The sequence below is a fragment of the Gorilla gorilla genome, chromosome 18 (assembly GCF_029281585.2).
Source record: "Gorilla gorilla gorilla isolate KB3781 chromosome 18, NHGRI_mGorGor1-v2.1_pri, whole genome shotgun sequence".
NCBI classification, from domain to species: Eukaryota; Metazoa; Chordata; class Mammalia; order Primates; family Hominidae; genus Gorilla; species Gorilla gorilla.
The window spans coordinates 68,510,742-68,756,904 of NC_073242.2; the positions used below are offsets into that span (position 1 = coordinate 68,510,742).

The 246,163-nt window shown below is 38.5% G+C and overlaps 1 protein-coding gene and 2 long non-coding RNA genes across 5 annotated transcripts; 1 reads left to right on the forward strand and 2 right to left on the reverse strand.

The window, feature by feature from the left end:
- Nucleotides 1-38,062: 38,062 nt before the first annotated feature.
- On the reverse strand, nt 38,063-41,157 carry LOC129527432 (TP53-target gene 3 protein). 3 transcript variants are annotated; one of them, XM_055364667.2, is made up of 4 exons: nt 40,789-41,157; nt 40,279-40,697; nt 39,311-39,600; nt 38,063-39,098 (listed from the first exon to the last, which is right to left on the reverse strand). In XM_055364667.2, exons 2-3 carry the CDS (start codon nt 40,638-40,640, stop codon nt 39,459-39,461), a joined length of 504 nt encoding a protein of 167 aa, XP_055220642.1. In that variant the 5' UTR covers nt 40,641-40,697; nt 40,789-41,157; the 3' UTR covers nt 38,063-39,098; nt 39,311-39,458. The 3 variants fall into 3 exon arrangements, with proteins under 3 accessions (XP_055220642.1, XP_063556245.1, XP_055220643.1); XM_063700175.1 differs by having other exon boundaries at nt 40,279-41,157; XM_055364668.2 differs by having other exon boundaries at nt 38,775-39,090; nt 40,279-41,157.
- Nucleotides 40,298-128,845, forward strand: LOC129527433 (uncharacterized). Its single transcript, XR_008672401.2, has 6 exons — nt 40,298-40,405; nt 40,480-40,627; nt 42,955-43,062; nt 43,182-43,271; nt 127,150-127,234; nt 128,817-128,845. It is a non-coding gene; the product is annotated as an uncharacterized lncRNA (long non-coding RNA).
- On the reverse strand, nt 52,336-176,804 carry LOC129527434 (uncharacterized). The gene is made up of 4 exons (XR_008672402.2): nt 176,318-176,804; nt 58,470-58,840; nt 58,282-58,366; nt 52,336-52,743 (listed from the first exon to the last, which is right to left on the reverse strand). It is a non-coding gene; the product is annotated as an uncharacterized lncRNA (long non-coding RNA).
- Nucleotides 176,805-246,163: the final 69,359 nt, after the last annotated feature.

Consider the following 246,163-nt stretch of genomic DNA (forward strand, 5'->3'; position numbering starts at 1 on the left):
CAGTAATAGATAAAAGAAAAAATTAAAAGATTAAGTTTTAAAAGAAGCTAGTGGATTTTAAAAAGGGCAAATGTTATATAAGGAACATGAATATTATCATTCATGTTATTTTCATGTTCATACAGAATACTTACAAAAATTAACATTTTCTAGACAATACCACAAATTCAAACAATTTTCACGGAAATAACGTGACACAGAATATGTTTTCTTTTTTTTCATATTTTTTAAATTATACTTTAAGTTTTAGGGTACATGTGCACAATGTGCAGGTTAGTTACATATGTATACATATGCCATGCTGGTGCGCTGCACCCACTAACTCGTCATCAAGCATTAGGTATATCTCCCAATGCTATCCCTCCCCCCTCCCCCTACCCCACAACAGTCCCCAGAGTGTGACGTTCCCCTTCCTGTGTCCATGTGTTCTCATTGTTCAGTTCCCACCTATGAGTGAGAATATGCAGTGTTTGGATTTCTGTTCTTGCAATAGTTTACTGAGAATGATGATTTCCAATTTCACCCACGTCCCTACAAAGGACTTGAACTCATCATTTTTTATGGCTGCATAGTATTCCATGGTGTATATGTGCCACATTTTCTTAATCCAGTCTATCATTGTTGGACATTTGGGTTGGTTCCAAGTCTTTGCTATTGAGAATAGTGCCACAATAAACATACGTGTGCATGTGTCTTTATAGCAGCATGATGTATAGGCCTTTGGGTATATACCCAGTAATGAGACGGCTGGGTCAAATGGTATTTCTAGTTCTAGATCCCTGAGGAATTGCCACACTGACTTTCACAATGGTTGAACTAGTTTACAATCCAACCAACAGTGTAAAAGTGTTCCTATTTCTCCACATCCTCTCCAGCACCTGTTGTTTCCTGACTTTTTAATGATTGCCATTCTAACTGGTGTGAGATGGTATCTCATTGTGGTTTTGATTTGCATTTCTATGATAGCCAGTGATGGTCAGCATTTTTTAATGTGTTTTTTGGCTGCATAAATGTCTTCTTTTGAGAAGTGTCTGTTCATATCCTTCGCCCACTTTTTGATGGGGTTGTTTGTTTTTTTCTTGTAAATTTGTTTGAGTTCATTGTAGATTCTGGATATTAGCCCTTTGTCAGATGAGTAGATTGTGAAAATTTTCTCCCATTTTGTAGGTTTCCTGTTCACTCTGATGGTAGTTTCTTTTGCTGTGCAGAAGCTCTTTAGTTTAATTAGATCCCATTTGTCAATTTTGTCTTTTGTTGCCATTGCTTTTGGTGTATTAGACATGAAGTCCCTGCCCATGCCTATGTCCTGTATGGTAATGCCTAGGTTTTATTCTAGGGTTTTTATGGTTTCAGGTCTAACATTTAAGTCTTTAATCCATCTTGAATTGATTTTTGTATAAGGTGTAAGGAAGGGATCCAGTTTCAGCTTTCTACATATGGCTAGCCAGTTTTCCCAGCACCATTTATTAAATAGGGAATCCTTTCCCCGTTGCTTGTTTTTCTCAGGTTTGTCAAAGATCAGATAGTTGTAGATATGCAGCATTATTTCTGAGGGCTCTGTTCTGTTCCATTGATCTATATATCTGTTTTGGTACAAGTACCATGCTGTTTTGGTTACTGTAGCCTTGTAGTATAGTTTGAAGTCAGGTAGTGTGATGCCTCCAGCTTTGTTCTTTTGGCTTAGGATTGACTTGGTGATGCGGGCTCTTTTTTGGTTCCATATGAACTTTAAAGTAGTTTTTTCCAATTCTGTGAAGAAAGTCATTGGTAGCTTGATGGGGATGGCATTGAATCTATAAATTACCTAGGGCAGTATGGCCATTTTCACGATATTGATTCTTCCTACCCATGAGCATGGAATGTTCTTCCATTTTTTTTATCCTCATTTCATTGAGCAGTGGTTTGTAGTTCTCCTTGAAGAGGTCTTTCACATCCCTTGTAAGTTGGATTCCTAGGTATTTTATTCTCTTTGAAGCAATTGTGAATGGGAGTTCACTCATGATTTGGCTCTCCATTTGTCTGTTGTTGGTGTATAAGAATGCTTGTGATTTTTGTACATTGATTTTGTATCCTGAGACTTTGCTGAAGTTGCTTATCACCATAAGGAGATTTTGGGCTGAGACAATGGGGTTTTCTAGATATACAATCATGTCATCTGCAAACAGGGACAATTTGACTTCCTCTTTTCCTAATTGAATACCATTTATTTCCTTCTCCTGCTTAATTGCCCTGGCCAGAACTTCCAATACTATGTTGAATAGGAGTGGTGAGAGAGGGCATCCCTGTCTTGTGCCAGTTTTCAAAGGGAATGCTTCCAGTTTTTGCCCATTCAGTATGATATTGACTGTGGGTTTGTCATAGTTAGCTCTTATTATTTTGAGATACGTCCCATCAATACCCAATTTATTGAGAGTTTTTAGCCTGAAGAGATGTTGAATTTTGTCAAAGGCCTTTTCTGCATCTATTGAGATAATCATGTGGTTTTTGTCTTTGTTTCTGTTTATATGCTGGATTACATTTATTGATTTGAATATATTGAACCAGCCTTGCATCCCAGGGAGGAGCTGATGGAGCTGAAAATCAAGGCTCGAGAACTACATGAAGAATGCAGAAGCCTCAGGAGCCAATGCGATCAACTGGAAGAAAGGGTATCAGGGATGGAAGATGAAATGAATGAAATGAAGCGAGAAGGGAAGTCTAGAGAAAAAAGAATAAAAAAATGAGCAAAGCCTCCAAGAAATATGGGACTATGTGAAAAGACCAAATGTACGTCTGATTAGTGTACATGAAAGTGATGGGGAGAATAGAAGCAAGTTGGAAAACACTCTGCAGGATATTATCCAGGAGAACTTCCCCAATCTAGCAAGGCAGGCCAACATTCAGATTCAGGAAATACAGAGAATGCCACAAAGATACTCCTCGAGAAGAGCAACTCCAAGACACATAATTGTCAGATTCACCAAAGTTGAAATGAAGAAAAAAATGTTAAGGGCAGCCAGAGAAAAAGGTCAGGTTACCCTCAACGGGAAGCCCATCAGACTAACAGCGGATCTCTTGGAAGAAACTCTACAAGCCAGAAGAGAGTGGGGGCCACTATTCAACATTTTTAAAGAAAAGAATTTTCAACCCAGAATTTCATATCCAGCCCAACTAAGCTTCATAAGTGAAGGAGAAATAAAATACTTTACAGACAAGCAAATGCTGAGAGATTTTGTCACCACCAGGCCTGCCCTACAAGAGCTCCTGAAGGAAGTGCTAAACATGGAAAGGAACAACCAGTAGCAGCCACTGCAAAATCATGCCAAAATGTAAAGACCATCGAGACTAGGAAGAAACTGCATCAACTAACGAGCAAAATAACCAGCTAACATCATAATGACAGGATCAAATTCACGCATAACAATATTAGCTTTAAATGTCAATCGGCTAAATGCTCCAATTAAAAGACACAGACTGGCAAATTGGATAAAGAGTCAAGACCCATCAGTGTGCTGTATTCAGGGAACCCATCTCATGTGCAGAGACACACATAAGCTCAAAATAAAAGGATGGAGGAAGATCTACCAAGCAAATGGAAAACAAAAAAAGGCATGGGTTGCAATCCTAGTCTCCGATAAAACAGACTTTAAACAAACAAAGATCAAAAGAGACAAAGAAGGCCATTACATAATGGTAAAGGGATCAATTCAACAAGAAGAGCTAACTATCCTAAATATATATGCACCCAACACAGGAGCACCCAGATTCATAAAGCAAGTCCTGAGTGACCTACAAAGAGACTTAGGCTTCCACACATTAATAATGGGAGACTTTAACACCCCACTGTCAACATTAGACAGATGAACGAGACAAAAAGTCACCAAGGATACCCAGGAATTGAACTCAGCTCTGCACCAAGCGGACCTAATGGACATCTACAGAACTCTACACCCCAAATCAACAGAATATACATTTTTTTCAGCACCACACCACACCTATTCCAAAATTGACCACATACTTGGAAGTAAAGCTCTCCTCAGCAAATGTAAAAGAACAGAAATTATAACAAACTGTCTCTCAGACCACAGTGCAATCAAACTAGAACTCAGGATTAAGAAACTCAGTCAAAACCGCTCAACTACATGGAAACTGAACAACCTGCTCCTGAATGACTACTGGGTACATAACGAAATGAAGGCAGAAATAAAGACGTTCTTCGAAACCAACGAGAACAAAGAAACAACATACCAGAATCTCTGGGACACATTCAAAGCAGTGTGTAGAGGGAAATTTATATCACTAAATGTCCACAAGAGAAAGCAGGAAAAATCCAAATTGGACACCCTAACATCACAATTAAAAGAACTAGAAAAGCAAGAGAAAACACATTCAAAAGCTAGCAGAAGGCAAGAAATAACTAAAATCAGAGCAGAACTGAAGGAAATAGAGACACGAAACACCTTTCAAAAAATTAATGAATCCAGGAGCTGGTTTTTTGAAAGGATCAACAAAATTGATAAACCGCTAGCAAGACTAATAAAGAAGAAAAGAGAGAAGAATCAAATAGACGCAATAAAAAATGATAAAGGGGTTATCACCACCGAACCCACAGAAATACAAACTACCATCAGAGAATACTACAAACACCTCTATGCAAATAAACTAGAAAATCTAGAAGAAATGGATACATTCCTCGACACTTACACTCTCCCAAGACTAAACCAGGAAGAAGTTGAATCTCTGAATAGACCAATAACAGGCTCTGAAATTGTGGCAATAATCAATAGCTTACCAACCAAAAAGAGTCCAGGACCAGATGGATTCACAGCCAAATTCTACCAGAGGTACAAGGAGGAACTGGTACCATTCCTTCTGAAACTATTCCAATCTACAGAAAAAGAGGGAATCCTCCCTAACTCATTTTATGAGGCCAGCATCATCCTGATACCAAAGCTTGGCAGAGACACAACCAAAAAAGAGAATTTTAGACCAATATCCTTGATGAACACTGATGCAAAAATCCTCAAGAAAATACTGGCAAACTGAATCCAGCAACACATCAAAAAGCTTATCCACCATGATCAGAATATATTTTCTAAACAAACAGTGATGAAGGTAGATATCAATACAAAAAAGAAAGCTGGAAACGTAGTTCTAATAATATTGGTTGGAAGCTATTTTAATGAATATTGAAATATTTTAAAGGTGAATAGTCAATACAAATGAACCAAACACTTTTGCAAGGCCACTAAGATGCATGTGTAATGTGTAATTCCTCCTTTTATAAGGAGTAAATCTGTAACATCACCTGGGCTATTTGACAACTGCAAAGTGAATGTGAAAAGGAGAGAAACAGTGAGAGAGAGAGAGAAATAAAACCAGCAAAATAAACATAAAGGATGAAGATAGCAAGGCGCCACGGTTCATGCCTGTAATCCCAGCACTTTGGGAGGCTGAGGCAGGTGGATCACCTGAGGTCAGGAGTTTGAGACCAACCTGGTCCAACATGGTGAAACCCACTCTCTACTAAATATACAAATATTAGCCTGGCATGGTGGCATGAATTTGTAATCCCAGCTACTCGGGAGGCTGAGGTGGGAGAATTGCTTGAACGTGGGGGGTGGAGGTTGCAGTGAGTAGAGATCACGCCACTGCCCTCCAGCTTGGGCGACAGAGCAAGACTCCGTCTCCAAAAAAAAAAAAAAAAAAAAAAAGGAGGAAATAGGACATGAAAAAGCAGAATTAAAGCAACTGAGTATGTATTTAAAAATGCAAAAGCTCACTTTTTCAGAAAAATATTAAAATATTAAATCTAACTAATATCTAGGTAGACTGATGGAGAAAAATACAGAAAATGCACAAAAAATGAATTACCTGGAATGCGAAGTATACAAAACGTTAGCAGTTGTAGATTTTAAATATTCAATGACTTTGAGTTCAAACACGATGCGGTATATTGAAAAGAATCTCTCAGAAAAAAAGAAAAAGAAAACTGTTATAAAGCTATGTACAAAATGTTAAGCACTATTAAAGTCTTCCAATTCTACCAGTTACGGAGTTATTGGTCTTGGACTAACTCTCCTCGAAAGAAAAAAAAAAACAAAACAGAACCAAAAAACCCCTAAACACCTGGATAAAATAGCCTACCGTGGGCACTGGCAATGCAACCAAGCAGGTAGGACCTGGGTGCTACATTCTCTTTGTCAGAACACAAAGCATTCATACACTCTTCTCACCCTCACTCTCACCTTTTAATCTTAGATCTACTGTTAAATCTATTCAACATTACTATCAATCCTTTGGTCAAAATTTCTTTACTCATATTGTGCTTGATGCACTTGGATAGACTGTTCAAGAAAGTGTGAGTAGTGAATTCCTCAAACTCTTGCATATTTAAAATTACATTTTTGAGCTTTGATGCTTGAAGTGTTGCTTGGGTAACGGGTGGGCTTTAAGCCAATTTTGGCATGCAAGGGGTTGAGTTTATTAGGCATCAGCACCTCTGAAAATCATGGGGATGCAGGCTTAATTTCAACACTCTTCTAAATACTTGAAAGATATTATATAATTCTTTAATAAACTCCTGTGTCTACAAATGGTTCACATTAACTCAATATCCATGATTAAACATCTATAAAATCAAGGCACTGTTATTTAGTGGAGACTTGCTGGCTATTCTATGAGAGGAGGTATTGTTATTTTAATCTCATCCTCTCATAAAAGTGTATCATATTACTCATAACCAGCCCTTCATATTCTATTCTTATTTTGGTATTTCAAAATAAGATATCTTTGAAACACTTCAGTTCAAAGAGGGAATCTGAATAGTTTTTAAAATGTCAATGAAATGCCGTTTCTTCATGCTTGAACAAATAAAAATGGACTAAAGTGCTTCTCTTCAAACTTTCTGGAACATTTTTTATCTAAATTCTAAGAGCAATCACAATAGGTTTTAACCACAATTGTGAGAATATTCTAAATGTTAGGGTGGAAAAAAATTTAAAATAATTTTATAGTAATTTTTTTATCATAGTGATGGTGTGCCAAATTTTTTAAGTGAAATATTACTGTAGACATTTAAGTCAAGATTCTAGGAAACTGTTGTAAAGTCCAAAATTTTGTTTCATATACAATGCTATTATATATATATTTGCATATAAAATTAATATATGTGAGCCATGTTTCAAATACTTGAGAGATTATTATATCAAAGATTCTTGATTATATAAAATGCCAATTACTTATAGGCACATATGCTTTAAATAATTACAAAGGCAGTTGTGGTTGATTCTACTCTTGCTACTGGCATTTATGTGGACATAATATTATGGTCTGAAGAATATTTAGGCAAATTTATCCCTCATATGATCAGAAGAACAATGCAAGATAGCTTATATCTGAAAGGAAAAAAAATCTTTATATGGTTCTGAAAGCCTAAATCATTAACAACTTGGATAATAATTGGCATAAAAATACACAAACATGCCCTCTTCCTAGCAGTAAGTACACAGTGACAACAGAATCAAAGCATGTGGCTATGTGCATATTTCTATTTCAAGACGCAGAGCACTCTATTCCTCTTCTCTGCCCTTTCTAGATGGCACAATTCCTCATGAATCTAAGTGCAGTCATAGGGTGGATGAAGGTGACCTGCCATTTATATGCAACTGATCTCTATTTTGGAAGTAATTAAAGTAAAAATATATTTTTAAAAGATAATTTCAAATTTCAGTGCAAACTAGTATGGTTTCACCCCTTTTCTTTGTAACATTTTTTCTGAGGTTGGAAAAGTAAGGTAGGCTTTAGTACGATTTTTAATAATAAGTTTTCAAAGTGAGACACAAAATGGTGGCGCCAACACATTTCAAGTCTGCTACATTTTGAATACACTTATTGGAGAAAAGACCTTCTCATCATTTTTCTCTTACAGGAAAGGAAATAACATGTACAGTTGACCCTTAAGCAACACGGAGGTTGGGGTGCTGGCCCCCCTGCACAGTAGAAAATCCACTATAACTTTGACTCCCCCAAAACTTAACTACTAATAACCTACACTAAGTCTTGCAAATAACACAAGCAGTCAATTAACACATACTTAATGTTATATGTCTTATATACTGTATTCTTAACAAACATGCCAGAGAAAAGAAAAAGAAAATCATAAGGAAAATATATTTAGTAGTTATTAAATGGAAGTAAATGATCAAACAGGTCTTCATCCTCATCCTTTCCATGGGCAGGGTGTGGAGAAGGATGTAGAATTCTTGGTTTTGCTAAGTGGACCTGCGCAGTTCAAACCCTTGTGGTGCAAAGGCCATCTGTATAGCCATTGAATAGCAATTTATTTTTAGAAATTCAACTCACTAAAATACTCTTAGAAGGATGCCAAGAAAAAAATCAATAAGTAATTTTGGTTCATCTATTTCATCATTTCGTTTCATTTCATCATCATTTCATCATTTCATTTCATCATGTCATTTCATTTCATCCTTTAATTTCAGCATTTCATCATTTCATTTCATCATTTCATCTCATTATTTCATTTCATCATTTCATCTCACCATTTCATTTCATCATTTCATTTCATTCTTTCATCATTTCATCATTTCATCTCATGATTTCATTTCATCTCATCATTTCATTACATCTCATCATTTCATCTTTTCATCTCGTCATTTCATTTCATCATTTCATTTCATCAATTCATCATTTCAGTTCATTTATTTCATCATTTCATTTCATCATTTCACTTCATTTCATCATTTCATATCATTTCATCATTTCATTTCATTTCCTCATTTCAGCATTTCATTTCATCCTTTCATCTCATCATTTCATCCTTTCATTTCATTGTTTCATTTCATCATTTCATCTCATCATTTCATCTCATCATTTCTTTTCATCATTTCATTTCATTTCACTTCATCTCATCATTTCATCATTTTATCTCATGATTTCATTTCATCTTATGATTTCATTTCATCTCATCATTTCATTTCATCTTTTCATCTCATCATTTCATTTAATCATTTTATTTCATTTTATCTTTTCATCTCATCATTTCATTTCATTTCATCATTTCGTTTCATCAATTCATCATTTCATTTCATTATTTCATCATTTCATCATTTCATTTCATCATTTCATATCATTTCATTTCATCATTTCATCTTTTCGTTTCATTTCATCATTTCATTTCATCATTTCACTTCATTTCATTTCTTCATTTCATTTCATTTCATTTCATTGCACCATTTCATTTCATCACTTCATCATTTCATCATTTCATTTCATCATTCCATTTCATCATTCCATTTCATCTCATCATTTCATTTCCTCATTTCACCATTACATTTCATCTCATCATTTCATCATTTTATCATTTCCTTTCATTTCATCATTTCATTTCATCATTTCATCTCATCATTTCATCTCATCATTTCATCATTTCATCTCATCATTTGGTCTCATCATTTCATTTCATTCATTTCATCATTTCACCATTTCATCTCATGATTTCATTTCATCTCATCATTTCACTTCATCTCATCATTACATCATTTCATCTCATGATTTCATTTCATCTAGTCATTTCATTTCATCTCATCATTTCATTTCATCTTTTCATCTCGTCATTTCATCATTTCATCTTTTCATCTTATCATTTCATTTCATCATTTCATCAATTCATCATTTCATCATTTCATTTCATTTCATTATTTCATCATTTCATCATTTCACTTCATTTCATTTCATCATTTTATATAATTTCATCATTTCATTTTATCATTTCTTTTAATTTCATTTCATCATTTCATCATTTCACTTTATTTCATCATTTCACTTCATTTCATCATTTCATATCATTTCATCATTTCATTTCATTTCATCTTTTAATTTCATTTCATAATTTCATCATTCCAATTCATCATTCCACTTCATCATTTCATTTCATTTCCTCATTTCATCATTTCATTTCCTTTCATTTCATCTCATTTCATCCTTTCATTTCATTCTTTCATTACATCATTTCATCTCATCATTTCATTTCATCATTTCATTTCATCATTTCACTTCATCTCATCATTTCATCATTTTATCTCATGATTTCATTTCATATCATTTCATCTTTTCATCTCATCATTTTTTAATCATGTTATTTCATTTTATCTTTTCATCTCATCATTTCATCTCATCATTTCATCAATTCATTTCATCATTTCATTTCATTATTTCATCATTTCATCATTTCACTTCATCATTTCATTTCATCATTTCATATCATTTCTTCATTTCAGCATTTCATCTTTTCATTTCATCTCATCATTTCATCATTTCATTTCATCATTTCACTTCATTTCATTTCTTCATTTCATTTCATTTCCTCATTTCATTGCACCATTTCATCACTTCAGCATTTCATCATTTCATCTCATCATTTCATTTCATCATTTCATTTCATTTCCTCATTTCACCATTACATTTCATCTCATTTCATCATTTTATCATTTCATTTCATTTCATCATTTCATTTCTTCATTTCATTTCGTTTCATCATTTCATCATTTCCTTTCATTTCATCATTTCATCTCATCATTTAATCTCATCATTTCATCATTTCATCTCATCATTTAATCTCATCATTTCATCATTTCATCTCATCATTTCATCTCATTTCATTTCATCATTTCATTTCATTCATTTCATCATTTCATCATTTCATCTCATGATTTCATTTCATAACATGATTTCACTTCATCTCATCATTACACCATTTCATCTCATGATTTCATTTCATCTAGTCATTTCATTTCATCTCATCATTTCATCTTTTCATCTCGTCATTTCATTTCATCATTTCATTTCATCTTCTCATCTCATCATTTCATTTCATTTCATCATTTCATTTTATCAATTCATCAATTCATCATTTCATTTCATTTCATTATTTCATCATTTCATCTCATTTCATCTCATTTCATTTCATCATTTCATATAATTTAATCATTTCATTTTATCATTTCTTTTAATTTCATTTCATCATTTCACTTTATTTCATCATTTTATTTCATCATTTCATATCATTTCATCATTTCATTTCATCATTTCATCTTTTCATTTAGTTTCATTATTTCATCATTTCATTTCATTTCCTCATTTCATCATTTCATTTCATTTCCTTTCATCATTTCATCTCATCATTTCATCTTTTCATTTCATTATTTCATTTCATCATTTCATGTCATCATTTCACTTCATCATTTTATCATTTCATTTCATCATTTCACTTCATCTCCTCTCTTCATCATTTCATCTCATCATTTCATTTCACCTCATCATTTCATCTCATCATTTCATTTCATCTTTTCATCATTTCATTTAATCATTTCATTTCATTTCATCTTTTCATCTCGTCATTTCATTTCATCAATTCATTTCATTTCATTTTATTATTTCATCATTTCACTTCATTTCCTCATTTCATTTCATCATTTCATATCATTTCTTCATTTCATCATTTCATCTTTTCATTTCATTTCATCATTTTATCATTTCATTTCATTTCACTTCATCATTTCATTTCCTCATCTCATTTCACCATTTCATTTCATCATTTCATTTCATCATTCCATTTCATCATTTCATCATTTCATTTCATCTTATCATTTCATTTCATCATTTCACCATTTCACTTCATCTCATCATTTCATTGCATCATTTTATCATTTCATTTCATCATTTCATCATTTCATTTCTTCATTTCATTATTTCCTTTCATCATTTCATCATTTCCTTTCATTTCACTATTTCATTTCACCATTTCATTTCATTTCAGTGATACATATATTTAAGTGCTAATGTGATGCTCAGGAGACATCCTACTTCCCTTTGTAAAATACCTCCTTCAACAAAAGGCAACCTCTTATGGCTGGCTAAGTCTACAGGGATACCAGGCTCTCCTCAACCACCCAATTTGATTTAGAACCTCAAACAGCACCTCAGTTTCATGAAAACCTAACACATAAACACAACACTTGGTTGTAAGTGAGTCAACAGCTTCTTGTCTCTTTCTCTGCTCAAGGCTTAAGGCCGTGTCTCCCCAACTACATTCAGTGGAAGAAAAGATCCCCTGGACAAATAAGTTTGAGGACTGTCATTGCAGGACTTCTCAGAACCTTTAAAACACAAATCCTCATCAGCAGGGATCTTCAGGAGGGAGACGGCTGATGCAGCACAACTTTCTTTCACAGGAGCATCTTGCAGAATACAGTATGAGATACAGAAAGGCTGCATTGAGTCTTTTTAAGGGTCCGGGCCTTGGTGGGGGTGTGGTAGGAGCTCTCCAGATAGCATCTAATGAGTAGGAACATTCAGGTTGCTTTTTTTTTTTCCTTATTGGCAAAACTGTGTGTGCACCATGAATGAAGCTGGTCTCCCTTATCCACATCAAAACTAAACCCAAATTAATTGGCTAAATTGGGACTCAACACCACCAGGAGCCACGCAGAAGACAGCCCTACCACACTTTAAAGTAGCTTACCTCCTCATGTTTGAGGAAAGCAAAACGCTTATGACCAGTATGCTGCTAATACAAGTCTACAGATAATGCTGTAGGAAAAATTATTTTTCCCAATCATAGCTGGCATAGTCCACATTTTGCATTACAATTTCCCCTTTTTTAAAATTTAAACACAGGTCTTTTTCTCTTCTTTTAAAAAATTTTAATTTAATTATACAAGACGGAGTCTATGTTGCCCAGGCTGGCCTTCAACTCCTGAGCTCAAGTGATACATCCCTCTCCGCCTCCCAAAGTGCTGGGATTACAGGCCTGAGGCACTGTGCCCAGCCTTAAACACAAAGTTTAATTCATTCTTACAATTATCCTGAGGTTAGAAAAATGGAAGGGGAAGAAAAATGGCAAGCAGGTAGGCTGACTTCAGCTTCATTATTTGGAAGGACAGTTTGCTCGGTTAAAACACACTACTGCCCAAAAGGCCAAGACAACAGAAAAATACAGACTTATATAAATAGATTTTATATGTGACAGCAGTTTGAATGGAGACTTTTTCAATGCAAATGACAAACAGCTGTGCTTGGGAATAAATGACAAAGAATTTTTTTATCTCCACAGCTGTCCTGAGAGCACATCTCTACATCTCTACCTGCATTCTGGAATCAGGGAGAAAGCCAAAAGGGATGATAAGACACTAGGTCAGCCGCGTCCAACCCTTTGACTACAAGGACTTTTCTGCCTATCTGTGGTGGTATCATGAAAATTATGCACAAATCTTTTTTTTTTTTAAGCTCATCAGCTATCGTTAGCATTAGTGTATTTTATGTGTGGCCCAGGAGCAGTCTTCTTCCAATGTGACCCTGAGAAGCCAAAAGACACCTGTGCACTAGATCAAAAGGCTACTCCTTCTGGAAGCAATTGTAAAGAATTTCTGACATTATCTTCACGTGAAAACCAATGGATAGTGGGACAGAATGCAAAAATCTTCAAGTATTTTTCTTGTTGGTTTTTTTTTTTTTTTTGAGTCAGGGTCTTGCTCTGTGGCCCAGGCTGGAGTACACTGGTGAGATCACAGCTCAGTGCAGGCTCAAGTGCTCCTCCCACCTCAGCCACAGTAGTAGCTGGGACTACAGATGTGCACAACCACCCCTGGCTAATATTTTATTTTTTGTAGAGACGGGGTCTCACTATATTGTCCAGGTTAGTCTCAAACTCCTTGACTCAAGGGATCCAGGAAAGGATAACAGGTGTGAGCCACCACATCTGGCCATGTGCATGAACTTTTAAGACAAACACAAGTCCCCACAAAAGTTAAGGTTTTCCCACCTAATTTCCAGGGGATCTTTTGGTGCAAGGATGAGAAGCCCTTAAAAGTACCCAGACAACTCCAAAGATTCAAGACAGTTCATTGGGGCTGAGCCAGCCCACTGGACAGACTGACCTTCAAAAAAGGCCCACCCATGATATACACCAGATGGCTCTCCAAGAATCTCTCCAGTCCTCAGGGTCCCTAAGGTACTGGACAGAGCTAGGAAAGCAAACCCATGTGCTTCTTCCTTCAGGCAACCCCTTGAGGTCAAGACCCCACAATCAGATGAGGATGGAGTGGCTCACCCTCAGTCAACAGGCCAGACTCAAGGTGGTATTATGTCTTAACCAAGGGTGTGGGCCTCCAGGTCCCACTCCCAACTCAGTGCTCCTTTAATAACCACACTTTGTTAATTCTCCTTAACAGGGGTTCCAGGCAAGTCAGTTCTCCCTCAGGCCTTTGGTTTCCTCACCTACAAGATGAGAGAGCTGGACCAGATGTAAATTCGGGGGGTAAGGGGATGTCCGCTCGCAGCCCACCTCGCCCACGGGCCCCTCAAGCCTCCATGCCAGTTCCCACCACGCATCCACCCCACAAATCCTGCCCAAGGTGAGGGCTGGTCCCGGGTCCTCCGGCTGCCGCATCAGCGAGTGCAAGAGGGAGGGGAAGCCTCCAACGGGGTGACTCAGGCTCAAGGATGCAACTCGGCCAGGAGTGAACTCGGGCACGGAGGGAGGTGTCTGGGCCGCTCCTCGAGCCCAGCCTGGGTCCACGACCCCCTTACCTCCAGGGTCCGTATCTCCTGCTGGGTGAGGTCCTTGGACACAGCGCACTTGTTGCGCAACCGTCGCAGGCTGCCGATGGAGATGCGGATAAGCTTCTGGAGCTGCCCACACTGCTGCAGCATCTGGCTGGCTGCGGCCCCCGCGCCTCCCACAGACGCCGCCGCATCACCCCCGCCACCGCCCTCGTTCTTCTCTCCCATGGCCCCTACGCACAGCGCGGCTCTATGCAGGCCGCAGCGGCCAAGGCGGGGAGCCCGGGGCGTGGGCGCCTAGGCAAGGAACCCCCGAGCCGGGAGAGCTGGACCAGGAGCGCCCCTCGGCGCTGCCCGAACAAGGACGCCGGTAGAGCTGGCAGCCCAGTGTGCCGCTCCCGCCCTCAGAGCCGCGGCGGCGGGGACAAAAAGCTGGGGCGGCGGGGACGAAAAGCCTCGGTGGCGGGGGCACAAAGCCGCGGCGGCAAAAACCGGCGGCGGCGTGGGCAAAATGCCGCAGGGGCAAAAAGCCGCAAAAAGCCACGGCGGCGGGGGCAAGAAGCCGTGGTGGCGGAGGCAAAAAACTGCGGCGGCAAAAAGGGGCAGCCGCGGAGGCAAAAAGCCGCAAAAAGCCTCAGCGTCGGGGGCAAAAATCCGCGGCGGCGGGGGCAAAAAATATATTTATATATAATATATAAATATATTATATACATTATATGTTATGTTATAAATATCTGCAATATATGAATGTGTTATATAGATTATACGTTATAAATATCTACAATATATGAATGTGTTATATAGATTATACGTTATAAATATCTGCAATATATAAATGTGTTATATAGATTATACGTTATAAATATCTGCAATATATAAATGTGTTATATAGATTATACGTTATAAATATCTGCAATATATAAATATGTTATATAGATTATACGTTATAAATATCTGCAATATGTAAATATGTTATATAGATTATACGTTATAAATATCTGCAATATATAAATATGTTATATAGATTATACGTTATAAATATCTGCAATATATAAATGTTATATAGATTATACGTTATAAATATCTGCAATATATAAATATGTTATATAGATTATACGTTATAAATATCTGCAATATATATATTATATAGACTATACGTTATAAATATCTGCTATATATAGTATAGATTATACGTTATAAATATCTGCAATATATAAATATGTTATATAGATTATACGTTATAAATATCTGCAATATATAAATATATAGATTATACGTTATAAATATCTGCAATATATAAATATATAGATTATATGTTATAAATATCTACAATATATAAATATATTATATAGATTATACATTATAAATATCTACAATATATAAATATATTATATAGATTATATGTTATATCTACAATATATAAATATATTATATAGATTATACGTTATAATATCTACAATATATAAATATATTATATAGATTATATAGATTATATATAATAAATCTTGATGATGATTCTAAGAATGTTTTCATTATTATCACTAAAACTTATGATAAGTGTTTTATTCATTCGTTTGTGACTATATTGCATGATAAAAATTTAAAGATTTATTATGTTTGAATCAAACCCCACAATTTGTGTCATTTCCCCCTGTAATGTGGAAGTCTGAGTTTTTAGTTCACAAATTTGGCAGAACAATAAACAGAGCGGCACAGCTCAAAGCACTAACTCCTCCGGAAGCAGCAGGTCAAAGTACATGCCAGACATTAAGCAGCAGAGCAACTTAGCAAGAGAAGACAGATCCTCAGGTTGGTAGGCAATGTCTGAACAGTCTGCTCTTGGCACCAATTGTTAGTCACTTGCAAAGATGTGGCTTTAAGAGGGTAAGAAATTACTACTCACATAAATTACATTTGTGAGGTAAGTAGGAAGGCCTTTCAAGGTGATCTGACATGGCTTGAATGTGCAAGAAAAGGAGCCAGGCCTGGATTTTTATTGAGGGTAGGTGGCATGCTAGGGTGAGAATTTATTCCCATGGACAGGGTTTTGAATGGTTTCAATCTGCTGCTGGTACCAGAAAAGGGACCACCCAGGTTTCCTCTTACTGTATTATTTTATACACACACACACACACACACACACACACGGTTTAGGATTAAAAATAGTCAAGAGACAACCATCAAAAAATGAAGATAGTTCCTTTTGGTCAGCCTGGCAAGTAAGGACGTAGAAGGTGACATTCACATCAGCGAAAGTAAAAAGGGAAACATAGGCCAGCAATTCTCCTAATATCTATCAGAAAAATAAGTTCACAGGGCAAATCACCATCCCAAATTGGACAGAAGGACACACACATCCACAGAATTATAACTTACTTGATTAGTAAACCACAGGAAACCCCTATGGGAACAAATACAGGTGTAAGAAAACAAACCATTATTGATGAGTGGCTAAAAGTTTGAGAATTAACATTTTCAGGGTATACAAATTTATGAACTTTACTTTCAGAAACATGACATGGCTTTTACAGGGAAGATGATAGAAAAAATGCTTATTGATTCCAGTAGGAGGAAGGGAAATGTAGCCATTTTTAACTATTCCCAGAAAATTTTCTTTTTAACATTCCTATCTTCAATATAAACTATGTATCAAAAGCCTAACCAACTGAGATTTTACCAGAGCCAGACTTCCTGGAGTAAGAGAAATGCCCAATTCCATCCCCCTCTAACCTTCTTGATCCAGTTAAGAGAGGTAAAGAGTGAGAAGTCCTCATGAAATTCACAGCCTAGGGATACACCGTTTTGTTTTGTTTTGTTTTAATGAGGCTAATGCATAAGTCAATAGAGTGCTTTGCCTAAGCTCTCACATTACCATTACATCAACAGCAGAATAAATACATGGTAGCAGAATACAACTAAAAGAACTGTATGCCTCAGATCTTGTTGAATAAGTCTCTAAGAGACCACAAGGAAATTGAATAATGTTGATAAAGTGGACACATGTATATGTAGAAATACACAATGTACTGACACTGAGTCATGAACAAATAGAAAATCTGAACAGACCTATAGTTGCAGATTGATGCAAAAATCACCCCTCCAGAAAAAAAAGTACAAAACTGTTATGCTGCTGAATCTATCAAACATTTTAAGAATTAATTACCAATTATCCTCAAACTCTTACAAAAACCTGAAGATGCAGAAACACTTCCAAATTTATTCTATGAGGTAGGCCAAAATTACAGTAACATAAAAAATGAACAAAAGCACTACAAGAAAAGAAAGTTGAAGAAAAATGTTCTTTATAAATAATATAAAAACTATAAAATAAATATTAGCAAAATATATTTAGCAGAATAATAAGAGGGTTATCTACCAAGACTAAATGAGAGTTATTACTGAAGTGCAAAGATGTTTTAACATATAAATATCAATAAATGTAGCCAGGCACAGTGGCTTGTGCCTGTAATCCCAGTTACCCAGGATGCTAAGGTGATAGGTTCACTTTAGTCCAGGAGTTCAAGAGCAGTCTAAACAACATCATAATATCGTGTCTCTAAGAATAAATAAATAATAAATAAACAAATAATCATAATATACCGCATTAGTACTGTTAAACACCACAACATCTCAATTTACACAGAAAAAGCATTCTACAAGATATTACTCATTCATGGTACAAACACACAACATAATCAACAGTGAAATACATAAAATGTTTTCCTTAATATCAGGAACTAAAAATAGTTCCTCTTTTTTACCACTTCCACTCAACAGAGTATATAAAATTTTAGCTTAAGCAATAACAAAAATAAAATAAAGACAAAAATGCATGTTAAGAAGAATAAAATAGAAATATCTCTGTTCACAGTAATCATATATGCACACAATTCTGAAGACTGTACAAACAGAAAAACACCTCAAAACAGTTTAGAATAAACTAATTAAGTAATGTTGCAGGATACAAAATTAACTTACAAAACTCAGTTGCACTGATGCACACCAATAATGATTAATCTGAAAAGGAAATTAAGAAAACAATACCATGAACAACAGTATTAAAAAGAATAAAATGCTCTGGAATCAATTTAACCAGGATGACAAACTATTTGTACAATAAAAACTTACAAAATGCTGCTGTAAGAAATTAAAGGTACAAATAAATGGAACAGTGTCTTGTGTTCATAGGTGAAAAGACTTTTTTTAGAATTTCAACTTTTATTTTAGATTCAGGGGTTACAGGCACAGATTTGTTATGTAGGAATATTGTATAATGCTCAGGTTTGGAGCACATAGGTAGTGAGCACAGCAACCAATATGTAGTATATTAACTTGCCCTCCCCTGTGCACACTTTAGTAGTCCACCGTGTTTACTGTTCCCATATTTATGTCCATATATGCTCAATGTTTAGCTCTTGTAAGTAAGAACATGCAGTATTTGGCTTTCTGTTTCTGCATTAATTTGCTTGAAATTACGGCCTCTGGTTCCACCTATGTTGATACCAAGGACATGATTTCATTATATTTCACAGCTGTGTAGCATTCCATGGTGTATACATACCAGGTTTTCTTTATCCAATATACCATTGATGGGCATCTGGATTGATCCCACATCTTTGCTATTGTGAATAGCACAGTGATGCATTCAAGTGCATATGTCTTTTTGGTAGAATGATTTATTTTCTTTTGGGTATATACCCAGTTGTAGGATTGCTGGGTAAATTGGTAGTTCTGTTTTAAGTTCTTTGAGAAATCTCGAGACTGCTCTCCATGATTGCTGAACTAATTTACAATCCTGCCAATGACGTAAAGTGTTTCCTTTTCTGCACAGCCTTGCCAACATGTTATTTATTGACTTTTTAGTAATAGCCATTCTGACTAACATGAGATGGTACCTCATTGTGGTTCTGATTTGCATTTATCTGATAATTGCTGATGCTGAGCAATTTTTCATGTTTGTTGGCCACTTGTATATCTTCTGTTCAGGCATATCTGTTCATCTCATTTGCCCATTTTTTATTTTTTAATGGTTTTTTTTTTGGCTTGTTGATTTGAGTTCCCTATAGAGTCTGGATATTAGGCTTTTGTTAGACTCATAGTTTGTGAATATCTCCTCCCATTCTGGAGGATGCCTCTTTCCCCTGTTGATAGTTTATTTTGCTGTGCAGAAGCTATTTAGTCAAATTAAGTCCTACTTGTCTATTTTTGTTTTGGTTGCAATTGCTTTTGGGGACTTAGCCAAAAACGACTTGCCAAGGCTGATGTCAAAAAAGTATTTCCTAGGCTATCTTCCAGAATTTTTATAGTTTGAGGTCTTACACTTAAATTTTTAATCCATTTAAATTTAATTTTGGGGCATGTTGCAAGGTAAAGGTCTAGGTTCAATCTTCTGCCTATGGCAAGCCAGTTATCCCAGAATGTATTGACTAGGGAGTCCTTTCCCCATTGCTTGTTCTTGCCAGCCTTGTCAAATATCATATGGTTCTAGGTGTGTGACTTTCAGCAGTGTTTTGTAGTTCTCCTTGAAGAGATCTTTCATTTCCTTGGTTATCTATATTCCTAGGTATTTCTCTTTTTTGTGGCTATTTTAAGTGGAATTGTGTTCTTGATTTCACTCTTGGCCTGGACATTGTTGGTGTATGGAAATGCTACTTATTTCACCATAATCAGTACTGTTTACACTGATTTTGTATCCTGAGACTATACTAAAGTTATTAATTCTAGGAGCCTTCTGGCAGAATCTCTAGGATTTTCTAGGCATAGGATCATATTTTCAGCGAAGAGAGATAGTTTGACTTCTTTTCCTGTTTCGTTACTTTTTCTTTCTCTTGCCTGATTGCTCTGCATAGGACTTCCAGTACTAAGCTGCATAGGAGTGCTGTGAGTGAGCATCCTTGTCTTGTTTCAGTTCTCATAGAAATAGTTTTAAGTTTTTAACCTATTGAGTATGATGTTGACTGTGGGTTTCCCATAGATGACTCTTATTATTTTAAGGTATGTTCCTTGGATGCCTAGTCCATTGAGGATTTTTACCATGAAGTAGCGTTGGATTTTATTAAGAAGACCTTTGTGTATCTGTTTAGAAAATCATATGGTTTTTACTTTTGATTCTATTTAGCTGGTGAATCACATTTATTGGTTTGCATATGTTGAACCAGCTTGCATCCCAGGAATAAAGCCTACTTGACCATGGTGTATTACCTTTCTGATGTGGTGCTGAATTTGGTTTGCTAGTATTTTGTTGAGGATTTTTACATTTTCTGTTCATGAGGGATCTTGGTCTGAAGTTTTGTTTTTTCACAGTGTCTCTGCCAGATTTTCGTATCATGCTACTGCTGGTTTCAAAGAATGAGTTAGGAAGGAGCTCCACCGCCTCAATATTTTGAAATAATTTTAGTAGGATTGATATCATTTCTTCTTAGTGTGTCTGGTAAAACTCAGCAGCCAATCTACCTATTTCAGGCCTTTTTGTTGTTGTTGGTGGTGGTGGTGGTAGGTTCTTTAGTACTGATTCAATGTCAGAAGTTGATATTAGTCTACTTAGAGTTTGATCTCTTTCTGATTCCATCTTGGGAGACTATGTGCTTCCTGGAATTTATTCATTTTCTCCAGATTTTCTAATTTGCGTGCAGAGCTGTTCATAGTACTCCCTGAGGATCTTTTGTATCTCTATCTGATCCATTCTAATATGACCTGTCATTTTTATTGTGCTTATTTGGATCTTCTCTTTCTTTTTTATATTTGTTAATTTGGCTAGGAGCTTATCAATTTTTGTTTGAAGAACCTTTTTTTTGTTTTCTTGGACTGTTGTATACATTTTTGCATCTCAACTTCATTAAATTCTTCTCTAATTGCTGTTATGTCTTCTCTCATGCTAGCTTTGGGGTTGGTTTGTTCTTTTTTTCAAGTTCCTTTAGGTGCAAAGTTACATCGTTAATTTGAGACATTTCTAACTTCTTGATAAAGGCATTTAGGGCTATAAAGTTTCCTCTTAACACTGCTTTGGCTGCATCTTAGAAATTTTGGTAAGTTGTGTTCCTATTTGTATCAATTTCAAGTAATTTTTATATTTCTGCCTTACTTTGATGTTTACAAAGGATTTATTCAGGAGTAAGTTGTTTAATTTTCATGTATTTCTGTAGTTTTGAGAGATCTTGGTATTCATTTGTATTTTTTATTGTACTGTGCTCCAACAGTGTGCTTGGTGAGATTTCATTTTTCCTTAATCTATTGAGGCTTTATTTATCACTGAGCTTGTGGTTGATCTTAGAATTTTTTTTTTGTGCAGATGAGAAAAATGTACATTCTGTGGTTGTTCGATGAAGTTTTCAATAGATGTCTATTAGGTCCAATTGGTCAAGTGTTGAGTTTAACTCCAGAGTTTTCCTGTTAGTTTTTGTTTTGTTTTGTTTTGTTTTGTTTTTTGTCCTCAGTGATATGTCTAATGCTGTAAGTAGGGTGTTGAAGTCTCTTACTACTATTGTGATGTTGTCTAAGCCTTTTTGTGGGCAAAGAAAAAGTCATTTTGTAAATCTGAGTGCTCCAATATTAAATGTATATATATTTAAGATATTTAAGGCTTCTCACAGGATTTTATCCTTTATCAATATGCCCTTGTCATTCTTCTTTTCATTGGTAGGCAAAGAAGAAGTCATTTTATGAATTTGGATGCTCCAGTGGTAATCACATATATATTTAAGATAGTTAAGGCTTCTTGTTAGATTGCACCCTTTATCAAAATGCTCTTCTTGTCCCTCTTAGATTTTTTTTTTTTTTGGTTTAAATTTGTTTTATCTAATATAAGAATAGTGACTGCTGCTTGTTTTTGTTTCGTTTGCATGGTAGAATATGCTCCACCCTTTTACTCTGAGGCAAAGGGTGTGTCTTGAAAGCAACAGATGGATGGGTACTGTCTTTTTATCCAGGATGCCACTTCGTGTCTTTTAACTGTGGTGTTTAGCTTACTTACATGTTAGGTGAGTATTGATATGTGTGATTTTGAATTCACCATCATGTTGTTAGCTGGTTGTTATGTAGAGTTGATTACATTATTGCTTTATAGTGCCTGTGGGCTATGTGCTTAAGTGAGCTTTTTTGGTAGCAGATATCATTCACTTGAATCCATGTTTAGCACTACCTTAAAGACCTCTTGTAAGGCTGGTCTAGTTTAAATGTGTCACATCAGCATTTGCTTGCCAAAGGAATTTTTTTTCCTCTTTCACCTGTGAAGCTTAGTTTAGAGGGATATAAAATTATTGGTTAATTTTTTTTTCCTTTAAAAACTCTGCAGATAGGCCCCTAACCTCTTCTGGTTGCAAGGTGTCTGCTGAGAGGTCTGCTGCTAGTCTGATGGAATTCACTCTGTGAGTAACCTGCCCTTTCTCTCTAACTGATCTTAAATTTTTTTTTGCACTGACTTTGGTGAAGCTGATGACTATGTGACATGGAAATAGCAATATGGTTTGGATCTGTGATTCTGCCCCAATCACATGTGGAACTGTAATCTTCAATGTTGGAGGTGGGGCCTGCTGAGAGTTGATTGGATAATGGGGATAGATCCTTGTGAATGGTTTAACACCAGCCCCTTGTGCTGCCTCGCGATAACGTTCTCATGAGATCTGGCTGTTTAAGAATGGGTAGCACCTCCCCGCTCTCTGTGTTGCTCCTGTTCTTCCATGTAAGATGCCTTGCTCCCCCTCTTCCTTCTGCCATGGTTGTTAGTTTCCTGAGGGCTCCCCATAAGCCAAGCTAATGCTGCCATGCTTCCTCTGCAGCCTGCAGAATTGTGAGCCAACCAAACTTCTTTTCATTATAAATTACCCAGTGTCAAGAATTTCTTTATAGCAATGTGAGAACTGACTAATACAGATAGTCATATATTATTGTATCTGACTAGGGGCTGACTGGGGTTCTCTTGGATTTGAATGGCAACCTCACTAGTGAGATTAGAGGTACTTTCATGAACTATATCTTCATACATATTTTCCAACTTGCCTATTCTCTTTCCTTCTCTCTCAGAAATGTTGATATATTGTAGATTTGTTCTCTAAGTAATCTCATATTTCTCAATGGGGATGTTGATTTTTCTTAATTCTTTTATCTTTATTTTTGTCTGACTATGTTGATTCAATAAAACAGTGTTTGAGCTCTGAGATTCTTTTCTCAGTTTAGTCTATTCTGCTGGAAATACTTCTGATTTTATTATAAAATCCTCACAGTACATCTTTCAGCTCAAGAATTTTTTAGTTTAGATATTTCTTAAGATTGGTATTTTATCTTTCAGGTTTTGAATCATTTAACCGGATTGCTTGGCTTCCCTGGGTTAAGTTTCAACTTTCTTCTCAATCTAAATGAGTTTCCCTGCTCTTTTTTCCATGTCTGTCATTTTAGACAATTCAGACTGTTAAAAACCATCACTGGGGCACTAGTGGGCTCTCTTGAAGGAGACACTCTGGCTTTTTGCATTGCCAGAGATTTTGAGCCAATTCTTTCTCATCTGAGAGAACTGGTATACCTCTAATTGGGGTATAAATTGAGTATAGTCTATTGGCTTTCTTTTTTGAAGGTTTTCAGAGGACTAGGACTCTGTACAGTGTCTTTGTTGTTGAATTCTTGCTCTTGGTTTCACAGGGGAAGAATTAGTAAAGTGATTTTTGGTGGTGTAATCTCTACTGCGATCCAGTAGATAGCACTTGAGAGCAGTGGGATGTAGATAGGTTCTTTACCATGCAGTTCCTTTGTGTATCTTCTTTATTTGCAACTATGTTCTGTGGTACAGGTCTGTTCATGAGTCTTGAGAGACTCACTTCCAAACACTGGCACTATGCCCATTATTATTACTATCATTATCATTATTGTCATTGTTGTTAGGTGTTTCAAGCTGTGGGGCTTCCTCAGGGAGATGTCTTCTAGAAAAATACCCTGCATTTTTATCATAACAGCCCTGTGGAAGGAGGTGTGCCTAGGGCCCACGCCAGCCTGTGAACCTGTGTGAATCTGGCCTCTCAGTTTCTGAAGAGTGTGGGTTCCTCCCCCATTCAACTGCCCAGCACAGATCCCAGCTTGGCACTCCTGAACCACAGGCCACAGCACTGGAGTGCCATGACTTGCTCATGACTCCCTCTTCCTGATGCTCAGGGCCAGGTTCCAAGTGTGGTGAGGGATCCGAGGGATTTCTGGGCTGCCAGAATGCATTCAGGTGGTGCAAAGCATCCAGGTTGGGTAGCAGAAACTACAATGTATACATGCTTCTCCCAGGAAGCCAGGCAGGGGCCATGTAAGAGGCTGGTGGACAGGCATGCCTACAGGATAGACATGTCCCAGTCCTGCGGGTAAGCAGGCCTTGCTTTCTCCCTGCAGTTTAGCTGGGGCCAAAGCCCCTGAGAGAGATAGGCAGCCCCGGAGGTGGGACTTTATGGTTGAGCTCCACCAGACCTGACCCATGCTAAAAAGTCCTGGCTCTGTGCCTGCTACAGCTCCATCTCCATCTACTCTCCAGGGAGATCTCCTTGCCAACTCACATGTCCATGGGGGTGTAGAGCTTCCTGCAGCCAGGATCCCAGTGGTCTGCTGCGAGAGTGAGCAGTCTCCCCGTCCCTTTACTCACTTCTTCCCCAGGTGCCACTCACGGCCAAAAAGCAGTCATAGCGTTCAGGCACCCCATAAGGGCACCCCAGCTTCCTTGCTCTTCAGTCTTAGAAAACGCACCTTTTCTCCATCCACACTATGCATTTTCTCTCCAAATATCTATTCAAACTATGTTGATGTAGTCAAAATTGTGGTCTTTCTCTTTGGGAGCAACACTTCCTGGCTGCATCCAGTAAGCCATCTTAGAAACTCTCTTAAAAGTACTAATGTGGCAATTTCTCCTAAAATTATCTATAAATGCAATGCAATCCCAATCAAAAGCCCAATAACTTTTTTTAAATGGAAACAGAAACTAACATTTTAAAATTCAAGTGAAATCTCAAGGAATTAAGAATAGTCAAAACGATCGCAAAAAAAAAGAGATAAAAATGTTCAAAGCTCTAATTTCATAATGAGCAATTTCCTAACGTCAAAAGTCACTCACAGTCATGTTACTCAAAACAGTGTGGTACTGGGATAGAGACTACAAACAAATGAAATAAAATAGAGCCCAGAAAGGTATCCTCACATATATGATAAAATAGTTTAACAAGTTGCCAGGGTTATTCAGTGGGAAAAGAAAGTCTTCAGAAAAAAAAAATTTGCTTGGAAAACTAGACATTCACGTAATGAAGTATAAAATTGGACTTATACCTTACACTGTATACAAAATGAAATCAAAATGCATCAAAGACCTAAAAGAAAAACTTAAAACAGAACAACTATTTAAAAAAAGATAGGGCAAAATATTCATACCATTAGATGTGGGAATAATTTCTTGCATATGACGCCAGCTCAGTCAACAACAAAATAAATACATGACTTCATCAATAGTGAATTTGTCTCTCAGAGGACACTATCAATAGAGTAACAGGACAACTCTGAATAATAGAACATACTCCATAACAATACTCTAATAATACACCTGGCAAGGTATTAATATAGGGAAAATACAAAGTAAAAAGGTTTGAAAATCTTCAACACTCTTCATGATAAAAACAGTAAATAAACTGGAAATAAAAAAGATATTGTAAGACATCTATAAAAACCCCACAGCTAACATCATACTTGATGTTAAAAGACAAAATGCTTTCTACCTAAGATCAGAAATAAGACAAAGATGTCTGTTCTCACAACATCTATTCAACATGGTAAAAAAAGCTGTTAGCTGGGAAATTAGGCAAGAACATAAAAGTATTAGTGATTTTAAAGCAAATACACACATAGCACCCAGGCATAAATACAAAAGCAGACTTTTCACTGCACATAAAGGTGGATACACGCAGACAAAGACACACAAGCTTGCTAACTGTCAGAGTTAGCAGCTGAAACACACAAATAAATGCTCAGAGAGACACCCAGTTTAGACCTCTGCTCTCTTTACCACACTCTCCTCCCACATTAGCAGTAACCACTATCTTACACATTGTTTATTTTACTTGTATTATATATTTATTCTTTCCTAGAATATCAGCTTCAAGTGGGCAGAATTATTTGTTTTGTTTTAGTCATTGCAGCACCTCCTAGAACATCTGCTACACAGGGCAAGATTAATACATAATAAATCACTGGGCTCAAATTCACACAACTATACACAGTGCTTTTCCATGAACCTCATCATAGGCCCACATAAACTTGATTTGCACAAAATGAGTTTTTCTTAACTCGATCCTATGTGGCAGGGTGGTGTCTTCTGAACTCCAAACAAATTCCTAAAGGTTAGCTTACTCAAATGAATTGAAAATGTAAGTCCACACAAAAACCTGCACAAAAAAAGTTTACAGCAATATTGATTGTAGTTTTCACAAAACTTGGAAGCAACCAAGATCATGTATTCACCAACGTCAGAGGTACAAAATTAGTATACAAAAATCAATTCTACTTCTATACACTTGCAATGAAATATCTAATAATGCAGTTGAGGCAAAAACAAATCCATTTACAATAGCAATTAAATAATAAATACATAGAAATAAATTTTTAAAAATGTGAAAGAAACTTGTAATCTGAAAACTACAAACCTTATCGAAAGAGGTTGAAGATCTAAATAAATGAGAAACCATTCCATGTTTATGAATCAGTAGGTTTAATACATTATGATGACAATAACTCCCCAAACAGTCTACATCCAGTACAATTAGATTCAGTACAATTAGAATTGAAGGTGACTACCATGTAAAAACTGAAGCATTGATGCTGAAATTCATATAAAATTAAAAGGGACTAAGAATATCTTTAAAAATCTTTAAAAAGATGCCAAATAAGAGGACTCACAAATTACAACTTCAAAATTTGCCTCAAAGCAACCTTAATCAAGATGGTGTAGTAACGACACAAGGAAAGTCATTTAGATCAATGAAATACAACTGAGAGCCCAGAGAGAGTAAAATCAGCAAAATGGCAAGAATGTACAGCTTCAAACACCTGCTCCTCCACAGAAACAGGGAAAAACAAGCAGAACTGTCAGAAACGATGTTGTAAAACCTGTTGAAAACCATCGAGTTGTACAGCAACCATGTAAATACAAAATCAAGAAAAACAATGAAGAACAGGAGAAAAGCCTCGTGGACTTTTTACACATCCTTGCCCAAATCCTTCCCTTACTTGATGGCAGTCTTAAAAACAACATCCTGAGTTGCCAGTATGGGCCTCTGCTCAGTAGTTCCAGAGGGAAAAGAGGAGGTCTTACTTGCAAAGTATTGTGTTGTTCCATTAAAATCTGTATTAGGGCTATCCAAAGGTCTGAAACAAGGCTCTCTTTTTTCTCTAAGTCAGAAAAAAATCAGTTTAAAAAATTGGCATGAGTTACTTGGGAGTATTTTAAGGAAACTGAAAGCCAGCAGCCCCCTGGAGAGCAGATTACAGACGACACATACAATAGGTCACATAAAGCCAAGAATAAAAAGCTAACGTGAGATTTTTTTTTTGTTTTACAAATTAGGCTATTAAAAAGCACCCAGGTATACTGGCAAATTGACAAAGCACTCTGTGCATAACCACGAAAAACACATTTTCTTAAAGACCCAAGAAGACCCCCATTTTCAGCACTGGCTGACATTCAGGCTCAGCTCAGCAGAAAGTGAAGACTGAAGCAAAGTTTTCAACAGTCTGCATATGTGTTAAAGGAATGCCCCAGCCCAGAGCCATCCACAAAAACTGGAAGAATCCATCAGTTTGTCTTTGTCTCAGTTTCGTCATATAGACCTTTGTGACACACAGATCTATATACAAAGAAAACGACAAATTTCTAATGAAAGAGCCATGAAAGATCACAAAAGATCTTAATAAATAGAAAGACATTTAATGTGCATGAACATAAAATCTCAATATTGTCAAGATGTAATTTCTCCCCAATTTGAGTTATAGGCAAGAGAGTCACATCATCTGGGTGATTGGCCAAACATATGTTGCAATCCCTTCCATTGACAGGTCCCAAAAAAGGAGTTACATCACCTAGGTGCTCAGCTCTGAGATGTGTCACAACATTGCCCAATACAGGCAGGGCACAGGCAGAAGAGTCACATTTCCTGGGTGCTTGGCCCAGTGGTATGTCACATTTCCTTATGTAGGAAGGGCGCAGGTAGCAAAAGAGAGTCACATTACCTAGGTACTGTGCTAGAGCTATCAGTCTCTGTGTCATTCAATGTGAGAGTTATGATCTCCTTAGACATCCATGTAACAGAGCCTCAACTCCTTCATCCTCAGATGTAAAGGCTAGTGAAGACCAAATAAGCCTTGAAAGGTAATTCCCCTAAAAAGGCAGAAAGTCTTAGGCTTTGGCCTCTCCCCTTCAAGCACAACGAGATCATAAACTCTCTTTTGACTTCTCACTATGCCCAGCACTGGAACAAGGCTCCTGACTCCACACCCTCACCTTTCCACCCTTGTACCTTCACTGGGCAGACAAGAGATGAGAAGACCTGAACTCTGGGACAGTCTGGGGAGAAAAGAATCCAAAAAGGGTTGAGGTGGCAAGGGCTGAGCTCCCATGGGTGCCCCGGCCCAAACGTGCAGGTCCAGGCTGCTTTCCAGGTGGCATTCAGTGCAGGTTCTTCAATGCCACTGGAAGGCATGAAAAACCCACTGTAGCTGCTGCTTCTTCCTTTTCTTAAGCTCTGAAAATGCAAACACTTTTTCAAGGTTTTCAGATATGCCCAGGTACCCCCAACTGAAAAGGAGGATAATGGCATTGTTCATCATGGCTTATTGTCTTGCCCAGGCAGGAGCCAGCCCCTGACTCGCCAATCCAGCTGCCCCAGGCTGGAGGCAATCCTGTCGAGCCTCCTCCCTGCAACTCCACTCCTCTTTTTTCTCTTCCTCAACCACCGGCATACTTTTGGTCATCCTCCTTGTTGCCACAATGGGGGCGTGATACCATAAAGACCTGGGAACCCCAATGATCTCAGTCCCGCAGGGGTCAGGTGAGCATATAGGAAGTCCAGAAGGACAGTCATCTGCCACCTCCAGTTAAAAAAGAACAAAACCCTCGCACTCCAGGAATGAGTCAAGAACCCAGCGAAGGCCACAGGTCTAGCCCACAACCACCTAGCTATGTGGGGTCCTCCAAGGCTCACGCTTGTGTCCTGCAGGCTGGAGCCCATGCGAGGGTCTGCAGTCTTTGTTCTGGATGGGGAACTACTGCTTCAGCTGGTTACCCAGGTGTCCCCGATGGGGAAAGGAAGGAAATGGTGAGAATCTTCAGCACAGCGGATCACATCACCCTGGCAGAGACCAGTCCTGCCTGCGCATGGCACCAGCAGCTGCAGGCTAGAGGCAGTCATGTCAAGCCTCCTCCATACAGCATCTCTCCTGCTTTTTTTTCAAACTGCCCTAATCACTTAATTTGGTCATCTTCCCTGTCACAATGGGGCACCTGGCGCTATAGACACTTGGGAAACACACAGATCTGGGGTCCTACAGTGTCCAGGTGAAGACGCCGGGAGTCAGAGAGGAAAGTCTTTTGAAGCCTCCAAAAGGAATGCACAGGACCCCACTTGAAGAGGTGGGGTGCCCAGTGGCGGATACAGGCCCAACACATCGCAGCAGTAAACAGGTAAGGCGCTCCCTGGCCCGTGCCTGTTTCCTGGAAACTGGAGCCATGCTCAGGCTGGGAGTCACCATTCCAGACACTGAATAAGCTGTTGGGCTGGCTGCCTCACCCAGCACCCGGCCACGCCAGAGAGAATCTTGGATGCTGCTTCCCCACAGGCTGTAGTGCCTTCCAAGTTAGGCCACCCTAATAACACTTCTCCCACAGGGACTCCAAGGTTTCCAGCTCTCCAGCCTGGGGTTTCTCATCACCCAGTGATTCCAAAAGAAACGATCTACAATGGCATGACTAAGTTCCAGAAACAAATAAACAAAATACTGAGGGAAGCCCGTTGGTCACTTTGATTCTTCAAAGGTGACAATTGTCCCTCCCTGAAATCTTAAGAGTGCATGAACAGGATATTCTAATGTAAATGAAATTCACACTAAAACTGATTGAAAGATGATTCTGTTTCCAAGGTACTTTGTATTCTCAAATTGCATCTGCTTACCCTGGTCCCCTCAAAATGGAAGAGTGATGACTATTTGTCTTCGTAGCACTGTGGGGACACAGAGCCTTAAATGGAAGAGTGTCAAAAGCAACATTCCATAAAGGGCTGTCACTTCCAATTTTCAAGCAAGGTTGGAAACCAACCATGACGTATGAAACACTGTTGGCCAAAGTGCACAGTTAGTAATACAAAATGAATAATATAAACTATTGTAAATATGTGTGGACATCGTGGCAATTTGGACATCAAAAAACACTGCCAAATTCAGAAAGAGGAAGCTGTAAACTCATGGCTGTTAGGAAGCTTAACTTCTGTGTACTAGAACCTATCAAAATTAAATTTCTCCATGTCAATCCGTCCAAACAAACATTGAGATGTTTATTTCTATATAATTCCTATTGAATCCTACTGGGCAGGACCCTTCTGGCCCCATCCTCACAGCACTGGTGCAGTGAAACTGCACTTGCTCCTGCTTCCCCCTATATTGTTAGGAGTGGAAATATTTAGTAACAGGGTGGATTGGGAGGCTACTGAGGCCTCCTGCGTGGGTGGGTCAGGTCTCCTGCAGCCCAAACCTTTTTACAATAAATAAGTTATAGGTAAAATTAGAAAAAAATTAAAAAATGGAACTCATTCTGTTTCTTTGCTCACCACAAAGAGAAACACAGCATCTAGAGATGTCTGTTGGAGCCAGGCTTGTCCTGGGAAAGTAAGAAGTGCTGAGCAGGAGCCCTGGGGATGGAGGGCAGGTGAGATGGGGCTCCCAGGAAGATGCAGCCAAGCCTGGCTCACTCAGGCTGGCAGGGGCCCTCTGAAGGCCAGGAAAGTTGGCCCAGGGCACTGAAACTCAAGTGGCTCATCTGGGCCAAAGATCTGACCAGGTCGCACTGAATCTCATCAGCCCTGCCAACTGGAGGTCTGATCAGCCTTGAAGATCTTGCTTACTGGAGGCAGACAGCTGGTGGATGGGTCAGGAGAGCTGCCTACTGCCAATGCAGGAGTCCACTCAGTGTAGGCCCGCTGCCCCACTCAGTGGCCTGGATAACCTGCTGAGGCTGCAGCTTCTTCCAGTTTTTGAGCAATAGGGGCATGCATCATTTCCGAAGGTTTTCAGGCAATCCCTGGTGACCTCTGGCAGGGGGTGGTTATCTTGGCAATCTCCAGCAGGGCCTGTGGACTTGCTCCCAGGCAACACCCAGCAATCCCCGTGCCCACCCAGGCACTAAGCAATTATGGTGGGGCTTTCTGGAAGCTTGCCTTCTCCTGCTGGCTCTTCATTTTCCCCACCCCGGTACTTCTGGCCATTCTCCCTGTCATCATCACAATGAGACAGCTGGGTGCTGGAGACTCAGAAACTGCCATGCAGACCTTGAGTCCTTCCCAGGCGCAGCCAACAGGGCAGAGAATCCAGGAGAAAATTCATTTTCACCTCCTGAAGGACCAGAGCTGACCAGGCACCTAGAAGCTGTGCCCCACTGCAGGCTGCCAGTGGAGCTCATGACAAGGCCGGAACGTGAAGCACTCCCTTGTCTGTCTTTTTTTCCTGAAGGCTGCGGCTTGCCCGGCCAATGTCACCCTTCAGGACAGGGAATCAGAGCTTTGCATGGCTGCCTTACCCCACCAGGGCAGCGCCACAGAGAATCATGGCTGAGGCTTTCCTGTGGGCTGCAGTGCCTGCCCCTTTAGGGTCCCCACAAAAACACCTTTCCTGCAAATAATCCACCGTGTGCTGCTTGCCAGCCTAGGCTTCCTCATCAGTTGGTGATTTCATGAAAACAAACTATAGTGGAATGAACAAGTTCTAAATCAGGAACACACAAAGAATCTGTGGAAAGTCCATTTGTCATCTAGATTTTTAAAAGATACACATTTTCCCTTCTTGTTATATTCAGTAGTGCATGAAGCCAATATTATAATAGATGTGCAACTCACACTAAAGCTGACTAAAGGGTGAATTCTTATCTAAGGTACTTTGTGGTCTCAAATTTATCTGTTCCCACCCCCAGGACCCCATTAAAACTGAATAATTATCATTGAGAGCAGATGTAGAAAGAAACTAGCTAGGCAGATAGAGCAAAGAGTTCTCAACAGAACGTCCCTTCTAACAGAAAGCAACCCAGGAATTCACTTCTCTTTAACAAAGAGCAGCCTGGAAAATTGGGCTGCAATCATACAAAAGGAAGCTGGAAGCTTGTGTGGGCAGGGATGCCTGCAGCTGCATGGGTAGAAATGACCACCTTGGGCCGGACATATCCAACATGGGGGGCCCCACCCCTCTTTGTAGCATATGCACAGTAGAAAAGAGATAAGCAACTTGGAGTAGCTCAGGCTGAGAATCTGCCTGCATAATAAAAGGTTGGGGTGTGAGCTGCCAGAGATTCATGCTCTAAGCAGATGACACACCTGGTCCTAACCAGTTTTTCATGCCCTATGTGGATAACATACCCCCTCCCACTAGCTCATCTATAAAAACACTTGTATTTCACTGCAGAATGGCAACTCTTTTTTTCTGGATCCCTCTCTGCAGCAGAGAGCTGTTCTCTTTTTCTCACCCATTAAACTTTTGCTCTAACCTCACCTTTGGCATATCTGTGTCCTTGATTTCCTCGGTCCTGACACCAAGAAATTCAGGTGTAACCCCAGAAGACAAGGCCAGTTCATCATGACTTGTCTCATTGCCTCTTGGGACATAGAAATGTCAATGAAAATGCGTCCAAAAGGACATTTCATAAAGTGCTCTCTCTTCCAATCTTCAAGCAATGTGGGACTATCCATCATGTATAAAAAACTTATGGCTGAAATGCATAATTTCTAATACAAAAATGAATGCTCTAAATTACTCTATGTATGTGTATTATGGCCATTCAGACATTGTCACACATTGCCACATTTAGATAGAAGAACCTGTGAACTTGTGGCTGTTAGGAAGCTTAACTTGTGCATACTGTCACCTATGAAAGTTAGTTTTCCCTGCGTTTCTTGAAACCAACCTTGAAATGTCCATCTTGTACACAATTTCTATTTATCCCCAGCGAGGTTCACCCATCTGACCCCGCCCTTACAGCCCTGGTACCAATGGAATTGCACTTGCTTATGCTTCTTCAAATTTTCTTGAGGTCATAAACATTTAGTGACAGAGTGGAATGAGAAGGTACTGAAGCAAGGGCTGATGCCTTCTGGGTAGATGGGTAGAGATCTCCTGCAGCCTGGATATCTTCAAAATAAGTAGGTTATAGGTCAAGTTAGAGAAAAAATAATACTCTTTCTTTGAACACCACAAAGAGAAAAGCACTGGATCTAGATGTGTCTGTGAAGCCAGGCTTGTCCTGGGAAAGTGAGAAGAGCTGAGCAGGAGCCCTGGCAATGGAGGGTGGGTGAGATGTGGTCCCCAAGGAGAGACCACTAGGGTCAGGGCTTGGTACAGTGAGGCTGGCAGGGACCTTCGGAAGGCAAGGGAAGATGGCCAAGGACACAAGGCTGAAGCAACCCATTTGAGCCAAAGATCTGTTTAGGTCCTTCTGAATCTCAGCAGCCTTGCCAAGGAAGGCGTGATTACCCATGGGTATCAGAGACACTGGAGGCTGGCAGCTGGTGGGTGGGCCAGGAGGCCTGACTACTGCACAGGTGTGATTTCACTGGCAGGCCAACTGCAGGGAGTGGATAAAGAGAGAGCTCTGTGTGGGAATCTCTCTCGGTGGATCATCGGGGAGGTGAAGTCTTCTTCACAGCCTCAAACCCAATTTGTGGGATAGCAATTCCAGTGAAGCTGGGACAAGCTGGCACTGCTCAACCAGGCCTCCCAAGATACCAGGTTTCTTTCCACCACAGCTGGGCCTGGATTGGGATGTGAACATCTATCCCAGAATCCAGAGGATGGGACCCTGGTCAGTGATGGTGCTGGTGTGTGGTGTGAAGCCAGGTAGGGCAGACTCTTCAGGTGGGAGGAGAAGCCAGCCTCTCCTGTGGGCTCCTGGGCAAGTCAACACCGTCTTTGGGCCTGTCTCCTCAACTGGAAAATGCAGAAAGCCTGTTGTGCAGGCCTCACAGGGTCATGATAAGGGGCAAAGGATGAAGGAAACTTCAGAATTCTTGTGCCCACCTCTTCCTGAGAGGGATGATGGTGAGAACAATGGTGATAGCCACATGCAACTGAGTCCTCAGGAGGTACTGTGAGGAAGGTGTTGTTCTTATCACACTTCCTAGATGAAAAAACAGTTTCAGGAAGGCCTGGCTGCATGCCCAAGGTTACACACACAGTGAGTGTTAAAGCTGGGAGTAAATCTAGAATCAGGGCTCACTGGAGCTGGTGGGAGCATTACACCAGCTGACTCAGGCAGTTATCCAAGATCTGAGGTCGCTGGGGCTGGAGTGTAACTGTGAGACAGGCACAGTCTCACTGACCCTGTTTCTGACTCTACTAGGTAGGAACCTTTTTAAAGAGTCCAGATGGGGCTGCAGCAGCAGGTGAATTGGCCTATGGTAGGGAGGGGCTCCAGAGAGTCAAGGACAGGGCTCCTCCCTCCCAGCTGGAGTTCTCCACATCAAGAGACCAGGGTGTCTTCCTCCTCCAGCCCTGACCTCCTGTGGCCACAGTGCTTGGAATGCCTTCATTAGAGAGACTAGAGAAAGGGCCTGGGAGAGCTAGGCTCAGAGTAGATTAGACGAAGAGTGAGGGTGGGGACGATCTGACTTTGTGACTTATTAAAATCACACCATAGAGGTAACTAAGAAGTGCTTAGCGTCTTCGGAGGTTAGCTGTGGAAAGAGGAGGGAAAGATTTTGGGCAAGGAGGTGAAAGGTCCTTGGATGCTCTGAGTGAGAGACTTGGGTACGGGGGTCAAGGAGAAATAGGTTGGTGAGAGTTCAAAGGAGAGGTCTTGTGCAGTTAGCTGAGAATTGGTGCTCATCACTGCTACCACCTTGATAACACAGGCTGCTGTGCCCCCACTCCCCTCCCCCCCACCCCCCACCCTGGGCACACTTCTCAACAACCTGCAGATGCTGGAAATTGCCATAGAGGATTATATAGATGTGAGTGAGACTGGGGCAGGCAGGCAGGGTGGGGATCAGGATCCTGAAGCTTGCGAGGACAGAGTCCTGGACTGAATCCTGAGACTGCAGCACTCAGCAAACCCCTTTCCTGAGAGCCTACCAGATGCCCCTGTAAATGGCAGTGTCAGTTCCGTCTTATCTATGAGTGACAGAGCCTCCAGCAAAGACACGAGTTCCTGTTCCTTGAGTAGTAAAGCTGCAGAGCTAAGTCTCAGCCTCTGCCTTAGCTGGTACCCACTGCGGAAGAGAGAAATTGGGCCCCTCCTAAGACAGGCAGGTCCTAAATTGTTGAGTAACTTCTTTGTTTCCAAGGCCTTTGTCTCCCTGTCTATCATCACAGAGAATCAGGGAGAAAGGTCACTGAGCCTCAGTGTCCCTTCTGTGGAGCCCAGAACCTGATGCAGGTCCAAGTCCTGTTTTATGCACATGCTCTGACCCTGGTGGCCCTGGTGGTGGTGCAGCATAGGAAGTATAAGGGATGAGGTCTAGTCCTGTGGCAGGAAGCCTTTCTCATTAATCTTGGCTGTCTACCTCCTAAGAACATATAATCAACACTAATAAAGGAAGAAGGTGAGCAGCTGGCGCTGTCGCTTTGAGGGAGGGTGGGGATGTGAAAGTCAGACACCACCCTGAGGAAGACACTCCTTGGCTCCATCCTCTGCATCTTAGATTTATTGGGAAGGTTTGATACACAGAGAAGCAGGACACCCATCCCAATGGAGGGTTTGATTAGGGGAATAGAATCAATGATAAACTCCTAGAGGAGGGACTGTTTATATCCAACTCTGAGAACAGGTTGGGGCTACATGGGATTGGAGGGGAGGGTAGGACCCCTTAAAAGAAAGGCCCTAGAAATTGTCCCTACCCCCTCACACCCCCACAAGTTCCCTTTGTCATCTTCCACCCAGGACCTGTCAGAATCCTGCCCTTCCTTCTATCTCCATATCAAAGTCCTCCAGGAAATGCAGCTGCTTCAGTGACAAGAGGTAATTGTCATCTTCTGACTGAGGAGGAATTTGGGGTTTGGTTCCAGTGCATGAAGCTGCACAGTCAGAATAAAAGATGAGGGCCTAGCAGATTAGCAAAGACTAGGAGAAGACTCTATCCTGTGGCCAGCTTCAGAGAACCTGGGGCCATAGCTCCCTGGTCAACATTAGGCCTTGCTGCATGGGGACCCCTGGGCAGGCAGTGGGAAGCCTGAGGTGTGGCTCCTGGTAGCCTCACAGCTGCCACTATTTTCTGAAGCTCCTACTTGTTTTGTCAGATGGGCCCCTATTCCAGCAGGCCAGCAACACCCTCAAGACCAAGAACAGGCCATGGTGAATCTCAGGGCCATTGAGTGCCTGGGCTGGCAGGGGCAGAGTGCCTCAGGGCTCAGTGACATTTGGCCTGAGTGTTGGCTTTGGGAGTCAGACAGCTGCACTGGGCTCCCAGCTTCACCATGACCAGTAATGTGTCTGGGGCCGGGGCCTCAGTGCTCTAAAACTTGAGACACCATAGTGATAAATTTTACACACCCTTCTAACTGCTTTTTCTTTTTTATCTGTCTTTCTCTATAATCACCATGTACTACTGATCTCTGTGTTTATTTAAATTAATAAGCATGTTATACAGTGTGTATTATTCTTCCTCGTGATTTCTTTACTACATTGTATGATTCCACTCATATGAGGTACTTACAGTAGTTCCATTCATAGAAACTCAAAGTAGAAGAGTAGTTCCTAGAGGCCAAAAGGAAGGTAACGGGAACAGAGTTTGAGTTTTGCAAAATGAACAAATTTCCCTATGAATGTGGATGATGGTTGTAGAACAATGTGAGTGTGATTAATTCCTCTGTCCTGCACTTTTAAAAATTGTTAAAATGGTTAATTTTATGTATATTTTACCACAATGTAAAAAACGACTTTTTAAAATGAACAAACTGTAGATATCTGTAACAGCATAAATATCACAAATATAATATCGCATTAAAAAATTGATGTAAAAGTATCCATACTGTGTAATTTTTTATATTACACTCAAAAATCAAAACTGAGCTTCTGGCTTCCACTAATGATGAAGTAGCTAACTGAACTAACACTCTCACACAGAAAAATGATGAATCCTGGGTAAATTATTATATATCGTTATAGAAACACTTCTATATACAATACATACATGAAATATGTGTATATAAAAACTGAATGCATATTTTGGCTATGCCTTCCATAGGAGAGATAAGTATTGAAGATAGAATCAAGCCCATTTAACACCCTCTTTTAAAAACAACACTCTTCACAGGGACAAAACAGAATCCAGTCTTTTTAATCCAGTCTTGTATACAGTCTCCAGGGCATAATTTCCAATTCAAGAGATGCGTGAAGACACGTGAAAATGTAATAAATACACAAGATAAAAAGCAGGCAGTAGCCATCTCCAAGATGTCCAAGATGTAAATGGCAGACAAGAATTTGAAGGCAGCTATTATAAACACGCTCATGAGGGCAAAGGAAAATATTCTCATAAATTAATAGATGTGAAACATCAGCAGAGAAAAAATAGCCATATAAAAAATGGGAAATAAAAATAATAATTTTGAGCTTTTCTATAGTTCAGAAACAGAGACATAGCAATATAATTTATCCAATCTGAGGACAGAAAAAAAAAGAAGTTTAAAGAAAATGAACAGAGACTTACAGACCTGTGGGATGACTGAGTCTGAGAAAAGGTGAGAGATAGAAAAAATCAAATGGAGTATAAAAGTAAATCAACAAAATTTAAAGAAAATAAACACAGCCTTAGAGACCCATGGAATTATTGAGTCTGAGGAGAGGAGAGAGACAGAAGAATTAGATGGGTTGCAAAAATAAATCAATACCTAACAGCTGCAAACTTGCAAAAATTGTTCAAAAACCTATTCTTTTCTTTTTTTATCTAAAGATCCACGAACCCCCCACAAAAGTACAAATAAAACCATACCAAGGCCATATTGCGATTTAGGAAAGTAGCAGGCAGGACTTTCAATGGATTTGATATGATTTATCATTTTTACTATTTGTAAGAATGGAAATAAGTTCTTAGAGTTTTTGTCTTGGAGAAAGTCTGACGTGAGGGACAAACGACAGTTATTAAAGGCAGATGACTTTCCAGACTTGTCTTAAATGTTCCATTCTTTACCTTAGAACTTATTTAAATTTGTTTCTTCCAAATACTGCAGTAATATTGATGCTCCAGAGAGATGTCCCACGGAGATTCTGCTCTTGTGCGTCTGCCCTGCACGGAGCTGAGGCAGTGTCTATCAGTTTCAGAAGCGAGTAGTCGTGCAGTACTTAACCTGAAAAACTTAATGGAAACATGAATTAAGAGAATGATCACTGTTTAGTTCTATCAGAAAACTATTAAAAGTGGTCCAAGGGGGTATTTAAAAAGAGATATTCAAGTATTTTCCAAGGGAGTCCTATTCAGGGCAGAAGCGCAGACACTCTCTCTGACCTCACCACACAAACTACCCTCATGTGTTGAGAGGGACCAAGGGGCGCTCTGGTCCTGCTGACCTGCATTAATCACGGCCGGGAGGTCCACACTAAGACCCTGAGGCCTGGGAAGCAGCCTGGGTGGGGTCAGAGAAGCGGTGGATGAGGCTCCCACAGCAGCTTCCAGGGTCCCATCCCCGTAGCTGTTTCCTTAGTGGATGCAGCAGGGTCAGGCCCTTCCGCTGTGACGTTTTCTCTTCTTTATTACACTGGCGGGAAAGTCTCCGTGAGAGGCCCGACCTAGATATGGACCACGCAGCGAGCCCGGGGGTCCAAGCGGCGCTCCTGGGGTGCAGAGGATTTGTGACAGCCTAGAGAACAGAGGAAATGGTTTTGAAAAGGCAAATGGCAGGTGACTAGGGACACGATGTTTTCACTTCTGGCAGTCAAGTGACAGTTTCAGACACTCATGAGCGGGCTTCTCCAGGGGATCCCAAGGAGCCTGAGACCTGCCAGGTCGGCCGCCATTACCCTACACCTAGGGACGGGCTGCACTGCGCATTTCCGAAAGGGCAGGCCCCTTAGCCCCACCCCTAGGAATGGGTGCACTGCGCATGTGTGAAAGGGCAGGACTTTTATCCCGCCGCTAGGGACGGGCTACACTACCCATGTCTGAACGGGTGTGACAAGAGGGAGGAGCGAGAAGGGACGGGGCGGAGCGGGAGATGGGCAAGAATAGGGGCGCGGTGCGGCCAACGTCCGGCGGAGGATCGTTACCACGGCAACGCTGCTGTGGAGGTCATGAAAGGCGAACGGCCCTTTGTTGCCTGACAGGAAATCGAGACACTCGTGAGGGGGCTTCTTGAGGCGATCCCAAGAGGCCTGAGAACTGCCACATCCGCGGCCCTTAACCCAGCCCTAGGGACGGGCCGCACTGCGCATGTCTGAAAGGGAGTGACAAGAGGAGGAGCGAAGGAGGGTGGGGCTGAGGAGGAGGCGGGGTGAGAAAAGGGGCGGGTCGCGCCCAATGCTTGTCCGAGGAGCGTTACCTTGACAACCCTGCCGCGGAGGCAGTGAGAGGCCACCGGCCCTTTGTTGATCTGCAGGGTATCAAACTTCGAACATGACAAGCATAAAAGCCTGCAGCTCGAGGAGACAGGGTGTCACAATTACCAGGTGAAACTAGCCGCCCTAGCTCCAATGTCTCCTCAGCAGGAGAGATTTGGAAACAGCAAGGTTCCTCTCTGCAGGGCGAAACTGCTGGGCTGCGAAAGGCGGGACAGGGAGTGGAACCGTCTTCAACCGTTCCGGGAGTTCTGGTGTCTGGTCCGCTCCCGGCTGTTGGTCGCAGGGCAGAGGGTCTAGGATGCCAGCTGGCTGCGGGCTGGGAGATGCAGGGTGAGGCGCGCATCGCGGTGCATACTGGGAGTTGTAGTCTCTCCACCGTTCCCCACGGTGGATGGTGGGGCTACAGGAGGACAATCCCAGATTGAGACAGGAGCGGAGGCGGGGCGCGGCCGTGCAGGGAGGGGGAGGGCGGTGTAGGCGGCTTCGTTTACCAAGCTTGCTGGCCATTGATTTCATGCCAAACCCTCGCCGAGGGGATTAAATCAGGAGAGGAACTTGAAGGGCAGGCCTGGTCTCGCCAGTGAGGAGGATGTGTTGTTGGGAAGTGCACCCCGCCTTTGCCTAAATCGGGAGTGTCTGGTCCTCACTCACGCGACTTCGACTTCCCGCTGCTCAGCTCGATTTTCTTTCCCACCCGCACCCGAGTTCTTTCCAGAGCGTCACACCTCCTCCAGCCCATGGAGCCGTCTGCTTTCGTAAGTGGCTGTGGAAACTGGTCTGAGGTCCCAGACGCTGTCACTGTGCTGCTGCCCTCCGCTCTCTCCAAGCAAAGCACAAGCTGAGCCGCCTTTGAAAGACAACCACGGCCTGGCCTGGGAATGCGCAAGTTCAGAGCTTTTCAGGGAGTGACCATGGGCTGTGGCTTCGTGAAAATGTCACGTTCACCAGTACCCTTTTTGCGGATGTGGCCGTGGAGCCATGAGGGGGGTAATCACTGGGTTACAAAGGTGCTGCTAAGAGCGGAGGAGAAAAACCCAATTCCCAGCCATGTGTCTGGTATGGCATTTCACCAACCCATTTAAGTGTGCAGGCCTCCAAATATCTACTTAAAGATTATGATAGATTAGGCATTTTACACTAAAAATCACTGGCTTCGTGTCCACTAAAGCCTTACTGGCCAGTGCCTAAAAGAAACAGACGATAACCTGATCCCTCAGGAACAGATGGTGTTCTAGCTTTGTGGAAGTGAATTTCAAGGTATGGAGCACTTGAGGGGTCTTTGAAACCTGCCAGGTCTCACATCTCTGCTTTTGGTGAAAAGCTCATCAACTAACAGTAGTCAGGAATGTGCCTTTACTTCCTGGGGCTGGTCTGTTGAAATTTTGTGTCTAGACAATGGAAACATCCAGGAGCATTTCTGCTTTCCTATAGCCTCTTAATAATTGATGCCCTAAAGTCCTATATCCTTTGATTCCTGGATGGTACCAGTTTTCATGCTGTTAAATCTAATCTGCAAAAACCTGAGCGTTAATCTCCATGAATAAAAGAACTTGTTGTTTCTTATTTAAATGCTCTTTTTTCTCTTGTCTTAAATTCTGAGCAGGATTTCCAATACGGTGTTGAAAGAAGTAGTGAGAGTGGGCATCTTTTTCTTATAATAAATCTTAAAAATAATTCCAAAATTTCACCATTGACAATAATGTTAACCATGGGATTGTCCTATAGCTTATAAAGAACATACCTCTTTATTTTGAGGTATATTCTTTCTATACCTAATTGTTATAGATTTTATTTGGAATGGATTTTAAATTTTGTCAAAATAATTTTAGGCATGCATAACAAAGTCATGATTTTTAATCTTTTTGTTGTGTAAATAAGGAGTATGGCATTTATTGATTTCCACATATTAAAATATTATTGCATCCCAGGAATAAATCCAACTTGATCATAATAGATGATCCTTTTAAAGTGCTTTTGAATTTCATTTGCAACTACTTTGTGGATGATTTTTCACCTATGTTCATCAGGGATATTGGCCTGTAATTGTTTTCCTTGTGATGTCCATCTCTGGTTTTTGTATCAGTGTAATGCTGGCTTCATAAAATGAGTTTGGAAGTATTCCTCCTCCTTCAATTTTTTCAAAGATTTGGTTCTTTTTAAATGTTTAGTAAAATTCAGCAACAAAGTCATCAGATCTAAACTCCTTACCCATTACTGATCTATTCATATTTTCTATTTCTTTGTGCTTCATTCTTGGTAGGTGGTACATGTCTAGAAATGTATTCATGTCTTCTCCCTTATCCCATTTGGTGGGATATCATTGTACATAGGAGTCTGTGTACACAGCAGTCTTATGACCTTTTTTTATTTCTATTTTACCAGTTGTAATGTCTTCCCTTTAATTCTGATTTTATTTATTTAAGCATTTATTTCTTAGTCTAGCTAAAGATATGTCAACTTGATGTTTTCATAAAACAAGCTCTTACATTTTTTCTACATTTTCTATTGTTTTTCTAATCTTCAGTGTATTCATTTCTGCTCCGAATTTTTTTACTAATTTTATTATCTGGGAACGTTGGGATAAGTTCTCCCTCCTCTAGTTTCTTGAGTTGTGTCATTATTTGTTTATTTGTGATCTGTTTTCTCTTTGGTTGAAGGTGTTTACTGCCACTCCATTTCACTGGGATTAGCACCCATATGCATTGTGGTCTTTTTGTTTGAGTTCATCAAACTTCTGATCCTAAGTCTGCACCTTTAGCATACTGGTAAGCAGCAGTGCTAAAAGCCTACACGATGAGTAGGGGATTTACGATGAGAGAATTACCCAGTAAGTTTTGGGAGGGACTAATATTAAGTTATCTTTCTTTTTTTTATTTCTTATCAGGGCCTGAACCATAAGGCACAAGGAATGAGCCCCTCATCGTGAGAGTGCATGTGACAGGAGCAAAGGAAGCGGCAGCTCAGGAAAGACAAGGTCACTGTTCTTGCTCCCATGACAGTAGCACTTGTTAGAGCAACTGAGTGACGTGCATAATTCTCTCCAAAGTAAAAGTCCTTTTTGTTTTTTGCAATTTTACAAAAAACCATCCCTGGGCCTTTCCTGAGAGTGTGCAATAATAAGCAATGTTCATATGACTACCCGGGCATTTAGTAATGGTAAGCAGACCAGATGAAGTGACCACAGGGATATAGCCTGACTCTTGGTAATCAGGACTGAAGTACTCACTGATTAAGGTTCTGTGTTTTCACTGCCTTGAAAGGCAAGTGTCTTGCAAGCTGCATGCCAAACAAAGGCTAAATATGATGACACATCAGGCTGGAGCAGAGTCAACTGACCATATATGTCTAGGTGATGAGTGTGCTTTAATGTGGTCAGGGAAGGCAACTCATGATAAAGGCCACAAATGGCTATTTAGACCAAAGCAAAAGCCCACCAGAAACTGGTGGCTCTGACTGAGGTGACTTTTAATGTATCATGAAATCAGTAGGCCAAAAGCAGTTAAAGTTGAGCCGATGTCCTCAGTCATGGTTGGTTAATCCAGTTTGTATTGTGAATTGTTTGATTAGCCTCCCCTTTACCCCATTGGTGAGGGACAAATTACCACCCTTGTACAACTGGAACAGTTAAAACCATGGCACCAATCATTGGACAAATGAGATTGACAGCAGTTATTCGTTACATATAATCATGGAAGAAGGAAATTATATAAGGTATACAGATCCACACAGGGATTGCACTTGGGAGCAGAGAGAACAAACAGGGGGTGTTGGGGAAGGCTTTGTAGTATCAAGAGGGTGCGATGCACCTGGTTCCCACAGGAGGTTGTTATTGGTTGGTCTGGATAATTCTGTGACCTTGGGAGAAACTGAAACACATTATACTACCAATTGCTAAGACTACAATAACATACTATAATAGTGTAATGCTATAATGTACCATATACTGTAATACTAATGACAGTATGTTCTCCCTTTTTTGATAGATTCTCAGAAACTGTGACTTTAAGTAAAACAATGTACTATATAATAAAACCAATTTTACCATTGGCTAATTGATATAAACAAGAGTTAATTTTCCATGGCATATAGTATTTTGTTTCACTTAAAGTCAGTTTCCAGGGACCTATCAATGATGTTAAGTGAGCACTTACTGAACATGTATTTTAGTGATGTGTAATAGAAAGTAGCTATAAAAAATATACTGTTCATGTACAAAACTACATGTGGTACACATTACAGTCATGAACCACATAACAATGTTTGAGAAATTGACAGACTATATATATGAGAGTGTTTTCTTGTGAGTATATATATAAACCTACCTTTAAAGGCCAAAGGAGATGAGAGTTTGAAGAATGAGGCTGACAAATCAAGTTTCTCAGAAAGAAACATTTAAGAGGAACATTTATTAATAGAAGCTATGTCTCAGATAGCTGAAGATGGTGGAACCTCACACTGTGACCCCCTAAACCCAGACACTTATCACAGGAAAGGGAATGTGAAGGACAATTGAAATCACTATATAAATTTGCCTAAGGGTAGGATTTATGCTAAGTACCTGTTCACAATAGCATCAGGGTTGTTTTGATTTAAGGGTAGGGCTTATAGAACTGTAGGTTTCAATATATGACATAGGTATTTGAAACCCTCACCAAAAAACATTAGAGGAAGTAACTCTGTCATCATTTTAAGTTTCTTTTTTTTTTTTAGTAATTTAAAATCTTAAAGTCTGGTTATGTTAAATTAAGTAATCTTAAGTTTCTCACTAAAAATTAGTATTGCTAAGCATTAAAATAATAGTTTTAAGACAGTTTTACCCCAGCACTAGTGATTGGATAATACGGCCCCAGGCCCCACCCCTTCAGGTTCTGAATGAGAGAAGATGTGAGCCGACTCGTAGCCAGATGACAACAGGGTAAAATGTTCCAAGCCGCAGCCTTTTTCAGTCAGGACTTCCTCCTTATGCTGAAGCCCGGCCTTCACTGTGGGATATTTGCATTTAACCTTATATATAAGGTTATTTTTATTTATAAATTGTATATATGTGGCCAGGCATAGTGGATCTCACCTTTAATACCAGCACTTTTATAGGCTGAGGGGATAGGAGCTCTTGAATCCAGGCGTTTGGGACCAGCCTGGGCAACAGAATGTGAGGGCCCCACATCAAAACTTTTCTACAAAAAAATGAAAAAATTAGCCAGGAATGGTCACACGTGTCTGTGGTCCCAGCTACTTGGGAGGCAGAGGTGGGAGGGTCACTTAAGCCTGGGAGGTAGAGGCTGCAGTGAGCTGAGATCAGGCCACTGCACTGCAGCCTGGGTGACAGAACAAGATTCTCTCTTTCTTTCTCTGCCTTATTTGTGTGTGTGTGAAGGGGGAGGGGTGTGTGTGTGTGTATTATTCAAAATAGAAACAAAATAATAACAATTATTTTTATTTTTATTTACATTTTTTTGAGACAGAGTCTCACTCTGTCACCCAGGCTCGAGTACAGTGATGAGATATTGGCTCACTGCAACCTCTGCCTGCCAGGTTCAAGTGATTCTTCTGCCTCAGCCTCCCAGGTAGCTGGGATACAGGCACCCACCATGTTGCCCAGCTAATTTTTTTATTTTTAGTAGAGACATGGTTTCACCATGTTGACCAGGCTGGTTTCGAACCGAGGTCAAGTGATCCGCCTGCCTCGGCCTCCCAAAGTGCTAGCATAACAGGCATGAGCCACCATGCCCAACCAATTACAATTATTTTTAATTTTTAGATTTTACAATCTTTCTGGCCTCTTGGCTTTTGAGGCAAACTGAGCTTTGAAATTAGACAATCCTCTATTGCAGCAATGTGCAATAGAAGTAAAATGTGAGCCACATGTGACAATTAGAATTTGCTAGTAGCAGCATAAAGAAAAAGAAAAATGAGTGAAATTGATGTTAACAACATAGCTCAATATATCCAAAATATTTTAACATATAATCAGAATGAAATAATTAAAGAAACATATATATGTGTACATATATATGTAGACACACATAGACATATGTTTCTTTAACCCAGCATTATATATTTTTATGCACATATGTATATGTAACTAAATATTTAAATATTTTCTTGTATTTCTCCCCAGCATATCTTAGTTCATGCTGGGCACAATACAGTTGCTCAGTAGCCCCTGTGCCCAGTGGCTGCCACATTGCAAGTGCATCTCTGAGGGATCCAACTTTTCTGACCTTAGGGAGGTTAAAGGGCCTGAATCCTCCTTTTCTGCCAGATAGGAGTGAATGCCCCTTCTCTGCCAATATCACTCCTGTTTAAAGGATAAGAGAGGTGGTGCCCTGAGAGACAGTAGGGCCTACAAGAAACAAGTGTTCACAGGTAGAACACTGCTGTCCACTGCTGCTTGGTGTGGACTCATCAATCCTCCAGAGATCATACAGCAGTCCAAAAAGTGGGGCCCCAGAAGAGGGAAACCTCATGTTTTTAGATCTGTCCATAGGCTTGATCTGATGTCAAGAGACTAGATTAAAGGCAAACTTTTTATCTTGCAATTTGGCCTTGGCAAATTAAATAGAAATATGTCACTATAAAAATCAATTAAATAAAAAGGAAGGCAGTAAGAGCAGAAAAGAGGAGAAAACACCTACAAGAAACAAATAGAACTATTAACAAAATGGAAGTAGTCCATTCTTTTCACAATTAAAATGAATATATACATAGAGTAAAATTTCCAACAGAAATGTGTAAATTGGCTAGAGATTGAAAGAAAAAACGATTTGTTTTCTGCTGTCTATAAGAAACTCACTTTAGATCTAAGCACACAGATAGGCTAAAAGTGCAAGTATGAAAAATATCTTCTAGGAAAATTGCAATCAAATGAGAGAAGAGGGGTCATAATTATGCAAAATACACATTAAGTCAAAACTGAATTAAAGGACAAATATAGTGTATAATGATACAAGTGTTGATTCACTGGGGAAGCTGTGTTAATAATAAATATATGTACACTTCACATCGGGGTTCCCAAATGTATAAAGCTAAGATCGACCCAGATGAAGAAAGAAATAGCTAAGCAAAAATAGTAAGAGACATAATTATCCGACTATTAGTAGCAAACTCTGTAAACTGAACAGACATATAGAAAACACTCATCACAGTGAATAGATTCAGGAATCTGAAGGCCCATGGGACGTGACCAACTCAGCATTCCACTGGAGGCTATATGATCAAACAGCAAACTGTTTATCATGAATGCAGGATGTGGGCAAACTCACACTGCCCTGCCACCAAAAGGTTTGCTGAGGGCCTTATTCCCTGGCACCAGGCTCCTTGAAGTTATCTATTGAGAAATCCAGTGCCTATTGTTCTAAGAATGTAGTCTCTCAAGTCAGCTGTGAATCAAGCTGCTGGTGGAAAACCACCCCCCTCTTCTCACTATCTCTTTTACCTAATAAATATGGAGGGCTGTGTAAAGCTCAGGTACCTTGTCCACTAGAGGAAAGGTGCCCCTGACCCCTTTTTCCAAATAAACCCCTTTGTCTCTTGTCTTTTATTCCTGCATTCACCCTGCTTTGTTCAGTCCAATAGGTCCATGTAGGCTACAAATAGAAGTGAAAAAAAAAGAAAAAAAAAACACTTCACACAACAATATCAGAATATACACTTTTTCCAATAGGTCATGAAACATTCTCCTGAGTAGATAACCTACTAGGACACAAAACAAGTTTTACCAAATTTTAAAATGTTAAAATATGGGCTAGGCATTGTGGCTCATTCCTATAATTCCAGCATTTTGGGAGGCTGAGGTGGGAGGATTAGTGAGTTTAGGAGTTCGGCGCCAGCCTGGGCAACATAAAGAGACCCTCTCTTTAGAAAATATAAAAGTTAAAAATTAGCTGGGCATAATGGCACATGCCTGTGCATCCAGCTACTCAGGAGGCTGACGGGGGAGGATTGCTTGAGCCTGGGAGATCGAGGCTCTGGTTAGCCATGATTGAGCCGCTGTGCTCCAGCCTGAGCAACAGAGCAAAACTCTGTTTCAAAAAAAAGATTAAAATATTACAATCATTTTTTATTACAAGGGAATAAAATTAGAAATCAATAGCAGAAGAAATATGGAAAATCTACAAATATGTGGAAATTAAACAACACACTCTTCTGCATGCTCTCGTTCAAGGGTTGGAAGACAATATTGTGAAGATGTCCACACTACCCAAAATGATCTACAGATTCAATGAGATCTCTATCAAATTTTAACTGTCATTTCACTTGGCAGAAATACAAAAAGCATTTCTAAAACTTATATGGAATCTAAAGTGACTCTCAGGAGCCAAACAACCTTAAAAAAAAGAAATAATATTGGAGGCATCACACTCCTTGACTTTATAATGTATTACAAAATTACAGTAACCAAACTATTTGGTACTGACATAAAGGCAGACACACAGACAAATGGAACAGAATAGAGCACAGAAATAATCTGTCATATATATGGCCAAATGAAGAGTTATTTGTATATCCATATTCATTGCACAACATTATTCACAACAGCTGATAGGTGGAAGCAACCCAAATGTCCCTCAATGAATCAGTGAATAAAGACAAATTGGAATATACAAATAATGGAATATTATCCAGTTTTTTAAAAGCAGGAGATCTGATTATTTTTACACTAAGGATAAATCTGGAGGACATTATGTAAATAAAATAAATGAGTCATAAAAGGACACTGTGTGATTCCAGTTAAATATCTAAAATAGTTAAACTCTTAGAAATAGAAAGTAGAATAGTATCAGTCAGAGCCTCAGGGGAGGAGATAAAAGGGTAGTTGTTGTTTCATGGCTATTGAATTTTAGTTTTGCAACATAAAAACATTCTAGGGATATGTTGCATGACAATGTGAATATATTTAATATTATTTAACTATGTACTTAAAATATTTAAGATGGTAAATTTTATGTGGTTTTGACTACATTAATAGTGAAAAACTTTCTAAAGAGATACATATTTATCAACCTTTTCAAAAATTACCTTCAAATCATAAAAATATCAGAAAATCAATAAAGAGGCCAGGTGCAGTGGCTCATCCATGTAATTGAAACACATCAGGAGGCTGAGGAGGGAGAATAGCTTAAGCCCAAAAGTTGGAGACCAGCCTGGGCAGCATTAAAAGACCTCAGCTGCAAATCACAAGCAGAAGGAAACTGGCAAATGAAAAAAATATGTGAAACTTAGAACACTCTTGACTTCTTGTTCAAGGGTCAGAAAATTTAATATTATTAAGATGTCAATACTACTCACAGTGAAGCACAAATTCAAAGTATTTTCTATCAAAATCCCAATGTTACATTTTTTTCAGAAATATTAAGTCTTAAAATTCATATGGAATCTCAAGGGACAATGAGTAGCCAAAGTAGCTGTGGAGAAGAACAAAGTTAGAGGTATCACACTTCCTGATTCCAAAATATATTATAAAGCTATAGCAATACAAACAGAAAGACAAATAGATGATGGAACAGAAGAGAGAACCCAGAAATAAACCTTTATGAATATCATCAAATAATCTTCAATCAGGCTGCCATGACCGAACAACAGGGAAGAACAGAATAGTGTTCTAAAATTGAGTATCAAAATGGAAGAAAATAAAATTGGACTTTTCACTTGCACCATATAGAAAACTATCTTAAACACTTAAATGTAAGTAAGATCGCTATAAAAGTCTTAAAATATAAGGTAAAAATCATGACATTTGTCTTGATAATTTTTTTAACATGACATTAAAAGCAGAAGTAACAAGAAAAAAGCAGGAAACTGGGACTACCTCAAAGGTAATAAGCTTGCTGATAAAGAGAAAACAGCTGGGCCTGGGGGACCACTACCACCAAGACACAGAGACCAGTAGTGGCCCCGAATGGCTGGGCACGCTGATATTTATTGCATACAAGACAAGGGGGCAGGGTAAGGAGGGTGAGTCATCCAGGTGATTGACAAAGTTAAGCAAGTCATGTGATCATGGGACAGGAGGCCCTTCCCTTTTAGGTAGCCAAAGCAGAGAGGGAAGGCAGCATACGTCAGTGTTTTCTTCTATGCATTTATAAGAAAGATCAAAGACTTTAAGACTTTCACTATTTCTTCTACCACTATCTACTAAGAACTTCAAAGAGGAACCAGGAGAATGGGAGGAACATGAAAGTGGACAAGGAGCATGACCATTGAAGCACAGCACCACAAGGAGGGCTTTATGCCTCCAGATGGCTACGGGCAGGCCTGGATAATATCCAGCCTCCCACAAGAAGCTGGTGGAGCAGAGTGTTCCCTGACTTCTCCAAGGAAAGGAGACTCCCTTTCACGGTCTGCTAAGTAACAGGTGCCTTCCCAGGCACTGGCATTACCGCTCGACCAAGGAGCCCTCAAGCGGCCCTTATGTGAGTGTGACAGAGGGCTCACCTCTTGCCTTCTAGGTCACTTCTCACAATGTCCCTTCAGCACCTGACCCTATACCCACCAGTTATTCCTTGGTTATATGAGTAATACAACAAAGAGTAATATTAAAAGCTAGTGATTAATAATGTTTATACTAATGATGGATAATGTCCACGATCATCTCTATATCTAATTTGTGTTATAACTATTCTTTATTCTAACTGTTTTCTTTATTATACTGCAACAGTTTTTACCTTCAGTCTCTTGCCTTGGCACCTAGGTAATCCTTCACACCCACATGTTTCTACAAAGGAGATATACAAACGGCCAAGAGGAGTTTTAAAAGATGCTGCAAATCATGAATCTTTAGAGAAATGAAAAGCAAAACCCCAGTGAGATATTACCTCACATTCATTAGGATGGCCACTATCAAATAAGAGAAAATAACAAGTGTTTTCAAGGATGTAGAGAAATTGGTATATTTGTGCACTGGGTGGTGGAAAAAATAATCATGCAGCCATTATGAAAAATGGTACAGAGTTTCCTCAGATTATTAAAATTGGAATTATCATGTGGTCTGGCAATACCATTTATAGATATCTACCTAAAAGCGCAAAGCGGGACCTGAAAGAAACATTTGCATACCCATGTTTATGACAGAATTATTCTAAAAATCCAAAAGGTAGAAGCTACTTGAATGTCCCTTGACAGATAAATAAGTAAATATGATATATACATACAATGAAATATGATTTTAAAAGGAAATCTTATCACATGCTGCAATGACAATAAACCTTTAGGGCATGATGTTAAGTGAAATGTGCCAGGAAACAAAGTGACAGTGATTGTGTGATTCCACTTATGAGATATCTTAAGTAGTCCAACTCACAGAAATGGAAAGTAAAATGTTAAGGGCTCAGGAGAGGGTAAAATGGGCAGTTGACGAATATGGGTATTGAGTTTTAGTTTTGCAATGGAAAAGCTCTAGAAGCCACATTGTTGCATAACAATGTGGATATATGTACTACTAATAAATTATGCAATTACAAATGTATAGACTGGTAAATTTTGTTGTGTTTTATTACAGTTAAAATATTGTAAAGTGATACATAAAAGAGATACCGAGTTACAAACTTTTTGGAAAATTACCTTCAAATTATAAATGTGTTTTCCTCACACAAAGAAAATATAGATTTGTTCAATAAATACGTGGGTAAATTAAGACTACTTATATGACTACTGTCCTGAACAAGACAAAACAACTTTTGACACCAGCCAAGAAGAGAAATATGCAAGATAATTAAGAAGAAATGGACTATATTTATAGAGGCAAACAAACACACGATTTTATTGGTGGTAGATATGGCTGACTCATATTTTGATTAAACATCACATTGACTTAACATATACATAGAGTTGCAGATTTACATCCAAAATCATAATACGTAGGTAAAACCAAACTCACAAAACACGAATGTCAAGGAACTTACCAAAAAAAAAATAGTAATATGAAATTTCAAAAAAGAATGAGAGAAACAACCAAAAAACTCCCATATAAAACATAGATTTACAACGAAGAAATAATCCTCCTAGATAACTACAATCTTCAGCTGTGACTGTGCATCCGTGGTGAGCAGGGATTTTGAATCAAGACTGCGTTAGGAAGAGGCTCAAGGGGGCAGACAGTGCCACCTCCAGAGAAGCCACTGGTCCTACTCCTGCCTCTGCTGCTACTGCCGCCACCGTCCTCTGCTCCTGCAGCCCCCACTGGGCGCCCGATTCCTTCTTGGAGTGCGGAGGTCCTGTTCCTTCAGGAACGACAGACAGCTTTTCTCCCCGTCTCCTCATTTGCTCAGCCGGCAGGTGCAGGACTGGAGATCTGAGGTGGTCCTGCGTCTCGAGGAGCGGGGCGCCGGACTGTGAGAAGGAGGAGGCAAGCTATGGGGAGAATGGGTGACAGGAATGCCAGGCTCATGAGGCCGGCGGCCGCGGCCCAGGCAGTGCTGGCTGCTGCCTGGGCCGGATGGTAAGAGATACTGTGGAAGGAAAATAAAATAAAATAAAATAAGTAATAATAAAGTTTAAAATAATAAACCTAACATAGGTAATAGTTAACATTCAGCATAGGTTACTTAGAAGTTATACATAGGCTGAGAAATTTCAGCAGTCCATTCCAGCATTGCTAACAAGTTGCAGCTGCGAGCTTATCTCAATCTTCCATGCTTATTGCCTGCCTCCAGACCCCCGCATATTTCTGTAATTGGTGTTTTCCGTTACCCCAGCTCTGTTCAGCTTCAAAGTTGACTGGACAAAATAACTAAATTGTAAGTTCTCTCCGAGTTGTCACGGGTTGGATAATTTACTGTCTTTGTCTGAAACCTGTAACCTGCCTTGTTTTCCCGCCTCAAACGGCACTTAAGCAAGCCTGCTTTCTTTGCAGGGGTCGGCAGCCATTTTGGGCATGAGCCTGCTGTTGGCTCAGGTGCCTTAATTAAATAAAGTTCTCTTTGGTCTCCAAAGGTCTCTTCGTGTTCCTTGGCTGGAGTTTCACTACAACAGTACCAGAAGTCGCCACCATCCCCATCCTTGGCCCCCTAGCCGGCATTCATACATCCTGTGTTCAACAAACAAAAGCGGCAGCGGGAGCTGCTGCTCCGGGAGGGGGAGTGGCCTGGCAGGGGGCACACAGCTGCTACCTGCTGCGAGGCGAGTTGGTCTGCAGCCTGGGCCTTTGTGCAGGACACATCGCCGCCCTTGTCCCGCTTGCTCCCCCGCCTGCCGTGCAACATGCTCAGGTGCCAGATCTCGGGCATTCCTGGCAAGCGTACTGTGGCGGGGAGGCAGCAGGGAGGAGGGGTTTGCCAGGAGCCCTGAACAGAGGTTCTTGGCATGGAGAAGAGACAGAGGTGGCTGACTGGTTCCAGTTTTAGGTGGGTAGGGGGAGGGGACGGCAAACCCCATGGGACTTTGTTTTTTTCAAGGAGACTTCAGTTCACTTCTTATCTGTTCTCCACCCGCGTAAGCCTCTGAGAACAGAGGAGATGGGGCTGTTTTAAATTGGCCTGGCCGTAATGGTCTGGACCCTTGCCGCAGGGCAGATCTCATTTGGGGGCTCTTTGAAGCCTGGAGGCTCACGCCTGTCCATCCCAGGTGTCTTCAATATAGGGTCAAGTTAGGCCTGGCTGGCAATGATGCTGGGATGCAGGACGATCTGGCCAGATCTTCGCCTGTTACAGGATATTTTAGCCTTCAGCACCCTGCACCATTTCCCTCGCCTGCCTCACCTGCAGAAGCCCCCGTGAGCCTCAGTGTTGCTAGGGCCCAGACCCTGGATGCCTCTCTGTTAGGGTCCCACTTTACCCCACCTAAATGCACCAGGCCCTTACTCTGCCTTTCCCCTTTTCCCAGAACATGCCCCATTCAACTCCAACAGGACATGTCTGGACCACGTGCAACCCTCTTCAGTGTTAGAACAGAGAAAATAATGTATTTTTCACTGAACATGTAACTGATTTAACATATAAGGAGATCAGCTTTATGTGTAGATATGCATGTAAATATACATAAAATTTCTAACGTTGTGGGAAAATTAACATCTTTACACTTTGTTCAGTGATTTTATAGTTTTCTCTCTCTTACTCACTTGCTTTTTTTTTTTTTTTTTTTTTGAGACAGAGTCTTGCTCTGTTGCCCAAGCTGGAGTACAGTGGCAAAATATCAACACACTGCAGCCTCTGCCTCCTGGGTTCAGAAGATTCTCAGGCTTCAGCCACCCGAATAGCTGGAATTACCGGCATGAGTAACCATGCCCAGCTGTTTTTTGTGTTTTTAGTGGAGACGGGGTTTCGACATGTTGCCCAGGCTGGTCTTGAACTCCTGGCCTCAACTGATTTGCCCACCTTGGTCTCACAAAATGCTGGGATTACTGGCGTGAGCCTCTATGCCTGGCCTACTTGTCACTATCTCTATGTTTATTTGTTCAATAGGAAAATTCTCCGTGAAGACTCCTCAGCATGATGAAGATAAGCTTGCACAATCAGTCATTGATAGATGCTTAGTGGAAAAACTTCCAATTCCCATTTACAGCTCTCAGAGCTAGGATTAAAAACTCCTGGTCATAACCTCATGTGATGAGAAGTTATAGCATGCCCTCATTTTCTACATATCCACGTGCATTTACAATTAGCTTTCAAACTTGCTAGAAGGGAAAGAAGTGGGAATGTGTCCCCCTTAGAGCTACTTTCCTCCCCTTGCTGGGTTTCCAGTTTGTGCATTGTCCAGATGGCCCAGGAGCTTATGATCAAAGTGAAGAGGTCCTGTTTGTCATGAGAATGCTGCTTTGCTGCATCAGGATTCAGTGAAACTGTTCACCGCCTGGAGCCCATGTGGACTCCAGAGGCAGGACGAAGCTCAGAAACCATCACTGAGGTTAGGAAGTGAGCACCAAAGTTGAGGACTGCCCACAGGAGAGGGCCAAAATGCTCCCTTTGGATTTCCAAGTGGTTGCTTCTTGCATCAGTCTTGCTTCTGACCACAATGTGTTCCTGGTCCCTTCTTCCTGGCATTTTGCTGTTTGTGTCCAAGGGAAAGAGTCCTGGACGGCAGTGCTGAGAAGGATGCCTGCCTGCTAAAGCTGATCCCCTGGTGAGCTCTGCAGCCTGTTAAGCAGAGCCTGAAATTCTTTCTCACTGAGTGGTGATTCAGATCACGGAGGGCCCTCCTGTTGTGGATCTGCATTCCAAAAAGATTGTGCCTTTTCCTGAAACTCTGGGACTTATAGAAGATCATGCAGATGACTGGTGTGGTTGCTCCAGCAGATAGATGGCTCTTTCATGGCTTGTGCCTGTTTCTGCCACAGGTAGACCTATGTGCATGGGCTACTAAGGTGCTCCTGCTCCAGGTTGCCATTGAATCATGGCATCCTGGGACCCGTTGCCTAAGCTCCACCACTTCTGAAGGTGGGATGTGTCCTGTTGACCCAGACTCTAAAATTGTGGCTAAGGATGACCAGGCTGTGGCTGTCCCTTTAAGGCAGAACTTCCAGGCCAGTGTCTTATTTTTCTTGTCATCCTAAAGTTTTCCTTTCGACTGAGGCCAGAAACAAGTCTGTGTATGGGAGACCCTCCCTCCTAGAGTTGGTACCATTGACATATGACTCCTAAGTGCCAGAAGAGGTTGAGAGAACTCTCCCATCTGCACAGCCAGGGTGCTATGTGCATCATGACCCTTGGTGCCTGGCTTACACAGCCTGCAGAGGGATCCAAAAAATCACAGGTTGTGGGAGGTGAAGGAAGAGCTGGTACAAATGACAGGTGGCTGCTGACAGAATAGGAGGCAGGAAGAAGATGAGACCTTCCTGGGGTAGTGCACATGTTTTGTTCCAGCCAAACAGTCAGATGAGGTCTTGGTCTTGGACCCGCTGCCAGGGAATTCACAAGCCCACTTCTGCTGTGGCCTGGGAGCTGAGGTCTTTGGTTCTGAAACCAAATGTAAATTTTGGACTCTGAAATGCCTGTCTGTTTAGCCAGTTTCTCTATAATGGTGATTCCAGGAAAGGAATTCTCTTGGAAAATGTTGAGGGTCCTTCTCAAAGGCTTTAATGAGTACACTGGTGTGTGATTGAGTGATGGATGTCCTTTCCTCCTGCCTTCTTATTTGACTTGCACAATAAATATTAACTATGGCAGTTATGGTCATATCGTTCTTTACAACACAAGAAACTTCAAGTCATTCATTGATGACACCAAAGCCTCATTCTCCTACATTAAACATTCTCCTACATTAAACTTCTTGAATCTTCTGTGCCAACTGTCTAGAAAACCTAAACACATGAAATACTACAAATTAGAAATAAATACCTCAATAGGCACCAATTATAAAAGCAAATCCAAGAAGGAACAGAGTATATGAATACACATATAATAAGTAAAGAGATTCAATTAATTAAAAATCTTCACAAAAAGAGAAGCCCAGAGCCACGTGGCTTAACTGGTAAATTCTACTAAACATTTAATGAAGAATTAATGCCAACTCTTTACAAGGCCTTCCAGAAAATATGGGACAGTTATTGAGAACACTTCCCAATTTGTTCTGTGAGGCCAGTATTACCCTGATACTAAAGCCAGAAAAAAGCATCAGAAGTAAATATCAGTATGGATGAATTTCCCTGATGAATACACACAGAGAAATCCTCAAAAAAGCGAAATGAATCAAGAATATATCAAAATGAATGTACACCATGACCAAATGGAATTATTTTACAGATGCAATATTGATCTATCCGATAATCAATCAGTGCCTTACACAAAGTAATAGGATAAAGGAAATTAACAGAAAGAGCCTTTCAACAGACACAGGGAGCATTTGACCAATCCAATATTCATTCACAATCTCCCTGGAAAGGAAGGGTACAAGCAAACTTCCTAAATCTGCTAAAGAGCATCAGTGAAAAACTTACACCTAACGCCATAATAGTAAAATACTGGTTGTTGTGTCTTGACATTTTAGAACAAGGCAAAAATGTTAACATCCAAAGAAATTACGTGAGAGAGAAAAACAAAATCATCAATGTGGGAAAATAAGATGTTAGAATTGTCTATCATTGCAGAGGACATAAGTGAATATAAAAGTTTATTAAAAAAACTCATTAAAACCCACTAAAACCAATACATGAGTTCAGCAAGGTCACAAGATACAAAATCAATATGCAAAGTTCAATTGTACTTTTATGTACTAACAATGATCAACCTGAAAATAAAATTAAAAAAACAATCCATTTGTGTATGTATGAAAAAGAAAGAAATATTTAGGAGTAGATTTAATGAAGTACAATTTTACAGTAAAAAGAAATCTTTGTTAAAAAATTTTAAAACACTGAAAAAAATAGGCATCAATGTTTATTTAGTTAATGTTATTCCATTATCCAGTGTATCCATTTAAACTCCACACAATAAAACAAAATATATTTTAGCATTATTTTAGTGTAATAAATACAGGTTTGTAGAAAACTCATAAAAGGAACTAATTCTACATGTCCAGAATAGCCCATCCTAATTTTTCTATTTTACATCTATTGTAAATCAAACCGATTTTGTTCCATATTTTATAGCGGAACGTAAGATAAAATCCAAATTGTTAAATATGTGAGATTGATTATAAGCCCACCAAGGAGGTTTTTACTCAGTGTGGGAATTCAGAGAGCATGAAGTTGCAAAGACAGAAGCAAATGTTTTTGAATGAATTATGAGGGACAATACTCACAGGAGTGCTTCGCACTTTCATCAACTGACTCATGTCATCTCACTTTAGGAGAAACTGCCTCTAATTTTAGACATTGGTTCGTAGCAAATGCTAAATGAACCAGCACCAAGTTTATATCCAGGAGAACTGCTTACTCTAGAGGATTTTGTCTCCTGGATAATGACATGATTCTGTCTTTCATAGGCTACTCCAAAACTTCTATAATGATGGTAGAGTTTAGTGAAGTGGAGCATCGGCCTGCCATCCCCATGCTCCTGACAAGCAGCAGCAGCTAACCTAAGCACAGTCACATAGGGCATGCCATTGACACCCACCTTGCTGTTGTTCACCTCCACATACTAAGTTGCCATACACTTTGCAGTGGAATTTCACCTTACTACATCTGGTTGGTCAGCAGTCCTGCAGGTAGAAAGAGTTGGTCGGGAGGGCACATTGAGAGAATAGATGGGAGCTCAGAGGCTGCCTAGCTCCCTGCACCCTGCCCACAGGCCACAGTCCTCACCCAGCTGTCCAGCATGCATGTCTGCTGAAGGCTGCTGCACTTGTTCTTCATCACAGAGGTGGGATGAAAGCAGTCTGAGGGCACCACACTCCATGATCAGAGTCTACTTCTGGTGCCATAGCTCCAGGTGGAAGGACATGTAAGCAAAAGACAGGTCCCACCTTCCACATCCAGCCCACACTCCCACCAACTTCCAGGCCCACCTCAATATCCTGATGTGCTGCTCTCCTTAGACCTCTTGCGGTTCTTCAGCCAGGAGATGGAGAGAGTGGGGTTGCTAGGAGCCAGGCAGTGAAAGTTGGTTGTGGTGGCCAGCATGGCTGGCAGTTTCCTGTCCATCCACTGGGGCAAAGTCCAGGAAGGGGTCTCTGCTGGTGGAAGCACACATGAAGGCCATAGCTGAGGCGAGGAACAGAGACCCATCTGACCAGACCCCCGATTCAAGATCACCCTGCCCACCCCGAGTCTCATGTTTTTCTCCTGTGTAGGGAGAGTGTTGACATTTCAAGGACATCTACTTGGGCTGAATGAGGCTCCCAGGAGCTTCAACACAATGTCCCCACCCAGTCATGCTCAGAGCTGGCAATGTGTGCCTTTCTATTCCCTCTGCTTCCCCCAAGTGGCTGCTCCTGCTGAGAGGTTGGGGTTCTTCATCCTGGCCTGAAAGCCTCAAAGAATAATGGAGTCTCGAGGGGATACCCCACCTGCACAGGGAGGCACATGGGGAGGGCCCACCAGGAAGGAGGCCCAGCAGGTAGCCCAGCTAAGTCAGTGAGTCAGGACAGGCATTGGGAGCAGTTTACCAGGAGAAGAAACCCAGCCCCTTGCAGAGCTGGGAGCCTCAGAAGCAGCTGAGAAGCCTTGGTCCACAAGCCTCTGAGCCCATAAGCCACCCCCTGCAGAGCTTCAGGGCCTGGCGGGCACTGGTGAGGATGGCGTCCTGGAGGCTTCGTCTCTTTTTTATCCTGACTTCCAGGGCTGTCACCATTCCCCCTCTCACACCTCAGCTAGTTTTTCTAATTTCTGGGTGCCGGGGTGGGGCTGCCTTCCTGCCTGGACTTGTGGGTAGGCTGAACTGCCTTACCCCCAGGAGAGAGTCACCAGGGGCCCAGGAAAGAGAAAGGAGGCAGCCGCTTCCCCACGGTGACCTCCTTGCCATTCACGTGCAGCGACAGGCCCACCTTTCGGTGGAGGATGCTGAAGCACAGCCGGGAGCTGTGTAGAGAGACACTGCGAAGAGGCACCAATCACAACTCTGAGCTGTCCTCTGGGATTCCAGGGGTGGGAGATGGGGACCCACTGGTGATTAAGACAGCTCAGCAAACTGTGGCACAGGATGTTCCCAGGACTGGGAGACAACAGTGACTCAATGCTGCTCACTTCTAGACTGTGCCTTCTTAAAGTGGCTCTTCAGTTACCCCCAGAGCTTGAGCCCACACCATCCTGGGATGGCTGGGTAGGCAGAGGTGAGCAGGGACTCAGGGGGAGTGCACAAGGGTGTGTGGGCAGGGGCAGAGGCTGTTGAGGCAGGTGAGGGGAAATTTTCATCCTTTCCTGTCTGCTCCTCCTGGGGTCTACTTTCCTCTCTTCCCTCTGCCTCTGGCTCCCTGGCTGGCTCCTCCTCACTTTCTTTCCTGCTCACTCCAGAGGTCTCAGGGGCTCAGCCCACCACCAGTGGTCCCCAAGTTGCAGCTGCCTCTCCCATGTCTATCCCATGAGGACCCTCATCTGCCTGAGCACATCTCTGGGCTCCTCTGAAACCAGAAGCCCCACCTTCCTGACAGACCCCTCCACAACTGGGCAGAGTTCACCTGCCACTGTTCCAGGCCAGAATGACTGGGAATTGTTCCGCTGCTGCTGTTTCACACCCACAGCCAATCCCCCACAAATGCTGTTGGCATCACTTTTACAACCCTCATGGCCACCCTGCCCTCCTGCTGGGCTGTAGCTTTTGTCCCCTCCATCCATCTGCCCCTCAGCAGCCACCTGAGCCCCCAAGCACTGCTGTGCTCACACCTACAGTAGCCACCTCACCCAGAGCCAACATCAAAGTCCCCACAGGCCAATCCTGGCCTCCTCACTGCTCCTGGAACCCCAGGACCCTGTGCCCCAATCTCCCCATCTGCAGCATGTGTGTCTCCTCTGACCCCCAGCCTGCCCCACAGAGCCCAAGACATCCAGAGCCATCTAATAGATATGTAATACATATCAATTACATAATAATTCATGATACATCATATTATATACAAAGTATGATGTCATAATGTACTGTGATGCCATAATACATATGAATTATGATGTCATAATATATTGTGATGTCATAACACATACTGATGATGATGTCACAATATATTGTGACATGATAATGCTTATGAATTTTGATGTCATCATACATGTGCAGTATGATGTCATGATATATTGTGATGTCGTAGTATAAATTATGATGCCATAATATATTATGATGTCATGTTGTGTGTGCATTATGATGTCATAATATATTGTGATGTCATAATACATATGAATTATGATATCATAATATGTTGTAATGTCATAATATATTTATTTATCACATTAATGGTGTAATAACATAAACTTTGTCAGGTAATTTTACAAGAAAATTCAGTGAAATTTTATAACAATATTAACATATAAAGTAGCTTACAATCATGATGAAAAATGAAAGAGCAGCAGGAATCTCACATGGTAGGAGTTGAAACAGGAAAGATCAGGGAGGGATATGCTTCACTTTTAAGCCACCAGATCTCATGAGTACTCACTATGACAAGGACAGCACAGAGCCATGAGAAATCTATCCCCATGATTCAACCATCTACCACCATGCCCCACCTGTAACATTAGGGATTAAAATTCAATATGAGATTTGGAGGAGACATCTAAACTATATTATATGACCATTAGTGTGGGCGAAAGATCACCAAGGTGCCAAGGCAAGAGACTGAAACAAACTGTTTCAGTATAATAAAGAAAATTGTTAGAATAGAATAGTCATAATACAAATTAGATATAGAGATGATCATGGGCAATTATCCATCATTATTATAAACATTATTAATCATTAGATTTTAATATTACTCTTTATTGCATTGCTAATATAACCTAGGAATAACCGGCAGGTATAGGGTCAGGTGCTGAAGGGACATTGTGAGAAGTGACCTAGAAGGCAAGAGGTGAGCCTTCTCTCACGCCCCCATAAGGGCCGCTTGAGGGCTCCTTGGTCAAGTGGTAATGCCAGTGTCTGGGAAGACACTCATTACTTAGCAGACCATGAAAGGGAGTCTCCTTTCCTTGGAGGAGTCAGGGAACACTCTGCTACACCAGCTTCTTGTGAGAGGTTGGGTAAATTATCCAGGCTTTCCCACAGTCATCCAGAGGCCTAAACCCCTCCCTGTGGTGCTGTGCTTCAATGGTCACACTCCTTGTCCACTTTCATGTTCTCCCCATACTTCTGGTTCCTGTTTGAAGTCTGTAGTAGATAATGGTAGAAGGAAGTCTTAAAGTCTTTGTTCTTTCTTATAAGTGCATAGAAGAAAATGCTGACGTATGTTGCCTTCTCTCTGTCTGCTTCGGCTACCTAAGAGGGAAGGGCCCCCTGTCCTGTGATCACGTGACTTGCTTCACCTTGTCAATCACTTAGAAGATTCACCCTCCTTACGCTGCCCCCTTGTCTTGTATGCAATAAATATCAGTGCGTCCAGCTGTTCGGGGTCACTACTGGTCTCTGCGTCTTGGTGGTAGTGGTCCCCCGGGCCCAGCTGCTTTCTCTTTATGTCTTTGTCTTGTGTCTTTATTTCTTACAATCTCTCGTCTCTGCACACAGGGAGAACACCTGCTAAACCCCGTAGGGCTGGACACTACACATTAGAAAAACAGATGAGGCTGGATACGGTGGCTCACGCCTGTAATCCTAGCACTTTGGGAGGCGAAGGCGGGTGGATCACAAGGTCAAGAGATTGAGGCCATCCTGGCTAACACAGTGAAACATGGTCTCTACTAAAAATACAAAAAATTAGCCAGGCATAGTGGCACACACCTGGAGTCACAGATACTCGGGAGACTGAGGCAGGAGAATCACTTAAACCCAGGAAGCAAAGATGTAAGCTGCACTCCAGCCTGGGCAACAGAGCAACAGAGCAACAGAGCAACCAGCACTCCAGCCTTGGCAACAGAGCAAGACTCCGTCTCAAAAAGAAAAGAAAAGAAAAGAAAAACAGATGAAACATTCATGGTTTCTACAGATACTTTCATTCCAGAGTAAACGGATACACAATTGAATTCTGTGGTTAGAAGAGAAAAGGGAGGTGTACGGGGGACTTTGGCTGCATTTGTTCTACTTCCCTTATGCTGTTGTTGTGAGTTCTGATGTCACCACCTGAAGGGCTCTTCATAGACAGAAGAATTATGGCTATTGTTGTGATTATTCCTTTTTCTTTTACCTTAGTAAAAATAAATTTTTTAGCTTCTCATATAATTTTTTTAAAAACCCTAAGAGATTTAGTCAAATTCCTTGTTATTATATGGTATAAAAATTGACAGGGAAATGGCTAAAATATATTAAAATTACACAAACTCTAGGAGTCAAGTTTCTATTGGGCAGTATTAGGAAAGACAGAACTGGAAACACTCCACCATAATAGACATCGAAGGGGGCCAGCCCCTCCACACCTGTGGGTATTTCTTGTCAGGTGGGAGGAGAGACTAAGAAAAGAAATAAGACACTGAAACAAAGTATAGAGAAAGAACAGTGGACCCAGGGGACCGGTGCTCAGCATACAGAGGACTCGCACCAGCGCTGGCCTCTGAGTTCCCTCAGTATTTATTGATCATTATTTTTACTATGTTAGTGATGGGAGTGTAGCAGGGCAACAGGTGGGGAAAGGTCAGCAGGGATTTCCCTGTCTCACCCTGTCTAAAATCTCACTAACCTGGTGATCTCTCTGGCCTTCGCTGTTCATGGCCACCACCTCACCTGAAGCAAGGCTGGTGATCATCCACTCCTCCCTCCCCTTCTCCAGGCTAACCTCAGGTCTTCTCTGCTCCACTGCCATGTTCCCAGGCCAATCCTCTTGCCTATTCACCCACATCAGCGGCCAGACTGTTCCTCAACACACCAGGCATGTTCCCGACCTAGGGGCTTTGCAGCACCTGTTCCTACTGCCTAAAGTGTTTCCCCTAGAAATCTGCATGGCTACCACCCCCAACTTTACTCAGCTTTTCACTCAAATGTTGCCTTCCAAATGAGGCCTCTGTGACCCATGCCCACACTGCCTCTGCCCTGGCACTCCCAATGCCCTTGGCCTACAGGATTCATCATCTTCTAAAAGAATATATAACTTGCTGGCCTGTTGGCTTATTTACTCAGCATTACTGTCTTCAGTCATGAATGTACTCCCCACCAGGGCTTACCTTGTTCCCCAACAGGTCCCAAACACTGACAGCCAGTGCCTGGCAAAGAGAAGCTGCTCTTTACTTTCCTGCTGAGTGTGTTGATCTACAGGAGATGAACAGGCTTCCTCTGGTATTCCAATGACCAGCTCTGTCCCAACCAACACATCCCCTGCACTTCCCGCAAAAAGCACAGTGACATTTCAATAGGACTATATTTGAAATAGTTTATGAATGAAAAGAAAGAACTATTAAAAGGAAAATGATGCAGCACCACAGATGTGAGTAGATCGTCCAGCTGCTTTTCCTACAGAATAAATACTAGATTCTCTCGGGAACGCTCACAGTGCTCTGTCACCTGGATGCAGTCCCATCTCCTCTCCCTTGACCCAGCCTTGCCCAGCCCACACTGCACTGTATATCCAGTCCACCAAACTTCTCTTCCTTCTCCGAGGGTATGGGTATTCTCGCTTCTATGCTGGCTCGTGGTTTTGTTAGTTTCACTGCTGCCTTAGTCATGTGGGGGAATTCCTGACCAATTCATCCTTCTTTTTAATCCCTCAATCCTGATTAGGTAACTTTTCCTCTATCACTTTCAACATTACATTATCAGCTGCAATAGAAGACCCTACACTTCTGACTTGTGGACTCCTGAGGGCAAGGTCTGTGATTATTCCACATGTGTATGGACAACACCTCTGCAGAGGGCCTGGCAGCTGCTAGATGCTCAATAAACCTCTGCCGAAGGCAGCTGCTAAAAGAAAAAAGAAAATCTTACTACGGAAAGTAAAAGATGATCCTCAGGCAAGAAACAAAAAAGTGCGACGGAAGCTCTGTTTCTATCTCTTCAGGGCCGTGCTTCATTATTATTTCCTCATTCTCCAATTCCTCACAAAGCTCTATTTTATAAATGTTTGCAGAGCTTTAAGTTAATCCTAACATTTACTCTCCAGCCCTCAATCTTTAATGACTCCTTCTCTAAAAAAAAAAAAAAAGGCAGAAAAAGTAAAGATTTATATAAGTTCAAAAGAAACTTAAAAATCCAGACAAAGACTTATCATCAGCCACGTACGGAATGTGAGTGGATTCTTGCCTAAAAAGCTAGCTCTAGCTGCAAATTTCCTATATTCTCCCAGTGCCACGGGACGGTGACGAGAGGTCTCCCACTCCATGGGGCTCTGCCCACCTCTGCTCACCCACTCCACACCTCCCACCACACTTTTCTAGTGCTTGAAGGAAGTGAAGACAGTAGCCTTTAACATGTTCCATTACAGCAACTGCTTTGGTGTAGTGACTTACAAGGAAGCCTGCAAAGGAGGCATTTAAGAACTGGTTTTATAAGTTCATAGAATAGTTAAGAATCTGAATAATTTTCTTATTCCTTGTATTTGTACTTAGATGTGGCTCCCAAGATAAAGTCACATTGTCTCCTTTATTTTCTTGTTCTTTTTATGCTAAAAAACATTTAGAATATTATATCAACAAAACACACAGACACAAACCCCTTTCCAATTCTCTCAACCAAAACAAATATACAATCATGATAGAAAGTTAGTACGTGAAAGTAGAAGGCTACACTCTTAGGTGATATTAACATCACTCCTGAAACTAATTCTTAGTATTTCAGTTTTCCCATGAGGGAAATGATATGCTATATTCCATAATTTGCAAGCTTTTAATTTTCACAAAGCATCAAGAAGGCAGGCCATAAATAACCCTTCAGCAAACATTTATGAACCATTTACTCAGGCCAGGCACTGTGCTGAGTTTGGGAACAGAAAGATAAATGAGGCGCAAACTTTGTCATTGAGGAACCCATGATATATCTGGGTCTCATAGATGCAAAGCAATAATAACATTAAAATCTGTTTACTGCACAATCAGAAGTATAGGCATATGGTACGCAGAGAAAAAGGACTTTAGCAAGTATGTGTATATATGCTCTGGGAGCCTGGGGCCTCCAGAAAGAGGTGGCATTAAGCTGAGTTTCACTGGATAGGTTGGGAGGAAGGGCTCACAGAGGATACACGGCCTGCAAAGGCACAACATAGTCCCACTTTTAAGAAGAAAAACTGATAACTCACATTTATTTCTCCTACTTAAAAAAGTCATATGGAAATCACTAAAGCAATATAAAATTAAGAAAAATATCAATAGCAGCTCCAGGAAACACAAAAGGGAACACCCAACAAAGGAAAACTAAAGAACTTTTTTGAACACTATAAAGCATGTATGATTGGATCACACAAAAATAATCCATGCTTAGTTAGCATCAACACAACACAGAGGCAGTAACCTTATACGAAGGCACCTTACAAACCCCTAAAAACCTGCAAGCCGTAAGCAGCAACCTGGCTGTACACCACAGCCAGGGAGAAATGGGGCAGCAGAAACTGAGGGGCCACCATGGCAATGCCTGGAGAACACGGCTCACCATGTAATTGGGAGGGTAGGTGTTGTGCCACAGATCGTTTACAGTGGGGTACAAGGGAGGACCACAGTGACAGAGAGGGAATGGGAAGACCAGTCTTGCACCACACCTCCAGGTCTACTCCCCTGCTAGCTACAGCTCTGACTGGACACAGGCTGCCTGTGACCCCAGCCCTAACCAGTGCACGGGCTCTACCAAAAAGAGTAAGGAAGAAGGAGCAGAAGATGGGAAGCAAACCAACACACTTAGGGATTCTATCAAAAACTCCAATAGAGAGTGGCTGTCCACAGTATTCCATCCCTGTGTTGTCTCAGAGAGAATATCAACAACAACAAAATCAACTCCATCCCCACTAACATTTCCATGGGTACCTGCGTAAGGTTTACTAGAGATCCTGCACTTAGGGAAATAAACACATGAAGCATTGAATCTTCCACCACTGCCCCCAGCTGCACTGTCAAATACTCTTTCTCCTAAGAAGAACCTTCAACCACATGCGGGCAGATCCAAGACATTCCTGGTTACTTTCTGACATCACCACTCTAATGCAAGCCAGTCCTATGGCTCAGGGCACGTGGCTTGGGAAGGGCCAGGCTCTCCACTGACTGGGAAGAGAAGCTGAACCTGGTTCTGGGAACACCTCCCTCTTTCTGGTCCTGCTTAACTGCCTGAGGTTACATTTCCTTCTTTTTGGTGATCTCTATTTCTTTGTTTAACAATGCCCAGCTGGGTCGCTAGGTGGCAAATAGACACACGCTAACTCAAGCATACTTTGCTGAAGTTGGATCTGCAAAAGCCTGGGGGTGGAAGGGAAGGCTGTACACTGCACAGTTCCCTGAGGGAGGGAGAAACATGGCTTTGGGATAGCCTCTTCTTCTTTTCTTTTCTTTCTTTCCTTCTTTTCTTCTTCTCCTTCTTCCTTCTCCTTCTCCTTCCTCCTTCCTCTTCTTCCTCCTTCCTCTTCCTTCCTCCTTCCTCTTTCTCCTTCTTCTATAACTTTGGTACCAAGGGACAGCCTCTTCTCACACACTGCCTGCCCTCAACAACTGCTTCAAGCACAGCCAACAACACCACAGCTTACAGTGTCCAGCTGCTGGGGTTTCCTCACTGGGAGTGCATCTTCTGGGTAGTGTACCTTTTTAAGAGACAGGGGGTGGCTATTCCACTGCTGTCCTTTCTCTCCGCCCTGCCATTTCTCTTCCCATTCTCTTCTTCCCTGCTTTAGTAGACTACCTGTATTAGAACTAAGCTCATGTAACAGTGATAGAAAAGCTAGAGAAGTTTAAATAAGATGAAGGTTTATTTCTCTTTCACTTACATAAGTCTGCTGGTAGACAGAAAGGGCTAGTGTAGTATCCTAACAATTACTAGGGACGTTATTTTTTTCTATATATTTCTCCACTCCCTGCATCACATGGCTTCCAACTCTTGGTACAAAATGGTTGGCAGAATTCCTGCCATCACATGCACCTTCCCATCAAGAGGATTCTTTCCCTTCTACTTTATGGATTCTTCTAAGAAGCTGCACACATCATTTCTACCTAAAAGTGATTTCTTAGAAGGGGGTCACATGACCACACCTAGGTATAAGGGGAGCTAAAAAATGTAGTTCTTCATGTCTGAGGACATGTACTCAGACAAAAACTGAGAATTCCACTACTCAGAAGAGAAAAACAGAAACTGACAGAAAACCAACAGTGTTTTCCATACTACCTAAACAGATTTCCAACTAAGGAGTAAGATCCTAGTCTTTTTTTGTTTTTAAAGCACCATCGAATTTTCCAAGTAAGTCTTCTGCTGCCCACCTCACTTAGCTTGGTGAGAGGAGGGAACGGCCATGGTATTTCCTAGTGGGCTGATGATTCTCAGCCCCCTCCTTCTACTCAATGTGGTCTGACAGCCAGGGAGAGGAAGGGATGGGGTAAAGAGGGAAGGTGCTGGCAGATAGCAAAGTTGGTTCTGATAACTGCTTCTTAAGACCTGAGGAAGGAATAGTCTCAGTTATTGATGGTTTTCTTGAGAAAGTGAAGACTGGCTGGGCACAGTGGCTCATGCCTATAATCACAGCACTTTGGGAGGCCAAGGTGGGCGAATCACGAGGTCAGGAGACGGAGACCATCCTGGCCAACATGGTGAAACACCATCTCTAGTAAAAATACAAAAATTAGCCAGGTGTGGTGGCACACGCCTGTGGTCCCAACTACTCAGGAGGCTGAGGTAGGAGATTTGTTTGAACCTGGGAGGTGGAGGCTGCAGTGAGCTGAGATCGCGCCACTGCACTCCAGCCTGGGAGACAGAGTGAGACTCTGTCTCAAAAAAAAAAAAAAAATGTGAGGACTTCACATCTCTAAGACCTCTGCTTTGGACAGAAATCATCAGTGTCCAGAAAAGTCCTCCTCAACCCCTGTGGTGGCTTCCTAAAGGGGTCATGATTCTTGTCTGTTCCCAGGAAATACACCTGGAAGGGAAGGCCAACTTTTGGCCTGTGGACCCTAGTGAGGTTCATCTCCACTGGCCAATTTGGTGAGCAGAGACCCCTGGGAGACAGCAAACAGAGACTTCCACAAGTGCATCGAGGGGCACCTGCCAACTACCCACATTGATCAGTTTATACCTCTCTATAAAAACAAGCAGGCTATAAAGGATCAATGAACACTGGAAGAAGACCAAAAATGGGAGAGGAGCCAAGCTGAGTAGGCAGGGGAAACGGCCTTTCCTCTGTATCTTCTGGGAAATGCAAAGATACTGCCTCTCAGAGGCAGTACAAGAAGCCTATGAAGAAGGAAGAGCAAATGAGTACCAAGAAAGAGCTCCAGGAAATGAAAAACCAGTTACTTAGGGAAGCTACTCACTGGAGACCTTAGGCAAACAAATAAACATCGGGGAAGATCAAATCTTGATTTAGAAAATGATCTGAAAGTGACCTTCCAGAATGTAAAGGAAAAATAATGAAAGAACAAATGAGAAACATAAATGTCATATCCAGGAGTTATCATAGCTGTGAAAACAATTGAATGAAAGAGAAAGAATCATCAACCTAATGAAAAACTTCCAAGAGGATAAACAGCCCATGAAATACCAGATAAGAATATTGACAGATCATCTACGCACAAACTCCTGGTAGAGTTTCTAAATAAAATAATGAAAAGAAAGTCACTATGAGCTCCCTAGTAAGAAATAAGGAAAGGAAGGAAAAGGAGGGAAGAAAAGAAGAGGAAGAAAGGGATAGGGAAGGCAATTCTAAATGCTAAAAAGTATAGAGCAATAATTACACAAATCTGAGGAAAAGGATTATAACCCCAGAATGGAAACAAAATATTAAACAGTCAGCCCTTCGTATCCATAGGTTCAGCAGCTGCAGATCCAATCAACCACAATTCAAAATATTCAGAAAAAAATTTTAATAATAATACAAGAATAAAAAGTATTACTTTTTAAAAATACAGTGTACCAATTATTTACATAGCATTTATAATGTATTAGGTATTATAAGGTATCTAAGACAATTTGAAAAATACAGCAGGATGTATATATGCTGTTTACAAACATCACATCATTTTACATAAGCAACTTGGGCATCCATGGATTTTGGTATCCAAGAAGGCTCCTGGAAGCAATCCCCCATAGATGCCAAGGGACAGCTGTATTAAGTGTAAAAATAAAGGAAAACTGTTTTTTTTTAAACAAAAAGACTTAGAAATTATACAACCAATGCAAGATATTACTTGGGAAATACTTCAGCCAAAAAAGTACAAATAGATAAGACATGCAACAAGCAATAAGTAATAAAGATAATAACTCTAATTATCCCAAACCATTTTAAATAATGCAGATAATAGGCCAGGCGCGGTGGCTCATGCCTGTAATCCCAGCACTTTGGGAGGCCAAGGCGGCCAGATCATGAGGTCAGGAGATCGAGACCAGCCTGGCCAACATGGCAAAACCCCATCTGTGCTAAAAATACAAAAATTGGCCGGGAGTGGTGGTGCATGCCTGTAATTCCAGCTACTTGGGAGGCTGAGGCAGGAGAATCACTTGAACCAGGGAGTTGGAGGCTGCAGTGTGCCGAGACTGCACCACTGTACTACAGCCTGGTGACAGAGCAAGACTCTGTCTCAAAAAAAAAAAAAAAAAAAAAAAAGCAGATAATGAATTAACTGCAATTGTTCAGAAAGATATTAAAAGAGAAAAGGCATACTGTAAAAACAAGCTGATCTAGTATTTAAAATATAAGTTATTTCTACAAAACCTAGAATTTCAGGTAGAAGATGGCAGACTAGCTTAAAAGTTTGCACAAGATTTCCTTTGATCCTTGGCAAGGATACAGTGGCATGAAGATTTTGCTAGTCTTGGAATTTACAAGTTCAAATATTCTAATGAGGAACAACCAACAACATATAGTTGGAATGAAGAACTCAACTGGAGGTAGAATATAGTTTTAAAAAAATTAGATCCATCAGAGACATCAGAAACATAAAAAAAAATTAAATGAGAACACAAATTTTAAAAACAAACAAAAAGGAATGACAGGAATTAGGACAAGGGTAATATGCTGTGAAAGATAAGGAAATCTCCTCTCCCAATTTTGCTAGATGATATTACTCCCCTTTCTTAAAAATGTAGTTAACACTGACATTCTTATCTGTTGCCATAGTTCACACAGCTGTTCGGTCTTACTTTTTAAAAATACCAGTTTTATTCAGACATAACGATATATATAATATATATATTATACATAATATATATATTATATATATATATATCTTTTTTTTTTTTTTTTTGAGATGGAGTCTCATTCTGTCGCCCAGGCTGGAGTGCAGTGGCATGATCTCAGCTCACTGCAAGCTCCACTTCCCGGGTTCACGCCATTCTCCTGCCTCAGCCTCCCCAAGTAGCTGGGACTACAGGTGCCCGCCACCATGCCCAGCTAATTTTTTGTATTTTTGGTAGAGATAGGGTTTCACTGTGTTAGCCAGGATGGTCTCCATCTCCTGACTTTGTGATCCACCCGCCTTGGCCTCCCAAAATGCTGGGATTACAGGCGTGAGCCACCACTGCCAGCCAGTATTTACTATATTAACTGGTTTCTACAACTATCACCATAGTCCATTTCAGAGCATTTTAATCATTTCAAAAGAAACTATGTATTCATTAGCAGTCACCTCCCCAAACCCTGTCCCTTCAACCCTCCCCAATCCCTAAAACCCACTCATCTATTTTATGTCTCTATTACCTATTTTGGACATTTCATGTAAATGTGGTCTTTTGTAAGCTACCTCTTTCGATTAGCATAATATTTTTAAGGTTCATCTATATTGGAGCATGTATCACTACTTTATTACCTTAAAAAGAAACTGTCAATCTCACTTGTGTATGAAGTCTCTTTTTTTGTTTTAGTGGTTCTTTGAGAGACAGGGTCTCCCTCTTTTGCTCAGGTTGAAGTGCAGTGGCACAATCATAGCTTACTGCAGCCTGGAACTCATGGGCTCAAGCGGTTCTCCCACCTTAGCCTCCCAAGTAACTGGAACTATAGGCACACACCACCATGCCCAACCTTCATTCCTTTCTAAGAAATACTATTCCTTTGTATACCCAATGTATAATACATTTGTTTATCCATTAACCAGCCGATGGACATTCGGATTGTTTCTATATTTTAGCTGCTGTGAGTAGCACTGCTATAAACATTCTTGTTTAAGTTTTTGTGTGGACCTATGCTTTCATTTCTCTTGGGTAGAGTAGAATTGCTAGATCATCAGGTGGTAGTTCTATGGTTAACAATGTGAAGAACTACAGACTGCTTGCAGAAGTGGCTACACTAATTTACATTTTCATCAGTAGTGTAAGAGGTTTCCAGTTCTCTAATTTCTTCACCAACACCTGTTATGATCTGACTTTTGATTCCACTCATCATAATAGATATGGACTGGTATTTCATTATGGTTTTGATTTGCATTTCCCTAATGACTAATGATGTCAAGCATCTTTTCGCATGCTTATTGGTCATTTGTAAATCTTTTTCGGAGAAATGTTTACTCAGTTCCTTTGCCCACTTTTTAATTGGGTTGTCTTTTTATTACTGAGTTGTAAGAGTTTTTAGATATTCTAAATCTCTATCCCTTATCAGATACATGATTTGCAAATAGCTTCTCTCATTCTGTGGGTTGCCATTCGCTTTCTTCATGGTATCTTTTGAAACACAAAAGTTTCTAATTTTTTTCTTTTAAGAGTTTTATGCCTTTAGCTCTTACATTAGGTTTTTGAAACTGATGCACTGATTTTAAAAACCATACGAAATAGCAAAGGATCCAGAATAACCAGAAAAAGAACAAAGTTGGAGGACTCACACTTCCTAAATTCTAAACTTATAATACAAGCAACAGTAATAAAGGAAGTGCTGTACTGGCATAAGAATAGATGCAGAAATCAATGGACTAGAAACACGAGTCCAGAAAAAACCCACGTGTCTCGGATCGACTGATTTCGACAAGAGTTGCTAGGACCATCCAGTGGGAAAGAGTAGTCTTTTCAACAAATGGTGCACGGACAACTGGAGAGCTACATGTAAAAGAATGAAGTTTGCCCTTACTTCATAGCATATATAAAACTTAACTCAAATGGATCTAAGACCTAAATGTAGCAGTCTCAGTTTTATATTTAAATACATTCACTATTTACCAGCAATTCCTTTTACTGTGGCTTTACTATTCCAATTTTATTTTGCTTCATCAATTTGCTGGCTGAATTATACTCTCAGATGGTTTCCAAGTAGAAGTACATAAGTGCTGAATAACCACAATTGTTTAATATTCGTTTTTAAAAGTTTGTTTTAAAATGGTCTTGAAGGGAAAATTGGATTTATATAAAGTTCTGGAATCACATTTCCTTTGTTCCACCGTCTTCTAAGACCAAGAACTTATTCATTCATTCATTCATTTAACAAACATTGTTGCGTGCCTACCGCATGTCAGACAGTAGTGGCGAAAGACAGTGTCCCTGCCCTCAGGGCTCCTTTATCCTATTGGAAGGAAATAATCAACAAAAGTTATGTATCAGGTGGTGGCAAACACTACAGAGATAAGACAGGATGAATGAGGGATATAGTTAGAGACTGAATTATAAATGTAAACATACTGTCAAAAAATGTGTCAACTTCTATGTTTTTCATAATCCTTTCTTACCTTTACTGTTGAGGATCTTTTAGGAACTAATGTCAAATATTAATCTAATGAAAAGGAATTAATCTGAAGTTGAGGAGTTCTTTCAATGTCACTATTTATTCCTTAAACTGAAAATATGCTTCTATGAAATCCGACCCTGTGCTAATTTCAAGAACTTAAATATTGAAGAAGGTTCTAGGGCATACAGCTCCATTTCATAATAATTTCAAACCACATCAGAGATAAGCATGATAGACTTCTGAGCTGAAAATCCATGCATGAGACAACTTTTTAAAAACACTGTAACAGAAATCACAAATACTACCCCTAGAAATAAATTCAACATCTACTGTTAAATCTCTAGTACCTTCAAAGTGTTACACCTGTAAAAAAATCCCATACTTAATAGAGTATTCTTATCTTCACAAATTAGATGTACTTTAAAATCATGCCAGAAATATCTACCACTCTTACATGGGTGTGGAAAAGTTCTTGTGGACAGGTTATTTTGAAAATTTGAGCTTTTATAAACCTATTTTCCAACTACCAAAAGTCAGAAAAAAAAATACATTTAACACGAAGAATCCCTGTTTGAACATATAGAACACTGGCTACCACAAGATCATCTTCTATAATAGAGTACCTGATAATAAAGTACATGTTACCTAAGCTAACATACTTGTAAAAGAGTGTCAGAGTGAAAATCAGATTCCATATATGGAATAATTTACTCCTTAGTCATAATTAATCTAGATACAGAGAAAAACTTGATGACAATGTTGCTAATGGATGATAATGAGCAGGAGGATGATGATACCATATATTTATGTGGCATCAGGATCCCACTGAGGTTGGGAATGTTACCTTATTAATATCCTTTGTATCTCTTTGAGGTAAGGAGAGACCACGTATTTCAATTTTGCAAATTAAGAAACCATAAATAAAATAATTTACTTAAAATTCCAACAAATCAAAGCACTGCCAAGCGAAATGACTAGTGTAAACAATCTGCCCATTAAACCATAAATTTAGCAAGCACTTGTCACTTATACCCCACCCACTCCCCAAAAGAATCTGTGACAAAAATTAAAGCAGAAATGTCCAAGTGGCAGCACCAGCATCAAATTCCAAAGGGATTACCTAGAGTAAGACTTGCTACGACTGAAGAGCTGCACAGGACCTACCAATTTCCTTAATCATAAAGTATTTGCCTTACAATCTCAAATCAGTTAAATTGGAGTACAAAACAGTTAAATTTGGAGTAGCAAATTCTTGTGTTTTGAAACAACTTGCTGTGCAATAAGGAAGGACAAAATCATCTCAGAACTAAATTGACACCTTTCAAAGGTCAAGGAAACAACTGCCCTGAGCTAGGGTCAGGGCCATTAAGTTACTACTGCACCAAACTCCTGTTTATTATGTCCCTTTTTCAATGCTATCTTTGCCCAAGACAGCTATTTTGCACTAAATTTCTGGTAAAGATCCAATGTAGGTAATTATATTCTGGCATTAGACATCTACCACACATTAAATTAAGATTGATATCATGTTCACATAGCATCCTGAACTATATGCCACAGAGTTAAAATCTTCCATGGCTATGATTCAGCTTGTGACAAGGCTCTTCTTCTCCTTGAAATATACAAAATAGTCAGAGATCAATGAAATAATAAGTCATCTGGACATATATCTCTACATTTAAAATTATTTATTCAAGCTTTTAGAGTATGTCCATTGCCAAATGGCTCTAGGGCAAGCCCTTCCATTAGACTGACAATTTGAAAGTACTTATTGGTCATACAACACCTACTGCCTAAAAGGAGTGATACAGATTTAAAGCAGCATAGTCTTTAAAGGACTTTTTCTGGATATAGCGCTTTGTGGAGATCATGACCTATGGAGGCCATCAAGACGCCGCTATTTATTATCCCTCACCATGAAATAGCTACCTATTACTATTAATATTTCAAAACAACGCAAAATTCGAGAGTAAAATGTAGCCATTTTTTGAATTTTACAACTCACTTAGTAATTTACTATGATATTAACTAATTTTAAAAACATTAAAGGTATTTCTCCTCAAGTCCTTCCAGATGATACCAGATATTATACCTGGGAAGTCTGACAGCTCATAGTTGCTTAACACAGGGGAACTTGATACAAAGACACATCCCCTGGGCTTGGCTCAATATTCTTACTGACAGAAGCCTTCTGAACTATCACTGAACTTAGCAGGTGATACCACAACTTGAGACTTCTGGAAACAGGAAAGAAATCCTGAACACTTCATCCAATGACATTTCCCAAAATTGTGTGAGGAGACAGCAGAAGTGATCAAAATAAGGACTGTGGGATACAGGAGCAAGGAGTACAAAGACAGGCCCTAATTTTAAGAAAGCTTTCAGTGGGTTTCTGATGTTTGGATTTAATAATGCTCGTTAGAAAATTATTTGAGCGAATGTTTGACGTTAGCGGCTGAAATCTATAAAATACAGCAACTGGAATTAAACTAATAAAATCTTACACAGTATCAATCCATAGATTTAATAACCAGATAAGGGTGATTTGCAATGAGTATATAGACAGTTTATAGGTAAGTCAGAGCTTCTCAAGTACTTAAGAAGTACTTAAGGGTGCTTATAAACAAAGTCCTGTTGTAAGTAGTTCAAACATTCTTGCTAAAATCTTGTTTGCACTATTAGTTTGCTTAGTGGAACTTTTTTCAGAGACTGTTATTGTGAGTTTTAATAAGGCTTGTGTCTGGAATAGCTCAAGTCCTTACTCAATGGGGCCTGGATTAATAAGGTTTTAAATTACCTCAAAATACAACGCCTCATGCAATATGTTAAGTATCACTAGGATTCAGGGAATTCAACTGTATGGTCCAAGCTAGAGGTAAGAAAATCCTAGTCGAAGCCAGTGCATAATGGCCATTTACCCCTCAGGAAACAATTGCCGCTTTATGATTTCGACTGTTTCAGGGGAAAGCAGAGACAAATTTATGTGTCTTGGAATGGACAGAGACTGGAGTTACATCCTAAATCAACTGGCATTTTGACACGTAAAATCTACTTTAACAGTTTTCGTTTCTGTTGGCTCATTTTCCATCAGAAATCTTGGTACAGCAGAAAAAAGTCTAGACCCCATAGTCTGTCACTCGACTCACTCTATCAAGACCAATATCTTACCTTCTTGATCTTCCATTAATCCAGTACAACCTACCCATCTGTCTTCTCCACTTCTACACCCAGTGTGTTCGACCTCAAAGAGAAAACCACAGAGGTCTGCCAACTGGCACACACCTCAGATATCCAGCTTCCAGACTCAGCTAGACCCTCCAGACCACCTGGGACAGGTGACAGCATTTGACTCAAGGAGGCTGTGCCATGCTTCTTGAAATATGTTCCCTTCCCTTGGTCTTTATACATCACCAACTCCTAATTCTCCTGCTACTTTTCTAATCACTCCTAACCAGGCTCTTTTCACTCAACACCCTTGACACTTGATGTTCCCAATGTCTGTCTCTTTCCCCCACAGAACTCATTTTGTCAGACTGATTTCCTCACAGTCACCTACCATTTGATACACTAATGACCTCCAAATCCTCATTTCTAATTCAATCACCTTCTGAGTTCCAGACAAGCATGTCCAGATTCCTCCACCTGAATGCCCTCACCTCCATTCACTCAGTGGCACCAACAGAAATATAAAAATTGGCCAGGCACGGTGGTTCACGCCTGCAATCACAGCACTTTAGGAGGCCGAGGTGGGAGGATCACTTGACCCCAGGAGTTTGAGGCTGGCCTGGGAAACACAGGGAGAATTTGACTCTACAAACAATTAAAAAAAAAAAATAGCCAAGAGTAGTGGCCCATGTCTGTAGTCCCAGCAACTCAGGAGGCTGAGGTGGGAAGATCGCTTGAGCCTAGGATATTGACGTTGCAGTGAGCTATGATCATGCCACTGCACCTCTGCCTGAACCACACAGCAAGATCCTGTCTCCAGAAAAGGAAAAAGAAAGATAAGACAAGTATAGACATCATCAAATCCACTGGTTTCTGGCATGAAGGAAAAAGCACTGGGTTCTAAATCTCTGCTCATAATTACTATGCATTTCTTAACAACTGCCACAAAATACAATTTTTACTAATTTCTAGGAAAACCTACAAATTAATATTTTATATACTATGTGTATTGTTTTATGTTTCTATATTAGCTGAAAACACACTTTTCAACATCATTTTCCTGTGTCTCCCTCTCAATAATTTCCACCACCTTTTCCATTCTGTAACCAAAAAGCTAGCAAGGCATTTAGCTTTCCCCTAAATAAATTAATCACACAAAATTACTTCACAACATTCTGACCTTTAAATTAATTTATATGAATACAAAATGTACGAAGTTTTGCAAACACAGTGTTCAAAGCAACTGGGAGAATTATTTGCAGGACACATTGCAAATAATTTGCCCTCAAATGCAGATGTGTTTTGAGCAATATGCTTAGTAAATGCTTATGCAGAAGAAAAATGCCCATCTGTCATATAATTTCTTTTCTTATAACTTTCCCTAGGAATAGAGAAAAAGTGACAAAAGATTAAAGAAAGTTTCATATACAGTACTCTTATAAACACAATAGAAAATAACAAATTACTCTAGAAAACACAGTTTTGAACAGATTTTGATGAGGTGGAATAATTGTACAAAGATCTCATCCTTAGGTAGCTTCAAGGCATAAAATACAGAAAAGTACCTCAGATTCTGTCAGGCATGCAATTATCCCATGAAACCACAACTTTAGGAGCTGTGTGTGTGTGTGCATCTGTGTAACACAAAGTGTGTTACTGAATGAACTAACAGGACCAATGCAAGTAATACCATTATAGCACACCATAAGCTTTCCCCTAATTAAAACATGCCATTCTTTCATTATTCTAAGTGTGTACACTTCTGCTAAAACATGCCACTCTTTCACAATTCTAAGCGTCTACACTTCCGGAGAACATTATCTGTCCAGGCTTTTATAACGAAAAATTCTATAAGAAATTTAGCCTTTAATTAGTTTTCTCTTGTTACTTTCAGTTTTTTCTTTTTTCTTTTTTTTTTAGTTTATTTAATTTTATTTCTTTCCAACTTTTATTTTACGTTCAGAGGATACATGTGCAACCTTCCAGTTCTTCTACATTCAAGAATATTACATAGCTTGACACTGTTTCCTCACTATGGTCTCAAATTTACTTGGTTTTCTCATAAAAGAGCCTGATGTTTTAATTTCCTGGCTTCCAAAGCTTAAGGGCTTTTGCACTGTTGAAAACAATCTTATAGTTCTTCAAAACTGAATGGTTGATATTATAAAGTGGTACATTTCAGGGGAAGAATGTTCAAATAATAGAAGGATTCTCAGCACAGCAGTTGAGTCAGCAGTGCTAAAGGGTATATTCTTTTTTCTTGAGTATTTGGTTCCACAAGTTTTTTCAGGGTCAACTGTAAACTAAATATCAAAACTTAAGTGCTTATCACCATGTATTACAAAGAAAATATACTATGACCTCATGTTACTATTTTGTGTAATTTCAGAACATTTTAAAATTTATCTTTTCTACTCCATTTATTTCCAAAATACTTCTAAAATTGCAATTTATAGTCTATTTACATTCAAAATACTTTAGAAATAAAATATAAGTAGGTTAAAAATCATATCTTTCTCATCATTTGATTAAGAGTATCCATATTAGTTCTTCCCAAGACAGCAACATTTTCTTAGCACTAAATTTCAGTAGGAAAGCATTTTTAACATCGTTTTAAATGTAAAATTTCTTGTTAGGATTGTTTCTTATATTTATTCTTGATGAAAAACAAAATATATGGCTTTGATTTATACATATTTAAACCAATACTTGTCACACTTACATATGATGCGTTTTTCTTCACTGACTGTGGAGTTAATATGTTATGGCTGTTATGGCATACATGTCAGGACTGGCTGATCTAGTGGATGGACTCAGCAGTGTGTCCCTTGGCTGCCTCTTTCATAACTACTCAGCTCTTCTACCCCTGAGCTGAGCAGCTGACAGTTCACTATCAAGCTTGCTGATGACTGATAGAAATGCTGATACTCTATATTGCTGGGCAAAAAGAGAAGCATTCTTGTAGATAACAGACAATTAAGGAGCTTAGCTTGCATGTACCTAAACCATATCAATAGGCCAAGACTATAGAAAATGACTCATTTAGAAAAATATTTTATATCTTAAATTAATCTCAGAGATTAACTAGTGCTTCATACTTGTCCTGTGAGTCCTGCTGGAAGTTCTTTTGCTCCCAAGGTGGTGTAGACATGTGCTCCACAGCACTGATCTTAGTTTGTTACACGCCCTAGAAGGTATGTAACATACCTCATTTTTTGGTTTTGTGTTTAAGTTTCAGCTTTCTCTCTTACTCACTTTGCCAATTACTCTATGAAAAGCAAGTTGCTAGATTGGTAACTGAGTTTATAAAAATAAAAACAGGAAGCAAGATGTTAAGTGCTGTTATTACTGTCAGTATTTTATATTCAGCATTTCATTTAATCTTTGTAACAATCCAATGAGCTAGGTATTTTTATTCTAATTTAAAGGAGAAAAGTGGCTAGGTTTGTATTTAGTGCCACTTCTTGACTGACCAGTCACATTTGGGAACACATTTTAGGCTCTTTGTTCCCAAACTAAACTCAGATACGAACATTCACACATCCTGATGACTCTACATTCTGTATTTCGTGATTGACATTTGGTTAAACCATGAAGAAGTAGTGACCAGCCAACTCTCAACAGTGAAACAGGCTCCATTTAGGTGACTTTTTATACAGATAGCTTCCCAAATCCCATACTACATCTATGATATCAGACACTTGAGGAATGGGAATTCAGAACGTTATCTTTAGGTACATGGCCAGATTCAGGAACCAATGGTTTAGTAAACTACACCTCAGAGATCTTAGGTCCTGTAATTGCTGTCAAAAGCAGACTAGAATCCAAGATTCCCAGCTGGGAACTTTTCACAATGCCACAAAGATATGCTTTTAAAAGGCAGGGGGGTCTCTTTCACAAATATGTTAGATCTGAGCACAGAAAACCATTCAATCCTTGGTTCGTTTAAAGCAGCACAGATAAGTCTAAGCAAGGAATAAATCAAGCAGCAAAGATTTAATGTGAACCCAAAACATCAGGAACAAAGGAGATGAAAACTGGTAAAGATACTAAAAAATGGAAAGGGAAAATGATTATTATTACAGAATGTGATAAAAGCTGCCAATGTCAATGACAAATTGGATCTTCATGTCTATCAGCAGAATTCTACAAAGTATCAAAAAACACATTACTGTACTCTCCAAAACAGATTGCTTATATTTATTTTGAACATAGCCTCAATGACCAGTTGGAAAAAGTGGTCTAACATGCTATTGAAATACAAGAAAAATACTTGAAGATATAATGGCTGAAAACTGTCATAAATTGATAAAGACTGTAATCCTTCTGATCCAAGAAACCCAACGAACCCTGAGCAGGATAAACACAAGAAAAACACACAGCACATCAGGCTGGGCATGGTGGCTCACACCTGTAATCCCAGCACTTTGGGAGGCCGAGGTGAGTGGATCACAACATCAGGAGTTCAAGGCCAGCCTGGCCAACATGGTGAAACCCCGTCTCCACTAAAAATACAAAAATTAGCCAGGTGTGGTGGTGGGCACCTGTAGTCCCAGCTACTCGGGAAGATGAGGCAGGAGAATCCCTTGAACCCGAGAGGCAGAGGTTGCAGGGAGCCGAGATCGTGCCATTGCACTCCAGCCTGGGTGACATAGCAAGACTCCATTTCAAAAAAAAGAAAGAAAGAAAGAAAGAAAAACACATAGCACATCAAAATCAAATTACCCTAAGCTAGTGATATAGCAAAAATGTTGCAAACAGAGTGAAAAAGACCCATAGAGAAATGAACACAAGGATGATAAGATTACTTGTCAAAATGTTAAACAGAATCTAATCTAAAAAGAGTTTTAAAGTGCTAAAAGTCACTAGCATTCTATATCTATGAAAATAACACTCAATAAGGTAAAATGAAGATATTGGCTGACACAAACAAGAGCTGAAAAAATTCACTGAGAGCAAACAGAAACTACATGAAATGTAAATCAGACTAAACAAAAACTATACCAAATGAAAACTTCCATCTATGTAAAGAAATGAAGAACATCAGAAGTGATAAAGATGTGGGTAAATAAGCCTTTTATTCATTTAAAAATTGTTTTAAAAATTGTTTAAAGTCAAAATAATAAAAATATATTGCAGGGTTAAAAACATGGGGAAATAAAATCTATGAAAACAATAGAACAAAGACCAAATGAGGAAATGGAAGTATATTATTGTCAACCTCTTACATTATATGGGAAGTGATATAATACTGTCTACAAATAGAGAGAGATAAGATACAGGTGCATACTACAAAATCTAGAGAAATTATTTTTTAAAAAATCAAACGGGTATAAACAAATAAGATAAAGATTTAAAAGAATGCTTTAAAAATACCAAATTCAACCCAAATAAGGCAAGAAAAGACCGGGGAAAGGATCCAAGAACAAATGTGACAAATAAAAACCAAAACATTAAAAGGGCTTAACTCAGCAAAGGACATGAACAGATATTTTTCAAAAGAAGACATACAAATGGCCAAAAAGCATAAGAAAAAATGATCACAACATCTCTAATCAGGGAAATGCAAATTAAAACCACAATGAAGTATCATCTTACAACAGTCTGAATGACTATTACTAAAAAGTCTAAAAATAGAAGATGTTGGTGAGGATGTAAAGAGAAGGAAACACATACGCTGTTGGTGGGAATGTAAATTAATACAACTTATATGAAAAACAGTATGGAGATTTCTCAAAGAACTAAAAACAGAACTATCATTCGATCTAGCAATCCCACTACTTGGTATCTACCCAGAGAAAAAGAAACAATTATATAAAAAAGATACCTCCAATTATATGTTTATCACGGAACTATTCACAATAGTAAAGATGTGGAAACAGCATACATGTCCATCATTGGAAGACTGGATTAAAAATGTGGCATATATACCATGGAATACTACTCAGTCATAAAAAAGAACAAAATCAGGGCCGGGTACGGTGACTCATGCCTGTAATCCCAATACTTTGAAAGGCTGAGGTGGAAGGATTTGCCTGAGGCAAGGAGTTCGTGACCATCCTGGGCAAAATAATGAGACTCAGTCTCTATAAAAAAAATTAAAAATTAAAAATTAGCAAAGCGTGGTTGCACATTACCTATAGTCCTGGCTACGTGGGAGGCTGAGATGGGAAAACCCCTGAGCCTAGGACTTGAGGCTGCAATCAGCTATGATTATGCCATTGCATTCTTGTCTACAGCAAGACTCTGTCTTCAAAAATAAAAAGTAAAATAAAATAAGAACAAAATCATGTCTTTTCTAGCAATGTGTATGAAACAAGAGGCCATTATCTTAAGTGAAATAGCTCAGAAACAGAAAGTCAAATACTGTATATCCTCACTTATAAATGGGAGTTAAATAATGTGTACACATGGACATAGAGAGTGGAATAAAAGATATCACAGACTTGGAAGGGCAGGAGGGGGGTGAGGGATGAGAAATTACGTGGTGGGTATAATGTACTCTATTTGGGTGATGATTACACTAAAAACCCAGATTTCGCTACCACACAATATATCCACTGATCCAAACCGCACTCACACCCCCTAAATTTATAGAAATACAAATGAAATAAAATTAAAAGACTATAATCTAATTAGATGAATAATCACATTAAGTGAAATGGTCTGAACACTCTAATAGAGATTTTCACACTAGATAAAATTGTTGTAAGACTCAATAATATGTTTTTTACGTGAAATATAAGTATGAAGACAGATTGGTTAAAAGGACGGACAGTTTTATCATGCAAACACTAATGAAAAGAAGCTACAAAATATAAAGAACTTGGGTTTACCACTAGTTCTCACAACAAGAAAAATGCTGAGGAAATGGAAAACCGATGACTTTTCTTAGGTCCATGTGAGAATTTAGGTCACAGGGCAAACAACCACATTAAAATTATTCTTTTTTATTTTTTTTCTGGAGAGACAGGTGAATATAGAGAATGGCAGTTGAGATTGGCTTATCTGAAGGAGAAACCGCCAGGAAAATCAAAATGGTAACTTCAGTGAATTCCTGCAGAATGAACATGCACTAGCTTGGGAGTTAAAAAAGTCCCAGGAGCCCCAAATTGGAGGAGTCCCCACACTTTTAAGAATTTTACCTCCAAGAGCTCCAAGACAGTCTTTACGGTGAACATCAGAGAAAACCCCCTCCTGTTGCAGTAACAGTTTTGAAATACACCAAGGGTGTTCTGGTCTCCCTAACAAAAACTTGCCTTCTCAGGGAAAATGCTTCGACAAAGTCTTCTCTGACCTAGGGGAAAAGCAGACACTCAACTCTGGCCATATCTATCTGTCCTGTCTCCTTTGAAAGAGAAAGAAAAAAAAACTGCTAAGAAACAATTCTGGTCACAGGCCAGAAATTCAGCCTTATTTTAAAAATAGGACCTTACCAACATTCATCAACAGGGCTTCCATATAGTAAGAGTGGATTACAACTGAGAGAGCAGTAAGCCACAGACTCTATTTAGGAAATAGTTCTCAAGGAATCCCAGACAAGAGAGTGAAGAAACAACATCACAAGTCAACTACGGAAAACTAAAACCTGTGGCACTTACAGCTATAGCAAATACTAAACAAAACCCAGCTCATAGTCAGATTAACATAAAACCTCACACTAAAAGCTTACTATCTCAGTTCCTATTACTTGACAAGTCAAGTCCAGCTTTCAACAAAAAAATGACAAGGTCATGACAAAAGAAAAGAAAAAACACCATCTAAAAAAACAAAGTGAGCATTAGAAACAGATTCACATATAACAGATTTTTAAATTATCAGATAGGGAAGTTAAAATAATTATCATTAATATTTTAGGGACCTTAATGGAAAAAGTAGACAACATACAAGAAGATATGCATAATGCAAGAAAAGAGGTGGGAAAAAGAACCAAAATAAAATGATAGAAATCAAAACACTGACAGAAATGAGTTCCCCTGGCATGACCACAGAAAAAGTCAGTGAGCTTGAAGATATATCAATAGATGCATCGCAAACTACAATGCAGAGAAAAGAGAATAAAAGAAATGAAACAATGTCCAAGAATTGTGATACCATTACAAAAGGTGTAACCAACATGTAATGAGAATGCCAGAAAAAGAGCAAAGAAAGGAAGGAGAAGAAGAAATATTTAAAGTAATAATGGCTGAGAATTTCCCAAATCTAGCAACAAATAACAAATCAAAAGTCAAGAAAGCTCAGAGAACACCAGAGACGATAAAAACCATATATATATATGTGTGTGTGTGTGTGTGTGTATATATATGTGTATATGTATATGTGTGTATATATATGTGTGTGTATATATATACGTGTGTGTGTGTATATATATATATATATCTAGGCATATCATAACTGCAAAAAACCAAAGAGAAAGAGAGTATTTTGAAAGAAGCTTGTCAAAAAACAAGCAAGCCAAAAGACAACCGTATGAAATATTTAAAAGTATTAAAAGAAAAACACCCAACAAACTAAAATTTTATATACAACAAAATTATCCCCCCCCAAAAAAAAATAAAAATAAAAACTTTCTAAGGCAAATAAAACTGAGGGAATGTATTGCCAGGAGACCTGCCTGGCAAGAAATGCTGAAAGAAATTCTTCAGCGAGAAGGAAAATTATATAGGTCAAAAACTCAGGAAACAAAAACAACCACCATTAAAAAAAAAAAAGAAACAAGGGTAAAATGAAATCGTTTTTATTCTTAACTGATTTAATATATAACTGTTCAAAGTGATAACAGAAACGAAACAACATATGGGTGATTATAGTAAATGGATAAGTGAAAAGAAGGACAGCAATGTTATAAGAGGTGGAAGGGAGATGTTCAAAATACTCTGTTATAAAGTACATGAACTATCTGTTAAGCAGCATACCGTTATTTAAAAGTGAATTTAAATTAGCTACTAATGTATATCCCAAACTTTAGGGCAACCACTGAAAATTTTTTCCAATAAGTTTTTTGGTTAAGACAGGAGAAAAAATAGAATATAAAATGCTTAATGAAAATCAGAGAAGGCAAGAATAGAGAGGAAGATGAAGAATAAAATATAACTGCAAAAAATAGAAAACTGATGCAAATATCACAGATATTAATTCTACCATATCAATAATTATTTGCAATGTAAATAGTCTAAATATACTAATTAAAATACAAAGAGTGACACGGTAGATAAAAAATAAGACCTGACTATACGTTGTCTGTAAGAAACTCACTTTTAAGTATAAAGTCACAGGTAGATCAAAAGTAAAGGGATGGATAAGTGTATATCATGCCAACACTAATCAAAAGAAAGTTATAGTAGGTATATTAATCTCAGAGAGAACAAAGAAAATTATCAGGAATAAGGAAGACATTATGTAATGATAAAGGGGTCAATTCTCCAAGAAAACATAATAATCCTTAACAAGTAAGCACCCTACAAAAGAACAACAAAATTCATCAGACATGACTAATAATGCAAGGGGAAATAAAGCCATTATTAGAGATGGAGACTATACACCTCCCTCTATCAGTAATTCACAGATCCAACTGGCAGAAAATCAGCAAGGACATAGCTGAAGTGAAAAACGCCATCAATCTGCTAAAAAGAATTGATATTTACTGATTACTTCAGAGTACACATTCTCTTCACTGTCACATAAAACATTTACTAAGATAGACCATGGATGGGACCATAAAACACACAGTAACAAAATTCAAAAAACAGAAATTAAACTGTGCCCCCAGATCACAACAAAATTAAATTTAGAAAATACTTGGAGATTAAATAGCATACTTTCAAATAAAAAATAGATCTGAGAAGTATCAAGATAAATGTAAATATTTTTAACTAATAAAAGTAAAACTACAATTTATCAAAATGTGTGGGATGCAGGAAAAGCAGTGCTTAGAGGAAAATGTATAGTATTGAATGCAACATTAGGAAAGAGGAAAGTTCTCAAATCAATAATCTTAGGAAACTAGAGAAAGAAGGGCAATATAAACCTAAAGCAAGCCAAAAAAAGAAAATAGAGCAGTCCCCCTTATCTGTAAGGTGTATTTTCCAAGATCTCCCGTGGATGCCTGAAACTGCAGACAGTACCAGATCCAACTACTATGAATTGGAACACACGTTTGTTCATGTCTTCTACCCACAAATTTAACGCCTTTCCATCTTAACTGGACATTTATCATGCAATGTGGCCCAACTTTCGCAGTTCAGCAAAACTAGCAAAACAGCAAAACTAGCATGACTTTTTCTTTCCCATTTTAAGAATAGAAGATTCATTCTTAGCAACCTCAGTTTATGGTTTTTTTCTTTCCTTGTTGGGAGATTTCACCTTAAAGGAAGGCTAGATGTAGCAGCACAGGTCTGTAATCCCAGCACTTTGGGAGGCCGAGGCAGGCAGATTGCTTGAGCCCAGGAAATAGAGACCAGCCTAGGCAACATAGCAAAACTCTGTTTCTAAAAAAAAAAAAAAAAAAAAAAAACAGAAAAATTATCTGGGCATGGTGGCACACAACTGTAGTCCCAGCTACTTGAGAGGCTGAGGTGGAAGGACTGCTTGAGCCTGGGAAGTTGAGGCTACAGTGAGCTGTGATTGCGCCACTGCACTCTAGCCTAGGCAACAGAGCAAGGCTCGGTCTCAAAAAAAAAAAGCAGAAAGCAGACAATGAAAAAACAGACGATTGTCCAGAAAACAAACAAACAACAGAGAATCAAGGAGTACTTCCAGAAATAAAGGGGAATCTATCACAATAAAAAAGTGGTCAATTAATAAAGAAGGCATAACCATCCTAAACGTACATGGACCCAATAATAGAGCTACAAAATATATGATGCAAAAGCTACCACAACCAAAAGGAGACAGAATCAAATTCAGAATTATTATTGGATATTTCAACTGTTTTATCAGTGATTGCTGAAACTAGAGAACAGGAAATCGAGAAATAACACTATCAACTAACTTGAACTAATGGACAATTAATGAACACTATATCTAAGAGCAGATGATTATATATTCTTTCCAAAATGCTCATGTAATAAGACTATAAAATGGACCAAAACCATGTTTCCACAAATTTAAAAGGATCGAAATAACAAAGAAAATACTCTCTTAACAACAATAGAATTAAACTATAAATCAATAAAAACAAATTCTAGAAAATATGCAAATATTTAGAAAGAGCATATTTCTAAATAACCCATGGGTCAAAGAAGTCACAAGAGAAATTAGAATATGTATTTTAATTGATTGAAAATTAAAACATATCAAAAATCAGTCAGCAAAGGCAGTGCTGGAAGGCTAATTATGGTTTTAAACACTTACAGAAAGAGCAGAAAGATCTAAAACACATAATCTAAATTTCATCTTGAGAAGCTAAAAAAAAAGACAAATCGATCCCCAAGTAAGCAGAAGAAAAGAAATAAACATAAAAGCTGAAAGTAATGAACTGGAAAGGAAAAAACAACAGAGAAAAATCAATGAAGCCAAAGGTAATTTGCTGAAAAGATCAATAAAATGAAGAAATATTTACAGGTAGCACTGAAAGGTGGTGGGGGTGGCGAGGGTGGAGGAGAGGAGCGTGGAGAAAAGACACAAAATTTTCATGCCAGGAATGAAAGACAGCAAATTATCTGCAGATCTTACAAATATTAAAAAAGAAATGCTATAAACAACCACAATTGATTTTTTTTTTTCCCCCTGAGACAGAGTCTCACTCTGTTTGCCAGGCAGGAGCGCAGTGGTGCTATCTCCGCTCACTGCAACCTCCGCCTCCTGGGTTCCAGCAATTCTCCTGCCTCAGCCTCCTGAGTAACTGGGATTACAGGCGCGTGCCACTGCACCCAGCTAATTTTTGTATTTTTAGTAGAGACAGGGTTTCACCATGTTGTCCAGGCTGGTCTCGTACTCCCTACCTCAGGTGATCTGCCTGCTTCAGTCTCCCAAAGTGCTGGGATTACAGGTGTGAGCCACCGTGTCCAGCCCACAACTGACCCTTTTAACAACATAGGAATTAGGAGTGCCAACCCCCCTTGCAGTCAAAAATCCATTTATAAATTTTTACTGCCCTGAAACTTAATTGCTAACTACTTACTGTTGACTGAAGTCTTAATCATGGATTAATATATATTTCATATGTTATATGTATTATATACTGCATTCTTAACAACGAAGTAAGCCAGAGAAAAGAAAATGTTAAGAAAATTGTAAAGAAGGAAAAAACGTTACATTTCCAAAAAAGTCAAATCTAAAATTAAGCCATATTGTCACCAGGTCACCATTCTAACACTACTGAAGAAAGCTGCATACGCTGCAGGTATACTTGGTAAAGAATTAAGCTTATCTTGTTTTTTAAAAATAGAAATAATTTTTAAATTTAAAATGTTCAACTTAATTCAAAATATTCTGCCATCCATAACCTTCCTCACCCTGCTTGTCATCCACAAAAACCTTTACAATTTTTGTTTCTTCATTGAAATCTTCAGCTACAGTTCTGTATAACTTTTATTTTCTCAGAGTATTAATTTGAACCTTCTCTATCTACTGGCAACAACCTGACATATAATCTGCCTTAAACTTTAAGGTCTATAATGATTATAGAATAGAATTACACTGATTATATGACTCAAATCATATCTAAACATACACAGCTTCACTTAATGAAACAATAAGGAGTTATGTCAAGTTCTAGACAGTGATTTTGTTGAGATATAATTCACATACCACGTAATTCACCCATATAAAGTGTACAGTTCAATGGTTTTCAGTAATACACTGATGGTTGTTGAGCAACCATCAACATAGTCAACTTTAGAACATTTCTAACACTCTCAAAAGAAACCTTACACCCCTTTTAGCAGTCACTGGCCATTTGTCCCCAATCCCTCAACCCTAGACAACCACTAGTCAGCCTTCTATGCCTATAGATTTATCTATTCCAAACTCTTCATATTAATGGAATCATAATATGTGGTGGTTTTTACTAACTGGCTTTTTCACTTACCATAATGTTTTCAAGGTTCATCCAAGTTGTAGCATAAGTACTTCATTGACTTTAAGTGGCTGAAAATATTTCATTGTATAGATAAATTACATTCCATTTATCCATCAATAAATGAATATTTGTGTTGTTTTCATCTTTTGGCTATTATGAATAATGCTGCTGTGAACATTCATGTACAGGTTTTTCTATGAATATGCATTTTAATTTCTTTGGGGTATATATCTAGGGATGGAATTGCTGGGGTACATGGTAACTTGACATTTAACCTTTCAAGGAACTGCCCATCTATTTTCTAAAGTGGCTACATCACTTTACATTCACACCAGCAGTGTATGAAAGTTCCCATTTTTCCACATCCTCATCAACGCTTGGTACTGTCTTTTTTATTATAGCCACCCCAGTAGATGTGAAATGTCACCTCACTGTGGTCTTGATTTGCATTTCCCTGATGGTTAATAATGTTTTTATGTGCTTATTGACCACTGACAGTGTATAGAAATACAAATGATTTTTATATATTGATCTAGTATCCTGAATCTTTGCTGAATTATCAGCTGAAATAATTTTTAGTGGATTCCTTAGGATCATCTATATACAATATAAGATGATGTCATCTCCAAATAGAAATAGTTTAACTTCTTCCTTTCCAATGTGGATGTCTTTTGTTTCTTTTTCTTGCCTAACTGCTCTAGCTCCAGCCTCCATGCAATGTTGAATGAAGCAGAGACAGCCCATAATCTCCTCTTGTTACTCATCTTAGAGGGAAAGCATCCTATCTTTCACTATTAAGTATGATATTACCTGTGAGTTTTTTCTAGATCCTCTTTTTCAGGTTGCAGAAGTTCTCCTTTTCCTTTTTTAGTCTCACTCTGTTGCCCAGGCTGGAGTGCGATGGCGTGATCTCAGCTCACTCCCAGGTTCAAGTGATTCTCCTGCCTCAGCCTCCGAAGTAGTTGGGATTACAGGCACCCACCATCATGCCCGGCTAATTTTTGTATTTTTAGTAGAGACGGAGTTTCACCATGTTGGCCAGGCTGGTCTCGAACCCTTGACCTCAGGTGATCCACCTGCCTCGGCCTCCCAAAGTCCTGAGATTACAGGCATGAGCCACCTCTTCCTGCCAGAAGTTCTTTTATTCCTAGTTTGGTGGCTATTATCATGAAAGGGTGTTTTATTTTTTCAAATGTCAAATTTTTTGGCATCTACTAAGATCATTATGTGGTGTTTGCCCTTTGTTCTACTGATATGCTATATTACAGTAGCCAAATTTTGTATATGAAACCAACCTTGCATTCCTGAGATAAATCCCACTTGGTCATGGTGTATAATCCTTTTTATATGTTGCTTGATTCAATCTGTTAATATTTTGTTTTGGATTTTTGCATCTATTCAGAAAAGATATTGGTATATTGTTTTCTTGTGATGTCTTTGACTGCTTCTTGATATTTGAAACCATATTGTATAACCTAAAATCTTAAACTGTCAAACATCCAGAAAACTGCTATGAGCCTTAGGAGTTTACATATGTATGACTGATGCTGCATATATTCATATTTGTTCCAAGAAAATAATATTTTAAGGCTAGCCTTGAGAACAATAAAAGTATGCATAAAAATTGAAATTGTCAACATTGAATATGTATGCCTAAAGGTCATAACTTAGGCATATGTTATGCCTATATAAATAAATAAAATAAATAAAATAAATTAAAAAATAAAAACAAAAACAATGTACATATCAGTTATGAGATCACACAGAGAATCCTAAACAGCAAGATTTAGAAACTAAGATTATATAAAAAGAATCTGAAATGTCTTAATATTTTATTGGTTCTACTTTAGCGGAGGCAGAATGCTTTCAACTTCTTTAAAATTTATGTTTATGGAAACGGAGTTTTAGTTTACCTTTGTAAAAGTAGTAAAATTACTATAGATAATACATTTTGCATGCTTTAATACATCATGAGAAAACACTACAATGCATCCAGAGGCATTTTTTTTTAAAAAATCAAAATCAGAAAGCCCCTTAATGGCAAAGAAAATGCTTACTGAAATAGAAATCCAGTGGGGGAAATTAATATTTAATGTAAGTGAAGACAGTGATTCTGTTAATAGTCAAAATAAACACTGAAAGAGGAAATTAGGCAAATTTAGGACAACAGAATTACCTAAAAATAATACAGCTACTCACAAGGAAGAATGTTGCTTAAACCATACATCATTAGATTTATTGTTTCTGCTTAAACAGCACATGGAGGGTTACTTTAAAAAGTTTAAACTCCAGCGCTGCATATGTGCTTATCTACTACTATACTGGAAAAATAAAACAAATGTGAAAGGTTTTGTAACATCATCTTCCTCTAAATTTCTGCAGCAGTTCTACCCCCAGCTGAGATGGTCTTGAGCTTCCTCCTTCTCCCAGCTGCTTCTCCTGCATTTGGCTTTAATCAGGTGCAGAGCAGGAACTCCACATCCTGTTGCCTTACTCTGATTAGGAGGAGTCAAATTCTACAAATTGGCAGGTTTCTGCCTGTAGTGATTCTATTTGATGAATCATTTGCTTTTAAGTATTTGAAAAGGGCCATTAGTGAAGGAGCAGCCCAGCTTGTTGCTATTTTCCGGTCTATTTATAACCAGCCATTCTAAGGAGCCAAATGCTGATCATCTTTATCTACTGGAACCTAGAAGTTAGGAATGAAACAAAGAATGGATAGTCACCTGATTCTGAAATAAAAACAGCAGAGATCAACAGATGAGACACTAGTTGTAGTGGTCTCTAGACCCTTAAGATAGTCGATTAACGGACTAAGAGATCTAGGTGCCTTTTTCCTAATAATAAAGAGACATAAAATGAGTGTTTAAAGGCTTAGTCCAGAAACTTAAGCATTCAATCACTAGAAACAATAAATTCATAAGTAAAGATACAAGGTGGAAAAAAAGCCAAAAATTAATATAATAAGTAAAATATTTGTGGCTCTCTTAGTCTCCAGGTCTTGTGTTAACCTCAGTTCCTAAAACTCTAATCCCAGTTTTGCAAGTGGGCAGCATGTTGGACAGGTAAAAACATAGCAGTTATATCCACTAACGACAGCATTCCAAGTTCCCGTCCCCACCCAACTGTGGAAATGACTCTCCACCACACCACACACCCTGCACTCCTGGGCTCCAATCCCTCTGTAAGGCGATACTAACAATGCATGCACCACCCAGCTGGTGGAGTGGCAAGGAGCCAGGCTTCCTCAGCTGGATAGTCTTGATTTAGAGGTTGTGAAATGGCAGTCTCATTAAGACTTGGCCACTGTCTCTTTCTCAACATCATTAAATTGCTAACACAGCAGGCCCAACATCAAATGGCCTTTGTGTAATCCTAATAAGCCAAAGGATGAGAAAAGCTGGACTTGAGGATGAGGGAATGCTTTTCATTGAAGCCTGAGTTTTATAGCCTGACAGGCTGCCTAAGCCTAACAAGGCAACAGGGTATGGAAAGACGACACAGGCAACTCTTACAAGCTGTACCAAAAGTAGAAGATGCAAAACCAGAAGGACAGGGAACAGGGTCTCAAAAAACCAAAGTGGAGCAAAATCTAAAGAAAATCTCATAGGAGGGTAAAGAAAAATTTAAAGCAAATATATCAGCCAGGGTAGGAAGGGCAAACCTTCAAGGTACTAATTGTAAATGGGTGGATATAGGATCCACACATAGAAGCAGTAGCTCTTAATCCCTAACTGGCATAAAATCTGTGCTCTGAAAGACAAGTGACAATTTTGTGGCACTTTTCTGGTATTCTTTTGCATTTGTGAGATTCATGAGATTAAGAGCACCATAGTGATGTTACAAAATATTTAAAATAACATGAATTCAATGATTTTTAAAATTCAAATTTTAAAAGAAAAGGAGTGGAAAATATCAGAAATGAGATCACCTGTTAAATCTGCTCGCGATAATGCACATTATGAAATAAAAAGCACCACCACATTTAACAGCACAAAACTGAACTTAGCTGCACAAGATTTGTTATTATCTATACCCAAGGTTCTAGTGCACAGAATTTTAGACTACTAAAATCTGTATTTTTGAATTTCATTCTATTGACTGCATAGTTGACGAAACAGGAAAAGAGCATTCCCAAAAGAGCAAAGATTTTACTTTATATGTAAAACACAATTGGAAATCAGTTAATTAGAAAGCACCTCAGCCAATAATAGTGAACATTTAGAACACAGACAGAGAACTTCCAAAACTCCAATAAGCCCTCTGTCTGAGGAATAATAAAAACTGTTCAGGCATGTGTCTTTTAAGAATTGTGTGTTAAATCTAAATTTATGTAATTAGAGGGTTTTTAAAATTATTTATAATTTCCTCTCTAATTTATTTCATTAAATACACAGATCCTGGAACTTCTTGGCAAATAATGTCAGCTAATACTGATGTAGGACCTAGAATCTAGGTAAATGGTCATCAAACTGTGTCTCCAGAGATGTTCTGGGCATTTTTCAAATAGCTGGCTTGAATTTCATTTTACACTATAGGAAAACTATATTCAAATTCACATGTAAATGACACTGACTTTTAAAACACTAGTAATTACCTAGATATGTACTGTCAAACTTATTTATAGTTTGACTTGAGAATAAAGCTTCCCCTGCCATCTTTACATATACTCGAACCTCTTTCATTAATGATGATGGCCATAAGCTATAAAAGAACAGGACTTGTGTCTCTTCCTCGTAACAACTATGGGTTGGATAAACTGTTCTGTGCCACAATTTTCAGAATTCAAAACATAAGAAAACTTGTTTGAAACAGGTGAAACCTCAGGAGTCTTGGCACAAGCAAAGGTGAGACCCCCTTCAGGGGCCCTTCTGCAGGCCAAGTGGACAGCATTCCACGGAGGGCAGAGATGTGACACACAGGAGCATGTGTACTCCAAGAACTAAACACAGAATACAAAAGACTCTCTAAAATAACTGTATTTGAAATGTTCAAAGAGGTACAAGAAGGAAGTAAAGCCACAGGCAAGAAAAGGTAGATTTGAAGTAAGCACTAAACTGATTTTTCATATATTTAGTAAAATGGTCATAAAAATTATCCCCAAATGGATAAGGTGAGTAGGAGACATCATGCTCTAAAAGAGATGAGAACATCATCCAAAATGCTTCACAAAAACCAAAAAGTTAAAAATAGATGAAAGAGAATCTTAAAGATACGGAAGAGAGGCTGAGATGCTCCAAAATGTGCCTAATAAAGGTTACATAGGAAAGAAATAGATAATATGTGAGTGAAGCAAGGAGATATGGTTGAGAATTTTCAATAATCAAAGAAAACCACAAATTATCAGGTTAAAAGACAAGATTAACCCACATCCGGATATACTGTAATACAACTGAGAAACACAATCAGGGAGAATTGCTTTTCACTTTCTAATAATCAAAAAAACAAAAAAAAATTGAGGAGAAAAGAATCTCGAAAGAGTAACAATTACACCAATAGCAAAAATAGATAGTAAGAGATAATAGGATATTTTCATATTGCTAAAAGAAAATTACTGCCAATTTAGAATTTTGTAACTAGCCAAAATACTATTCAAAAGTAAAAGCAAAACAGATTTTTTTCAGACAAGACAGAGAGTTTATAACTCACACACCTTCACAGAAACTATCATCAAAGGACAGACTTTATCAAGAAGGAAGATGAACTCACAATGCAGCAGCAAGATGGCAGAAATAACAGTGAGTAAAGAAACTGGTGAACATATGGATACATCTAAAGAATTACCAGCCTTATTTAAAAATAACAAAAATAACAATGATTAATTTGAAAGAAAGGCAAACAAGAAAGAATGAAATTACTGGAAAGCAATAAATCGAAACATGGGAAGTAGCAGTTCAGGGTTAAAGTGTTCTCAGTAGGCAGTGGGAACTATTAATTAGATTTAGACTTCATCAAGTATGCATGTTAAAGTTAACTATAAAAGCAAAAAGAATACAAAGAGAAAGTATAAATTTGTAACCAACAGCCATGGAAAAGGAAATGAAGAAAATTCTATCAGACTAGCCAAAAGCAAGAAAGAAAAGAGAAGCAAAGAAAAAGGACAAAACATAAATTAACAAGATAGAACTCATCTTTATATCAATAACAGCAATAAGTGCATTATTACCTATAAAAGGGAAAGACAACTCCTAAGTTAAAAAAAAACCTAATTATCACTCAAATACACTGAAAGCAAAAAGGACAATTAATTGAAAATATTAGTAGAAAAAGAAATCCCAGGCAACTAGTCACAAAAAGAAAGTTGATTTAGCATTAATCCTTTTTTCTTTTAAATTCTAATACTAATAAGAATAAAAAAGTATACCATATACTAGTAAAAGTATCCACCAAAAGGATATGATAATCATACAACAAGGAGAAACAGATAAAACTATAATGGCAGTGAGAGATTTTGATACTTTGTAGGAATATTATAGTCTTCAATGTAATCATTTAGAAAAAGATACTAAAATAAATGAGCCTAACATTCAATAAAAGAAGGAACAGAAGAAAACAACTCAAAGAAAGAAGACATTAAAGTTGATTTTTATTTTTATTTTGTAAAGACATCAAATTTGTTTCCATTTGTATTCACATGTTGTTAATGCCATTAAGAGCTTATATATTATTAAATATACTGGAATAATTCAAAAACCAAAACTATTAGTTCTGTAAATCTGATGGTGGGGTGTGTGTGTGTGTGTGTGTGTGTGTGTGTGTGTGTGTGTGTGTTTTGGTAAATATTTATTAAGTGCCTATTAAATGGTCAGGATAAAATGTTCATGTCAAGAAAATAAATATTTAGAACCAACACACATGCACACATGCACACACACATACATGCACAGTGGAAGATTTCTTTCTCCTTGTAATTGAAAAAAAATCAAATCAAGCATTCACTTAACATTATACAGCTATTATTATCCAAGTAAATTAAACTAACATACTGCATGAGTAATAAAAAGAAAGTATTTCCTAATACTTGTACCTTAACCTTTGGGTCTATAAATGAATGAATAAAGATGTATATACCATGTAGCCAGCTGCTAAGTCAGTATGTTCTCCAGCAATCTGAATACATGCTTCAAGCTCAACTCAGTATGTACAGAATACAAAATGGAAACAAAGAGGGCAAGTTCTTTCTTAATCCTAAAAAACCGACATAGGAAATTGCCTGAATAATCAGCTCTGTAAATTAGATTATTCTAACAGTCACATGGTAAATTATCATGTCTCCCTTTCTCTTAAGATGTTACATTTTTTTTGTTAAAAAAAGATTTTTAACTGCTACATGGCCTCATAGTCCTTAGAACTTTTTGACATTACCAAATAACTTTTTAAATTAATTTTAAGGTTCCTTAGCACATTGTACTCAAATACTCAAGTTTCACTATATTTTTAATGTAAGAGGTTTAACTCTAAGAACAATTACTTTAGTTCAACAGATACCCACCAAAAACGGTGCTCAAAAGGCAAAGGGAGGTCAAAGGCCACCACCTGGTCCTAGGCCAGAGACCCCCTGGGCTTTCTGGCCATGTGGCTCGCTCTTTATCTCAAGGTGTGGAAAGCCTCCCAGCTTCTCTCACTTCAAACTCAAAAAGCTCCATCTAGTCTTAGTTCCCAAGCACACACCTTCACTCTCCATTCATGAGGTTCCATTTGTTCTCCTTTCCCAGTCCTCACAAGTATCTTCAGAATGCATCATGGACTTAATGACGTGGAAAATAAGGATAATAATAACACCAAGTCATGCAGAAAGATCTTTGCAATTTACACGAGACATAAAGAGAAGGGTTAACGCACACATCATTTCTCTTAGCATGATATTCAAAACCACCAGCAGCTGAATCGACATTTTTATTTTCTACATCACTGGCCATAGACACAAACTTGTTGTGAATCTCAGTTTTGTAATTTGTACATGTTGTCAGAAAAATTGTTTTAATTTCAGCATGAACATTTCCTAAAGTGCTCACAGCCACTCTCAAAACTTCCTGGGAATTCCTCCCAGTGCCTGGTTTGGATAATGCTGATGGATACAGAGCAAAGTGAACTTCATAGAACCCAGTGTCTGTGGATGAGGCAGCCAGCTGCCAGAGCAATAGAGAAGTGGGATGTCAGTGCATATTAATCAAGCTGAAATTATATACTTTGTAACTTGACTATTACAGCTTCATTAGTTTATTGAATATTGCCCACGTGAAGACCTTTGTACTAATTCTGAGATGTTTACCAAGAAATAGGAAATGAGGTAAATACATTTTCCAAGGAACACAGTTCATATAAGAAATAATAATATCAAAGAAAATATACCAAAAAATCCCCCAGAAATTATGGAATACATTTTAGCATGTACATAATCAAAAACATAATGGTAAACTAAGAACAGGAACCAGAGAATATAGTTTGAAACAAGATCATTGTGTCTAAATGGCTCCATGAAGAAGAGGACCCTGGCTGGTACTCTGGAAGTTGTAGCATTCTGATCTTATGAAGCGAGGCAGAATGAAGTCCTCGGAGAAAAACGTGGAACAGGTGGACACAGCCAGAGGAAGGAGCGAACACATTTTGGGCAAGGACATTCTCTATGTGAGACTGGCTGTATGGGCAGAACAAGTGAAGGTAATGGGAGAAAAAAGGCAGCCAGATATAGAGAGATTCACAGGTAGAAAGCTCTGCAACCCAGGGCTTAATTAATAATATTTTCTTTTCCTTTGAGTTTAGCATGCTCAGAAAGGGGCTAAGGTGATTTTATTTTAAAGCAGGGAATTTGAAAGATTTTTATTTGAATATATAAAATATGCAGAGATGGAGGGAGAAATTCTTGCAAGTCCAGGAGAAAAGTGTTAGGGTTTGGAATAGGAAGAGAAATCATCAACATAATGATAAGCATATTTGGCAGGAGTGAGAAACAACAGCAGAACTAACTGCTCTATCAACACGGCAGCTAAAGGCAAGGAAGATTCTTCCAGAAACAAATGTAAGGAAATAGCAGAGTACAAGACAGTTATTAGAAAACAGGGTAAATAGCATGTAATAATACAGACACAGCAAAAAACCATAAATTTACATTTCATAAAATTTATGAAAAGTTTTTATTAAAAATATATTTTTAATGGAAAGTAAAAACTTCACAAAATGATCTGCAAAATTTGAACAGGTACAGTAGAAGAAAATGGAGGTTTTGTCATATTAATCAAATTGGCTTTCTATCGTGATACAATATATAAACTCATTGCCACTGCAGAGTCCTTTTCTTCTACACTTTTGGACTCTTAAAAAAATTCTAGTGTCTATAGTTCTTTGAACAAAGGTTTAAAAAAGCTTCAAAACTTTAAAGAAAAACAGAACTCTTGGCGAAAGCTACTATTAAAGGGCCCGCCTTAAAAAAATCTAGCTTGTAAAACAATATCTTACATATTTCAATGAATTCTGATTTGGATCTCCATTTTAGCTTCTTTGAACAAACATCGTTATGTGTAAAATGAATACTTTCGTTCACACAAACAGCGTCTCATTCCATTTAGTGTAATTCATAAGACTGCTTAGCATATGACATTGATATAAACTCACCTTATAAGATTAAAAGAAGCACAGACAAGTTCACTTAAGTTAAATATGTTTTAAGTTTCTCTAAGTGAAGAAAAGCTAAACACATTTTTAAACCCTAAATCATTTAGCTTCTGCAATTATCTCATCTACCAGAACTCTAAAATCAATTTGACTGGACTTTCATTTATGCTTTATAATAGGAAAAAATGACACATTTCCAAATTTAATTAACCAAAACAAAAATTCTTAGGACACCCCATGTAATTCTGAGCGGACTAAACAATACATCTTCGTCGCTCAGGACAAAAGGTCATTTGGAAGGGATGTACCTTTAAGGGTTTACAAAGGCTTGATCTTCAGTCTTGTAACCAAAGAGGAAGCACATCTCAGCAGAGGAAGGATGCCCACTTTAAATAAGGAAATGGGCTTGCAGGATGCACACATGCTGCTTTCTATTAATGATAAGCACAGTCTACAAAAACAGCCTCAGAATGCTTTAACTTTCATGTAGAATACCTGCAGAGAATGTCTAACATAAACAAAACGACAAGTAATGTGTCCACTCACCGTTTTATGAAATGATTTATGTGTTCATAATAGAGGCTAGTAAATACTAACGACTATATTCCAGTTAACAGCTGTAATTACTGGTGTGATGATTGTATGCCAGGATCCACGCCAATAATGTTTTGGGAGCAAAGCATACTTTAGGGGTTTATGAGGATAATTATACAAGATAGATGGCTCTGCTGGGTGATTTTTTTCTTTTTTTCTTTTTTTTTTAACCAGAGGGAATGAGATGGCAGAAATTAAGACCTTTACCATACCTTTTTTAAAAAATAGATAATTATATATGTTTAAGAACTGGAAAGCATTTTCTTAAAGTTTAATCTCTTTCAAGACAGAAAGTAAATCCAATCAAAATCCCAGCAAATATTAATCTAAATTTAATTGTGGACATCATCTTTTGGCTTCTTCCATCTCTGCCTGTGTCTGTGTGTGTCTGTCTCTCACACACATATATTTACACACACACCCTAACCAGATATTTTGCAACTACATTAAAATAAATCATAACCTTTATTTAATTACTCAGCAGGTGACTGTCCGGTTTGTCAACCTGCCCTGTCTCCGACTCCCCTCAAATTCCTTCTCACCACCTATCAGTAATGCTTGGGGCATTCTGCTATTTCTTAACACCTCAACTAAGAGATACGAAAAGCAGATAAATTATCTACCTGGCAAAAATTTACTGCAAATTGTCCAGGGTATTGGTAATTTCCCAGAATTATGTCTACATTGACAGGACAGTTTTGCCAACTGCACCTGCAGTCCAGCCCAACCTCTCCTCCCAGTATAAGTGGCAAACTTAAAAAGCCTGGAAACACTTTGCTCATTTTACAAGACTTGTGTCAGGCACCACTTCTATTATGAAATAATCTTGAATTGTGTTCTGGAGGGATCTGGGGCCAACCCCATGCTGGATCACGTAAGTCTTACTAAGTGTATGCTTGGATTCCATGTGTCACCCCAAAAGAAAAGCTTATCTTTAACAAATTTATCTAAAATTTTGACATCAAAATATTCCAAAGAAATATTTTGAAGAAGGTACTTTAATTTAAATATAAATTTAAATTTTGTGTCATTTTGAATTATATATTGGGGTGTACAGGAGCAGCATGTAATACTATCTTCTGTGCTGGGGGCCTCCTAAGGATTTTACTCAGGTCCTAGTCAAACCTCTACAATAAAAACAGATAGCATGCATTACATCCAACTCGTGAACTGCCTTTCTCCCAGTGATATGAAGACAGTCCAGAGAAGAGGGCTGGTTGGAGGAGGAGGGAAGCGGGTGCCCACACAGAGATCAACACACAGCCCATGTGGTTCCCACAGCATGCTCTGCACAACCAGACAGATCCGTCACTGCTGGTTACTGTCCATCTCCTCCACAAGAGTCTGTGGGTTTGGTCTTTGCAAGATCATTTCGAAATTAAAAGTGGACAAAGATAATATATGCCCACATCTTCTTAAAGTATGTGTGGGGGTGGTGCATGGGAACACCTGTGTCAAATTTGTGATGCTGGAGAGCCAAGAAAAAGATAACGGAGGCAAACCTGAATCTGGTGGTTGTAAAGCACCTGGAGGAAATTTTGCTGTTCTTTCTCCAGCATCTGTGAATTTGTAGGACGAAGTTAAGAGGGAGCACACAACTTCCAATGTTGTCCCAACTTCTATTTTACATGGACCTTGCTCCCTACATAAAATGCATATAAAACCCTTTCTTATTTAAATTTCCCAAGGATTTGCAGCAGTTTGTACAACACACTTGGCCACAGTAAGTCTCAGGGCTCTAAATGACCTCTGGGGATGAATGACATGTGCGCACAGAAGAATTTATAAGACTCACTCTATAACAGTTCCTTTGGAACTATTACTTTCTGAGGGTGAAGGTAACAGATTTTTTTTTAAGTAGTACAGTTGACAAACTATGCATTGGCTCCAAACAAGGCCGTGTGCGCTAGATAAACATAGTAAAACTGTTATAAAGTGGTTCGCTAAATTGTAGCTATACTGAAGCTCAAAATGTATTGCTTGGGACATAGTGATATATAGCATATGTTTCACTAAAATGTGAAAAAGCCTAGAACACAAGTATTATCTTTGTGACTCAACACCAATACAATAACAAGGATTTTCTCCAATTCCTTTTATAAACAAAATAAATTATTACTGTATCAACTCTCTCACACGTAAAGATGATCACATTACTCTCTACACCAGGGTCACAAATTCAAATGCAAGCATGTAGTATAAATACATAAAGCAGGCCAGGTGCAGCTGCGGTAAACTCAAACAATGGTTCTCACACTTTAATGTGCATACAGAAATCGCCCTGTTAACACGCACATCCTGATGCAGTAGTTCTGGGGTGGAGCCATGGATTTTGAATTTCAAACAAGCTCCTCAGAAAAGCAAAGAACTAGAGAGCTCTTTTCACTTTCAGCTGTTTTGCCCAGGCTGAGGCCTCCACACAGGAGTGCCACTGGGCTTGGTGCTGGTGATTTCTCAAAAGCTGGAAATTCACTCATTCAATCAGTTTCCCAACCTCTTCTGTGTTCTAGGTATCCTAGATACTAAAGATGTAGCAGTGAACCAAACAACTACAAATGGATGCCCTCACAGTTACCTGGATAACAGGAGAGGAGAGACACCCAACAAGATAAATAAGTAAAATGTATAGACCAGTGTAAGTGCTTAGAGAAAAAAAAAAGAAAAATCAAGTTGAAAAGGTGTGTGGTGTGTCAGGGTGGGGATGGGGATACAATCTGAGATAGGGTGACCAGAGATGGTCTCACTGAAAATGTGATATTTGAGTCCCTGGAAGACAGTGAAAAGAAAGCTATGAGGACATCTGGCGAAAGAAACAGAAGCAAAAACAGAAGTAAAAAACAGAGGTAGGAAATCTGGGCTCAGGGCATTCCTGGTGTGTGAAACTGAACTGCCCCAGAGGCCAGGCAGCTGAGGAGCAGAGTGACTGTGGGCAAGCCTGGCGGGTACCTTAAAGCCTAAATGTTTCCTGTACTTTCTTCTGATTTCTAAATGCTAACAACTAAGTTGTAACTTTAGAAAATATTTTAGGCCCATGGTCACCACTTTCTGGCCTCTATAGTTTTAAAAGTTTGAAAATACAATTAACATTTTAGTGAAATGCCTTATAAAAAAAATTGGCCATTTTTATTACTGCCTAATTTCTCCTAAGTCTTAAACTATATTAAAAATTTATAATTGTATAATCAGAATTTATTATTGAAAATGGGCACACACAAACATCCATAAAGAACAAGTGTAGAAGTTAGGGCCTCTCAATGACCAAAGGGTGGAATAAAATCCCAGCAAAAGATAGTATCCAGTTGCCCATCAACAGTTGCTAGTTCATCATCTAGAAGACATATACTGTGAACTGTTTTTCTGGTGCTGGTGATAGGTTTGAACTGGAGACATACAGCTATTCCTCAGTCTCTCTGTAATCAATGTCAAGCATTTGAAAGGAAAGTAGCCCAGGTCAAGGACGCCTTAAGAGACAATAAATCAAATTTGTCTGTTATCTTCTTCTTATGGAATCCTATACAGCTGGAAATCTCAGGGCCAAATCTGCAAGCCTTCTCAGGAAATCTACAGAATTTCATGGATATAATTTGTATGTGTACTAATCTCATTTTTGGTACCATCTTATTTTGCTCCTTACTTATATTTTCCCATTGTCTCATTTTCCATACCAATATTAAATTTATTTTCTCTTGGCATATTGTATGTATTTGCACAATCCTTAAGTCTCCTTAAATCCCTTTCAAAATGAGATCTGGAATCCATTCATTTATTAAATATTTACTGATGCCTACTACACAACAAGTATTGTTTTAGGTTCTTGGGTATATATCAGAAAACAAAACAAAGATGTCGGCCCTTAGAAAGCTTACGAAAATATAGAGAGAGGCATAAAACAAAAAGGTAACTTGCTCACAAGGAGTCTGATTTAACCAGTAACCTAACTGGTAGCAGTAGTATCTCCATTCATCATTATAAAACTGCTAATTCACAGGTAGCTAAAATGTCTTCCACAAAGTCACCATATAAAACAGAGGCAGCATTTGGAATACAACCTGTGGTGATAGATACGATACAGTTCCTCTTACTGATTTGCCATGTAACTCACTAATTCCTCCAAGGAGAGGATGCAAAGAAAACTTCTAACACCAATCTGGAACTTCTCAAATTTCATTTTTAAAAATTCTAAATTGAAAGCGTAAAATGCAAATAAACATGTAACATGTAGTTAAATTAAGTTATCTTTTCAAAGGAAAAAGTATGTTAAATCATGCAAACAGTTGAATGAATTATCATGAAGGAAAATGAAGTCTTTGCAATTCAAGTAGTTTCCAATCCCAGATTATTTTAAATTGATACTTCCTTCATTTATAGTTTGAGCCAAACCATATGACCAATGAAATAATAATTGCATAATCACTGAATCAATAATGCAATGATTCATTAACCAATGCATAATTGCTGAAAGACACCACAAACCCAATCATGTGGTTAGGAGTAAAGAAGGCAGCAAGAAGTTTCCAAAGTATCATGTTATACTGCTCTTAAATTAAAAAGCTAGAGCAATATTTCCCTTAAACATCTATCGTATTAATTGATTGGGAGGGTTCTCAATTATTTTGGACCAAGGGCCTAAGGAAACCTTTCCAGACTTTCTGAAAAAGATGTATACTGAAACTGGTCAGGCATAGGACAAATCCTTCACTTCATCACTGAACCAAACAGTCTTCTGTCTTCTTAAACCTTTTGTAAGTAACTTCCTAAGGAAAAAATTAACAATGTTTGATTTATAAGAATAAATTTATTTCTTAAAAGAAATGCTTTCAGGATATAAGAAGGCTTCTGGAAAGTAGTTACTTAAGGATTAAACTATCAGGTGTTCACCGCCATTGCTTTTATTGCCCCTTTTGCCCTGTGATGAGCTTAGATCCTACCAGTACAGATGAGTCGTTCCTAAACTAAGTTGCACAAAGAATCACCGGAGGTACTTTCTAAAATGCAGATTCTTGGGTTTAACCTCCAGAGAACATGTTTCAGTAGCTCTAAGATGGAGGTGTTGAAACTGTACTTTTCACAATTGCCAAAATGTTTCTAATATGGCCTATTTGTAAATATTCTGGAATCAGATCCGAAGGAGACTGTGTACCAGTCCGGAGGCATATAAAAGAACCCACGGGGATACTGAAAAAAATATTAAAACTTTCATAGTCATTGTTATGTCATCCATTTCAATTTTTTAGTCACATGATTTCTAACACACAGAATATATTGGTACAGGATTAAAGGTATTTAATGAGAAATAGATATATGTATATGCATATATGTGCGTGTATATAAGGGACATGTGCAAAAATATTAAATATGTGCACTTATCTTCTATAACAGGGGTCAGTAAACTTCTTTAGTTTACGGACAGACAGTAACTATTTTAAACTTTCCAGGCCACATATCATCTCTGTTGTATAATCATCTTTGCTGTTTTTCTTTTACAAACATTTAAAAATGTAACAACTCCTATTAAAAAAAAAGATTACATACTGTATTATTCCATTTACATGAAATGTCTAGAATGAGCAAAGCTACAGAGACAAAGTACATTTGTGGTTGCCAGGGGCTGGGGGGTAGGAGAGAAAAGGAATGTTAGTGCCAATGGGTATGAGCGTTCTGTTTGGGGGTGATGACAATGTTCTAAAATTCACTGTGATGATAGTTACACAACTCTAGGAATAAACTAAAAACTACTGAATGTTATACTTTAAATAGTTGAATTTATGGTATGTGAATTTTAACGTCAACAACGCTGTTATTAAAAAACGTAACATTCCTTTTTACCTCTGGGTTGCAACTGGCTCACAGGCCAACAGTGATCTAGAACAACAGTTCTCAAAGTACGGTCTGGAAGTCCAGAGAGTGTCCAAGACACTTCTGGGGTGTCTGCAAAGTCAAAACTATTATCAAAAAATACAAACACATCATTTGCCGTTTTTGTTCTTATATTCTCACACGTATACAGTGAAGTTGTCCAGAACTTACCTGATACGTATTAAAACACACCAAATGCAGAAGCAGATAGGAGAAGCCAGCCAATCCGTTTCTGGCCTGGAAGGTAGGCGTCATTCCCAAGGTCAAGCAACCACTTTTGAGACCATGAGGAAGAAACCCAGGCTGAGGATGGTTGGGGGGAAAAAGAAGAAGCTGCCACCCCTGCTAGCTCTATGGAACTGCTACACCATCTCTAGTCTACCTTCTCTAGCCTTCTTACCATATGAGAAAGAATGATTTAAGCTGTTTTCAGGCCTCTAACTTATAGCTGAATAAAATTCTTCACACACACAACATCACATTGCTCCACAATTCATAAACAGAACCCTCCCCCGAACACTGTCTCATCTCAGATGGCCTCAAGAAAGGCTACACCATGTGGAGGGCAGGCTTCATTATGAAAGGTGTTAATCATTAACAAAGATGTCAAATTAACTGTTCTCCCCTCATGTGCCAAGTTTTCTCTCCTCGGTATGTTGAATGCTGTGCCTGACCTGCCTAGATGCCCTTCTCTCCATCTCCCAGAGCTCAAAGCTTATCCATTCTTCAAGGCCAACCCAACTCATGAGTCAGCTCCTCATGATATCAGGATATGTCTTCCCTGATTTTCCAAGGATTCACCATTATACTTCTCCCACATCTTGTGTCTCAAATGGCACTTACTTTCTATTTGGCATTTGACCTATTTCTCTGTCTTATCATTCATTTCTGTATCCCCATCATACACACCAAGGGACTTTTCTCCTAAATAAAAGCTCAAATTTGTGTCAATTATATCAACATTATTACCTATGGTCAAGTTATTTAGGAAGCAGAAAATAACATAGAACAACAGAGTAAAAGAGTAACTTATTTATTTATATTTATTTATTTATTTATTTTTTGAGATGGAGTCTCGCTCTGTCACCCAGGCTGGAGTGCAATGGTGCAATCTTAATTCACTGCAACCTCTACCTCCCAGGTTCAAGTGATTCTCCCACCTCAGCCTCCTGAGCAGCTAGGATTACAGGTGTGCACCACCATGCCTGGCTAATTTTTATATTTTTAGTAAAAACAGGGTTTCACCATGTTGGCCAGGCTGGTCTTGAACTACTGACCTCAAGTGATCCAACCACCTTGGCCTCCTAAAGTGCTGGGATTACAGGTATGAGCCACCGTGCCCAGCCAAAAGAGTACTTTAAAATCCTCTCCACAAGTAATCTCGTGTCGCAGGGCAGCCTGGCCTGGGGGACTGTCTCAGCCGTCATTTATTGCACCTCTAAGAATCAGATGACAGTGTTCTCCTTTCACCTAACTTTAATTTAATGTAAGAATTTGTGTGCCTAATGAAAATCAACTCAACCCTGAACTCCCTTTTCAAGTCAATGAAGGAAATCGGGAGACTTAATTAAATGGTGAAATAAAGCCCTTTTAAGGAGGATTTATGACCCTTCTGTGTAAAGTATTTAAGATAACAAGGTGTTGATAAATTAGGTCTTGGCTGGATAAAGATCTAAACACATCAGTATAACAGATTATGAAGTTGTCTTTCATAAACGCAGATCTCGGGAATAAACTCAGTTATTGATTCATTAATAGGTTTGCTAACTGGAAAAAAAAATCACTGACTTTCAGAGCCTTACTGTTTGTTGGCACCTAGTAATCAATGCTTCTTCCCAGGAAGGTCTGTCTCAGGGATCACTCAGTACATCAACTGTTCTAGGCTTTAGCAATCCATACAAGGCATATAGAAATTCCTGGCGTTACCCATTATCATACTTGTGTGTCCCAAATAAATGGGGCTCCAGGCAAAATGCCAAGACAGTGTTAAACAGTAAGACCATATATGCTGATTAATGATAATTCTCTTCCTATAAATGTCAGAAAGTAAATATAGGATATACTGAGAATAAGCAGTTATCCTCACGAAGCATATTCTATGGGAAAAATAAACCATAAACAAGATAAAACAAGCTGCACTGAAAGACTTCAGAGCCTATGGCATGCTGATATGTACTGTGAAATCTGCATGGTAAGCAGTATTCTCCAAATTAATGTGGAGTAGCTCACCTTATGCTATCTTGAGCCATAAAACACACTTTCGTAAGTAAGGTTTTAAATAAGTGCTCAGTAGATACATCCTAATTTCTACTCCTGTTGTACCTGGAGTTATCTTTTGGAGGTGAAAGGTAATGAGGTAGGAACAGCCTGAACTTGTGAGATAAAAGGAGGGAGCCCTTGGTAGCATCATGATTACAAATGACACTTCTCTAATAAAGGTACCTGCACTTAGGGAGCTGAAGAAATGGTTCAGTCAGGCCAACTGTCTGTATCAACACTTCATACGCTTGGAGCTCTCCCATGAACTGACAATGCCCCTTCAACTTCACCCTCAATGAGAACTGCTTCTTGTACAAGTAAAAGAAGGTGGGAAACAGATAAAAATCTTAGTGGAGAGTTCCAAATGGTCCAAAAAGGAGGTAAACTAGATTAAGTTCCCACACTGCAGAATCAGTCAAAAAACTACACGATGTTGTGGTAACCAGAGCCTCCAAATAAACCATTCCCACTGAAGTACGCTGGTTCACACTGCAGGTCCCTCACTAGTCAGCTGTGCATGGGGGTCCTGCTCATTCTGGACTCCCAGGACAGAGAAGTAGCATCTGACACATGTCCCTCACAATGGGGGAGGGAGTAGCAGGAAAGAAAACTCTGGTTTGGTAAGTCTGAGTTCAAACAGACAGAGAAGTACAATCCTATCTTGTGCCCAGAACAAGAAACCAAACATCTGTGATGGCATCAATGTCTACGTCATAGTTCACCTCAAATTATATCTTTGGGAGGGGAAAATTCTACAAATTATGCTGTAACATAACAAAGCGCCTGGATGCTGTGAATAGAAAGAAGTGGTTGCTTGGGATTTGGTTCTGCTGCTCTCTAGTGTTTACAACCACTCAAGCCGCACTTTCCTTACCACTAAGGTCTCAAAGGTGTTGGCAACCTGCACATGGTTTCTAAAGGAGCCTGAAAGGAAGACATAAAGACAAGGAGCAAATGAAGACAAGAGAGCAGGGGAAAGAGAAAAGCGGTAAAAATAAATAAATAAATAAATCAATAAATAAATAAATAAATAAGTACTGTAAGTAGTACTAGTATAATGGTTGTTTCCAAAGATAAACATTTTAACTATTCCCTGCCACAATATCTCCAGTTTGCCTGCCTTGGTACACCATACTTTTAAAGTTAACCTTGAACCTTGAAATAAAGAGGGTGGGGGTGGGGGGGTGAAAAAACTAGCTCACCAAAGCGCCCTTATAAATTAAAGCCTGAAGTTGGGCTCGGTCCCTTTTCATTGAAGATCGCCCCCCTTTGCCATCCCCACCTCCTGACACAAAGCTGGTTTTGTCCCAGCCTTGCATCAGCTGCACAGTACAGGGTGTACATGCTGAAAAGCAGCTGTTTGCTGACAGACTGCGAACTGGGACAGCTAGCTAGAGCTAAGTGAAGTGGTTAACCCACATCCCTTCCCCACTGATAAAGTGCTTTGATAAGCAAACTATACTGGTAAAAGCTGGAAAGACTGCCAGAAAAGCCGCGCTCAAGAATGAATGCAGGCTTGTTTTGAGGGAGCTTATGCTTTCACATTGTCGACTTTAGCCTTCACTCCTGGTCCCCACCTCCACTGGGCCCGCACACTTCAGTGTTCCTTCAGCTAGCAGCAAGACCCATTCTTTGATATGTCAAATCAATATCCTGCTCATACAGAAAAACAAATATATATTTTAAAACACTGCAAAAAAACAGCTCTTCGTATAACTTTTCTCAAAAATATTCTTCCCAATTCAAACTCCTATGAGAAGCAAAGCATTAATTCCTCCCGAAATATGCTCCTCGGATCAGTGACTGCTGAGTAACATAAGCACATAAATTTTTTCTCCAACTTTTATCAACAAAATGAAATTTGAAGTTAAAAAACATGAGGGTTATTTGGAGTTTCAACTACTGTGCACTCTGGACATACAGTTGCTCATTAATGGCAGAAGGCAGGGGCAACGTGAAGGCACACTAACCTTAACTAATGTTTTTCTTTGGGAATATGTCCCTCATTTAGATTTGTGGACTGGAGTGCTTGAATTCCGCTAACATACAGCCATGTATCACATAACAGCGGGGATACATTCTGAGAAATGTGTTACTAGGCAATTTCATCGTGCAAACATCATGGAGTGAATTTACATAAACCTGGATGGTACAGCCTACTATACGCCTAGGCTGTATGGTAGAGCCTATTGCTCCTAGGCTCCCAACCTGTACAGCAGGCTGCTGTACTGAATACTGTAGGCAACTGTGACACAATGGTAAGTATGTGTGTTTATAAACAGGAAAAGTACAGTACAAGAGATGAAAAATGGTACATCCGTATAAGGCACTTCCCATGAATGGAGCTTGCAGGACTGGAAGTTGCTCTGGGTGAGAGTGAGTGAGTGGTGAGTTGATGTGAAGGCCTAGGACATTAATCCACACTAATATGGACTTCATGAACTTTATGGACTAATATGGACTTTATGAGCGCTGTACACTTAGGCTATATTAAAGTCACAAAAATATAATTAACCTTAGCTCACCGTAAATTTTTTACTTTATAAACCTTTTAGTATTTTTAATTTTTTGATTCCTTTGTAATATTACATAGCTGAAAATGTAAACACACTATACAGTTAAACAAAAAATATTTTCTTTCTTTATATCCTTATTCTATAAGGTTTTTTTTCTAATTTTTATGAACTTTTTAGACTTTTTTGTTAGAAATGAAGACACGAGCACACACATTACCTTAGGCTTACATAGGGTCAGGAACATCAATATCACTGTCTGCTACCTCCACGTCTTCTCCTGCTGGAAGGTCTTCAGGGGCAGTGATATGCAAGGAGCTGTCATCTCCTATGATAACACCTTCTTCTGAAATCCCTTTTGAAAGACCCGCCTAAAGCTGTTTTATAGTTAACTTTTAATATAAGCAGAAGTACAGTCTAAAATAATGATGAAAAAGTATAATAAGCACATAAACTAGTAGTATAGTCATTTATCAAGTATTATGAACAGTACATAACTGTATGTGCTAGACTTCTATACCACTGGCAGTGCAGTAGGTTTGTTTACACCAGCGTCACAAACACCCGCGTAACATGTTGTGCTACAGTATTACAATGGCAACATCACTAGGTGATAGAAACTTTTCAGCACCATTATAATCTTATGGTGCCACTGTATATCCAGTCCTTCATTGACCAAAATGCGGTTATGCAGCACATAACTGTACTTCTTCTAAGCCCAATGGCTCCTCATTGCCCAAGTGGGAGAGCACACCAGACCACCCTTGTACCTCTCTACAAAGAAGGGGGAGTGGCAAAGGGCAGGTAGGCTGCTATGTCCACAGATGCATTTAAAGTAGGGGCTCAATGCAACACTGGGCCAATAAGAACATTCATCAAAGTTGATCAGCACCAGGTGGTGGGCATATCATAAGTTTGGCTTAAACCCTGTGTAATAAAACACAATTTTATGATCATGCTTTTTAGAGAAAGAATCAGTGACTGTGTGAAATTAGAGGCTAATTACTATCCAGAACATGGGTTAGGAAACAGTTATATGATCTACATGGCTTACTTGCTATCAGAAAGGATGGCTCTTTATAGAAAGCACATTAATAACATTATCTTTGTATTCATTATTCATATGTTCCTTTCCAGCAGCAATGTACATTAATTTTTAAAGTAAAATATATCAGCCTGTAAGAGCTGTAGAGGACTTTATGAAGAGAAAGTAGAGGCAATAGGAGATGATGAGGTTTAGGACACATTGCCCCAAAATATGGCACACTGACATTTGAGAAAACAGCAGAAGCAGGAAGGTCACTCTCACCTTCTCCTCACCCTTCTCCCCCGAAGCAGGTCATAAAACTCTCCTTCCAGAGGTGTCCTCCCAATACCCAGAGGAAAAGAACACCCTCATCTCTGATCAAAGAGATCAAACCCTGTTATCCTCCAATCACACTTGTGTAGACTGTCTATTTCTTCATCAAACACAGCACAAAAATACACAGGTTTCCCTGTTTCTTTGGGTCTTCATTTCTGAAGACTGCCGTGTAACTTAAAATTGACAGCAAATAAACGTCTACGCTTTTCTTTTATTAATCTTTTATTTTAGGGGCCTTAGCAATGAACCTTGTAATAGATGAGAAAGGACATTACTTTTTCTCCCCTACAGAGACAACTTTACTTGCAGAATTCTTGCTCTGTGGTTCTAAGGTAGAAAGCTAACTAATACTCAAAAGGATATTACATCCATGTACAAATGCATGTAAATATGCATACAAAAATGCACATATGCCAACATATATATAAACAGAATTTCTAATAACTGCAAAGCCTGCAGTAAAAGGTGAAAAAAAGATTAGATAAATAAATGCCTAAGGCAGTACTTGTCATATGTATGCCCAAAAAACAGTAATAAATGAAAACACTGAAATGCAAGAGAATGTGACTATTTCAGTCACCTGGAGAGTGCTGTGTTCACTAATGGGCCACAGGCAACGACAGTAACACCCATGACATTTATCTCAGACCATTTAATTAAACTATATGGCATGGGACATTTTTTACACAGCCATTCTGACACCAAGGCCATTTTGACTGGGCTTAAAGAAAACAAACCATTGAACTGTTTCGACTTTTAAAACATTATCCACTAACATGTGCTACAGACAGCTGACCTGATCCCTGATCCTCACCCTCCCATCCTGGGCCTGAAGAAGAGGTGGGGAGCAGTCTGCGGTGAGGGTCAAGGGGAGGTGGGGTCATGGGGAGGTGCAGGTCAGGAGTGCAGTAGGGCTCAGGGGTGTCTGCTGAACATACTGCTCGATACATTTTTTAAACATCAATTTTATACCATATGACATTGTAAAAACACATAAATTTGGAAACTCCTAGAAAAGTTTCAGGTAAAAATGGTAGAAAGTCTATTACAAATAGCAGCATGGACAGAAGTGGAGATTAAGTAAACAAATACCTTTTTAAAAAGAAGATATGTGTCCCAGAGCAGAGGTGACAATGCCACCCACAAATATGACCATTTCCCACATGCCTATGCACATGGACTGTGTAATATTCCATCCCATCCAAGGAAATTGCTTTAATGGAAAAGATATCACTTAAAATTTGGGTCAAACGCCCTGATCAATAAGTGAGACTTTGGGTCTGAAGGAGATAACCCTGAGATAACTGTGGGAAATCATGACAAAATGACATATAATTTTAGAAAAGGCAGTAAAGAAAAACATTTTAAGTTTGCTTGCTTGAAAGCTACATGAACTTGCATTTACGGGTGTTCCACTGATTGTACTTAACTTTAACAAGCATTGCCTTTAACAGTGAATACCTTAAAGTATTCAACAGTTAAGAAAGAGGAAAGACTATTAAAAATTATCCACAATGGCTAGGGAAATTTCCTGGCCTCTTTTCTTCTCCTAATGCCCAATGGCTGACCCATCAGTAGGTCTTCTCTGTTCTACTCCCCAGTATCTCTCAAATTCACTTCCTTCCAACCCCACCTGCACTCAAACTTGTCCCCACCCCATACCCTGGGCACCCTCCGTAGTGTGGCCAGAGTCACCTTTACAGGCTATACACCTCTCTCCAAAGCTTACAGCAAAAGAATTACATGGGAAAATTGTTCCAAAACACATTTACGGGGCTCATCTATTGACAGTCCAATTTTTAAATTCCAATTTAAAAAGTTGTAGCTTAAAAAAATTTTTTTAAGTTGTGGCTTAGTACTAAGGAACCTGAATTTTCAACATGGAATCCAGACAATTTTGATACATGCAGTCTTTAGAACCTATCTTGAGAAGTGCTCTTATTAGATTCAAACCCTTTATCATTTTCAAAACAAATCAAAAACACATGAAACTTAATATTTTTTAAAGACCCAGTAACAAATAACAAAGCCTGCTGATGACTATAATTACTTTCCACTCGGACTCGTTTCCTTAAATTAAGACACTAAATACATTATGGTATGATTCACAAACACCCTCCAAAATGTTTAGGTAAAGTGAAGACTGACTATGACCTAAATATTCATAAGCATCCATATGACACTTTCTAAAGTTCCCTTGGTTCTAATAAAGTACTAATAAAGACAGCACTATGGCTAGAAAGACATCCGTGGACGTCTCTGGGGTTTCATCAAGCCTCACGAGTCTAAAAGAGTGATGTGAAGACAAAGGGGTCCTGCAGCAAGCAGAAGGTTCCTGCCGTCACTCAGCACCTCAGCTCGAGGAGGCAGAGATGGTTTGCCCACAGTGACAGCTGTCCTCTGCAGCTAGCTTACATGGCTTCACAAGTCAGACCTCTCTGTTCAAAGCAAGTTCACATCACTGTTGAAAAATCCTCAGTTTTCCTGTCCCTTAACAGGGCTCCTGCAAATCTTTACTATTCAAGCAATCTTGTAGGAAAAGTACTCGAATATACCTCATAAGATCCTAGTTGCTTTCCTGATTTCATCTCAGCAGTCTCAACACCTTCATAAGCTGGATGGAGCTAGAGAGAAGCAAAGCCAGAGCACTGGGAGCCACAGCGGGCAGAGCCAGCAGCACAGCCCTGTCTCCACAGCTCCCACCTGTCTGACCACAGCAGCCCCTGGCACAGAAACACTTGGAAGAGGGCCACTACCATATGGTAAGCACTCATTTGGATATTTTGAATTAAATAAAACATATTATTAACACTAATTTATCTGTTTAAGTTTTTTAAATGTGGCTATTATAAAATTTGAAATTGCATGTGATACACTATATTTCTGTGAGACAGTGCTAGCTTGCACTCTTACCTGTGAGATAAAAAATAAACTTGTTTTTGAGCTTCTGCACAGCAAAATAAACTATCAACAGAGTAGACAGACAAGCTTACAGGATGGGAGAACGTTTTTGCAAACTATACATCTAACAATGGTCTAATATCCAACACATATTAGTAACTTAAATCTACAAATTTGCAGAAAAAAAAAACAACAACAACCCCATTAAAAGTGGGCAAAGGACATGAACAGACACTTTTTAAAAGAAGACATACATGTGGCCAACAAGCATATGAGAAAAAAGCTCAACATCACTGATCATTAGAGAAATGCAAATCAAAATACAGTGAGATATCATCTCACACCAGTCAGAATGGCTATTATTAAAAAGTCAAAATAAAACATGCTGGCAAGGTTGTGGAGAAAAAAGAATGCTTACACACTGCTGGTGGGCATATAAATTGTTCAAACACTGTGAAAAGCAGTATGGCGATTCCTCAAAGAACTAAAAACAGAACTAACATTCAACCCAGCAATCCCATTACAGGGTATATACCCAAAGAAATGTAAATAACTCTATCATAAAGACACATGCACACATATGTTCACTGCAGCACTATTCGCAATAGAAGACATGAAATCAACCTAAATGTCCATCAATAGTAGACTGGGTTTTAAAAAATGTGCTATGTATACACCGTGGAATACTATGCAGCCATAAAAAAGAACAAGATCATATTCTTGGTGGGGACACGGATGGAGCTGAAGGCCATTATCCTTAGCAAACTACTGCAGGAACAGGAAAACCAAATACTGCATGTTCTCACTTGAAAGCGCAAGCTAAATGATGAGAACACATGGACACACAGAGGAAAACAACAGACACTGGGGCTTCCCAGAGGGTGGAGGGTGACAGGAGGGAGAAGATCAGGAAAAATAACTCATGGGTACTAGGCTTAATACCTGGATGATGAAATAATCGGAACAACAAACCCCGTGGCGTAAGTTCACCCATATAACAAACCTGCACGTGTACCCCTGAACTTTTAAAAGTTAAAAAAAGATGTTTTTAAGTACAGCATAGTTTCAAAGTGAATACAGGAAATGCCATTATTAATTGGAACACTTCAAGTGTTTCACGGATAAATATGTCTGTTAATGGTTCCAGGTAGAATTTTATTTATGCCTGGCACTTGTTCAATCTATAATTTTTTCTTTTCTGTGTGTGTGTGGTTTTTTTTTCAGGCTTTTGATAACTTTACAATTCGATTAGGAACTATCTCACCTTTTTCAAAGCACTCCGAAAATTAAATGGCACAAAAATCATCCATTCACTAAAGGCTTATAAAATGATGAAGAAAAAGAGCCTTTCAGAACTTTGTTTTCACAATTGTTACTAATGTTTTGTAACTGTTATTTCTGTGGTCACTAGCCTAGATTTTCTTGAATTAATTTTAATAATTTATATTTTCCTATAAAATTCATTTCATTATTTTTCCCATATCTTTTATCACGTTAAAAAGTCTTAAATTTAAGGAAAAATCTCCTCTCTAAAAGATATTTCATCTTTCATTTCTTACATTTTTAGGCGTGTCTTTCTTCTCTCCTTTATTCTTGATTAGCACTGGCAATCAATAACCATATTTTAAATTCATTAATTATATTGTTTATATACTGCTTAATTTTTTTATATTTATTAATTCCTTCCTCTATTTCTCCAGGTTCTTTTTTTTTTTTCCTGAGAAAGAACTGAATAATTAGCTGTTTTTTTCTTTCTTGCTTAAGGACAAAATTTCAGCATGATTTATAATTGTAATACTATTGCTAAGGTCAAAATAATCCATTCTCAAAGTTTCAGTTTATTTTTTTAATTCAAAAAGTTAAAAGGCATCATGTTGTTGTGTTTTATATTTCACCATAATTGGTTTTGGGGGTTTTGTTTGTATGTTTGCTTATTTCTACAAGAGGTAGGGTTGCATGGTGACAGTGGTGGTAAGGGTGCAGGGAGGAGATTATCAACCTTTCCTGGAGTAATCCTAAATGTCATGACAATGGAGTTCTTAAACTAGCACTGAAATAAAAAAGAGCTAGCCCCAGTCAAAAAAAAAATCAAATTAAATATATTTTACTATGAGCTTGATTTCAACAATCCCATTTGTAAGTAATAACTATAACACCACTAGACATGGATGAAGGCTACGGGTCACTAAAAACAATATGCATATATGAGACAGCTTAGTTTTTAAAATCATAAGCTCAGCTGGGTGCAGTGGCTTACACCTGTAATCCCAGAATTTTGGGAGGCCAAGGCAGGAAGATCACTTGAGCTCAGGAATTCAAGACCAGCCTAGGCAATATAGCAAGACCTGTCTCTACAAAAATGTAAAAACTAGCCAGGAGTGGTCACACACACACCTGTAGTCCCAGCTACTCAGGAGGCTGAGGTGGGAGGATCGCTTGAGCCCAGGGAGCAGAGGCTATAGTGAGCCAAGATCAGGCCACTGCACTCCAGCCTGGGCAACACAGCAAGAGCCTGTCTCAAAAAAGTAAAATAAAATCATAGACTAAAGAAAATTAGACAAACCAATGTGTTTTGTAAAACTTTAAGGATTCAAAAGCTGACAGATTTCTGAAAGCACATTGTTTAGCGAAATCTCTTTTTTGGTCCTCATACGAAATAACTAGATTATCATAGGAAATACCCATTAATCAAACCTAAAAAGTAACACATTTACAAATCACAGTATTAATTACACAGGCAAAACCTTCCTTCTATGATGTTTCCTTTTGTTTTTTCTTTTTTGGACACAGGGTCTCACTCTGTCACCTAGGTTGGAGGGCAGTTATGCGATCTTTGCTCACTGCAACTTTCACGTCTCAGGCTCAAGTGATCCTCCCACCTCAGCCTCCAGAGTAGCTGGGACTACAAGCAGGTGCCACTACCCCCGGCTAATTTTTTGTATTTTTTTTGTGGAGATGAGGTTTTGCCACGTTGCCCAGTCTGATCTCAAACTACTGAGCTCATGCAATCCGCCTGCCTGGCCTCCCAGTGTGCTGGGATTACAAGCTACAATGTTTCTTGAATTTGCACATCATCCATGTTCCCTGGCTAAACCAATGTCCAGGTTTCCTATATTTATATATTACTTGAATAAAGTAACATTAATTTGCTCATTTTCTGACAGATTTTTCAAACTGTTGGGGGCAGCGATAAAGAAATATGGGCAGTGATTGGAAGACTAAAAGTATCCCCCGACTCCATCATAATCCTTACATTAAATGGTGAATTCAGGAATTAGTTTTCTTTTTCTACTCATGTATACTCATGAATTTGTGCAGCACAGAAGCGGATTCATACACACAAAGCAATTACTAGAAATTCTGACTATATTGAGTACAAATTTTACTTTTTAGTTTTGTTTGGAAAAATTCCAGACACTAAAAAATCAGAAGCAGCTTGACTATATACTAAAGTCAATACCCAATTCACATTCTAGATTATAGTTGTATTGTAACTGACACTTGATATAATCCACTAGAACACAAATCTTTTGGCCATTCTCTTTGTACTGTCCTGCATAGTTCAAGTTATATTAAGAGTTGTGAGCACACAACTCTGGCAATATCCTTGTGAAATGGATTCACCAATGTAATTTTACCTTAACAACGAACTAGGGAAGTGGAAAAGAAAGTGTGACTACTGGGGTCACTGAGGAATCTGTGGCTGTGCAAAGCAAATTTAGTGTGGAATTCCTCTTAAAAAAGTCACATGACTTCTAAAACCTGAATTATATTCAAATCATTCACATAATTTTGTTTTTTCTTTTTTTTGAGACGGAGTTTCACTCTTGTTGCCCAGGCTGGGCAGTGCAGTGATGTGATCTCAGCTCGCTGCCACCTCCGCCTCCTGGGTTCCAGCGATTCTCCTGCCTCAGCCTCCTGAGTAGCTGGGATTACAGGTGTGCACCACCTTGCCCATCTAATTTTCGTAATTTTAGTAGAGATGGGGTCTCGCCATGTTGGCCAGGCTGGTCTCAAACTCCTGACCTCAGGTGATCCACCAGCCTCAGTCTCCCAAAGTGCTGGGATTACAGGCATGAGCCACTGCACTCAGCCCATTCACACAATTTTTAAGCATAAAATTACATAAAGAATATACATATTAAATATTTTTTTAAATGCACTGTCACCATTTAAAGGAAATTCCACAAGGAAATTACATGTAGTGTTAGAAAACTTGGCAAAGTTTGATAACTAGATTTTGGATTCCAGATACTTTTAGATGAAGCTATATCAATGTTTCCATAATGCTTATACCCTTGGGTTCATACTGAGTAACAGCACTAAAAAATGTATGGTGCAATCACTCTGAAAACTAGCATTCAAGAAGTCAACAGCCATTATTCATGTGTACACATTCTCACATGCTAACAGTCTCTGATGACCAAGAGGAACCTCATCATTCAAACTGCAAAGATCAAAAAACTGGTTAAGCTTTTTACGTCCTGTATGAGAGATCTTTCCCTACCTTAAGGTTATGAAAATATTCTACTCTATCATGTTTTAGAAGGCTAATTATTTTTTCTTTCACATTCTATAATCTATGTAGAAATGTTATAGATGGTATAAGAATTTTTTCCATATGGCCAGCATCAATTATTAAAAAGATAAGTCCTTCCCAAGGCACTATACAAAGTCCTTAATACTCTGTTCCACTGGTCTATATGTTACTCTCAGGCCAATGCCTCACTGTTTTAATTAATATGACTTAAAATAAATTTTACTAACCACCTGAGCAGTTCTTCCCCCATGCTATGTTTTCCTTCAAGACTGTATTGACAATTCTTGTCCCTTTGCATTTACATATATATTTTGTAATCAACTTATCAATGTACATATTCACATATACATCTGCTGAATTGCTTATAAATCTATAGATGAATTAGGGGAGCTACATATTAGTGATATTGAGTCTTCCCACTGACCACCATCATATTACCTACTTTCTCTTAAGTCTTCTATAATTTCCTCTCAATAATGTTTTTCTTCTTGTGATCTTGCATATTTTTTACTGCTTCTAATTGATATTTTATGCTATCATAAACAGCATATTTTCAAATTTTTCTTTTCTGTTTGTTGTTACCCTATAGAAATACAACTGATTTTATCCACTGTATTGACTTTGCATCCAGCAATATTTCTATTAAGGACTGAATGTTTGTTTCCTCTCCTAAAATAACAATATGGGGATGGAGATAGGCCTTTGGGAGGTAAGCAGGGTTAGATGAGGCATGAGGGTGGGGGCCTCCACATGGGATTCGTGCCCTTATGAGAAGACACACCAGAGAGCTTACTCCCTCTCTCCCTGCCACATGGTGCCACATGGGGACACGACAAGGAAGGAAGCAAGCCCTCAACAAGAACTGAATTTGCCTTGATCTTGTGACTTCCCAGCCTCCAGAACTGCAAAAGTAAAAACTTCTGTTGTTTAAGACACCCAGTGTGCAGTATTTTGTTATGGCAACCTGAGCTAAGATTAATGCCAAAAATTATGTATTATTCCAGTAATTTATCTATAGATTCATTAGGAATTTCCTTTGTTTACAATCATATTTATCTGCAAATATGAGAGATTTCTTCCTGAGATCATATTTTGTTTACTTATATGCCTAAATGTATTGGGTATGTCCTCCATTCCAATGTCAAATACATATGGTGTTAGAAGGCAACGCTGTCTCATTTGCTGTATCAGAAAGATTTTTATAATTAAGTAGAATATTCTTTACACACATTCTTAGCACCGCGGTACTAAGCAGAATAATCTCCCCCAACACAAATGTTCATGTTCTAGTCCTCAGAACCTGTTACTACGTTATACCTCAAAGCAAAAGGGACTCTGCATATGTGATCAAGGTAAGGATCTTAAGATGGGGAGCTTGCCCTGGATTATTACCCAGATGGGCCCAGTGGAATCACTAGGGTCCTTTTAAGGGAAAGAGGGAGGTAGTAGGGCCAGAGTCAGGGAAGGTGCTGTGATGACAGATAAAAACGTTAGAGCGATGCTTCAAAACCGCACAACAACATGGAGACTGAACAACCTGCTCCTGAATGACCACTGGGTACATAACGAAATAAAGGCAGAAATAAAGATGTTCTTTGAAACCAATGAGAACAAAGACACAATGGACCAGAATCTCTGGGACACATGTAAAGCAGTGTGTAGAGGGAAATTTATAGCACTAAATGCCCACAAGAGAAAGCAGAAAACATCTAAAATCAACACCCTAACATCTCAATTAACAGAACTAGAGAAGCAAGAGCAAACAAATTCAAAAGCTAGCAGAAAGCAAGAAATAACTAAGATCAGAGCAAAACTGAAAGACATAGAGACACAAAAAACCCTTCAAAAAAATCACTGAAACCAGGAGCTGGTTTTTGGAAAAGATCAAAATTGATAGACTGCTAGCAAGGCTAATAAGGAAGAAAAGAGAGAAGAATCGAATAGACGTGATAAAAAAATGATAGAGGGGATATCACCACCGATCCCAAAGAAATACAAACTACCATCAGAGAATACTATCAACACCTCTACACAAATAAACTGGAACATCTAGAAGAAATAGGATAAATTCCTGGACACATACACCCTCCTAAGACCAAACCAGGAAGAAGTTGAATCTCTGAATAGACCAATAACAGGCTCTGAAATTGAGGCAATAATTAATAGACTACCAACCAAAAAAAGTCCAGGACCAGACAGATTCACAGCCGAATTCTACCAGAGGTACAAGGAGGAGCTGGTACCATTCCTTCTGAAACTATTCCAATGATTAGAAAAAGACGGAATCCTCCCTAACTCATTTTATGAGGCCAGCATCATCCTAATACCAAAGCGTAGCAGAGACACAACGAAAAAAGAGAATTTTAGACCAATATCCCTGATGAACATCAATGTGAAAAACCTCAATAAAATACTGGCAAACCGAATCCAGCAGCACATCAAAAAGTTTATCCACCACAATCAAGTCGGCTTCATCCCTGGGATGCAAGGCTGGTTCAACATACGCAAATCAATAAACGTAATCCATCACATAAACAGAACCAACAACAAAAACCACATGATGATCTCAATAGATGCAAAAAAGGCCTTCGACAAAATTCAACAGCCCTTCATCCTAAAAACTATCAATAAACTAGGTATTGATGGAAAACACTGCATTTTCTCACTCATAGGTGGGAAATGAATGAGAACACTTGGACACAGGGCGGGGAACATCACACACCGGGGCCTGTCGGAGGGTGTGGGGCTGGGGGAGGGATAGTATTAGGAGAAATATCTAATGTAAATAACGAGTTGATGGGTGTAGCAAACCAACACGGCACATGTATACCTAGGTAACAAACCTGTACGTTGTACACATGTACCCTAGAACTTAAAGTACAATTAAAAAAAACAAAAAAGGTTAGAGTGATGCAAGGACCATGAGCCGAGGAATGTAGGCAGCCTCTAACGCTTCAATAGGCAATGAAATACATTCTCCCCTGGAGCCTCTAGAAGGACACCGCTTGCCAGTGTCACCTATGTTGGCTTCAGGTCTCCTGTAAGAACCATAAGACAATAAGTTTTTGTTGTTTTAAGCCACTAGGTTTGTAGTTATTTGGTAGAGCAGCAGTAGAAAACATATATATGGCAGATTTTTTAAGTTCCTTTATTATCAATTTTCTGCTTCTGGTAAAAGCAGCATATAATTTTTCATCTTTATTTAGATAACATGGTAAAATACATTAATTGATTTTAAAATGTTAAACCATCTATATATTCCGGGAATAAACTCAATTGGCTAATATTATGTTAGGCTTATTATATATAACTGGCTTTTATTTGCAGGATTTTTTGTGGGGTTTTTTGGTATGAAGGTTCATAAGTGAGATTGGTCTGTGATGTTCCTTTCTCTAACTATTCTCACTAACTTGTACCACTTTATAAAGGAAGTTGAGGAGTATTCCCTATTTGTGTATTCTTCGGAAGAATATGTTTAAGTCTGATGCCATATACCCTAATCTAAGCATATATTAAACCACATGATTTGGCCCTTAGCTAAAGTGATAATTGTGTTGTTCAAATCTTCCTTCTTTTCCATCTGCTTCTAGCAGGTATTAAGAAAAGTGGGCTGGCCGGGTGCAGTGGCTCACGCCTGTAATGCCAGCACTTTGGGAGGCCTAGGCGGGCAGATCACGAGGTCAGGAGTTCAAGACCAGCCTGGCCAACATGGTGAAACCCCATCCCTACTAAAAATACAAAAATTAGTCAGGCGTGGTGGCAAGCACCTGTAATCCCAGCTACATGGGAGGCTGAGGCAGGAGAATTGCTTGAACCTGGGAGGTGGAGGTTGCAGTGAGCCAAGATTGCACCACTGCACTCCAGCCTGGGTGACAGAGCAAGACTCTGTCTCAAAAAAAAAAAAAAAACAGAAAAGAAAAATAGGCTAAAATCTCCTGCTATGTTTGTAATTTGCCTACTTCACCTTTTAGTTCAGTCAACTTCTGCTTTATATGGTTTGATGCTAGGTTAAATGGAGACAAATTTAGAATTGTTATCTCTTCCTAAGAATTGAATCTTTATATTACAAAGTATCTTTCTTTACCGGTAGTAGCACTTTTAGCTTTAAAGTCTCTGTATTTTCTGATATTTAAGACTTCTGAAAAGAAGTTATCTCTAAGCTGAAAGTTAAAGGATGGGAAGAAGTCTGTTGGGTAAACAGAGAGAAAAACCTCCACACAGCAAGGTGTGCTTGGTCCTGACAAGGTCCTGAAGGCAAAGGGAATACGGCTCTTTCATGGAACTGAAATATCTTTGCCATCTAAAATCTGTGAGTAAGAACAACAGTCTCCACCTTACACTCCTTCCTTGGTAACAGCCAGAGTCCTAATTTTGTTCTGGTATTCACTCTTCCAGGTGGTCAGGAAACACATGGTCTAGACCAAGAGCATAGATTATTATGGTTGCAAGACAATTGTAAGAATTCTCTTCCCCCAGCCAGTGGAATAGAATACAGGAGAAACTTTTAAAAAAGGTTTTCTCCTCTAATATCATCATGGGGAAAAAATCCAGATATCTGGAGCTGTAGCAACCACTTTGTAAGAATGAGGAAACTAGCCCTAGGACCAAGATAATACAATAAGACTGTCAGGCCCAAACAATAGAAAGAGCCTCTGTCCACACTAACACTGCTGACCTAGACCTGTGTCCAACTTTCTGCTTTATAAGCTTATAAACTTCTCATCGTTAGGAAATTTTTAGCTAAGTTTTTTCTGCTTCTTGCAACTGATGCAAGATCCTTACATACCACTTTTTGATTGTTTTTTAAAATTCCCAATGTTAAATAATAAGAGATTGCTGAAGAATATTTCCAAAATTGTATAATCTACACAAGAAAATATATATTTTTTACTGTTTCCCCATCCATTGATACATACATATTACATAATTGCCCAAAATATTTAGAAATGTAAATTTTACATTATCAAAAAATAGGCCTTATATAAAACGTAAATGGTAAATATATAACCATTTGTAAATGGTCAAATATATAACCATTCTATAATCCTTAAAAATTAATAGTCTTACAGTGATTCTATTTGAAAGTACAGTTTCCATGTCTGGTCTTGACAAAGGGAAAGTACAATATATTAAGAAATAAGACATAAAAATGAATGTAACTAAATCCCAGGAAAACAACCACACAAATGGCATACACACAATGCAGCCTAGAATGAGACATTTCAAAATTAAAGCTCTTATGGCTTTTCTGAGATTTTTAAACAAATTAGCAAGTATAAAAAGAAATTAAAATTTTTACATTTTTCATTATTTTCCACATTCAAACCTACACTTATTAACTTTTTATAGTTGTCCTATCAAATTTTGCATCATAATAGTTCAAAGGAGAAAATTATAGAAGAGTGAGACATACATTATCTAATAAGGTACTTATTCAACATACTAAAATTTCACAGTACGGAATTTTGAGAAATAAGGGATTAAACACACTGAGAAAAATTTTTTCCAGTTCCTATATGATCAAGCAGAAACCTTTGATTTTTTAAACTATAATCAAGAAAATAAAGATAAAATATTTCTAATAATGGATATGCACTGCTAACTAGGTTAACATTATGTTAACTAAGTAAATAGTTGGGCAATTCTCTAGGCAAATTAAGCAGAGTTTACTTTTCCTCCTATTACATACACAATTATATAACACAAGAGTTGTTAGCAGGTCAAATGTTTCAATATATAAAAGAAAGCATTCTAATTCCTATAAAAACCACATCAAATGTGCTCACTGAAAATTCAGAATAAATTATATTCATGAAAGACACTAAAGTTACAAACGAATACATTCATTTATCAGGGAAAATGAAGCAAGAGTTGTAAACCTCCACTGCAAGGTGTTAGGAAGCAGAAATTTCATTATTTCTTCAGCCCGAAATGTAACCTTTATAGATGTCTTCTTCACAAGAAACATCTGCGGGTATTAAAAAGGAAGATATCCAGAAGAGTCCTCTCCAGAAGAAATTTTAAAAGACCTATTTTTTAATTGCCCACATATAGTAACTATAAACCATGAATGACATCTAAAAACAAACAAACAACAATAACAAAACTAGCTAATGGCATCTGAGATCATCAAATGTGGGAAGATTCTGGAAGGGAAGTGACACTTGCAATAAAGATAAAGGAATAGCTCTAGTGAATTTCCTAATTTTTATGAATTTGCAAGCTCCACAGATACCAAAATCTCCAATAGAAAACCCATTGTCTTACTGGCTTGAAAAACCAAAGGACAGAGTTTAAGGCAACCATAGCTATTGGAAATGAGGTTGGCAATAATAGTGAATCCCAGCAAAGAGACAGACCTAGAGAAGATGATGCATAAATTCTGTGTATAAACTCTGCCCAAATCTCTGGCTGACATTTAAACCAGACTAAGACTAAAACAAATGAAGTATGATTTCAGTTACCACCCATGAGTCTGAGTTTGCAGTCTGAGTCACCAAAATTAATTTTTTACCCAGGGGGAAAAAAAAAAACCATTGTTGGAACAAATGTAACAGAATCCAGGAAAACAAAAACAAAACAAAACAAAACAAAAAAAACCACATGATCCATTTTCAGAAGAAAATCAATGAAGAGTGACCCCTGACCCTGAGTAGACCCAGATGTTGAAATTAGCAGAGAAGGATCTTCAACCAGCTGCTATAAGTTTCATCAAGGTTATACAGAAAAATATGCCCATGATGAATGAAAAGAATATCATCAGAAAAAAATCTGTTGTAAAAAAGAATCTAATAAAAATTCTAAAACTAAAAAACATCATACGGATATAAAATCGACATTGTTAAGCAGCAAATGGGTTTAGCAGATTGGTAATGACAGAGTCAGTAAAGACTTTCCTGTAAAGATACAGCGATAAAAACTACTGAATCTGAGGAATGGAGAGAAAATGTATCAAACAAAATGAAGAGATCTTAAGAACCTGTGGGACAATATTATAACATTCTTGTAATTGGGCTCCCAGAGAAGAAAAAAAGAGAGACAGAGAGAGAGAATGAGGCAGAAGACATATATTTCCCTAAAAGGATATAAGTCATAAATCTACAGATTCATAAAGGTCAGCAAATCCCAAACAGGATAAATACAAAGAAAGCCACACATAGGCATGTCAGTCAAATGACCATCAACAATGAAGAAAATCACCTAATTGTTGGCTGGTCCACTATTTACTATATGACATTCACAGTCTTCCTACTTACTATCATGTCTGGCCATGATGCTTCTGGTATTTGTACAGTCCAGAATCTTGCCCTAAGGATGTCAAATTACTGTATTCTCTTTCTTAACCAATTTTTCCCTTAACCTCATAGGTTAGCATTTAGGGCTGAGTGGTTAATGGAGAAAACACTAAATTGGACTCCCCTTGGTTTATATTTCTTGCCACATTACCGAAAAAGGACTAACTAACTCTGCGGATTAGGCACAGAACTGTAGATTAAATATCAGGATAGTCAGTATAGCACAGTGGTTATTAGGCTGGGGTTTAGAGTCAAGTGTGTTTAAATCTTAGTTTTGTGATTTTCTTAGCTGCCTCAAAATCATGCCCCAAAATACCTACTATGATTCCTGTTATGAAGATTAAATGCTTAGCACTGTCCCTGGCACAGAGAAATGCCCAATACTTGCTTGAAATTAATACTCATCATTGTAATTTTTCAGTTTAAAGAAAAGACCAAAGCATTCCACTTTATTTTTAATAATTAATACATCTAATCATTAACATGTCATAAATGAATGTAAGACATCATCAATGTAAGATAAGATTTTATTTTATGTTCCACACAGAAAGAAAGAATGTTGCCAGCTGAACCAAAACATTCTACTGCTTGTATGTCACCATATAAGAAACATATGTCTCCTGATTCCAGAGGTAATAACAAGTACATCTTATTAAATAAGACACATATAACTCCTTCAATTATCACAAATTAAGCTCTACAAGATAGATACTATTATCCCTAATTTTCAAGTGAAGAAATTGAGGTCCACAAAGTTAAGTAAGTCCCTAAATTACAAAGGTGGTAAACAGTAAGGCAGGATTCAAAGGCAGGCAAACTGGTTTCAGAGCTCTTGCTATTAGCCACTGCATATGTAAGTACCTCTGTTTTTCTTGAGTTCCATCTTTTTATTAACTTTGAATGTTCACCAATACCACAAGCCTCAAATCTGCACAAGAATAATGTCAGACTCTGACAGATGTAAAAGAGGGCCATTCCATGCTGTGAGATACAAAATGTGGTATCTATTATTTATTACAAATTTCAACACAAGAGACCATGGTTTTCAACCCTGGCTACCCATCAGAATCACTTCAGGTGCTTAAAAAAATCATAGATGCCAGGAAATAACCCCAGACTTACTAAATCAAAATCTCCAGGATTGGAATATAGAGATATGCACATACTTTAATGCTCCAAAAGTCACTCTGCCACATGGCTGGACTTGAGGACCAATCAATCTTGACCAACCAATCTTGTTTTAGAGTAATTTTTTTTCCATTGGTATACTCTCTGTTACTCTTACTACCATTAATCTGCAACCAGGTAATAAAAAGTTCACTCTACACCAACCAAAAGTGTTCTGATGTTAATATGATCTTAATTTAACCTCATTATATTTTTTAAAATAAAAAAAATGTATTACTGGTATATTTGAGACTGCTGAGAAAGGGAATTTCCATTTCTGTATAAATACAGCATTACTGCCCATTTAATATGAATACACTGAAATGATCAAAATGTGGCAGTTCCTAGCCTGATGAGGAAAATGAAACAAAGTGCTTTTGAATAAAACAATGTCTTTGTCAAACTACCACCTCAGTGACAAACACTGAAAGTGCCTGCTTGGTAATGCCTTCCCAGGCCACCAGCCTTACTTCCTAAGGACATCATCCCTCTCTCAACCACAGCACATGGCAAAATACAGTGATGTGCTTCTGTGTTTATCTCACCCACTGATACTATCATGAGACCCTCCCAGGGAGAGATCTCATGATAATATCTTCTATATGTAGTTCAGTGTCAGAACAGAGTAGAAACTCAACAAATAAGTACTAAATGAATGAACAAATTCTTCCTCTAATTCATACTTCACACTTACATCAGTGTTTTACATATATGTACACACATATTTTTAATAGAACTTAATTTCCCCAACTTCTTCTTTTTCCAAGTACATCTCTAGGTGAAAACCTCACACTTTAATTGCCTGTAATGTTGAATTACTCATGTCTTTGTTACACAGTCTTGCCAAGAAATTAACAATTCCACCAATATCTCTTCTCAAAATCATACTCTTCCTTCAAAACACAAATTAAACTGCATCTCTTCCATTTAAACTTGCCTGACTCCCTCAAATAAAGTGTCACTTTAATCATCTGCTATAGTAAAATTGAAGAAATAAATGCAGGGAAGTATGGAGAAATAATTCATGGAATTCTTTTTATTTTTCAGAGTACTGGGGATCAATATCGGACTACAGCCACACTGTCCAGCAGAACTTTCTGTGGTAATAGAAATATTCTGTATCAATGCTGTCCAATAGCCACATGTGGCTAATGAGTACTTAACACGTAGCTAGTGAAGTTTAAGGGCTAAATTTTTCATTTCATTTGGCTTTAATTAATTAAAATATAAATCAAAATAGTGCACATGACAACCACCTTGGGCAGCACAGGTCTAGAGGCACTTCGGGGTACACCACAGAGAAACATCTCCAGCCTCAACCCACTCAATCTTTATATTAGCATTAATACCTCACATCAAGTGTTTCAATGATAAAAAGCTGAAAAGGGGCTAGGCACAGTGGCTCATGCCTATAATCCCAGCACTTTGGAAGGCCAAGGCAGGCGGATCACTTGAGTCAGGGTCTGAGACCATTCTGGCCAACATGATGAAACCCTGTCTCCACTAAAAATACAAAAATCAGCCAGGCGTGGTGGCATGTACCTGTAATTCCAGCTACTGAGGAGAATCACTTGAACCTGGGAGGCAGAGGTTGCAGTGAGCCAAGATGGCATCACTGCACTCCAGCCTATGTGACAGAGTAAGACTCAAAAAAAAAAAAAAAAAGCTGAAAAGAGAAGTTAATGCATTAGAAGGAGGAAAAATGTCCCTAAAAAAGATACTGGTGCCAAGATACCAGTACCAGTGGTATCTAGCACATTTAATAAAAATGAGTAAAAAGAGACTAAAACACCAAACCCCCAAAACAAGCCAAAACCCTCATGAGAGTGTAGAGCTATCCGAAGGTAGAAAAGAATATCTTGAGAGGTAGAGAGTTCCATATAACCCAAGATGTTCAAGAATCTCTCCAACTACCATATTCAGGATTCCTGGGAAGGGATGTGGAGCCTGGGGGCAATGTGTGGAATAGCAACCACCAAAGTCTAAGCGTGGAAGTCCAGCAGAGATCAACGGAGTCAAGACAGAAGAATCTGCTTTTCTAAATATTGTCATGTGAGTCAGAGCGACGGCTGCGAAGGAGATCCAGACCTTCCGACCCTCCGATCCATTCTGCCCACTAGACTAGGGGCATCCATCACACATTTCAAAGTTGTTTAAAAGGTCCTAGATTTCAGCTAAAATTGCTGGCAGTGATGTCCATTAAACATGTCATCAGGCCAGGTGGCACCTGTAATCCCAACAATTTGGGGGGCCAAGGTGAGCAGATTGCCTGAGTTCAGGAGTTCAACACCAGCCTGGCCAACATGGTGAAACCCCATCTCTATTAAAAACACAAAAATTAGCTGGGTGTGGTGGCGGGTGCCTGTAATCCCAGCTACTTGGAAGGCTAAGCCAGGAGAATCTCTTGAACCTGGGAGGTGGAGGTTATAGTGAGCCGAGATCACGCCTCTGCACTCCAGCCTGGGCGACAGAGCGAGCCTCTGTCTCAAAAAAAAAAAAAAAAAAAAAAAAAAAAGTCATCATGCCCAGCGTTTCTTTATGAACCCAAAAGAAGTGTATATTTGAAAATATGTAATTTATTTGAACTATTGTTTTTTTAATTTGAGGCATATTAAAAATCTGATTAGAATATTAGAAAATATTTCACAGTTTTGCCTACAGAGCTCATTATCATCCCCTTAAGTGATGTTTTAGAAAATTATTCACTTATTTAGCAAGACTTAAAAATGCACTACTGTTCAACTCCTAAAGAAAAAAAATGTATTTAATCCTTAAATACTTTTTAAACTTACCAACCCCAAATATATAATAAATAATTCTGATAGAGTGAAGCTCAGAGACACTGGCCCCCACAAATTTGCATAGTAATAAATATAATCTTCTAAATGAAAGTAGGACTGCCCCATTCTCAACCTTGGTATTAGAATCTACCTTTTGAATTTCTTTACATTTATGAAATAAGCTTTATTAACGAAATGACAACAAATAATATAACCACATTTTCAAAATAAAAAAAATACATAAGCAAATAATAAACCTCCCTCATTTTTTCACTAAGCTACGTTTTCCTTTCTTCAAAACTGTTCTCTGTTGTCATTAAACCACAGAAGGGACATCAGTGACACAAACACCGACGTTTGATAGGTGAAAAACTGACTGGGATCACTTGTCCAGCCTCCCAAGCAAGGCGACCCTAGCGTACTGTTCCCGGGTCCCTGCATTCTCTGCCCCTCTGCTCCACACTGCTCATCACAACTGCCTTGCTGCTTTGACTCCAGAAGAGGCCTCCATGATGCTCGTTTTTCGTTTTTTTGTTTCCTTTTTTCCTTAAATACACAACAGGAAGCACAGCTTGAATATTCATATTTTATTTTAAAGTTCTTGAAAACAGCAAAACAAAATGAAGCTAGCTTTGAAGTGCTGTGATGACACAGAAAATCTCCTTTCATTCATTCAAATCATGATGATTGGGCACTTACGATGGGCCATCACCATTTGAGACACCATTCTAGCTTATCCATTCTAGGAGGTGCTACACAGATAAAAATCTCTGCCTTAATGGACCTCTTATACTTTAGTGTGGGAAGAATAAACAACAGATAAGTGAAATATGTAGAGTACGTTAGATAGTGATAAATGCTATGGAGAAATGTAAAAGCAGAGAAAAGGATGAGGTATGAGCAGACTGCATGTCAAACAGGGTGAGGGAACACGTCACTGAGAGGTGACCAAAAAGAAAGAAGGGGGCCGGGCGTGGTGACTCACACCTGTAATCCCAGCACTTTGGGAGGCCGAGGTGGGTGGATCACGAGATCAAGAACATCCTGGCCAACATGGTGAAACCCTGTCTCTACCAAAAACACAAAAATTAGCTGGGCGTGGTGGCAGGCGCCTTTAATCCCAGCTACTTGGGAGGCTGAGGCAGGAGAATCGCTTGAACCTGGGACATGGAGGTTGCGGTGAGCCAAGATCCCGCCACTCCAGCCTGGCAACAGAGCAAGACTCCATCTTAGAAAAAAAAAAAAAAAAAAAAGAAAGGGAAAGGGAAAGAAAAGAAAAGAAGCAAGTTGTGAAGGCGTCTGGGAGCAGAAGGCCGTGAGGCAGAAGCACGGATGCTGTGTCCTGGGTCTGCAAGAAGGCCAGTGTGGCTGCCACCCTGCACCCGAGGTCATAGAGGAAAAGGACGGGAAACGAAGGTGGAACCAGACCCTGGAAACCCTTGCAGAACAGACTAGCTGCTTGTTCACCGCCTTTACCACCCACCATCCTCACTCACACCCTGTCTCCCTGAACCTCACACATCTGAGATGAGATGAAATCAAGTAAGAAGTCATTACGGTATTTTGAAAAAAAGAGGAAAACATTTTTCCATGAATTGGCAGTTTCCCCAAATCTATCCTCAGGTGTATGAAAATCAGTATTAAAGATCTGAGGTGGGCCAGGCATGGTGGCTCATGCCCGTAATCCCAACGCTTTGGGAGGTTGAGGCAGTCGGATCACTTGAGGCCAGGACTTGGAGACCAACTTGGCCAACATGGCAAAACCCTATCTCTACTAAAAATACAAAAAAACTAGCCGGGCATGGTGGTGCACGCTTGTAACCCCAACTACTCAGGAGACAGAGGCACAAGAAATGCTTGAACCTCGGAGGCGGAGGTTGCAGTGAGCCAAGATTGTGTCACTGCACTCCAGCCTGGGTGACAGAGCAAGACTCTGTCTCAAAAAAAAAAAAAAAAAAAAAATCTGAAGTGGTTACCAACCCTCATTATTTGAAACTACCTCAGTTGGAATGATCATTACAGATGCTTATTATAGCCCCAAATAAAACAATAGGAGACTAGAGGGTAGAGGAAGAAATATGTGTGTTGACATAAATTTTATCTCATTAGTCATTATTTATCTTTACAATACATTAAAAGGATTCAAATGTTTTTACAGCTTTGAATTCTGACTTTAAAACCTGAAATCCTAAGCCACAGCAAGGTAGTTGCCCTGGATTATATCCTAGTGCTACAAGTTTGGCAGCTGAATAAAATTGAGAACTATATGTTAATCATTCACTCAATATTTTCTTGACCACAATTATGCCTAGATCAGCACAAGAAACCAAAGAAAGCCTGCCAGCAATATTCCCTGCAGCAGGCCCTGAGGCAATTTTCCCATCTGTGGTCACAGGAGGGGGAAGCTTCTTAGTGGCCCAAGAGAAGCATCTACCTGAGGCGCTGGATGGGCACCTGAGAGTCCTGCATGGTTGCATGCAGCAGTCGCTCTTCTGGGGCATTGTCTCCCTTCAATAAACAGATCTATCTACTGCAAAATCTCATAGAACGCTACAAGTAGGTCCAACTCAAAAACAAAATTCAGACTGCATAAGGGATCGTTCTGCATTGCTGACCTGAAACATTTGTGCCTTGTGACAAAAACTAGGAAGAGGGATCCCATACACTTAAGATCGCTGGGACTGACGTGGATATCTGTAAAGATGCCAAGAAGAACCGTGACAGATATATTGTCACTCTGCAATAAAATTAGAAAAAAAAATCCTCTTGCCGTAATGTATATATACATAAACTGTATCCAAAAATATGTGGCTGGTAAAATTTTAAAGCCAATCATTCTTCCTTCATTCATTCAAAAAAACAAAACTCAAGATACAAAAATAGCCATTTTCTTTGTTGATCCAAACCACCAAGTTTTAAATGTCAATGCCTTGATTTTATCTTAAAAAGAAGTTAATAGCATTAGTCTAAAACCTGTATTCAGAGATAAATCATAATAGAAAGGAACAACTGGCAACAAAAAGACTGGAGTTTTAAAATTCTCATGACTACCTGTGATTTGGGACAAATTAATTAATGTTTCTGAGGCTCAGTTCATTTACCTATAAAATGAAGCTAGTAACAGCTCTTTCTCACTTGTAAGGGTTGGAGATATCATACACAAAGCATCTAGCTCTCCGTGAACAGTAGCTACGGCATTACTGCTACCAATCTGTGTTAGAATTTGCTTTTGGTGAGATCCTATAGACAGGGCATTTGCTATGATGAGCCAGAGATACAAATTGTGGCACACAAGCCCAGGACAAGGTTTCTGTTTGTCTGCTTCATTGCTACCTCCCCAATGCATGGCACAGTGCCTGAAACTTTAAAGGTATCAAATAAAGATATTTTTATTGAAAAGTAAGAAAAAAAGATAAATCACTACCCTTGTGGAGTATTATAATAAACCTCAAATTTGGGATTGGCCTATCACTTCCTGCTGTAATAGTATACTCTGGTACTTCTGGTACTGAAGATATCTAATCAGCAAAAGTTTTAATTTCTTAAGGAATTCATTTACCTGAAACGGTAAGATCTGTTGTATTTTTTCAATTTGTAAGTAAATACATGTCAAGACATTCTGTGTGTGCCCAAAAGGCCAAGAAATCACAAAGCACAAATATTCACAACCATAAACACAGTGGCTGTATTCCTCATAATGGGAAACTATGTAAAAACAAACCAAACCAAACCATAATAAATTCTAAGTATAATATTAATGCCAAAATGAAACTATAATAAATATTAATATGTAAAATGTTTAAGAAACTGCTAACACTACAGTTAAAACCTTTATGAGGCTAGCTCTCACAGGCATGTTCCAAACTCAATAAAAGAGGTGAATGCCACAATGGCTGTCAGAAACATACAAGTCAAAACACAATCTAGAGGGAACAAAGCATTCGTGGAGCCCAAGGTCTCGGCAGCCCTAAATAATATCCCACCTGTCATTATGTCAAACAATTTGGCCCACTTCCATAACAAGACAAAAGTCACTTTTGTTGCATGTCAAATGTGCGGAGAGAACGAGCCAGAAAAAGCTGTTTGAAGGATAGAAGTACTATGAGCAGTTTAAAAGAACAGCAATAAATAAAACTTGTTAATGCCCCTAACACTGCTAGTCAAAAATAGTCATGAATTAACAGATGTTACTAGTATAACTACATGCCCAAGTGACGGGCAAATTGAGTTATCTAAATAGGTGATCTACAAATAAAGATATGAAGAATGAATAATTAATAACAGACCATGTGGAAAAGAGATCTCACACATTTAAAACACCAACAAAAGGCACCCAATAAAACAGCTTTCAGAATACAAAGAGTAGATCTCACATTTTCATCACCTGAAAAGTAGACCCTGCATAAGTTATGTTTTCATTGATCCAAGTGATACTAAAAGTTTAGAGAAGTACTTCAGAATTTTTAAAAATTAAACTTTGTTAATAATCACAAATTATAAATGTAATTACTATATTTTTCAGTTTATCAAATTTAGTAAAATTATTTTGGAAATGAGAATAAGAAATAAGGCCAATAGAAGGTTTACAAAAAACCGAAGTGTGGGAGGAGGAAGAGCAGAGGGAGAGAAAAAGTATATTCTGACCAATCATGCTTACATACTTGATGCAAAATCCTTCTTGACTGAATACTTTCCCATTATTTTTGTCCCTGGGGCTTCCTGACAGAGACACTGTGTCCATGTGAAGGGAAAACCTGTTTTTTCCCCCACCTAGGATCCCAAAGGACCTCCTCCCCGATTCCCCACAATTTCTTCTATATTACCCACGCCCCTTCATCCCACTCTGGCCAAGTCACCCAGGCTCCTGCAGCCCTGTTGCTGACAGTTAGACTTCCCGACACAAGGCCTGATGTTGAGGTGAGGGCAGCCTGGTCAGTTAATGAAGCTGGCATGGGGAGAAGAAAGGAAGCCCTTTTCAGAAAACCTAGGCTGATTTCGTATGAGCTGATTCTTTGGGGATGCCACAAGAGACCACTTAAAGAGTGCTTTTGGGGAGGGAGATGTCATTCTAAGCATTTCACTTATATTCCTATAAACTTCACAATAACCCAACAGTACTGTTATGGATAAGGAAGCTGGGAACAAAAAAGTTAAGCAGCTTGCCCAATGTCACAAAAATCAGCACGTGGCACAGAAAGGGCTCAAACCCAGACCATCTAGCCCCAGTCCACACATCCAAACCACTCACCCTACTGCCCTGAAACTCTTTTCTCTGAAATCCTATTTAGAACCTAGAAGCAGCAAACTACACAAGTAAAATTTGGGTATAAACAATTATTTACTAGGATTCTTATAATATTTATTTGATTACATATTGACATAAATCTCATAATCAATAGATTAGGAGGAAAGCAAAACAACTCAAAATAAAACTATAAAGTCATGAAAAATCCAGGCTCTTGAAGACAAAGTGGTTGTGATGTTTTATCTCTCTGGGTTTCAGAGGGGACAGAGAAATCAATCAATCAACTTTAAATGGCTTTTGGATCAAAACAAGTAATGGAAAATATAACATGAGACAGTCATGGTGTGTTAGTCCATTTTCATGTTGCTATAAAGAAACACCGGAGACTGGGTAATTTATTTATTAGACACTCAGAATGGAGACCTCAGGGCAGAATTTGGCACCATTTTGTGCCGTGGACCTCTCTGGCAATATAGGAAGCATGCGGACCCTTTTCCAGGATAATGTTTTTAAAGACACAAAATAAATTTGTACATAACATTACAAAGGAACTAAATCATACTGAAAAACCATTATCGAGGGAGGAGCCAATATGGCCAAATAGGAACAGCTCCGATCTACAGCTCCCAGCAAGAGTGAGGCAGAAGACGGGTGATTTCTGCATTTCCATCTGAGGTACCAGGTTCATCTCACTAGGGAGTGCCAGACAGTGGGCACAGGTCAGTGGGTGCAGCGCACCGTACACGAGCTGAAGCAGGGCGAGGCATTGCCTCACTCGGGAAGTGCAAGGGGTCAGGGAGTTCCCTTTCTTGATCAAAGAAAGGGGTGACAGATGGCACCTGGAAAATCGGGTCACTCCCACCCGAATACTACGCTTTTCCGATGGGCATAAAAAACGGCGCACCAGGAGATTATATCCCACACATGGCTCCGAGGGTCCTACACCCACGGAGTCTTGTTGATTGCTAGCACAGCAGTCTGAGATCAAACTGCAAGGTGGCAGCGAGGCTGGGGGAGGGGCACCCGCCATTGCCCAGGCTTGCTTAGGTAAATAAAGCAGCCAGGAAGCTCCAACTGGGTGGAGCCTACCACAGCTCAAAGAGGCCTGCCTGCCTCTGTAGGCTCCATCTCTGGGGGCAGGGCACAGACAAACAAAAAGACAGCAGTAACTTCTGCAGACTTAAATGCCCCTGTCTGACAGCTTTGAAGAGAGCAGTGGTTCTCCCAGCACGCAGCTGGAGATCTGAAGACAGGCAGACTGCCTCCTCAAGTGGGTCCCTGACCCCTGACCCCCGAGCAGCCTAACTTGGAGGCACCCCCCAGCAGGGGCAGACTGACACCTCACACAGCCCGGTACTCCAATAGACCTGCAGCTGAGGGTCCTGTCTGTTAGAAGGAAAACTAACAGAAAGGACATCCACACCAAAAACCCATCTGTACATCACCATCATCAAAGACCAAAAGTAGATAAAACCACAAAGATGGGGAAAAAACAGAGCAGAAAAACTGGAAACTCTAAAAAGCAGAGCGCCTCTCCTCCTCCAAAGGAACGCAGTTCCTCACCAGCAACGGAACAAAGCTGGACTGAGAATGACTTTGACGAGCTGAGAGAAGAAGGCTTCAGATGATCAAATTACTCCGAGCTATAGGAGGAAATTCAAACCAAAGGCAAAGAAGTTAAAAACTTTGAAAAAAATTTAGAAGAATGTATAACTAGAATAACCAATACAGAGAAGTGCTTAAAGGAGCTGATGGAGCTGAAAACCAAGGCTCGAGAACTACGTGAAGAATGCAGAAGCCTCAGGAGCCAATGTGATCAACTGGAAGAAAGGGTATCAGCGATGGAAGATGAAATGAATGAAATGAAGCGAGAAGGGAAGTTTAGAGAAAAAAGAATAAAAAGAAACGAGCAAAGCCTCCAAGAAATATGGGACTATGTGAAAAGACCAAATCTATGTCTGATTGGTGTACCTGAAAGTGAAGGGGAGAATGGAACCAAGTTGGAAAACACTCTGCAGGATATTATCCAGAAGAGCTTCCCCAATCTAGCAAGGCAGGGCAACATTCAGGTTCAGGAAATACAGAGAACGCCACAAAGATACTCCTCGAGAAGAGCAACTCCAAGACACATAACTGTCAGATTCACCAAAGTTGAAATGAAGGAAAAAATGTTAAGGGCAGCCAGAGAGAAAGGTCAGGTTACCCTCAAAGGGAAGCCCATCAGACTAACAGCGGATCTCTCGGCAGAAACTCTACAAGGCAGATGAGAGTGGGGGCCAATATTCAACATTCTTAAAGAAAAGAATTTTCAACCCAGAATTTCATATCCAGCCAAACTAAGCTTCATAAGTGAAGGAGAAATAAAATACTTTACAGACAAGCAAATGCTGAGATTTTGTCACCACCAGGCCTGCCCTAAAAGAGCTCCTGAAGGAAGTGCTAAACATGGAAAGGAACAACCAGTACCAGCCGCTGCAAAATCATGCCAAAATGTAAAGACCATCAAGACTAGGAAGAAACTGCATCAACTAACGAGCAAAATAACCAGTTAACATCATAATGACGGGATCAAATTCACACAAAACAATATTAACCTTAAATGTAAATGGACTAAATGCTCCAATTAAAAGACACAGACTGGCAAATTGGATAAAGAGTCAAGACCCATCAGTGTGCTGTATCAGGAAACCCATCTCATGTGCAGAGACACACATAGGCTCAAAATAAAAGGATGGGGGAAGATCTACCAAGCAAATGGAAAACAAAAAAAGGCAGGGGTTGCAATCCTAGTCTCTGATAAAACAGACTTTAAACCAACAAAGATCAAAAGAGACAAAGAAGGCCATTACATAATGGTAAAGGGATCAATTCAACAAGAAGAGCTAACTATCCTAAATATATATGCACCCAATACAGGAGCACCCAGATTCATAAAGCAAGTCCTGAGTGAATTACAAAGAGACTTAGACTCCCACACATTAATAATGGGAGACTTTAACACCCCACTGTCAACATTAGACAGATCAATGAGACAGAAAGTCAACAAGGATACCCAGAAATTGAACTCAGCTCCCCACCAAGCGGACCTAATAGACATCTACAGAACTCTCCACCCCAAATCAACAGAATATACTTTTTTTCAGCATCACACCACACCTATTCCAAAATTGACCACATACTTGGAAGTAAAGCTCTCCTCAGCAAATGTAAAAGAAAAGAAATTATAACAAACTATCTCTCAGACCACAGTGCAATCAAACTAGAACTCAGGATTCACAAACTCACTCAAAACCCCTCAACTACATGGAAACTGAACAACCTGCTCCTGAATGACTACTGGGTACATAACGAAATGATGGCAGAAATAAAGATGTTCTTTGAAACCAACGAGAACAAAGACACAACATACCAGAATCTCTGGGACACATGCAAAGCAGTGTGTAGAGGGAAATTTATAGCACTAAATGCCCACAAGAGAAAGCAGGAAAGATCCAAAATTGACACCCTAACATCACAATTAAAAGAACTAAAAGAGCAAGAGCAAACACATTCAAAAGCTAGCAGAATGCAAGAAATAACTAAAATCAGAGCAGAACTGAAGGAAATAGAGACACAAAAAACCCTTCAAAAAATTAATGAATCCAGGAGCGGGTTTTTTGAAAGGATCAACAAAATTGATAAACCGCTAGCAAGACTAATAAAGAAAAAAAGAGAGAAGAATCAAATAGATGCAATAAAAAATGATAAAGGGGATAGCACCACCGATCCCACAGAAATACAAACTACCATCACAGAATACTATAAACACCTCTACACAAATAAACTAGAAAATCTAGAAGAAATGGATAAATTCCTCGACACATACACTCTCCCAAGACTAAACCAGGAAGAAGTTGAATCTCTGAATAGACCAATAACAGGAGCTGAAATTGTGGCAATAATCAATAGCTTACCAACCAAAAAGAGTCCAGGATCAGATGGATTCACAGCCGAATTCTACCAGAGGTACAAGGAGGAACTGCTACCATTCCTTCTGAAACTATTCCAATCAATAGAAAAAGAGGGAATCCTCCCTAACTCATTTTATGAGGCCGGCATCATCCTGATACCAAAGCCGGGCAGAGACACAACCAAAAAAGAGAGTTTTAGACCAATATCCTTGATGAACATTGATGCAAAAATCCTCAACAAAATACTGACAAACCGAATCCAGCAGCACATCAAAAAGCTTATCCACCATGATCAAGTGGGCTTCATCCCTGGGATGCAAGGCTGGTTCAATATACGCAAATCAATAAATGTAATCCAGCATATAAACAGAACCAAAGACAAAAACCACATGATTATCTCAATAGATGCAGAAAAGGCCTTTGACAAAATTCAAAAACCCTTCATGCTAAAAACTCTCAATAAATTAGGTATTGATGGGATGTATCTCAAAATAATAAGAGCTATCTATGACAAACCCACAGCCAATATCATACTGTATAGGCAAAAACTGGAAGCATTCCCTTTGAAAACTGGCACAAGACAGGGATGCCCTCTCTCACCACTCCTATTCAACATAGTGTTGGAAGTTCTGACCAGGGCAATTAGGCAGGAGAAGGAAATAAAGGGTATTCAATTAGGAAAAGAGGAAGTCAAATTGTCCCTGTTTGCAGACGACATGATTGTATATCTAGAAAACCCCACTGTCTCAGCCCAAAATCTCTTTAAGGTGATAAGCAACTTCAGCAAAGTCTCAGGATACAAAATCAATGTACAAAAATCACGAGCAATCTTATACACCAACAACAGATAAGCAACTTCAGCAAAGTCTCAGGATACAAAATCAATGTACAAAAATCATGAGCAATCTTATACACCAACAACAGACAGAGAGCCAAATCATGAGTGAACTCCCATTCACAATTGCTTCAAAGAGAATAAAATACCTAAGAATCCAACTTACAAGGGATGTGAAGGACCTCTTCAAGGAGAAAGAACTACAAACCACTGCTCAAGGAAATAAAAGAGGATACAAACAAATGGAAGAACATTCCATGCTCATGGGTAGGAAGAATCAATATCGTGAAAATGGCCATACTGCCCCAAGGTAATTTATAGATTCAATGCCATCCCCATCAAGCTACCAATGACTTTCTTTACAGAATTAGAAAAAACTGCTTTAAAGTTCATATGGAACCAAAAAAGAGCCCGCATCGCCAAGTCAATCCTAAGTCAAAAGAACAAAGCTGGAGGCATCACACTACCTGACTTCAAACTATACTACAAGGCTACAGTAACCAAAACAGCATGGTACTGGTACCAAAACAGAGATATAGATCAATGGAACAGAACAGAGCCCTCAGGAATAATGTCACATATCTACAACTATCTGATCTTTGACAAACCTGAGAAAAACAAGCAATGGGGAAAGGATTCCCTATTTAATAAATGGTGCTGGGAAAACTGGCTAGCCCTATGTAGAAAGCTGAAACTGGATCCCTTCCTTACACCTTATACAAAAATCAATTCAAGATGGATTAAAGACTTAAACATTAGATCTAAAACCATAAAAACCCTAGAAGAAAACCTAGGCTTTACCATTCAGGACATAGGCATGGGCAAGGACTTCATGTCTAAAACACCAAAAGCAATGGCAACAAAAGCCAAAATTGACAAATGGGATCTAATTAAACTAAAGAGCTTCTGCACAGCAAAAGAAACTACCAGCAGAGTGAACAGGCAACCTACAAAATGGGAGAAAATTTTCGCAACCTACTCATCTGACAAAGGGCTAATATCCAGAATCTACAATGAACTCAAACAAATTTACAAGAAAAAAACAAACAATCCCATCAAAAAGTGGGCAAATGACATGAACAGACACTTCTCAAAAGAAGACATTTATGCAGCCAAATAACACATGAAGAAATGCTCACCATCACTGGCCATCAGAGAAATGCAAATCAAAACCACAGTGAGATACCATCTCACACCAGTTAGAATGGTGATCATTAAAAAGTCAGGAAACAACAGGTGCTGGAGAGGATGTGGAGAAATAGGAAGACTTTTACACTGTTGGTGGGACTGTAAACTAGTTCAACCATTGTGGAAGTCAGTGTGGCGATTCCTCAGGGATCTAGAACTAGAAATACCATTTGACCCAGCCATCCCATTACTGGGTGTATACCCAAAGAATTATAAATCATGCTGCTATAAAGACACATGCACATGTATGTTTATTGCAGCATTATTCACAATAGCAAAGACTTGGAACCAACCCAAATGTCCAACAATGATAGACTGGATTAAGAAAATGTGGCACATATACACCATGGAATACTATGCAGCCATGAAAAATGATGAGTTCATGTCCTTTGTAGGGACATGGATGAAATTGGAAATCATCATTCTCAGTAAACTATCGCAAGAACAAAAAGCCAAACACCGCATATTCTCACTCATAGGTGGCAACTGAACAATGAGAACACTTGGACACAGGAAGGGGAACATCACACTCTGGGGCCTGTTGTGGGGTGGGGGGAGGGGGGAGGGATAGCATTGGGAGATATACCTAATGCTAGATGACGAGCTAGTGGGTGCAGCGCACCAGAATGGCACATGTATACGTACGTAACTAACCTGCACATTGTGCACATGTACCGTAAAACCTAAAGGATAATAATAATAAAAAAAAGAAAAACCATTATCAAAATATTCTGAAAAGCAAATTTATGATAAAGTAATACATATCCTTTAAGATCTAGCAATCTGATGGATGAGGTCACAAGAGCTGGGGCCGGAAATGTCATAAAATATATGAACTGAAAACACTTCTTTATATATGTTATATATGTTTAAAGGCATTATCAATACTAAGACCACCATAGAGCAAAAGTCAGATGATCTCAAAAGATGGCTCTAAATACTCCTGATCCAGAAGCTTTCTTCAGTCCCAGTGCACTTGACCTCACTGAAACTCCAGGGTCCCAGGACGTCCTCACCCATGGCTCCTAAGAACCCACACTTACCTGCAACTCCTACTTTTCCATTTCTGTTCCTTCTGCAGTTCTTCCAATTTCTGAACACAGATATGTCCAAAGGATTCCCATCAGAGTGTGTATCATAAAACCAGTATCCTGTGGAACACTGCTTAGTAAATTCCTGACTGGCTCTCCTGGTCTTTATCTGCCACTAGCACACACCACATTTACTCTTAGTGATATTTCCTCACTCTTGTCTACCCACAGAAGACATGCCCTTACTCCAGAAATGACACCCAGAAACCCTAAACAACAGAAGAGATTCCCACCAAGCAGAGGGAAAGTGCTCTTTTTCCAATGGCTTGCTCTGTCTCTTGTCCACATACACATCTGTTCTGAAGAACATGAGTTGCCACCAAGCATTCCCTACTGAACCCACATCCCAGATGTTAACTGGATCAAAAACCAGAATTATAAACCTCAAATCCTAAATTCCCTGTTAAATTACCTACGAAACCCAAATTAGAAAATTTTAAGATAAAGTGCACAGGGAATTTCAGCTGTCTTTATTTTTCTTTCTACATACATTTTCTACTTCTTATCCTGATGAATTGGTCTCAACTAAGAAATCACAAATGTTCCTTTTATCCCATTAGCATAAGGGTGACAAGAGTTTGTCCTGTGTGAGACACTCCTTTATTCCTTTCCATGAGCCCATGTGACGTACTAGATAATAAATTTCTTGAGAACAAAGACAATGCTGTACACATTTGTGTATCCCGCATGGCTACCTCATAATTAACAGGAGCTCAATAAATGCTAGAGGTGTAGAAGAACAACAAAGTAAAGACACTAAAAATGTACCCAAAGGCAGCATCTCTAGCAAAGAAAAAGCATTGCATCTTCCTCAACATTTAACAACTGAAAAAGCTATGAAAAACAATGACATACGGGATACTTTACATTTAAAAAAAAAAAATTCTAAACCCTCAAACCCCAAACCTCCATTCACGGACCTGTAGTGCCATAGTTGAAGTGTCTAAGATAGCAAAAGGGCAAATGATTGCGAAGACTGAATACCAATTCCAAGACGGTCCAAGCTCAAGCTGCTTATGCCAATGTTTCTTACGTTAAATGTGATCTTGGGCAGTTTACACCACATACCTATACCTCACTTTCTTTATCTCTAAAATGGAAACACTTTGATTAAAGCCACAAAGGGGGAAAAAAAAGAGTAAAAGTGATGAAAAGGCCTTCTTTGCATTTGTAGAACAATTCTTTATTAACGAAGAAACCCACATGTGAGTAAGAGGGTTCTTGCCAGGCAGGGGGGTGTGTGCATGTGTGTGTGTATTGCATGTCTGTGTGTTGCTTGTCTGTGTGTGTCTGTGTAGGTGTTTGGCCATGGATACAATTTACATGCTTAACTTTTCATTTACACAGCAGGAAATGTATGCCTTAGAACAAAGCCACTATTAATTTACATTAAAAAACTTTTGTTTCTACAATTGAGATCCAGTAAAATGTTCAAAATTCTAAAAGAAAGGGGAGCAAATCTCCTTTACCTTCAATACCATCATTCATGAAGGTTCCAACAGTTACTCCTCGTGAATATTTGAAGAAAAGTAACATATCTACAAAGGCTTAGGATGTCTGAAGGCAGCCTGCCTATCCTTTTCATTTTAAATAAAACTGATCACACATGGATTATTGCTCCAAAATATGCTGGAATTTCCGATTCTCTCAAAGATATTAGGAGCATTAACTCTAAGTTTTAGTTTCATAGGAGTAGGGAGTGGATTCTGGGAGTTACAGTTTTGTTTTTGGGTGACCAATTTCTGCAAACTGAAGTTAAGGAAAGATACTGGCCGTCATCCAAAACCAATCTTCTTACAATTTCATCATTTTAGGACAAGCAGTAGATCCTTCACACTGCATGGAACAAAATCAATAGAAGCCAAGAACAACAGGCATTGCTCTTTCAAGACCATTTCATCAGCATTTAGCAGAAGCAAACAACAATGAGGCATCTATAAGCTGCAAGAATAACAACATTTTCACTTTGTTATTCACTGTGCTCTAACCTGAACCCCATCTTCTTGTTCCAAATGCCATTTCAATACTTGAAATTGCTATAACTGGTAAAATCACAAACACATTTGTGAATTTCTATTTGCTTAAATAAGCTGAGTGTGTGACCTTTCTCTATCTCAGGTTCAGGTAATCTTCATTAACAGACTATTTTCTTTTTGCATATATTGTTTTAACCCATCTGAGGCTCAATGTCCCTTCCCTAGAAATACCAACTAACGGTTCTGTTTCCACCACGGAATGTTTAGATTAGACAGTCAGTGCACAGGGAAAATTAATACAGCCTCCACCTGATGCAAATCATGTTAATTTTTGCCCACACCGCTTTGTGCCGAATGCACCAGTACGCCCTGGCAACAGCTCTGGGCCCCGGAGAGGCACCTTTTCTAAATGTATCTGGTTACTCTTCGTCATCGTGGCATCCTGGAAAGGCAGAGCATCAGTCTGCAGAATAAAAAGAAGCCACTCACCAGATGCATAAAAAAGGAATATCTTTAGTATTTAGAAAATGACACTCTGTTTATAGGCTGCTTTAAAAACAAAAACTTTTGTTGATACATATTTTACGTATTTTCGGAGCACATGTGATATTTTGCTACATGTATAGAATGTGTAATGATCAAGTTAGGGTATTTGGGGTATTCATCACCTTGGGTATTTATCATTTCTATGTGTTGGGAACATTTCAAGTCCTCTCTTCTAGCTGCTCTGAAATATACAACACATTGTCACTAACTACAGTCACCCTACTCTGCTACCAAATATTAGAACTTAACACCTTCTAGCTGTATGTTTGTACTCATTGACCAAACTCTCTTTATCTGTTCCCCTCCAACCCCTGCACCCACACATCCTTCCCACTCTCTGGCATCTATCGTTCTACTCTTTACTGCCACAAGAGTAAGTTTTTTAGCTCACACATATCAGTGACAACATGTGGAATTTATCTTTCTGTGCCTGGGTTATATAATGACCTCCAGTTCCATATATGTGGCTGCAAATAATGTGATTTCATTCTTTCATTATTTTTTATGGCCAAATAATATTCCATCATGTATATATACCACATTTTCTTTATACATTTGTCCACCGATGAACACTTAGGTTGATTCCATAATTCACTTTCCTATTGTGAATACTGCTGCAATAAGCATGCAAGTGCAGGTATGCCTTTGAAATACTAATTTCTTTTCCTCTGGATAGATGCCCAATAGTAGAATTGATGGACAGTATGACAGTTCTATTTTTAGTTTTCTAAGAAATATCCATACTGTTTTCCATAAGTGGTTGTATTAATTCACCTTCCCACAAACAGTGTACAAGAGTTCCCTTTCCTCCATATCCTTGCCAACATCTGCTATTTTTTGCCTTTTTAATGATAACCATTCTAACCGGGGTAAGATGATATATCATCCTGGTATTGATTTACATTTCCCTGACACTTAGTGATCTTGAGCATCTTTTCAAATACCTGTTGGCCACTTGCATGGCTTTGGAGAATTGTCCATTTATGGGCTTTGCCTACTTTTCAATGGGATTTTTTTTTTATTGTTGAGCTATTTGAGTACCCTGTACATTTTGGATATCAGTCCATTGTTGGATGAATAGTTTGCAAATATTTTTTTCCACTCAACAGGTTGTTTCTTCATTCTTTTGACTGTTTCCTTTGCTGTGCAGATGCTTTTTAGTTTAATATAGTGCCATTTGTCTATTTTTGTTTTAGTTCTCTGTGCTTTGAGATCTTAACCATAAAATCTTTGTCTAGAACAACATCTTTAAGTGTTTTCCCTATGTTTTATTCTAGTAGTTTTATAGCTTTGGGTCTTACGTTTAAGTCTTTTAAAAAATTAATTATTTATTTTTAACAAAGATAGGGTCTCACTATGTTGCCAAGGCGGGTCTTGAACTCCTGGCCTCAAGAAATTCTCCTGATTCAGCCTCTCAAAGTGCTGGGATTACAAGCATGAGCCACCATGCCTGACCACAGTTAAGTCTTTCTATATTGGGAGAAAGTCAGGTCCAGTTTCATTCTTCTGCATGTGGATATCCAATTTTCCCCAGAACCATTTATTGAAGAGGGTGTACTTTCCCTAACGTATGCTCTTGGTGTCTTTGTCAAAAATCAGTTGTTATAAGTATGTGGATTTATTTCTGGGTTCTCTATTCTGTTCCACTGTTCTATATAACTTTTTATAGCTATATGATGATATTTTGATTACTATAGTCTTGAAATATATTTTGAGGTCAGATAGTGTGATGCTTCCAGCTTTATTCCTTTTGCTCAGGATTTCTTTCACTGTTCTCTTTGGTTCCATAACAATATTAGAATTATTTTTTCTATTTCTGTGAGAAATGACATTGCTATTTTGATAGGGACTGCACTGATATAGTAGATGCCTTTGAGCAGTATTGTCATGTTAATGCTATAAATTTTTTTTAATAGGAAAGTGGATTTTTTAAATTATACTTTAGGTTTTAGGGTACATGTGCACAATGTGCAGGTTTGTTACATATGTATACATGTGCCATGTTGGTGTGCTGCACCCGTTAACTCATCATTTAACATTAGGCATACCTCCTAATGCTATCCCTCCCCACAACAGGCCCTGGTGTGTGATGTTCCCCTTCCTGTGTCCAAGTGTTCTCATTGTTCAATTCCCACCTATGAGTGAGAACACACAATGTTTGGTTTTTGTCCTTGTGATAGTTTGCTGAGAATGATGGTTTCCATCTTCATCCATGTTCCTACAAAGGACATGAACTCATCATTTTTTATGGCTACATAGTTTTCCATGGTGTATATGTGCCACATTTTCTTAATCCAGTCTATCATTGTTGGACATTTGGGTTGGTTCCAAGTCTTTGCTATTGTGAATAGTGCTGCAATAAACATGTGTGCATGTGTCTTTATAGCAGCATGATTTATAATTCTTTGGGTATATACCCAGTAATGGGATGGCTGGGTCAAATGGTATTTCTAATTCTAGATCCCTGAGGAATCGCCACACTGACTTCCACAATGGTTGAACTAGTTTACAGTCCCACCAACAGTGTAAAAGTGTTCCTATTTCTCCACATCCTCTCCAGCACCTGTTGTTTCCTGACTTTTTAATGATCGCCATTCTAACTGGTGTGAGATGGTACCTCACTGTGGTTTTGATTTGCATTTCTCTGATGGCCAGTGATGATGAGCATTTTTTCATGTGTCTTTTGGCTGTATAAATGTCTTCTTTTGAGAAGTGTCTGTTCATATCCTTCGCCCACTTGTTGATGGGGTTGTTTATTCTTCTAAATTTGTTTGAGTTCATTGTAGATTCTGGATATTAGCCCTTTGTCAGATGAGTAGATTGCAAAAATTTTCTCCCATTCTGTAGGTTGCCTGTTCACTCTGATGGTAGTTTCTTTTGCTGTGCAGAAGCACTTTAGATTAATTAGATACCATACAAATGGAAGAACTTTCCATGCTCATGGGTAGGAAGAACCAATATCATGAAAATGGCCATACTGCCCAAGGTGATTTATAGATTCAGTGCCATCCCCATCAAGCTACCAATGACTTTCTTCACAGAATTGGAAAAAAAAACTACTTTAAAGTTCATATGGAACCAAAAAAGAGCCCAGATTGCCAAGTCAATCCTAAGCCAAAAGAATAAAGCTGGAGGCATCACACTACCTGACTTCAAACTGTACTACAAGGCTACAGTAACCAAAACAGCATGGTACTGGTACCAAAACAGAGATATAGACCAATGGAACAGAACAGAGCCCTCAGAAATAATGCCACATATCTACAACTATCTGATCTTTGACAAACCTGACAAAAATAAGCAATGGGGAAAGGATTCCCTATTTAATAAATGGTGCTGGGAAAACTGGCTAGCTGTATGTAGAAAGCTGAAACTGGATCCCTTCCTTACACCTTATATAAAAATTAATTCAAGATGGATTAAAGACTTAAATGTTAGACCTAAAGCCATAAAAACCCTAGAAGAAAACCTAGGCTTTACCATTCAGGACATAGGCATGGGCAAGGACTTCATGTCTAAAACACCAAAAGCAATGGCAACAAAAGCCAAAATTGACAAATGCTATAAATTCTTTTGATTCATGAGCATGGGATATCTTTTCATTTGTTTGTCTTCTATTTCGTTCATCCATCTTTTGTAGTTTGCTTTGTCGAAATCTTTACCTCCTTGGTTAAATTTATTCCTATGTTTTTTTAATAGCTAGTGTAAATAGAATTGCCTTCTTGATATCTTTGGTGGCTATTTCATTATACTTGTATAGGAACACTACTGATTTTTACATGTTCATTTTGTATTCTGCAACTTGGCTGAATTTGTTTATCAGTTCTAAGAGTTTTTTGTGGTAGTCTTGTTTTTTTCTAATAAGATCATGTCATCTGCAAAGGTAAACAGTCTGACTTCCTTTCTACCAATTTAAATGCATTTTATTTTTTAATCTTGTGTGATTTGCTAGGATTTCCAGTGCCATGTAGGAGTGGTGAAAATGGGCATCCTGGTATTGTTTCTGTTCCTAAAGCAAAGACTTTCAACTTTTCCCCATTCAGTATGATGTTAGCTGTGAGTTTGCCATATATGTCCTTTATGATTTTGAGGTATGTTTCTTCTATGCCATATTTGTTGAGAGTTTTTTATCATGAAGGGATGCTGAATTTTATCAAATGCTTTTTCTACAACTATTGAGATGATCATATGTTTTTTATCATTCATTCTGCTTACGTGATGTATCACATTTGTTAATTTGCGTATGTTGAACCATCCTTGCAGCCCTGGTACAAAGCCCACTTGATTGTGGTGTATTATCTTTTCGATGTGCAGTAGGAATCAGTTTGCTAGTATTCTGTTGAGGATTTTTGAATCCATATTCATCAAGAATAATGACCTGTACTTTTCTTTTTTTGTGTGTCCTTGTCTGGTTTTGGTATAAGGGTGATGCTGCCCTCATAGAATGAGTTAGGGAGAATTCCTTTCTCTTCAATTTTTTGGAATAGTTTCAAGAGGATTAGTATCAGTTCTTCTTTATACATACGGTAGAATTCGGCCAAGAATCAATCCGCTCCTAGCCCTTTCTTTGCTGAGAGACTTTTTATTACTGATATGACTTTGCTACTGGTTATTGGTTTGTTCAGGTTTTCTGTTTTTTCCAGATTCAAGCTTGGTAGATGGTAGGTGTCCAGGAAATTATCCATTTCCTCTAGATTTTCCAGTCTGTTAGTGTGTAGCTGTTCATGATAGTCTCTGATGATCCTTTGTATTTCTGTTGTATCAGATGTAATTTCTTTTTTATTTCTGATTTATGTGGGTCATCTCTCCTTTTCTTGGTTAGTCAAGCTAGTGATTTATCAATTTTGTGTCTTTTCAAAGAATCAACTTTTCGTTTAACTGATCCTTTGAACTGTTACTTTAGTCTCTATTTTGCTTATCTCTGCCCTGATCTACATTCTTTCTTTCTTTCTGCTAATCTTGGATTTGTTTTGTTCTTGCTTTTCTAGTTTCTTGAGGTGCATCATCAGATTGTTTATTTAAACTCTACTGTTTTGATGTGGGCATTTATTGCTATAAACTTCATGTTAGTACTGCTTTTGCTGTATCCCACAGGTTTTGGTATGTTGTGTTTCCACTTTCATTCGTTTCAAGAAATTTTTTAACTTCCTTCTTAATTGTCTTAATTGATCTAATAGTCATTCAGGAACATGTTGTTTAATTCCATACATCCGTATAGTTTCCAAAGATCCTCTTGATATTTCTAGTTTTATTCCATTGTGTTGTGTTCTGAGGACATACTTGATATGATCTTGCTTTTTAAAACATTGTTGTTACCTATTTTGTGGCCTAACAGTCTATTCTGGAGAATATTCCACGTGCTGATGAGAAGACTTTATATTCTGTAGTTTTTGGATAAAATGTTCTGTAAATATCTGTTGAGTCCAGGTAGTCTAAAATCCAGTTTAAATAAAAGTTTATAAATGTTTGTTAACTTTCTGTCTAAATGATTTGTCTCATGCTGAGAATGGGGTTGGAGTTCCCCACTATTATTGTATTGTAGTCTCCTTAAATCTAGTAATATTTATCCTATGAATCTTGTTGCTCCAGTGTTGGACACATACATATTTAGAGCCATAATATTCTGTTGCTGAATTGATTCCTTTGTCATTATATAATGACCTTGTCTTTTTTTTTTTTTTTTTTTTTTTACTGTGTTTGACTTAAAGTCTGTTTTATCTGACGTAAGTATAGCTACTCCTACTCACTTTTGGTTTCTGTTCGTGTGGAGTAATTTTTTCCATTCCTTTATTTTTAGTCTACATGTGCCATTATAGGTAAAGTGTGTTTCTTGCAGGTAATATATAGCTGGATCCTAATTTTTAATCCATTCTGCCAGGCTGTAGCTTCTAAGTGGAAAATTCAATCCTTCCACATTCAAGATTATTATTAACATGTGAGGTTTTGTTCCTATTATATTGTTATTGTTTTCTGGTTTTAAATACTCTTCATTCCTTTCTTTTTCACTTATTGTTTCTAATTTTGGTTTGGTGGTTTTCCATACAGGTACCATTTAATTACTTTCCCTTATTCCTTTGTGTGATTGCTTTATTAGCAGGTTTTACGCATTCATAAGTTTTCATCATGGTAAATGTAGTCATTTTGCTCCCAGGATTAGGACTCCCTTGAGCAATTTCCGGGGAAGACTTTCTTTCTCCTTCAGTTACAAAGAATATTTTTGCTAGATATAGTATCCCTTGGATAGCATTTTTTTCTTTCAGTACTTTGAATGTATCATTCTTTCCTGGCTTGTAAGGTTTCTGCTGAGAAATTCACTATTAGCCTGATAAGGTTTTCTTTATAACTGACTAGGCACTTTTCTCTTGCCTTTTTCAGAATTCTGTCTTTGACTTTAGACAGCTTGACTATAATGTGCCAAGGAGAAGACTTTCTTGCATTGTATATGTTTGCAGATCTTGGAGCCTCCTGTTTCTGGATATCTAAATCATTTGCTAGATTTGGGAAGTTTTCATCTATTATTTAACAACAAAAAATAGATGAGTTTTCCAATCCTTTTGTTCTCTGTCTTCTGGGACACAAATGATTCAAATATTTGGTGGCTTTATAGTATCCCATATGTCTCAAAGCTTCAATTATTCTTTTAACATTATTTCTGTCTGATTAGGTTATTTTGAAAGACCTGTCTTCTGTCTTTGAGTTCTCAGATTCCTTCTTCTGCTTATTCTAGACTATTGTTGCATCTAACATTTTTTATTTCATTCAATGAATTCTTCAGTTTCAGGATTTCTGTATGGTTCTTTTTTATGATAACTAACTCTTTGATAAATTTTTCATTCATATCCTGCACTGTTTTTCTGATTTCTATGTATTGTTTTTCATAATTCCCTGGTATCTCACTGAGCTTCTTCACAATCAAGAATGTGAATTATTTGTTCAGGATTTCATGAATTTCTTTTTGAGTGGAATCATTGCTGAAGAATTACTGTGTTCCCCTGGAGATGTCATATTTCCTTGCTTTTTCATGTTTCCTGCATCCTTATGTTGCTACTTGGGCATCTGGTGTCAGTCACTGCCTTCAATTTTTTGAATTTACTTTAACAGGGGAGGGCATTGTTTTGAACATGTATCTATGGTGTTGGTTGGGTAGGGCACTTTAGCTATGATTCTAGATGTATGCAGTAGTGTAGTCTTTGTAAGACTTCTTCAGCTGTACACAGCACCAGTTATCTGTGATTTCTCCTCAGTAGCTTATGGTGCAGTTATTAGTGGAGGCTGTGGTAACGTTTTGCTAGGGCCTGGGGTGGCAGGTAAGTCAGTCTTCAGGCCCCATGATAGCAGCAGTGGGTTGAGCATGCATTTCCTTGGGCCCCAAGGCAGTGTACACTGGCACTGGTGTTACAGGTCCAAGCAGGCCAATTCTTGGAAAGTATAAAAATGTGAAGATTAATTCTGGTGTCATCAGAGCTGAATTAGAATACCATTCCTGTCACTTCCTGGGTATTTCATCTCAGGTAAGTTATTAGGTTGAACAACCTAATACTGCTGATATTCAACTACTGTATTCGGGGGCTACAAGATCGCAATTTCATATGGCCCAACTGGATAATTATAGTAGCCTCAATTTTCTGTAAAACTGAGAAAATATCCCCCAACTTAACAGGGCCATTGTATGGGCTCATACAATAGTCTCACAAAAACTCTTTCCATAATTTTATTAAAGGTTTGTTTTAAAATGTGTTAGTAAACGTAAAATGTCAGATTCTTAGTGAGAAACCCATGTTCTATATTTTAAACTTTTGAAAGATGAAAAAGATATGGTAAAATCAGCACTTCTGTGGTGGAAAAAAACAAAACAAAACAATCAGGACAGAAAAATATGCCCTAGGAACTCCGAATGGTTTTCTCTGGCTACACACAAAGAGTCTGCATACTGCTAAGGGCTCAGTCCCAGAGGGCTGCTCTATGCCCTCTCTGTGCAGCTCAGTAGGATGGCTCGGCCTTCTTTCCCTGAACACCCAACAGCCTTATGAAGGACCACACAAAGTCTTTCACCAGGACTTCCCCTCCGGATTCCTCCAGACAACCTTCTGCTTGTCTGTCCACATCCCTCTGCTCTGGAATGTCCTTGTCCTAGAGCCCTTCCATCACCTCATCATTTGAACTTACATTAACCAGTTCTGCAGCTTGCTCCCCTGACCTAGGCTGACTTTGAGGGGGAAAAAAAAAGGCAATGTTTGCATTTTAGCAATAAGATTAACCACAACCCTGAAAGTCACAGGCCACAAGCCACACTCTATGCTACCACAGTGTACCGATTTGCTTTTGTAGGCCTCCTTACAGTATGGGTTTGATCTGGAGCCCTTCTCTCTGTTTTAGAGAATATTCACAATGAAAAATTCAGTGTAGGTGAATGACCCATCATTTCTGTTCTAATGAGGTCTTTGGAATTCCAGAATAGATATGCTTATTGCTGAGATCTCCCCTCTCCCTCTCTCAAGCAAAAAGATATCAACGAAGGTGGCCTCTCAATTATCACCCAGTTCAAAACTGTCTGACTTCCAGGAGCATGTAAGCAAGCAGAATGTGGTGTAACAAACCCAATGCCCAGCTCAGTCTCACCACTGCCACAAAGTTCAGGCGATTTAGCCACAATAGGAAATACCCTCATTGTTCTTACATGATGGAACACTATTTCTACGTTCATCCCAGCTATACAAACAATTATATGCATAGTAATAACATTCAAGATGAAGAAAGTAATGAGATAAAAGACACATGATACGTGTTCCCTACTTTACACACACATGTGCGCACACACACACAAACACACACTCAAACAGAAAGTCCATGGACTTTTCAAGAACCCATCAGCTGATGACATTTACCACAGGGCTCACTGGTCATTCCCTCGATGCACTTCAAGTATTTTCTTTTAATAATCAGGAAAGTAAGGCAGCACAAAGAATGAGGTACTGCGACAGGGAGACAGTCAACAGAAGGGGACAAAGAGAGAAGAGTGTCACTGCTGCTGGCCAGGCCAGCGGCCCAGGGCCCCACATATCCCACAGCAGTCTATCTGGCAGGTCCCCTCATAAAATTGCAGGCATGGGCTCCTATCATGTCCCCTCCATGTTAAAATGAGGATTACAGCTCAACATTGCTAAAAACTCAAAGTGCATTTCTTTGATCAAAAATAACAAAATTAAATCCTAAATCTCACTTATAAATCCTAACACTGAAAGAGCTGTCTGAGAGCATCTAAAACAGTGTTTTTCAAACTGAAAGTAATGGTTATGGGTCACAAAATCAATTTAGTTAATGACACTTTTAAAAAATAAATATTGCACACTGTAAGAACATATACTGGTTTGTAAAATTTCTGTTTTCAACATGTGTCTGTGCTATAATGTTTTATAAAACGTATTTCTTGCTGTGGGTTGCACTCATTTAAACAAAAGGCTTCAAAATATTTATCTAATTCAATATCCTCACTTGATGACAAAACCGAACCCCAAAGTGGGTAAAGGTGGTTAAAGTAAATTACACAACTTGGTACTGACAAGGATTCAAACCTATTCATTCTTCATCACAAGATGTCTTTTTAAGAAAAACCACAATCCCATTTCTACAATTCTTAAAAGTCCCACTAAACATCATCATTTATAAAACACAGAAGCAGGTATCTGCAAATTTTTCAGAGAATTGAGTATAAACAACTTAAACAATTTCTCCAAGTCACTTGGCAAATGTAGGTTCTCAGGGTAAAATCAGACAGTGGGATTAGAAACACGGCACTGTGGCTTTTAATCAATACAAGATTAGATACCTTTAACACTTTAAGCACGATGTCGAGCACTTAGTAAACGCTAGTATCTTCCTTAATCATACTTCCTGCACTTTCACATCCATACAGCTCGAGCCCGGATGGAGCCCAGACCATCCAACAACAGCAAATCTTCCATCTAATCCAGCTACCCAACCATAGTATTACCATTATTAAGTAATCTGCAATTCGTCAAGTATCTAAGGCAGCCCCAAGAAAACACAAAAACCATAAACACATCCTGACTTACTCTAATGGGTTGTAAAATTAAATGAAGTGGACAGAAAAACAAGATTCAAAACAACCACTTAAGAAGGAAAAATCAAATCATTCAAATGAAAATGCCACACTGAATACAGAATACAGACATCTCTTCTGATATTTTGGTTAATTCTAACTACTTTGAAAGATTGACCCAAACACCTTCTAGACAATCAAGAGTTGAAGGTTATGCCTATACCCTCAGAAAGCTAATTTTGCCTTCATTTTACAATCGAGTCTCTGATTTCTCACAAACCTGCATGCAATTTGAGTCTTAATATAACTACAGCTTATTGGGTAAGTCCACCATCAACTAATCTGCAAATTATGGTATATTTATCATTTGCTATTGATATCCTATATCCTGACAGATATACTCAAGTGGAGGTTTATTTCTAACAAAATATTCCAGTTAATTGGGGGGTATTACATTGGTCCACATTAACAGAAATTATTCAACTTGAATAAGAAGAAACAGCTAAAGCTAAAATATATAATATTTAAGTTATAATAAATCATAAATCAGTCAAATTATATGTCTCAAGGACAGTTCTGGGCAGAGAAAACCAAATTAACAAATACTTAATCAAATGCCCTCTATATGCAAAATACTGTGCTACACTTTATATTTTAGGTAAATGCAAGTAACTTACTTTCCTGGCTAAAGTCTTGGGTCAGATTATAAAAATGACAATTGATTACATAAAACTTAATTAACCTTTTCCTTCCTCCTCATAGATACTCTTCATACCAATTTATGTATTTCCAAGTACTATACCTACAATGTAGAGGCATCTGCGTTTGAGAGGTTTGAGGGAGAAAAGAGATTTTAAAAATCATATAAACTTTAAAAACAAATGAACAAGTGGCCACCCCATAAACATACCCTTTTGCATCAAGTGGTTGGACTCACATTTGACAAGCTGCTTATTTGTTCAAGTAGCAGATGATGATCAAACTTTCCAATCTCTAAAATAGCTCCCAGATTCTAGATTACTCAATTACCCTTCATTTCACAGCAAGTAGCTATAATAAAATAATCTAAATAAAACTCTTTTTTTTCTTTTTTTTTTTTTTTTTGAGACGGAGTCTTGCTCTGTCACCCAGGCTGGAGTGCAGTGGCGCGATCTCGGCTCACTGCAAGCTCTGCCTCCCGGGTTCACACCATTCTCCTGTCTCAGCCTCCCGTGTAGCTGGGACTACAGGCGCCCGCCACCACGCCCGGCTAATTTTTTGTATTTTTAAATAGAGATGGGGTTTCACCGTGTTAGCCAGGATGGTCTCAATCTCCTGACCTTGTGATTCGCCTGCCTCAGCCTCCCAAAGTGTTGGGATTACAGGTGTGAGCCACCATGCCCAGCCTAAATAAAACTCTTTAATTCAACTTCTCAAAAGTAAAAGAGTGGGTTTACATATAATTTGAGCAAACCAGAGAGGACTATTCCCTTCATCAGAGACTTTCTGACACTATTAGAGTGAAAGAACCAGTCTTGCAATTAGTTACATAAAACCACAACCAAATTCAGAAGTCAGTACCAAATTTAGCAACCCTATCATTTTTCAAGGTTGTACCAGTTTTTACTAGACAAAGCAAATGAAGCCTAGGAAAATAACCTGAACATGTTCACGTTTAGAAAAGTCTACTCTTCTATAGTCCTATTTAACCAATGTCATGAGATCCTTAAGTTTATGAAAGTATTTTCTCTTCTATGAAAGAAGCAAAAAAAAAATTATTTTTCTTAGCTTAGAAATCTTTAAGGCAAACCCAGGTCCACTCTCGTGACCTTATCTTTTTTATTCCTTTCTTTCTCCCTAGGTATCTGTAACATGGTTATTTTCATTATTTTCTCACTTATTTTTTTCTTGTGAATCACCTGTGGCTTTTTAGTATAGCAAATACGTTAGGCTAAATTAAAAAATCGGGTTTCTTTTCTCACTAAGTAAATAACTGATTATAATATTTCATCTTGAATTAACATTATTCTTAATTGTCTGTGCACCTTACCTTACACTTTTAGCAGTCATATGCACTTCCTTCTAGTTTCTCTGACTTTTTTGCACATCAGTCTCCTCGGAAGAGAAAAATCTAACTTGTTTTTTTTAAACGGGGTCTCACTCTGTCATCCAGGCTGGAGTGCAGTGTCACTATCTCAGCTCACTGTAGCCTCAACATTTTGGGCTCAAGTGATCCTCCCACTTCAGCCTCCAAGTAACTTGGACTACAGGCGCTCACCACCACACCGGCTAATTTTTGTATTTTTTGTAGAAACAGGGTCTCACTATGTTTCCCAGGCTGGTCTCAAACTCCTGAGCTTAAGCAATCCACCTGCCTTGGCTTCCCAAAGTGCTGGATTACAGGCGTGAGTCACCACACCTGGCCAACCATGAAATGTAGACATTACTAGAGTCAGGCATACCTGAACTCTCTAGTCATTCATTAATCCAGGCTCTCCTGTCATTCATTAATTCTGTGGCCTTAAGATATAAAAATTCTCTGAGCTTATTTTCTGAATAAAATGAGGGATATAATACAGATTACATCAAATTATTAAATAAACTAATGTGTGGACACAACTCTTCACAGAGAGTGTGGCACAGGTGAGGAACCAATGGTCATGCTGGGGTTGCTCTCACTCACTGGTTTTGATTGTTTGCTCCACATGAAAACACACTGTCTCAAAAACACACCTGATTTTCTTCCAGACATGACATGTAGAACACCCCACTAGCCATGACTCTAAATCAATCTCTGTAGTACCATTTACCCAGCAATTGTGCCTCCTGAGGCAGTAACTATCTATGTGCACTGACCTAGAGGCTGGCAGTTTCAATGAAACCCTGCCTCCCCTTTCTTCTTTTCATTCCTCTACTAGAAGCAACACTTTTGTTCTAAGACACAAGTCAAAGACATTGATCTTACACAATAGAAAATTGTGGCTCACACACCTAGAATTCCCATCATTCTAATACGATACAGAGAGCTACTCTGTTAAGATCCAGACCTTTCAAGGCACACTGGCCAGGCAGCATCTCCACTTAAATCAGAAGGGAACAGCCCACCATGAGTAACCAGCATGCTGCTGCTCCTCCCCAAAGCTGCCGTTCTGCAGCTGACTCGGGGACTTCGAAACAACTTCTGTAGTGGCAAAGGCTGCTCCCAGCTTTTACATACTTTTCAATTCATATAATAGACATTTCACAGAAAGTTGTTGATAGATTTTCTTCTGCCTGTGCACATCAGTTAAATGTGTTTTATTTCCCTTCTGGGCTGTGTGCTGGCAGAGAATAACACAATGAAGAGGTGATAGTATGCCTTTCCAGGCCCTTTATGGCCAAGATTATGAAAGAAGGGCTTTGACGAAGAATGTTCAGGCCGACTATAATAGTTTTCCTTTTAGTGTATTATTGTTGCCATGTGTTTGCTGCTGTCTGGAGCAATAAAAAAGCTCTGAAATATTTGTCTGTGTCCTCCATAGACCCAAGAGTTTCCATAAGAGAAATCACTTGGAAAATCACACTATTGCTCCAAATAAAATATTAAGACAAAAAACTTGTTGAAATGTTGAGCTAAAATACTAAAGAATTAGGACCACAGCTGTAATTTATGAGGATATGAGTGCCTTCGCCTCCTAAGGGCCTTTCCACTCCCACCACAGGCACATGTTTGGTATTGTTCTCACACAACATAGATGCCACCAACCAGAACGAATTGCTTTGGGGATCCTCAGAAGTTCTGACAGGATAGATTGGATGGACAAGGAAAGCTGTCATGATTCATTTCTTGAGTAGACGGACACTTAGTAAACCAATAGTCAGTTCTTACAATTTTATTTGAAGAAATGATGATTACTTCTTTTGTACATGAAAAATACTTTTTCTTTCTTCCTGTCATCCTAAATGTAGATTTATTTACTTAAGTTGAAAAATTTGGCCTCAAAATGTAACAAATTGATTAATGATAATAATCTATCAGAAAGGAAGTGAGCCCAACATCAGTAACATCAATAATCTTTGAGTATTCATGAATTCTCTCTAAACTCAATCTTAACAGAAATATTCTCATTAAGAAAATCTCTAACAGAAGAGACAATTTGCACTCAGGCCCACAATTTCATCTTCACTATTCAAATTTAAAGACAGATTTCTGTGTTTATTCTCAGTACCCAGAAAAAGTAGGCACTCAATGAATGTTGTGGTAAGTAAACTTCATGTTTTAGCACTTAGCCACACGCAACTTTAGTATTGCTTGAAAGTTGTTCACTTGCTTATGAACCTGAAAAATAAGTCTTGGATGTTTAGTTATCCCAAGACCTAACACAGTGTGCCTATTTGCTCTCAAATATTATCAACATCAAAGAAGTTTTTAGTTTGCCAAAATGTTAGATTGAGTGAAGTCCCTATAATCAAGGTAGATTATCTGCATTGCCCAAGTTTTGTGTCCTCAGATTTTTATAGACATTATTGCGCATCTTCTGTTGACATTTTGTTTATGCCAAGTAGGATCTTTGTTTTTCCTAACCCAAAAGGGCTGAAAGAGAAGCTTTTGACTTAACAATTAATTCAGCATTTACCTATTTTATTTGTCTACAAAGTAATATGCTCATATGCTGGAGTGGAGGAAAGAAAGGTGGCTAGAAAGGTTAAAATGAGGTGTAGAAAGTAAAAAAAAAATGCTGTGATATAGAGTACAGATTTTACAAACAAGAATGTTATGGAAGAAAACAGTCAGTGTTTTGCTGAGATTACAAAGCTTAATTAGTGATAGCGGAGATCAGAAAAAAAATGCAATCAAGAGCAGAGTGTGGGGGATATGGGAGGTATTCAGCTAATGCTTCCGGAAATGATCTAAGTGATTCATTTGCAGAAAGAAAGGCTAGCTAGACATTAACTTGTCTGTAAAATGGTAATAATAGGAATCTGCTTTGCCTGTATCATAGGATTGGTATAAAGACAAAAAGAGATAATACATGGAAAAACCTGCAAACTATAATGAACCACCAGTGAATGCAGGTTCCTCCTATCAACCTCATCTTGCCTGATAACTCACACATTCTTCCAGTCTCGAAATTCCTTAAGTCTTTGGGTTGTACAAAATAAATAGTTTCCTGATCTCTCTTTTTTATTGAGATAGAAATTTTCTATGCATACTTTACTTAAAATGAATGACATTGTTACTGGCTCTGGAAATTAGAGAAAACTGGTTCTTTCTGATCACAACCTTGATCCTAGAGATGAAATACTCCACCTGGCAAGAGAGGAAAATCCAGGCCTCATGTCATGCCCTAAGCATGGTTTATGTTGGCACCACTCTTTCCCTATATCCCACCACCAAGAGAGCTGAAGCTCAGATAAGATGCATAACTCAATGGGTACTGGCTATACACTGAGAAACTGAGAGAACAAAGGACAATCCACAGTGTGACAACAAGCATGTCAGAGCTGGTCCTTGTCCCTTTATCCTTGATAGAGGCAACATGTGCCAAGGGAGGCAGGTGACTGAACAGTTTTATCTGTTCTCTCTTTAGTCATTAATTCATCCAGTGAACATTTATTGGGCAGCTATTATGTGTAAATCACTACATGAAAAGCCAATGGTAATACTAAAACAAAACAAAAAAAACTCTAATTTCTCAAACAGCATATAGATTCATTAAAAATACTGTTATCCAGTATGGAAATGAATGTCATGAATAAATGGTGCTCAATCATTCCCCCAGCTTCCAATACTTTTTAGTTCTTTTATCTGGAGCCAGATTACAAGGAAATCAAAAGTCATGCTCAGGAATTTTCACAGAGAAACTACTGAAGGATTGTGAGAAGAGACTTAATTAGCCTGAACCTGATTTACTATTGAATTTGGGAAGAAAAAATAAAACTAAAATCAACTAAAAGGTTCTAACAATAGACTATTTGTGAGATGACAAGGAAGGACTTAACCAGAGCAACAGAACTGAGAACAAAATAAAATAAATGCTTCAAGAGGCCACAAAGTAGAGGATGATTTTCAATGGAAATAAAACAGCTATAAAAGTTGAAGAAGGGAGAATAGATAATAAGAAAGAAAAGAGAAGCAGAAGGAAAAAGAGAAGCAGCACCCAAAGTAAAAGAGAAAAGGAGATGTAAGAGGAGAGGTCGCATCAGACTTTTTCCTTGAGTGCCTGGTTATTTTTTACTATGTGTTGCTCACTGCTTTTGAAAACTTATTCTTGGGTCTTATTTGTGGTAACTTCCTCCAGAGAGAAATTCTGTTGGCTTGTGTCAGGAACCTAGGACTTCCACAAGTTCCCAAACTCCTAAAACTAAATCCTGAGTTTAAAATGTTCTGGACTACCCAAGCAGTATGTCTTTGGATTACAGTATGCTTGAGGGTCTACTTGTGGTTACACCTTCTTAGGAATCCCCTTCCACTCCTGCTCTGCGTAGCACAAAAGTACTTTTCCTGTGGAACACACTGGGGCCATGTGGAGAGAGGGTTTAGGTATAATTCACCATAAATCTAAGAATGATTTCTTTGATTTCTGTGCCTTTGATCACATAGGACTGTCAAAATGAAGTTCCAGTTTGCCAAATGGGCAAATGTCCTCAGGATCAAAACAGCCTAAATTTGTAGCTTACCTCCTCTACTTTCCCATAAGTATCAGCCTGATAATGGCTTACCGTGTAGTTAGTTCTTCAATTATTTTAAGGAGATTTTAAAAAATTTTATATTCTGCATTTTAGTTGTTTTCAATAGAAGATTTGATCCAAATAATCTAGCCTACCAAATTCCTGGATGTGAAACAAAACAATAAATTCAAATCTCTACACAAAAAGTGTTGTGGTCAGCCATGGAAATACCTGGTCCCAAATCTGATGGCAAAGAGTAGGAAACATGTATAAGAAATTCCTATACTTCAGAAAGAAATCAGTATCTGAAAAACTGAGGTTAATAAGTTTATCTGACGATAGTTATAAACACATTTATACACCACTAAAAACTGTTATTAGGCCATCAACCAACAGTACATAGAAAATACTCATAATGATGTATATTCTAAGTATCAACAAATCTCTTACATTTTCAAAGCAAAATTCAATCTGAATAAACAGAAATAGATTTTTTAAACTCTTAAGCTTATAAAACGACCTGTTTAAAATTGCTTTCTAGGATTCCAGTCATAAGCTAGAACAACAATGACAAATCCTTGTTTCTCAATCTTAATTACAGTGGAATAAAAACCAAAAGTTTTTGGAATGGTGCTATGTTTTATACTGATACTCTTACTGTGTTTATAGTGGCATTAAATAATTTGAACGACTCTTCTGCAACTGAAGTGGAATATATGCTTTAGAGTATTGAAGAAGGATTTAGCTGAAGTTTCGAGTCTCATCACTTATTAGTTCAAACTATCAGCATAACAGAACTAAAAAGAAAAATGACACTATATTCATTATGTGATTTAAGCATAAAACACTGCCATGATAAATATTTGGAAATTCCAAGCTTTTATAAAAGCACACTTTATGTACTGTATCAGCATTCAACCCTTTAGGGTGTACACTGTGGACTGCCTCGTGGGGGGAGTTTATCTCATTTCATTTTCATTCTACATTCCACTTGTGAGTTGCCAACTAAATTGCTTCTTGGTTTATAGTATGGAAGACTTCATAATGTTTAGTTGGAATTGCTTACTTTTAAAGTACGCTGATAGAAAACCCAGTGTGGTTTGAAATATCCTCACCAGATGTTTGGATAGATGTGAAACCAACACATATCAAAAGGAGATCCAAACTACCATTAGCTGTATAATACATAGGCTCATACATTTAACAACTTCAACGGATCAAAACACATTAAAACTCTTCAGGGGAAATGAACTTAGTTCTTCCATTTTCCATTACTAGGAACTCAAATTCTACCCATCCTCTTTGGACTATCAGGATCTCAATAAATGTCAAGTAATAATGAGCTACAAGGACAGTGTAAGTAATTTAATGTGACTGGACAATGGAACAGTTTGATACGGTCACCAATACAGATTCATACTTTTAGTCTGAAAAACATAAGTTTAGTCACTAGAACAAAGAAAATGACAGTCTTATTTCTTTCCAAACCAGTCAGGCCACACCTAGTATAAGATGCTTAATTCTGAGCATTATACCTTAAGAAGGATAAAGACAAGTGGGATGTGCTTGGCAGATAAGAATCAGGAGGCTGGGCACAATAGCTCATGCCTATAAGGGAGGGCAAGGTGGGAGGATAACTGGAGCCCAAGGAATTCACAACCGGCCTGGACCCATCTCTGCAAAGAAAAAATTTTTTTTTTAATTAGCCAGGTATAGTGATGCACGGCTGTGGTCCCAGCTACTCGGGAGACTGAGGTGGGAGGATCCTTTGAGCCTGAGAAGCCGAGTGAGCTGTTATGGCACCACTGCACTCCAACCTGGGCAACAGAGCAAGACCCTATCTCAGAAAAAGGAAAAAAAAAATCAGGAGAGTTACAGGACCCTGAATCTACATAACAAAAAGAGCAACTACAAGGATAGGGCTATATGACCTGGTTTGGGCCAGGACTCAGGGAAGAGTGGATTCATGGGAACAACCCTTTCTAAATATTAAAAATAGAAATATACAAAAACAATGAATTTTACATGGATTCCCAAGGAAAGAAATTAGAAATAATATGTGTAAAATAAGCTATGGAGAGAGACTTTCAACTAGAGTTGTTTGTGGATGGAATGAACTGCTACGACCGGTAGGTAGTAGTGAACTAAACTACTCCTTCAGGGTATACTTGTTAATCCACACTAAGTATCCATGCACCATCACACAATCTTGCCTAAGCTGTGCTGTTCCCTGAACCAGTCCCCTTCTGTGACTACCTGGCAAAATATAACTTCAATCATTCTACTCACACATTGCCCTTTCTACAATTTTCCCTGACATCACTCTTTCCCCTAAACCTTCCCATCCTTAGAATTAATCATCACCTCATCCCAGCTTATGCAGCACTTTTTGTGTTTTCTATTACAGTATATACCTACACTAAAGTATAACAAAACATATAGACTATTATAATTATATTCTTGGTAAATGTGTTGTGTCTGGCATAATTTTAGTGCATTTATTGTACGTAACAGATTTGTTTAGAAATGTAGATAATATACAAATAATAGATGCAGAGTCAACCTAGATGACTTTAAGACACTGAGATTCTATGGTACTAGAAAATGTAGAGACACGTTTAAGGACTTTTAGCAGTGAACACAGAAGATTCTCTAACACCGACATGCCTAAAAAAGTACTACACATGTACCCTTAAACAGAACTAGAAAGACTCAGAATCCAGTACATTTCTTCCAACAGTAAAAACAAAAAATTCATGCAAAAACTCCATAGGTATAAGTTGGACATTTTAGATATCCAAAAAACAACCTTTAATTGAATAGCAATATAAATGATATTCTAAATAAAACAGAATGATAGATACAGAAAGATAATAGGAGGTTGTCAAGAAATATGAAGGAGTATGTGTATTCAGCCAGTAGTTACCAGATTACAAATCCATAAAACAAAAATTATTCATTATCCTCTTTTTCTGGGCTCTATTTTGAACTTACTCATTGACATATGCCAAAACTATAAAAGTAAGACAAAGCAGGAAACCTATAGTCTCACCACCAAGTCAAATATTTCCATTGTGACCAGTCTTTCCACGTGCAGCTACATGGACTGTGAATTAAGTCCAAACATATTTACCTTAAGCCATTCTTGTTGAGCTTTGAGAAATCTCTACTTTTAAAGAAAAACAGGTCTACAAGACCATGAAACATTATTTCTCATATTTAAAAGAAGCAGCGAAAACACTTGAAAAAATACAAATAAGTACAAATAAGCCAAAAACCTTTGTTTTTTGCATTATGCATTCTGTTTCTCGTAAAAGATGAATGATGAGAAAACAAAAATATAAATTTGACTTTAAAAGAAACATTCAGGGTGTTTCAAATGATCAGCAAAGATTCAACTTAATCCCCTAAAAAACTAGTAATAGTTGTTAATGACTGCAATAGTACCAATTATAGATAACCAGGGAGAGGATCCAAACAAATGAGAAAAATGCATAAGATAGCATTTTAATTATAATGCTCAATATAAATATGAGGTTAAAAATCATTATTCTGCATTATTCTTCAAGGTGAAAGACTCATACAATTACACAGCCAATGAAATGTTGCTTATTGCAAAAAGAAGATGATCTTATAAAAATTAAATTCTAAAAAAGATACAAATTAAATGCATATCATGACTGTGTGTATGTCAGAAATATCTGATAACAGACTAGAAAGAAAAGCAGCAAAAAAAAAAAAAGAAAAAAAACATAGGGTTTGGTGTTAAGATTTTAGGTAACTTTTTTTGGTTTTCCAAATTTGTGCTAATATTATGTCACTTTTGTATTATTAAAATTTCATTTGAAATTTGTTAGGAAGACCTGGAAAACAGTGCTTATGGTGGGAGACAGATTTCTCAAGAAACAATCCTGTGATAATTTCCCAGCAATCTTGAAGCCTCAATGAAGTTCTTCATGACATCCTTGCAGACTGGATAATGAAATGTGGGCCTTTGTGCGGAAACAGGGAGATTCTCACCTGGCTAAATGACCACTCCCAAGGGAGCTGAAGACCAATGTCGATAAGATTCTACTGGACACAAGAGCTCTCTTCACAAGACTGTCCTGTGCACTACATGTGACAGTGAGGCAGACACACACTGAGAAACATGTTGCACACGTTAGAAAGTACTAGAAATGATTACAATTAGACACTGTATAACAGACTAAGATTTTTTGTTTAATTTGTATAGACTAGAAAAATTTGAGCTAGATCTACAAGATTGCAACTTAACAAAGATAAATCTAAAGTCCTCTACTAGGTCCAAATATTAACTGTATAAGTGGGGCACAAGGAAATATAGCTAAGAGACCAAATATCTGAGGAAAACGCAGGCATTTTAATTGTCACTCAACAGCATGGCATGACTGCCAATAAAGCAAATACAATTCTAGACTGCTGAAAAGAGAAGACGGTCGTGCCATATACCGTGTTCAGTACCACATTCTATAAAGGACAGTCATGAACTAAGTACTTGGAAAAAAAGGAGCAGATTTAAGAATAACATTCACATTTTAAAGGAGAAGTTACCTAAGAAGTGGGTAGGCATATTTGGTGCAGTTTAGGGGCTGAGGGGAGTTAGAATCAATGGTATAGAGACTGGAAAGAAGCAGATTTGGGTTCAATATAAGCAAGACTTTTCTCACCAGAAAGCAGCCCAAATACAGATCAGGCTCCTAGCAAAGGCAGTCATACGGAAGCACACATTAACTCTTACATGTGGTCAGGGAAGCTACAGAAAAGACCCCTGCACTATATAAGAGATAAGCATAGACACCTGCAAAATCTCTTCCAGCTGCTACATTTCTTGATGTGTTAAACCAACGGAGGCACAGTATGGGAAGCACAACTATACCAACACTGAAAATGAAATGATTCTCTATGAAATTTTCTCACTAAGAATCAAACAAATGGTTATTTTCTCTAGAAACTGTGGAGCAGATGCCACACTCCCCCAAAACACTAAACACGTGCACCCAGGTTTACAACATAGCACAGAATGCCGTACATATTCTCATATTCTATTATCCCCAAAATCAGGTGGTACCTTACAATCGCAGTCGGCCAGGTTGCAGTAGTGTAGTTGTCCTTGCCTGATCACATGCACACCTGATCATCACTGTTAATGCCAGTTACTTAAGTTAAATAGTGCATGCTTCAGGTATTACACATCTTAAGCTTAATGACACTATAGTTCAGTAATAAAAAGTTAAACATAGAAAGTAACTAAAATACTCAGTGGGGCACAAACTTGTATTAACTTAAGAACATCTGCCACTTGACGGATGTCTACAATTCTGTATTTCCCTGCAAAGTAATCAATTCATTTTGCTATTTGTTTTAGACATATACACAAGAGTAAAATGATACAAATCCATGTCTCAATAAATCTAAATAAGCTTATCAATAAGTATAGAATATTAAGAATCTCAGTGGTGAGAAAGAGTTGAGTCATAGTTTAATCAGAAGAGCTTGTGCTTTCCTAATGGTACATAAAATAATGATGCATCTGAAAATCGGTGTTGCAGAATCAGTGAAATACAGAGTGTTTCTTGCAAAGGTGATATAGATTTTATAGACAGAGCACTTTATTTTTAATCTCTCTTTAATATACGGGAATCTTAGAATTGCAGAGTTGGATGAAACCTTGGAAGTCATTTGAACATAAACTCAATCTAGCATATAAACCCTTTCAATGATATATCTAATGTGCTGGATGACAACTTTTAAAGAAGCTGAAAGACATCCACCAATTGTGGAACGTATGCTATCCAAAAGAAGAATTCTAAAGTTAAGTCCCCTCAAAAAAGGGGGAGAGAGGTTTGACCTCAATGAAATTTAAGATTTACGTTCTGTGAAGGACATCACAGATAGAGCAAGCACAGAAGTGACAGCTGGAAGAATATATCTGCAACATATATACCTGATAAAAAGTTAATAGGAATTCCTACAAATTAGCAATAAAAACTGAATGCACAAAGGATAGGAAGAGGCATTTGACAGAAAGAAACGCCAGAATTTCTAAATCTATAAAGTGAGTTCAACCCCATTATTAATTAGAGGTACAGCTATGACATTATATAACTCTCCTCCAGTTTGCAGAGTAAAAGGGTAGATCTTAATTTTAATGATGTGAAACAGAAAGTTTATTAAAAAGAGGCATGAAATGAAAGAAGTAAATATCCATGTGATTTGTTTTTATACATCCAGTGTCTTAAAGCAGGGACCTGTACAGAGAAATAAACTATATTTTATGATTTCCAAGTAAAAACATATATATTTAATTTGTTTTTATTACTAGAATTTGTTTTTGTTTCAGAAAACAACATATTTACAAACTTGAACACTGTTTAAGCACAACCTAGTCAGGGAAACATTCACCGTGTCTATTTCAGAAATAAGACACTTTATGTTAACTAATGTAGTGGAAAGGACTACATTAATGATTTGCCATTTTAAGGAGAATGACAAGCTAAGTAACAGCTGTCAGTAGGTCAAACACAATTCAATCGGCATAGTTAGTTCTAAAAAACATTTAAATAGGTTCTTTAGCTGGGAAGTCCACATATTACTCAGTAATTCTAGGACTAATCAAAAGCAAATAGAAAAAAACAATTCTCACTAGCTTGGGGTCAGTGAAAACCTATTTGACCTATGCCAAAAAGGGAGGTTCTCCATTCAAACAGATGGATAAAAGCTCCAAGTACAGTTATCTCACTAAAATTCCAAACAAGTCACAATGAACACATGACACAAAAAGCCAACATTGACTTTATATTTTAGTTGTGTGTACGTATATTATATGTATGTGTACACAGACACATCTAGAGACTAATTAAGTTAGTGATTGCAAATTTTATATATAAAAATGCCCATATATTTAAAAGTCAAAGAATAGTTGTCTTTTTTATATAGTCACTAAAGACAGATATATAATATGTATATATACTAACAGACAATGTGAATTCAACAGGTATCATTTTAATGATATCATGCTGTACAAAAATATAAAGAAAATATATTTGAAAAGAAAAAAAAAGTTTGCAAATTCCAGGTAATAAATGAAAAAATGAATTACAAGAACACCCAGAAACCCAAAGGAAGCTGTTACAGATCACTGAATTTTTGGAATCTGAAAACTCTGTAGTTTTATATTTTATTATTGTAGATAATTGTATACACAAGCCCCCACAGAATAATGCCTTGTCTGTTGTTCTTGAGAGAGAGTAGAACAGATGGTTCTAGTCAAAGCCCCTCGGCGACTGAGCATTATCACCTATCTAGGGAAGGAGATGGTGATGCGGGGGTGGCAAAAAGGAAGATGAAGGCTTCTGGGAAGAGAAAGAGGGTGTAGCTTAAGTAGAAAATGGACAGCTAAAACGATGAGGGGTGAAACTGAATGTAAATTATGCCTGGCTTTAAATATAAGAGTTGTAATATTTTATTAGTAATAAATCCACTGTTTTCCCCCCTTAAACTGCTGTCACACACATGCTAGTGGCCCTTGACAAATGCCTGAAATCTTTGCCATCATTATTACACAGGAAAGGCTTTGAAAGAATTCCAAGCAATCCATCCATGTCATACTTTGACAAAGCAAGGGAGAGGCCACGGGAAGAAGAGCTTCAGCTCCCAGTGAAGAGTTAAGAAAGTGAGCCTTTACTCCAGGCTCCAGTTCTGCCCTAAAACCTAGCTGTTTGACTGTAGAAAGGACTAGGATCTTCTCGTAGCAAGGCAATTACCAGTCTACATGGTTAGGATAGTGACAAACAAAAGAAACATGTCAAATAAATAAATGGTTACCATTACATAGAATTTATTTGCAGGTACTTTCTAAATTTAGTACCATGACTATAAAAATAAACAAAACAAAACAAAAAACCTTTCAAACTACCAAAGCATGTGAAAACAAACTATAAAGCTGTTTCAATACTCCCTTATGTTAGTTTTAAGAAAACAAAAAAAAAAACTAAACTGGGACAATAAGAAAATTACACATAATATTATTATTTTTTTTTTTTGAGACGAAATCTCTTTGTCACCCAGGCTGGTGTGCAGTGGCACGATCTCGGCTTACTCACTGCAACCTCCGTCTCCCAGGTTCAGGTGATTCTCCTGCCTCAGCCTCCCGGTAGCTGGGATTACAGGTGCCCACCACCACACCCGGCTAATTTTTATATTTTAGTAGAGATGGTGTTTCGCCATGTTGGCCAGGCAGGTCTCAAACTCCTGACCTCAGTCGATCCACCTGCCTCAGCTTCCCAAAGTGCTGGGATTACAGGCGTAAGCCACCGCGCCCAGCCACATAAATTATTTTTATAATTACTCTTCAAATAAGGAAAATTTAGTAACAAAGAAAGTAATCTACTTGAAATATTTTTAGCTATTATAGATTAACAAGGATAAACACCAATCTAAGAATTTGTACGTAGTTTATAACTTTATTTAGAAACAAAATCTTAAATCCTTATGGTAATTTCATAAAAGGTAGAAAAAGTCTAATTTTTATACGCTTAGTTGAGAAACACTTAAAGCAAACCCTGCACTGAACTGAAAATTTCCACAAGACATATAAAGAAACTTATAAAAGCTCGGAGTAAACCTCTTAGGAATGTCTTGATTGGGGTTAAAATATGGCTGATAATAAGCTTAAAAAAACTAACTTAGGAACAAGTTTGCCACCTTGACAGTATGAAATGCCATTAAATTGAAAATGGAATCTGGATGGCTTTAAAATAATTGAATCTATGCTAGCTATAAATCCTGGAATCTTTTACTTGGGAATCCAAGGTTTAAATACAATGACAGTTAAGATGAAAAGTTTTATTATTATATAAGTATTTTTCTTTGACTTTTAGAAACTCTACAAATCAACAGAAATCCCTTATTCAAGTAAAAAATTAACAAAAAAAGAACGCTTTGAAAATTAAAACTTTTAACAATTTTTTTTCTGCTATAGGTGGAATTTGTGCTGTGCTTGGGATACCACCATACTGTCTCTTATAAAGATACATTTTTAAAACATTTACTTTTTGTTCTCTAAGTCATCTACGTTTAACCACTATTTTTACATTATAAACTCTCATTTAGCATACATTTACTACAGCGGCCAATAATGATCTATTATTATACAAATCAAATATGTGTTTTAAACTTAACTACTTCTCCAAACAGCTACTTCCCCTTCCCCACAAAAAAGCATCAATTCGTTAAATAGAAATTTCTGGAAAGTTGTACTTGAGTGAAAGTACAGTATTAAGAAGCTTAGTTTTCATAATCACATCCTATATAGTCAATATAGTTACGGCATGAAATAGGTTTGTTTGTGTTTTTCCCTGGTGAGCAATTTTGAGGCACAACAGGTTCTACTATAATTGTCTGTAAATTATAATAAATACCAAAGCTAAATGTAGAAAATTAACACTGGCACCTAAATTTATTTACATGCCTCAGAATCATTTCATGGAAGTTCATGTATATTTATTTACCTGTAAGAAAACTCAGCAAATCAACTTATTCATTCAGATTTCTATTTTATAGAAAATATTCACATACTAATTTTCTCTAGATAAGATATTCCCATATTAACAGTATGACCAAAAGCTTATACAGCATTCAACTTTAATTTATACTTTCTGACAAAATAGAATATAATGCCTTTTCCATCCCAGAATTTCAACTATTCTGCATTAAGTTTTTAAAAAGGTGCAAGATAACTTTATATAAAGATTTTAAATGTTTCTTGAGAAAAACCATTATATGCTAATATCTGACAATTGTTTCTCCCAAAAAGTATGATTTTTAAAAGAAACTGAACTTTTCATCCTTAGGTTTTATTAACACTGATGTTTTCATTAGACAGGACATGTAATTTATATTGATAAGCACAATACCACTTCAAAAACAAATTGGACAATCATGAAATTTTGGGGTTGTAGGAGATCTTGGAGAACATACAGCATAACTCTTTCCTATTTCCCAAAGCCTCACATCCTATTTTACAGATGGGAAAACTGAGGCCCAGAGAGACTATGTGTCTTCCTCACAAGTTTGTTTTACATGATTATAAAAGTTCTGACAAGATTAATTCCTTTAATTTCACATCACAAAGAAAAAGTACCTTGTGCTAGTTAGAATTTAGAAGGTTTTATATTTCAATATACCAATCAAAAATATAAATCAATGAGGCTTAAATCACAGAATTACAATTAAAATTGGGTTAAAGAAATGTAAATAAATTGCCAATATAGTGAAATTGTCATTTCATGTGTCAACCCTATAGTTATCTTTTGGATTTATTACAAATTCCTATGAGATAAATAACTTCTAAGTTTTCAAAAGGTGGCCACATCTGTGTTCTTCTAATGTCCTACACATTACAACAATTAATATTTTTATCATTACACTGATGTTTCAATAAGATACCTCTATATGCAACCAACTATTTTATTTTATAAAGCTCTACGAGAAAGGTCTAAAGTCACAATACAATGTAAATCAACTACAGATTATTCCGTAAAATATTTTATATGTGGCAACAAACATATGCCTTTAAGTTTGACTACTACAAATGGAAGACTATTAATAAAAACTAAATGACAGCAACAAAATCTATGTCACTGACGAGTCAAGATAGTATACATAGCATCAGATCATAGAGCTAATGTTAAAAAAACTCAAACATGTGATGGGGCACTACACAAAATGTCATGTGCTAACATCTGGAATTAAGATTACTTACAGTGGAAAAAATAAAACGTCCCCGAAAAGTGAAGGCACTCATTAAATCTTGGCACTCTTTTTATAGTTGTTTTACATATAGAAATGTAATTCTTACAAAGAACTAATTTCACTAAAGGTTACAATTGTACTAGTATTTTCTGTAAGAATGCAAGAAAATGAGTAAGATTAGTCAAAACTCTGTTAACTTCTATGTTATTATGAAAGATATTGCAATTTTTGTATTAAACATTTCATGTGCCTATGACCTGACATTACTGAGATTTTTTTTTTAAAAGTGAGCATTTAAGTGTCAAAATTTTACTGAAAAGTTTTTACTGAAAGTACTAATTTAGTATGTAATTTATGTTACATTATAAAAAACAGTTTTTTACTGGCTAGGAACTAAAAATCTCTGACCAGATAAGGGTTTAACCGGGATGTTTCTGTTGTAGTTAAAATACATCTTTTCCCAAGTGATAGAACTTGGGAAAGTTCTTATGAAATTCTTTCATAAGTAGCATGGTAAAAAAACACTAAAAAAACAAAAAAAAGAGAAAATTAAAAATGAAATTTCAGTAAAGCTTTTCAGAAGAAAAAACACAAGAAAAAGGGACAAACTAATATTTCACATATTGGAAATCCAGTAACTGCTTTATGGATTAGTCTCTGGATTCTGTGCCAACAAAGTTGCACCACCAAGAATCATCATCATATAAGATGGTTCAACCTGATAAGTGGAATCCCCAGTTAGAAACTGAGAGAAAGAGAAAAGAATCTCCCACGAAATGAGAGAAAGTATATCAAATCTATCTGAAACCATTCCTCAAGAAAGACGAACTATGAGCAATACATTTATGAACTTATGTGTTTATCTAAAATAAAGACACAACCTGTGGGGAAAAAAAGGCAATTAAATTTAGCGCCAAAATTGAACTTTAGGGCATTTATATTACACAAATTTTTCCACTAACCATTAACACTTCATTGAAAAACAATGGCCACATGAGAAAATATACTTCGTGATTACATGCAATCATCTATCAATTTAAATAATTTTCAAAGTATCTATATATGTTTAAATATTTTACATCAGATAAAAGAAAGGACAATTTGGACATAAAGGAAAATCTAAGTATCATAAGCACAAAACTTTGGTATTTTAACCTCAAACAACAGTGTGTGCTCTAGTTTATTAATCAACAGGAATGCTACTTAATTAACTATGTGAAAGTTAAAGTAAGTAAGAAAGACAAACAAGGCAAGTATTACTTAAGCTATTATTATACTATACTGGAAATTTTTCAAATATCTAAGATTTTGTAAGATGTAGTCACGTAAACATATGTAAAGCCATCATAAATTAAAATTGGTTATAAAATGCCAATAAAATATTGAAGTCCCCTATAATTCATAAAAAATCTGTTTTTAGACTTTAAAAAGGGCATCAAAAACTATAAAGTGTATCATTTTTAAAAGCCCATTTAAAAAGTATAAGCAAATTGAAAAAAATGTTATTAATTATCCAACATTTAATTATTCATGCAAAATATTTATAAAATATTGTCAAGGAAAATAAATGTTCTAGTGCTAATATGAAGAAAATTAATATGCTGGTTTTTAAAAAAAGTTTTAAAACAATATTCTTCAGTAAGTAACACAAATCACTTAGATTTGCCTGCTTGAGACACGATTCTTTTGAAAGCAAGCAATTGAAGGAAATGGTGTTGCAATACTGTCCGTTTAATGAAAACCGCGGCAGTGAAAAGGTCACATAAATAATCTGCACGATGTTATTGCATTAAGAAAGTCACAGTCTAAATCTAATGACTGCCAAAGAGGGGCTAAAAGTGTAAAAGAAAAAGTACGCAGTCACCTGCAAAACAGATTATATTCTGATTAAAAGCTGTTTTTAAACAACCTTTTAATCTAAAACCCATTTGCTATCTCAAAAATGACTTATAAAGAAATGTTTATGTAATTGTGACTAATTCAATTATCTTACATCCTGGTTTTAAGAAATATATGATGATGAAAGTTCAACTTATAAAATTCCATTTAATTAAATTAAAAATTCACAAACTTGCAGGATTATGTGTTTAGACATCAGAATTTTCTTTGTCCTTGTTTTCAAACCGCCTACACTACTAAAAATATTAGGGTAACACAGATAATATCTGTGCATACAAACTGAAGTTAACACAGTAGACTGCTTAAAACAGAAAAACTACATACATATCTTCTTTTTCTACTGATATGACAGAGTATAACCAATTAATCATTAATAAGTAACAAGCAACAGCCAGAATATGTTTAATGCTTCATTAAAACAACACTGAGGCCCATTACAGTACACAGCGAACGATGCTGGAAACCACCTTATACCCTCGCAAACCGCATTCCCTTCTAACCTCATTTGGGGGAAGCAGCTAGAGGATGAATGGCAATATACTCTCAAGTAAGCTTTTATTAAGTATGAGAAATAAATTATATTAAGTGTTATTTTTTGAACTCAGAAATGAGGGAAGGGGTTGTTAAGATATCAAATTTACTAAGAAAATAATTATGTGAGAAATAATGTTGCTGTCACAGGAGAGACTTGCCAGATACTGCTTTTAAGCACGTTGTTATACACACCTTTAGAATAAATTTTGTGACCCAGAGATTAGTCTGTGGTACTAAAATTCCTGAGAGTAGACCAGAAAAAAAATAGAGGGTAGGAGAAATGTTTTCCTAAACAATGTTAGCATTACTCCACTGGCATTAAGAAGCCCTTATTTCGTTTATAATTAGTAAGATACTGAGGTGATGGGATTGTTAAGGACATGTTACAAATTGCTTTTCTACAACTCACTTCCGAATCTCAGTTTCTACTAAATATGATTCTACTTCATTAGATCCTCATGACTGTGATCTCACCAAATGCAATTCTAAAACTTGAAAATTACCTTGGAAACTTGTGAGAAGCCACAGAAAGGTCCTCGGAAGCACACACATATTAAATATTAATTATAATGATGACTGTCATCTTTTATAGTGATTATGTCATTATTTAGGAATGTTAATTAAGACATAAAATGACTTGTTAACAGCAAATGCATTCTTAAGCAATATATTTGTGCTTGTGCACCTAATAGCAAACCCAGCATGGGGACTGAACCATAATAGACTACAGTTCTGTTTTCTAAAATGCTGACATTTGAGCAAACGTTCCCATGGAATGTTTGCCTGATTCGTGGACTGACATTTCCTCTTTGTAACTTGCTTAACTAAAAAGGAGACATGCAGGCCATACTCCACAGTGCCCGCAGGCAGCAGGCTATTGCTTGCCGCTGCAACTTGTGCGTGGTTTCTCTTTTACTTCCCTCTGGCCCTACTGCCCCTCAGCCCTTCACTGTCTCTTTATTTTGACATGCATATTATCTTAGCTGATTTCAATCATCTTACAGGAGTGGATGACATACCTTAAAAGATAAGCTTCCCCACCTGGGATTTGTCCAGAAATTCCGTGTATTACAGCTTCTCAGAGCCTTCTTCGTTCTCCTATATTCTTGTGTTATCAATAGTAGCTTTCTTTCTTATTTTATGTTTAAGTATGAGACACAGGCAGCTATGCTGATGGAGTCAGTTTGTACTGTCACTCATCTTTCACTACAACTGCAAGGTTCACTTCCTTTGTCTAATTCTTTGCTGCCATCTATGTGTATAAAAGAGCACAACATTCTTAAACACACCAGAAACTTCCTCTGTTTCAAAGACAATCATGTCTCTAATCTAGAGGGATGAAGAAGGAAGCTTTAGGGATAATTTGCTTCCCTACACAAATGTAAAGCTTATTGGAAATGTCCATTTCTTTCTCTGTGAAGCAAATTTATAAAACTGAAAAATGACTGAAGGTACATTATTTAACATAATATTATTGAACATAACCAATAGATTTTTTCCATTATTGCTGTTGATAAATTTTAATTTGGCAAATTTGATGAACTTATGCTTGAAAAACAAAAGTTGAAATTTTAAGTCACTTAAGTAAATAATTCCAATAAGATAAATTAATTTTTGCTAAATTGCAATCTAAATATCTTGCCAAATGAGAGAGTGAAATGATCACTAAACCTGGCCGAGTGCGGTGGCTCACACCTATAATCCCAGCACTTTGGGACGCTGAGGCGGGCAGATCACAAAGTCAGGAGATCAAGACCATCCTGGCTAACATGGTGAAACGCTGTCTCTACTAAAAACACAAAAAATTAGCCGGGTGTGGTGGCAGGCGCCTGTAGTCCCAGCGACTCGGGAGGCTGAGGCTGGAGAATGGCGTGAACCCGGGAGGCGGAGCTTGCAGTGAGCGGAGATCACGCCACTGCACTCCAGCCTGGGTGACAGAGTGAGACTCCGTCTCAAAAAAAAAAAAAAAAAAAAGAAATGATCACTAAACCAAAACACTTTCCTAATATTTAATATAAAGCAAATGCAAAGCAAACAGATGAAAAATAATTTACACACATTATGTAAACAACCAATAACTCAAATATTGTGACATAATAATCGACTAACCTCTGTCAAATATTCAAACACTTCTTCTCTAGGGAAGATGGAGAAATCTATCAGACCACACTAAAGAGCCTCTCAGCCTCCCCTTTAGGACTGACCATACTGGCTCTGAATTGTCCTAAGATATGTTAGTGTCAAACAAACAAATAGAACGGCACTCTAGTGTGAGCCATATGGGAATGTTAAAACAAACAAAAAAACCCTGTCCCCTACACCATTTAACAATTAATCCATGCACTCAGGGTAAAGACTGGTTATTTACCATCAGTACTAATAATGTGGGTTGACAGTCTTGAAGAATGTCCTAAAAGGTTTATTTTGTCAATACCACTAATTTCTAAAAGACTTTACTGTTATATATTAAAAAAATAAAAACCTGGCACCAATGAAATACATGGAATGGGAGTAGAAAAGAAACTCAGGAACAGGTTTTTTTACCCTGATATACCAAACAACATAAGAAGTTCGAAACCACTGCCTCTTCTCTATCAACTCCCGTTTAGAATAACTGCATAATTGCTATCAAAACAATATTCCTCTTCTCTGGCAAACATTTCACTTTAATTATCAACACTAGAACCATACACAAGCTGAGCTAATCTTTCAGGGTGCAATATTTTCTAAAGAATCAGTCTCTTAATGATAAACTGTTAACAGAGTTTTAACATGCCAAACCAAGGCTTGATGCACAGTTTCTTATAAATAAAGCAAATTTAAATTTGTTGTGGATTACATTTTAAATTAACATTTCCAAACTATGAACATATTCTGTCATTTTTCAAAAAGTAAAAGTGATACCTACTAATCACTCATATTCGATCTTACACATTTTTCAAAAAATAGAAATCTAATACATTAAAACCATTTTCATATGATTTATTTCTTGCTGGCACTGGTAAGGTATCCAATTAATGATTTACAGTACAAAGTAGCAGAAAAAATTCTTACGCATTACATTTTTTGAACTAGAAAAGATTTCATTTTATTTTACCGTACTAACTTTAAGGATCCAACTTTAACAAGGCAAATTTTATAAACTCCACCATATGTAAGGATAAAGTAGAAATCATATTTAATATCAAGCTTTACTATGTATTTTAAAAGAGGTATTAAGTCTAATTTTTTTTTAATATACATACAAATTTTGGGGGTGGGGGAGATACATTATGGTATTAAACAAAGTATCATTTATGTCTTCACCTTAATTTATGTAAATTACATACTGTAATCTAATTAAGAATCCTGGCCGGGCAAGGTGGCTCACACCTGTAATCCTAGCACTTTGGGAGGCCAAGGCAGGTGGATCACCTGAGGTCAGGAGATGGAGACCAGCCTGGCCAACATGGTGAAAGCCAACATGGTGCCACTGCACTCCAGCCTGGGTGACAGAGCGAGACTCTGTCTCAAAAAAAAAAAAGGAAAAGTTTTACTCACAGTATATTTACTAACTTACTCTTTACCCACCATTTTTATAAATAGCATCTAGAAATTAATACTATGGTAAATATGTTCATTTAGCTATTTGTATTAATTTTAGCTTAAGATATATATATAATAATGTTGCAATACTAAAATAATGCTACTCTGGATTTTATTTAGTAAACAAGCCACTATTTATAAACACATTAAGGGTGAAAAACCCAACAAGCATAGCTTTGTGTGGTCCACTAATTAATTATGAGCAAAATTCCAAACATTATTAGCTGTTATCAAAATTACAATACCACCTAGCTCTAATAAAACAGAACAATCTGTTTGAACAGGGAGAGGAGAACTTTCATAGAGTGTTCTCTCTCATATAAATTCTTAATGGACTATAAAGGACTTTGTAAGTGGTTTTAGATTTGAATTCAATTGCTCAAATCTACAACAGGCTTCCAAGAAGAATCTGAGCCAGATGACACACAGGCACCCACCAACAGCATACACTCCTGCCTACCCTGATGAATACAAAGTCAAAAATGCTCAACTTCTTCCTAAGAACCATGGGAATAAACTAGTCATATTTACAATCATGGCGTTTATTCATTATAAACCTAAACAAGAAATTATAAAATGAAAAAGGTTTTGTATTGCAATTTTGCCCTGTAACAAATAAAAGTGGTTACAAACTGTATTAAGTTATCACGGGGGCTGTGTCCACACAGGTGAAGGGACAACAGGACTGATCAGAAAGAAATGGGAGCTTGTAGAACAAAAACAAACAAAACCGTAACATTACTTGACTGTAGAGGTTTGTTCCATCCACACCATCTATTCACAGAGATTAAAAGCATCCAGTCTCTGCTCCAAGCACCTACTCACTGTACCTGTAAGAGAGCTAATTCTTCTAGACACAAAATGCACTATAGTATGCAGGGATATTAGGTCTAAATGCAAACATACCTTATTAATCCTCAGGCTTTCAAAGCACTCACTGCTCTTTAACAAGTAAAGCATTCTGCTCATAAGGAATCTTTATTATCTGAACATTCATAATTTACTAACAAACTAGAGTGATTTATGTTGCTCTGAGCACATCTAAAAATTACATAAGACAAGATAACAATGAGTTTTAAAACTCATATAACATCATAATAAGCTATATCGATTCATAAATATACTAAGCAAAATAAGTTATCTTCAGAGACCCAATATGAAGTTACAGTTTGTGTATACTAATATATGGACAAAAATGTATTTTCAGTGCTAAAGCAGAAATGTTTATTTTTAGATCTTAGAAAATAGGTTAATTCACATTATACTTATATAACTGACTTGACAATTTCATTTAAAAATAATTGTATGAATAGGAACAAGCTGCTCATTCTAACAACGTCTTCATTAAGAAATTGTAGCAAATATTATTTGCCTCCCATAGCTTTTAGGGAAGCTAACTTACAAACCACCATGGTGTAGATATTCAAAATTTTAAATTTTATATTGAATTAAATTGTACTACCCTAACCAAAAAGGTGATTATCATTCCTGATGAGTTAGTACCGTGGATTTCTGTTGTGCATATATATTATATATATTAATTTTATGTTAGTATCACTGATGTGCTAACATTGCACCTGGCATTGTTGAATTTGGGGATCTTCTAGCTATTCAAATACTCTTTCATATGGTATTAATTAAAACCAGTTCCCTCCAGCAAGGAAAGAACAATGTTTTAAACTCAAACTCAAATGCACCAAAACTTCATTTCACTGTAGTAAACAGTGGGAATGACAAGAGGTCGGATATAAAGCATCAGAGTCCTGCGGTATCTTCCCCTCACAGTTCAACGATACTGCCCGCCTCGGTATTCTCAGCTTAGTAGTGTGACAGGAAGACGGAGTGGCATCATATCTGGGCTGGAGACTAGGTAGCGTGTGGCTGCTTATCAACCGCACGTCCAGGTGGGCACCTGTGAAATAAGTGCTTAAGCTGGCTCTGTGCCAAAATCTCTGCCACTTTAGAATTCTAGAGCCCATTTATTAAAAAACAAAGGATCCAAAACATCACTTTTTCCTTTAGAATACATCATAACAAGTTAACATTTTGGTGGCAGGAAATACAGTTATTTGAATGAGGAAGACATTCTTGCAATCATTTTGAACAGCAGCTAAGGCAAATGACAGGCCTCAGTCCCAGGCAGAAACAGCAAAGACGGATGTGTTGACTATGTAACCTGAGCCCATCCATTTCTCTAGATAACTTGCCTCAAGTTAGACTGAACTGTGAGCAGGCAGCACACTGGGACTGAAGTGAAGGAGGACACACAGCGGCCAATGCGCATTTCCTTTCCCCCATGCCCACTGCATTCACTGCTTGCCTCCTTCATCAGGACTTGGGGTGGTGAGGGTCCAATCCCAGCAGAGATATTACTGGAGACAGGATGGTCAGGGGGCCTCACTGAGAAGCTGATGCTTAAGTTCGAGTGTAGTTAAGGGAATGAGACAAGTAGATATCTAGGGAAAAAGAGTTACAGTCAAGTCCACATACATAGGCCCACAGGTAGAATCTCATCTTAAGGAAACACAGCCTAAGGCAGGTGCTTGCTGCATGGATGAGAAAAACAGAAGCATAAAAAGGCTAAGTGCCCTCTTAGGGTCGTGTAGTGAGCATGTGACGTGACCAGGATTTTAAGCCACAGAAAAGTCCAAGACCCAGGGTCTGGTGTGGACCTGGATATGAGGTTTTAGAGTGTGTCCCAGGAACTGTGATATGCACCCCTGATTTGATAACCTTGCCTGGACCATAGTTTCTTGTGAGAACATTCCTCTCTTCTGCCCCATGGCAGTCGTCTATTCCAGTAGTGGTCATAATGTCTCCCCGCTGCATCCTCTGGGCACGGGGCCTGTAAAGGGCCGATGGCTGTATTCACACATGTTAACTTACTGAATGCTAACATGCAATTGTATGGGCCACAGGCCAGGCCCTCATCCACATTTAAGGATGTTCTACCAGCTTCTCTTTCCTTCTAACAGCAATAGCTATGCTCCCTGCCTGCTCCTTACTTTCCTGCTCTACTCACACCTCCCTGTCAGGCTCCCCAGGGTCCAAAATAAATAAATGAATGAGCAAGAACACAGAAGAACAGTCCCTCTCTGCTGTTTGCTCTGGGTTTTTAATAGGCTACCCCCTATCCTTACTGTAATTACACAGTAAAGGGCCACGCTGTTGCAATTTTGTTTTGTTCTATAATTGGGTTAGTCAGGCACTAACCAGATGTTCAACTATAGACTCCCACCTTTCACCAACCGCCCTTCCCCCCCATAATGCAATTCTCCCAATGTATTTGTTCACCCACCCCTCTCCCTCAATTAGAACAGCCCCAAGAGGTTCAGGCTTCCTGGGGACGAATATGGGGGTCAGCTATTAAGGTATGGATTTCAACTCTCAGAACCACCAGGAAAATGTCACTGGAGATGACAATTCTTTAGCTTAGGTAATTCAGTTTCTTGGGCCCTTTCCCAGGGGCCACAGATTTAATTCCCATGACTATTTTTATTCCTACCTCCATTCCTTTAACTAGCTTTTCTGTCTCATCCCTCCTAGATTCTAACTTCGTGCCAGGTCACTAATGCACTGGCCCCTTGACTCACAATCAACTCTGCTTCCTGACTGGCATCCCAAGCTTGAAGTCCCGCATGGAGGAGTATTTAGACTCAACCCCTTGGGGCTTCCACAGTCAGAATCTGCTAACTTGTCCCACACAACTATGTGAGGAAATCTCAGCTCCTGCCACATGGTCATGACCCAGTGTACCTCTCATGCCTCCTAGCAGTCCTGAAACAAAATTAAACAAATAACTTACACAGAGACTTGAAAAGGAAAGTAATACAGATATTTAAAGGGTTAGAAAAGGAGTAGAAAGTATGGGTTATTCAATCTGAGTAAGAGAAAGTGAAAGAAAGACATACTCATGGTTTGTAACGCTGAGAAAGAATTTGAAAATCCTTTTCAAAACTAAAAAAAAAGACTAAGTGACTTTTCTGTCTCCACTAAAGACACATTCCACGATGGAATAACTGTTGTTTCTTTGAGAAAAATCAAGGCAATTCCAACATGGCATTGTGAGGCAAAGGAAAGAAATACTGCACTAGGTTCACTGTAGAAAGATCTCACCAACACCACTACTTTGAAAATGACATTAAAATTATTAAAGAAGCTCCAAGACGTGGGGGACGAATCGAAAATCCGGACAGCAATTAAAGTTAAACAATTAAGCAACACTATTACTTACACAGCAAAAAATACACAAACAAACCAACCACACAACCACAACAAAAAAGCAGTTTCCTAAAACATTTTCTCCATCAAATGGGCAGGACTACGCATTGGATAATTTGTTCCTACTTGGATGATGTCATCATGCTAGGTTTAACTTCTTTTAATAACTAGTACATTTCAGTCATCTCTCACTTTCTCCCACATAAGATCAAACCAGCCTTTCAATGACCTACTTCATGAGTCATAATTTTTCTGTTTATGATTCAGAAAAATGTCTTCAGTCAGTATTTCCCAGACTTCTGTGGGTTTATTCCAAGAACCAATTTCATCTTCATTGGTTTCCTACAGGAAACCAGACCAACTTCCTATTATTTTATTTTCCTTACTTTTAGCATACCCTAGCCCACATCAAATTAACTGGAAGTGAGAGTGATAGGAGACTTTATTCCATACAAACAGAAGCCAGCACAAACAATACCCAGTCTAGAAGTCACGGATTCAAAATTAAATGCAAATATGTGCTAATATTAGAACCTTTTTTCAAAAGGACACCAAACCAAATAACAAGAAATTTAATTAATCTTATGGCAAACATTACACTGTCAGAAGTAACTTTTTTTGTCTAAATATATCTATGAATACAATAAATTCTACAAAGCTGATTAATATAGAGAAATTAACTATAAGAAACAAAATATGTATTTTTTCATCCTAATTCCTTCCCTAACAAGCTACTAGAAAACAAACAAACAATTGCAACCCACCATGGAGAGCCCTGGAGAGGTGAGGGAACACAGCAGCATGCTGCCAGCAGCCTGACAGATGAGCAGTCTGTGATCACACAGCGCCATCATCCCAAGCCCCTTCCCCACGCCCGCTTTGGCCATGACTAAGCCTGTCCACAGATCACAGCATAAACAGTGGTGCGGAACAGGGATTTCGAAGGACATTCTAAGAGGAGCTGTTCATACTAAGTACTTGAGAAGTATTTATTATCTCAGACTATGTACAATTCAGAAAAAGAGGTTTCTGAATATCAAGAACTTTGATATAAACATATATCAAATTCGCTTTCCATTCTTATAACTCCTGACTGCAGACGTAGTTTTGGGCTTTAAAAGCTCATGAAGTCATTAACTAGTAAGTAATAGGATTATTTTACATCAAACTCAAAAACCTATATATTAAAGGCAAAGGTCTAAGAAGAAAGCATTTAAGGAACATATTCTATATGGATAAACCAAGAAACCTGAAACACTAGAACAAGGGTTCTCAAAGTGCGGTTCCCAGACCAGGGACAGCATCATCTGGACACATCCTAAAAACGCAAGTTCTAAGACCCCACCCTAGACCTAAAGAATCAAGGATTCTGAAGAGAGGCCTGGCAACCCACACATGATGCTACAAGCTTTATCTATCATATTCTCTCTTGTCCCTCTACATAAAAATTTCTGGAAAAAAATGCATTCAATTTGCACTTCCCTTATAACCTCTCAACTTCTAAACCCCTTGCACGCTGGCCAAGTTCTTCTGTCACGTCACTAAAATGTTCCTTTAAAACGTCACAAATCCTCGCTGGTCTAACTGGCAAGGCTGGTGACTTTTCCTGGTCCTCATTCTCCTAGCCTCATCCCCTCTTGCTTGCACTGACCCAATTTCTTGACTGCCATGGCACAATCCCACCCTCTGCCTCCTCCACTTCAGTCATCAGCCCTACTTGTCCTCATCCCACCCTCTCACTATCAGCCTGTTTCCAAGATGCAATCTTCAGTCCTCTACCCATCTTTCTCCAGTTACTACTTGGCATCTTTAAGACCTCAAGAGCTGAATATACAGCTCTGTACTCTAGATCTCCCTCAAAACTCACAGCATATTTGAAGCTACCTTATAGCCTGCTTCCCTTGAATGTCCTTCAAGTAACACCAGTAAAATGTTTCCAAAAGGGAACTTATTTCTCCAACCCCACTCCAAAAGTTCCTCCTTGAATGTCGGTTTCTAGTACTGGTTCTATTGACCTTCTGGTCCCCTGGGCACTGGAGCCCTGGTTTTCCCTCTTCTCTAGTGACCACATCAGTGCATAGAGGAATCAGCCCCACCTGGCATCCTGTTTCATTCCTCACTCCGACCCCCATTTCTAGTGACACCATCCTCATCCAGCAACTTCCTAGCTCTTCTTAAGCCCTACCTCTAGACTCTTACCTCTAAAAGTCATCACTGAATCTATCTTCCCCCGTTCAAAACATGGGTAGGCTGCCCAGGCACAGCCCAGCTTCCTACCTGGCCTTACCTCACATTTCTCCGCATACTGGTTCTGCTCAGCTCATCTACAATGCTCATGATGCTGCAAACATGTACCAAGTTTTCCCACTTCTCTTTGCCTCATATTATTACCCCCGTTTCAACTATTAGTTTCCTGCTACGTCTGTAACTCTGTAACTGTCCTCTCTATACCTCAACACCAGAGCCAGTATCGGTTCCGCCTCGCACTATCCATCTACCCTCAGATGGAAGTTCTCTCTTACCCTCCTCTAAAGAGTCAGACACTTGTGCCAATCACCGCTCCTAGAGTTGAAACCCCCACAGCAGAGGTGTATCTGACACAACTTTTTGTACTGTACCATGCATGACACCTTGCATGAGGTATGCACTCAATAAATATTTGTTGGAAGATTAAATGACCTTACAAACCAAAATTCTCACTGAAGAGTGCCATTTCCGCCCATTAACTAACCGTTAAGAAAAGCAGCCAAAATACCATAAAAAAAGATAAACTTCACATGTGTAGCAATGTAGAGGGAACCAACTCAATAGCCTATTTCTATTACTTACAGTACAACCACACCAGAATGATAACAAAACACTATCATGATCACTACAACTAAGAAAACCAACTATAACATATTTCTGAACTATAAATACGTTTTGGGGAAAGGAAAGAATCAGCCCATTTAATACTAAATGACAAGGGGAAGGTCTTCTATAAATAAACCTTTATAAAAATTTTCTGCATCTTTCATTACAATTTTTAGCTCCTAGAGGTGATAAACTATCTATGATTACAAAGGAAACTTCTTAATCTAAAGGAAACTGAATAACAGAATGTTCATTCCAAAACATTCTGTTTTGTCTGAAAGATACTCTCATGGCTGGTCAGGAAGGTCAAGAAGCAGCCAGATGACTTATAATGTCAAAGATAGACTGACTACCTCAATTAGGGAAAAATAAAGTCTTCACTCCTGGAATGATAAAAAGTCACCACTTCTCTATAGGAAAGAAGGGATGTAATTTCTCAAGCACACAGTATGCATAAGAGACTTTCCAAAATGAAAAAACACATGGAGAATCATTTAGAAAAATAGCTAAGCTGTAACCTAAAGACCCTGATACCTTTCACAGACTTTGGTGAAAGTCTGGATGTAGAACAGAATCATCACAGATTAAGAAAAGAAAAATGTTTCTTCATAGACAGCACAGGCAGATATGAGGTATCGTCATTCATCAATATGTAGCCATCCTTCAAGGTTAACATTTGAAAGAGATACGTATAATGAAGACTGACAATCAGGTATAAGATTGAGTTTATTGCTATGTTTCTCTCACCATGTTCTCCACTTGGTTTCATTTTATCTAGTTCATGATTTCTTCCTTAAACAAGCAGAGGTATATAGAATAGGCATTTAGCTTCCATTCTATGCAAACTTGGGGATACAGAAAAACAGCCAATCACCTAAGAAAAACTTTCTGAAATAAGACTCCTGTACTTGTTCATTAAATAGCAAAAAAAAAAAAAAAAAAAAAAAACAATCAAACAAAAACAAAACTCATACATTTTCTGGACTTTTGAGGGGCTTTTATAACTTAAGAGTTACTTGCTTTTATTTCTCAGGTCCACTAACCATCCTGTCTGAATAAGTATCTAAATAGAACTCCTATAATTCATGGCTTCAGATTTCACTTATTCATGTGAGCAGGAGGACACGGCAACAAAAACTTGAATTAAGCAGATCACTAGAACCCTAAGGATGGGCCTGTGATGTTTACCGTGATTCCTTCCAGAATGCGAACAGAGGGGAAAATCCACATTGGCTATATCACACTGAGGAGGAGCGAGACTAAAAAGCTTTCTTCCAATGATTTTTACCATTCACAATTAAAACATTAATTCAGCTAATTTTAACATATTATTGGGACTCAAAAATATTCTCTCAGCCAGTAATTTAGCTGCTACCAAAAATTGATATTAACATAAAGGTTTTACTTAGTTACATCTTCCAACATTTTAACAAAACATTTAATTCACAATCTGTTATTTGAAATGGCAGAAAACACATCCATGGGCCTCATGGCTACAGGGAACAACCCAAAATAAACAAATACTGCTATTTCAATATTAGTGGTAAGGTTTTATTATATTGTTTAATAACAGACAAGAGACTTTTAAAAAATCTATGAGTACTTCAATTAGGATTAATACTCAAACTAACACTGACAATTCCACTTGAAGACCAAGACCAGTGATTATATTACTACACTGAGAAGCAGCAGACACAAGTAAAATACAGAACGCCACACAAACACGGCCAGAGAAATCCTAATGAAAATGCTTACTTTGACATGGCTCTGGGCTCCAAGGTTGTAGATCTCTGTGGGCTTTACTTCATTAATGATCTTCACAAGGCAGGTACTGTCAGTGAGATCGCCATAGTGCAACTTCATGTCTTCAGGATACAAAAACATCCCATTAGATAGAGAAAAGCAACATAAGCTCGATTTTTTAAAAACATCAAAATTGAAATGCATATTTGGAAAGTCTGAAAACCAGGGTCAAAATGGAAATGCTGTACTGATGGTTCTGGAGTAGCAGAATATAACTGTCATCTTTAACCTAAATAATAGAAAGATAGCTACATAATGCCTATGTCTGTAAAAGATTTTGGTGGTCAACTCAGAAAAACTTTTTTTAAAGCACAGTATCACGAACATGTTATACAATAACATATCTTAGGGCTCCAGGTGGTTGTAAGATGTGTTCTGCAAGAATAAGATTCAGAAAAAGAAAACCTTGTAATAACATGTATACCATCTAAAGCAATCTGTAACACTGATGATGATGAAGACAGCTCTCTTTTCTTTAGATACTTTTATCTAGTAATTTTCAAGTACTTTATAAACATCAACCTTAGGCCCTGCCTGAATGCCTGATGTGGTGACATAATTGATTGAAGGACAACTCCTAAATCTAAACAGATCCTTACACTGACTTCATTAGCATAAGAATTTGATACATGTGGATGGGTGATTTACTAACTTGATCTTTTCATCACTTTTACATAATATTGATCTATATCTACATCCAGTGGCAGGACTGTTCTGAACTTTGCACAAAAACAATAATGATTTTCAAAGACAACACACTTCATGACTTAAAGTGGAAAGCCTTTTACTGTGGACAACTGCATCATCTTCATGATGCTGTCACTACCTATACAAGTAGCCCAAACCTTCAAATATGCAGGGGTCAGGGGTGAATACAAAACCACATATGGTTTACAAGCTGACTGTATCGTCCTTGCTGGCTGGAAAAACTGGCCACATAATGCAGGCTGAACTTGGAATTAAAATCCCTGTGTCCTGGTGCCAGCTCTGCCTTCTTCACAGTGCGCAACCTCAGAAAACTCATAACTTCTCTGTCTCCATTTCCTCAACTATAAAGTGCTCTCTGGGTCTCCCTATCCACCTCAGGAGTTACCACAAGCTCAAACAAGAAAACAGTCTGCTTGTGCTATATAAACTGTACAGCTGCATACAGACAAATTAACAAAAGTAGCAAAACAACTGCAAATACTGACAATGATCAGTCATTTAGAACAGTTTTGATTGCCATTTATTTGGGCCTATCTTCACAAATTATTTTTAAAAATAATTAAATGTACAAAGATTGTTTAAATTGATTAAATTGGACCGAATATAAAAAGCAGGTCGGTGCACTGCCAGTGTGGAACTGCTCTTACTTGAGGGGATAAGGACACCTGCAGAGGGGTGATCAAAGGCATGCCCTTTCTTGGTCTCTCCAAGCCATCTACTTCATAGCCTTCTAACAGCCAAACCATCATGACACTACGGCCTAGGGCAGTGAGCAGGGAAGGTTTTCAAGGCATGTAAATCGTATTCAGTGCAGTAACTCATGGGTAAATAATTGTGACTTGTTGGGCTTTGACAAAAATGACATTTGAAAACACCTTATCTGAACATAGGAACATCTGAAAACACCTTATAGAAAGAGATTCTAGAAAAAGAAAATGACTTACTTCCTTCAATGTGAGCCTGGGGATTCTTATACAGATGCTCAATTCGACCCGTATTAAATGAACTGGACCGCCGTACAATTCCATGGACCTGAGTTTTTACAGTGTGGAAAGATAAATGTGCAATGAGGACTAATAAACAACTTCTTTAGCTAATGTTTAGCTTTATGAAAAAAATGATTTGTAAGCATTATTTTAAATTATTAGAAATAGTCCCACTGCTTACTTTCTCCCCAACCACTGTCCACCAGCTACCAACATCCTACCTCTGTCTTTCCCCAGCGATTTTACTGCCAATCTCAACAAACGTAATCAGGTAATTATGTGACTTCATGCTTAGTTGTAGATACTCAAATGTCTCCTTTTCCAAACACACACACTTACAGCCTAACTGCTGACAAAAATATCTTTTCCATTTGAAACTGAAGACAGACCATTCGAGGCCGTGTCGGTAAAACGGCCTTTGTGGCCTGCTCACCACAGAGCACCAGGCCATCACATCTTCTCAGTGGCCTCAGAGCTTGCACTTTGCATCTACTGTATGTATTTCTGGAGCCACAGACATAATCAGAGAGCAGATGTTACTATGCAGCTAAGTAGAAAAGTCAGAAAGCTAAAGAGCATGGGTAAGAGACAGCATTTATGTACTACTCGATTTAAGACCTAAAGAAAACTCAAACGAAGAGAGGATTCTTAAAATTGTTTTATCTTGACTTAACCATAGGTGGGGGTGGGGGGGAAAGTTGATAAAACAGGAATGTAATGCATACTTGCCTGATATTGAAGAAAAGACTATTTGTGTCTGACACACAGGAGAAATTGTTCCAGACCTGGTCCCACTTCCTTCTCATGTCAGATTGCTCCCTTTGTGCTGCCAATGCTAACACCAGCTTATGTCACCAGCTGCCCAAGTTCCAGTTCTACTGGTGGCAGTTTTAATCCTTGACTTATTTTAGAAGTGTTCCTTCTTATGTTGAAAAGTTCATTTGCAGCTGAATATACTTCTATATTTTAACTCAATCATTTCTATTTCAAATCAAAATTAATCCTTGGTATGACTCAAATATTCCAAATACGGAGGTAAATTATAAGAATATAAGACTTTCTTTCAAACAGAAAGAAATGTCATCATTTTAAATGGCATACATGAGAAATTGACTTCTGCGAAGGATACAACACACCCACAGTTAATATTTCTGTTGGTTAGTTGCTTTGGAAGAAAAGCATTCATCAACATTATTTTCCAAAAGAACGAAACCCAAGAAAAGTTGGTAAACATGAAAATATTTTAGGAAAGGAACTTCGCAAACTTGGTTTCACATTTTAGGAGGCAAACATTCAACCCTAGGAAGCATTAAATTGAGATTTGGCTATACATATCCACTTCTTAATTTAAACGTGGAGAAAACACTAATTTTAAGCTTATCTGTTCTACTTCATGATCTCCAATTTTCCAGGTTGCTACTTAATTGTAAAGTTGAACTGCTCTATAAACTTAATTTTAACAAAAAGTATATATTTCACATATATACTTATATATAGCAAAACTTGTGTTTACTATCAAAGTTACTTATGAAATAGATTTCTCAGATGTAAATTCTGTTTTATTAAATAAAAAAGAATGTCTATATTCTAAAAACAGTAATTTAAGTTTGACAATGAAAAGAATAACAATAGTGTTATTTCGGCTATCTTCTCTAGATTGCTAGATTCTGGGGAAGTCACATATTCCAACAGCCCAAAATATAGAGACATGCCATTTATTAATATATATTCATTACATATAAACATAAAAAGCTTTGACAAAAATATTAAATGATTTTGATGCATTCCATCTAAAATGCAGACAACTATACAAAGTCAAGCCAGTCATAACCAAGACTTTACTGTCACATTAAAAATCAAAAGCATTAAGCACTGGTTGCTTTTTTTTAAAATCAAGTGTTTTAATTTCCTCTAACTCCCAACATTTGGTATGTGTACACAGGGAAAGAAAGACCTGCCAAATGCTTAATCCATGACAGCAGGTATTATTCTAAGAACTAATGAAAGCTGGGTCTGTCTGCTTCTGAGACAGGTGAAATACAAACTTCAAGACAAGCCAAAATGTGTGCAAACTGCATAATCTAGTTAAGAATTTGAGATTAGCAGCTTTCTCTTTACAGAAGGGATGTAGGTAGAGCTTTTTGTTTGTTTTTATAAGGATTTTGGGAGAAAAAGATATGAGGTGTTAGGAACCAAACTGAAAAGATAAAAGAGCTGAATTTGGCTTTATATAAACTTAATCAAAATCATTACAAAGTTATAGTAGTTCAAAAACAAAATATAATTCTGAAACACTGAGGTCTTACAATAAATGAAAATGAGCTTTTTGACAAATTTCATGTCCCACTTAACAAGGTGATAAAAAGGAAAATTTCAAGTTCTTTCCATTTAAAACAAAGTTGATTTAACTTCAAAATCCACAGTCAGATCAGGTAACATAACAGAAATGCTTTATTATTTATTAATTATGATCAAGAAAATGGAAAATTATTATCACTGAATTTCAAATTCTTAGTGTCTAGATTTCTCTTGGAGGTAAGGACGACTCCCAGGGATGGTTAATGTCACTCACCTTTTGAAAAGCATAGATTATTTAAGTAATATCAATAGCTAACACTTACACAGCAATGATCATGTACTGGACACCGTTCTCTGTATGTATCAAATCACTTAATCATCACAACACCCTTACTATAATATTACTGGTCCCATTCCATGAATGAGGACGTTGCCCGAGATAACACAGCTAGTAAGTGGCAACGTTAAAGGACATAGACTTGGTCAGCCCTGCCAACACTCAGTATAGTTTCAACATGAAATCATAAAAGCTTAGCCTTTTTTTTTAATCAAAGTATAAAGGCTTCTGGGATAACAACCCAGAAGAAAAACAGTTCAAGGATTCTCACAGATTAAGAAAGAAAGTATCTCCATGTTCTAACAAAAAATCTCCCAGAGATAACAATGGGACTAACCTTATATCCATTTCTTTTCTATGCTGATACTTCATGTCACAATTTACCTATTCTTTATTTTAAATTCTGATACATTGTGTTGTAGCTGTTACCAAGTTATTTAATATATTTTCATATAGTCCCAGATTTTAGCTTTTAAAGGGTTCAACATTGTCTTTACTTCTCTGGTTTTCCTCTGTACTTAGTGCAAAATGGGTACAAAAGTGTGTTGTTGGTTTATCTGCTAACAGTGGTGCTGGAAACACACTTAGAACTAGAATGCGCTTTCATAAAAAGCTTCATTTCTGTCAATCCTCCATTTTCCCTTATGACAGGAAGAAATGCAAACAGCTCCAGCTTCCTAGGCAACAGAACATGCCTGCTACTCAGGAATACTCATTAATGAATCCAACTAAAGAGCCGATTAAAGATCTGTGTCCACTGGCTTGTCCACATTAGACCCCATGTCACTCTGCCACCTCCAGATCAATAAGCCCATGAGTCCCACAGAGCTCCACTGCGCTAAGTATTTTCCATATACTGTCTTATCTAACCTTCACAACCACCTTGGGAGATAGGTGTGCTTATCATCCCCATTTACAGAAAAGGCAACTAAGTCTCAGAGGGGTCGAGTGACTTGCCCAGGGTCATGGAGCCTGCAAGTGGCAGAGGAAGAGTGAGACACAGGTGTCCAGTGCCCAGCCTGAGGCTCCTTTGCCACAGCGAGCTAACCACTTTGTCCACCCCTCTGGCTCTGTACTGGTCAACAGGGATAAAGGAGAATGATCCTCTGCACTTCAGCAATGTGTAGAATTAAGTGTATAGCATAATCAAAGAGTGACTGTCCATAAAACCCAAGAATTCTCAGGTTTCCTCATTATGAGATGACCCCTGTAGGTAATAAAGAATGAAAGAGTGTTACATCCATTCTCCTCATGCTCTCCTTAACATTTAATCCTGAGCAAAATTCAAGAAACAAACAACATTAAAAACTGTCCCTTTAAACTTTTAAATTGAGTCACTTCTCAATGAGAAGTAACCCTTCACTTTTTCATTTCAAACGGTTCATTCAGAGCATGATCAGATGTGTGGATTTCAGTGGCCACATTTGATGGCAAGGCCCCACGGCTTCAGGAGTCTAAATGTGCGTGAGGTGATACATAGTGATTAACCATAGCTAATCAATCTGTTAGTACACGCTATTGCTTTTCAAGTCATCTGCAAATGCCTATTTTTGCTTTAAGGCTAGCTAAGTTATTTATACTTTCATTTTGCTTTTCTGATGGGAGAAAAAGTAAAGGAGTGCGTCTGACTGTGCTACATGAATTCCATACACAGGGTTTGTTTTTGCCTACACCACCCACCATCACTACCCCACCAACCTGGCCCTGCTCTCCTGCATGCTCCCCTCCAGGTGACTGTGGCCTCTCCACACTGCCCATGCTTCCCAGTTTCAAAATGCACAGCTGGCCTTACCACTGCTAACCAACCAGTGTGCCTTTCTTTTCTAGAAAGAACAACTCAGCCTCAGCATCAAGCTCTTCTTCACAGTGTTCATCTGTTCCTGGTTTGTCCTCTGCTATCCCTAAGTAGGTTGTTTCCAGCTGTTCCTGACCTCAGTAATATACCTCATACAAAGGCTAGATTCAAAATAATATGGCAACCCAGAGAAGCAAGGCCTCACGGATTTAAAATGTCTTAGGGTACCGTGTTCAACTTCATCATATGATTCAATCAATCACCTGATCTCATCTAAACCTTTAGGTGTGGTGGTTTCTCTATCTGTAGTACCCAGGCAAGCAATGTCACACTGACTGGGGTCGTGTTAGAAAGAACAATTCCCAGATCCCTGAACCAGCCTTCTGTGTCTTAACAGGGCCTGAGTGATTCTGATGCACACTAAAGGCTGAGAGTCTGAAGTCTGTAAGCATCCAAAATTGCTGATGTTGACCACCACCACTGCCCCCCACCCCGAGTTCACACGTAATAAAATGCGTCCCTCTCTCATCCTATTTCATGCAATCTACTAATCCTATTCTTTCACTCATGGCCTTCAATAATCAGGGACTGCAGCTGATAATTTGGGAAATTTTCCAATGCAGCCAATTTGAAAAATTACTCTAACATTTACTTTGACCTAAGCATAAAAACATAAAGCCTGTGCCACCATCAGATTCCTCTTAATGGTTTATTCTCGAATTATACAAATCTCTTAAAATTGAGGACAGCAGCCTATTAAAGTTGAATACAGTAAGGATAAACACACCTACAGTCCCACGATATGCAGAGAGCTCACATTTCCCCTGGACTAGGAAGAGAACTAATTTCTGATTATGCTTTGTGGCTGTGTACTTTCCCGCTATAGTGTCAACCATGTTTCCTTCTATCAGTTCACGGATCTCTCTCCTAAACCTGTTTTCTCTCTCAAACATTGTTTCAGTGATAAATTCCTCCCATTAACTATGATTTGCCAAGTGGGCCTTCTATTGTCTTTTTGTATCATAATAAAATCTGTTCTTACAATTTCAAATACCACAAAAACATCTGCAGCTTATCCGACAGTCCTAGGTTCTTGTTGCATCTATTTGCAAATCTCTCATCCTTCTTGACTTCTGAAGTCTGCTAGTTCCTTAACAAGGGACACCTAAATGGAGATCTGCTTCTCTGCCTTTTCCAGTAACACTAACAGTACCAGGTGCTTGAGAATGGTTGCCATCTACACATCCAAACTCGCCCTGTCACTGTCACTGGGTCCACCATCACTGCAGCGCACAGCCGTGCTCCCTCCTCCTCTGGACTAGACACAGATGCTGCCTGTTAACACCACCCTCACCTCCAGTCTCAGCCCACCTTGTCCCCCTAAGAGTGGATCCCAACACTCACGTGGTTTTGAGCATCACTTCTGACATGCCTGACACGCCACCTCACTCTTCACAAGTGCAGCGATTTCTGCTCAGCTAGCTCATTTTCTAGGTTCACTCGATGCACAACAACATCACTAATTCCTCTCTAGCCACCAAACATCTCTCAGCTCATCCCAAATATCTGAAACACAGTATGGGCATCTCTCTGCCAAGCTATTCCTTTTAATAGATATTAAGGCCTTAGGTTAATCTAGCCTGAATAAATATAGGTCGTTCTCTAAAACCAACACTTTGTACTATACATAACCTACTCTAAAACTCCCTGCTCTGTAGAACATGCATTTCTTTCTCGATTATTACAGCAGCTTATGCATATGGACATATGTATACACATGTACTTTCATAATTCCATTTATTTTCATATAATTACAAAATGTAGCATTAGCTCTTGGATAAGGGTACAGAAGGTGCTAAACACATCTACTGTTACTTCTTCAAGTCTAAAAGTCAAGGCTCTCAGATTATGAGTTAAAAGAAAATTAACTTTTTTTCTTCAAATAATGTTGGCATTTAGATGCCAAATTCTTTCCTGTTGTGTTTCCATTTGCCCCAATTACACATTTTTAAAACAACGTACCAACAATTAGAATAAACAGATAATCCTAAAGTATTAATGTAAACATTCATAAAACAGATCAGAGCATACGGGCCACTGTAAAGGTTTTTTTTTTCTGTATAGCATGAATTTATATACATGTATATATCTGAAAAACGTTTTTTAAAAAATTAAGTTGTACATACTTAGCACATCAAAATTAATATATAAAACTATCGTTTCTTTTAAGGAAAGGAGAAATGGTGAAGACAACGACAAAAGCAGCAAACCTAAAAGTTTCAGCTCCATAAAATATATGGTTGCCTATTAGAAAGGAAAACCTCCAGGTATAAATTTTTCATTCAAGTTTGCCAACTATCAGCTTGGTTTTTATTGCTCTCTGTAATTTCTGAATTAAGTGACTTCATGGTGAGTAGGACTTTCTTATGAAACACATTACATCATAAATTAACCCGAATCATGTTACAGCTTCGCTTGCACAGGCTGCTGCGTTATCGGAGAATGTGGGAAGTGTGCACCACAGCTGAACACTGTGAGTGCAGGGGAGCCACCAGTGCTCACCAGCAGATAAACAGCACAATGGGTTGGCAGGCTCACAAGCCCAAAGACACATTCTTCCCCGGATTCTGATTTGTTATCTGCGTTTCAGTGGAAAACACACTCAGGAGGACGGCAGCAGAGGAAGCATGTGGCCGCTGCATGCGAGCAACCCCACCAGCCTGCGCCCGCTTCCCATTGAGTTACCCACCTCATAGCCTTTCTCCAGCAGGAACTCAGCCAGGTAGGAACCATCCTGGGGAGAAAGAAAAAATTGCAAAACGTCAGTCTCATAGTGGTATAGAAAGGTGGTCTAGATGAAGAGTTTTGAGAAAAGCATTTAAAAGGCTACCTAACTTAAGGACAATGGCAACCTAAAATAAAAATAACACCAATAATGTCAATAAATACCACATGGTGTTCCACTATACACAAAGCATTTTCACAAACAGTATTCATTTGAGCTCCACAGAAGACAGAGGATGAAAATGAAATCCAGGAAAGCGATATGCATCAACAGACAGCATGAAGTTCCAGAATCAGATGGATTTGGGTTTAGGTTTTGCCACTTACTAGTTGTGTGAAACATGCAGAATATGGGGGCAGAATGCCTTGGTGTCATAGCAACATAAAGCAGAAATCTTAGTAATTCTGGGGGGTCGTTAAACAAGATCACTGGGGGTCAGGCACAGTGGCTCACACCTATAATCCCGGTACTTTGGGAGGTCAAGGCAGGAGGATTACTTGCATCCAAGAGTTGGAGAATAGCCTGAGCAACACAGTGAGACCTTAGCACTGTTAAAACAAAACAAAACAAAACAAAAAATTGGTGGAGATGGGGTCTCACTATGTTGCCCAGGCTGGTGTCAAGCTCCTGGACACAAGTGATCTTCCCACCGTGGCCTCCCAAACTGTTTTATTACAGGTGTGAGCCACCATGCCCAGCCCAAAACATCTTTAAAAATTAGCCAGTCTTGGTGGCTCGTGCCTGTGGTACCAGCTACTTGGGAAGCTGAGGTGGGAGGATCACTTGAACCTGGGAGTTCGAGGCTGGAGTAAGCCATGATTGCAAAACTGCACTCCAGCCTGGGTGGCAGAGGGAGACATTGTCTCCAGAGGGAAAGAAAAAAAAAATCACTGGGGAAGGGATAAGATGGGAGCTAGGTGGGTTGGGGATATAGAAGGGCTAGTGTGGAGAGGAAAAGACTTCATGGTAGAATAAAGAAGGCCAGGGGACGTGGAGGAAGGTGAGTACCTTTGGAGGGCTGGCCTTTCCAGGCAATGGCCACTGCTGGCTGCTAACCCTAAAGGTTCTGGAAAATCACTGAAGGCTTGAAAAGGTTTTAAGGTGGCAGGGAGCAGGGATGGGGATCAGATTTGTATTATTACGCACATATACAAATGAACTTTTAAAAAAAGAAGATATTCTCTTTTTTTAATAAAATCATAAGTATTTCCTTTGTATTAATCTTAAATCATATAGCTAATTCCTGCCGTAAAATGAAGGTGTCTGACAAAATACAGAGATTCTCAACTGGTTCTTAATAATTATTTTTAAAATTTCTGGGTAGGGGTCTTCATTTGACCTAAAATATTTCATGTGCCACTTTTAGAGGGAAAGTATGAGAGACATATAATTAAACTATTTAATAGGTCAAAAGTTCAAAAATCACCATTCCGTAGGTGCTATAAAAAGTCACCAGCCTCTCTCAGAAAATAAATTGGTTAGACGTTTTGCAGTCGATCCCATAACTGCTCCTCTGCTTTCTGCCCAACTAGAGGGTCCCCATCCATCTCATCCAGACGAAAAGATAAAAATGGGAAGCTCCAACCACTGGAAATTCGTGTCCTCAGAAGTGGTTGGGGATGTTTGGGTTTTCTTCAGTTTCTTCAATTTGAACAGGCTTTAAATATCCCTTTGAGCTTCAAAAGCTCCTACCAGATATTCCAGGGGAAAAAAAAAAAAAAACCTTCTTCTTATTACTTGACCAAAAGCTGGAATTGGAAACACCCTATGGGGCCTGAAAATGAAAGGACTGCCAAGTGAGTGTTTACTACATTAATGCAGAAGTCATGCATAAATTCAGGCAGAATGACAAGGCAAAGCATACAAGGGACACATTCTGTGGTTCATTAAAACCTAGAGCAGATTTTCTTCTTCTTCTTCTTTTTTAAGATGGAGTCTCGCTCTTTCGCCCAGGCCGGAGTGCAGTGCTGTTATCGTGGCTCACTGCAACCTCTGCCTCCGGGTTCAAGCGATTCTCATGCCTCAGCCTCCCAAATAGCTGGGATTACAGGTGCGTGCCACCACCCCTAGCTAATGTTCATATTTTTAGTAGAGACGGGTTTTCACCATGTCGGCCAGGCTGATCTGGAACTCTAGACCTCATGTGATCTGCCTGCCTGGGCCTCCCAAAGGCTGAGATTCAGGCGTGAGCCACCATGCCAGGGCTAAAATCTCCAGCAGATTTTCTTCTGACTTCTTGAGGTAAATATTCTGGTTTATAGATTCATGTGCAGAAGAGAAAATGTTTGGCATATTCTTTTTTAATCCCATTCTTACAATTCTTACGGTTTTTACATATCTAAAATATATGTCAGATAATGACACTGACCATTATCTAAGTTAGATAATGACACTGACCAATTCAGACCATGACAAGCCAAGTCGGGCTACACAACCACTGAAAATGTTATTATAGGATAATCAATATCCCTATAAATCAATCAATGAGAAAACAGCTTAATAGAAAAATATTTGCAATAAGAATAATAATTTGGCAGTAGGTTGGAAAGCCCTGTAAAGTATGAAGTTTGGACTTTGTTTTGCTATTATTGTTTTGAAGCAGGCAACACTATACTTCTAATCATTCTCTTGGAATAAAAAGTTTGAATGCTTTGTGTTCTACCATAGCTACATTAAATGTTTAAAAAAAAAAAAAGGCAGAGGTAAACGTGCTAGAGATCCCTGAGGTGGCAAGAGCTGTGATTATTTAGAGAGCTGATGTGAAACAGACCTGACCAGGACTGAACCCTGTCAATAAGGTCTTGTTCTTCTCACCCAGGCTGCTTCTCAGACTTTCCAACCACACTGGAACATTCTGAACCAGTAGTGGCACCGGCTTCCTCCTCACTTCCTTGCCAGGCCTCTCGAGTGATAGGGCCTGGGCCGCACAATGAGTGGGAAACGAGCCGAGCGAGGGCTCCTGGTCCCCAGCCCAGGGGACCCAGCTGGCCGCCCCCTCGTCCTTTCCCCAGGCCCCTGGGGGACTCCAGGAGAGACGTGGTATCTGAGCAGGCAGACGTCCGCCAAGCCAACAGGATGGTGGTTTCCGCCTCCTCTTGAAGCACAGAGCTGATAAAGAATGCTCCAATCAGACTAACGACTGAAATGTCACAGCAAATGAGAACCTACGACCACCATGAAGTTCTGACGCTTGACTCCTCCGAAACAAGGAACAAACAGACTAAATCTGTAACTCATTCAGTATGAACACAATTATTCTGGTATAAAGTCCTGCCTAGGTTCAATCCTTGTTACAGAAAACTCTTTAATTGTAAAGATAATGTCCCAATATGACCCTTTTAAGTTGAATTTTACACGTGGGCTATTAAGGATATCTATTTTATATTAAATGCCATACTATTTTGAGCAATCACCATGGCTTTAACATTTTCAAGACACAGAAATATTTTCCTTTTTTGTTTTTTTTGAGACAGAATTTCACTCTTGTTGCCCAGGCTGGAGTGCAATAGTGCAATCTCGGCTCACTGCAACCTCCATCTCACAGGTTCAAGTGATTCTCCTGCCTGAGCCTCCTGAGTAACTGAGATTACAGGTGCCCACCACCACACCCAGCTAATTTTTTGTATTTTTAGTAGAGACAGGTTTCACCATGTTGGCCAGGCTGTCCTCAAACCCCTGACCTCAGGTGATCCACCTGCCTCAGCCTCTCAAAGTGCTGGGATTATAGGTGTGAGCCACCCATCCTACTCTCGCAAGAACTAAGCTAGGAAGGTGGGCAGATATTTGGCATCTCGGGTAACTGAGGCACAGGGGGGTTAGCCAACTTTTCTAATATACTAGTTACAGATAAAGCCAGGACTAGAATCCTAGCCACCCATTGTTTTGAAGTAGAAAATAATCTCCTTCCTCCCACTCCTCTACCTGGCACCAAAACATGTCAAAACCCAACAAAATAATAAAAGACCATAAAAGATACATTTTCAAACCAAATTGATGTAGTCATTTTCCATTACAGGGTATTTTATGGATTAAACAGTGCTTCCAGTTTTAATCAAGTGACCCAAATGCAGAGAAGTCATGTAATTTTAGAACACTCCAGAGCTCAGAGGAGGGAGAAAGGATACAGCACCTGAGATTTTCCCAGTCTGGGTTTTTGGGGGACTTGCACTGCCCATGCAGTTGTTCAGTGTTGTTTGGAGGTGGATTTAGATTGCTGGTGGTTGTAGGTCCAGCTTTGGGGCCAAAGTGCAGGGCACCAGGGTCCCATGGGGCCAGGTTTCAGTGTTCCTGATGCCTATCCTGTTCTTCCGAGGGGATGGACCCTCACTTTTCATGAAGTACTCAGAAATGTTCCAGACAGAGTTATGTAAAAATTAAAGACCAATTCCAGAAATTCACAGAATCATGTTTTGACTACAGTATGACAACTACCTAAAATTCCACAACTATGAAAAGCTGAAAGAAACACAGAAAGTTTCTGTGTTTCTCAATGACCACAGATGGCTAAAAGAAGACTGATCTCACATCCACACACCCCCCACACACACCCCATCCCAACACCTATGTACGAGGGCAAGCCATCCTCCCGCAACACAGAAAGACTAGCATTTCTCTCCTCTCTTCCAATACAGATGAATAAGTAGCCCAGACAGACAAACGAAAAGGGAACTTTCTTACATGCAATGTGAGAACCTGGCCCCTCTGAACTGCATGCTAAATCATACTGTATGTTTCTACTTAAGCACCCCGTGGCAGCTTCTTTGAAAAGGATAAGGTCATGGTACTGGGTTAAAGAAACCATGCCACTAATAAAATGAATCTCTTTGTTTAGATCATCTCAAGCATCAGGAAATAGAATACACCCTTCTGCAAGAAGAGAAAGCACTCGTTTGCACTGCCTTTTTATGTTCTTTAACTCCATGTTGTCTAATTACTCCTAAAGCATCTTCCCAGCTAATCGGAATTACAATATCAAGGTAATCTGTGCCTCCAATAAGCAAAATACAAACACTTCAATGATTAACAAATGATGCTGTTTTGAATAAGAATGAAAACCTCCAATGATTTAACCACTGCTGTGAAGAATACAGAGACAGAATATAACAGAAAGGTGTTTATACCTAGGTCATGTTTGTAACACAAATCATTGGACAAAATCTCTGTCAGACTCCAAAATTCAAAAGACCATGGGGATTAATTAATCCAACCCTCTCATTTTACAGATCAGGAAATTGAGATTCAAAGCAGGTAAATGTTTATTGTACAGTCACAGTTAGGAAGTAGCAGAACCTGCAACCAAAAAATAAAAATGAAAACCAGGTCTCTGGACTCCCAGACCTCAGAATTTTGCACTAAAAAATACCGAGTAAATATCTAAAATGAAGAGGCTGGACTAATTACTACAATTGAGAACCCGGTAAAACAGACAAATGGAATTACCAAAGTGAAGAACAAAAATAGAGCCAATAATTATCAATAGAGCAATAATTAACTAATTAGTAGAAAGGAAATGAGGATACCATCAATATTTAAAACACAGAAATAACTCCCATCTCCTATAGTCTTCAAAGGTGAAAAATATTTCCCCATAAAAGCTGCTGTCACCAAAGAACCAACTTTCCCTTCCTTTGATTTACCTCCTGGTACAGAGAAGCACTGCAATCCAGCAACATGATCAATAACCTCTGAATAATGAAGAATTGCTTATGTCCAGCAGCTAAGATACTCTTTACATAGCCACCCCTTCCCTCCTTTCAAGGGCAATAGCCTCGCAAACAGGGGCTCAGTGGTTTCACATACACCTCAAACCCATCAAGAAAAGAGAGCCGTTCTGTGGCCAGACACAATACCTTCTAGTATTGGGTGATGAGTGTAAGGCTAACCAGGTATCAACGTTTTAGAAAGAGGCCAGAGGCTTTCAATCATCCTTGATATTGGTCTACCATGGCACAGAATTCTCTCCCCCAAAACATACTCAGTTTCAGTACATTGCAATGTTATGTTATGTCCATGATTAGTTTGATAAGAAAAAAAGATTTACATATAAAAAATATCAAACAGGGAAGAAATGCCCTAAAAGATTAATTTAAAAAAAAATACTTTCCCCAATGTGATAGGTTTTTAAAAAATGGTACAGATGTGTTTTTTCATTTTTTGACTGGTAGTAACACTACAGAGTTTTTGGTGTTTGTGGCCTTAATTTTTTTTTCAGGGAATTATATATACACTTTACCTATTTTTCTAGTAGGCTGTGTTTTGCCAATTGGTTTGTTCTTGGAAGTATCAAGAACATGTATAAAATTGACTAATTTTCACCTCCAATAAAAGCCACTCAAAAACTGATATTTTGAAGCAGGCTAGCAAATCTTCAGTCTCTTTTATATTGCAAATGATTATTGTAAACCCTTACTATAATATTAGAGCAAGGAAGAACGCAAATACAATGTGAACTCAGGAATTCACATCTTTGCACAACCCAACATGTGTAATAATACTAATTTCAACATACTAAAATAATTTTCTATAATTTAGGCAAACTCTATAAGAAAAATGAGACTAAAGGGTTTAAAACAAGCAGGTACAAAGGAAGCAACTGTTGGTAAGGTATAGAAAGATTAATTTTTAATTCAGTGATTAGGAGAAAAACAGCACACACACACACAGATACTCCAATAAATACAGTCCCAGAAATGCTGGAGAAGCCTCAAAAGGACAACCAGTCCCCAACTTACGATGGATCCGCCTACAATTCTTCAACTCTATGATGGTATGAAAACGGTACACATTCAGTACACTCCTCAACTTACAATGGAGTCCAAGATAAACCCATAATACATAGAAGATACTGTAAATCAAAAATGTACTTTCGATATTTTCAACATACGAAGGATTTATAGGGACAGACCCCCACTGTAAGTTAAAGAACATCTGTAAATCCAAAGGCATCTATTAACAGCCTACGTGTGTGCTAGGTGGTACATAATATATAGGTACAGCAAGGGTGAGTCCACCTGCTCATCACTACGTGAATACAAGCATGCCCAAGGCATACAGTATCTCACTGGTTTTCCTTTTTTTTTTTCTTAACGTAAGTTCCTTTTATTTGAACCTCTATTTTCCTCTCCCTCTCTCCATCCCATTCTTGCCACTCATACTGAAGTTTTTATCCATCAGAGAAAAAAAAATCTTCATATGGCCTACTATCACTACAAATGATGACAGCAGTACTAAGAAGGATAGTGAGCACTTGTACAGCACTTGGTATATGCCCGGTATGCACTAAGTGTTCTGCATTCAGTATCTTTTTAACTCTTCATAATAACCCCATGTCATTGGTACTGTTTTCATCTCGATTTTACAGATGAGGAATCTGAGGTGAATTGAGAGGTAATAGCTCAGGGTCTAATAGTTAGTAGGTAGAACAAGGATTTAAACTATGTCTACTTGTAATACATTATATGGCAATTTGCTTCACTAATAGGATCGATCCCTCTATAATGGATCCTATTAGAATGGAAAATGATGGGCCTAGAGATATTTTCACATAAAATATGGCTTCTATAGGATGTATTAACAATGACTATCTAACACCCATTTGGACCATAGGTGTTATGGGATGGAGGAGGACAGGAAGGAAATAAGAAATTTAGTCCCTGCCCTATTGCTCTGAGAAGTATCTGGGAAGCCAGGCATTTCCTGGCCTAGATAGGATTATGTTTCAACATTGGCTAAGACCTCCAGATTTCACACACATCCACCCACATGTGGACAGGATGAGAATAATAACCAGGTAACCTGTACAGCTAATCAAAATGTTCTTGCTATCAGAGAACACCAGTAGATGCATGAGTCATGGACAGAAGGTGGCAAGGCTTTGTGGATGAAAGAAAAGCTATGAAATACTACCACACTGACCTCTTCTATACTGGATGGCACAGTGCCCTGGAAAAATAAATCACCACACATGAGCATGAAATCAGGATTGGGAAAATACACAGGAAATACAAGAAGAATATCCTTATCAAATCCTTTTAAAGATCTGCCTAACCGGCCAGTTCAGTGCTGATGTGAATAACTCCTTTCAAGTTTACAATATACTAGCTGAAAGTTTTTAGAACCAGGGTTCCAAATACATTAATTAAGATTTGTACAGGTGTGTAGGGAAGTTAATAATAAATTAACAGTGAACTTCACACTGAAATAATAACCTCTTTGCAGTAAATAGCTACACATATTAAAAAATTAAAACTGTATGAAAAATAAAATTAGAGTTCCTCTCTCCTCCCTTTCTCACTATCTCTCAAAGTGACAGGCCATACAATTAAAGGCTGTTTCTTTGCAAAGTCCATGCTTTGCAGTTCTAATCACTCGAGTGATTTATAGAGGAAATGATGTTTTGCAGGTACTCTAAAACAGAGCTGCACTTTGTCCAGTGTGCAAGGCCATGCTTAATGAAAAACTTTAAATTTGGAAGGAAAAAAACTGCAGTAAAAAGAGAAGAATTATGAAATTTTAGTATTTACTTGATTTATTAATGTTTCCTTGTGCATTTCTTTTTATAATTTGTGTCCTGGCTAAGGCAGGAAGGCAAAACAAATGTCCTTTTGTTTATGGCTTTAAAAAGGTCATAAGAATAACAAAAGGATACATAAATACTGATGACTATATCTTTCCCTATTTCACTGTACATTAATTTAACAGTCTGCTACTGAAATACTGCTGTTGGTTAAGCACAGAGTTAACTATTTAAAAATATTCTTGTCTTTTTAACCCAATTTCTTTCAAGGATATAATTAATCCAGTTAAGACCGTTCTTAAAATATGTGCATGTCATGATAGAAATGTCACTTGTCAACTCTCTGATGCATTTCAGATCTGCTCTGCCACTATAGAGTTCCAGGCAGACAGGAAACATTGTAAATCACTGAAGAAACATACAAGTTAAGAACTGTGATTTTGTTACTTAAAATTACTGAAAAATAGACAAAATTCAAGCATATATACAGGAGCGTAAATGTAGAAATCTGTAAGCATTTACCCAGAAAGGTGCAGATCATTAAACTAATAAAGCTAACTCACATTCAGTGCCCGAGGATATATCAAATTTTGTAAAAACAACTTTAAGTCACCAGAGGCAAGGAGAGCTCCAAGTTAGCACAAAGAATGTTGATTTCACTGGGGTGTGGTGACTGGGGATAGGTACACCTGGCAAAACTCGATTCTGTGGGCTACTAAATCTCTGTATTTGTTAGGTTGTGCTATATTGTGTATTTCGGTTCTGCCACCCAAAGAAGGTATCCAAAATAACTTGTGGTGGGCGTGGAGGAATCACATATTAAAAGTCCCAAAGTCTGTGCCTCCTTCATGCTTGTGCAGCTGTCTTCCAGTGTCACTGCCTTGTAGACTGCGCAATCATGGTGTGATTCTAGATAGCTCAGCTCCACCACAGAAATAAAGGGGATAAAATGAACAGTTGGCGAGATACTGAGATTGCAGTTTGAACCTCTATAGGACTAATGCTTTTAGGTTGTTCTTTATTTTGTTGCTTTGCTTTCTTTTGCCAACAGCAGCGGGGGCTTAGCTCTTATTCAACCATATACTTTTTTCTTTTTTTATTTAAGTTTTAGGGTACATGTGCACATTGTGCAGGTTAGTTACATATGTATACATGTGCCATGCTGGTGCGCTGCACCCACTAACTCGTCATCTAGCATTAGGTATATCTCCCAATGCTATCCCTCCCCCCTCCCCCCACCCCACCACAGTCCCCAGAGTGTGATATTCCTCTTCCTGTGTCCATGTGATCTCATTGTTCAATTCCCACCTATGAGTGAGAATATGCGGTGTTTGGTTTTTTGTTCTTGCGATAGTTTACTGAGGATGATTTCAACCATATACTTTTTAAAATCTCTACTCAGTGGTACTGATAGAAAACATTTTCAAGATTCCACTGAAAAAGACCAGAGCTTTGTAAGGGTAGTGGAGTTCTCTAGGTGGAAAAATAACTTCCTCGCCTAATAGGGATTGGACACCACCACCCACATATTGGTCTCAATAGCACCAAACTTTAAATTGCCAATCTGGCCAGGCCCTTATGCTAAGGCCGAAGTGAGTCTTACCTTCCGTGTAGAAGCTGAAAAGCAGGTAGGTGTCTCTGATTCAGTCTAGCCTGACCACATGCACCTTTTGGTCTAATCTTAAAATACTTAAATGTCTAACAACTACTTCTGTTTCCCAGCTATTCTCTCCTAATATTTATGATATATCTTGGCTATTTGACAGTAGATTTGAGTCATATAGTTAAGTCATCTTAACTATAGTTAAGTCATTTAGTTAAGTCAACTATTTGAGTCATATAGTTAAGCTATCGACTTTCTATAGACATAGTTTGCCTTATACTATAACATACATTCTTCAACCTTACACTATACAGTAAAGTATTTATTATTGTTTCTATCAAAATAATATCTTACATTTCTGTAATTTCTTATAGTTGCTAAGTACTCTTAAGATGTTTTTTCCCATTTATATCTCACAACATCCTGGTGAGGTAGCTGATATTATCCTCATTTTTCCGGATCAGAAAATTGAAGAAAGCATAAATCCCTTGTTCAAGGTCATAGAGCTAGTTAGAGAACTTGGCAGAATATGAAACCAATTTGTTTAATTCTAATTACAGTGTTATGTCCACAATACCTCTCCCTCAATCAAAATAAAAATGTGAGCAAAGGAATCTGTATCATGAATAAGTTCAAGGAAAGGTACTGTGCCCAGATGTGCACATAGGCTAGATTTATGTTTCTCTTTACCCAAACATCTCAGTTTAGCAAAGAGTAACAGAGCAGTATTGCTGCCAGCATATCTCACCTCTAGCCACAGGGTGGTTTTCTCCTATCTCAGAATAGAATGAATAGGAATGGTCGGCTTTACACTGAGACAGTCCATTCCCAGGGATGAGCAGGAGACTGAAGCATTCCTCTTATCTCAACTGCAAAGAGACCTCCCTTACCATTTACCATGCCATCTCACTGCCTTGTCTGGTGATTTTGAGAACTCCTGTGTCCAGTTCAGAAGTCAGAGACTTCTATCCCATCTCAGTGGGGGCAAACCTTGGACAACACCCAGGCTTTCTTGGGCAGAGGTCCCTGAGGCTTTCTGCAGTGCATTGTGTCCCTGGTTAATTGAGAATGGAGAATGGCGGCTTCATTTTTCTTGTATGCAGGATGATTTTTAGGATTTTTTTTCTGTTATATTTTTTGCATTCTGGTTACCTAGAAGGTAGTGATTATTACCCCAAACCAGGGCTTGATATTGTGTTAGTCCACTTTCATACTGCTATGAAGAAATACCTGAAACTGGGTAATTTATAAAGAAAAAAAGGTTTAATGGACTCATAGTTCCACATGGCTGGGGAAGCCTCACAATCATGGCAGAAGGCAAAGGAGGAGCAAAGACATGTCTTACATGGTGGCAGGCAAGAGAGAGAGCATGTGCAGGGGAGCTCCCCTGTATAAAACCGTCAGATCTTGTGAGACTTATTCTGTTTCACAAGAGCAGCACAGGGAAAAACCCATCCCCATGATTCAATTTCCTCCAACTGGGTCCCTTCCATGACATATGGGGATTATGGGAGCTACAATTCAAGATGAGATTTGGGTAGAGACATGGCCAAACCATATCATTCTTCCCCTGGCACCTCCTGAATCTCATGTTCTCACATTTCAAAATCAATCATGCCTTCCCAACAGTCCCCCAAAGTTTTAACTCATTTCAGCATTAACTGAAAAGTCCACAGTCCAAAGTCTCATCTGAGACAAGTCCCTTCCACCTATGAGCCTGTAAAACTAAGAGCAAGTTGGTCACTTCCTACATACAATGGGGGTACAGGCATTGGGTACCCCCAATGTATTTACACCTGTTCCAAATGGGAGACATTGGTCAAAACAAAGGGGCAACAGGCTCCATGCAAGTCTGAAATCCAACAGGGCAGTCATTAAACATTAAAGTTCCAAAATGATCTCCTTTGACTACATGTCTCACATGCAGGTCACACTGACACAAATGGTGGTCTCCCATGGCCTTAGGCAGCTCTGCCTCTGTGGCTTTGTAGGATACAGCCTCCCTCTTGGCTGCTTTCACTAGCTGGCATTGTGTATGGCTTTTCCAGGTACACAGTGTAAACTGTTGGTGGATCTACCATTCTGGGGTCTGGAGGATGGTGGCCCTCTTCTCACAGCTCTACTAGGCAGTGCCCCAGTAGGGACTCTGTATGGGGGACAGAGCCCACATTTCACACCTCTACTACCCTAAAAGAAGTTCTTCATGAGCCCCTGCGCCCACCCCTGCCCCCCGCCCTGACAAAGCAAACTTCTGCCTGGACATCCAGGTGTTTCCATACATTCTCTGAAATCTAGGTGGAGGGTCCCAAACCTCAATTCTTGACTTCTGTGCATCTGCAGGCTCAACAGCTTGTGGAAGCAGCCAAGGCTTGCGACTTGCAACCTCTGAAGACATGGCCTGAGCTGTACCATGGCGTCTCCCACCCAAGCCATGGCTGGAGTGGCTGGAATGCAGGGCATCAAGTCTCTAGGCTGCACACAGCAGGGGGACCTGGCCCTGCTCCAGGAAATCATTTTTCCATACTAGGCTTTTGAGCCTGTGGTGGAAAGAGCTGCCATGAAGATGTGAAGGTCTTTCATGTCCTGGAGACATTTTCCCCATTGTCTTGGTGATTAACATTTGGCTCCTTGTTACTTATGCGAATTTCTGCAGGAGGCTTTAATGAAAGTCGTTTTTTCTTTTCTTTTCTTTCTTTCTTTTTTTTTTTTTTTTTGTTGACGGAGTCTCACTCTGTTGCCCAGGCTGGAGTGCAGTGGCGCAATCTCGACTCACTGCAACTTCTGCCTCCTGGGTTCAAGCAATTCTCCTGCCTCAGCCTCTCGAGTAGCTGGGACTACAGGTGCACATCACCACACCTGGCTAATTGTTTGCATTTTAGTAGAGATGAGGTTTCACCATGTTGCTCCAGCTGGTCTCAAACTCCTGAGCTCAGGCAATCCGCCTGCCTCAGCCTCCCAAAGTGCTAGGATTACAGGCGTGAGCCACTGCGCCCAGCCAAGGGTTTTTCTTTTCTATTGCATTATCAGGCTGCAAATTTTCCAAACTTTTATGCTCTACTTCCTCTTGAACACTTTCCCACTTAGAAATTTCTTTCACCAGATACCCTAAATCATCTCTCTCAAGTTCAAAGTTCCATAGATCTCTGGAGCAGAAGCGAAATGCCACTAGTCTTTTTGCTAAAGCATAACAAGAGTCACCTTTGCTCTAGTTCCCAACAAGCTCCTCATCTCCATCTCCGGCCCAGATATTAGGGTTTATATCACTATCAGCATTTGGGTCAAAGCCATTCAACATGTCTAGGAAGTTCAAAAATTTCTCACATTGTCCTGTCTTCTGAGCCCTCCAAGTCTCTAGGAAGTTCCAAACTTTCCCACATTTTTCTGTCTTCTTCTGAGCCTTCCAAACTGTTCCAACCTCTGCTTGTTACCCAGCTCCAATGTCGCTTCCACATTTTTGGATATCTTAATAGCAGTACCCTACTCTGCCAGTACCAATTATTGTCTTAATGTATTTTTATACTGCTATGAAGAAATATCCGAGACTGGGTAATTTACAAAGAAAAAGAGGTTTAATGGATGCACAGTTCCAGGTAGCTGGGGAGGTCTCACAATCATGGCCGAAGGTGAAGGAGGAGCAAAGGCATGTCTCATATGGTGGCAGGCAAGAGTGTGTTCAGGGGAACTTCCCTTTCTGCCCTGTATAAAACCATCAGATCTTGTGAAACTTACTCACTATCACAAGAACAGCACATAGAAAAACCCAGCCTGATGATTCAATTACCTCCACTTGGGCCCTCCCAGGACACATGGAGATCATGGGAACTACAATTCAAGATTAAATTTGGGTAGGGACACAGCAAAACCATATCATTAATATCTAACAGGAAATGATCATTTTTTAAATGATTCTTCTACCTTTGGGAAATTGGCTAAGGCCCTTTCTCTGATCTGAAGGGGAGATAAGGTTGATATGCACAGCTCCTCTCAGTAGTTAGCAAGTATTTATTGGAATAGCTCAGCTAAGCTAAAGTGGAGACCTGTAGTATTTTGTTTGGCTTGTCGTACAAGACATACACAATACCTAGCATGCACAGATAATGCAGGGTGCTGGTGGTGGCAAGAATGAGTGCTACTTTATAGATTATTGATGTTACTGCTTTCTGGGTAGAGGTTCTAAAGGAAGGCTGTATTTTACTTGAAAAATAATCTTCAATGGCCAGTTGGTATGATGCAAGTTGCTTATCAGTAGTTTCCTGTTTTGCTTTATAATCCCTCTCTACTGGCTCCCCAAACTTATTAAAATCCCATTGTATGAAATAACAATGTAACATAGGGAGGGAAGGAAAGAAAAGAGGCTGAGTTCATGCTTGGAGGGAAGCAAGAAGGGAGAGAACAATGCCAGCCAGGTCATGTGGCTAAGACCTGGGCCACTGGAGTTACAAACTGCTAGACTGGCAATTCTGCTGCCTCCCCTCCCAGGGCTTTTCTTGAGTGAACTGTGTGCCCAGGCCTGACAGGCACCTGACACATGGTTGGTTGGTTGGTTGGTTTTTATTGTATCCTCTATCTTTCTAGGAGCTTAGTATGTAAGATATGTGAGAGTGGCTAGGACCTGTCCCCTCAAAAAGTAAGAATGGAGCCGTAAAGGAGTAAGTGTCCATTTTCTGGGACACTCCGAGAGTCTGACTCAGGGACAGCTGGGAAGAGGCAACTACCGTCTTACATGAGTTTTATATTGAGGAAATTCTTCCATTTCATAAAACAAAATATGGATGGGCCAGTTTAACTTAATTGTTCTTATAGTTAGTAAAAATTCCTTCTAGATTAGTCTGCATATTGGGTGTCAGTTTTACTAATTAGTGTTGTTTTAAGTTTACATTGTTTCCTTTGTTTTACTGATTTTTTTTTCTTTCTTTTTTTAATAGGAACTTAGATGGGACTCCATTACAAAGTATCATCCAGATGCTGTTTAAAATTGGGCCAATTCAGCATTAAAATGAAATTACACATTCATGGGATTTGTTATGAGAGTCGGTACTGTTTTGGAATGATTCATATAGCATTTATAAGGACCAACTCTGAGAGAGATAAATCATTGGTATAAATTATTTTTTAAGTTACTTTAGTATCAGTCATATATTCACTCACATAACAAATATGCATTGAGCTCATCTGGTCCAAGGAATTTGCTAAGCCCTGGAACTAGGGAATGATTTAAACAGACATACTACTTGACCTCAACAAATGTACAGTCAAGAAGGAAGTTATGAGCATTAAGCAAATGATTGCACAATTAATACTTAATTACAACAATGATAAGTGCATCCTGGAAAATAAATGTTATCAATCAATAGGTGCAAGGTGTCAACCTAAATAACGGACAGAGAGAGATTCTCTAAAGAACACTGGGTTGGGGATAGGGTATTTCAGTAGGAATGCATGTGCCATAGTCAACTATGTATGCATTCAGGGAGGTAAAGGAAGACAAAGGTATTTAAAGAAAAAATGTGGAGGATTACACAATTGTTTTGACATAGTTATCCTTGATTACAAGGATCAATAACAAGGGTGGTGCCAGTCCAAGGTTGGACAGGCATTTGCTGGACATACGTCCTTGCAGAAGTGTTTTTTTACAAGGTTGCAATGGCAAGATTGTGGTTTTTGCAGTCTTTCGTGATAGTTCTTGTTATCGGGCATATGTGCGTGAGAATTCTCTTTTCATGGCCTTCCCCAGCTGCATTTGGCATGCTCTTCCTCCTCCTCCTCTTCTTTCTTCCCTCCTCCTCCTCCTTCATCAAATACTTTAAAATATACAAATTTTTATTTTGTGATTCAACAGACCATAAAATGGGATTGTTGGACAGGACTTTAAGTTGGAATAGAGACAAGATTGAACCTGTGTTATGCTCAAATTCTAATGGCTTTTAAAAACAGTAATTCCTACAGAGTTATTTCCATTAAGAAAAAGTTATTTAAAAATCTTTTCAAACTTCATATTTCTTCCACAGGCCCAGGAACACAGCTTGTTTGCTATTCAAAGTAGAAGTAAATATAGAGAGTGCTGTCTGTGTGTGTGTGTGTGTGTGTGTCTGTGTGTGTGTTTATTTTAAACATTTATTTAGTTCTTATGTTAATATACTTTGCATTTAAGAATACTAACTAATTTGTTTGGTAAAGTCAAAAAGAAGAGCAGCCAGAGAGGTGTTCATAATGAAAGCTACAAAAATCAGCTTTTGACTCATTTGATAGCCTCCCACCCCTGATTCAAAAATACATGGACGACATATCAAGGCCACCCAACTCATAGAGCGTTGGTGATGGGCCTGATTTAAAGTCTGAATATTGCATATGTAAAACCATGTTCTCTATAAAAATACACATATCTGCCAAAGTCAGGAAAGGAAAAAAATTCCATTAAATCTAGGTTCAATAAGTGTATTAGAAAATATTTAATTATCTCTGTTAAAACACATCTTGTGACTGCTGTTCGCTCTCTCATTGGTGTTTATCTGCTGGTAAAGTGCTCACTCATTTTTTTTTTTTTTTTTCGAGACAGAGTCTCGCTCTTTCACCCAGGCCTGAGTACAGTGCAGTGGCGCTATCTCGGCTCGCTGCAAGCTCCGCCTTCCGGGTTCATGCCATTCTCCTGCGGCAGCCTCCCGAGTAGCTGGGACTACAGGCGCCCGCCACTGCGCCCGGCTGATTTTTTGTATTTTTAATAGAGACGGGGTTTCACCATTGTTGGCCAGGATGGTCTGGATCTCCTGACCTAGTGATCCGCCCTCCTCGGCCTCCCAAAGTGCTGGGATTACAGGCGTGAGCCACCGCGCCCGGCCTGTGCTCACGCATATTTGTTTGCTGTGTGGTGCAGTGCGACCACACGGTTCTTCAGACACAACCTCTGCTTTCTCATTTACCTCAACACTTTAACCCTGAGATTCTTTTTTACTATACTTCAGTATATTTCCCAGAACATACATTGTCTATGAGGGATAAAATAAAATGTCAATTAAAAACAAAAAAATTCAGAGAAATATTAACCATTCACTCTTCTAAGTTCTCAAAGGTTACATTCTTCACCAAGTCATATAACCAGGTCCCAATAAAATACCATCATGGAGGCAATTTAACATCATGTAATTTAAAATACCATCATGGGGGCAGCTTTCAACAAAGCATCCTGTAAGAAAAGGTCATTTGTACTTACATCTTTAAAAGTTTTGAAATTACTATTGATTATTTTTATTGTATTGTACATTATCTGTTGCTTAAAGACTTATATATTTTGCTTAAGAGTTTAGAGTTACCAAAAAATAGCTGCTGACATATGCAGATACTATTTTATTAACTAACGACACCTATTTGAATTCTGGTTTTCCTTTTGGCCCTTAAGAACAAGAGGCTTAGGACTAAATTTTAGGCTGAAGGGTAGTGTTTCCTTCCCTAGGTTGTCCCATGTAATTGTCACCTCCTTCTCTTCATTATTCTGTCATTTTGCTCTTGTTTTATAGCATCTGTGCCTTTCATTCTAAGCTGTCTCAGAGGCTTTTCTGGAAACATACAGTGTATAAGTACAAAATGATGAAATACACATGCTTCTTTTTTTTTTTTCTTTTTTTTTAAGACGGAGTCTCCCTCTGTTGCCCAGACTGGAGTGCAGTGGCAGGATCTCGGCTCACTGCAAGCTCCACCTCCTGGGTTCACTCCATTCTCCTGCCTCAGCCTCCTGAGTAGCTGGGACTACAGGCACCTGCCACCATGTCCGGCATTTTTAGTAGAGAGGGGGTTTCAACGTGTTATCCAGGATGGTCTCGATCTCCTGACCTTGTGATCTGCCTGCCTTGGCCTCCCAAAGTGCTGGGATTACAGGTGTAAGCCACCGCACCAGGCCAACATACTTCTTTATTTTGTTTTAAAAGATACTTGAGTGGGACTAGATGACCTCTAAGGTCCTTTCCAGCTCTAAATTTACGTTACTGTCACCAAAGACAAAAAAAAAAATCTATTAGGTTATAGGTCTAGAGATGAGTGCCAAGTACTATATTCCTGCTCTAGGTGCATTTCTTGTTGAAGGCAGTGACCTGTTAGGCCGTTTACAGTCGTATGGTGATAAAACAAGAGAACTGATTGCTAAAAAAAAAAAAAAAAAAAAAAAAATTCAGTTGAAATACCTTTTTACTCTTAAGCATCAACAAAAATAAATAGAAAACAGAAGAGTTGAATTATTTATTTTGAGCTATTTGTAATAAATTTGGACAACAAAGCTAAGCCTGAGTGTAGTTAATTTAATGAAATTAGTCATATTTGAATATCATCACAACCTTACTATCACATTAGCATTCAGTGTGATTAAAATTTATTCTTTGTTTCTTTGTGAGTCTCCACAGAATCAGCTATCAACAACTTCATAATAAACTAGCCCTTCATTGCTTTCAGGAAACTTTTAGATTCAGAGCAGGTGGTTGGACTTCTGCTTTAAAAGAGAACAAATCATTTTTTAAAGTGCCTTTCCTGTTTGTGTGTGTGAATTTAGAACACAGAAATTGTCCATTGCATTGTTTATTTTTGCTAGGAGGTAGAAGTTATCAAAAATACAGGAAATACTAGATATCACATACTGATAATTTTCAAAGCTAATTATTTCTCTTAAGGCCAAGCTATAATTTAAGAGGTGTACTTGTGAAATATGAATATTGTTTTATAGTAATAGAATGTTTCTCACGGAAAAATAGAGTATGATTTTGTTGAAGTTCAAGGGAATATCCATTTTCATTTAGGTAGCTTCCAGATTTTTGTCTTTACATGTTCTGTGTAGTGATTTAAATACCGTACCTCCAAAATTTATGTCCACTAGGAACTTTAGAATGCGACTTTATTTGGAAGTAGGGTCTTTGCAGATATAATTAACCCAATGATTGAGATGAGGTCATCCTGGATGAAGGTGGGCCCTAAATCCAATGTAAATGTCCTTATAAGATACAAGAAAAGACACATGCAGAGAAGGTCATGTAAAGATGGAGACAGAAATTGGAGTTATGCAGTCATAAATCAAAGAAGGCCAAGGATTGCCAGGAGCCACTGGAAGCCAGGAAGAAGCGAGGGAGAATTCCTCCCTAGGGTCTTCAGAGGGAGTATGGCCCCACCAACATCTTAGTTTCAGAGGTCCAGGCTTCAGAACTATGAGAGAATATATTTCTGTCCTCTTAACCCACCAAGTGTGTGATAATTAGGTATGATGGTCCTAGGCAACTACTACACTCTAATTCAGAAGTTCTTCTGGATTTTATTATATCATGTGTTGGTAGGAAGTACCTGGGTGTTTCATTTGCATGATATGTTGGTAATCTTAGAATTATCATATCTTGCAAGTAATTTTTAAGTATGTTGTAATGTAGTCAGAAGCTTTTTAAATATGAAATTTAACTCTTGCTGGTGTCAATTACATTTGAAAAAAATACAAAATAGCTATATAAGATTCTAGGATCTTTCAGAATTTTATAATGTTTATAATGGAAAGTTGGTTAAATAAAAATTGTACCCTACACAATTTTGTTGTTGGCTTAAAATAGCATTTAATTTATTAGTGCTCAGATAATAGTTATCCCCTCAATAGCATTTTTACTTTCATATGTTGATATCAAACAATGAAGTGAGACAGCAAATCAGTACAACGTGGTGATTATCAAACATCATAAATCCATGAAGGATAGCGTTGATCTTACTGAGAAGAGTTTAATTTTAAAATGCATACCCGGAAAAGGCAAGTTAGATTAACATTTCAAACTCATATAGCATTATCTGATTGATTATAGTTATGATTGATCATTTTATGTTTGGACCATCACTTTGAATCCAATTGGGATAATTATAAATTAAGGATTTATTATTTGCTTTGAATTTTAGATTAAAAAATTTAAAACCATAAAAACAGAGCTTTGACTATAATAAAGGTATTTATCCTTTCTTGGTAAGAATTGGGGAGAGGTTTAAGAAAAGGCTAAGCAATGTTCTGTTTTTTTACATAGGCAAAAGTTCATTTGTGCTACTTTTTAATTAGGTAGTTTTTTTTTTTAATGACAGCTTCCTAAACACTACTGATTTTACATGTGCAGTCATTAGTTTTTCATGTGGAAATATTATCTTTCAAATTCACACAGCAGCTTATTTTATGAAATGCAATGGGACTACTTACTTGCCACCTGACTAAACTGGAATGCATAGATTCACACCTCGCCAAATGAGGAGTTAGGGTGAAAAGTGATTAATATCCATTCTTTAATGAGTTTCTAAGTCTTTCTGAACATGTTTTTATTCTATTTATTGCAGTGGTATGTTAACATTTTCGTGTTGGTTGCTGTACAAAACATGATAATACCTTTATTAAAGTAATGTTAATGATATCAAAATACTATACTTTTAGTGTGAATCTGAGCCAAATTCTGTTGTATTCTAAATAAAGTGAAATTCCTGTCAGCCAATAGGGCATGGTATCAGTTTGAAATAAGACAAGTTGGTCAGGTCAGGAGAAATGACTTCCTCCTTCCTCCTTATGTGCCGTATATAGATTTATTAGCACTGCCTTTTAATATGTTATGTGTTCAACAGAGAGGGAACTAAGATCTTGTTAATCATCATTTGAAAACAATTTTGTGAATGGAAATGTAGCAGGGCTTTTGCCTTTTTTCCTTGTTCATGAAAAACAAGCCGCGCTTGGGGAGCAAGTATTCCCGTTCAACTGCTGTCACTCATTCTTAGCTCTGTTTAGAAGAAATAAGCACAGATGGTTGGTCTACTACTTCCCCAACGAAAAATTTGCCTGTTGGCTGGGCGCAGTGGCTCACGCCTGTAATCCCAGCACTTTGGGAGACCGAGGCAGGTGGATCACAAGGTCAGAAGATCGAGATCATCCTGGCTAACACGGTGAAACCTCGTCTCCACTAAAAATACAAAAAATTAGCTGGGCGTGGTGGCAGACGCCTGTAGTCCCAGCTACTTTGGAGGCTGAGGCAAGAGAATAGCTCGAACCCGGGAGGCGGAACTTGCAGTGAGCCAAGATCGTGCCACTGCACTCCGGGCTGGGCGACAGAGCAAGACTCCATCTTAAAAAAAAAACAAAAACAAAAAAACAACTGCCTATCTTTTTTATGTTTTATTCCATCCTTCTCATTGTAATGTGAACAATATTTCAAGTGAAGAAACATCTGTAGGGATCTTTGAAATGTTTTATCCATTGCTTGTGCATTAAAGAGAAAAAGAAGAAATTAATGATTTATTAAAATTTCATGAGGGGAACTCAAAAACTCTTTGTTACAAAAAATGTAATTTAGAAACAGTGTATTTTGCATGCAAAATTAAAGTCTTCAGGGAAGTAAGTTTTTATGTCAGACTTGGATCCGAAAGTACTCATTTAATGATGACAGAACCACTTCATCCATGTCATGTTAAAAATACCGGTGTGGGTCTTTTTTATTTATACTGTGGCTTAATGAAAATTTGTCTATGGTAAATATATTAAGAAAAAGAGCATAAAGACTTTTGAACATAATTTTCTAAGGCTGAAAATACGTACAAACAGTAAAATACCCAAATCTTAACTGTACAGCCCAATACTTTTTTTGTTTTTAAACTAACTTAGCCCTTCTGCCTATCCAGTACTCAAATCATGAAATTTTATATTATTACTTCTTCTAGACACTATTTCATAGGGTAGCTCCTATGGTAATTTGGAACATAACTGATTAGTTTTACAATTTTTAGTGAATTAGATCTATGTTGAATGGTGCTTCTCTGAGCATTCATGTATTTGTCTTTTGGTAAATATTGCTGAGTATATGCTCAGGGTCATAGAATATGGTTAGATTTAACACACATGGGAAATGGTGGTGTCCGTCAGTTTACATTTTCATCCACAATGGGAGAGAGTTCCAGTTGCTCCACATCTTTGCCAACACTTGGTATCATTTCTCTTTTTCATTTGAACTGTTCTGATGTGTATGTATCACTATTTCAATTGTGGTTATTTTGAACATTACAAAATTGGCAAAGAATAACTGATTTTATTAAATCATATTTCATTTGAAGTAATGTGTGTCTACTTTGCAGTATTTTCCCTTATTTACATGATTCATAAGAAGAGTGATTGTGAGATAGTCAACAATATAACAGCTTGGAATGAGATTTTTGATCAGCTATAATTCTAATGTATTTTATCTAAATACTATTTTACTGTATTAGTAACTGTGATCATTAAGAACAGAAACAAAAGGTAAGCAAGTCCTTAGATTAACATGAAACAACATTCCTGCCTTTTGAAAGAAACTTTTCTGGCCTGTAAGTAAATGATGTAAATCAATTAATAGCTTAACTGAAATTAAGAGATGAGTCTCAGTTTTCATTGCCTATATTATATCTGTGTTTCTGCAGAAACAGAAAAACAGTATGACAAACCTACAGTCTGCTAGTTTCTTCTCACCCTGCCAACAACTGTTATATTACTGTTTAGCTGGTTATATGCAACCATTTGTTGAGGAGGATTGTTTTGTTTTGCTTAGTTTTACTTTTTAAGGCAGAGTCTTGCTCTGTTGCCCAGGCTTGAGGTCTATGAGTTTTATACTCATAGTCACATGGTCAATGAGATGTAATCACAGCTCACTGCAGCCTTAATCTCCTGGGCTCACATGATCCCCCTGCCTCTGCTTCCTGAGTAGCTGGGACTACAGGTGCATGCCACCAAACCCAGCTTGTTGAGGAGAGTTTTGATGAAAATCATTCATCCCTTCTTAACTACAACCAGTGAAGCCTTAGAAAATGTAATTAGAGGAAAAAATAACATTTTTGCACCAAGCTAATTGTATCTTTACCTTTTATTAGTTGGTTTCAGGATTGACACTTATTGATGGTTCTATTTTGGAGTGCGCTTTCCCTGGGTTTAACTCCTTGCAGCACACTTTATATACACTGTGTGGCCTTACTTGAGTAACTTATGTTACTTAACTTCTCCAGATCCCAGATTCTCAACCTGTAGAATGGAAGTAATTATAATACAGATATTATATGGTGGGTTAGTCCAGGTCCTCCAAGAGGTAGATGTTGAAAACGAGTTATACACAAGAGGATTTTATTAAGGGAAATCCCTGTGAGAGAAAATGGAGAGGAAGCTGAGTAAGCCTGGAAGAGCTCTCAACTATGAGGCAAGTCTGACCTAGAATGAAGGAAAGAGGAAAGGAAGGTTGAGTGGAAGCATTGGAGTGTAATGTGCAGTCTGAGGAAGGGTACGAAAAGGCTTCAGGAATCCTGAGCCAAGACTGGTCCTCAGAGAAGCCCTGTGTCTCCTAAAGAGGGATATGCATTAGCCACCTTGTGGCCCTCAGTCATTGACTGAGGGGCAGATGCAGAAACAGATTTTAGAGTGAAGCAGCAAGTGGCCGTAGGCAGTTAGGCTTCCCATACTTTGAGGTCTATGAGTTTCTTTCTTTCTTTATTTATTTAAATTATACTTTAAACTCTGGGTTACATGTGCAGAACTTGCAGTTTTGTTACATAGGTATACACGTGCCATGGTGGTTTGCTGCACCCATCAACCTGACACCTACATTAGGTATTTCTCCTAATGTTATCCCTCCCCTACCCCCCACCCCCCACCCCCCCACAGGCCCCAGTGTGTGATGATCCCCTCCCTGTGTCCATGTGTTCTCATTGTTCAACTCCCAATTATGAGTGAGAACATGCAGCCTTTAATTTTCTGATCTTGTGATAGTTTGCTGAAAATGATGGTTTCCAGCTTCATCCATGTCCCTGCAAAGGACATGAACTCATCCTTTTTATGGCTGCATAGTATTGCATGGTGTATATGTGCCACATTTTCTTAGTCCAGTCTATCACTGATGGGCATTTGGGTTGGTTCCAAGTCTTTGCTATTGTGAATAGTGCCACAATAAACATACGTGAGAATGTGTAGAATGATTTATAATCCTTTGGGTATATGCCCAGTAATGGGATTGCTGGGTCAAATGCTATTTCTAGTTCTAGATCCTTGAGGAATTGCCACACTGTCTTCCATACAATGGTTGAACTAATTTACACTCCCACCAGCAGTGTAAAAGCATTCCTATTTTACCACAACCTCTCCAGCATCTGTTGTTCCCTGACTTTTTAAGGATTGTCATTCTAACTGGAGTGAGATGGTATCTCATTGTGGTTTAGATTTGCATTTCTCTAATGAAGTTCTATGAGTTTCTTACTCACGGTCACTAAAAAATGTTTATCATGAATTGAAATCTCCAGATAGAGTAAAGCAATGCCTAAATCATAGTTATGCACTTATCAGTTTATTTATTCGTATTATTCATTATCATTATGAATATTCAACACATTAATAAAAGAGCCACATATGCAATCTACTTGGGGTATTGGGAGAGTAAAGAATAACATAGCAGTGCTACAGATAATTTAAGAAATGGTTTCTCTCTCTCTCTCTCTCTATATATATATATATATGAGACAGAGGTATAATTATTTTCCTTCTACTATTTGTTATTGATGTATACTGCCAAATCCCTAATGGAAACTGGAATAGTTAATTCTAAGCTCCCCCATGCCTACAAAAAGAAGTGGGTTCAAAGTTATTTTTTAAATCGAAAGATTTATTAATATTATTTATTTATTTATTATTTATTAATATTATTTTTATCATGTCCAATTGATATTATGATTATCAAAAAGTTTAATCACTTGTTATTACTTGAAGGATCTAGTTAGGAAATGTTCAATCCACTTTTTTTTTTTTTTTTTTTTGAGACAGAGTCTCACTCTGTCACCCAGGCTGGAGTGCAGTGACGCGATCTCGGCTCACTGCAAGCTCCGCCTCCTGGGTTCACACCATTCTCCTGTCTCAGCCTCCCGAGTAGTTGGGACTACAGGCGCCTGCCACCACGCCCGGCTAAGTTTTTGTATTTTTAGTAGAGATGGGGTTTCACCATGTTAGCCAGGATGGTCTCGATCTCCTGACCTCGTGACCTGCCCGCCTCGGCCTCCCAAAGTGCTGGGATTGCGGGCGTGAGCCACGGCTGCCGGCCTGTTCCACTTCTTAAAACTGGTCACTGGAAGTACATCGTCTTGGGAAGAACTGGATATTTCTTGAAACCCCTTTCATATAGCCATATTCTCAAACATAGAACCTTCTTTTATGTTTTTCAAAGATTTTTTACATTACTGTAGAAAATTCAGAGGGTGTTTATGGATAGTGCAGTACTCTGCTCAAATATAGGGAATGAAAGTTACATTAAAATGATAATTTTTTTGCTGAAAAGTATTATGATATTTAATGTAAGCAAACAAATTACTCCGATGACAGTGTTTTGTTTTAACTTTTTAAATGTCTTATTTCAATAGCTTTCGGAACACAAGTGGTTTAGGTAACGTGGATAATTTGTATAGTGGTGAAGTCTGAGATTTTATTGCACCTGTCACCTGAGTAGTGTACATTGTACCAAACATGTAGCTTTTTTATCCCTCACCCGCCTGCCAACTTCCCCTTTATGAATCTCCAGAGCCCATTATACCACTCAGTGGAGAGTCTTCAACATTCATGGTGGAATCTTCAGGATGTGGCCCTCTATCCATTGCTTTCCACCGTTTGTACTCTCTGCTTTGTAAATAGAGGTCCGTTCTCCCTGTCTGCCTTGTTCATGTACCTTTGCCGTTTTCCTTGCTGGGATGACATCCTTTGCCCTGAAGTTCTCATTAACCATACCATAGATGTCCTCTTCTTACCTCAATACATCCAAGGCTACCTCAAGTTATAACTTCTCCTTTAGTTTTTCCCTAGTGTCTGAGTCCAAATGGACTTCTCTAAATCCAGAATATCTACTTGTCTTATTTTTCCTCACACTTGGCACGTGCAGTTCCTTCCAGCTACTTTCATAATGTTGTATTTTAACCGTTCAGTTGTGTTTATATTTCACTATTCTGTCAGTCAAACAAGGGTATTTGCATGGCTGAAATCTATGGTATTTTTTAAATGTAATAAAATGTAATGAATAAACATACAAATGAATGAGTTAATTAATATATTATATTCTTGGTTAAGTAATGAGGATTATGAGGACAAAAATTGAGTCTTACACCTTCTTATAATCCTAAAGACCTCGTACAGGACTTGGAATATAGCATGCACTTAAGACATCTTTATGACTAATGAATTTAAATATTTTTATTAATTCTAAGTTGACATATGATTGTAATTTGGGGAAGGTAGTGAAATTTCAAATGGCTTTCACCACCTGTGAAATGACCCTTTTACATACCACATGATTTACCAGATCTTTGTTCAGGTGAACCTAGGTGAAAGCGGATTGTTTCCTCTACTTAGGAAATACTTTGCATATTTTAGTTGCTTATAAATTTGATGATTTTAATTTGTACATTTATAGTTTATGATATTGACTTGTACAGTTATATATATGTTTACATATTATATATTGCATATGGTTATACTATGTATAATTTTATTTTTGTAAAATAAAGAATATTATTACACATTAACAAAAGAGATATAACTGTTTTCCTTCTACTATTTGTTATTGGTGTATACTGCCAAATCCCTGATGGATACTGAAATTCTTATCTCTAAGCCCCTCTATGCCTACAAAAAATGGGTTCAAGCTTATTTTAAAAATCAAAGAGTTTATTAATAATATTATTTTTTATCATGTCCAATTGATACTATCATTATTAAAAAAATTTAATCACTTATTTCTTGAAGGACTTAATTAGGAAATATATATAATGTGTGTGTATATATATATTCTCTCTATATATATTCCATATATATATATACTCTCTCTGTATATCCTATATATATATTCTCTCTATGTGTATCCTATATATTCTCTATATATATTCTATATATATATATTCTCTATATATTCTATATATTTATTCTCTATATATTCTATATATATTCTCTATATATTCTCTCTATATATTCTCTATGTATTCTCTATATATTCTCTCTATATATTCTGTATATAATTCTAAATATATTCTATATATGTATTCTATATAAATACACACACACACATATATAGTAGCCTAATATTTAAAAAATAAGATTGGGACTGCCTTAAAATAAGCTGACCCAGACCATAGGGGTACAGACATATGTATACTTCAGCAAGAACTGGTAACAAAGTGAGATATATGTTAACTCTTTGTAGCATATTGTTAAGTAGTATTAAAAAACAAGTAATTTTTGGTTGGGTCCATTGAGAGAATAACATTATTTTTAGAATGATCTAATGGCACGACAAGCATTTTAGCATTTTACCTGGAAAAACATTATAGCTGTGCCAGTTTCTGTTCCAAGAAAAAAATACATTGGTGTATTCTCTAAAGGAGGAAATTCTGACCTCAACTATGTTCAGACAGCTGTGGCAGATAATACTCTGATCAGGTACTAAGTCATATATCTTTCACATTTCCCTTTGCTAGTTATACTCAGTGTGTGGTTGGAAATGGAATCAAAGCCCAGTCTGGAACTCCTGAAGTCAAAGTCAAAGGAACTGATCCTGTGATAAATCAGATTATTGATAAACTGAAGCATGTTGTTCAGGTAAGTCCTGATCCTATATTTTTTGGTATAGCCAATAATAAATATTAAGTGGTTACTTTCTGTTATACTTGATAAATTTGTTAATCCTATCAGATAATCCTACCTAAAATATTGTAGCACATTATTTGCATCAGGACTTTTGGAAAGATTTAGTTTAATGATTTTTGTATGCAGTCAATATGCAGCGGTAATTTAATGTTGGACAATCTGTATATGTGAAAAGCAAGCCTCAGCCTCGGCCTTTCAATGATGAGAATCTCAGGACATGTGTTGTCCTCAGTGAATAACTTTGAACATGGGAATCACTGTGACCATTAAAGAAAACACATATAAGGCCATGGAAGATGCCAGAGTTATCTTTCAGGTAATTCTCTGAATGTTGCTGTAAGGTTTTTGCAGCATTTCAATACGAGTTAGGTCATAGATGAAGAATATGTATTTCTAATAATGATTTACAATATCACCTTTCATATGTTATCTTATAATCTACCTAATGGTTGTTTATGAAATACTTCTGTCTTATCTTCAATAATATTTTTCATCAAGTGAATGTGTATTGCTGTTTTTAATACATGGCAAATGAAGCATGAACATATTTATCAAAATAATATTTCATTGAAATAGTCTATTAATTAGAACCAAACATTATGTTGCATGTTGTAAATATTATCCTCCACTCTGCATCTATTGATGTTTGGGGAAAGGAAGGCTTTTCTTTTTAGTTAACGGTCATTTTATAAAAATTTATATTTGAATATACTTTCATTTTTCCTAAGCAAATCTTTGTATGGGTAGTTGATGCTTATTTCTAGTATCGTGGGTCAGAAACAACACCTAAATAGTACAGAGTTTTTATTGCATACAACATATTTCAGAGTCAGTGGTAGGCTTCTCATAATTGTCCTGCAAAGACGAAGCTTAAGTTTATGCAGAGCCAGTTCCTGGGTTTCCATTTTTCACAAGAGTCCCTATATCTCAAAGAGAGGATGTGTAAGAAGGACTTGGGGGTTGGTGTCGAATACCATAGACTTCTCCCTTCTGCAAGGTAACAATGCTTATTCTACCATTGATACCTATAGAAAACAGAGCTGTCACCCTGGCTGTCAAAACCAAAAATAAATTCTACTGGAAAAGTCTAAGAGAGAAGTGATGTCATGACTACTGATGAGTCAAACCTCCCAGCCTCTGCTGAGCTGGTCCAGTTGGTACCTCATAGTATCATCCATTGTAGTATAATATGTACAGCTAGATTATTTGAAAATTCAAGTGCATAATTGATAATAAAACCAAAAGAGCTTTAACATTAATCAGCTCCTCTCATTGAGGAGTGAGTACAATCTCACTGTGAGGACACGGTGAAATCTTAGGGGTTTCTTAAGTGGGGTAAGCATTCCACAGAGGGTGGAGGAAGAAAACCTAGACCTTAAGTATATATTTATTCCATCTCATTCTTTTATATTTCTTTGGTTGTAGTAAGGTATATAAAATATGTAATATACTAGTGCAATAGCACATACATATAATTTATAAATACATAAATATACATATTAACTGGACATCTGTTCGGGTTGTTTTTCTAAGATATATACAAGATGAAAGCAGAACAGAAACCCTGTTGTGGATAATAAGGATGGAGCTGTTCCATAAGAAGTGCAGTTATAAGAAAACACATTCATAGAGGAACATGTAGATACCCAAGATAGAAAGGATTATAAAAACCCTTAGGAGGAGGGTTCACATATTTATTACCCATTCAGCAACCCCCTTCCCCATTTCTTGTTTTGTAGGTTTCAAAGTCTTTTCAAGGTGGCAGAGGGAAGTCATCCTGCCTTTCTTTTTTAGTTTCTATGTGAACTTGAGTCCCATTCTTTCTTCTTTATGGAAGTGTGCAGATCTCCAATTATTCATGCTTAAGTTTCATTCTGGGGTTGCAAGAGAATATCAAATGCAATGCTACCTTTGAGGTCTATCCTTTTAAGGTCTGCTAGAATTATATGATAGAAATTTAGATTTTTATAGAGGAGAGCAGAAAGTCCTATCTTGCACAGGTGTCACTGAAACATTCACCTTTAATGTGTAAGAGTATGCTCTTTCATAAACTGCTCTCCTGGAGATGAAGAGAAGTGTTTTACTTTGCCATTTTTTTTTTTTTTTTTTTAGATGGAGTTTCGCTCTTGTTGCCCAGGCTGGAGTGCAATGGCGCGATCTCGGCTCACTGCAACCTCTGCCTCCTAGATTCAAGCGATTCTCCTGCCTCAGCCTACAGAGTAGCTGGGATTACAGGTGTGTGCCACCACGGCCTGGCTAATTTTTTTTTTTTTTGTATTTTTAGTAGAGACGGGGTTTCTCCACATTGCTCAGGCTGGTCTTGAGCTCCCGACCTCAGGTGATCCACCTGCCTCAGCCTCCCCAAAATGCTGGGATTACAGGCGTGAGCCACCATGCCCGGCCTACTTTGCCAAACTTTTGACTACTGATAATGTACGCGTGCCCTGGCAGGGATGGCCATTGTACTGTCAGTATCAAGGGATGGGTAACAGCATCCACCACAATGTCAGCTACGAAAGGATTCAGAAAATAGCCTTCTGTAAGTCAGAATTTATTAATTTAGGAGTAGGGCCATGGAAGATGTCAACATAGGAATAGGTTTCAGATTCTAAACTGTAGATTTAGATGATCACTTCTTAGTGTTTGTATAAAATTTACTTTTTTTTATTATAATATTAAGTTCACTGTCCACCTTTATACTATGAAAAATGCCATCTCTCTCAATAGGGACATACCTGTATTAAAGTATATGGAAGGAAATCAGCCATAATAGCAAAAATTGCCTGCATAGACTCACCCAAAAATGCCTTTCTCAGCCTGCCATTAATATGAACCTCATTTCTACCTAGAATTGTCTGCAATTAGAGTCATTAAGGAAGTAGAAAAAGATTTTTACTTGGAAAATGGCACTTTTTAATGTTTTAATAATTAATTCATTCAAAATACTCAACAAACGTTCATTGAGTTTCTAGTATGGTCCTGGTTCTGTACTGGCACTGAGGTTAAAGTTGTGAATAAAGCAGACACAACCCTGCTCTCATGGGCTTTCCATTGTAAGAAAAAGTAAATAAACAAACAAAACCAGTATTGTAGCTGACACCTGTTATAAACAAAACCAAACAGGATGAGGTAAGGAAAGATATTTAAGAAGAATGTCCTGGCAAAGGCCACTCAGGGGGAGATGTTTGGGTTGATGCTGAATAAGGAGAAGAAAAGAGTCATGGGAAAACCTGTGAGAACTGTTTCTGGGGCAGAAGGCAAAGTAGGTGTAAAGGCCCCGTTGCAGGAATAAGTTTGTTTTACTCAGAGAACAGAAGGTCAGTCGGCTAAAACAGAGTGAGCTAAAGGGAAGAGATAAACATACATCATGTTTTGGGAAGTCCAGTAGGCTCTGGTAAAGAGTTTATATTTTCTCCTAAGTAGACTAAGAAGTCATTTCAAAACTGTAAGCAGAGCTAGCTGGGCGCAGTGGCTCATGCCTGTACTCTCCGCACTTTGGGAGGCTGAGGTGGGCAGATCACCTGAGGTCAGGGGTTTGAGACCAGCCTGGCCAACATGGTGAAACCTCGTCTCTACTAAAAATACAAAAATTAGCCGAGCTTGGTGGCACATGCCTGTAATCCCAGCTACTCGGGAGGCTGAGGAAGAAGAATCACTTGAACCCAGGAGTCAGAGCTTGCAGTGAGCCAAGATCGCGCCACTGCACTCCAGCCTGGGTGACAGAGCAAGACTCTGTCTCAAAATAAATAAATAAATACAAATACATCACAAATTTAATAAATAAATAAAAACTGTAAGCAGAAGCTGATACAATTTAATCTATGTTTTATGAGGACTTCACTATGAAAAATGGTCCCTCCATGAAAGAATGAAAAAAGAAAGTAATACAGACAGAAGACCACATAATTGGAACTAGAATAATAAGAGTGGATAAGCTGAGAAGTGCATAGATTTAGACAAATATTGGAAGCAGGGTTATTGGGATTTGTTAATGGATTGGAAATTTGGGAGACAGAAGAAAGATGATAGCGAGGTTTGGTGGGATGATAGTGTCACTTAGTGAGAAAAGGAACTCTGAGAGAGGAGCAGGCCTGGCGGAGGGTCCTTGGGATTGATTAGAAATCAGTGGTTTTGTTAACTGTGAGATGCTTATTAGATACCCAAGAGGGATGGCAGAACTCAGGGAGACCACACAACTGAAAGTGTATGTTTGTAAGCACTAGCATGTGGATAGTACTTAAGCTCTGAGATTGTATAAGGCTGTCACCTTTCCTTTAGAGTATAAATTCACACCAAAACTATTAGTGGAGACTATAAGACAATGGAATCATAAAAAAATTGTACTGCAAAAACCTATGAATGGATAAAACATTTTATTAATTGTATTTGGCACCTTGTATATACTTAGTTGTTCTAGGACAGAGAAGATACTTAGTAACATTCATTTTTTCTTACTGTAAGAATAATGACCCAGGAGGCGGAGGCTGCAGTGAGCTGAGATCAGGCCACTGCACTCTAGCTCCAGGAGATAGAGCGAGACTCCGTCTCAAAAAATAAAAGAATAATGAATGCTCATCAGAGGGAATTGAATTTTATTATTCTAGGAAATCTGATGGAAAAAGTGAAAAATAAATATCGATACATTTATAAAACAATGAAAAGACTTATAAGAGAAGCCATCTAGGCTTTTTTCTATACTTAATTATACATATAAATACATCAATACTTTACTTAAAAAATAAGATCATAGGGCACATTTGATTTTATGATCTGAACTGCTCACCTGACCACACAAAACAAATACTTTACCATGGCATTAAATATCCTGCTATCTGGTTGTTAGTGCTGGCATAATTTTCTATCATATGGAAAGATTACAGTCTTACTTCATCTAGTCACCTAAAGTTGGATATTTAGGTTGTGACCAGATTTTCATGATAATAAAGACTAATAGGAATATCAGCAGACATAAAATGTTTTTGGCATCTTTCTTTTTTCTTGTAATACATTCTACATATTGAAACGAATAATTGTATTTTGATACATATTGCCACGTTTTTCTCAAGGAAAATTATAGATAACAGAAAGTGTCAGCATTCTCTGTGTGTTAAGGTTGTGGGTGGAAGCTTGGCAGTGACTCTCAGACATATTGGTATGGAACATCATTGGACTCTCTAGAGATCAAGGCAGCAGTCCTGTAGAAATGTTAGCCTGAGCTGTGTGTCACCTGGGAGTACTCCAAGGATGACCAAAAGAAATATTTTAGTTAGAAGACAATTTATAAGAAAAGTTTAGAGGCTTCCTAGAGAGGTCATAGCATACACAATTTTATTTCATCCTTTAGGACAAGCCCTATATGTATGTTCTGTGCACATCCCCTCCCGCACCCTCCTCAAAAAAAAAAAAAAAAAAAAAAAAGGTGAGATCTGATGTAAATAGATAACTGGATTATAGCTTGGTCCTTAAGGAATAGCTCAGAAACTTCAATATTCCTTCACCCCCTCTGCAAATCCTTCTGAATTGAGAATGGGAACCTTGGCAACAGAGGAGAGTCATGCACCTCCCTTTTCCATCTGTGACTCTGACATCTTCCTCCGGGTCAGCCATTATGCAAACTCTCACTTAATTTCTGGCAGTTTCCTGCATTCCAGACCTGTTTGTGAAGTAGGCAATATTTGTCCCTTTGAAAATCACCTGTGATAAATGTGGTATAGCCCATGGCCAGTGAAGATTTTCCTATGGGGAGACATATTCCTAAGTGTTAACATTAACGTTTCCAGATGTTTGAGTCAGACTCAATTGCCCTTTAATATTATAGATTGAAAACAACATTTGGTTGATCTTAGTATATCTGATTGAGGAAATATGAGACCCTTTTTAATTTAGATTTGCTCACCTAGCAAACTTACTTTGAAATTTCTTGGTCATATTATGTTTGCTTACGGCAAAGTTATCAGCAAAAAAGTCACAGTTATGCAGCAATTTATCTTTAAACACTAAATGACATCTATCATTTTTCAAAGAAAATAATGTCAGCAGTTAAAATCCTAACTGCTTGAGCACTGTTAGTTGACAATTATATTGCCCCATTGCTTAGAAATTAATTGACCTACTTTCAATAAGAAACATAAAAAGTAATATCACAGCAATTTTCTGGATTTATTTTATTGCAAAACCGATAAATGTTACAGTGTTGTTAAAAGTAATAGATTTAAAAAACATTTTATTTTCTTAAACCTAACAATTCAAATAACATAAAATAATATTACATTTCTATTAAGCATTCATTTTTATAGAGACCAAAACTTCTTTACAAAATGTCTTCATGTATAATATAAATTAGATTTTTAGATGTGAGAAAAGCAATAATCATAATCATTGCCTAAATCCACAAAATAAGTAGATATTCTATAATATGTATTTCAGTAATCACAATGTAGTGGATTCAGGCAGAGATGAGAGACACTCTGATTTTAGTAGAAAAAGACTGTGCTAAATTACCTCTTTGCTTTTTTTCACTCTGTTCCTAGGATACCAATATAATAAATAGTACCTTTAGAACTGTGATACACTGAGAAAAGTTCTAATTTAAATCTCAATAGATGATTACACAGGTAGTGTTTACACACACACACACACACACACACACACACACACACACAATGACAGGAGTTTTTAAAGATATTAGTATCTTGGAATTTTTGTATTCTGAAAACTGTCCAAGCTTTTATCATTAAATCACTTGTTATGAAACACACTTTAGAAACACCTTTCCTATTTTTAATAGCCTATGATAGTCATACAGAATGAGTTAATCATAATTGATTGGTCAATTGCTAATTGCGAATTCTTTGACCATAGCACGTCAGCTGATTCTATGAACTTCTACAGACTCTTTCCCTTGGTTGGGGAATTGCCACAACACTCTAACTCCTTTCCCCACAACTCCATTACATGACATTGTCACCTCCCTAGGCTTATGATACTAATATTCCAGAGAGACGAACAGTTCTTGATTTTGAATAGCAATGCAGTACTGACCAAAACAGATTTAGTTTTGGTTCAGAAGGAAGCGCTGGATATGCCCTCAACAACTTTCCATGGTCATCTAATTCAGCAATTAGTTTGTCTGAGTAAATTCAATGGAAGGCTGCTTTCTCGAATGGGTAGTGTAATGCACTGACTTCCCTATTAGACATTTCATTTAAAAACATCAATTGTCTGCGTAAAACAACCATTTCCGTCAGTGTACATTCAACTGGAAAGGAAAGCTTGAGGACTTTTTTTTGAAAGTAGTGGGATTGGGGTTGGCCATTGGTAATTTCTTTTTGATTAAAGCGTATGTAATTGTTTTGTGTTGGATACAAATTTATTTATGCGGATGCCTCTGATCTTATATGTTATCATTTCCCATTAAGACCTGAGCTGTTTATCTGCTGGGTTTTCTGGTCATAAAATGTTGAAAGGACGTTAAAATGTAGAACTTTTATATTTTTTATTTAGGTGACTAGGATAAATTCTGGTAATTTATAGGTTAAAACTTAAATGTATTTCTGCTTAAAATATTTTGAAATATGGTTTATTTCACAAATGAGGTTCCAAACTATAACCAGCTCTCACTAAATTCATATTTATGTGTTTATGTATTTATTTATTTATTTTTGAGACAGAATCTCGCTCTGTCGCCCAGGCTGGAGTGCAGTGGCGTGATCTCGGCTCACTGCAAGCTCCGCCTCCCGTGTTCACGCCATTCTCCTGCCGCAACCTCCCGAGTAGCTGGGACTACGGGCGCCGGCCACCACGCCCAGCTAATTTTTTGTATTTTTAGTAGTTACGGGGTCTCACCGTGTTAGCCAGGATGGTCTCAATCTCCCAACCTCGTGATCCGCCCTCCTCGGCCTCCCAAAGTGCTGGGATTACAGGCTTGAGCCACGGCACCCGGCCAAAAGATCATTTTTAAATTATGCATCTGGGAATATATTATCAAACCAGGCCTGAAACTTATTAAAAAGATGGTAAAATCTAATTTAACTTCATTTAATACTCCTTTCCTCTTAGTCTTATCAAAGCAAATGAGCTTGGCTTTTAATTATGAAAATATAATTTTAATTTATAAGACATATAACAAAGCAAGATAGCTGCTAAATTCACTTTATCCTAGTAACTTCCTATTGTATACATTCATTTTTAATGTAATAAGAAATCCTTCCAAAATTTTTAAAAGAATCGCATTACCCAAGAAGAGGCTCAACATTTCTAGAAAATAAATATGTTCTTAAGACACTTAACAATTCTTGAAATGAAGACCTAATTCTTCAGGGTTTTAAAATATTTGATGTGCACTCTTTACATATATAGTTTAAATTTAATAATTACGCTTCTCAAAAAATAAGTGAAACATACCACAAACATATCAAAGCAAGTTATTCATACTTCTCATTTAAGTAACTGTATTGTCATAGCAAAATTATTTTGTATCATCAAAAAGCACAAAAGCCTTATTAGAATACTAATTTCAACATCTGTTTCACAGATTTGCTCATAATAGATTTTTTTCATGCTTCTGCATTAATTCATTGAAGGACAATGTTTTACCGATTCTTGAAAAACTATCATTATCTGCCCCACAGTGCTGGCTCATGCCTGTAATCCTAACACTTTGGGTGGCCAAGGCTGCCGTTTTGCTTGAGCCCAGGAGTTCAAGACCAGCCTGGGCAACATGGTGAAAACTCATCTCTACTAAAAAAAAAAAAAAAAGTAAAAAGTTAGCCGGGCAAGGTGGCGGGCACCTGTAGTCCTAGCAACTCAGGAGGCTGAGGTAGGAGGATCACCTGGGCCTGGGAGGTTAAGGTTTTGGTGAGCCATGATTATGCCACTGCATTCCAGCGTGGGTGACACAGTGAGACCTTGTATCAAAAATAATAATAATAATAATACAAAATAGAAAATAAAAATATCATTATCTGACATTTTAAAAAGTATATTTCCTAACCTATAAATATACTTTGTAGATTAACAAGAGAAAAATTTCAAGATATTGTAAATTTAAAACAAATCTTTATAATATCATTGTAATGTCTTTGACCAGTATCAATCTATCGTGAGACAAAAAATATTAAACATTCATTTATTCAATAAATGAATGAAAATCAAAATTACCTTGATCACTATATTTAAAATTTAAATGAAGCAGGAAAGTAAATCTTCCTAATTATCATATACTTAGCTGTTTAAAATCACTCTAATGACAAGTAATATGCTTTCAATCTTGAATTACACTTTTAAAATGCCTGTATTGTTTCATTCACTCATGCTTCCATTAGTTCAGTGAACAAATATTGATTACTTACCCACTATGTGCCAGGTATTATGATAGATTCAGGGAGTACAAAAATGATTAAATGAGGGGATCAGTTGGAGTGACTGTTTTCTAGAAACAATGCCTATTTCAGTTATGAACTAATCTGTTCTGAAGAAAATGGTGAGGGAAAGCTAAAAATAATATTTTCACTTCATTCAACAAATCTTATTGAGGTCTTATTATGAATCAGGGGCTCTCCTAGGTACGGGCATACAAAATTGATTAAGACCATGCTTGCTTGCAGAAAACAAACAGAAAAGCATCTCTATAATAAAAAGGAAAAAGAGGAATCCCCTTTGTAGGTTTCATAGTTTATACTGATATTTCTGATGTCGTCTCAGAGAATTAGTCACAATTATAGGAACTCAGAAGGCATTCCGTGGAGATGAACTAGAGACTAAACTAGCAGAGATTACTTAGTGAAATATTGTGATACCATTTAGTTCAATTAGAAAATAGTTATAATTCATTTTAGAAGATATTATGGCTTACACATAGTAGATGTGATGACTGAATAACAGGATTGTTGAACGATGGCACCTTGGTAGCCATTAGCCATTGCCACCATGATTCTGCATTAAAAAATCTATGCAAAACGGCCGGGCATGGTGGCTCACGCCTGTAATCCCAGCACTTTGGGAGGCTGAGACGGGCGGATCACGAGGTTGGGAGATTGAGACCATCCTGGCTAACACGGTGAGACCCCGTAACTACTAAAAATACAAAAAATTAGCTGGGCGTGCTGGCACGCGCCTGTAGTCCCAGCTACTCGGGAGGCTGAGGCAGGAGAATCGCTTGAACCTGGCAGGCTGAGGTTGCAGTAAGCTGAGATCGCGCAACTGCACTCCGGCCTGGGCGACAGAGTGAGACTCCGTCTCAAAAAAAAAAAAAAAAGAAAAACTTTGGAGTATATTAATAAACATTGTGTTTTTTTTAAAAAAATTTAAATCTTTAATTTCCGTTTTCACGATTTTTCTTCTTGCTTCCAAAAGGAAAGGAGTGCGTAGCTCTGTTGCCTGTACATCGTCCACGGCCCCTGGGTCGGGGCGGGGTCCCCCGGGCCGCCCGGGGGTCCACATGCAGTCCCTGGGGGGCCGGCGCGGGGTGAGGTCCGGGGGCCGCCTTATTGCTGAGGTCCGGCCGGTTGGGGCCCCGGCGGCCGCTAGGCGCTCTGGCTGCGCAGCTCATGGGAGATGAAGCCGCGCAGGCGCTCCAGGTACTGGCTGTAGAGCTGGATGTCTTTGTGCCCGGCGCCCTCCACCCACAGCGGCTCTAGGGCGTTGGGGCAGCGCTGGTAGAGCGCCAGCCCGTGCGAGAAGTCCATCACCTCGTCTTTCGTGTCCTGGATGATGAGCACGGGCGGCGTGATCTTGGACACCTTCTGGATTCTGCGGGAGAGGCGTGGGGCGGGTGAGACCTCGCCTGGCCCGGGCCCCGCCCCGCTCCGCCCCCGCCCCCGCCCCAGCCTGCTCACTTGGGGAAGGCGTCGAAGCAGTAGGTCTTGGTGTCGGGAAGGCGACGCTCGGGTCCAAGGTGAGCGGCGAGTGCAGCACCACCGTGGCGGACTCGTAGCGCGAGGCCAGGTCCACGGTGGGCACCGTGCCGATGCTCTGCCAGTACAGGATGATGCCGTCCGGGCTGATGCGGTACCTTTCGGCACCTGAGCAGAGTCAGCCTAGGCCTCCAAGGCGCGCGCACCCCTCCTGCCAGCGGGCGTCCCCGGGCCCAGCTCCGGATGCGACTCTCCAGTCTCCCCGCTCAGCCAAGTCAGTTGGTCAGGCCCAGGCTCCACACCAGTCTCAAGGGCCACCCCCAGCCCCCCAACACCGCAGCGGTGGGCGGAGCCGGAGGCCTGGTCCTGTTCCCTGCCACTATGGTTCACTGGCGTTTCCTAGCCAGGATCTGCTGGATCCTGGCTAGGGAGTCCCCCTCGGGCTAGGGTAGGGGAAGCCCTGGCACCTCTCCTCCTCTTGGTCACCCCTAGGCGCACACTGGGAACTGTGTGCCCTCCCACATCCTGAATGCTTCACGCCTTCCTGCCCAGGTTAGAAAGCCGTTCCTGGTGCACTGGCCGGGACAGGGTACACTCTTCCTCCCTGCAGCCCTTGCCTACCCCCTTGGCCATGAGGAATTCAGGCAGCTGTGTCCCCAGATGTCTCCACCCAATTTTGGACTCTCAGCTTCCCATGCCCAATGAGGTGCCAGCCTAACCCAGGTCAACATCGAGGATGGTGGCTGCGGGGGCAGCATCTCCTCCCACCAGCGCCTTCCCTTGGGAGTGGACAAGTCCTCTGCCACCTCAGCACCACCAGCTCCCACCCAGGGCGACCCCCACTCCCAGGTCACTGGTGTGTGGCCCCTGGCCCAGCTGATCCAGCACCAGTCCCAAGGCCTCCTCATGCCCAGTCCCAACCACGCGGGACCCACCTGCCACCCTGTCGATGCCGAGACCCCAGAACTCTCCTCCCACAAGCTCCAGGCTCTGATGCCAGGCAGATGCCCTCCTGCGAGGCAGGAGCATGGGCAGGTGTGCGTCCCGTCTGGCTGGCATTCGGACTCCACCAGCAGGGCTGTCACCCTCCCTGGCCTGGAATCCCAGCCTCCTGGCAGCACTCCACAGCTCACTGCTCACCCATGCCCCAAAGGATGCTGCCTGGCTTGTGCCTGTGGCTGCAGCTCTGCCTCAGCCTCCCTAGCCTGCTCCCTGGCAGCCAAGGCCAGTAGTGTGCTGAGCCAGCCCAGCCCTGTCACCTGCTCCAGGCAGGAGCCCCCAGCTGCCACCTAGATGTCACCACTCAGACAATCAAACAAGACACATCCTCCATAGAGGCCCTGAGCGCGATCTGGCCTCCCCCTCACGGCTCTGGGCCGAGGATCCTGCAGGACAAAGCGACAGCAGGACAGATGGTGGAGTAGACAGAGCTCAGAGCTGGCCATGGGGGGTGTGACTCTGCCAGTGCCCGGGGCAGTCGAGACAGGAGGGGGCCCAGGAAGCTGCATGAAGTGGTGCTTGGTTTCGGCGCCCCACACTGCCGGGAGGCCCCCAGAGCCAGGGTGGTGCCAGGGGACCCAGCTCCCACGCCCACAGCAGGGACTGCCTGGGATATCGCCAAGGCAACGAGGACCCCACCTCCCCAGGGCCTCTGACTTCTCAGAGCTGTGCCTGGCCCCTGCAGGAGCGGGTCAGACCACTGGGCTGGGCAGGGCAGGGCCAGGACCAGACAGCCCCAGCGGGTGGCGAGCAGGAAAGGCCTCCAGAGGCCCACGCGGGTCTTCTGGTCCAGAGCAGCACTGGCCCGGGCGGTGCTCAAACACCAGTGAAGGGCCCAGGCAAGCGCAGGGCTGGGGACCTGGATGATTAAGAGGGCTGGATCTGGAATCGAAGCTGGCTGAGACCTCAGGTGTGTGCTGGGGGTCTGCACCTGACCCTGCAGGCCCTGCCCCGGGATGGCTGAGCTCCTCAGCCACGGGGCCTCATGGGCCAGGCCTTGGGACCTAGATGCAGAGCCTCGCCTCACCTGGCACCAAGTGCGGCCTCGGCCCGTGGGCTCCCAGCCACACATGCACAGACCCCCTGACACCACCCACCCCCTCCCGCCGGGTGGCGTCCATGCCCCTGTGACAAGCTCAGCCCGTTCCTGTCCTCAGGCCAGGGGATCCCAGGGAGCCTGGCTCCACAGGCCAGGGTGTGGGGGGACCTCCTGGCCACACCTCAGCCATGTGGAGGTGGCACCCGCACGCCTGAGCTCACCTGTCCGGCTCTCTGGCAGCATGCGTCCACTGTGGCTCCCCTCCTGCAGGGCCGCCCACCTTCCTCCCAGGGAAGCCCGCCCCTCCCCCCGGCCCCTGGCCCCCGGCCTGGTCCCCTCTCGGGTGTGCCCAGGCTGAGCTGCCCCCGGGGTTGCCCTCACCTGGTGCACAGGGCCTGCCAGGCGGTGTTGATGTCGGCGTAGAGGTTTGTCTCGGAGGGCCTGCCCGAGCTGGCACCGTAGCCGGAGTAGTGGTAGGAGAAAATGTTGCAGTGGAGGCGGGAACACAGGCCAATGTAGAAGCTGCTCATCTGGCCCAGGTCCACCGCGTTGCCTTCCTTGTTCATGCACCTCTGGTCAGACGCAGTTCAGCTGATCTAGGCTGGGCTTGGCTAGCATTGGCTTGAAGCTGCAGCTGGTGTCCAGATCTGTTCTACGTATTTGTGATTCTCCTCAGCCCTCCCGGGTACTTGAAGCATGTTATTGTTATGGCAAAAGTCAGGAGTGCAACCTGCCTGTGCAAAAACATGCCAGGCTTCTGTTGCCTGAAATCCTCTAAGATACCCCTTTGGCTTAAGCAAAATCACACAGCAAGGATCAAAGTCAAGGAGTGGGGAATTATATCTGTCCCTTAGAGATGGAGATAGGAGAGAGTGTGAACAAATGCAGGAAAATGATCTCATCTACCAGAGTGTCCTTAAATATTTTAACATAATAAATTCAGTATTGTTTTTGTTTGATTGAATGAAGCTTTGCATGGACACAGTACAGTACAAAAGTACTATTTGAACTCTTTCTCCACATTCATAAAATTGCTAGTTTCTACCATGATTATATTTTTATGATCCATTTTTGTGTACAGATCTGAAAACTTTATACTAGAATTTATTAGCTGAGGAAAGGAACATCCACTGACATCATCATATACAAATATTTCTCAACATTTTAATGCTTGTGGTATTGTTAATGTTTCTGTGGAAAAAAAACACAAGTGATTTCTAAGTCAGTTATTGATTTATTCTAATGAATTATAAAAATCAGACTAAATTACTAATAGAGAAATTACATTTGAAATACTAGTCTGAGCTACAGATGAGATGGATTTTTGTGCTCATCATTTGTACTCTAGCTATGTTTGTTGAGATTGGGTTATTAAAACATAATTATAACATTATCAGCAGAAAAGCCTGTTGTGCTATAATTAAATCATCTAAACAATCATTTTTGTGGTCTTAATATCCTGGATTTCTCAATTCATTGTAGTACATTTCTCTTTAAATACTACTTACTGTCAGTAGCTTGCTTTTCTGTGAATGCTAGAAAATTTAGAATTCTGCATTAACATTTAACAAAATATATGCTATCCTAATATTGATGCATTATATTTATCTATACAACATGCAACAAGAGAGAAATACTGGATGAATCAGAATATTTGCAGCCTATGGCAATTATCTGTAGCAACATTTTTTTTTGTCTTCAGAAAAATATAGATGATTTTGGAAATGGATTAGTTCTAGTTTCAATCTAGGAAGAACTACTTATGGAAGTTTTGTGTACAGGATACTGATGTTTTCAAATATAATGCATTATTATTTTAGTTTAGTTTCTTTTACCACATACTTAGAAATTGTTCAAGTGAACAGGCTATTAAAACTAATGATATAGATAAATGGTATAGATAGGCATTGTAAACATCCCACTTTTCCCAAGCCATGGATTTTAACACTGGATTAAGGAGATGAAAATGGAGCCATTGGGAATGTGAATTCTTTGCTAATAATTATTTTTCTTCCTTTAAAAAGATTCTTCAAAAGGCAAGAATATGGAAGTATTTCAGGAGATACTCTTGAGGTATCTAAAATACATACTCTTCCTATCAAAATCAGTAAATAGATTGATGTAAGTAAGATAAAGTCAGGGCAACTGATTTTGCATGTGAGTGTACACACAGACACATATCCATGTATTCTCCATCTGTTCTCAGTTACTGAATTATTAGACCCAACTGACCACTTGACTGTGTTTAACCTGATAAACAGACTCTTAACAAGAACAATATTTAAAAAACTGGATTGTTCCTCCTACTTCTCAGCATGCATCAGCCACTCTCTTTCCCCATCCTATCTCCTGCCAAATGGTCTCTAAATATCTGTTCCACTTGGAGACACTATTGGATGTTGTTGTAAATGACTTTAATGAATATTCACTCTACCTGCTTTCATATTAATTCAGTTTTCATAGGATGGTCTCTATGGGATCAAGCAAAAGGACTTAGTGGAATATCTCTATCTGACTCCATAAAGTAAAGAATGTGGTGAGTTTAACAGAGTGCCCCTTCCTTTACTAAATGTGAATGATGTTTCAGTATAGGAGGCCAGAGTGAAAAGTCCTAACGTATGTTTGTTTGGGCAGCCAACAATTGGTCACATTGTACATTTCATGTTACAAAGGAGCCTCATGGTAGTATAAATGAGGGTCGGGAAAAGACACTTAACTGCTCAGGGCTTTAAAATGGAGCCAGAGCAAGAATTGTAGAAGTTGACAATATCAGGAAGGAAACCTCTGTAAGCAGGCACGCAGGGGACTCCAGAAATCTCTTCTTTGCCCCTACAACTCTGGACTTTCAGAAATGCACACCCCATTCTCCTGTATTAATACAAAATTCATGTTCACAACAACATCAAAAATCAATTTTAAAATAGTAAACCTAAGGTAGACGGAAAGACATTATAGCCTCAGCATGCCTGAGATCTGAGGAGCAAATCAGAAAGATGTTGAGTGTGAAGAGAAAGGGACATCGTGATAACCAATCATTTAAAATTTTTACTCCAGAGAAATGGCAATATTTCACAGATTGTTTCTCATCACCAATCTCACAAGTATAAGTATTTTTTGAAAATTTTCCTTTCAATTTTTTTCCTTGACAGTGAAGTCCAGAATAGGTTTGTTTAGATCTTGCTCTTTTCAGCCTCAATACTCCATAAGCACCTTGGCTTTTTTGATTATGACTGGATGGCATGTACTATTATTTTAATATTAAAGATTTAGTAAATAATTTTAAATGTTATCCTTAAATAACTGTGGGCTTTATTCATTTACTGTACATATTTTGAAAACATTCATAAGAACTTAAGGATTTTAATTCAAATGGTCTCTAAAGTAGAAAATGCACTCACAGATTATGCGTATGTCTTTTAAGAAACAGAAACGTGCCATTTGTTTTTAAATTGAGTAGACTTTGTATCCTTTAGAATTTGGGCATTGTTTTCTTGCTATATTGTAGAGAACCTATCAACCATATCTTAATTTTCTTCTTGTGGTTTTCAAAATTAACATTGGCATCGGTCCACTAATTCCTTGTTTTCTATTTTTGGATGAGTGTGCATAATTACCTCCATCTTAATTTTCAACATAAATGTTTAGCAGAATCTTTCATGTTTCATCGCCATGTAAGCAGATGCGATTTTTATTCTTTTTCCTTTTCATTGAACAGTTACTTCATTTGAAATTTTTCACTTGATTTAACTTTTTTTTTTGGTGGTAGATACATCTGTTGCCACCTGTGTCTGGTTGGCATTTTAATGTGTTGCCTCGAAGCTGTAACCACAATAGTGGCACATTTTCCTGCTGTTCCTTTATTCTTTGTTTCATGTGTATCTATTTTCAAGAAATTGCACTGGTATACTATCATAGTTTTTTTTGTCTCTCAGATCTTCTATTGTAATTATTTATATTTATGCATTTGGAAATATTTCATGATTGTTACATAAAACAGCAGAGCTCTTTTAGAAAGTTTTCATGGTTTCCCAAATGTACATTCATATAGATTATTTAGTAGTTATTACATAATGATCTTTGGAGCAATAAATGCTGTTATATAAGAACAATTCCCAAATGTAATTTGAAAGTTATAAGGTAGGCTTTGACGGCCTAGAATTAATGTACCTTTATAATTCTAATGTGCATGCAAATTTAAGAAGACCACGGATTGAGGACTGGGTGCATAATTTTCAGGGCCCAGTAAAAAGTGAAAATGTAGAACCCTTTGATAAAAAATAACAAAGAATTTCAAGATGACCATAATAGGCCATGCACAAGGCCTTTCTAAATGGGTAGAGTGATCATGAAGCCATGGGCATTGTTTTGCTTTGTTTAATCTTACTGTTTGGTTGTAAAGCAGATCTTTAAATCAAGAGAAAAAAGAACACCAAAGAACATCTCAATCAAAATGTTTTAAACATTATAGAAGATTAGATCCATATAAATGAAAGGGATAAAGAAAAAGCACATATCCAACCTCAAATATAAAGCATGGAATTCTTATATGAACTCCATTATTGCACTTGATATTTCAGCTCTATTTTCATTTTTGAACAACTCTAGATATATCTATATATTTTAGTCTAAAATTTAATTTTTATAAATTCTAAGTTCTTCCCCAAATTCTACCTTAGATAAACAATTCAGAGATACCTGTGTTTCCTATTCTATTAGGTGGAACCATATGAAATTGTCAGTGTTCAGCCTTTTCTGTCCTACAGTAAAATGACAGTTTTGTGTTTCCACCTAACACATGGCAGCCCAATAAATATGTGACAGTCAGGACCATACAGCTACCACACTAAACAATACTAAATGCATACACATACCCTTTCCAAAACCCCGGCAGGTCTTCTTTTCCCCAAAAGAATCATTCTTTGACTCTTCACCCATTATTCATGTGAGAAATTTTCCAGGCCCGTCAACATGTCAGTTGAGTGACTGTAACAATTAGATCTATCGATTCTCCTCTCACAATTTGACATTCTTTATTGAAAAGCATGATCTAAATGTTGACTAATAGTCTGCATAGTGAAACATGTTTACTAGTTCCCATGACCTAAAACAGTGTAAACTATGATTCAAAAATTTCTTTTCTTAAAAACTTCTAAACAATATATCTGCCTGGATAAACTGGTGCAATTTCTATGTGAAACCTAAAGAATTTCAATGACACACTTTCATCCTTATTGCTGTTAAATAATCCCTTCAGTAGTGCCCCATCTTCTGTACTCCTTCATATGATTTTCTATCTTATTATTTTCCATCATTCTTTCTGTTAAAACTATAATAGTTTCTTTGGAGAAATTATAGATTTTCCCACTTCAGAGGCATTTCTGCATTGAGCTCTCATAAACCTCTCTAACATGGTGGGCAACAGACTCAATAACATTTGTGTATGAATTCAGTTGTGAATTACTTAAGGCTCATCTATAACATCAAAAAGCAACTTGGTAACAACAATTCTATTGAAGATTATATGATCTAAATATATATAACTTTAGGATGGCTTCAACTGAGACAAAAATAGTATCGATACAGTGTGGAGCAATGAATTTCTAAAATTTTTATCTGCTTAACATTTTTCAACAGCACAATTTATACAGAAGCCCAACATGAGACATTCTTGTTCACATGGAATTTCTCTGCCCGCTTGAGCCCTGTAGAAATACCACAGTGTTGGTAAACAGCAACAGCAACAAGAAGATACTAAGCTTGAATTCTCAGTGGCTCAACCACACCAAAGTTTGTGGGTTGCTCCCATAAAGTTCAATGTCAGTCAGAATAAACTCCTCTATCGTTAACCTATGACACACATTGCACGTAACCTTCAAAGTACTGGAAGTGGAAAAGGAGAGAACTTGGGAAGGAGGCAGGGGCTTTTCACTGCCTCAGCCCCAGAGTGATTCATGGCACTTCACCTCAGAGTCTCTTAGATCTTTCCACGTGATCCCAACATAACTGGATGTCTCTGAAATATCTGGGAGTGCATGAATATTCATTACATGTCTTAGTATTCATTACATGTCTGTTTACATACTCCATTTTGCTTTCTAAGATGCTCCCTGACTCTTCTCAGAAGCTTTACATAACATGCTATAAAACACTGATCTAATCAAAATATCACCCTATACCCTATAAATATGTACAATGATGTGTCAATTTAAAAATTAAAGCAAAAAATCCACTGATCTAAAGGGATGATTTCCTCATGCTTCAGGTAATTCTTCATGGAATATTAGTCTCCAATACCAAACTTTTCTTAAGAATTTGGCTGCAAAGAATCCAATAATGTATTTTCAGAAAGAGTTTGGAATGCCACAATCTTGTGCATCAACAAAAGAGTGTGTCCCTTTTTGACATTTGGGTCTCTGTGTGACTTCTGACAGAAAGGACAGGCTCAGAGGACACATGGGCATGTCCAAAATTTAATTTCTAAAAGGCTTCTGGATCTGCCCTAATGAAGACATGAGTCTAGAAAGTTTCTGACCTCCAGAGCACAGACAGTGCTTCTTCAGAGAAATTATAGATTTTCTCACTTCAGAGGCATTTCTGCATTGAGCTCTCATAAACCTAACATGGTGGGCAAGTTGGTATTTCAGTCCTTCACATTTAGCTCTGAGTTTAGTACTTGCTGGATTTTAAATTAAGTTTCTTTGACATGAAATGAAATCTTCAGCTGCCTGTTAGTTCCAAAGCAGGCCCTCAAGCTCAACACATTAAAAAATTAGTCGTTTCCTCAGAATCTTGTTCTTCCTTCAGAGTTTCCAATTTTTGTTACAGATACCACCTATCAGACAGTCATTTGGGCTTAACATATTAAAGTCTGTTCTGGGTCTTCCACATTCATTATTCTCTACGGTCAATCACATTCCAAGGATTGTTGCCTCCAATGCATGCCTTTTTCTCAGTTTTATTTTCTCCCATCAGAATCATGCACAGATTAGCTCTCAAGTGAGCTATTATAATGGCCTCCTAGCATCTAAACTCTCTTTTTCCAATTGATAGTTCTGCCAGAGTTGTCTTCTTAAAGCAGAGGTTAGACCGCATTTCTCTAAGTAAATTCCAACGACACCAAAATAGTGATTCTTAATAAGTATTACAAGTAGGGAAATGCAGATGGGAGAGTTTCCTTGGTAAATAAGTTCATAAAATCTAGGTTAAACAATGTTAAATGGGGTTTGCTTTTTGCTGTTGCTTTGTTAATGTGCATTTGAAATTTCTAAAGTGGCATTACATATCTATAATTTCCCTTATCTATTTGACGAAGGAATCTGGTTTGTTTAGAAGCATTTTTTCAGAACTTCTATAGGTCAACCTTTCAGAAATTCCTCATTATCAACAGTCAAATACAGATGTATTTTCTTTGGCTCTCGCAACAGGCTTAGAGGAATTTCTAGTCTGTTCTTGTGACGTTTCATTATATGCATCTTCTGCTTAGGCCTGTTAAACCTACTCAACGTGTGTATCTTCTGCTCCATGTCTTTATTCTTACTGTTGTCTTAACATGAAATCCTTGCAACCCAATTCATAGTTTTTGTTCTTTGGAAAAATCCAGATTATGTATCATCAATGCATATTTTTTCTCTATTGAGATTTTCCTGTTTTTATGTATCACAGCCAGAAGTAATCACTGCATAGAGTATTTCTGTAGAAAGATAGAAGAGTTCTATTTTAACACAATATTTACTATACACCCAGCAAAGGTCTACGTATTTATGGATACTATTTTATATATTCATCCCATCAATGCTATGAAGAAATATTAATAAACCCATTATATATGCTAAAAAGTAGCGACACATATATGCCACATGTGCAGGTTTTCTCAGGTATTATTAGCTAGGGAAGCTGTGTTGTAACAATCTTCAAAAACTTCCTTCTATTGTTTACATGCTATTCCACATCATTTTGTTTTCATTTCTTTTGTAGTATCTAATGTATTCTACTAAAAAAAGTACAGTAGTTGGAAAACTCTTGTGAAAAAACATATATTACATATATACTATTCTTCATGATGCTCAAAATTTTCATCATTAACATTTTGTATATATATGTGTGTGTGTGTGTGTGTGTGTATGTATGTGTGTTAGATATATAATTTAAAAGAAAACAATAAGTTGGTGGCTTATGGCAAATTGTTCCTTAAGTCCTGCATTTGAAACATACTGAGTGAATCAGCACATTTGATCACCTTTTAACTACAATAGATCATTATACATTAAAAATGCATTAACCATCCAAATACATCTTTTTTAATTATTTATTTATTTATTTATTTTTATTTATTTTGAGACGGAGTCTCATTCTGTTGCCCAGGCTGGAGTGCAGTGGCGTGATCTCGGCTCATTGCAAGCTCCGCCGTGACCTTGGACATATCCCTAATATTTTCAAGCCTCAGTTTCTCGTCTTTAAAATTAGAATAAAGATACCAAACTCCTGGGGTTTTGTGAGAGTAAAATGAGACGATGTTTGTAAGAGACTCAGTGCAGTGTCAGTATCTACCATGTGCTATGTACTCTGCGTTTTCTTTCTTTTTTTTTTTTTTTTGAGACGAAGTCTCGCTCTGTCACCCAGGCTGGAGTGCAGTGGCGCTATCTCCGCTCACTGTAAGCTCCGCTTCCCGGGTTCACGCCATTCTCCTGCTTCAGCCTCCCGAGTAGCTGGGACTACAGGCACCCTCCACCACGCCCGGCTAATTTTTTTTTTTGTATTTTTAGTAGGGATGGGGTTTCGCCGCGTTAGCCAGGATGGTCTCGATCTCCTGACCTCATGATCCGCCCGTCTCGGCCTCCCAAAGTGCTAG

What these genes read in the sequence shown, in the direction of transcription:
- LOC129527432 (XM_055364667.2), bottom strand. Translation starts at nt 40,640, where the DNA reads ATGCGCGCCTCACCCTGCATCTCCCAGCCCGCAGCCAGCTGGCATCCT. An exon ending in TCCGCGGCAGGGTTGTCAAG is followed by an intron (nt 39,601 to 40,278) that starts GTAACGCTCCTC and finishes TCTGTTCTCTAG; the next exon opens with GCTGTCACAAATCCTCTGCA.